General features: G+C 40.1%; 1 protein-coding gene across 3 annotated transcripts; it reads left to right on the top strand.

Annotated features, from left to right (window-relative positions):
• The first annotated feature begins 136,910 nt into the window (after nt 1-136,910).
• On the top strand, nt 136,911-287,873 carry Cttnbp2 (cortactin binding protein 2). Of its 3 annotated transcripts, XM_021659355.2 has the most exons (23): nt 136,913-137,119; nt 151,723-151,830; nt 203,175-203,396; nt 213,115-214,747; nt 220,142-220,345; nt 222,247-222,346; nt 224,260-224,410; nt 227,221-227,472; nt 237,902-238,019; nt 241,678-241,953; nt 243,895-243,990; nt 245,182-245,261; nt 253,954-254,040; nt 254,123-254,222; nt 262,099-262,251; nt 263,085-263,272; nt 269,636-269,814; nt 273,423-273,628; nt 273,956-274,132; nt 276,292-276,340; nt 279,961-280,093; nt 281,270-281,368; nt 286,739-287,873. In XM_021659355.2, the coding sequence occupies exons 1-23, from the start codon at nt 137,039-137,041 to the stop codon at nt 286,988-286,990; spliced, it is 4,944 nt and encodes a 1,647-aa protein (XP_021515030.1). In that variant the 5' UTR covers nt 136,913-137,038; the 3' UTR covers nt 286,991-287,873. The 3 variants fall into 3 exon arrangements, with proteins under 3 accessions (XP_060229953.1, XP_021515030.1, XP_060229954.1); XM_060373970.1 differs by lacking the exons at nt 279,961-280,093; nt 281,270-281,368 and having other exon boundaries at nt 136,911-137,119; XM_060373971.1 differs by lacking the exons at nt 136,913-137,119; nt 151,723-151,830; nt 203,175-203,396 and having other exon boundaries at nt 214,446-214,584.
• The last annotated feature ends 485 nt before the right edge of the window (nt 287,874-288,358 follow it).

Genomic DNA, 288,358 nt, shown 5'->3' with positions numbered 1-288,358 from the left:
CTCTTAACCTCTTAAGTCATCTCTCTAGCTTATTATATAGCCAATCTCTTTCTTAATTCATCTCTAGAACCAACTACCCAAGATTGAGTGCCTCACTTCCTAACACCTGCTTCAGGCCACACCATTGAGGTACCTCTACCCACTTAGATTTATCTCTCAATCTTGTTCTTCATTTCACTGTTAGCCAGTTCCTGCGCACATTTGCCTCAGTCTGCCGCAGACACCGTCCTTTCTCTCGCAAAGGAAAAGTATTTTCTTGACTTTCAACCTGCTTCCTTTAGCTAAATTTTCATCTGGTCCCATTGATACTACTTTTACCATCCAACTAAACTCTGCCAATTTTTAAATAACATTTTGAAGTTACTTTTCTTTTGTTTGTGTTTGCAAAAGTTGCATTTGTTCCAAGAAGGAACTTAGAAAATATTTTTAAAACTACAAGCAAGAAAATAAATGTCTCCTACTATGGTGAATGCAAAGCACACGATTTCTTTATCCTTTACTGTGAGGACATACTCAGCAGTAGTTTACTGCAGGTGCTGAGTTTCCTACATGACAGGCTCATTAGAAAATAAATAAGCCTTAAGCCCCTCAGAGGTACAGTTCTGCCAAAAGTAGTCAGTGTAGTAATTGGTTCAGGAAGAAGGAATTAAAGTGGGCCATTTATAGTTATGTAGATTGAATATCAGGCTGAACCTCTATGGTGTCAACAAACATAAAAAAATAGTTAAAACCATGGCCAGTAGGCATGTCAGTGATCACAGTAGAGGCTTAGAATATGGCTCTACATGATTTTCACAAACTGGCTGGTCTGTCTGCTGTTTACAGTAGACCAAGTTTGCCAAGGGATTTACCCTTAAAGTATCGTGTCAGAAAGATTCTCTTCTGTAATGAATTGCAAAAACATATAAAATACCATACTGAGCCTGTTGACAGTGAGCTTTGTGAACCAGTAAGGTTCCCAATAGTCCAGGAATTTTTGGCTACCCTGAGATTACATCTGGTTTGACTGGCTTTACACATTGGTTAACTAGGTGTCATTTCCCCCTTTAAGATTTTAATCTCCAAAGATTCCACAAGGATTTGTTTCAGCGCTAGTTTCTCCATCAATAAAGAAATGTGTTTATTCAAAAATATTTTTTAAAGCATCTGAATCCATTCGAAACACAGTGATTGTTTCTTATATGTATAACTGCAGTTGGTCACCTGTAATTGCGGGAGAAGCCCGATGATTAGGCAGACACCTGAATACTGGCTGTCCAGATGTTAATGCTCCCTCCATCTCCTTCTGCCTCTCCACTCTCTTCTTCTACAACCTCCAAGCACACACTGCCTGTCAATAACTGTACATCATGTTTATGTCACATAGCAAAAGTGAAAAACAGTTTAGCATGCCTTATCCCATCCTCATTCCAAAATCTTTGGTTGATTGTTATATATGGGGGTTTTGTTATTGTTGTTGCTTTTAGTTTTAGTTGTTGTTATTTTTTTTTAAATCAACTTTACACTGCTTTTCAAATTTTGTTCTTTCTGAGAAAGGCAAGATGCATGTAGTCTCAACAGGCTGTTGGGCATGAATAAGTGGCAGATGCCCTGCAGTCTTCAGGATGCTCATAAAACAAATGAAAACTGAAGCTAAAATTCAAATTTTCTGGGTATTAATGTCTGTCTCCCTGCTTTCCCTCATCAAATTCCATGACAAACAGAAGAGAAAAAAATGAAAACTGTGCCATGAGTTCTCTAACCTTGATACCCAACATACGTTTTACACAGAGTTCTTTTTTTCCACAGTGCTTTGTATTCACTATAGTATTTAATGTAATGAACTAACATTAAACTGCTCTCTTCACAGTCTCTAGGATATTATGTCAAACTTTCACAGGTATTTAACAAGTGCCCCTTTCAATATATACCTGTTGCCCTCTTTACCTCAGGTTAGTCATACATGCATTGATTCTTCACACTACATGTTCACGGTACCATAGGCAAAATACTTATAGTCCATTGGTCTGAACCATTCGTCAAAGTAGTCAATAATACAGTATAGCAATTAGTACATGTCTAGACCTTATTGACAGCACAGGTGTGCCTGGCACATTTGTGTCCAGAATCCCAGCATCCCTTGTGTCACTTGGGAGTTGGTAGCTTCTCTGTTCTTGTTGTAAAATGGACAAAAGAAGCGCATAATTAGCTCGATTACATATTAAATGGTATAAAATTTACGTGGATTAAATGAAATAATGCATACAAATAGTTGATACTGATTAGAAACTCAAAATACGAGCTCTGTTGTTTTTATGATATCATTCAGATCAGCTCATGAGCAAGGAATATCCTCACTGCTTTGTAGCCATATTTTGAGCCCCAGACTTAGCAGTCATTTTATTTATGAGATTTGTCTCTAAGTGACTTTCAATTATGTTTGAAAGGCAAATTTAAATCCTTAATGGTAACTGCTATTTTTTTATAGAAAACATAATTTACAAAATATTCTGAAACTTAATGGAAAACTTATCAGTCGTTTTTGAGAACTGATGCAACATGCTCTTTATTTATAACTATCTTTAAGGAGGAAATGATTATGGGATTGAGGAGCAGTGGATATCTCCTTCAGCTAATTCAGCTCTGCAGGCACACACCATAGCCATATTTCCTGACCATCCGCAGTGTGCAGAGAACCTGGAGTTTTCAGCTTTTTTAAGCCTTTCATCTTTGGTGATTAAGGGCTATGAAGGGGGGGGGGGGACTTGATTCAAAGAAAAGAGAAAGCTCCGGTAATTATTTTGAGATTTTTGGTGTAGTCATGAATGGAAAGCAGAGCATTTAGAGGTTATCTAAACTAACCTCACTAACATCCAGTGATAATAATGAACTTCAAAGGCTTTTGTGGCTGTACAGAACACTCAGAGCTGAAGTGGGCTTCCAGTGTGAAAAGTAGAGATACATGTCACAGACTCATTTAAGGACTGAACTCACAGCAATGGCACAATTTGAAATACACATCAATTTTTCTATCAATCCATAAGGATTAATTGAGCAATTATCAGTTTCCTAGCTCTCTTCAAATATTACAGGAGATGGGGGAAACTGTAAAAATTCCTGATCACCACATTCTATCCTCTACTTTTAATTTTGTTGGGTAACTGCCCTTTCTTCCCCACTGGAGACAACCTTTTCCTAGGATACTGTTTGATTATATCTGAGCAATCACAGTGAATTTTCTCAGAGCATTATTATTTTCCCACTTAGTTGTTCACTCGTTCGACGTCTGTAAAATGTCCCTGAGATCGCATGACAACAATAACAACTTTCAGGGACTAACAGACATCACTTGCAGAATACATAAAAAGGAGAGAAAAATTAAAGAATATTTGAGATGGCATGCATTTACTTTCAATTTCCCAGTTCCTCAACAGTCAGTATGGTAGTTGTGCCCTAAAATGTTGTTGGTATTTATTAACAGAATCTTTGTAAACATAAAATTAACGACACAACAATAATGAACATTAATATCCAGAAGAATTGCAAGTATCTGGAGAAATCTGAGTTATATTTAGCCATGCCCCATTACAGAACATCGCAGCACTTGTTATGGTTGACATGAAGTAGGGGAAAATGAAGTATTGTTTCGAGTCTCCAACATTCTTTATTCCAATGGTAAAAACAAACAAACAAAAAAAAAAAACAAAAAACAAAAACACCTTGCTCCAAGGACAATATCATAAAAAAAGAAAAAATAAATAAAAAAGCTGAGTAGTGGTGGTGCACTTGGAAGGCAGAGGCAGGCAGATCTCTGTGAGTTCAAGGCCAACCTGGTCTACAGAGTGAGTTCCAAAACAGCCAAATCTACACAGAAAAACCATGTCTTGAAAAAAATTAGAGTGATTATTAACATATTAATTGACTATCAGATCAAAAAGCAAAACAAATAATGACCCGTCTATTAAACACACACACACACACACATACAGAGAGAGAGAGAGAAAAAAAAAGAGAGAGAGAGAGAAATATTCTAAAATAACAAACAAGTTAAATGTTTTCATCTGTCTTGAGATGGCTAGTGACTAAAATTTATACTATTGTGGAATGAATTCTGAAATTATAAAGACCCTGACACCAACTTCACTAGGAATAATATTTTCAGATGACAAAGTTGATACCAAGTGTAATGTTACTAGCTCAACCACCTGAGAAGTGTGTTTATATATACGCACATACAAACACACATACCCCTGAAATCCTCTCTAATTGTGAGCAAAATCTATGCACTGCAATCATAGGATTCCTGCAGGAGATCAGTTCCATTCAAGTGTCCCAGAAGCCTGTGAATGGAGTGCTCCAGATGAGCATATAGGTTTAGGATGGGGTGTCAGTGTTCTTCCCCTGAAATCTCTGTGTTGTCGCCAGCCACACTGGTCAAGCAATGATGGAGGAGTAAGTAGACCCTTTAGAGCAAGTGTCTATCTAATACCATCAGGATCAGAAGGCAGCAAGTCAATGAATTTCCTGACTTTCACTTGTAACCCTTGAAGGAAATTAGTATTTTGCATTGTGTAGGAATCAACATGTTGTCCTTTTATTAACTTGAAGCCTATTCAAATCAACTGTGCCATAATTTAGCCACAATTGCAGCCATTGATAATGTCATCTAAGTGCTAGAAAATATGCCCAAACATAAGCAATAATTTCTGAGACTTTTGCTCATCTCTATAGAGGATAATTCCTTTTTTATTTTCTCATGTATTGTTTTCTAAAGTGTACTCCTTGAGGTGTTAAATCCCTACAGATGTTTTATTTTGAAGCACATTTATAATTATCTCTGCTAAAGTCAGCTATTCCCCCAAGCATTACTGAATCCATCGTTTATGTCAGGCTTAGATATGGATGAAGACAGCTCTGCCCTGATGAGCTCCAGGGTGAGATAAAGACTCGTCCCCTTTAGTCAATGTGAGAAAGTGTGATAAGAATAATCCCATAGTATGAGAATGTGTTGTGGGGCCACAGCAAGAGAACATAAAAGGGCAGGTCCAGAAAAGCCCAAGGCCCAAAAGGATTTCTATTTGGAAGAAGAAAGAAACCTTCCAGAAGGCACTAGTTGGCATATCCCTGCATAATATGTGTTAACTCTTCTCCTCTTGGGGTTTCCAGCTTTGTTAAGTGCACTTGCAAATATCTCTTAACCACCTCAGAGCTCTTGTAACTCCTGTTTAATTATTTGTTTCTCCAAATCTCTTCTAGCTAGTCCTTTTCTAACATCGACAGAATTACTCTCTGTGGCATTCTATGTTCAGTGCCTAGCACAGAGCAGTAGTTCACAGAATGCTAAATGAAATCATTAATGTTTGGGATATAGTAACATGACAACATGGGGAAACGTTATCCTTCAAGTTCAATGGCAGTAGGATTTGCTTGCTGGGCCAGAGTCATGCCTGCATATAATAGAATGATGCTGTGCTCCTGGTGGCAGAGTACAGAATGGTTGAAATAGGGAGTGGTGACAGCCAGGAGATATGTCTTTGACCTCCTCCTCAAGAAGATAAAGGTTGGAGTGAACCAACAGGCAACTTGGCTAAGAGCTAGAGAAATGGCAGAGTGGATAGTAGCATCCTACGAGATATCTAACTTTGTCCCACGTTGGCATCTGAATCTAGGTCAGCAAGTTCCAGAACATGGAGTGGAGGCACCAGAAGTCCACAAATAGGAAGGCCAGAGGTGAGAGCTGGCAGAAGGCCCTGCCTGCCCTGAGCAGATGTACTGACTCTGTGATCAACCATCTGCCAGTGTCCCTGTGCATGGAGGGAAGAAGAGAAAATGCAAAGAGCCTTTGTTTCAGGTTACGTGGTGAGTGCTAAGCGTTGACAGGCTAGGGAATGAAGGCAGAGAAATGCAGCATCCTAGATGAGGTGGGAAGGTTTAGCTGGGAGGAGCAGGTGGCATACAAATGAAGTTTACTGAAGGCAATATTCTGTGCTGTATGGGAACCACCACATTGTTCTTCTCAGTGAATTCTAATAAGAAGGTCATGCTTTCAGCTGTCTTCTTTGTGCTTAGCCTGTCCTGTCTGTTTGTGCCAGGATTGTTTCAGGATTGTCAGCGACAGTGGGTTAAATGTGTCAGAGTTGGTGAGACAAATCAGTATCTTAGGGCACATGGGCCAAATGTTTAAATACAACTCTTAAAATCATTTTATTTTATTACATTTACCTGTATTTGGTGTGTGCATATTCATGTGCATTTGTGTGCGGGGGTATAAATGTGCCACTATGTACCTGTAAGGGTCAAAGGACAACTTGCAGGGTTCAGTTTTCTCCTTTTGCCAAGTGGATCTCCTGGATAGAGCTTGGGTCATTAGACTTGGAAGAAAGCTCATTTACCAGCTGAGCCATCTTACCAAGCCATTTATGTAATTAATATTGTTAATTATCATAGAAGATAATAGGTTTCATTATGACATTCTAGTATCTATACATGTCACTGTTGCTTCTCATGGTTACTTCCATTGTTCTCCCTCCCTTCACCCTAAAGAGTCCTCTTTCAGTGTTCAAATCACATATATGAGTATGTATTATAAATGCTTAAGACTCCATGTAGGAAAAAGAAGGTGACCATTTTGCCTTTCTCTATTATTTCTTTGTTTTTTCCTCTGCCTCTGTCCCTTTAGAACTGTTTCTTATAGTCCCATTTAAGAAACTTTATTTTAGAAACAAATAATTTCTACATGATTTCCTGTGATAAAAACTCATTATCAAGATTCTAAGTCAATAGAGCTTGGAACCACCTACACAAAATATTCAGTATAAGAAGTAAAATATACTTAGCTCAAAACCTAATTTTGTAATGGTAAAATGTAGAGAATTTATATAAAATATATTTTATGCTACCTGGTATATATTCTCATTGTCTCCCTTCTATATCTAAACAAAGGCCATTATTTTGCATTTTGACCATGATTTTCTTTCAAAAGCTCCATGATTTTCTTTCAAAAGCTCCATGATTTTCTTTCAAAAGCTCCATAAATGTTCCAGATTTGTAACTATATTATGGCCTTGTGGCTTTTGATTTTATTTTATGTTGTTTTGTTACTTAGTTTCTCTAAAATATATTCGAGACTTGAACTTTCTTCCTACCGAGTGTAATATCTCCTTACTCTGCTTCTTCCTGCTAGACCAGAATAGACGTGCTCATTGCAATTCCAGGGAGGATGATAAAACCTAGGGACGACTTGACATTTTCTTCCAAGTATACATTTCACTTGAGGGTTCCAAAATGGACAGGGGAACAAGGGATCTAAGTAACTTAACACTTTGTGTATTAAAATGCTATGTTAGAACAAAAATTTGTATGAACTCACACGTCTTAAAAGGACAGCAACACAAGGTTGCAAATAGCAGTTGGGCTAGCTGTCAGCAAGTTCTGCTTCTCGAAGCAAGTCAGGGTGAGGCATCAAAGTTTCTAAAGATGGTCTCACACATGACGTTCATTCCCAGTCTCTGCTTGCCATCTTAAGCAGGCTTCAAAAAGTCACGAGAGACTAAAGTGATGCTTTTTGCTATATCTGTCTTTACTCTTCAAGCTGTGAAGGACCTGGAGGTACACTTCCTCACTGCATGCTCATATTGGGGTCTGAGAGCCTACAAAATCATAGGGCTTCTACCACCACAGAGCGGGTCTTTTTGTTTCACTCTATACTAGTGACTTGTGGAAGACTGCATTCCATCAGCAATTATTTCTACATCCTCAGCTCTGAGCACCTGTCACAGAAGTAGCATTTAATGTGTGTCGAAGGAATAATTAGTGATTGAATGAATGCGTGCAACATCCCAGGAGCTATCCAGGAGAGACCACAATTCATACCCTCGCACCGGTAGCACTGAGGATGTTAGCCCCAGGCTTAGCCTGGAATATTACGTATAGGGGCTTAAAATTATATGAGCACAAACCTCCTTATTTAGACCAAAGCAAGGAACACATCTGGAAAAGCTAATCTGTGCAATAATAATATGTTAGGATGTATATGAAGCAAACTCCCTGGGAGAAAAAAAAAAAAAAGCTCTCAGAAGACCTGCCTATCGTCCAGCTACTGGGATGAGAAGAAAGCTGGAAACAAGCAAGCACTGAAAACAATGTGCTTCAAAGACTTGGTTGGCTGCCACAACCAAGCTGAACTACAGTCAGCACATGAGCCACCGCTGTAGTAACCCGTTGACCGTAAATTCATTAAAATGATAAGTTCTCATTACTATAGCCCATATTGTCAGATATCCTGACAGGGTCTGTGAATGAGTAGATTTTTTTTAATTTATTTTTTTCTTATCAGTTGCATTATATTAGCTCTGTATCCCAGCTGTATCCCACTCCCTCATTCCCTCCCAATCCTACCCTTCCTCCCTCATCTCCACCGTGCCCCTTTCCAAGTCCACTGATGGAGGGGGGACCTCCTCCCCATTCATCTGATCCTGTTTTATCAGGTATCTTCAGGACTGGCTGCAAAGCCCTTCTCTGTGGCCTAACAGGACTGCTCCTCCCTTCGGGGGTGGGGAGACCAAAGAGCCAGTCATCGAGTTCCTGTTAGAAATAGTCCCTGTTCCCCTCACTTTGGGAAACCAATTGGTTACTGAGCTACCACAGGCTACATCCGAGCAGAGGTTCTAGGTTATATCCATACATGGTTCTTGGTTGAATGCCAGTCTTAGAAAAGACCCTGTGCCCAGATATATTTGGTCCTTGTGGAGCTCCTATCCTTTCCCCATCATACTAACTCCCCTTCTTTCATATGATTCCCTGCACTCTGCCAAAGGTTTGGTCATGAGTCTTTGTAACTGCTTTGAAAACACTGCTGGTTAGAGTCTTTCAGATGATAAACATAATGAAATCTATACACCTAAAAAAGATAATCAAGAGAGCGGACATGGGGTAAGATGATCAATCCTCGTTTAGAAAGACAGATGGGATGTGCATTGAACGTATGACAGGAGTCTACCGAGGGCATGAGTAGATTTTTTTAATGCTAAAAAATTGACTGAAAATACAATGAGTATCGCATATGGAAAAAAGCCTAACAAATGGGGAAGTTAGCTATCTGAAAGTGTGATAGAGGAGGAGATTTTATTCAAACAAATATTTAAATGCTATTTACATTCCAAGAAAAATAAAATTGTAACAGACCAAATGAGAATAAAAAATATTTACTTGTCAATAATTTGTTCATTTAAGAAATCTGAAGTTTAAAAAGGTTATAACATGTGTCATAGTTAGCTTTGGTTGCCAACGTGAAACTGAGAAGAGGGGCTCCCAGTGGAATAATTCCCTCCATCAGATTGGCCTGAGAGCAAGTCTGTGGGGGCATTTTCTTCCTCGTCAATTGATGGAGTAAGGCTCAGGCTATTCTGCGTAGGGCCGGCCCTAAGCATGGGTCTACAGTTGTCTAAGAAAGGTAGCTGAGCAGAAACAGGGGAACAAGCCAGTAAGAAGAATTTTTCCACGGTCTCTGCTTCAGTCCTGACACCAGGCTCCTACCTGGAGTTCTTGTTCTGACTCACTTAGTGACTAGATTGCAACCTGAGAGATGTATGAAGAAATAAGCCCTTTCCTTTCCAAGTTGGTTTTGGTCACGGAGTTTGCCCCAGCAGCAGACACCCAGCTAGGACACCTTGTCACTTACATGTTTTAATAGACGTTAAATGATGAGTGTTCAAAATATAATGTGATAGCCAAACTCCTTCTTAAAGAGTGAGCCTGGACATTTTCTTTATTCTCCATTTTTCTGATGACACTGCAGGAAAGTGAGCAGTGGTAACAGGCGCATGGAAGAACACAGCTTTCAAAAGGGTTTCACTGGAGCACCCTCTTCTCAGGTGTCAGGCTGATGAAGAAAGCTAACTATGACACAAGCTGTGAGCTTTTTAAACTTCAGATTTCTTTTTCCCCTTTTATTAAAAATAGATTCTTTCCTCTTGCAACATATCCTCACATTTCCCTGCCTCTACTCCTGTCAGCTCTTCCCCACATCCCCTCCAATCCAGTTACACTCCTTTCCTGTCTCTCATTAGAAAAGAACAGGCTTCTAAGAAGTAACAGCAAAACATAACAAAACAAAATATAATAAGGTAAAACGAAAACCATTACATCAAAGTAGGACAAGGCAAACCAACAGAAAGAAAAAAGCCCAAGTGAAGGCACAAGAATTAGAGACCCAGTCATTTCCACACTTAGGTATTCCATGAAAATACTAAACTGAAAGTTATAATATGTACACAGAGTATTTGGTGCAGACCCATGTCAGCTGTGTGCTTGCTGCTTTAGTGTCTGTGAATTCATATGAGCTTTGCTTAGTTGATTTAGAGGGCCTTGTTCTCTTCGTGTCCTCCATCCCCTCTGGCTCCTATACCCTTTCCACTTCCTCTTCCCTGAGGTACCTGAACTCTGAAGGGAGGGATTTAATGGAGACTTCTTAACTTCTTGTTTAATGATGGAAACACCTGTGTGTTCCAAGATCACTCTCTCTCTCTCTCTCTCTCTCTCTCTCTCTCTCTCTCTCTCTCTCTCTCGTGGGTGTAGATCTCTGTATGTTTTCCCAGTTGTTCAAAGGGGAAGTTTCTCTGATGATAGCTGAATCTATGAGCATAACAAATATCATCATTTTATTGTTACTCTTTTCCTCCAGTAGTGTCTAGGTCTCTGGGATATCTAGTCTCTGGTTCTTCATTGCTCAAGCAGTGTTAGGTATGGGGTTTCATCCCATGGAGGCAAATCAGACATTGGTTGGTTACTCCTATAATTTCTGTGTCATCATTGCCCTATCATATTTTTCATGTGGGACAGATTGGAACTCAAGGTTTTGAGGCTGTTTTGGTGTTTATGTTTCTATTTTGGTAACCTGCAGAGTTCCTGTACCAATGACACTAAAATGTAGGGATGAAGGTTCTATGCAGGCACCAGCTTGACATTTCCATATTCAATGAGTTATATAGGTATTTTCTGCAGCAATGTCAGTTAGTAGAAGCAACCTATTATCTCAGTGACAGCCTGGGTTGTTTGAGGATTTCCATAAGACCCCTTTGGCCAACATCTCAATTGTATGTAACCCAATACCAGGTCTAGAAACTTCATTTGGTGACAAGGGATGGTCTGTTGGGACTCTGTCTACCTCATTATTTGAAGACTTCATTAGTATTGCCTTCTAAATTTTGGAAATTTTTCACTGCCCTAGGTCTCCATACCACCCCTCAAATGTCTCTCAATTCAAGCTGACCCTGCCTGAATTTGCTCCCTCAACCCCATCTCTCCTTTCCCTTTCCACCTGACCTTCCATTTCCACCACCTCCTGCTTCTAGTCCATCCATAAATCTATTCTATTTCCCCCTCCCAGAGAGGTTCGTAAGTCTCCCCTAGTCCCTTCCCCAATACCTGACATATCTGGGACTACAGATTTTAGCTTGATTATTATTTACTTAATGGCTAATATGCGCATATAAGTTAATGCATACCATATTTATCTTTCCAGGTCTGGGTTACCTCACTAAGAATGATTTTGTTGTTGTTGTTTCCATCCATTTGCCTACAAATTTCATGATGTCTTTTTTAAGCAGCTGAATAATGTTCCATTGTATAAATAAACCACATTATCTTTATTTATTCATTTGTTGAAGGATACCTAGGTTATTTTCAGTTTCTGGCTACTATGCATGGAGCAACAATGAACATGGCTGAGCAAGCGTTCTTGTGGTAGGATGAAGCAACCTTTCTATATATGCCCAAGAGGGTATGGCTGAATTTTGAGGTAGAACAATTCCCAGTTTTCTGAGGAACCACCATATTAACTCCCATAGTGGCTGTCCAAGTTTGCTTCCCACCAGTTATGCATGATTGGTCCCCTTATGCCAAATCCTCAGCAGCATGAGCTGTCTCTTGTGTTACTGACCTTAACCATTCTGACAGGTGTAATATGGAATCTCAGAGTACTTTTTACATGCATCTCATCCTTATCCATGCATTTCTGATGGTAAGGATGCTGAACATTAAACTTCAGATTTCTTTTTCTAATTTAAATTAATTTTTAAAATAATTTATTCACTTTACATCCCGATTGTAGCACCTTCTTCTTCTCCTCCTGGTTCTACCCTCCATTTCTCTTCCCCTTTTTCTCCTCCTCTGGTCCTCAGAAATGGGGAGCCCTCCTCCCCCACCATCTGACTCCAGCCTATTAAGTCTCATTAGGACTGCCTGCATGCTCTTCCTCTGTGGCCTGGAAAGGCTCCCCCACAGGGGGGTAGTGATCAAAGAGCAGGCATCAGAGTCCATGTCACGGGATGACCATACTGCAGTCCACAGTTTTGTGGATATAAACATGTTTTTGTTTTCGTCCCAGGTGTGGGATGTGGGACTGATTCAGATGGCCCACAGCAGCACACTATTTGCCCCATGTGGGCTCTGAGAGGAGCTCTTTGCCAGCTGCAGATCTTGGGACTCTGGAGAGAAATAAATGCCAGAGCCCAGAGAGCCTGAGTTGAGAGAAAGAACAATGCTGCTCCTGCTTACATCTTGCTGCTCCTAGTTGCTGCTGTGAGACAAGAAGTTGGGGAGCTCCTGAAATGACCCTATCCGCAGGAAGCGGCTAAGAAAGAGCCGTACACTCTCTCCCACTAACCCTTTCTCTCTCCTACCCGGTGTGGGGGTGCTGGAAAGGATTGGGGTGGAGTAGGGAGAAAAAGAAAAAAAAAGAAATATAAATAAAAGAGTTTTTAAAACTCTAACGCCAACACCACAGACCTAAAGGAACTTAATAACAAGGAGGAACCTACGGGGGATGCTTAATTCTCATTCAGAAGTACAAATAGAACAGACACCTGAAGAGTTTGGGAAGCAGTTGAAGAGAGGGAACAGGATGGGAGACTACCATAAATGCCCTCTGAAAGATTCCACCTAGCAGGGGATTGAAGCAGATGTTAAGACTCACAGCCAAACTTGGGGCAGAGCTCAGAGAGTCATAGGAAAGGGTAGGGGAACAGAAGGATGCAGACCTGACAGGTGCTCCAAAGAAGACCAACAGAACCAACAAATCTGGGCTCATGGGGACCTGCAGAGACTGATACACCAACAGAGCACCATGCATGGGGAGGACCTAGATCCTCTGTTCAGATGTAGCCAATAGGCAGCTCAGTCTCCATGTGGGTCCACAGTAACTTCAGATTTCTTAAATGAACAAATTAAATATTTTTATTCTCATTTTATCTCTTGTTATTATTTTTGCCTGGAAGATACACAGTGTTTAAATATTTGTTTGAATGAAATCCTTTTCTCTTTCATGTTTTCCTCTGCAAATGTGAATGGCAAGGCAGCACAGGGATTGGCCACAGGTTTGGAATACCTTGGTTAGAATCCTACTTCCAGTTCTTACTAAATTTGTGTCCTTTGGGAAGGTCACTTAAGCTCTCTGCCTTTATTTCTTCACTGGTACATAGAAAAAAATCAGCTTATAATGGAGCCTACTTCCTTATGAGAAGTCTGATAAAGTGAGATGATTACACAAAGTGCACGGATCAGTGCCTGATACCTGTGTGCATCCAGTGAGGAGAGGCCATTACTTACTTGGAATCTTGATAGACACCAGAACTGTCTGACCAAATAGACTTCTTAAAAATACCTCCATTGGGCTGATGAGATGGCTCAGGGGGTAAAGGCATTTGTCATACAAGCCCAGTGACTCTATTCAATTCCAGAACCTCTGTAAAGTTGGAGAGAGAAAAACGACCACAAACTTGTGTTCTGGTCTCACACACGCATTCATGGCATGCATGTCTGTCCCTCCTCATAATAACAAATACATACTTTTAAAACTATGTATTTGGAAAGTTCATTTAAAAATCAATTAGAAATTATAACAAAATACAAAATTAACTCCAGAACAGTTGATCAAATCCAGAAATTATGTCTTAATTGTGTTGTTACTGAGCTAGATGCTAATGAAGATATAAACAATCTGAAAGCTCAGTTCTCTTTTATATTTATATTGTATTTGTAACAATAAGTCAATAACATGCCCCTTCAATGGGGTTCCTAAGGTGGAGAGATTGGAAGGAATGGGGGGGAGGGGACAAGAGACGAAAGAATGAAAGCCAAGTCTATTTATCTGATCAAGGCTTCCGTTCATTAGAAATTTTTACCCAACTTATATAGGGAGAAGGCAGGAAAGGGGGAAGGTTAATCTACTGCTGCAGGAAATAGGAAGAGTGCTTTCATTGGTTAAATATTATACCTGCAAGATACCATAAGGATGGTTTCTAAAGATATCTTACAGATGCTCTAACAAACAGATAACAGATGTCCTCACAATCTACCACCCATGATTTAGGGTCTTAGGTAACTCTTTCACTAAATAGCTTTAGGTCTCCACTAAATGACCTTTGCTCTCTACTTGGCTTTGGCTTCAGTAACTACCTTTGTCTCCACTAGATAGCTTTGACTTTGGCTTCTGTAGATAGCTTTGGCTCCACTAGATAGCTTTGGCTTTGGCTTCCGTAGATAGCTTTGGCTCCTGGCAATAACAGATGAAAATAGTTAAGTAGTAAAAGACAAGAATAACGACTTAGAGGCTACAATGAAAGAAATGTCACAATATAGTATTTAAAACCTAAGAAATTACTCTTATAATTTATGTTTAAGTAGCTAAATACTTAACTTAAATATGTACCTAATGAGTAAAATATCATGTATGCATTGTCTATCTCTTGCTATTTTGTTGTTATCATGGTATAATTAAAGTGGCACCATTTAGAGTTTTTTTTTTTTAAAAAAAAAAAAACAGGAACTAGCACACAAACAATGCAGAATAATTTGGAATGAAAAATTCAGTTGATCAAAGAGATATAATCTGTAAATTTTGTTCTCTCTGCCAAGCCAGGTTACAAGAAACTGCAAAGAATATGAAAAACTAGTTCTGATCTTTTAGGACTTAAATAGTCACTTTAATGAGTGCTGAAAACACTAGTTGATTCTCAGTACTGGAGCACCATAGGATGCTCAGATGCTCATGTATGGATGCTGTGTTTATTCCTATCACTGGATGAAACAGCACCCATAATTGTAACCTGCAAATTCTTACAAAGAATAAATGGTACCTGAGATTAATGTTGGGAACTCAAAACACTGTAGTTAATTGTATGGTGACATAGGCTCATAAGTTAAGTGCTTGGGATACTGAAGCAGGAGAATTATGAGCCTGAGACTAGCCTCGCTTACAATACCTTGCCTCAAAAACAAAGCGTTACAGATAGCGATATATTCTTGGATGCAAGTGGATATGGAAGAGATATTAAGCTTTGGATTTATAAAAGAGCACACAAGATTTAATATAAGAGTAAAGAAAAATTACTGGTAGAACAAGTCTATATTAGGAAAAGAATTATAAATGAATACGAAGCACATCTTAGTGAAGTTCATAAGGGATGCAAGTTTTTTCACCTGTGGGATAGTTGCCAGTGGCTTTTGCCAATTCATTAGCAACTCATTTCAGGGGAAGCTTTGTGTGCTCATGAATGTGCCTGACATTCACTGAAGAAAGATTTCACTTTTATTGGAACTAAGTGAAATGTTCCTGTTCTTGACCAAGTGTGTGAATGTTGGCTTTTAGACTGTAAGTCCCAGGGGTCCATTCTAATGCTAATTAGCTACTTCTTTGGTGTTTGCTGAAAGTTTTCCAACCAGCAGGAACACTTGAGTACAATGTAGGTAGGTACAAGCTAAAATTCTTGCACTGCGAGGATGCACCTACTGAGGTGCTGGAGACCATTGCCTACCACCCACCCATTTGCTATGAACTGAAAGCACACCCTGCAAATGCACACGCTGTGGTTTCACTCCTACTGTGGTTACCGAGAGTCTGGGTCTTTCGAAGCTAATTAAGGTTAAGTAAACTCATAAAGATGGAGCTTTAACCTAATAGGATTGATGGCTTTAGAAGAAGTAGAAGAGAGAAATCTCCCTTTCCCCCTAGGAACACACAGAAGGAAATTTCTGTCTACACACTAGAAGGGTCCCCTCCAGATACTGAAGACCTGAACACTCTGATCTCCTACTTTGCTCCTCAGAACAGAGAGGAGGGAACGCTGGGTTTTGAAGCTGTCCCATCGTCCTGTCTATGGTATATGTTAGTTTAGCTATGGAGTCTAAGGTTACTAATACTGAATTAACCAAAATCACATCAGAAAGTTCTTCTGTTTTCATTTTATTCAACACTTAGGTCAAGTGACAGACTGCCAAGCTGTCAGTGGGGATGGTGGCATGGCAATTTGGTCTGGTTCTCATTCATTTCATGTTGTCTCATAAAGGCAAGAGGCTATAATCAGTGGACTTTAAGGACATTATTTGCAGCACAGTCTCTAGACTGCATAAACCTCTATTCACCAGTGAAACCTAGTTGATTCTGATTCCTTATACAAGTTTCAAAACTGCTCCAGGTGCCAGGTGAATCCTTTCACTCAGGGGGAAGAAAGATTTCACAGCTTTCATTTTGCATGTGAATCTTATTACGCCTCTAAAAACTATAAAATTTAGAGCTTAAATATAGTCTGTCAAGGATGTGAAATGTGAATGAACAGTAGCTGAAGCCAAATTCATAAAAGACAAGAAAATGGGCTGAGCCAGGAACTCTCGGCTGCTTTAAATTCTTCCTGTTATGCCCCATGGCATCTTGCTGAACAGACAATGAAATTCATGATTATGGAAATTAGAGAAACACAAGAGTGGGGCGGACTCTCCCGTGTGAGTGCATCGTGAGGCTGTCACCAACAGAACTGACCCTTTATCCTGATGGGTGCTGCCACCAGGCCATCAGGAGCGGAGCCAGAACCCTACAGGAAGGCGCAGCTCTGCAGCTTTTCCTCTTCTCTAGAACACTTCCATCCACACCATTACAGGTTGACTGACAAAGGGCAACCTATCAAACTCGGGCACAGAGTGTCTTTAAGGTTAAAGACAAGTCAACAACATACCTACTACTTCCTTATGTTTAAAGCAAAGCCAGAGGCTTGGCTCTCAGTCTGAGGTGGCATTCCTAATGATATATTAGGATAGGATCAATCGTTATACGATAAAGCATGCACATGCACATGTGTGTGTGTGTGTGTGTGTGTGTGTGTGTGTGTGTGTGTGTGTAGATAAGAAGCTTACTTCATAACCTAAGATCCCCTTGAACTACAAGGTTGAATCAGTCTCCCTTTACTGTGGGCTTATATGATCCTGGGATATTCTTGAGTGAAGCGGCCTGCATTGTAGATTATCATTTGATACAGATCTTCCTTTCAGATTTTTAGTGCTTTTAAGTTAGCATTTTTTTTCCCCTCCATCTTCTTGGAGATTCTAGAGAGCTGTTACATCCTGGTGCTGAAACAAGTGGCCAGGGGCTCTCAACTCAGAGTTTTTGATTGACTCAGATTATATAGTGGACATTTCTCCTATGAGGACAGATCTGCCTGTATCAGCCCCATATCTGGACTTGCAGGCAATGATCCAGCCCTTACTCCCCTTCCATAGCAACTCAATAGCATCTCATTTTTTTCATTTCTTCTCTTACTTTCCCCCATGATCTCAGTCCTGTAAAATTGTACCTTGATTCCTTATCACAGAGTCTGTGTAAGGTCAAGTTCTTTGCCACCAAATACTTTTGTTTTTTTTTCTCTTTCATTTGTGGCATTACTATTTCTTGTACCAGAGATCTAGCTGATTTGCTGATCTAGCCGATCTAGCTGATCATCATCTATTTTTATTATTCTGGCTGTGTTCACTCTTTCAAATGGATATGTTGATCCCATCTTCCAAACTAACCCAGATCTCCCCATATTTCATCTGAAAACACCTCTCTTTATAAAGAAAAGGGGCTTAAAGGGACCTCAGTGTTGTAAATGTGGCCTAATCACCTATTCATTATCAAGACCCTCTTTCTTCTTCACCTGATCCATGGCTCACATTAAAACCTCCATCCCCCATCTCTGTGAATCTTCTCTCACAGAAGGCCACTGTGCAGGGAAGGCAATGTCTCTTTTTTTCAAAACTTTTGGGTGACATGTTCTATGCTGACATTAACTTTCCAGATATTGAAGCTTTCCCAGGAGTTCTATGCGTTTTAAAAGTCTTTCCAAATATTTCATACAATGTACATCACTTTGAAAACATGATTTAAATCCCCATCTCTTATGTTAATCAGTAGCCATTTATTAGACAATCATATGAACACCTATCAAATGAGAGAATCAGACATATAAAGTGAATAAGGATAAGCCCTGTCTTAAGAGCGTACAGTCAAATTAGGATGAGGAAAGTGAAGACCAATCCCTGTAGTCCTGGACAACAGAGGCCACACTTGAGTTATGAACAAGATTGATGGGTGTTGATAGGACAGGACTCCAGCAAAATGAGTGAAGAGATGTCAGAAAGGCCTCCCTGGGAGCTGGAAATCCTTACTTAGGATTCCCCTTTCTTGGGAGGCCCAGAGCAGAAGGTGCTCATGCATGGCTGAGACTAGGCTTGCGTTTCCCCCTACTGCGGTTAGGCAGTCAGCTGTCAAAACTCTGCCTGACAGTGTGTGCCAGCTCTTCACAGCTCTTCCCTTCCCAATTTGCATTTCTAATCATCCTGAGTTGGAAAGCCTTGTAAAGAAGTTCCTTTCAACCAGGGCTCCTTAGAGTAAATAGACTCTCACTCAGAAAGGCTCCCATGGGTGCTGTGAAGATAATGGACCAGAGGGGTGTTTGGTTGCTTGTTTTGATTGGATTATTTTTATTACTTTGCGCTTCTTTCCAGGTTCTTAGCTGGCTTGTGAGTTTGGAAGGTTAGCAACTGCTAAGTAAAATGAGGACCATGGGTTCATAAGAAGAAGATGTTATGAAAAGTGTTTTAAAAGGAATATCTCTGCTTAATGTGCCCCATTCTTTACCTTTGCTCCTACTTTAATCTTCATAGCAATTCTGCAATGTAAGTAAATTGGTTCCCGATTTATGGGAAAGGTATCAAATATACAGAGGCTAATGCACAGAGACAATTTGCTGTCTTTGTGATGTTAGATTGTCTGGCCTTCCTCGTCCTTCATGTCCTTTGCCTATATAATGGGGTAGTCAGTACTTAACATAGGCTTCTTATGAAGATTTGCTAGGTTAATATGTACCTTTCACAGTGCCTGAGGATACATAGTGGAATTTGAGGGTACCCATTGGAGTTGGTGTTGTGGTTACTTTGTTATTGTTACAAAGTCAGGTTGGTTATTATGTAGTAGAGCCCAGGTTTTCTGTCCCTCTTGCAGCAAGCGTGCTAATCCAAGAAAGAAGGCCTTTGCAAGAGTGGCTTTCCATGGCTCATATGGCACATAGAAACAACAACCTGTCCTATTATTGAGTAATATGAGAATGGAACAAAAGCATACCAGCAATGCCAACATCACTGCCATTCTAAGGCCTCACAGGGGCACCAGTTTAAGAGCTTAAGAGGTGGCAGGCAATTTCTCAGCGGTAGTATGAGTTTATCCTAAGGTTAAGTTTGGGGGCAGTGAGATGTCTCAGTGCATAAAATCACTTACTACCAAGCCTGATGACTTGAATTCCATCTGCAATGCCCACATGCTGAAAAGAAAGAGCGAATTCTGCCAAGTCGTTCTCGGATCTCCGGGGGTATACCACGCTATGGAGCCAAAGACCAAAATAATCTTCCCAAGTTGCAGATACAAATAGAAAAAAAACTAAATATTCCTAAAGTTTCCAGGAAGTAGACTCTGATCTTCCTTTAGAAGACCAGTGTGACGCGTGGCCATCTGTTTCTCCGGTTTGTGAAGATGCTAAAAGTCAGATGCTGTTTGCCCTGGAAATAAAGACTGTACAGCAGAGAAACAGTAAGGTATTCCATCTCTAAAAATAAACATGCTTCCTGAGAAACTTGCAGAGCACCTCTCTGTGTAGCATCTGCCACTGAAGCAAAGGCACTTCAGGCCGAAGAGTGGTTCTCAACCCTCCAAAGAGGGCCATGACCTCTTTGGAGTTACATATCAGACATCTGGCCTATCAGATACTTCCATTGCAACTCATAACAGCAGTAAAATGACAGTAATGAAGTAGCAATGAAATAATTTTATGGTTAGGTATCACCACAGCATGAGGAACTGTATTAAAGGGTTACAGCACTGGCAAGGTTGAGAACTGCTGATGCAGAACATAGGCCCTCTAGGCTGAGCTTCTGCCAGTAACTTCCTCAGCACCTTGAGCCATGGTGGGGAGTTGGATGGAGGTAAGAAATAGAGCTGATAAGTCTCAGTGCCATCCCCGAGAGTAAAGACTAAAAATGAGACATTATCTCTTGCCTCATAATTACCTACTTCATTCAGTTAGGCTGAAGACCCAGTTCTGGGAGTTTTTAACTTGGAAAGAAAGGATTATTAGCATTTCTGAGAGGATGGTGCCTTTCACCACCTAGTACAGAAGAATCAACTTCTAAGGCACACAGGATTAAATCTCAGGGCACATTTCACCATAAAACAACATCTAAGCAAAGACGGCAGAATTCGAGTGCTCCTCTGCCCGAGAAGACCGTCGCTGGAAACAGCTAAGTTACTCAAGTAAACATCACAAGATCAAGGAACTGCCAGTGTGACCCTCCATCTTCATCCAGAGCATTGTGCCTCCATGAAACACGGTGTTCTGTCGCCACCTTCCACCTCACATTCTCCTTAAGCGTCTTTCCTCAGAGCCTTCTCTGCTTCACTCAGTTTTCACTAAAAGTCCCATTTCATCTGAGGATCTTTCACAGGCTACACAAAAAGACATGATAATACTAACGATGTCAGTCAGGGGTCTTCTCCTTCCTGGCCAGAGGGCTTGAGGATATAGCAGTGTCTGCTGAATGTCCTCCCGGCTGTGTCTGGCCAACATCACCCTCAGCCAGATCATTGGAAAGTGTGAAGAACTGAATCCCAGAGGGTCAGGCTGAAAACAGGTCAGCATATTGCAAGCTCTTGCTTGATACTACTAGATGTGAGTGATATATTTTTACCTTTTTGTGCTTTTGCACCCTTACATTCTGTGTGAGGAAAACAGGCATGCTCCCTAGCACATTCTCCACGCAGTCAGGCTGAGATGACTATAGTTCTTCTCCAGCATCCAGCGGGGATGCTGTAGTTCACCTGGCCCTTGAGTCCTAAAGTCCCCTGAGATAGTGTCTTTCCTAGAAACTTAAGTGAGCTTTTATCAAATCATGTGTAATGCCTATTTGAGCTAATGGGACTCTCTGCCTTCCATGGGCAATGGTCTCCTTTCCCCATCTCTCCCATCCCCCGCCCCCCCATTTTTTTTTTGGAGTCTGATTCACTTTTGGTTTCATATTATGAATTTTTTCTCTCCCACTCCCATTTTGTACCCCACAGAATTGCATGTACCCACAGCATACATGGGTTGGACTGGGCTAACTGCCACAAAACTGACAGAGACACAATGAAACAGCAAGTCCTTGGGTGATAGTAGAACACATTTGTGAGTAGCTTTTGACCCCTGCCTTGGTTTATTTCCTTCCAAGGGTCATTTGACTTGTGTGTAGGCACTCCAAAGGGCTTGACACTCATGAACTGCAATCAAATTTAATTGCAATTTGGGGAGCTCTAGAGGAATGTTCCATTATTGAGAAAGATGAAATTTACCTCCCTGTGAGATTTTTGAGGTGGGGCATGGGAGGGTTGGGAAGGGTGCTCTTGGAAAGTTGAGTAACATGGTATCCTCAAAAACTGCTCAGATCCCTTTTACTACACAGTGAGTAGAGGTTGGAAATTTCTTTAGGAGCTAGGAAGATAGGTAAATACATAGATAGATAATTGTCAGCCAACTGATGAGGAAAATAACTAACAGGTTAGTTGAGAGTTTACCTAGGCACTTATTGTAACATGGCCAGGCTACTTGGTCACATGGGTACACACTGAAAATATGGTTGCTATAGGCTAAGCGTTTATGTCTTCAGACAACTTATATGTTGAATGAAACTCTGTTCCCCAGTGTGATGGTACTTGAAGGCAAAATGTTAGGAAGGCAATTGAGTCATGGAGGATTTGGCTGCATTTTAACACAAGACATGGAAGCACTCTCTCCCACTCCTGTCTTCTACCATGTAAGGGAACATCTAGAAGTAAACTATCTAACTAGGGAGAGGAACCTACCTACCCTCTAGTCCAGTGACTCTCAATCTTTCTAAAACTGTGAGCATTTAATACAGCTCTTCACATTGTGATGACCCCAACCACAAAATTATTTTTGTTGCTTCTGTATAACTGTAAGTTTGCTACTGTTATGAATCATAATGTCAATATCTGATGTGTAGAATATCTGATACATGACCCCTGTAAGTACGTCATCTGACCCACAAAGGTTGAGAACTACTGCAGCAAACTATGAGACATAAGTGTCCATTGCTTGAGTCACCCATTCTTCACTATTTCTGTGATAACATATCACATGCTAAGACTACAACAGGTTGTGTGTGTGTGTGTGTGTGTGTGTGTGTGTGTGGAACACTTGTTAACTGTATAATATTTACTAATATCTACTTTTTGTTGGGTTAGGAATTTGTCAACTCAGCGACAAATTTAAATTTAAGCAACCTACTATGGTGTCTTATGTAATAAGGAATAAGGAAGTAAGGTTACAGTTTTCCTGGCCTAGGCACTGGGTTTCACAGATATAAGGACAGATGAGGAAACAGGGAATGTCTCACCCATTGGCCTTTCCATGATGATGCTGAAGATGGATGTCAGATGGATGCTGAATCTCCAACTGCTTCCTGTGTATATTAGAAAATAGCTTTGGTGGGTATAGAGCTTATGTCAGAAAGACAAAGCTTAATTTTCACCTTTGGGTAACATTCATTTCATTTTTTTTATGATGGCAAGTGAATCTTAAACATCTCCAGGAAGGCCAGAAAAAACAAGCTTGTATGCCATCAGCCATCAAAGCAAGTATGAAAAATACTTAACAATCTCATAGAGTTCTAATTTCAAATAGGTGTTTGCAGCCCAACTCCCTCCACACACACACTCACACACACACTCACACACTCACACACTCACATTCTATTTGTCCTCTAATAAACCAGACATTAGAAACATCACAGGCTTGTTGTGGAGGCCCCCAACCTGTGTGTGTGAATATATGCTTCTTCGTGATGCCTACCCCCACATACCAGTCTCTCTCAACAGGTACCACGTGGAGGACTGAAATGCAGTCCTAAGCTTCCAGCCTCTCTAGCATGGAGGTGAGGCTGAGCCTATCTGTCATGTCTATCCACATGCTTTGCATATTCCCACACTCCCAGCATTCTCCTGGGTTGTGTTTTATCAGGACTGACAAATCATTTCCAGTGGCTTAGAGATTTAATTACACAATTTGGAGGGGGTGGCTATGGGTCTCTCAAAAAGAATGGCTTCTTCTGAAAGACCTTCCAATCCTGGTTTCATTTTGTGTTTTCCTCCTGTGTTACATGCTGTATTTTCATAAAGATAGCAGATGAGAATCCTATATTCATTATGGAGAGAAAAAAAGGATTCTTCATCTGCTAGTGTTTTAAATAGGGGAAATACATAGTATTACTGCTATCCTTTGAAGACCCTTTGAAGATTTTAATTAGCACCAAATGTGTTATTCCATCTGCTTAAATGAGCAGGCCACATGGTCACAAGGCCTCTCATCTCATCTGGTTAACCAGTCCCTAGGGTTTCCTTGATTGGTAATAATAAAATAAAGAACTTCAACTTAAAATACCCTACAAATTATCCCACAGTTATCTTTAAGAAAAATTTTAATAGAAAACAACAGTGAGCACAAATAGATATATAAATATATATACATGTTCCTATGTGTACCTGTATCTTTATGTATGTATGTGTATATATATATATGTATATATATGTATGTCCATATATATATATGTGTATATACATATATATATATGTATATATATGTATATATATGTATGTCCATATATATATATATGGAGGGGAAGGAAGGGGAAGAGATGGAGTTTAAAACGACAGACAGACAGAGAGACAGAGATAGATATTCAATGAAAGCCATTCAAGTACACCTTGAAATTCAGGCCACCACTCTAGAGTGATTCATAATGATTATGATTCATGATCATTTTAAACATTTTTACAGCAAGTAAATTTCCTTTCTTTTTTTTTTCCCTTGGGGGGGTGGTGAATCTTTTTTCACAATTTATTCATTATATATCCCAATTGAAGCCCCTTTCCGCAATTCCTCCCAATCATACACACGCTCCCTCTTTCCCCCATCCCCTTCTCCTAGTCCACTGAAAGGGGGAATTCTCCTCTTTTGCCATCTGCCCATAGCTTACCAAGTCTCATCAGGACTGCCTGGATCTTCTTCCTCTGTGACCTAGTAAGACCACATCGCCAGGGTAAGTGATCAAAGAGCAAGCAATGAAGTTCATGACAGAGGCAGCCCCTGCTCCCCTTACTCGGGTTTGCACATGGAAACTGAGCTGCCAATTGGCTACATCTGAACAGGGGGTCTGGGTCCCCTCCGTGCATGGTCATTGGTTGGTGCATAAGTTTCTGCAGGACCCCCTGGGTTCAGATTTTTTTAGCTTTGTTGGTCTTCTTCTGGAAGCCATTCTCTTCTTTTACCTTTATGGGAACTCCAAGAATCAACCTCAAGTCAGGCTTGCATCACGAGTCAGCAAACACTGATTTTCTGAGCCATCTTAGCAGTCCTGAGTCATATATAATTTTTATTGTGCTATAGAATAAAAATAAATCCATGTAGGCCTAGTTTCATAATAATATTTTTTATTATAAATTGATGTTAAATTTTGCAAAGGCCTTTTCTGGTCTCTTGACACGATCATAGACTCTCTGTCCCTGAGTCTATTTGTGTGCTACACTACATTTATTGATTTGCATACATTGAAACAACCTTGTATCCCTGAAACGAAACCCACCTAATTATGGACCTATAGCCTTGACTTCGCTGGGGTTGCAAAATATTTAACTGAGAATTTTTGACTTAAATTTATAAAGGAAAATAGTTTATTTCTTCCTTCTTTTTTAGTTGTTTCCATGTCCTGATCTGGCTAGGGTATCTGGTCCACACTAGTCATTAAACTATTTTGGAAGAGCTGTTTTCATTTATACTTAGTGAAAAGTTTGAGAACCATTGGTATTAGTTTTTTAATGATCTGATAGGATTCAGGAGATAATCAATGCTATCGCAGGCTATTCTTCGTTGGGAAACTATTAACTGCTCCAATATCATTAGTCATTATCTGTTTACAATGTTTATATCTGCTAAATTTAATTTTGTTTGGTCATATATATCTGGGAATTTTATTAGTTCTTCTATAATTTCCATAATTTTAGAATAAAAGTTTTCAAAATATTTTAATCTTCTGGCTTTTATAGTATTTTGTTGTGATATCACTAATTTTATTGATCCTTAGGCTTCTCAGTTATCCCAGCTAACAGTTTGTTTGTCTTCTTTTAGTTATTTTTTTGTTTGTTTTTCAAGAACTCATTGTTTCATTGAATTACTGTATTGTTCATTTAACATCCAGCTCATTGATTTCTACCCCATCCTAATTATTTTCTTCTCTCTACTTAATTTACATTTAGTTTGTTCCTATTTCTTTAGGATTGTGAGATCCATCATTTTGTATATTTATTTTATAGTCCTCTGAATTTTTTAACATAAACACTCATAGATATATTTTCCTCTTATTGAAAATATACTATTTTAATACAATATATTATGATTCAATTTTCCCTCTGGTACTCCTCTGGATTTCTCCCTACCTCCCCTCCCATTTCAATCCATACCCTTTCTAACTCCTTAGAAAACAGACATCTAAAGAATAATAATAAAATAATTCAAAATATGAAAAACCAAGCATACAAGAGAAAGAGCCAAAGAAATAGAAATATTATAAAATTTATTTAATAAAATAAGTTAAAAACATTACAAAAAAAGTATATTCAAAGGAACAAAGAGGAGCCAGTGGAGACCATTACAGAAACTCATAACTGGTCATAATACAGAGATGAATGGATCATGGTGAGCCCAGCCTCAATAGATATGTCTACAGAAAACATGACACAACTACCATACATATGGTTCAGGAAAGAACATAGAAAAACAGACAGAAAGAGGATCAGAAAGTCAACAATATGGTTGCCTAAACAAGACCTAGACAATGATAATATCAGTGGACATGTAACATTGGAGAGGAAAATCTCATGGAGACATTGGTACACCAAGAACTACAATCAACTAATGACTGCTCAAAGAGGGAGTATTAGCCTCTCCAAGGGAGGAGGGCTCTTAGTTATTCCACACAAATATTCAGCCCTAAAGCTTTGTGCACACAAGCAACAAAAATGGACTTTGCACACACAGAGCTATACATCATACATATATATATGTATACATATACATATACACATACACATATACATATGCTGACAATGTGAGAGCATGGGAAAGGTTGGAGGAAGAAAAAGGAAGGGATGATATAATTTTATTTTAATTAATTTTAAATAAAGAAAGTATATACAACTAAAAACGGAAGGACAGCACACACACACACACACACACACACACACAGGTGATGTGTTGGAGTGACTTGTGCCTGAGCCCTGGAAGTTTAGAAACTGTCATTTTTATGTATTGGTGGGATCTATGGCAGCTACCCCAGCCCTGGGGATTTTGTGGACAGAAGACCTGCCTTTGTTGTTTTAAGATGTTCTGAGAATCATTTGCGTTGATGGGATGGTAGCCTTCATCAGCATCCCAGATTTTGCAGCAGTGAACATTATAGGCAGCTTCAGAGGTTAATCAGACTCAAATTCCAGTGCTCTTTCTTGATGAGCGGTGCTCCTCTCCAGTGGGAGTGAGTTATTTGCTTCAGTATCTGAGCAGAGCTTCCTGAAGACACTTTTTAGCTTGTCTGAATCTGGCCTTCTCTCCACAACCGCTTCCCAGGGCTGTCTTAAGCCCTGGGGCTGTGGCAGATTAATTTCAGGCTCCCTGACTCATGGTTCTCACTCCCCCAGGGTAGCTCAGTTTAAACAATAGATTCTCTCTCAAGAAATCACTGAGCCTTTGCCCTCTGAGTCATACAGAATGACAAAGTGGATTGCTTTTTCACTGCCTAACCATCACCAGGTAATCACTGGCCCACCAAAACTCACAACTACATTGTGGCTCATGAGAACCATTACATTTGTTCTGAGAATATGGTTGCCAGTTGTTAATCACTTGGGCTGCCTGTTTTGCCTTTTGATGGGACTTCTACTTTCTCCACTCTCAGGGCCTAACCATCACCAGGTAATCACTGGCCCACCAAAACTCACAACTACATTGTGGCTCATGAGAACCATTACATTTGTTCTGAGAATATGGTTGCCAGTTGTTAATCACTTGGGCTGCCTGTTTTGCCTTTTGATGGGACTTCTACTTTCTCCACTCTCAGGGAGCCAAATGAGTCCAATTCTGTTCCACATGGGTGGGAGGATAGCACAGATGGAGTATTGGAGCTGCTTCTCTATAGGTCCTCCAAAATAGGGTTGACCAGATGGAGGGAGTAGGGATTTGCTGAAATTGGAGTATCTTGTCTTTTTTTTTTAACCATTTATGTTGATGCTGACCCTGGAACAGTCAAGTTTTAGATCTCCATTAGACCCACCTTCTCTTCAGGTCCTTCCTTTCCTTCTTTGTATGAGGAACTTCTATTGACTACATTTAGCTTTCCATCTCCTGAGCAGGGCAGGACAGAGTCTCTCACACTTTTGTGATTTTCCCCCCTTAAAATACTAGTAGTTAATATCCTAGCCAAGAGGGCATCTCCCACTGCATGGAGGAATGAGGAAAGCAAACACAACATTGGGATTTAAACAGGAGAAAAGAAAAAAAAAAACTCAGTGCTTTTAAAACCTCCTCTGTAGCCAGGCATGGTCGCACATCTGTAATCTGAGAAGCTGGAAGGCAAAAACATAAGAATCAGAAATTTAAGGCCACATGTAGCTACATAGCAAATATGAGGGCATCCTGGACAAAATGTTATCCTGTTTCCAAATAAAGAAAACCAAAAATCAGGCTCATCATTAAATATCATGATGGGGGGGAGGGGGTTACAAATACTCTTTTTTTTTTCTGTGAACCCAGTGTTTTTATTTCATTATATCTTGCTGTTTTCCTGCTCTCTTCACAGCATTCTTCTTCATTCCTCTCAGTCCTAGCAGTGAACTTTGCTGCAGAAAAACAGCTGCAGAGGTTAGACGGGTTTTCCATCTTGACCGTCATTCTCTGGTGATGGGCTTGGCTCCTACAACCAAAGACGAAATTACATGTTACTAAACCATTCACTAGTGCTGGGTCTCTTTCTGCTTGAACTTCTGAGCGTCTATTCTTTTTTTTTTTAATTTTTTATTAATTACACTTTATTCATTTTATATCCCCCCATAAGCCCCTCCCACCTCCCCTCCAGATCCCACCCTCCCTCCCCTTTCTGCATGCATGCCCCTCCCCAAGTCCACTGATAGGGGAGGTTCTCCTCTCCTTTCTGATCTTAGTCTATCAGTTCTCCTCAAAAGTGGCTGCATGGTCCTCTACTGTGGCCTGGTAAGGCTGCTCCCCCCCAGGGGGAGGTGGTCAAAGAGCAGGCCAATCAGATTATGTCACTGAGTGTCTATTCTTTCCCTTCTCTTCTTGGTACCTGTTTCCCATGGCTGTTGCTAACCCAGGGGCTATGACATAAAGACGTATTCTGATTACAATTGCTCAGGTAAAGATGTGAAATAATTTTTTTTATCCCCTCCATAGATTTTCCACCCTTTCAATTTTCTGTCCATAGCTATTGAGAGAAAATCATTGCCTTGATTCTGGTTTAGCACTACAGAATAAATTTGCCTTTCATTTAACTTTTATTACTAGGATTATAGAGTATGAATAATGCTTATGATAGTCAACACATGTCCTTGCTTATGTCAGTAATTCTTGTTTCTTGATGATTCATGTTCATATTCTCCTGTTGATGGTCATTTGAGTTTCTATTCTAAGGTTGCTATTAATATAGCAATTATGAATATTCTCAACAAAATCAGTTTTGTAAATATTTGTATGTATTTAGTATGCATATATATATCAAAATATAACTTCTGAGGCCAATATTGTCCAAATAAAATGGATATTTAAATAATATTAGTATGTTGCTCTTTCTCTATTAGCATTACTTCTATCCTTACATATATCTCCAAGAGTAGTGTAGATTCTCCAAAGTAGCAAAAGATTACAATTAATGTCAGGTTTGAAACTTTCTTAACAACAACTGCAGATCAGTTGAATATCATCTTGTACTTTATTTATGTCTTAGATCATTTTATGTCACTGTAAAATACATAATTAGCTGTAATTCATAATAGATGCAATTTATGATTATGGAGTATGGAAAAAGCATCTGGCATGGGGCTTCTTACTATATCATTCCTCTCTCAAAGGCAGAAGGAAGGTCAATTGAAAGCAAGGGGGCAGGTCAGACTCCCTTTTTACAATAGTAGCAGTCCCACTCCTGAAGATGGAGCCTTGATGACCTAAATGTCTCTCAAATATTTCACCAGTTATCACAGTTACATTGGCCGTTAGATTTCAGCATGAGGTTAGAGGAGACTTTCTTTTTTTTTTCATTTTTTATTATTTTTATTTTTTATATTAATTACAGTTTATTCACTTTGTATCCCAGCTGTAGTGCCCTCTCTTATTCCTTCCCAATCCCATCCTCTCTTCCTCATCTTCTCCCATGCCCTTCTCCAAGTCCACTGATAGGGGAAGTCCTCCTCCCTTTCCATCTGACCCTAGCCTATCAGGTCTCATCAGCACTGACTGCAATGTCCTCCTCTGTGGCCTGGTAAGTATCCTCCCCCATCAGGAGGAGGTGATCAAAGAGCCAGCCACTGAGTTCAAGTCAGAGACAGCCCCTGCTCCCCTTACTAGGGAAACCCACATGGATACTGAGCTTCCATGGGCTACATCTGTGCAGGAGTTTTAGGTTGGTTATCTCCATGAATGGTCCTTGGTTGGAGTACCAATCTCAGAAAAGACCCTTGGGAAGACTTTCAAACCATAGCAGTTTACTGTGAAAGAAATTGGTATAAGATTAAAATTGGTCAAAGATAATACACAAGTAGAGTAGAAATGGCCACTGTTTTCCTTATCCCCAATAACAAATAACTGTTTACCTCTTTAGCAATGTTTATTGATTAGACAGTGATGTGATCAACTCTTAAATTAGTTTAAAATTTTTTATAATGCATTTTATCCTTCAAGCATTTAATACATATATACAAAGAATAATGAAAATATGCACCGCCATTTGCCATTTTCTTCCTTCAAATCTGGCGTATCGCCCAGTGCTTCCCCCTCTTAATTTCCTGCCATCTCTCTTCAGTTTTGTTAAGTCCAGCTAGTGCTGCCCCCTCTCATTGGTGTGAGATCATTCACGGGAATATGGCAAACCTACAATGGCCGTGTCCTCAAAGAATAACAATTTTCTCCTCCTCCCTTCTAGCTCTCAACTGGGAATAGATCTCTCATAATGGATTTGGCTAGAAATTATCTACCCTATCTATTTTTGCTGGCTTGATGTTGTGTAGGTCTGGTGTCCGCAGATGTTGTGCATTCATTAGTGCCATATCGTGTAATCTCCAGAAGACAGCACTGCAGAGCATTCTCCTGCTCTCCCTTTCTTTTCCTCTCCTCTGGTGTTCCCTGAGACTTGGCAGTAGCAGAGGAGTTGATAAAAAGTAAACTTTAAAAAATTCAGACCCTTAAAGAGACAGAATTTACCACTTAACAAACCAAACAAAACTCTAAAGAAAAAAAAAACAAAAACATAGTGCTTTAGTTTGAAATGTTTATCTCCATGCTTTTATCCCTTCTCACATTTTGACTGTAGACACACTGTGTTTTGTAACAAACCTTACCATTCAGCAAATAATTTACAAACATCTACTGTGAGCAATATTCTGTAATGCACAACCAGCAAATGCAGAACTGATGAAAATGGATAAAATTTCTTCCATCCCAAACCTTGCAATGTAATAGAAATAGATATTCAGCAACTAATTATACAGTTATCAAAACAGCATTGCAATAAGACCTATAAGACACAAGACATCAAAGGGACTTACAGCAAGGCTGTGAGATGGGTTTTGAGAAGTGGGCTGGAAGGAGCTTGAGCAGTGCCCCTTTCCACTGCTCAACAATCAGAAGCCACAGAAATAAACAAAGAAGCAGCTTAAGTGGATTGGGCTTTTAAGATTTACCCTCCCTACAGGCTGAAAGGCTAGAAAATAAATGGTTATCTTGCTGACTTCTCATTCCTCTTCGAGGCATAAATTTTCCTCCACCACCTTCCATAACAAACAGGAGCAACTAGGAACCCATATTTTCAAGCTGCCCCAACACACCAGTTTGGACTATCCCTTGAGAATGACCTTGTTTCTTCTGCCTCAGCACCAATCCAGGAGAATTGACTTGGGGGAGGTATTATTCCTATGTGCTTTTTTCTTTCTTTTGTTCATATACAATAGAATTCCACTTGCCTCCAAATGAACGAGAAAATATAAAACTCATCCGCTCAGCTGGAAAGAGTCATTGAGCATAGGTGTGCAGGCTGCCCACCCTGCCACAAATTCTACCAAAGTAAACATATGACCTGTTAAGTCTACATGCTCATGCTTCCGCTTATTATGTCAGAAGAATTTGATAATTGTAGCATCAATTTCCGGAGCAGACACTCATCATACTAATGACTACCCAGTTTTTGAACTATATAGAAGATGCATGGGACATTTCAAGACATGTATGCATTCTGTTTGTCCTGTTGTGCAAAATCATTTGCCTTCCCCAAGCTCTCGGATGGAGGTGAGGAAAGTCTGTTGTGGTATTTGTGATCTCGTGTTTTATGTTCCCCTTTCTTCCCTTGAAATTTAATAACAACATAACTATATTAAGCTGACCAAAACTAACACTGAAACTATGGAAAAAGAAGCAAAGAAGAAATCAACCTAAACAGTATCATCCTCCTGGCTTTTAAAGGAATGGCAATAGCTGAGTCTTTTCCCTACTGAGGGCCAGGAGGAGAGAGGAGAAAGCATCACCTTTTTAAAAAGCCCTTGTTGTGCCCTTCAAAATTTGCTGCCCCTCCAGGAAAGCCATAGAAATGTGCTTTCATTAAGCCCTCCTGATCCGGATGGAAAGCTCCCTCAGGTACCCCTGGCAGGGCACTGTAGGCACAGCCATTTTAGCCAATATGAAACTATTGCATTATTTTTCCCAGAGGTCTGGGGGAATGATTCATTACACAGAATAATAGCAGAAACAAGTCTGAGCTACAAAATTAGCATCCTCCCCCATGAGCAGCTCTTGGGTTGTTTGTTAGGAACACTAGCCAAGGGGAGGCATAATTCACTTCTGAGCAGCTTGAACTAATATCATTGTTTCTCTCTAGCTTATATATTAGCTTCACACTAGAATTAGGGTGGATAATCTTTTGTTTTTTTCTCTAGCAAGTCAATCACGACAGGTCTCAGAGTGCCTGAGCATTCTCAGCATGATGAAATGTCTGAGAGAAGGACGCACCTTGCATTCTGAAAGCAGTGATGTTTCCAGATGGTGCTGGGGAGGAGGCACAGATAACAGCAATGGGGCTCCTAGCAGAGGATTGTTTTCATGCAAGGCACAGAAGCCAGCTCAAGAAAAGGCAAGTACCCCTCATTTGATGGTTCAGGTTGTTAGTTTCCCACTCCCTGGGAAATTAAAAGAAAATAAATGTGTGTGCTAATCTGTTACCAATGAAATATAATAAATAGACTCCCCACTTTGCCATCTTTGGATCAGAGGTAGAAGTGAAAATAGCGCACTTGTCAAAACACCCAGTGCTAACGTGATAGGAGCAATATAAATGAGGCTGAGAAATAGAACTGCTGGGACAGCAGTTCAGGAATCACACTATTTTCTGCTCTTCTGTTTCTTCTGTAATACTCTTTTCACATGGAGATAGTAGAGCAAATTCATCCCTACTTTTTGGTAGAAAAACACATTGCAATCATATCATTTTCATTCAGTTCTGCAAGATAAAAACATTAATTCATTGTTATCATTTATGTGATTTGTTTGTACATATTGATTTTACTACAAATAGTCATTTCTTCATCACTATTTTTGTCTACTAGGTCAGTAATGCAATATCTGGAAGACAAGGAAAAGTACTTAACATAATGATAGGTAGGTAGACCCTATCATTTGTCAGAAGCACATGGAGGATGCTAGTCCAGTAGACCTAAGGTAGAGGCCAGAGAATTTGCATTTTTAACTAGTTCACAGATGGCGCTGTGGATGTTGGTCTGGCACCGCATTTGAGAAACCATGGTCCAGGTCTGTGCTTCTAAGTCTTGGATACACGTTAAACCACCTGGGGAGTTATTAAAAGTCTTTATGCTAAGGCAGCAATCCAGACCACGTGAATCAAAATATCATGTGTCAGACTTGAACAACAGATTTTAAAACTTTTGAAAAACTGCAGTCTTGTGGGGCAAAGAAGCAAAGCAGAGAGCTGGGATGAGTTAGAAAGGAACCCTGTGGTAGACCTTGTGAATAGGCATCTAGGCTGATTAAGAAAGAACGTTCTGAGGAAGGACCTGGAGGAAAGGAAAACAGGTGTTACTGATAATTAAGTGAATAATTCACGTGGTAGAACCAGCAATTAGAAAGTCCCTGAAAGTGGAGATGAGTTCATATTTAAGTATTTGAGGAAGGAATTACACAATGGGTCATGTTGAATGAACACTAGAGTTGCTGAATTGTAGACATGAGCAATAATGTGGGAACGTGTAGGATAGGTCCACTTTGAAGAAGAAAGTCTGCTATTTAATAATCCATTTACATTTAAAATATTCTGGTTGCTCTAAGTAAATTTAAAGGAGACGATGAAGAGGAGAGAGACTAAGTAGGGCACTGTAATTGTTTACCCAAAACAAAATAAGGCTGGCCTGAATAGGAACACAGCAAACACTGGCACTAATGGGAGGCTTTAGTGTATGTTACATGAAGAAGTAACATAGCAAGATCAATGGTAAAACGTAGACAATGAACAGCATAGAACAATCAAGAGTATGACAAATGAGAAATAGTAATATCATTGATTTGTAGGAGAAATGGTAATATCAATTGTTTGTATGAGGAAAATGATAGCTTTTTATTAAGAAATTCAAGATTTCTCATCTGTTGACACACTGTATACACATATAGAAATATCACATGGTACTTATATTAATATGTAATTACTCAATAAGTAATTTTTACATTTTTAAGTGTTGGTTTAAAAAAATGGTAGCTATATATGTTGCTACAATCCCTCCACTAGTGAGGATGAGGCAAGAAAGTCACATGTTGAAGGCCAGCCTGGGCTAGAAAGCAAGACCTATCTCAAAAACCTAATAAGTAATAAGAGTTTGGAGCATATTAAGTATTATTTCTATTGCTTAAGAGACATTTAAACTGTATTGAATAAATATTTTGTTATATAAGTGTAGTTTGAAAAATTATATATAAAATTATATAAAAGGGAGTTTGAAAAATTATAAAAAGAATTCAAGTGTCATCATTCTTTATGATCAAGGGGTTGGGTACCGCATAGGAAGGAAGTGAAGAAGGGGGCCTAGGTTAGATGCTGTAGAATCCGTTTTATTAGTGAATGGATTGATAAAAATCATCTGTTTCAGGAGACTAAATAATTGAGTATGAGATGCAAAAAGTAGGTAAGTAGGGAGAGATGGCAAACAACAACTACAAGAGAAGACAAGGCCTGTATTGAGGTGGGGGTATAATAAGCTTGCTGGGTACTTAAGGTCAGGAAGATGAGAGAAATTATGCTTCTGGTTTTTCTAGTTAGCATACAAATCAATGGGATTCATTATGGTATTTTCTTTCTTTTTTTTGGTTAGGAAAATTTTTTAAATATTTTTTTTTTATTTTAAAATAATTTTATACATTCACTTGTATCCCAGTTGTAGCACTCTCCTCTTTCCCTCCCAATCTTCCCCTCCCTCCCTCATCTCCTCCCTGCCCCCTTCCAAGTCCACTGAGAGGGGATGTCCTCCTCTCCTTCCATCTGGCCCTAGCTTATCAGGTATCTTCAGGGTGGTTGCAATGTCCTTATCTGTGGTCTAGCAAGGCTGCTCCTCCCTCAGGGGAGGAGGAGAAGCTCAATGAAACATACATTGAGTTCATGTCAGAAACAATTCCTGTCCCCCTTACTAGAGAACCCACTTGGATACTGAGCTACCATGGGCTATGTCTGAGCAGGGGTTATAGGTTATATCCATGTATGGTCCTTGGTTGGAAAAACAGTCTCAGAGAAGACCCCTGTGCCCAGATATATTTGGGCCTTGTGGGGCTCCTGTCCCCTCTAGGTCATACTAACTCCTCCTTTCTTCATATGATTTCCTACACTCTGCCTGAAGGCTTGGTTATGGGTCTCAGCATCTGCTTTGATACACTGCTAGGTAGAGTCTTTCAGGTGCCTTCTGTAGTAGGCTTCTGTCTTGTTACTTGTTTTCTACTACTTCCAATGTCCATCCCTTTTGTCTTTCTAGGTGAGGATTGATCATCTTACCCCTGGACCTCTTTCTTGTTTACCTTCTTTAGGTGTACAGATTTTAGTATGTTTATCCTATCTTATAGATCTAGTACCCACCTATAAGTGAGTATATACCGTGTGTCTCTTTCTGCTCCTGGGATATCTCACTCAGGATGATTTTTTCTAGATCCCCCCATTTGCTTGCAAATTTCATGATTTCCTTGTTTTTAATTGCTGAGTAGTATCCCGGTCTGTAAAAGTACCATAATTTCTCTATTTATATTTTGTTGTTGTTGTTGATCCTCCTCCCGATGCTGTTTCCTGTGTCCCTACATCCTGGCCCCAATTGTACTCTCTCTATTAGACTCCTTCCCACTTTCATGTCACCTGTGTCCTCTTCCTCTCTTTTTCCCACTCCTCCTGTTCCTTAAGGTATCTTTCAACCTTGTGATTGTCCCTGTTCTATTTTCATGACCTGTACCCACACATGGATAGAAAAGAAATATATAGCATCCTCTCATAAGGGAGAACATGTGGTATTTATCTTTGTGAGACTGAGTTATTTCAAATTAATATAATAATTTCCAGACCCATCCACTTCCTGCAGATTTCGTGATTTTGTTTTTCTTCACAGCTGAACAAAATCCCAGTGTGCTCATGTACTACATTTTCACTATCCACTCATCCACTGGTGACACTTAGGCTGCTGTCATTGCCTTGTTATTTTGACTAGTCCAATTGCATGGATGTGCAAATATACCTACAGTATAACATCATGTCCTTCGGATGTAAGTCCCGGAGCTGTAAACTGAGTCATACGGTATTCCTATTTTTAATACGTTGAAAAATCTCTCCACTGGCTTTCCTGGTTTATCTCTTGTCAGTGGTGTTTAACTGTTTCTTTTCCCCTACATCCTCATCAGCATTGACTGATATTTGTTTTCTTGTTAATTGTTATTCCGACAATTACATAACAGTAGGGAAGCATCCAACTGAGCAAATCTAAGAATCCTGGAGGTGGAGGGAGCTGAGATTAAAGACTGAAGACATAGCTATTTATTCAATGAAAGTATACCACAAGAGTCCCCAAATCTAGATGAATAAATGGGCACAAAAACAAAAGCAGCACTTAGAACCTCAAACAGGGTTGACCAAAGGAACTTCTCCATGATATATCATAGCCATGAAGAACCAATATTTAAAGTCATGAGGAAAAAATAATGACTCACATCCAAGGGCATAAACATCACATTGTTTTTTATCAGCAGTCCTGGATGCCAAGAAAGCATAGAATGATGTATTTTTAAGATCCTGGAAGAAAATAATTACCAACCAAGACTGACAGATGCACCAAGGCTATTTCTTAAAAATTGATGGAGAAACAAGAATACCTGAAGACAAGCACAAATTGCACAAATTAAGGCAATTCTTGAAGTCCAAACCAACAGTGAAGAAAATGTTCAGAAGGACACTACATACACACAAAGAATAAAGATGGCATTGTCCACAAGAACACATGAAAGAGTCTACTGAGGGAAACAGAAGTACAGAAAAGAGCCAGGGAGTAATCCACCATGACCAATACATCAAAGCAGCAAACCCCTGTTACTAACATGGAATAAAAAAAAAAAAACCTGTTAATAATTCAACCAAATAGAACATTCAACAAAATTACAAGAATCAGAAAACATTCCTCAATAATAACCTTAAATAAAAGTGGCCTCCTATGTTTAAAAAATGTAGACTGCCAACATTAAAAAAAGATAAATATGATTTTTCTGCCATCTCCAATAAACAGATGCCACAGACAAACACATCCCCAAACTAATAGAAAAAGAATTCAAGTCAACTCACTGACCAAAGAAAATCATAAACAGGCTGATTCAGTGATTTTTATAAGTGATGCAGTACACACAAAGTTAGCTAGATAGAGGGACAAACTAGTCAGAGGGATAAGAAAAACCACTACATGTTAGAAAAGAGATTAATACATTAGCAGGTATAACAAGAGAAAATATGTATATACTGAATCTTAGGGCTCCCAATTTTATGCAACAAATGCTGATGGGCAGGAAAGGTAACATACCACACTTTCATTTTAAAAATAGATCCTCCATACAGAAATCTAACAAAACAACCAAACAACCAAATGTCCTTCAGGTATATAGTGTACCATAGATCAATGAGATTTGACACATCTACAGAATATTCCATCTTTCCCAATGGCACGTGGAAAACTGATCACACCAGAGGCCACACTTTGAATTTCATAAGTCTAAAACTAAAGGATCAGGGAGATTTGTGTCTTATCAGACCACATTAGAATGAAACTAGGGAACAACAGCAACACAAATCTTACAAATCCTCTTGGTTTTAAAATTTTCCGTGAAAGTTGATGAGAAAATGTAGATTGCAATGAATTGATGGGTTACTTGAAATTGGGAAATGGAGACAGCATGGAAACAGGAATACTGTATGAAAAGAATTAAATTTTGGAATAATAATTAAGAAAGGGTTCAGTGAGGAACTTTGCCTAAGATGGGAAACCCAAGAACAAATATTTAGGGGAAAGTGCCAGATGAGAGGGAAAAATTAATGGTGCTAGAAAAACAGGTATCATGTTTAACATCTTAGAAAAGCTAAGGAGGAGAGGTACAGAGCACATGTGAACATTTAACTTTCACAAGTGAAGAGGGACTTCCTTGTTGCAGTCAGAGGAAGAGGAAGATCAAGACCATCAGAGGTCCACTTGCTAAACTTGTTAAAGGACTTTTGTCTTCCTCAATAAAGACATATGAAGTAATAAACACAATAGTATGAGAAATAAACTTAGCTGGATAGATAATATTTCTATAGAATAAGAAAATACTTGAGGCGGTGAGAGCTTTAAGAACTGAATTCTAGGACCCACTCTCAAGTGCTTTCCTAGCATGCAAAAGGCCCTGGGTTCAATTACCAGTAGAATGAGTACAAGCCTCATAGAATCAACACATTAATCAACTTTTAAAAAATCAACTTCCAAACTGGATGCAGTGATATGTGCCTGTATCAGCTACTCAGGATGCTGTGTTTCAAGCATCACTTGATTCCAGGAGTTCAAAGCCACCCTGGCCAGCATATGTAAGACCCTACCTCAACTTTTAAAACAGTTTTACAGTGAATGTTACAGTGATACAAATTAGTAAAAAGTAGAATTTATGTGATTCCAGAGAAAGAAGAGAGAGCAAAGCAGGAGACTAAAACACCAAAGTGAAGGTAGGACTGTTCTCCATGCCATGTGACCCCCCTCCATACATCCATACATTACATAAAGTCTTTCATGTTTGTGGATTGCTTACTGAGCAGAAGTGCAATAAGCAATCACCTGTTTAAAAAAAAAAAAAAAAAAAAAGATGAGTCCCCAAGGAAGACCATAAAGTGGGTAGAATTTGGACAATCACTGAGCACAAAATCAGAGACTTAGAACAAGTTTCTAGACCTGTCTCTTGAGACTCAGTTGACATTTGCATCTCAAACTGAGAGTGCCGGAAGGAAAGGCAAGTGAGTCATCCTGAGGATGGGAGGATGTGAAGTGAGTCTCCCAAGCTGGTCCTTGGAGTTCTTTCAATCTTCTCTCCTACAGACGCACTCGGAAACCCAGCCCAGAGCACCTGTCTCCCTTCACCTTCAATGCCAGTGAAGGTTTCTGCCACATCCTGAAGGAAACAATACCCCAAAAGCTGCATTTCATTTTGTGGGATTAGGAGGCTCTTTTAGAGTCACTTTTTTTAGAGATAACTCCAAGAATAAGAATGAGAATTATCAGCATGAGAAACCAAGAGAAAGTCCATGGAGCTCAAACTGCTGAGCACACTTGAATGGAAGAAAGGTGGCCGTGTCCAGCCCACCTTTCCTCTTGGAAAACAGCATGTGTACATGAAGTGGACCAAAGAATTGTTCAGTGTAGGAATACTTTCCTCTTCCGTTTCTGCCAGTCAGTCAATCTTTACTATGGCTAGAGAGATAGAGTGATAAGAAAAGACAGAAGAGCTCTTAGGAATAGACCCTGAAGTTCCCCAGCATTTTCCCTGCTATAAGCAGTTGCATTTTCATTCCTACCTCAGCATTGTACCACTTTATTCTACTAGTGGCTCATTTTTTTTTTTCAGATTCAGAATTGAGAGCTGAATTAGAGCCAGTTATATTCAGCTGCTTGACTTGAAGAAATGAAGCACCAGAAACCTCAAGTCTTGTCGAGCTGCAGTAGTTCATTGACACTCTCAGATGAACCCCATATGCAGTCATATAAACCAATGGCTCTTCTCCACATATCGAATACACAGGGACAAGAAAGGAAGTCTGTGCCACCATGCCATCCTGTCCCACCCTACAGGATGACCTTCACGTGTCCTTTAGACATGGGCTAGAGCTCAAAATCTTCTGGAAGTTTCCCCCTGCCACCGTTTATCTCTTCTAATAAGGTGGTTTGTTTCTTTGGCAGGGCTGTGGGGTAAGGATCATAGAGTATCACTGGGTGGTATAATGTGAAAACACACCTTGAGACAAAGGAGAGCCTTGACCACCACGTAACAGAATAAGAGAAAATTTGAGGAGAGTGTCAACAATGTTTACCTACTGGGTCAATGTTTCCCTTTTCTTTTGTCATTCTTATCTTCATGGCCTTGTTGGTTAAAGTTTATTCCACTTGCCCCCACTTGAGAAGACTTCCTTTTGGATTTTACGATGTCGGTATCTCTTGTAAATGTTTTCCTAAATTCTATCAACACCCTTATCTTCTAACTCTATCTTATTTCAAAATAATGCCATCTAAGTTGTAACTAGACCTAACTCCTATACACAGATTGCCAGACATCTCCATCCATGTGCTCAGTGGCCAATCAGTCATGTCAGCCAGAGACTCAGAACTCAGCCAGGCCCCTCAGCTTACTAGTTCCACAATCCTTGTGATCCACCTCAGTCCAACACGCTTAACAGGGACCGTTGATGCCATAATTTGTTTTTTTAAAGCTGTATTTGTTTTTATGTTTTAAAATACTTTTCTTATTCACAATTAATTTTTGGAATGGGGGTGGTAGTGAGTGCACACTTTTGAGAGTTGGTTCTTCTACCATGTAGGTTCTGGGGATCAAACTCAGGTCACAGGGTTGGAGAATAGTTTCTGCTGGCTTTGGTAAATTGATGCAGATGTGCAGAGCGTCCAGTTACTTCCACACTGACACTCTGCCTCCATTCCATTTGCTTCTCGGGCAATTTAAAAACTTCATTAGGCAGCCATTCGAAAGTGACAGCAAATGAGTGCACACAGCTTTCAATTTAGAAGGGATTCCGTACTAGCTCCCAGGAGAAAGAGGGTGCTGAGGGTGCCCCTCCCTAATACTTTCCATTGAATTTAGGGGCCCAGTTTTACTGGGTTATCTCAGATTACATGAACACATGTGTGACAGACAGAATAATGCCTCCCCAGGGTCAGTGTTCAAATGCCCAGATCCTATAAATATGTTACTTTACATTCCAAAAAAAACTTTGTAAGTGTCATTGGGTTACCGTCAATCAGAAAGCTTGCTTACTTTAGAATTATTCGAAGAATCTCAGTGGAACCACAAAGTTGTTTCTGTGAAGTAAAGGAAGAAGGGCTGCTGTGGTCATGGTAGATGTGATAACAGAAACAGGTCAGGGAGAAACGTGGGAGATACTATTACGCACCCTCTGAAGAGGGAGGATCATGAGCCAAGGAATGTAGGAAAGCTGGAAATGGGAAAGGGAAAAGTCTTCTCCTAAGCTTCTAAAAGAAAGCTGTGTTGGCTCCTTGATCTTAGGACTTGTGAGTCCCAGGGGGGTAGGACCATAAATCTACATTGGAAACACTGCCTGCCGCACCTTGCCACAGCAGCAGTAAGACCTGTGTAACAGCTTAAGCACTGTAGACTTATGTGATTGGCTTGACTGAAATCACGTGCCCACGAATGCAGGATTGTTTGGATCATTCAGATCTGACCATAAATCTGGAGGTTACATGTTTCTTGAAGAGAAGCTGGAGTGCAGTTAGCACCGGCTTAGACAATAGGTGCCTGGTCAGGTGGTAGCGCAAACCTATAATCCCAGCTCTCTTACACTATACTCATCACACTTCTTTAAAAGCAGTCTTCAATTAAATGATAATTCACGTAAGCAATCTTAGCAGTTATGTGGGAGGAAGCATATAAGCCTGATTTCATAAACAAAATATAATATTAGCTGTTTTTGCAAGCCTTGTTTCCATGGAAATAAACGTCAACATGACAGGAGAGATGCACTGTGGCTGCATCTGCTATGGTTCAATAAACAGCTATTTATCTCTTTAAAGAGACAGGTTTCATTTAGACATCTAGTCTTCATGTGATAAATGATTGGAAGATTTCATGAGCTTTATAGGATTGGAAGCTGTTGCTGTCCATGCAGAAAAATTGTTTTCATTTTGTGTTATGAGTCCTAGATCCTACTGCTATTTACATTAGAATGCAATTTTAGAAAAATAAGTCTAATGCTGATACCAAGGATCTAATTAGATATTGCTTCAGTCCTCTGCTTAATAAAGAATAAAGCAAATTAAGAAAGGAATGCACTGGTCCTGTTCCTGTTTCCTGATACAAATCAATCTGCTTCCAGCCAATAAATCCTCTTGGCATCTTTCATCATGGTGCTAAATCACTAACCCATCCAGGGCAAGTGAAAAGGCTGCTGAGAGAAACAGCATTAAATGAGGAGTTTTAGGTCCCGTTACCAATGTTAAAATATGCTCTTGATTAGGATTTATATGTTGAGGAGTATATTTCACCAATCCTGCCGAATACATCTCCTCTACCATCTGCTCTAAAGACTTTTTAAAACCCCTATGGACCCTTTGACTGAGAAGTTTCTAAATAAATCAATGAAAATGAGCACAGCCTATTTTCTGAGCCCGCACATCACGGCTGCTTGACAGAATGAGTACAGTGTTTGCTTGTTTCTAATCCAATAATATCCCTTAATTTTTGCAAGATGTGGAAAGTGGTCTGATGGACCACAAGAAATAGATTCAGCTATTTCATGAACAGAGTGAGGCATGAAAGACTACAGAGAATTGAGGGAAGTTTGGAGAGCTGGGTGTCCTCCTTTCTCAAAAATGAGGCTTTCCTGTCTTCCTCTTATTTTAACAACAAATGTAGATTTCCCTCAGGGGCTTATGTAACCACAGAGCTGAGGTTCTTCCTATTCTTATTCGTTCTGTCTTGTTCTTCCTTATTTTCCAAACCTAAATAGTGTGAAGTGTAAAGATGTGGCTGCAGATTTCACTCCACTTGCACTGAAGTAACTCTGAAGAACACAGGAAATCCCCAGTCAAGTTGTTCAGTTGTTCTGTGTTGGTTTAGAAAAACGCTTCAGATACTCAGCCTCTGTAACCATGCTCTCCAAGCCTGGCCTTCAGAGCCTCGTCAAATGCAGTTCACTCGGCTCTCTACTGAGGCATCAAGAGGGAAGAGCTCGGCATTTTAGATTCCTCAGGTCCTTACTCTTAGAGTGTGTGTGTGTGTGTGTGTGTGTGTGTGTGTGTGTGTGTGTGTGATCATATATATATATATATATATATACTGTGTGTGTATAAATGCTGAGGAAAGTCAAGAAAAAACAGTGTGTTACCCTCTTTCCTTAAGAGAATATTAGTCTAATGTGCCTTTTTGAGGCTCTCACAGGAGTGTGCACTTCCTTGCTGAGGAAGGAAGAGTCTACGTATGTAAGCAGATTTTCAGTGCAGTTTCCACGCCCTTCCAGTGGTCCACTGGTAAGATTCTGTGATCTTTGCTTATTTATCTGAGGAAATCCTGCTTGTCGCCCACACTGTGATTGCCACAGAAGCCATGCTGTTTGATGCCAAGAGGTTATTTCTAGTTCAGAGTCAGCCTATACTTACAAGTACAGATTTAATCAAACCCTATATTATTCTCCTTTGTGACAGGACAGAAAATAGAGTTGGCTCTTGGTTTTGAGTTTACTTGACATGTCCTAGTTCAAAACAGTCATTTCTGTGTCAGGCTCGCAAGATGGATTCATGGCACAGACACTTGCTACACAAACCTGGTGACCTGAGTTCAATTCCCAGAACTCACGTGAAGAAGGAAAGAGACTCTTGGGCCCTGCATGTAGGCTGTGGTGTCCCTCTTCCCTCATATAATGTGTATATATATTAAAAATCATTTTAAAAAATTAAAATGCATTTCAATGTCAAGTGTAGATTTTAGTTCAGTTGTTATCCAAAGTCAAGTTTCTAATTCACAAGCAGGCACTACTAAAACCTACCAGTGCATCAGAAGAATTGGCAAAATTTAAGGCATTATTTGTGGATGGGACTTTGTTGAAGAGGCCTGTCTGATGTGAGAAGAAGCAGGGCACCTGCAAATCACCAGCTGGGATGTTTTTTGTCTGTTTGAATGGTCCATAAGTCAGGCAGGCGTTTCAATGGGGATAGTTAATCTAGAAAGACAGTGTGCTTTGGGGGAAGCCTTGAGTTAGAATCAGACAGCCTGAAACATTGACGCTGCACCCTATCTGCCTAGCTGCAACCTCCTTCGCGCAGGACTCTTCACACCTGACAGAGGCAAGGGCAACAGGAAGTTATGCAGAAAGTTCCTGTATCGTACCCCTGTAGCATTCCACAAGTCTCGAGTTTGGGCTTTAAACAAAGAAATCTATTTGAGGCAAAGAGAAGAAAGTGTGAAGCTCTGGGTGCTCCAGTGAGTTCTGAGGTCCCAAGAACTGAAACATCTAGAATGACTGGCTGCAATCCAGGCCACATGAGGTCACCATGCAAGAGGAACCCAGAGAGGGTAATGAGATTCCATATTTACAGTTACCAGAATATACAAGAAGCCCAGGTACATTTGAATTTCACAGATGTAATTAAGGGTTCGTGTGTGTGTGTGTGTGTGTGTGTGTGTGATATGACAAGAAGATATCTGAACTTTTACTTAAAGCCCATTATTAAAAAGCCAAGTTTAATTGAGCGTTTTATGCTATATTTGCTGAGCTGGCATCTCATCCACATTCCGTGCCAAAACCAGGGGTCTGATATGTGGAAGTACTCGGCTCATTGCAAACAACAGGCAGTACAATCAAATCTGAGCATGCAGTCAGCAGTGGGAAGGCAGATGCAGGGGTCATAGCTGATGCTCAGGTGGGAAAATAATGGGAAGACCTCAAAACCCTCAATGTCTGCATCAAAAAGACATGGACCATAAAGGTGCCTTTTCAAACTTAGGATTAGAATGGTTAAACATTCATTTCCATAGTCTGTAGCAGCAAGCAACGTTTTGTTTTATTAATAGCATGATAAGGACAGCATCAGTCTCTGGATGTTATAAGCCGTTTGAATGTAAACAGATCGAGCACAAATTCCTGAAGTTTCTAAGTGTCTTCAACAAGCACAACAAACACAGTTTTCTATTATAGTCTAAAATACCAGAGATATTTTGCCAAAGCCCCAAACACATTAAGATTTTCTGGACTAAATGAACAAATGAGATAAGGGTAGAAGCTATATATCTCCAGCTACGAATCCTTTCTTTGTCACCCAAATCAAATACCCTTAATTTTTCTCAGGACTCCGCACTGGATTTCTGATTCTCCCCCTGGTGTGCCTCAGGCTTAATAATTTATTCTCTCCATCTCGCTCAAGCCTACTAAATCCCTTTACTCCTTAATGCATGTACTGGTAAGACTGTGTGTGCTTTCTCTCAACCTGGAAATACCATTTTATTCTCACTCCCCTCAAATTGTATGGTCTCTTTCTTCCAGTGCCAGTCTGTTCACATATTCATTTCAGGTGGAAAGTAACAGCACTAATACCTAACCTCTTTTTGTCTAGCTTTGCTCGCATCTTTCTGCATCTTTGTCTGTTGAAACTGAATGGTCCTCCTGCACTGGGATTATATTCTTATTTTTTCTTCTATATGTAATACACAGCTGTCAGTGATAAACATGCAATAAATATTATTTGTCTCCTAAGAGGCAATAATCTACTTATTGACTCAAAAGTGTAACTTGGCTAGAATTCTTTCAGCCAAGCCTTATATAGGTTAAAATCCAATTTCTTTATACTTTTCTTTTTGAAAGAAGAAAGGCTTTGGAAAACATGACCAACCAGAGGAGCATGGAACAATGATGAAATGTCTATGAGTAATAGCATAACCGCAGTCTGAAACATTGAAACATGTAGTGCCAATGCCTGTGCTTCCTGCAGAGTAATATAACAGCTAGCTTAAATTCTAGTGCGGTGAACATCCTTTTCACAAAGCAATACTGGAAACATTAAGCCACACATGAAAAAATAGTAAGGTTTTGAGGTGATTTTACATTTCAAGAGATTTAACAAATACATTTAAAAATTTTAGTAGCATATGCTGCTTTTATAAAATAATTGGGGTTCATCATATTTTCATGCAAATATTTAATCTGTTGTAATCATACTCTCCCTGAGTCACTCATCTCCAGCCTTCTCTTGTACCTGATCCTATTCCTTTTCTTAATCCACAATCTTTCCCCAAATATTCCCTCTGGTACACTTTTTAAAGACTGTCTGACTCAAATTTTTGTATATCCATGAAAGTATATATATGGGGGAAAATACAAGGTATTGCAATTGCTAGGGTTAGTCTAAGTGTCTAGTATGTATCTATCATGCTCCAACCATGAAACAAAAAATGATTTTGAATATTTAAAACAAATCAAGTCCAGTACAGAAAATTCCACACATGGAGTATAACACTGACAAGGCCCAAAGCTGCAACCCTAAGTCTGATAACTTAAAAAAGCCACTTTGACCAGAAATGAGCACAGTAAACTACAGTATTGTCAGTATTGTCAAAGTCAAATGTGGGTGGCACACAGAGGACCATGCAGAGAGCGCAGGGGCCTGTCCAGTGGAGCGGGAGCCATTACAGAGCAGAGGAGGGCAGAGCCCTAGCTTCCTCTGTCTTCCCATCTTCTAGGACCCTTCCAATGCTCCTCAAGGCCCAGATCTATTTCTGAGCCAAAAGAAGCAAATCTCAACCCAGGCTCTGTGTGACAAATTCTAAGCAGGAAAAGAGTGAGGTGGTCCAAGCACAAGCAATCTCAGGACTACAATATGTGGCTTGCATAGACAACAAGCGTTTAATTAACTATTTCCTTCTTTACTTCCATTTCCATGTCCCAAAGGAATGGAGGCAGAATCATCAATTAACAGTTTGTTTCCTTATTTTCATATGGCATGACTGCGACAAAGATTTAAATCATAACATAAGTAAGCCAGAAAGAAATGCAGGCCTTTAAATGAAAAGCAAAAATAACTTAGAAATGAAGACTTGTTTACACAAAAGAAACTTTGAGGTGTGTTTTATACAAATCATTTCTCTTTTAAAATATGTTGTTAGATCTTTAATTCTCTAGAGATTCTTTTGCACAGAAGCTGGCATTTTGAATGTTCATTTCAATAAATGTGTGTGTACATGTGTCTGCATGTGCGTGCCTATGTATGTATGTACATATGTATGTGTGCACATGTGTGCATGTGTTTGAATGTGTACCAACGTGGATATGCTTTCATTTTCATGTATATGCTCATTAGTATGTATATATGCCTCTGTGAATATGTTTAGGAATATGCACATGCATGCAAATGTGTGTGTGTGTGCATGTGTGTATATATGTGTGGGTATCTCTGAGTCTATGGACATGTGTGTGTGTACATTTGTGTAAGTATGTGTGCGCCTGAGCATATGTTTGTATGCACATATATATATATATATTCATGCATATGTTGGCACATATGTTTATGCATATGAACATATATGGCTTTGAGTAGCCTATGCTTGGGCATGTGCTCATATATGTGAACTGTTGATACAGGTGTGTATGCATGTGGCAGCATGTATGTGTGCAAATATATGTGAGTCCAGGCCTATGTTGTGTGTGCATATGTCCATGTCATGTGTATTGTTCATGTGTTTGTTTATGCATGTGTGTGTATATGTGTGCATCTGCTTATACATGTATGTTCATGCATATTCTTGTTTGTATGTGTGTAGATGAGCTTTCACAAGTATGACCTTATTTTTCTCTGTGCATTTATATGAGTTTGCCTCATGTATATTGTGTATATGTCTACATGTGTGCAGTGGTACATCTGTGTGGAGGTGTGATGTATACATATATGTGCATGCATTGTGTGACTATAACGTGTGTGCATGCTCTGTGCATGTATGTGCATGCATGTGTATAGTTCAGGACATGGTTGTTAAGGACGGTGCTCATTTAACTAGCTTTTTAAAAGCAAAGGAAATATGAAATCCTCGGAGAGATGAGTGGTTCAATATAAACATGCTTTTGTTGGTAATAAAATTATTTTTATCCTATTTTCATTTGGCATCAATAATACATGAATTGTTGAAAATAAAAACGTCTGCCCAAGTACTTTTGCATTTTATCCAGGAGAGGAAACAGCCATCACATGTGGTACTTGAAGTTTGTATGCAAGGGCTTTATGTAATTAGGACACTAAAAGTTCTGATCATATTATGTATGGTTTAGGAGGTAATTTTTACCTTCTAAACTGTATGAAGGTAGACACATACACAAAAGATCAAGTGATCTCTCTCACATTCTCAGAAGTTGCTTTTCAACATGCAGGGCAGAGGAACAGTAGGAAGAAAAGGAAACAGGGCCAAGGACAAAGCCAAACAATAGTCAATTTATGGACCAGTTCTCATGAGCAACTCCACCACAAAACTGTTGATTATTCAGGTGGTAGCTAAACTTACCCTTAAATTTTCCCCAAAGGGAGGAAATTTTCTGCAAATGCTACTTAGGATAAGACGTTAGCACGTGGTAATTGGTCAGTAAACAGGGAGCTGTTTATATTATTGCAGAAAAGAAAATCACATATAACAAAGAATTGGGAAAATATCACCAAAGTTATTGAGTAAACAAAACACTAATAGTGGTGACAGGAAAGTGTCACAGGCCAAAATTAAAGACGTAAAAGGTAGATTGGATGCCAAAAAGTGATAAGCTGCTGGGGTAGGTCATTAATTCTAAAGTTCATTTAAATAAGTATAAACTAGAAGAACTTACTACGTAGACCAGGTTAGCTTCAAACTCACAGAGATCCACCTGCTTCTGTGTCCCAAGTCAATTACAGCACCAGTCTTATTCATAATATTTTAAAGAAAATTTCACTTTCAGTTTAAATTTTTTAGTTATCTTTGTATCTTTGCACTTTGACAAGTGCAATTTGCACTTTGGTTGGCATTTTTGAGTGTTTTGGTGGGAAAATAGATTTTCTACTACTCTTGGTCGGGTGCCTCATATTACTGAACAGTGCTAAACTCTTAGATTGTGAGGTTTACAAGTGCATCTGTCTTTATCTTATTTTCCTAATAAACCAGTTCTCAAAATGATGTTTTGTTTTTACTTTCTGAAACTGAAACAAAGAAGACTCTGTCTGGGAAAGGGCAAAAGTATGAAAGCTAAAATAGATAGCAGTGGATTGAAAGGAAAACAGACGTTAATTGAAAGAATGATGACAAAGGTTCACATTCCACTTTCAGGAATACGTGGAAAAATGATATCTCTATCTGGTTGATTTGAATGTCAAAGGAACTGGAAATCGGTCACTTGTAGAATCAATGGCTTGTCACTCACAAAGAGCAAGAAATGAAATTGGTATGAATACTTCATGAAGTTGGACCAATTATTACCACGAGATGTGACTGAGTAATCATTTTCATTTCCTGGAAATGATGGCATTGTGTCAGGCTGTTTGGTACCCATGGGAGCCAGTAGTGTAATTGGATCTCATTATTTTAGTTGATCAATATAAAAATGATCAAATCTGGGGCAGTTCTATGTCATTAACGCTCTGTTATTATTGAAAACAAATAGTAAACAAAAATCCCTAGCTTAGTCATCCTGAATGTCATAGACATTCAACTCATAGCTTGACTTCTTGGCATTGAACAAACAAAGAGGTGATTTCTGAAGACATCAATCAAGTCTTAAATAATTTTCCAAAATGCCTGTATAAAAATACCAAACATTTTTGTTAGAAGAAACTATTTTGACTCTCTTTTAAAACTTTTCAATAACACTTAGCACTTAGGTCAATTTTTTTATCTAAAGAATTGAGAAGATGATGGACAATAATTTGCCTATTTCACAGAAGAAAGTATGCATAAAATTACTCCTAATTTATTATGTCAACACAATTAACTAAATTTGTTGTATGAGAAATGACCCAGGAGAATATTAGGAACAAAGATGAATATTAAATTGAATTTACGCTACTTTCTGTAGTGAATGTCATGAAACCTCTTTTAAAGAACATCAACCAATAAATAATAAAGTCCAGTATGTCACAAGAACCTTTTTGTGCTACCACTAAATGCTCTAAAAATACACAATTTATAAGCTTGCTCTAAAATTGAGCATATTTTAGGAAGTTGTAATTGGACATATTTTACTGCAAAGAGAACATTTCTGCAGACCAGAAGGAAGAAAGTAAAAATCAACACTAAGATGAAAATGTGTTTCTTTTTGTAGTTGATGAGTAGGAAGGAGATTTAGAAGTATGATGGATGTAAAATACTGCCCTTACCCTACCCTGACATTTCTAGATTCATGAGGCAATGCGAGTCAAGGCAAGCCTGGCCACCAGAATCAGGCCAGCATCTGTTCAGGGTGAGTAGAGCTTTCAAACAATATTCATTCAACCTTTATGTTGAAAGAAAATTCTATTACTGGTTAAGACAAAAGTCACAATTTCCTATAAAACCTAAATTACTGCTTGACCCAATAGTAAAAACCCAACCGTTTTATCACCATCTTAGTGATATTTTAGTCAATTCCAACCAATTACCTTTTAATTTTAAGCTGACTAGAGAGTTAAAGCTGAACATTTTTGAGCAGTCATTGGTGAAGGACTGGGCAAAGTTCATATGGAAACTTCCTAAAAAAGTAAGTTTATTGTGATGTGGAATTTCTTTTTTGTATAGCATGGGAAAAATAAGAAATGCACATGTGATTTAAAAACATTGAAGTTCTGAAATTTTCAAATCCTTCTGTTTATGGGTTCTGCATATTTTATCTCTGAAAGGTGACTGCATTTTATTTGTTTCATATGACACAAAAAGTGTTCTCCCTTTTTAAACACCTCTATCATTTCTTCTTTTTATGTGATATAGACTGAACTAAGTTTAAATTGCTCACGCTTTGGCAATGACCTCCACATCTACCAAGAACTTGTATTCTACCTTCCACAGAGACTATTGATTTTGCCTAGTGCTCAATCGTCTTTCCTCTGTTAGTAATGGAACCTTGAGGTTCTAATGCCTACACCTACAACACTTGGGAAAATTATGAATTTAAAATCAACACTGGCTACATGGTAAGACCCTATCTCAAGGAACAAACCAAAATTAAAGTATGTATGGAAAGGAAATGTGCCTAGGCTTCTGTTTTCAACATAAGGATGGATTAAAATGTGGAAAATAAACCAGCATTCAATATGGAGATGTCTAAAATATTTCAGAAACAACCGTTAAAAGACATAGATGAATTTACATGAAAGTAGGAAAAGGATGTCTGAGTCAATGATACGCAGCAAGAACTTAAGAGAGGCAAGATAAATTGATGGCGTACAGACCTTTGTGGGGAGAGGGCTGGGATCCAGTTGATGGCTACACACAGGGACCAGTGGCAAGGCCTTACCTGTGCACTTGTCGTTTTTATTGTGACTTTGTCATCATATAGTTCAGAACTCGTTCCTGGCTTAGCTGTCGAAACCAACTAGAAATTTATAGCCGTCCTGGGCATAATACATATTCTCCCTAACACTTTACCCTAGCCCGTTTCCATTTCCTGTGAAAATTTAGATTTCCCCTTTCTCGTTTTAAAACTCTGCTTTGCAGATGTATTTCATTTATTTATTCCCAGTACCTAACGTCTCTGCAGAACAAGCACATGCATAGAAACAGAAATGATAAATACTTCTATAAGTAGCTACATGATTTTTGACATGTATGCAAAGTTCATAAACCATGTAGAAAACATGTTAAGCATTAAAGGTTTCATGTAGGTATCATAGACCCACTGTTAGAACAGACAAACCATAAAATATTGCTAAAGTCACAAGAAAATTATGTTACCTTTTGTGTTTAAGCCTCATCCATGGCTTTCTAATTTGTCACAATGTTGTTGTAATTAAAGACTTTTAAAATAGTAAAACATAATTACATTTTCTTTCTGTTTTCCTTTCTTCTCTCCAATCCCTTCCATGAGCCATTCCTTGCTCATAAAAAATAGTCTCAGTCTTTTTTCTTGAATTGGTGTTACATACATCATATTTTCTAAATATATAAATAAAATCTATTCAGTACTCATAGTATTACATGTAGAAATGCCAGGGAAGCTACACACCCATGAAATCTCATCAACATGGCTGCCTAAATAAGACCTGAACAAGGATAGTACCAACAGATATGCTAACATGGGAGAGGGAAATCTCACAGAGCTCCAATTCTAGACAAAGAACTACAGGCAACTAAGGAATTCTGAGAATGGGAGAAAATATTCTCTAGGGGAGAGTTAGCTATTGTATATGTAATACCAATTAATCATCCCTACCAATTAATCATCATTACCATGCCTTTTTTAAGGCATGGTAACTTCCTTCATCAGAAGCCCCTGTGTTGGGGTCTACTGAAACAAGGAGAGAGGACCTGAGATTCCCCTTCTTGAAGCCACCTGTTTCCTAGGAATCTCCTGCAAAGGAAGCCAACCCACATAGCCTCTTGTGGGGCCAGGAAAGTTGAGTGACTAGGGAAACCAGTATGGAGCAAGGGTGAGGTTGAGATGTGTTCAAACCCCCAAAATCTTGTCCTGAGAGCAGCTGCTTCCTCCCTGCTCTGGGCCTGCACATTCTGACACACGTAGCCTTAGGACGACCACCTCTGTCACCATTAAGGAAGTCACATAGTCTGGTGGCCAGATTACAGATTAAACTCTGTTTCGCCTTATAAGGACATGTACAAAAAGCACCTGGAATTCCTCCTCATGCAAATGAAGCATTCCCATCACCTCAACCCAGGGTGAATGATATATATTCACCCCGAAAACCCTTACCCACTCCCCAAGATTTATATAGCCCTTGTCCCCCTCCCCTCCCTTAAGGGAACTGTTTCACTGAAAACTGTCTCTGGAGAAGGCCGTTTCTCCCTCACTCATACTGACTGAGATCCTGCCTAACCTATTCACCCTGGCTAAGCTTCCTTCCTCCCAGTCCATGCTGGTGTGTAACAGTGCCTGGATACCCTGAGGGGAAAAGCAGACCCAGGGGAACAGCCTTTAACACCCTGCTTTCAGTGCTTGGGACCACTTCAACACCTAGGAGACATGTTACAGATACCTTGCTCTAGCCATCTGTATCATGCCTGCCTGTAACCCCCAAGAATCTTGATCCAGGATTTCAACCAACACAACATCCTAAAGAAAATAGAAGAACTTATTTCTCTTGTTACCCCTGCCTATGCCTCTACCTCTACTGAATTTCCTACATTTGCCCCACAGAGGAAACTGGGTGTTTCAATCTTACTGTGATATATAGTCTTCTATTGAACATTTTAAATGCCTCCTCTGGAAGAATATAAGTGATTTTAACAACCACCACAACAAGAATTAAAGAATTCAGGCAACAGTACAACTTCAGATGCATAAGTGTCAACATGGAAACAGACATAACATGAAAATTCAAGACAATGTATCTCCTACAATAACTAATCCCACAATAATGACACCTAACAGACATATCAAAACATTCCACACAAACACTGAAGAATCTACACCCTTTTCAGTTTCTCACAGAAATTCTTCTCAGTATCCTGCAGAAATTTCTCCAAAATCAACAACATATAAAGACATAAGAGAAATCTTATCAAAGGAGAATAAGGACACAAAAAAAGTCTTTAACAAGTGACAGGAAAAATGAAGTAAGATTTTTACATTCTATCTCACCACAATAGAATAAAGCTTGATATCAACAGAAATAGCAGCAATAGAAAGTGTAAAAACTTATTGAGAATAAAAAATACAATGTAAAATGATAATTAAACCAAAAATTAAATTTAAAAATTTTTGAATTGAACAAAATGAAAATAAAGCCTGCTAAGACCTATGGGCTATAATGAAGACAGCCCTAAGAGGAATGTTCACAGTACTAGAGGTCTGTGTAAAATACAGAGAAAGATATCAAATTAATAGTTTAACGATGTACCGGAAGGCCTTTTAGAAAAAAACAATACTCTTATAAAATCAGGAAGAGAAAGTCAAAATTAAGCCAAACTTCATGAAATAGAAATGAAAAAAAAAATACAATTGATTCCTTGAAAAGGTAAATAATATTGACACTTAGCAAAATTAACCAAAAGAAATTGAGGAATGAAATTAACAAAATTAGAGATGAAAGGAGAAATATTGCAACATATACTAAAGAAATTGAGAGAATCAAGACATAAATCAAAAATTTATATCCAAATAAAATGTAAAATTTAAAAGAATTGGCTGAATATCAAATACTTATACAAAAGTTAAATCAAGATGAAGTAAATAATAAAACCATAACAACCAATAAGATAGAAATAGTAATTTTAACCCCCCTTAGAAAAGATAAAGGCCAGATGGATTCTACTAAAGAACTAGTGTCAGTATACCTCAAATTATTCGTAAGGTAGAAAAAAAAAGAACACTTCTAAATTTATTTTACAAAGCCAGACTTAGCCTGATAGTAATTCTAGATACAGACCCAACCCCCCAAAATTATAGGCTAATCTTTCTAGTGAACATAGACACAAAGGTGCCAATAAAATTCTTGCAAACCAAACTCAGAAACATATCAAAGAGGTCATCCATCATGACCAAGTCAGTTTCATTTCAAAGATTCAGGGATAGTTCAACACACATAAATCAGTAAATGTAATCCACTACATAGATACAAGAACAGAAACCATAAAACCTGCACACTGGTTTGACAGTTTCGTGAATGTATGGGAAAAACCAACCACTTTGTGATTGAATCTAAAGCCTAGTCCAGGAGATAAACACGTGCCTATACCAACACTAGCTATGACAAAAGATGTGGCTCATTAGGTCACAGTTCCCAGGAAGGCATCCAATACTGTTATTCTACTAAGTGGACATATTTTTAAAAAGCTGGATCTGCAAAGCAATAAACAAAGAGAAGGCACACTTGGAATGGTAAGAGACTTTGGAAAACCCAAAGCCTACCTCCTCCAACAAGGCCTCACCTCCTAATAATCCTTCACAAATAGCCCCACAAACTGAGGATCAGATACTCAAACATATGAGCCTAGGGAAGCCATTCTCATTCAACCCACCCCATTCCACTCCCTATCTTCAGAGACTCACGGCGATATCGTAATGCAAAATGTGTTTAGTCCAACTAGTCTTCCAGTCTCAACAGTGTTTAAACGTACAAAGTTCACAGTCTCTTCTCAGACTCAATCGCTTAAGAGTAACCCCTGTAAAATGAGAAAGCAAATGACATGTTTCCCACAGACAATGGCACTGAATACACAATACCATTTCAGAGCAGAAGAATTTGTGAATGCTGAAGAAATACTGGGCCAAAGACCAATACCTAGGGCAGAAAACTTGAGGTCCTGTAGCTCTGTATCTGACGTCAATTGTCTTAGATGTCTCTACCTCTAACCTCTCAGGGCCTCCATGTAGGGACTCTCTTGCCATGCCCCTAACCTCACCAGATCTACATAATCATGGAGAAATATTACATTACCTCCTTACTAGTGTTTCCTCGTGACTCTAAAGCCAGAACCACATGGAAAATATTGTCAAGTTCAGTTTTCTTGTTCGGGTAGAGCCTGCCCCTACATTTTCAGCAGCTTTCTTTTCGTGTTGCCTTTTAGGAGCAGAAATCTCTTTTACTTTCACAAGTTTGAGCTCAGCTGCGTGAGGTCTTGCCCTGAAAGCACATCTCCTTGTATTCCATTCAGGATCAGTCCTCTCTTTAATTTCCTTATCTCTTTCAGCATAAGCCTTGGATGCAACATTAAATTTCTTGGTGCTTTTTACTCTTCAAACTCTTTGCTTGCTCTTTTTTATTGTATACCTTCACACTCACACGAGTGATTACTAATAATAATGTGACAGTCAGTATTATGCCATCTTGAAATATCCTCTGCGAACAACGTCAGTGCATAATTTTAAAATTATCCACGGAAAATCTCTCAGGACAGAGTTAAAAAGCAACCACATTCTTTGTCCGTATATCATAAGAATGGTTTCTAGCCTAGTTGCTAATGCTGTTCGCTGCTGAAACCTTCTGAACTGAGCCTCCCTAGTCCACATTGCTCAAGATATTGCAATTTTCTAAACTTTAACTAGGAGAGCCAAGCCTATTAATCTCTGTTTACATTATTCAACCATTTTTCTAGTCCAGAGACACAAATCCCACCACACTCAAAAAAAAGAAAGAAAGTACATAAATAAATAAATGAAAACAAACAAAAACTCAAAAAACAAAAACAAAAAAATAAACCCAAATAAAAAAAACCAACTCACCAAACAAAAGTCCCTAGTCAGCTCTTACACAGCAATAGCCCACTCCCTGGTGTGAGCTGTCCAGAAAACTTTCTATTGCTGTGATAAAATGCCATGACCAAAGCAACTTAATGAAAAAAATTATTTAATTGGGCTTATAGTTTTAGAGAATTGAAGTTCATGATGATATTGCAAAGGCAGCAAGGACAGCTGAGAGCTTATATCTTGATCCATGAGCTAGCAGCAGAGAGCTAGCTAACTGGGAATAGCATGGGCTTTTGAATCCTCAAAGCCCCACCAGTGACACACCTCCTCCACAAGGCCACACCTCCAAATCCTTACTAAATAGTCCTACCGGCTGAGGTATCTCATTGAGGTAGCACATAAGACAGTCATGTACATGAGCCAATGTGGGTCATTCTTATGCAAACCACCATAAGCACATAATGCTCTTGAGGAGGACCCAACTTCAAGTTCTGCAACCACCTGTAATTCCAGCTATGGGGGAATTAGCATCTATGGCCCCCCCAAACACCTGTCTTCATGTACATATACCCATATATAAGCATACAAAGATATCTGCACATACCCATTACTAAAATAAAAAAATAAATAAGTCTTGGTCCTAAAAAGTTGGAGAGTGGGGTAGTAGAAGATAGAGAATGAAGTAGAGCCTAGGACTAGAAAGTGGTTTTGATCAAAATATATTGTATACATGTGTGAAGCTCTGAAACAATTTTTTGAAAAATACTTAGATGCCTGACAGGCCTCCAACTCCTCAAATTTCTCATTTTGAGTAATAGCTAATTTTCAAAATATGATCTTGTTTCAATTTTACCTATCAGAAAAAAAGAAAAAAATAACAAAGAAAACTAGTATGCTCTGGTGAAGTCCCCATTATTCTTCGAATTTTTCTAAATACATTCTGGGAGGTTTAGGAAGCCTGCCTTTCTTGTTCCAAGTCTAAGACATACATTCTTCTGAAAATGTTTTAGTGGTGGTTACACAGAGCCAGCTCTCTGTACTCTGTCACTGGAATCATTTGTACAACAAAACTTTCTTTATGTGCCCTAACCTCTCGTCTTCTGAACATTAAAACTACCCTTAGTAATTTTCTTGTTTTTCTTGCCTTGACTGGAAGGGAGGGGAACATTTATTCATGCTGTGGAAACACATCTTAACTGATGTTTTGGCTGACAGAACAGCTTTGTTTATGTGCTTGTATAACCTCCTCTTCTGACAGCAGAACTTGGAGGAGTTGCCAATGTGATGCAAGCGGAAGACCCAAGAATGCCATTATTACAACAATGTGACATTGGTTGGTGGTTACTTTATTTTTCACTTATTGACTAAGAAAAATGAGTGAAATGTCAAAGCTTGATCGTTACTTGAGGAAGTCAACAGAGATCGTGCAGTAGTTATCTTCCAAAATGAATGCCAATCGTCTCATCCAGTGATGGTATCTTTAGGGCACCGTCAGTTTTCTGCCGTGATCCACACATGGCTTACAAAAGGTGAGAAGGTTAATGATGTGTGCCCGTCCTGAGAGAGGTTAGATAAACATGGCTAAACATTAAATTGTTCCCTGGCAAAACTGGAATTACTAGATCACAGCATGCAGAATCAACCACTCTGGTTGTGTATGTAAGAAAGAAATAAAATGATGGGCACCCTTCCTTTACTGGAAACAGTTGTGAATCTCAATTTATATTGATAGGTACCTTGATCTTAAAAGAGGCAAAAGCAGTGTGTTAAACCTCTTACCAGCTAAATGAAAACAGTAAATGCATACTTCACTTCATCTGTGCCACACTGCTGCCTGAAATGTTTCTGTGGGAAGTAACAACCTATTTAAAAGTTCAGTGTTGGTCTCCTACTCAGCATACTTATAATTCCCCCATGGCACTTTTCAGAACTGTGTGCTAAGAACAGAAATGAAGGCACAGCACACACACACACACACACACACACACACACACACACACACACTTCAAAACAAATTTATTTATTTTTCTCTCATACAATATAGCCAGAACTCAGCTTCCCCTTCCTCCCTCCTCCTAGTTCCCCTTACTTCCTATCTTCCCCAGACCCACTCCCCCACTCTCCAACAGAGGAGAACAGGCTTCCCAGGTACATGAATCAAATATCACAAGATATGGTAAGGCCCTTTCATCAGGGCTGGATGAGCCAACCAAGTAGGAAGAAAAGGGTCTCAAGAACGGGCGAACAAGTCAGAGACAACCACTCCCCCTTCAATACCAAGCCAAAAAACCATAATTGTATGCAGAGGACCTACAGCTGACCCAGGCAAGTTGCTGCTTCAGTCTCTGTGAGCCCTCATGAGCCCTGCTCAGTTGATTCCTCAGGCTGAGCTCTCCAGGTGTTTTCAACTCCTCTCGCTTCCACAATTCCTCCTCACCTCAAGGTCCAAGGCACTCGATAGAGACCTTGGACTTGAGCACTCATTCTACCTAATGTTTAGCCTTGGATCTCTGCATCTGTTCCTAGCAGGTGTCAGAGGCAGCCTCTATGAACTAGACACCTATCTATGAAAGTAGCAGAACATGATTAGGAATTGTTTCATTTATTTTTTATTTTTATCTTTGTTTTATTTTTTGGCCAGTTGGTGTGTGGTTCCACCCTAGGTCTCAGGGCTGTCCAGCCTCCGGTTCCTGATCATCCAGGCAGTTACTGGCGTGGACCTCAAGACTGGCCAGTCATTGGTGGGGCACTCCCACAAGTTCTGGGTCACCATTGGCCCAGAACATCTTGCAGGTAGAATAGATTATAGGTTTAAGGTTTTGTGGCTGGACTGGTGTACCAGTCCCACCACTGAAAGAATTTCCTGGTTACAGAAGATGGATGGTTCAGACTCTGTATTCCCCTGTTACCAGATATCCTCACAGGGTGACCTTGGTAGATTCCAGGGGGTCCCCACTGCCTTTCAAATGCTCTCCCCCCACACTCTCTCCCTCCATCCTCCCTACACCTGATCCTTCCTATTCCCATTCCCTCCTGACCCCAGTCTACTGGTGGAATCTATTCTATTTCTCCTTTCCAGCATGACACCCCAAAAGCATTTATTTCCAAGAAGCAAAAGCATTTCATAGTCTTAGTCTGTTTTTGTAAGCCAGGCCATCTCTCCCCTTGAACCATCCCAGCAAACAAGCACTGCTTCTGGCACACAGGGGTGGGTTACTATCCACTTAGACCTGTGTATTTTCAAGTCTTCTTCCTCACTCTTGGATCTTGTTTGTGAGCTAACCTAAAAAGTTAGTGATAATTGTCATCTGCATTTATCGTTACTTGGGATTGTACTAGGTGCTGGACAACAAAGTCAAATCTGCCTCTGATAGTATAAAAGATAAAGCTGAGTACTTAGCCAATAAACATCTTGTTGAGGATAGGATATGATAAAAGAATTACTATCAAGGATGGTGACTCATGTTGCATATCGAGTTATCTGAGTGGTTGATTTTTTTCTTCTAAAAAAAAAAGAAACAGAAAAAAAAAAAAAAACACTTTATATAATGAGAGAAAATGATGGAAAACCAGCAAGGAAAACAGCTCAGTACACTCATCTTTCCGGAGTGATAACCATGAGCTTCATAGCCTCACACACAGTACTCATGGCTGTAAATGGAGAGAAAGCTTCTCCTCAGAAAAACATACACTGTGATATAAACTGTGCTATAGAAAATGCCAGAGAGACAGAAAATTAAAAGTCAGCAGCAGCCATGATACTCTTCAGGCAGAATATCTTTCCCATAGAAGTTTCATTCATTCTCCCTCTTTCTGAGGTTGTTATCCTTCTATGAGGAAAATGAGAAACTATCTGTGCCGTAGAGATAAGATATTACTTGAGTGCCTTCTCTCTCTGAGACCTTACACATTTCATTTATTCCATACATCTCCTGGACAGTATAATTTTCATTTCACAGGAGAGGAAACAGTGGCTCAGAGAAAAGGTATCTTCATTCAAGGAACTCACACTCAAAACCATTCTCACGCAAAACCCAAACACATTCCCAAAGGCAAGCATGCCACAGCCATATTTGGGATAATAGCTATTTCTGAATAATGCCTTGCTAAGAATGGAAAATGTAATATCATCTCATGTTAAGTTTTATGATGGCCATGAGACACAATTCTAGAGAAATGTAATCAAAGAAGCTCATTCAGCCAACCGAAAGAAGAAAGGAAGGACGGGGAGCGGGGAGTGGTTTGTTAGCATTCAACACTGTGCTGATTGAAGCCATCAGGCAGCACTCTTGTGTTTTTATGTGCTAAAATGTTAAGTGCCGTAGCATTCACATTCTGCTGCACTTTTCTGTAGGCATCTGTATTTATTCTGGAACCCGTCCAGGAGTATGAAAGAGTCTGATGTGTGTGATGTTTCCCAGGGGGTCTGGAAGTGCTAGAGCTAGCAAGAAGGCTGCTTCGTCTGTCCTTGATCCTGCTCTCAGCAGTTTTTGACTTTCCAGCCTTGGGTCCAGTCTTCTTCAAGGCTCGTGTATAGCTTCACAGGGACCCCTCAAACTTTCATCGTTCCAGCATCAAAATATCCAAGTAGACCATAACTCATCTTCAAATTTTCTGCAGCCAGACCATTTGGTATGTTGTACTGTAAACGTTTCTTTATGTTTTCATGAAACAGATATATCTAGTTTATTTTAAAAACTATTAAAGACACTTCAGTAATTATAAAACAACTGTAGAGATTCTCATATTTTTTTTATCAATTATCTCCAAAAGTTGCTTTTTTAATGGGTCTGAACTGAGTTTATTATTTCAAAACTAACTAGTATGACTACTAAATGTGAAACATTGAAGTAAAATAAGGAACTAAATTGTTTTTGTCTCTTTCCTTTCTTTCACAAAGTCAAAACAAGAAATATTACTACTAATTCCATCCATTTTCTGATTTTTAAATATAATTATTTTAATTTTTAAAGATTTTTTAATTAGTCCACTTTATTTTATTGTTTTATTTTGTCTCCTTGTCCCTGCCTTCAAGAGAAATTATCAAAATGACTAGTCAGCATTTGATAGCAGCGTTTATGTCTGCTGTTTCCAAACCCTTTTCTGTCTGTAAAACCAACCTTTTGCATTTGTCTTGTGAATGCAAATATTTGCTCTATTTGATGGGATGAAATTCCTGGTTCTAGTGATGCCAACTAAGCTCTTTAAAGCGGTGTTGTTCTTTTGACCTAGTGGAAGTTTGGAGGATGTGGCACCTTGTCTTCTCTTGATCTTAGGCCTCCTTGCCTAAAAATAGACATTTCTGAGAATCAGACTACAAATAACAGTTATTTACAGTCCTTTCCCCTTCATTTTCCTTTCTTGCTCCTCCATTACACTTCTTCAAATTCATGGTTCTTTTTATTTGCTCTTGTTCTTGTGTGTATTACTGAATACATTAATACAACCCACTCAGTCCATATAATGTTACTCGTATGAATATATTTTCTGACAATTTAGTATTGGGTGATCAACTGGTGTGCCCTTCCCTGGGGAAGACTCTTTTTTCCTTCTCACCATTCCTTAGTTGTCTATAGAAAGTAGGTGTTTTTTAAGGACATGGTTATTTCAGTTTTATTTTTGCTAGTTTAATAAGTGTACCTTGTATTTTTATTTTTAGTTATCATACAGTAGTCATGAGGTAATGTTTGATAATTACACCACACAAAGCTATGGGTTGGGGTGTTAAAACCTATATATAGTACATGATGGTGACCCTACTCTCCTATTCAGCACTGGAATGTATTATTCCTTTCTAGCTGTATCTCTTCGTTACCTAAATCTTTCTAATCCTTTTTACCCCTTGTCTCTCTAGCCCTAATCACTATTCTATTTGAAATAAACTATTTAGCTTATGTATCTGAGAACATGAAATATTTGACTTAATGCATCTGTCTTATTCTACTTAATATATGCCTTCCAAATTCATTCATTGTGGCACAAATAACAAGACTTCATTCTTTTGCATAGAAAAACAATTTCCTTTTGTTTATATATGCCACCTTTTCTTTGTAAATTCATGTATCAGTAGAAATATCAGTTAATTCCAAATCTTGGTGATTGCAAATAGCATTGCAATAAACACGGAACTGTTATATCTTGACACACAGAGTTCAGTTCTTGTTTGTGTTTTGAGGCATGTTCACTTTCATGTACCTTAGGGTGCCTCTAATTCACTATGTAGCAAAGACTGGCCTTGAACTTCTGGCCCTCCTGCATCTGCCTCTCAAGTGCTGGGATTACAAATGTTGTATCATGCCTAACCTGGTCTCAATACTGAAGCATTGTTTTCCAGACTGAAAAGGCTTATTTGAATATAAAATATAGAATATAAATCTACTTTTTAAAAATTAAAGATGGCACACACTAACCTAGAATTTTAATTAAACTAAAGAGAATACCAGAGATAAGGAACAAAAATAAAATAGAAATCATAATGTTTTTGGGTTTTTTTCTTGTTGTATTTTTTACATTCCTTATAAATGCAACTATAAATATTAAGAACGTATCCACACGGTCTTGGAGTTTTGAAAACATTTTTACATGCTTTGGAGTTATATTTTAAGTGAGGAATGCATTGCAGAGTTTTATCACATATGGACAGAGTTACCTGCAGTCCATAAGATGGAGCATGTGTGGTTTTACAAAAAATACACATATGTTTCCAGGTACTATTTATAAAGCAAAGCCAGTGTGCAGTAAACATGAGAGCAAAAATTCATTTTCAAACCATTAATTGTACAAAAGAGGACACATGGTACTTCATTTAATATCATGGGAAATACACGTTATTTGTACAGCAAACATGCAAATGTAATGCTATTAGCTGTATGGGATTTTTATGGTGTCCTTTGTGATTTAGAGTATATTGTTTTCATTTATAGAGGAAACTTTCACTTAAAATAATTTTGAAACTTGTATAAAGCCTCCACAACAATAAAGGAGAAACTCGTAATTCAAACCTTTCAGTCTTCAGTTATCGTTATTTTTCCAAACCGATATTCATTGTACACATTCTTTGCACAAGGTGCTGTGTTACCTAAGGAGCTTCTCACACAAACACATATTGTGTGTTAAACATTGCTGCCCTCTCCCTTCTACCTTCAGTTATCCACATTCATTCCCTGGCAAATGGCTTTGAATTTATGGTTCTGTGCTGCTGAAATATATAAACAATTTTTAATTCTCCAAATTGCACAGGATATTTTTAAAACAGGCAAATTTTCCAAGATAAGTTTTTTTTTTTCCTTTCTCAAATCATTCATTCCACAAATAAAATGAGAGACGAATGGTGTTGTGTCTGATTAGAAAAGCATCTTCTTGTTAAAAACAATCTAATAAACTAATATCCTAAATTTACTACTAGGTTGTATCTTTCCTGTGTCAGTTTTGATTTGTTAGAGATTTACTTTATTTTATATGGATAGGGGTGTTTGCTGGTACCTGTACCACATGCAGGCTTGGTGCAAATAGAGATTCGATGAGTGTACTGAAGCCACAGAACTGGAGTTACAGATGGTTTTGAGCCATGGTGTGGGTGCTAGAAACCGAATCCAGGTTTCTACAAGACTGAGCAATGCTGTTAGCTGCCGAACCATCTCTCCAGCCTCTAGTTTGGATTTTTTTCTGGTTAATCTTTTATTAATTAATTAATAATTTTTTATTACAATTTATTCACTTTGTACTCCAACTGTAACCCCCTCCCTCATATACTCCCAGTCCCACCCACCCTCCCCATTTTCCCCTTATGCCCCTTCCCTAGTCCATTAATAGGGGAGGACCTCCTTCCCTTCTATCTGACCCTAGCCTATCAGGTCTCATCACGGCTGGCTGCATCATCTTCCTCTGTGGACTGGCAAGGCTGCACCGCTCCTCCACCCCAGGGGGAGGTGATGAAAGAGCTGGCCACTGAATTTATGCCAGAGACAGCCCCTGCTCACATTATTAGGGAACCCATTTGGAAAATGAGCAGCCTATGGGCTGCTCTTTTGAGCAGGGTGTCTAGGTCCTCTCCATGTATGGTCCCAAAGAAACTAAACAAGGAGGACCTTAGGAAAGAGGCTGAAACCTCATTCAGAAGGGCGAACAAGATAGACATTGGACATAGACGTGAACAAGGAACAGGACAGGAGCTTTTCACAAAGGGCCTCTAAAAGACGCTACCCACCAGAGTATGGAAGGAGATGCTGATACTCATAGCCAAACTTTGGGCAGAGTGCAGGGAATCTTATGAAAGCAGGGGGAGACAGAAAGAACTGGAGGAGACAGGAGATCCACAAGGAAAACAAGACAGCATAAAACCTGGGCCCAGGGGTACCTGCAGAGACAAATACTCCAACCAAGGACCATACATGGAAATTTTTTTTTTAAATGAAGATCTCACTGAGTTTCTCAATTAGCCTAATATGTAACCCTGATTGCTCCCTCTCTTTTTTTTAATTTAATTTTATTTTTAATATAACTTTTACTTATTACAATTTATTCACTTTGTATCTCAGCTGTAGCCCCACCTGTGACCCCTCCCAATCCCATCCTTTCTTCCTCCCTCATCTCCTCCCATGCCCCTTCCACAAGCTCCGTCTCTTTTTAATGACTATAAAACCTCTATGCAGCCCAGATGCTCCACTGAGAACTACCATACTCCTAGAAACTTGGTTATATCCAAATCCAAACTCTAGTCCTTTAAGAGAAATCTTGTGGTTCTTGCTGGAACTTTGCTAATGTCTCCTCTGATGATCTGCAAACATTGTTTGCATGGATGCCTCTGCTCATTTGTCCTGTAGATACACATTAGGATGAAGGGTTTCAGCATCTTCAGTGGCTCCATAAGGTACAGATTGCACGTTGCTCATTTTCTCTGGACATTTTCCTGACAATTTGGAGATACCGGGGCTGAGAGGGGAAAGCTTATGTCAGGGGAATAACCAGTTGCCAGAAACCCAGCTTGTCTTTGCTTTTCTTACTGATTGCAGCGTCTTAACTCTCCCTAGTAACAGGTATATTTTTGTGCTTGTGTGACAGTGCAAAGTTTTCAGTAGTATAAGGGTGTCATATTCAAACACAAGTCATAGCCTAAGGAAAATGTTGATTTGAAACTTTTTATAACAATGCTTTAAATTATTGGCAAGTATTTCCCCAAAATAGTCCAGAGGATTTTTCTTTTTAATTTCATGCATTATACTCATGATTTTTAGAATTTTATTCAACAGATAAATTGACATTGAAGTGGCCTACACTTTTCAAACTGAATATATATTCCAGATTTGACTATCTCACTATAAAGTACTCTGTTTTCATTACTACCTTTCCTGTCTCCTCCCAAAATAAGTTTTAGTTACAAAAGAAGCTTTCTTTTTCTAGGTCACAAAGAATGATATTCTCAGTTTTCTCTTAAAAAAAAAAATGTGAGTGCCCTTTTCAGTACTGGAATCTTGGAGGCAAATATTTATTCAGACCTAAAGCGATATTAGAAAACATTGTACCTACAACTTCCCATCATTGTATGGATGATAATTGTTGTGATATAAAATGACAGCGTATTTTCAATTTACTAATCGCTTCTGCACTGGTCTATTTGGACCACACAGATGTGTGCTACTTAATAACAAAGAGGCATTTGATGATATATGGGTTGAATGTCATTATGCAAATAACTTTCCCAGTGCAATCATTCAGGAGAATCCAGCAGTCTGTCTGCTGAGAGTCAATATGAATGATTTACACATTGGTCTACACTGAGAGATACTTCATGCATGGCCGTTCATTTCCATCACTTAATTGAAAAGAAGCCCATATCCTGTATATAATTAGTTTGACTATTACACAAATGAAGTATTGAATGGAAATACTATATAATATGCTACCCATTAGGGTCAACCTCTAGAACATGAGATCATATTGAACCCTATCTTAGCTACAAAAAAAAAAAGAAGAGGATATTTTTGGATATTTTTATTTGAAACAAAGTATCTCACATTTCTTAGATACAAAACTGAAGTCATTATAAATACAATTTTAAAAATTACTAAATTAAATATTAGCATTTTACATTTTTATTATATGTTATCAATGAATGAAATATAGTGCATATTTGAAGACAATATTTTTAAGTATGTAGTTGTTAGTGGTATAGCATCTATAATCTAGGAATTCTAAAATTTTAATAGTAAAAACATAAATAACAAATTGAATTATTTTAGTAATGAGCAGAAGCTTTTTTTTTTTAAGTTGCATAGATGTGGAATGATCAGGCTTAAAGACTTATACACACAAACACTAAAACAGACTCAAAGAAGGTTTTATGCATATGTGTGTATGCACATACATATATGTAATAAATATATTTAAAGATAAGATACTATCAACTTGAAAGTGGGGAAGAATTTGAGGAGCACTAGTCAGGAAGAACTAAAGGGAAAAAGAGGAAGGCAAAGTGCTATAATTCTATTCCAATTAAAAATGTTAATAAATAAGTAAAAGTTTAAAAATTTTTAGATTGTGCAGAATGCAAACAAATACATATAAAAATGCTGAACATCATTTGTCATTGGGAGATGTTCATTAAAGCTTCAATGGGCTTTCACTGCATGCTTAAAGATGGCTAAAGTTACTTAGTGTCAGATAGCGTCACTTATCTGGGACCCAGGGAGAAATTCAAGATGATTATAAATAGAGTGTCACTGTAATTGCCTAAACCTCTAGATTTTTTTTCTACCTACATAGTTCAAAAACTGCAGACTCCTTACCCAGGGTTCTTAAACACGTTCTTAAATACCTAATGATCGCTGTTCTCCCTGTTAAGTACCGCTTAGTTATAAATGGGCTTTTGATAGCATATGGGTTGGATCTCATTATGCAAATAATTTCTCCCATGTAGTCCTTTAATAGAATCAGACAGTCTGTTCAGAGTCAGTATGAATGATTTACATGAGGGTCTCTTAGACTTCCTAAAACCATAAATATAATGGGATGTACATATGTGTGTGTATTGTATGTGTTATGAATGTATGTATGTATGTGCATATCTTAAGAAAACTATAGTTGGCAAATAAGGAGACTATGTGAAATTAATAAATATAATAAATGAACTAGCTATTCAGAAAATGAAAGGTATTAGAAACAAAGAAACAATACAACATAGAATACATCATAGAAAAAGGCAACACTGAAATAATATGCATTTTTAGCAATGATAAATAAAGGCCAACAGTGATAAAATGATAAAGGAAAGAAAGTTTTATTTCAGGGAGGATCAAATGAACGTGTTCAGTCATATAAAGATGGTCACCCCAAATCACGGCCCTAAGATGAGGGGTGGAGGGGTTAAGACATCAAGGCTAATGCGGCATACTTTGTCATTCTAGATTACTTGAGCTATCTTCTCCCTCTCCTTCTCCCTCTCCCTCTTTTTCTTTCCCTCTCCCTCTCTCTCTCTTCCTCTCCCTCTTTTTCTCTCCCTCTCCCTCTCTCATACACACCCTCACACACACACACCCTCTCCCTCTTCCTCATTTAGCTCCCACCACTACAAAAAAAAAGACAAAAAACAAAACCAAAGACCTTTCACTAAAATAGTAATTAAACATAAAAAAAATGAATTCAGAAAGGACATGCGACAATAGCAAATAAAGACGTATTGTTTTTTAGCCTAGTTCAAAATAATTTCTAAAAAGTAATAGCATATATTTTATATGAGGTGGTATAGTTCATGATGACATTTTATTTTTTATTTTATTATATTTATGTGTGTCTCTGTGTAACACATGGGTGCAGTTGCCATGGAGTCCAGAAGAAAGTGTCAGATCCCCTGAGGCTGTATTCTTAGACAATTGTGGGTTTCCCAAAAACGAAATTTTGGTTCTTTGCAAGATAAATAAATGCTCATCATCCCTGAGTCATCTCTCCACCCATGATGATATTTCATCCATGTATTTTTGGCCACGCGTATTCTTTTTCTTTTAAACTTAGTTTATCCCAAAAAGCTTCCCATCACCGCAAATCATTTCTAGCTCCATTATGAGACCTTAACCATGTTCTGATTGTCACCAATATCCAACAGCATACCTTCTGGGTACAACTATATGCTGCTAAACAGTAATTATTTCCTATCCTTGACCAGAATTTAGAACGTTTCATTTCTCAGAACCTCATAACAGTCACGTGTATGCTTTACCTATAAATTGGTTAGTTAGAATAGAAAATACAAAGTCAACATCATGCCCCTTTCGTGGTCATTGTGTAGAATAAGCACTATCAAGGATAAAAGAAAGCAGTATTTTACAAGATGATTTACTAAATAGCCATGAAAACTAATAAAACTAACTTCAGAAAATGAGGAATGGAGCATAGAGCTGACGGCCCATTGCCACTTTTTGTAGCATGGCAAAAAGATTGGCATTCAGGAAGGGTTGTAGGCCTCCAATCCCTAAAGCAGCCAGGTGGATTGGAGGATACTGAGTACATAAGTACAAGAAAAGGAAAACAAAGATACAGCAGACACTTTCTTCCAGATCTAGGACAGAATTTCCAAATTAAACACAGTCATCATATTGCTATTCCTGTTAGGAAATGTATAAATAATTCACCCTGACTGGGATAAATAAATACCATAAATAGCTTTGTATTCATCCAGACCTGATTTCGTTACCAAGAAAGGTAAATCAGGTACTGGTGCCAAGTGAGATATGAAAAACTCTGGTTTTCAAAATTGTGGGCAAAAGATTGTGGATCTGTGTTATGTAGAGGGAAGTAGAGGTGATTATAGTCCACATTTTATTTGGTTTTTAGAAAACATACTCACTGAATCTCCCATACAAAACATTAATTAATTATCTTTTTTCCTAAAAAGATTAATTAATTATCTTTTTTCCTAAAACAGACCCTGAGTGTAGCCTATATCACCTTTAGCAGAAGTTTAAAAAAGCCAACAATTTAATGATGCTGTTTTCTTTATATAGTTTTATTATCTATCCATGAATCACATTAGTTATATTCATACTGTTCAATAAAATAAATATAACAAAATTATGTAAGTAGAATAAACTAATACATATTTATATATTAAATAAATAAATACAGCCATATTTAATGGCATTGAATACGGCATCAGTGTTCACTGGCATGGTCACTAAGATATGGTTTTATTGTCCATATTACATATTATTATTTAATGTGATCTGGCTGCTCCTACCAGTTTCCCTTTGCCAGGTAATGGAAAAAGCATCCAAGAGTCTATAGGAGCTTTCTCCTGTTTTAGACTGCTTCACTTGAATCTTCAAACACTTTCTGAGCATGACACGGTGTCAGAAAAGCATTGTGGTTACATATATATCATCAGGTTCATATTTATGGTTTCTAAAGCTACTATATGAACGTAAATCAAGGAGTCCTCATCAATGCTATCTACAGTTGAAGAGCATTTCCTAAGCATTTTCTCTCCCAAATGAACACAAAGTCAAGTAGGTAAATCTCACCAAGTAAATTTTAATATTTTCAATATAGGTACTGGAATTCTTTTAGAAATCCTAGGATGACAATGATTTCTTCCCACTGTGAAGGAGAAAACAATACTACAGAAAATTATATCCCTTCCCAAACCCCCTGGGTTACACAGAGAAGAAAAAGCCATTCCACCAAGAAAGAGTTGGTCTTCAGTCTCATTTAATCCAAAAGGATACAAGACCTTAGGTGCAAAAAAGTTTCAGCCTGTGACCTGGGGTGGGATGGGTGGCCCCCGGAGCTGACTTCCTAGAAGCTGGAGAAGAAACCATCCACTTCTCTGAGAGTAGATTTCTTGGTTACAAGGCTCATTTCTTGTGCTTAATGAGTCTGTCACTTCCCTGGAGGAAATATTCATCCTTGAGATTAATTAAGCACAAGGTGTCAGACATCAGATGGTACAGTTCTGTGATGTGGCTATTATCTTGGACACTGCATAATTTCTTTACGGCACTCTTTAAGATCCCAGTTAAACTTAAACTTAGGACATTGTCCCGTGAACTTCCTTAAATTCTAAAAATTCTAGGAAAATGTGTCTCTTTCAGATAAGGTTTTATACTGTGTCTCATGATAATAGAAAGTAACGATCTACAGGTTCTTGACACTTTGTGGCAAATCATGTTGGACTGTATATGATGTTTTTATTTCAGTAATGTTTGTTTTTCATTGTTTGACTTTGAACCTTTGTCTCTATGCCTATATGCCTTTATTTATGGAAGTCTTAAGGTAAAAGTGAAAGGATTATGAAAAATTCTCTCCTAAAAAGAGCTATCATCACTGTTTATATGAGACTATCATATATATTTGATATATAGTTGATACAGGCTTTCTTCACATTTCAGTTTCTCTAGGAAAAAATATTCATATGTTTAAGTGTGTGTCTTTAATGTATATATTCTACAGTAAATAACACTAAAAGAACAAAAACTCCCCAAGGGAAGTGCAGTCTGGAGGGAAGAAGGGATTCATAAGTAAATGATATTATTACTTATGGTTATAAGGATAGAAGGGTGAGGATATGTTTCCAATGTCTAGGGGGGAAAAAAGAGAAGATAACGGGTAATAGAATATCAGGGCTCAGACTTCTTCATCCCACTGGAGTATGATTTTCTAGAATGATCACGTGTAGCTTCCACATGAGCAGTGCAATGAGCAAAAATAAACCAAGTAACCCAGACAGCGTGAATGTTTGCCATGGCTTCCTGCAGCTCATGGAGGCACCTCCAGTTCTTGTGTTGGTGTTGCGTCGGTATTTCAGCGATTCTGTCCCCACTCCTGTGTGTGTGTGTGTGTGTGTGTGTGTGTGTGTGTGTGTGTGTATTCTGAGAAGTTTCAGAGGTTTTTCAGGGAGCGAGAAAGAAAGAATGACAGTTATACCAGCCATTAGGGGCTTTTCTTTCACTTTTCTCTTGAATTTTGAGGTAGGAAGAAGCTTGAAACCCCTAGAATCTTATCCAGAAAGACCCTGGTGTAACAAGAGCCAGCTGCCACTGTCCCAAGTAGTGTGGAGATCACGAATATCCCTATTTGGATGTCTCTACTGTATTAAAGCCAACATTTGGTTGATTACAAAGAAGTGAGCTTTTGTTTACAGTCTTTGAGGTTTTGAATTTATTTAAATAGAAATAGGATATTAAGATAAAAACACAATTCCATCTTTCTTGGCTTTCCTGTTCTTTAACTGCTTTACTTCTGGAGAGTGAGACTGGTTTATGAGATGGTACTTGGTGTCTGAAGTGAGGCTTTTCATTCCAGCAGCAACTAATTATTAATCCAGACTTGTACAAGCTCTAAATTTCTCAACTCAGAGGTGAAATTGTATTGCCCTCCTAGCATTTTCTGATGATTAATTCCTTAATTAGAGAAAATAATGAATGTGAGATCCATCGAACATAACAGGTATCCAGAAGAAGCTAAACCTCCAGTGATGCCTGTCTCTATGCGAATGATGGAGTTTTAAGGGGGCACCACTTAATTTAATGCTAATACCGTCACCTCTTTCTCAATCATTTCCTCTTAATGCAAGAGCTGACACAGACTCATGTTTTCCCGCTGGATCTACTCCCTGATTTATAGAGCAATGTGGGTAGATTGTGGTTAATTTCTGATGTCCTTCAAAATCTGGGAGTCATTGGCTTCTTCCTAACCGTCTGCCACTGCTGGGAAATAAGTGCAGTTCGTGCCAGCCATCAAATGTTCTCCTCTGGTGAGAGAAGCCGCCGAAATGTTTGGGGTGACTGAGAGAAAACTGTTGTACAGTTCCCTCCCTATGAGGTGGATTTGTCTGTTTTGTCAGCCGCAAAGCCTGATGCTCTCATATGCCGTGTTATCATTACCATCACAAGCCCTCTGTGGCATAAGCTCTGCACTCACAGATCCAACCAAGCGTAAATAGAAAATACTTAGGAAAACAATTACAACTGTATTAAATATGTGTGTGATTCTGTCAATCTCTGAGCAATATGGTATAAAACCTATTTTCATGCATGTCATGCATATCAGCTAGAGTTCTAGTAGCCATTCTACAAATTTCTGAGTCCAGAAATGTTTGATTCTCAAAATTTTAAATATTTGCATAGCTATACATACATACATACATATATATATAATGAAGTATAAAAAAAGAGTTAGACCAAAACTAATCCAAATTCTGTTTTGTTTCCTTGTACACAGAACCCAAAGATGATTTTATACAATATTTTTGATGCACCTGCATTTTGACTACAACTCATCACACCTGTGTGGTGTGTGAAGTTTCCCCTTTTGACATCCTATCCACTTTCAGAAAGTTTCAGATTTAGAATATTTCAGAATTGAGATTCTTTGATGATTTACAGTGTATGAGAGATGTGTATTATAATATGCAAATACTACACTATTTTATATAAGGGTCTTGATTTTGTTATCTACGGGAATGGTCCTGAAATCAGTTCCCAATAAAGTATGACTATTACCATCATTATTGTTACCATTCTTACTATTCTGTTTCTACTTTTCTATTCTGTTACTACTCTTCCACAACAGGTGAGGAAAAGTAGGTACTTCATCATACTAGAATAAACATCTAGGTCCATCACAGAAAGAATCACACACAGAGACACACAGTCTCATGCACACACACCTAATTATTGTACTGATCACAGCTTATGTTCCATCCTCTTTCTATTAGCCCTCTCCACTCACTCACTTGCTGTCTTTTCTGATATGCAGAGTAGCAGTAAAACCTCAACATAATCAGGAGTCAGAAAGTGTAACTACTGCTTCTACCATCACTATAGAGCCCCTTGTGAGCTGCTATGTGACAAGATTACCTTGAGAACTGATGTGCTGGCCTAGACAAACAAAAAGTCATCTGCCTCCCTCGTAGCCATCTGGCTTGGCTGAAGAAAGAAAGAAAGTATTGTCTGGCAGATTTTGACCAATGAGAGAAAAGAGGGTCCTTTTGTTCTTGCCATTTTTTCCTCCAACTCTTCCCTACCCTCAGTGATTCTCTTCATGTGAAATCCCTTCATAACTCTCTAGAAATGTACTAGAATAACTGAGAAAGCAAAAAATATCTGTTAAGTAAGTGTAATCACCTCTGTGACACATTCCCTTTGTTTGACTTCTTGTAATTATATTCCTTGTCATAGGTTATAGTTCTTGAGAAGGAGACTGAGAAAAAAGTCTATTGGCATGCATAATTGGGGATTATTCCTGCAATCAGTACCCACAGAAGAAAAGAGAAAAACAATGTGAGCAGAAAACTATAGCTGAGTTTAATAAGCACATGTTAAAGTGAACACAGCAACAGAAGAGAAAATCATGAACTCAGTACGATCCGCTCTTTTATGTCTTGCTTAATTTATTATTGATGTTGCAAGTTGTCCAAGCAGCCACAGATACATACCAACTTGATGTTACTGCAACATCTTCCCTGAATAAGCCACATGTAAACCAAGATACACTTTTTCATAGAAATAAACATATCTTCTGATATGTTTGTCTTTCCTTCTCACAGCATAGATACGCAGCTAAAATGGCTTTTGAGTCACAACATGAGATATCATACAATATTGCCTGAGGACAAAGGGACATCTTTTACTGTATAAACAAGCGCTAGAAATGGTAGAAGACCACTGACAAATATAATCTGGAAAGTACTAGCCTCAAAGGGCAATGCAATAGGCCTGTTGAAATCTCTGTTGGAAAAGTCCATTCGAAGTTATACTATGTGGAGAGGTTTGGGTGACCTGTGTCTCCTCTGACTTATATATGCAGAATGTAAGATACAGTTTTCTGAACTAAGATCCCAAGGAAGCAGATTGAGACAGTGACCAACACAGATGAAGTTTAGGCGTGATTTTTAGTAGGGATGACGTCAGAAACAGTGGATCCAGTAAAGTAAGGAGGCTATTATGCACCGCAGTTGAGACCTCAGCTGGGTCCCTGGTAGCTCAAATTGAGATGACCCTTCAAAGTTGCCTTGAATAGAACAAGGAGTCTAAGAAATGGGACTGCTCCTCTGTCGTGTCCCATTTGTGATGACTCAAGGAAGACTATGTTACTAGCAAAGGCATCTCTGCCTTCACAAGAGGTGATAGCTGAAAAGTGCCTGAAGTTAAGGATTACCTCCAGGTGGCAGTTCCTATAGCCACAAGAGTGACCCTATTGCTTCTGAAGTGAGACTTGGGAGACATCTCACTAAACATTCCTTCTTTTTCCACCATGTTGCTTTCTTTTACCCTTAATTTTCTGAGATTTCATAGCCAGAAAAATAAAGATTTTTTTTCCACTGGTTTTTCTTTCTAGGGGACATAGGTTAAGAAACCAAATAGAAATATGTCTTTTCTGGGTGTGTGAGGGAAGGTTAAATTTCATAGCTTTAAGTAGACCTGCTCCAAAACAAAACTCTCTACTACAAATAGTAAAAGGAGTATTAATGCCAACCACAGTGCATTCACACACACACACACACACGCACACGTCTTGATGCTTAGAAAATGGACCAGGATACTTGATCTATGGTGAAACTCGCTTGTGAATATTAGGCTGATAGATAGCTGAGTCCTTCAGACTTAGTTCCCAGTTTAATACAATGGGTATATTTAAATGTGATTTTTCAGACACATAAAGATAACAAGAATCTAAAAAGTATATAGTGGTATGTCGGAGCACTTTGCAAAGGCACAAGATCCCTACTGACAAATTCTGGTCTTTTCTTACCTTATTCTCTAGTAGATACATTGAACAGTGTAAGAGCGATGCTGTGCTCCAAGGACCACTTGTCAGGGCCTCATGATTCAAGATCCCTTCTAATATGGTGACTCTACAAAACTTATAAGCCATCTACTCAAAGCATTTGTTCTTGCTCCCTGCCAGGTTTCTCAGTATTTGCTCCTGTGAGTGAGTTCTTCTCCCCAAAAAGCTGTTTAATCTTTTAGAAAAAGCAACAGATCAGAGTGTTGCCTTGGCAACATTACCACTTGAATCTCTGATTGAGGTCTCATGGGTTAAGCTCATGGATCAACAGATAAAGAAGAGACTGGCAGTGGATACAGAAAGGAAGGAAAGATATTGAGAGGAGAGGCAAGGAAAGGAAAACAAAATGTGAAGTCTAGGGAAGGCTTTACCTATTTCTTCAATTCAACAAGGTCTGGCTCTGGTTAAGTATAAGTTTATGTCTCCACCAATGAGCACAAAAGTTATACACTATGTATCACAGACATTTTAGCCATATCTGTGTCAATAGTGCCTGTGACTTGTCATTCTACTTCCTCTCCTCTTCTGAGATAGTCAATGGCTTTCTTCAGAGATTTGCAAAGGTCTCACTTGTGACCTGTATATGAGATGGCGGTGCTCATTATTAATAGACTAAAAATGTAGTCCATTAACTTAAAACTTACAATTAAAAAGACCTCCATTTTGACTAAGGACAGGAAATTAGAACATGACCCACTCTTGCTTAATTAGCCCCCGCTTTTCTGCCACTATTAAATTCTGCCACCCTTTTGAAACACATCAAATTAAAAATGAAATAACATGGAGCCCTCAAGGAATCTCAGGGGAAGGACAGGGTAAAATCTTTTGTAAAAGGCAAAAGAAATAGGAAAATAATTAGAGGAAGCATCTCTGACATTCAAAACTAAAACAAATCATATGCTGTAGCAGAGAATGATTTTCTAGAACCCTGGATAAAGGTTACAAGGATGGGTATGATGTAGACCTGGAGAGCTAGACAGGGATGGGCTGGTCTCCCAGGAACTCATCCTCCCTGACCCCAATGCAATGCATTGCCTTCTAGTCCTCAGGGGCTTCCACTGAGTTTGCAAATGAGCCAGTAGCAATTACAGGAATGTTGAGCACTGACCTACTTTCCAGTTTTGTGAACCAGTAAATCTAATGTAGTGCTCTCTTTTCAATAACACAGATTTCATTGATTTTTTTTTCAAACCGTTCAATGCCAGCCTCCCTGGACCAAGGCCATACTGAACAGTCCCCAAACAGTTCTGATATTCTGAAATCAGTTGCAGAGACAATAAAATATTACCTTCTATAATATATTCCTTATGGGATCTTTGCATTCACTCGGAAAAGAAATGTCTATAAATGACCATAGTAACAGAGTGACATTTATAATTCATCAATTGAAAAGAAATGGCAAGACATGAAGTAAAACCTTGAAATTAGATAGGTGTTAGTCATTTTAAGGAAGTAGAGAACAACCAAGTATTAATTCTGAATGAAACAGATAATCATAAACATTGCAGGTAGAAAGGACTTCAGAGAAGGAACAGTTATACCATTATGAAACTGAGTAGAATAGACAGATTAAATTGTCTCATATTGCTTTGTTTTCATTTTTTATCTAGCAGAAGAGAATGAAGCAGGAGAAACCTTGATAATATATTGTATGAAGTTTCAACAACAACAAAAGGATATAATTGCTTAATTTTATCTTCCAACCAATAAAACACAAACTACATGTTATTAAATAAAAGGCAGTTTTAGCTCCCCCCCAAAAAATTAATGCACAATTACATGGCATTCAAAAGACCCTAACATACATTAAAGTGACTTGTAATCCAAAAATCTAAAACCTGTAAAATGAAAACTTTGTGTCATCATCCCTAAAACATACTTTATAAATATTTCATAAACTTTATGAGATAAGGCCAACCTGCACTTATGACATTTGATATCAGTGTAGAAGCAGTTTTTTTTTTCCATGGTCAAAGGCGAATGGAATCAGTTTATTACTAAGGATGATTCATATTTAGTAGAAAACTTCTCAGTCTAAATTAACCTGGTTGCATTCGTTTTCAAAATCAAGAGCCAGTGCAAGACGTCAGTGATCATATTTGTTGCATCCACAGTCTTAGATACATTTTCTGGAACTGGCCAGCTTAATCAACTATATTATATTTACACAGCAGCCATGTCAAAGAAAGACAGAGGATGAGGCTGAGACAGTGTAGAAAATCACTTACTGGGGTGAACTACTGTTCAATAATTCCCTTGTGTATTCATTCATTACCGTGGCCCGTAGTCACACAGTGAAAAGGAAAATCAAATGGCCCAGTTCAGTGATCGTCTACTGCCATGCATGCTGTGAACCAAGGAGCTAGTCACTGGAATCTCTGGAGAACCTACTCAAAGTATAGGTACAGGTTACCAAGAACCTCCTACTTCAGCTGACATTCTCTAAGCTATATGTCCAGGAAACTCATCTAATAAGTTTCCAACAGTGGCTTCTTTATGAGTCTCACGGACATACTGCTTAGAGAATGTCAGCAAGCTAGCAAAATATAGAATTGGTAGTCCCTACCCATGTCCTCTGATTCCAGTTTGACAGGATAGAATATAGTTAATCTATTCTTATTTACGGATCATGTATTTTAGTCTTTGTGTCCCTTCACCTCAGTGCTTAGCTGAACTATTTACAAGTGTCTGTTCATTTGAAAATTAAAACACATTATACATTTCTTCAACTATAAATATTTTATATGCAAAGTGGCTTTCTTAAACCTAGCATGTAGTTTGGCTGAGTATGTGGTAGAAGACTTCGTATGTGCAAGAATACTGGGTTCAATCCCTAGCACTGATAAAATATTGTAATTAGCATAGAGATTAGTCAGGTGTTTATGCAATCTAACAATCTATGTGCTATATGAAGTTCACACAGACCTACACTATCTCATTGTCTACATTTCTTCTGTTTTATCTTCAGGGGTGAATAGTTGGTTGGTAACATGAAATCAGCCATTGCTGCAATAGTTCCCCTACAGAAATGAGTGAATTTTATGAACCTGGGCTTGTTTCATAGTAAGCTTTCTTTCTTAAATAGTTACTATCTCATAATGTCAGTTAGGCAATAAACTCTATGATTTTGTATGTCAAAATGCCTTTGTAGATTCTTTCCGAGGCTGTCTGCAGTAGGCTCCTGTCCTGTTCCCTGGTTTCTGCCGCTTCTGATGTCTATACTGTTTCTTCTTCATAACGATGATTAAGCATCTTCCATAAGTCCTTCTTGTTGTTTAGTTTCTTTAGGACTATAGATTTTACTATCTTTTCCCTAAATTATATGGCTAATATTCACTTCTAAGTGAGTATATACCATGTGTGTCTTTCTGCTTCTGTGTTACCTCATTCAGGATGATCTTTTCTAGTTCCAACCATTTGCCTGCAAATTCCATGACTACCTTGTTTTTAATTGCTGAGTGGCATTCCATTGTTTAAATGTACCACAATTTCTGTATCCATTCCTTGATTGAGGGACATCTAGTTTTTTTTTTCCAGATTCTGGCTATTACAAATAAAGCTGCTATGAATCTACTCAGCAGGGTATTGAAGCAGATGCTGAGACTCATAGTCAAGCTTTGGGCAAAATGCAGGAAATCTTATGGAAGAAGGGGAAGATAGAAAGACCTGGAGGGGACACACAAGGGAGCTTCACAAGGACGAGAAGGCCCTGCAGAGACTGATGTGCCAACCAAGGACCATGCATAAAGATAACCTAGAACACCTGCACAGATTAGCCCATGGCAGCTTAGTCTCCATCTGGGTTCCATAGTAAGGAGACCCAGTGCAGTCTCTGACATGAACTCAGTAGCTGCCTTCCCACTGAGGTGGGGAAGGGAGCAGCCTTACCAGGCCTCAGAGGAAGAGGATGTAGCCAGTCTTAATGAGACCTGATAGGATAGGACAGGGTCAGATGAAAGGAGATGAGGACCTCCCCTATCAGTGGCCTAAGTGAGGGGTGTAGGAGGAGAAGAAGAACGGAGGGTGGGATTGGAAGGATACCAGGAAGGGGGCTATAGCCAGGATACAAAGTGAATAAATTATAACCAATAATAAATCAATAAAAAATAAAATTCAAAAATACCATTGGTATCATTTAAAATTCTGAAAGAGCAGTGCAAACCCTACACACACACAAAAATGAAGGAAATAACATCATTGTATATTATATTTAAATTACCAAAAACTTACAATTCAAAGAAACTCCGAAAAGTTTCCAAAGAAAGAAAAAAGAAAAGACATAATAAGAACGATAACAGATATTTCATCAGAATCATGATAAAAAGAAGAAAATGGTGCATTAAATTAGATCATTTCATTTTCATTTTCAATATAAAACTATTGAATGGATCAATAAATGGATAAACAAAAATGAATCTTTAAATTAAAGATAGGAATAACCTATAAATCTAGAATTCTATCTTACAGCAAAAGAGATCTCTCTAAAGTTAAAGTCACAAGATAAAAGTCAAGCTAGTCTCTAAAGAGGAAATCAGAAATGTTTTGAACAGTCAGGAAAATTTGGGGCAAGTCATTCAAAATTCTATTTGCAGGAAAGATGAGAAAACTTTAACCGAAAACAACATTTAAGACAATGTAGAGGTTGTTTGATCCAGTAGTAAAGCCATTGGTAATGTGGGCAAAGACAATGTCATAGTTACTGTTCTTATCTCTTGACAAAATACCATTACCAAGGTAACTTACAAAAGAAAACATTTATTATGGGAGCGTTAGAGTCTGTGACCATCATGACATGAGGTGGGGCACGGGCAGCAGGCAAGCATGTTGCTAGAGCAGTCACTGAAAGTTTACATCTAATCTACAAGCAGAAGGCAGAGAGAGAAGAATACACAGAGACAAAGAAATAGAGACAGAGAGAGTAAGAGACAATGAGAGAGGGAGAGGGAGAGAGAGGACTACCTGGGAATGGTGTGAGCTTTATAAACTTCAAAGCCTACGCCCAGTGACATACCTCCTCCAACAAAGCCATGCCTCCCAATCCTTCCCAAACAGTTCCATTGAGAATCAAGTATTCAATTATATGAGCCTGTGGGTGCCATTCTCATCCAAACTACCAAATGCAAGAAAGGTATAACTGTAAGACAATGTCATTTAATTCTGTAATGGTTCTATGACTTATGGGATTCATATCTGATACCAGTTTTAGTGATATGTATCTGATTGTGATTTAAAAGCTGAGAGATACATTATCACAAAGTTCTTTTGAAGTCTAGGAACTGATCGAGACCATATTGACTTTCTTTTAACAGAACAAAGCACTAGAAGAATTGATAAACATTTAGCCTCAGGCACTGTGACTCCAGACTCCAGTTTGTTTCTTAACATGTCGGAAATTCACAAAGAAGACTCTTTAAATATTAATATTATCTTTGTTGTGGCATAGAGGGCTGAAACCTTGGGCTATCTGAGGTGAGAAAATTGATAAGTTCATCCGTCTTATCAATATTCTTTTCTCATGGATGCAACCAGCATCAGCTAAAGTCGCTTCATATTCCTCATACCATGTCCCATCTCTGTAAAGTTGGAAGACAGGAATTTCTTCCAAACTCTTGTGAAGCTAGTATATGATCAGACAGACTAGCATGGGACCTACATACAGAAATAAGTCAACATTAAGAATCAGGAAAGAACGGGAAATCCATTGTCTGAAAACAATGATCAGAGACAATGGCTTGAAGAGATCACAGTGATGGAAGTTCTAGAATAGGAATGCTGAATGGCACAGCTTTTAGATTAACATCCAAACGCGGTTTGAGGATTCAAGGTTAGTTCTCTTGAAGAACACACAGCTTGATACCCTCTGATGTTCAGAGGGTATTAGGACTGAACTTTGCATGCTCATATGCAATCGTGGAAGACAAAGTCCTCTTCTATAGAATTCCAAAGAGCTTTGCAAATCCCACAAGTTCTGAAATTAGCAAAAATTGGATACCTTTCTTTTTTTCAATTCATTTCAAAAAATAATTTTTTAATTTATTCACTATACATCCCAATTAACAGCCCCTCCTTCATCTCATCCCAGTTCCACCCTCCCATCCCCTTCCTCCATTCTCCTCCCTTAGTCCTCCAAAAAGAGGAACCTTCCTCTCCACTCCAGCCTATCAAATCTCATCAGGACTGGTTATATCCTCTTTCTGTGCAGCCTGGCAAGGTCACCGTGCCAGAGGGAAGTGGTCAAGGAGCAGGCCACAGAATCCATGTCAGGAACAGCCCCTCCTCCCCTTACTAGGAAACCCACATAGAGACTGAGCTACAGCAGAGCAGAGGGTGGTCCTTGGTTGGTGCATCAGGACCCAGATTTGTTGTCTCCGTTGGTCTTCTTGTTGAGTTCCTGTCCCCTCCAGGTCCTTCTATCCCCCCACTCTTCCATAAGACTCCCTGTGCTCTGCCCAAAGTTTGGCTGTGAAACTCAGCATCTGCTTCTATCTCCTGGTGGGTGGAGTCTTTCAGAGGACATCTCTGATAGTCTCTCATCCTGTTCCGTCTCTTCAATCACAACTGGTGTCTATTCTATTGGCCCTTCTGAATGAGGATTAAGCATCCTCTCTTGGATGCTTCTTGTTACATAGCTTCTTTTGGTCTCTGGATTATAGTATGGTTATTCTGTATTATATGACTAATATCCACTTACAAGTAAGTATATACCATATGTGTCCTTCTGGGTCTGGGTTGCCTCACTCAGGATGATCTTTTCTAGATCCATCCATTTGCCTGCAAACTGGAAAAGATCTTCATCCATCCTACATCCGACAAAGGATGTCCTTGTTTTTAATAGCTGAATAATATTTTATTGTGTAGATGTACTTTTAATGGATATCAGAGAAATTTTGGATAACACTTATTATTCAGGCACCTTTTCAATAATAAATTATAAGGGATAGGGACATGATTCAGTCAGTAAGTTGCTTCATTTGCAAGTGTAAGGGCCTCAGTTCCATTCCCAACACTCACATAAACTCCTATTTTGGTGGCACATGCTTTTTATCCCAGTGCTGTGACGGCTGAGACAGAAGGATCTTTGGAGCTTGTTAGCTAACCAACCTATCCTGATGGGTGAGATCTAGCTTTCACATATATGTGCACAATTATTCATACCTGCATATACTCATGCATTTGTGCACATACATAAACACATGCATAAAAATTGTGTCTATCCTCTATGCTTTATGGAAAAGACTTTTAGTAAGTGAGAACTTTATAATTTTCTTGTGTACTCTGGGTAATTGGCCAAATATCCATTCTCCAACACAAAAGATACCAAAGGTCCTAGGAAATGTATTTTTAAAATCAGTCATTTTGGCAACTTATAGCAGTCATTTATATAATATACTCTACACAAGAAAGAGAATAATTCATAATAAAGTCAATATGGAGTTCTCACTATATGAGAGAGAAGGTTTTTTTGGTTTTTTGTTTTTGATTTTATTTTTTGTTTGTTTTTCCAAACAAGCTGTGTTGAGTGTTTTCATCTATCATTGTAATATGACTTAAATCCTTCCTCTATTTTTAGAATTAGGAGGCATCATTGACTTGAGGTTTTACCTGCCATATTTAAACTATTTATGAGTTTACATTGTAGTTTTTATAATAACTAAATAGCCGAAGTTAACTTCATTTAAATTTTTATAATGTTTCTCCTTGGGAATATCCTTCTTCAATCTTTACTCCAGCAGGGTTTTCTTTACTCAGTTGCCACTTTTTTTTTAATCACTCATTAGACCCTTTGCAATTGAGGAACAGATGCATTCATTGTCTACATTTTTAATTAAATATGCATAGTCACTAACTCTTTGATGGATGTTGGCATGTCAACTGTAAGTCAGCATGATAGAATGTTAGAGAGTGCTTATGGCTTTCTCATAAGATTGGGAATTTTATCCCTTATCAAACTGGTCTCTTCTAGATCATTATAAATCTTAGAGGGTGAAGATCACACATTCTTAATACCGTCATGTCTTTTTAGGAAAGAGAAAAGGAAGATACTGTGTGTAAAATTCCAGGAAAACCTCACTGCTCACTGTAAGAAAGTCGATAACCATTACATAGAAAGCTAATTTTGACCTCCCTAAACCACTGTACCAAGGCCCTATATTATCATATATTTTCTTTATGTAACAAGAATTATCCACAAATATATGATTACTTTGAACATTGGGTCTACCAAATTTCCTCAAGCAAAACACTGAGTTACTCATTTTATATAGGCAAAATACATACACATGTGTACATATATATGTGTGTGTGTGTGTGTGTGTGTGTGTGTGTGTGTATAATATATGTAAGAGTTTTGGTATATATTTACACATATATGTGTATGTGTAAAACTTCTACCTAAAGAAAACCATATTCTTCACTATAGCCATACAAGGTATAAAACATGTGCATGTGCCACTTTCTTTGATCTTTAGTCAGACAATAGCAGAGCCCAGATTCAGTCATGAGGCAAAAATGGCTAGCCTTCTGTACCTTCTTCTCTTTTTGATTTCTTGACTCTGTTGTATTTGTTATATCTAAATATTTAAATTCAGCTCGCATTTATGCATATCTTCTATTTGCAGCTGCCATGATAATGGTTACTTTTCATGAATAACTTCTAATCTGGAAGGGAGTAAAGAATGCCATAAAAGTATAATTTAAGATCTAACAAAATTAAAAGAGATAGGAAAGACATTAGAGGCAAGTAAAATGGATCAAGTAATATATTAAATAATTGTTATTTGACCAATTAACATATATTTACCTTGCATTTCAGAATGTTTTATAGTTTCTGGGTGTATTAATTACTCTTCCTGTGGCTATGACAGATACTTGACAAACTTAGGGATGAGGTTAGTTAGGTTCGTGATATATTAGTCATCATAGGTAAGAAAGAATGGTGGACGGAACAACTTGGTGGTGGATATGTGTGATATGGAAGGCCAATCACATCTCAGTATCAGAAGAAAGAAAGCATGGCCTGAATCCACACAGGACTCTTTGCTCATAATACCTTCCCTTAGTATATCAAGTTGAGGTAGAACTAAGCACATCTTCTATCAAGGCTGGACAAGACAGCCCAGTTAGGGGAAAGGGATCCAAAGGCAGGACAGCCTCTGCACCTGATGTTAGAGGTCCCACATGAGAACCAAGCTGCACATCTGTTACATATGTATAGAAGGCCTAGGGTCTGTCTCATGCATGCATGTTCTTTGGTTGGTGTTACAGATTCTGTGGGCCCCTATGGGCCCAGGTTAGTTGATTCTATAAGTTTTATGTTTCCCTTGACCTGTCTGGCTCCTTCATTTCTTTGTCCCTCTCTTCCACAAGATTCCTGGAGCTCCACCAAATGTTTGCCTGTGGGTCTCTATATCTGTTTCCATAATCTTCTGGGTAAAGCCTCCCAGAAAACAGTAATGCTAATTTCCTGTTTGCAAGTATAACAGAATATCATCAATAGTGTGAGAGGTTGGCGTTCTCTCATGGGATGGATCTCAAGCTGGGCCAGTCATTGTTTGGCCATTCCCTTAACTTCTGCTTTATCTTTAACCATGTGCATCTTGTAGGCAGGCAAATAGAAGACACCAGAAAATATTATCCTGAGCGAAATAACCCAGATCCAGAAATAAACCTAGAGACCTATGGACACTTGCTTTTTGACAACAAAGACAAACATATACAATGGGGAAAAGATAGCATATTCAACAGATGTTGCTGGTCTAACTGGAGGCTGCAAAACAAACCTCTTGAAGATTCCAGCAATATTTCAAAATAGTGCTACCAGGTGGGACCCAAGTGTTAAAACATGAGACTATGAGTAACATTTCACAATCAAATCCCAACACTGGGGATTCAAAGTGAAATAAAAAGAAACTGCTAAATTTCCTGATACAATTAAAATTCTAATGGAGCTTAAAAATTAGCAATGAAATAACTAACGTTACAATTACCTTAATTCTAACTTGTTTTCAATGCTACAAGCCTATCCTATGTATAAGGCTCATTCACTTCTCAGATGTTAAATCTGTATGTATACTGACATAAGCTACACTGCTTAACTGTCCTTTACATTCTTCAAGGATCAGCCCAGAAGTTAGCTATTCTTCAAGACAATCTTATGAAAAGTTAACCCTTGCTACTCTGTATGGCCGTGAGACTCCACACAGCGCATTTCCACTTGTTCGTGTTTAACAGTGGCGTGCAAGTATATGTTTCCTCTCTCTAGACAAGGAGTCTCTCCCGATAAGGGTCAAGGACTGACTAGGCTTTTCTACGTTCTTCACCTGTGCAGGATCCTACATGGAGAGCTGAGTTATAATCATCTCAGCCACAGTGTATAACAGACACAAACTACAAGTGTCATTCATATGTGATATGCACTACGCTGAAAATTGAGCAAATTTTCAACAATAACTATCTTAAACATTTTATTGTGGTCTCCATTTTATAAATGAGAAAACTGTGACCCATAGAGGCCATACAGTTTGTTCCCAGTCAGAAAACTCCTAAGGGATAATATCTATTGAATCAATAAGTTAATTTCTATTTGTTTATAACAAAGAATTTGTGTACATATATGTGTATATGTTCATCCTTAAAATTAGTTTTTCATATGGTACAAACATCTGTTCAAATATTTTCATTATTTTTCTGTTCAGGTTGTTTTGTTTTCCTGCTGGTTCTGGTGATCAAACTTGGGGCCTCATGAATGGGAGGCAAATACTTGAGCTACATCCCAAATTACATCAATTTTTTTTTAATTTGAGAATTAATGAACATTATCACAACTGCAAAAGTCAGTTGCATGCCAAGTTTCATAGACCTGAGCAAGTCACATATTTATAAAATTTATGAAGTAAATGATTGACATAAAAGAGCTTGATGCTTATACCTTATTTTCTCATGTAAACAATTAGTTAGGGTTTTTGTTTTTCCAAACTCAAAGACAGCTGTTAGAAGGAAATGAGAAAAGGGACTTTGGGACAGTTGTGAGACTTAAAAATAGAAAATTACATCTTTTAATAGTTATGCAATGGCTTGTTTCCTTCCACAGTATAGGATACTACCTTCGTAATGAAAAATCTGTCACTTACCACAATTGGACCATTATCATAGAAATAGCAGCACCTGTTCATATTAATTGAATAGTTGGGTTAAAGATAGTCATATCATCTGACATACTCAATTTGCCTATGTTTTTAAAAAAAACACACGATTTTACTAAATCATTGTTCATTCTTGATTTTAATTGACTTTGAATGGCTTTAGAGACAAAGTCTGAATATTAATTCTCTTCGGTTTTGAGGTGCTAAACTAAACTTCTTTACAAAAAGCCTCAAACTCATTTGTAAAAATCTAAAAACAGACTATTGCTATACTTTTCTTAAACAAATTCTTCCTGGAATTCAGATCTGTGCAATAAAATGATCTTCCCTTTTATAGAGATAGATGGTAGAGAAAAATTTTACCATTCTCTCTAGGGTCATTTTAATCAGCTGGCTGCCTTCGCATTCACAATACCCACAGCAATCATTCTGGAAAGTTTCTGTGGTCATCTAAATAAATGAACCATTCAAAATGCAATCAGTGATGATGAGCTTGGGTTTTGTGGACAGCCATGCTGTGAATATTGATATTTTTTTACAAGATCATATTGCTAGGCTATAAAAAATGCTATTTATTAGCAATATTAAGCTGATTATAATTTCAAATCCATATAATTTTCTCTGTCGGCTGAAAACATGTGAGAAAATTGTCAAGGATGAAGCTATCTCTTAGCAGGGAAGAGGATTGGCCTCACTTTAAAAAAAAAACAAAAAGAATCTATGGCTTTTTCACTTGTCAACCTTCCAATTAGTAATAAAGAGCCTAGGGAAAAAAATTAATCCCAAGGGTGGTTAGTGAGGGCCTTCCTTAAGGAAGTGAACCTCTGACTTCAGACAGAGCTTGGAACTGTCAGTCAAAGACCAAGACTGAAGAGTTTTGTAACCATCTACAAGTATTTGTACAATCACTATGTTAATCACATGTATTGTCTTCTTCCTGCCTGTTTTTTTTTTTAATTTCCTGTGCTAAACCTAGGTGAGAAACATGAAAGAAACTAAACGGCTACAGAGGAGCCCCAAAATGACAAGTAGTAGCCGCTACTGTTATGGCAAGCAAAGAATGTAAAATACAGCCCTAAGACAAGACACCAAGAAAGGAAGGCCAGAAATTCTTATGCTATAACAGACAGAATTTCTTCAGCACACTCACCAAAAGATGTATAATACAAGAAAAATTTTAAATTCCACCTTTTTTTCTGTAAACACCAAGCTAAATTTGTAGAGTTGGCCTTGCTCAGTGGTGAAGAGTTTTGAGCACAATGAAAGAATTCTGACAGTCACAAACTGAATAGAGAGATGATAGAAACAGGGATTTTAAAAATGGTGATTTCTCTGAAGGAAGAAAAAAAAACAGAGAAAGCTTTTGTTATTTTTGAAGAATATATCACTGGAAACTGGAGCAGAAGAAATATTTGTTACATGTCAAAAACTATAAGGTCTGAATTATCTCTGGTTTTATATAGATGTGTGGAAGGTAGAATCCAAAAGTGGTGAACTCAATGTTTAGTGGGGGAGAGTTCCAAGAGAAATGTTAATGGTATAGTTTGGCTTTCCTCTTGCAACCCACAGTAGAAATGTGAAATGAAAGGGATAACTGGCAACTAGCAAGCAAACAGAAGCCAACATCTGGTGATTTGGGAGATACTCGGCCTATCCAGCTATCAAAGAATCCTAGCACTAAAAAATTAGCCATTGGAATTCATGCATAAAGAAAAATCCAAGTTTGGCTAGACAGTCTTTTTATGAAATCTTTTGCTAAATGTGTCTGATTCATGACTCTACTTAACCATCTCTGCAAACCTAGGAGCAGGAGAGAATCAAAGAAAGATCATGAAGAATTCTCTTGTGTAATGGTCCAGTTCCTTCTTGGGTATAAACAAGAAACCCATAAATTTTTTTTTTCAAAATTGTGATTCAAACAAAAACACTATCAGCTTGATCTAAAGGAAACAGATGAGAATCGGGAATTAGAATCTTCCAAACTTCACACATGTAATAAATGAATGGGAAGGCTGCTGCAAATAGCACACATCAGGAAAAACAGGCTAAACACTGATGTTCAGAGAGGAGAAACTTGTTCAGTTCAGTGACTTAAACAGCTGCTATATAGACAGAGGACAGACTCTTAAGCCACAAAATTTAAACAGAGCTTTCTCTGCTGGATTTCAAACTTGCCTTAAGCTGGTTATGGCCTTATTTCTTGCAGTCTCTTCCTTTTGGAATTCAAATGTCTTCCATGTTGTGCTCCCCTCCCCTGGCATGTAGGAAGCACATAAATTGTGTTCTGCTTCACAGGTCCACTGATAACTAGCAATTTAGTCTCAAAATCTAAAATTGTACCTCTACATAGAACAGAATTATTTTAGATTACAGGATTTAGAATTCCTTGAACTGATGGTAATTGGATGAGATCTTTACAGTAAAGTTGCTACTGTTGATGACTTGAGACTGGAGGCAGCTGGGATAGGGGAAATATATTTTTCACATGAGACAGATGTAACTTTGAGCAGAACAGGCAAAGTAACGCAATGGATTGAAAAGTAGACTCCAAAGAAAATACATTTGTATCCTGATAACTGGAACATTTAAATATAACCTAATTTGGAAAAGGTCTCTTTGCATATTTGATGACTGATCTTGAAAGGAGATCTTCTGTACTATCCTACATATATCCTACATATATCCTACATATCCTACATATGTGGGTCCTACATTCACTGGCATGTGTCCTGATCCTTGGAAGAGACACAGAAGAGAAGCATATGAAAAATAGAAGGTGGTATAAAGATGGAGACTTACTTGATGATGCAGCCAGAATGCAACCACTAGAAATTTGAGGCTGAGAAAGAAATACTCCCTCTAGTCTGATCCTGCTGACACATTTCAGACTTCTTTCTTGATACCAGAAATGTGAGAGTATGAGTTTCCATTGTTTTAAAAGCCACCACATCTGCAGCAATTTGTTATAGCAACTCTAGAAAACTAAAACAGTGATGACACTGAAAAAACACATGTGATGCAATCATGCAAGGTCCTACACAAGAGAGAAATTTTATGTTAAATAAGTTTACTGCAATATTTTGAACATATTTTTGTTGAATTCTAATATAAATTAATTTTCAAGGACCATTATTATACACATACACATGTAGAATAGACAAATACACACAAACACACTCTCTTATGCATACACACAGAAAATATGTTAGCTAGATAGATGAGAGATAGATAGATGATATAGATAGATCATAGATAGATAGATGATAGATGATATAGATGATAGATAGATAGATAGATGATATATATAGAGATAGATAGATAGATAGATAGATAGATAGATAGATAGATAGATAGATAGATAATAAACCAGTGAGAGGGGAGAGGGAAAAATTATTCTCTTTGTTTCTAAATAAGGCTTGAAAGGAACTGTTTTGGTTATTGAAAAAAATTATAACATCTAAAAATGACTACTTTTAGTTTAACTTAACAAACACTTATTTAGCATTTCAGGTGGGAGGAACTTTAGAGGGCTGTAAGTAGCAGTAGGTGCAAGAAAATGAAGACAACATTAAAGTACAAAATTAGAAGCACATATCTTTAGAACAAAATATATCCAAAGAAGGTACATATAAACATAATAATAGCTATAGAGCAAGAGACATACATTTTAGAGGAGGATATGAATTGAAGATACGGGAGGTGTAGGAGGTGGAAAAGGCAGATGGATATAATGAAATACATTGTACTCATGTGTGAAATTCTAAAACCAAACAATTTTTTTTAAAAAAATCTTCAAATTGTTAGGAGTCCTCATGTAGAAAGCATGCAGCACCAACGTGTAATTTTTTTAAATGATGAGATAGAATCTAAGTGTGTAATAGACAGGTGTGGACGTCAGTAAAAGAAGCCATTCCAGGAGAAAAGAGCAGCATGGACAAAGTCCCATAAATAGGACCATACTTATGGAGAAGCCAATGTTCTATTTGGCCAGAATATTAGACTATATCAAGGAGAATGGAATAAAACTAGAAATAAAATGCAGTTTTCTGAATGTCACAGATACCAAGTTGGCAGGGTTAAACTTAGGGGAGCGGCTAGTGGAGAGGCATTGGTGAGCACAATGCTTGAGATCTTGCATGAGCTCTAGAGGCCTTTCTCTAGAAACAGGCACACGTGTAGAGAGCACTGCAGGTCACGTGAGGAGGCCCACATCTGGAGTACCACCAGACTCTTCTTCCTGGAAATCCCCTGGCCTTGAAAAGTTTTGAGAGGTAAAGAAAAAAACTGTCATTTTGTTTTATTTTTTTTTTCTCCACCTATGATTAGAATGGAAAATTAGAGTGATGCAACTTCTAACCTATTGTAGGTTATCTGAAAATACAATTCATAATAGAATCACCAGTAGAGCACAGAAAACATCCATATTCCTAAGGTATATTCAAAGTCTCTGGTTCTGGACCACGTAAGAGGCATTTTTATTATTCCTTTTATTTTTGAGATTGTAATATAATTATATCCTCTTCTACTTCCTCCCTCCACACTCTCCACATATACCTGCTTGCTCTCTTTAAAACTGATAGCCTCCCTTTTCATTAAGTGTTACATGTGTACATGTCTATGCATATACGTGTATACACATATATGTCCCTAAACATACACTGCTCAGTCTGTGTGTATGTTTCCAGGTCTGACCATTTAGTATTAGAGAGGCAGTGGGTATGTGTAAGGCGTTAACGGGTACCCAGCTGGCAGGGATGTGCTCAACTTATAGAATTGCTGATCTAGCAAGAGAGTGATTGCAATGAACTACTCTTTTAAATTTCCATCACCACACGAAACAGAATTGAAGGAGTTACACACACACACATACATACATGAAAAAGATTCAAAATTTCACCAGTTCTCAGGTCATTCCCTGACGTCTATACCAGTTTAATCAAGTTCGGGAATGAGCTCAGCTTATGTCAGGACTCCACTTACCCTGAAGAAAGATGTCTTCTTTACATTAACCAGAGTATTTAAGCAGAACACTGGTGTCACACTGATGGGTCCCAGCAGAGTAGGATAAACAGTCATCATTCTTATCCTTAAAACCATCACCTGCCATAGCTGCCAGAGCAGTGTCTGTTCTGTGTGAGTCTCTCTCTCTCTCTCTCTCTCTCTCTCTCTCTCTCTCTCTCTCTCTCTGAAAATGGTCCAGGGTTTTACTCACAGAGCAGTCAATCTTTCCAGGAAGGAGTTTGTGAGATGGCAGTAATTGGCATGGTTCTGGAATCAGCAGGATCTGCTACTTATCAGAGTTGGATGGGAGTCTGTCATCTTTTAGTTTTGTAAAACAGCTGCCATGACTGTGTTCTTAAAAAGTTCTATTGATTTCTGACAATTTGGTTTTTTTATTCAGACATACCACACATTCATTCCTAGTTAGAAAAATAGTCTTTTATAATCTAATATTAAACTACCAAATCAATGTACTATGCTTCCTGATAATTGTTTAACAAGATGGGAACAACATGTAGATTAATGAATGGCTCTTAAGCAAAGCTATCTTTTTTACTTTCCTGACATTTTGAACATGCTTACTGAACATTCATACAACAGGCTCATATACTATCTATACAGTAGCCTTTACTTTATCCACGAGTAAGCTTTTATAGTGCCTGCACAAATAGCTATTTTTTCCTTAGGCTTGACAGGGTACATTTATTGTTTTGGACCAGTTCTTGCTTCCTCATCTTGTTCCAGCAAACTCTCTTCTTTCAGAGAGCTCTTCCTTCTATACTCTGACTATGAGGTTTAAGTACAACTTGTCAATCGGGGAATTTTCCTACTTCCTAAAGTCGGCAACCACATTGCTTTGCCTCATAAGCAAACCAAAAACTGGCCTGGAAAAGTCACTGTCACAATTTTTTCCTGAGGGTATTTTGAATTGGAGCTGGAGCACTAGGAGAAAGATTACAGGGACATACAGAGAAGACCTCTTCTTTCTGATGATGAAGCTATGAATGTGACTCCAGAGCCCTTGCCCAAGCACAAGAAGAATGCAGGCAGGGGATGTTTTAGCAACCTCAGTTCTCAGAGCCACTCTAACAAAGCCACTGACACATGAGGCATTATTCACTTGAAATGGGACTAGTCCATATTAAACTGTTCTGTGTATGTAAAGTAATACCAGGGTTCAAAGATAGTCAAAATAAGAGTTCAAAAATAAGTCAGTGATGATTTTCCTAATTAACATGTTTTGTGTTCTGAGTGATCATCTAAAAAACCTATTACAATCAATTTTTCTATTTCCTTTCTTGTTTTTTAGTAATTTTAAAAATATTTGAAATTATAATATAATCACATCATTTCCTCTTGGCCTCTTATCATGTCAACCCCCCCCCCCCACAAGCCCCACCTTGTTTGCTTTAAAATTCATGGCCTATTTTTCTTTATAAAAATACAAACTTCTCAGTCTGTGCAATGCTTGTGGCATGTACATGTCTCCACAGTTGACCGTGTTCTATCCATGTTCTGCATTTCACTGGAAAATTTGCTGCACCAAAATCTATTCAACGGCAGCCAGAATGGAGAAGTCATATCCTCACATTATCCCTAATGGACTTCCATTGGCAAAGGCTGCTGTCCTTTCCCCAAATCGCCAAGTAGGCTGTGGGTATCTAGGGCAGAATTAAAGCTTAATCCTTGTCATCATGACCAACTATGCAGAGACAGACTTCAGTGCCAAAGGCACACAACTAAACTCCCTAGAGTGAGTTTTCCTCTAACAAGCTGCCTCCAATATAAGCTGACATGTGAGAGGAAAGTATGTCTGTGAAAACCTCACACATGTACTTCTGCATGCTCTTTCTCAGACCACTTGAAATGGCTGCAGAAGCTATGAGGACAACACTGGACACTTTGTGTTGAGGAAAGTTTTCTTAGGCTCTGATAGATAAATGAATTTCTATCTTGTTGAGCCTTTGCATATTTGCTTCTATTTGCTATCTCTGTCTGATTTGGTATACCTTCTTGGACAAGCCCTCTCCAAAGCCCCTGGGGACCAAAAGCATACAGGATAAAGGAAATAGAAAGAAGCAGAGCAGGTGAACATGACTGAGTGTGATGATCATATCTTGCACAAAGCATTGCTCGCAAAACATTCTTCCTTATCTATCAGGACAGGATAATCTTTTTTTTTTTTTAATGGGAGGATTTGGTAAGCAAGTTAAAAATTTGATGTCTAGGTATAGCTGAAATTTCTGGTAACATTTATATTTTTAACACTATATTGAGTTCCCATGTTCTCCTTCAATTCCTCCAGGGCCCATATGGAACAAAAAGGCAAAAGAAGGAAAATACTTTTCCCTATCTTTTTAAGATGCGCTGTTCATCATTTCCTGGCCTTGAATGTCAGAGTTTCTGGTTCATGAACCTTCAAACTGTGATGGTTCCCATGATCTTGTTCTCAGGCATTTAGAGGCAGACGTAGAAGCTCGAGCTTACAATAAAATGTTGTGATTTCCTCACAATAATTTATTGAATCTGTAGAGGTAGGCATGTTGATACGTAAGTATAGCCCAAATACTTGGGAGGATGACATAGAAGGATCTCAATTTAGAGACCTTTCTTAGCTATGTGATGAAACTGTATCAAAACAAAATCAAAAATTACCACGCATTATTTCTACCACAGCTGACTGAATTATGATTCACAAACCAGAACTATTATCCTAAATTGGCTTAGTCCATTTTGTGACCAAGTGCTTTAATTTATTTCTTTCTATTCTATTCTAGTCAAGTAGGGTCTACTCCCCTTTGTTCTATTCTGTTCTTTCTTGCCCTTTTTTTTTTTTTTTATTTTGAACACAAGATCATGTTATATATGACAGGCTAGTCTGAAATTCACTTATGGAGTTCATGTCAACCTCAAACTTTTTATTTTGGTTTTGTGAGACAGGGTTTCTCTGTGTAACAGAGCCTTGACTGTCCTGGACTCACTTCGTAAAAGAGGATGCCTTTAACTCACAGAGAACTGCCTGCCTCTGCCTCCCAAATGCTAGGATTGGAGGCATGCACTACCACTGCCCAGCTTCAGCCTCAAACTTAACAAGCAGAACGCATGCCTTGATCTCCTCCATGCTGACATTACCCTTAATAAACGAACAAACCATCTCAGAACTGCATTTGTCTCTTCCAGGCACTGCACATCCACTGATACAGTCCCCTTCCACTTGGCCTTGAAGCTTAAGTGCCACCTCAGTCTCACTACACTGAGGACCAAGTTTCCAATGCCTAAACCATGGAATAATACACTCAAACTGTATCATTCAATCTTAGAATAAGGTAAACTCAAATAAGGACAAATCTAAACAAAGCATACTAAAATCCAAAGACGAAGAAAAAAATCCTTAAAGCCGCCATGGGAAATAAACATACAGTGCAAACAGTGTATTTTTTTTTAACTAGGATGAATCCAGAGGGCAGCGAAACATCTTGAAAATGAAAAGCAAAAAGAGATACCAACCAAAACTTTGATAGCTAATGAAATTATATCTCTTACAAGAAAAGGTTAAATAAACTTGTTCTCATACATTGTAGAACCAGGAGAATCCATTGCTTGTCTACTTGTTCTAATAGAATGGGTAAAGTTATTAAGTCTGAACATAAATAGAAACAAATTTGTTCTTTCTGGGATGAGGCCAGAATATCAGAAATAGTGTGAGGGTCATAATTAATAATAGATTGTGTTTCCTAAAAGAGTTCTGAAATTTTTAGAGCAGAAAAACCTCATCTGGGGTATCATCAGTACACAGACATGTGATGTATGCTTCAACTACATGCATTATACACGTGATGGCAAGTCTTCTGTGTTTTACCAAAAAGACAAAATATTAGCTCTTTACAAAGAAAGGCAAACTGTATATTAGAATTGCTAGAACATCTTGTAATGCAAAAAAAAAAAAAGTAGTCCTCAGTAGTTACATTGTGCTGGAATGTTCAAAATAAGTGAATAAATAAAACTTACCATAGCTCAAAAGAATGCAAGACATTAAAAAGTAGAGAAAATACACAGAAAAAATATATGTTGGTGATTGATCTAAATTTATCTATAATAATAATTATATTAAATATAAATGACATGTAGACACTAATAAAAGGCAAAGACTGTTGCATTGAGTATGTTTGTACAAAGACTCAGTATATACTATCTTTGGAAATTTGCTTTAAATATAATTGTATGGATACATTAATGATAAAATGATTAAAGACAATACATATAAAAACTAATCTACATAAAAAATAATCAAAAGGAAAAAACTACAGTCATTTTGCTAATATCAGAATACAGACTTCTGAATAAGGCAAATGACAAATACAAATACAGTACAACTTAATAACAGACAACTTATCAGCAGTCATAACCATGTCACATCTCGTGTCTACACTTAGCAGTAGTTACAAAGTTGACGAAGTCAATACCGATAAAGCTGGCAGGAAAAACAGATCATTCCAAATTTCTTCTTTGAAGCATCATCAATCTCAGTATTTGATAAAACAAGTAGATACAAAATCGCAAAGCATATGGGAGACACGAGCATTATCAGCCAACCTGCCTTAATTGACATTTAAAGGTTGCTTCAGCCAAAAACAGCAGAATACACATTATCTTTAAAGTGCACATGAAATATTCAAAAGAACACATCCATAATACATAATGCAAACCTTAACAGATTTAAAGTAAATGAAGTCGTAAAAAGTATGAAACTAAAATAAAAACTCATTGCTGCAAAAATATTTTTTTGAAATACCAAAATATCAAAAAATTAAACAACATATCTCTCTCTCTCTCTCTCTCTCTCTCTCTCTCTCTCTCTCTCTCTCTCTCTCTCTCTTTCTCAAGACAGGGTTTCTTTGTATAGACTTAGCTGTCCTAGAACTTACTTTGTAAACTAGGCTGGCCTCAAACTCACAAGACATTCCCCTGTCTCTGCTGAGATTAAAAGCATGAGCCACCATTGCCTGGCTTAAACAACATTTTCTAAGTAAGCCTAATGCAAAATAAGATGTCTCAAGGTAAATTTTAAAATATTTGAAGTGAATTTAAATAAAAATATTATGTTTTAAAATTGATGACTTATGCCAGAGACAGCTTCTGCTCCCCTTACTAAAGAACCCACTTGGAGACTGAGTCTATGGGTTACATCTGAGCAGGGTTGTTCTCTATTTTATTTTATTTTATTTTATTTTATTTTTTAATATTAGTTACATTTTATTAACTCTGTATCCCAGCTGTATCCCTCATTCCCTCCCCAATCCCACCCTCCCTCCCTCATCTCCTCCCTGCCCCTTTTCAAGTCCACTGATTGGGGAGGACCTCCTCCCCTTTCATCTGACTCTGTTTTATCAGGTATCTTCAGGACTGGCTGCAAAGTCCTCCTCTGTGGCCTAACAGGACTGCTCCTCCCTTGAGGGGGTGGGGAGATCAAAGAGCCTGCCATTGAGTTCCTGTCAGAAATAGTCCCTGTTCCCCTTGCTATGGGAAACCAATTGGTTACTGAGCTGAGCAGGGATTTTTAGCTTCTCTCCATGCATGGTCCTTGGTTTGTGTATGAGTCTCTGCAAGGCCCCCTGGGCCATTTATTTGGCTCTGTTGGTGTCCTTTTAGAGTTCCTGTCCCCTCCAGGTCTTTCTATCTCCCCCTTCTTTCATAAAATTCCATGCACTCTGCCCAAAATTTTGCTATAAGTCTCAGCCTCTGCTTTGATATGGCTCTCTGTTTGCCCCACCCCCCAGGAGGTGCAGCCTTGCCAGTCCACAGAGGAAGACAATGCAGCCAGTCCTGATGAGACCTGGTAGGCTAGGGTCAGATAGAAGAGGAGGATGTCACCTATCAGTGGACTTGGAAAGGGGCATAAGGGGAGAAGAGGCAGTGAGGGAGAGACTGGGAGGAGATGAGGAAGGGTGCCATAGCTGGGATACAGGGATACAAAGCAAATACATTTTAATAAATAATAAATAAATAATTTTTTTAATTGATGACTTATAATTAAGGGTTTCCTCGGGAAATTTTAGGGCAATAAAAGTTTATTTTACAAAATAAAAAAAAATCTCAGAAATCTTGGAAAAATTTATAAAAGCTAATTAAATGCAAGTTTATAAAAGAAAATCAATAATAAATATAAAATTAAAAACTAATAAACTTTTTTATAAAAAAAAGAACAATTGAGTAAATCAATAGAAACAAGAATTACTGCTTAACTAGATTAAGCTGCTGAGCTTTAGACAGACTGGCCAAGGAAAAGAGAGAAGACGCAAATTCTGTATCTTAAGGCAATATTCCTCTAAACTGCAAAGATATGAAAAGAATAGAAGAGTGAGTTCATGTCTACCTATTTTCCACTAAGGTCAAATATAGTATTTTACTTTTGTTTTGTTTTTGTTTGTTTGTTTTATTTTGTTCTGTTTGAGACAAGATCTCTCTAAATACTTCTGGCTGTCCTGGAATTCACTATGTAGTCCAGGCTGGCCTCAAACTCAGAGGCCCCCCAGCCTCTACCTCCCAAATTCTGGGATTAAAGGTGTGTGCCACCCATGCCTGGCTGAAATATAATGTTTTCTTGAGAGACATAAAGTAGCTAAGATTACCTTATGAGGAGTAGACTGGGCTGCCTTATGTTTCTTAAGACTTTGACACATAGTTGTCTTAGTCACTGTTGTAAGCTGTGAAGAGACACCATGACCATGGCAACTTTTACTAAGAGAAATGCTTCATTGGCACTAGCTTACAGTTCAGAGGTTTAGTCCATTATCATCATGGTGAGAAGCATGTCTGCATGTGGGTAGACATGGTAGCTGAGAGTTCTACATCAGGATGGCAGACAGCAGGAAAAAGAAAGACCCTGGGTCTAGCTCGAGCATTTATACGCTCAGAGGGATACTTCCTCTAACAAGGCCATACCTACTCCCACAATGGTCCCTGTCGAACCTTCAAATCCATGAACCTGTGGGGATCATTCTTATTCAAGCCACCTCACTGGTGAACATCTTTGATCAGAGGAAATACAAGTATCACAAATGTGCATTGTGAGACACTTGTGTTCTGTTAGTGCACAGAATATAGATACCTACATTATTAACTGCAACAGCTGCAGTTCTTTCCCTTCCTTCCTCTCACCCTCTTTTCCTTCCTCCTTCCCTCCCTCCCCCCTTTTTCCTCTCTTTCAAGCACACAAGTTTCCTTTAGTGCTGAATGCATGCATTGACTTTATATAGGATTTTTTAAAAGATTTATTTATTTACTGTATATACAACGTTCTGTCTGCAAATACATCTACATGCCAGAAGAGGGCACCAGATCCCATTATAAATGGTTGTGAGCTACCATGTGGTTGCTGGGAACTGAACGCAGGACCTCTGGAAGAGCAGTCACTGCTCTTAACCTCTGAGCCATCTCTCTAGCTCCATAGGATTTCTTTTTAATGGAAGGAATAATTTCCTTTGCTTTTCTGTTGTTACAACCTAAGAAGGAACACTAGCCAGCAATAAATGGTGAATGAGTGTGAGATGCTGGCTATAGAATGGATTATTTACCCGAACTAGCTAAAAAGCCTTCCAGCTTTGTCTTTGAGTCAGTGCTGGAGATGAATATTAAGATTTGTCTTTCCTTTTTTCTTTTTGGGAAGTTGTAAGGCCTGTTTGAAGAACTTTCTATGGAAACCTTTCATGTGGAAACATGGAGAGCTTTAAGAGCCCTCATGGAATATCAACTGAACGTCACCTAGTCGCCTAACAAGTTACAATAGGACTAGGCGCAAACCTTCATATCAAGGCTGGACAGAAGGAGACAACCAGTAGGAAGAAAAGGGTCCCAAGATATCTTTGGGAGGCTTGCCTTTTTTTTTTCTTTTTCTTAACACCTTTTTCATTAATCGCTTAAAATTTTTTATTAATTTAATCACTTTACAGCCTGATCACAGCCACCTCCTTCCTCTCCTCCTGTCCTACCTGCACACCCCTTTCCCCCATTATCACCTCTCCTCCTGAGGGGAAGAGAGTGCACCCCCCATACCATCCCACCCTGGCTCATTAAGTCACAGAAAGGCTAAAGGAATCCTCTCCCAATGAGGCCAGATAAGGCAGCCCAGCTAGGGGAAAGGGATCCAAAGGCAGGCAACAGAGTCAGAGAGAGCCCTCACTCCCATTGTTAGGAAACCCACATGATAACCAAGCTGCACATCTGCTACATATGTGTAGGAGGCCTAGGTGCAGCTCACGTATGCCTTTTGGTTGGAGGTCCAGTCTCTGTGAGCCCCCGTGGACCCAGGTTAGTTGACTCTGTTGGTCTTCTTGTGGTGGTCTTGACCCCTCCCGCTCCCTCAATCCCTCAGTCCTTCCTCCCACTCTTCCACAAGACAGGGAGAAGTCTCAGTGTAGAACTCTCAGCGACCATGTCTGCCTGTGAGCCGCCTTGCTTCCTTTGGCTAAACTTCTGACACTAAGTCAGCCCCAGTGAAATCTTTTCCTTTATGTTTTTTTAAGCTGGGAAAGAAAGGAAGTTGGGGTGGGGCTGGAAAGAGTGGGAGAGGGGAAACTGCAGTTGGGATGTAATGTAGGGGGGAAAAAGCACATCTGGGTGGTGACAGAGTCTGCAGCTGGTCAAACTCCAATTCCAGGCACTTCTCTGTCATTTTACAGCTATCTAAAAATAGCAACAGCATCTTCAACCTGGCTTGCCTTTTTAAAATCAAGCAGAACTTTGTAAAGAGCCATGAAACTGAAATGTGCACAGGTCTGTGGTTTTCCATGTTTGTGATATTTTTACAGCAAATAAAATGCCATTCTTCAGTTTTGACAATAACCTGCTATGCTAAGCTTTGCTTGTTGCTTTCTCTACCAAGGTCCACAGTGGCTGTTTCCGCCTTACCTGTATTTGAGACTGAACTGAAATTCTTCAGACCATGGCTACAATTACAAATTGTGTGAACACAATACCAAGCCTGTCAAAACCTTTTCTGAAACTTCCCTGTTTAGTACTATAAATTACCAGACAACTTGCTTCCAGAGCTAAAGTGGGGTTTAGATAGGTCATGTCACTTTTGACTTAACCCTTACAGTTGAAACAGTGGGGCCTAGCGATGAAGTACAAAAACAAAATACCATGGGACTGCCACAGTTTATCTGGATGCTGTGCTAATGGCTTAAACAATTCCGAATATTTACATGGATTACAAAAATGCAAAAATATATATCTAAATGGAGCAGAGAACAAAACACTACAGCTCATGAGGCAAGCTGGAGGAACAAGGTTATACAGAATTTGTTTGCATATTGTCTGCTGCTGCTTCCATGTCACAGTAGCACAATTAAGTAACTGCAAGAGAGACTGTAACTGAAAGAAAAAAAATGCTTCTTCCCACAAAAAAAAAAAAGTAAAAATGTTTGCCCCTCTCCCCTCAGGGCTCAGAACACTTTGTTTGCAGAAGAGAAGGCAGAAACATTATAAGAGCCAGAGGGGATGAAAGAAACCAAGGAAACGGTATCTTCCGGACACGGCAGCACTGACACACATGAACTCACAGAGACTGTACCAGCATGCACAGGACTTGCACAGGTCTAAGCCAAATGAGGGAAGAAGAAATGAACATGCACCCCTCCCCCAACCCGGGCACTATCTCCAATTGACAGCCACTTACGAAGGTGGAATTAGCTCTCTGCAATGGATGCCCACTAAGTATTCAATCCATATTTACGGCAGGCCCCCATGCCCAGCAGTAGGTGACCAACACACAGCTAACTCACTCGTATTTCTAGAGCTGTTTGTGTCTATCTCATGCTTTGTCTTGGCTTCCCCCTGCCCCGTTGGTGTTTTGAATATTTATTATTTTTCCTACTTTTGTGTTTTAGGGAATTTTCTATTTGTGTGTGTCTCTGTGTGCATGTATACTTTTTCTATGTTTTTTTTCCCTGTTTGTTTGTTTGATTATATTCTGATTTCTTCTCTTATTTGACAGAATGTTTCCTAAAGCGAAAGAGAAAAAAGAGGCATGGAGAGCTGGACAGGTGGAGAGATGGGGAGATCTAGGAAATGAAAAAGGGGAAACTCTGATCAGAATACATTGTGTGCAAAAAAAAAATCTATTAACAAGAAAGAAGGTAGAGCAAATAGGAAAAAACAATCTACCCACAAACACTTCAACCCAAAATTTACCCTGCCTACAAGATGTGCAGAGATAAAGAGAGAGCAGAGATTGAGAGAATATGCAACCAAAGTCTAGCCCTACCTGAGATCTGCCCCATGGGAAAGAGCCAACCCCTGACATTATTAACGATACTCTGCTTTGCTCGCCGACAGGAGCCTGGCATAGCTGTCCTCTGAGGGGCTCCACCTAGCAGCTGATCAAAACATTCAGAGACTCAGAGCCAAATATTGGGCAAAGAGTAGGGAGTCTTGTGGAAAAGTGGGGAAAAGATAGAAGGATCTGAAGATGACAGGAGCCACACACACACACACACATACACACACACACAGACCAACAAAACCAACTAACCAGGGTCCAAAGGGGCTTGTGGAGACCAAGGAACCACCAACCAAGGAACACACATAAACTAGACCTAGGCCACCTGTACAGATGCAGCAGATGGACAGCTCAGGGTTCACGGGATTCCTCTACGAAGGGGAGCCAGGGCTGACTCTAACATAGACTCTGTTGCCTGCTTTTTAATCACTTGCCCCTGGTGGTGCTGCCTCACCAGGCCTCAGGAGAGAGGAAAAGCTCAGTCCTGATGTGGATGATCTGGGGGGAGTGTGGAGGGGGCTTTTGTGAGGAATAGGGGAGGAGGGACGGGAAAGAGGGAGAGACATTGGGATTGGGAGGAGAAGGGGGCGGATAAGATCAGGACATACAGTGAATAAATGCATAAATTAATTTAAGAAGGAAGGAAGGAAGGAAGGAAGGAAGGAAGGAAGGAAGGAAGGAAGGAAGGAAAGGAAGGAAGGAAGGAAGGGAAGGAAAAGGTATGCCAAGACAACTTTTGTTGAGTTTCAGACCATACTTAAGCAGACCTGTCTTTCAGGTTCTCCCATCCTCCCCTGGTCTCTGCCTTCTGCAGGGCATGGCTGGCATACCCTGCCCTCTACCCTGAACTTTCCAGGTGAGAGCAGAGGCTTCTCTTTTCCCTTCACTATATAATCTAGAAATTTTGGGTTTCTCCTCTCTCTCTTCTCTCTCTGAATCTCTTCTTTTCCTCTTCTCTCTCTGTATGTTCCTTTCTCTTCCCCTTCCTCCCTCTTACCCTCTCTCTCTCCCTCTCTTCTTCTCTCCCTTTCTCCCTCTCTCCCTCCCTTCCTCTTTCCCTCTCTCCCTCCCTTCCCCTGCATGGAAGCCTGGAGCTACTCACAATAAACCTGAATGTATATACTCTAACTTTGTCTTGTCATTAGCTCATTCTGATGCTTAAATCAGCTTCATGTGATTTTTTTTTTCATTTTGTTTTTATTTTGCTTTTCAATAACATGTCTGAGAAGTAGAGAACTCTTTCCTACTCTTTCATTCTCTATGGAGCATTCAATCCTTTCAAGTGGGTTGTTACAACTCACAAACTATGATCATCCTCACTTGCTATAAGTCTGTCTTCCTAATAAGGCACACATACAAGTTGTTATAATAATAATAACGAGCTACATAACATTCTTTCTATGTAAAGTATGAGATGATTCAAATGGAGCCAGATTTTCTCTCTCTTACAGTTCTAATCACATTTTGGATAAGTTGGTACATTATGAATTAGAGTCAAAGTTGTGAAATCAGACTTAAGTTTAAGGCCTGGCGTTAGCAGCTATGAGCTAGCTATGTGGTTTACTTGTGTGGCTGTGTGGCCCGTTACAGATTCTTTCTCTATCACTTGCAAATACTAACAATGCGCTCATCAGGCTGATGAGGCAAAAGGTCATTTATAATGACTGTATGTAGCCTTGTGACCAGCACAAGTCCTCCCATCTTGCCATCTCTCATTTTAGATGGGAATGGAAAAGACCTAGCACGAGGATGAGCTAAGAAAGGGGATTAATGAAGGACAGAGGGTGAACGGAGGAGCCTTTCTGCTTTGCTGCCTTGCGTTTCAACCGCTAGGGTTAAAAAATATTTCACCATTCAGAAACAAGAGCAAAACTTCCAGATGAGTGCCTTTACAAATCAAATTCTCTAGAAAGGGAAACATTTGAGTGTTGATTTGAGCAGGTGGAATGTGTGGAAATGTGGGGATCTTCTTCCTACTCAGGGCTCCCTTCAAACTTCACGGATTCTGCATGATATGTGAGCTCATTCTCGTGTGTACACATAAGTAATAGCTGAGTTCATAAGCTCCAGAAGAATATTTGCTTTTAACTAGAAATGAGCTCTTGCTTGGAAAATTGTCCTGAAAACCCTATTACTGCAGTGAACTCATTGTCATTTTTCTCCCTACAGGTAATGGAGGTTATTTGGAGCATTGAGAAGAGTGCCTCTTTGGAAACAGGTATTGTCTCATTTGCATGCAAGTGTTTTATATTCATTTAGACAAAAATGTAACAATAGTCTGTAAGGCTTATCATGTGTCCAGAATTTAATAACTGATGTGTCTGTGTAGAATGAAGTCAAAGCAAAAGCAGAAAAACTTCACACAGGCATTTCAGGCATCACAATGTTAAAGTTCTTGATTATTTGTGCATCTCTCATCTATTCATTTAGGATTTTATTGTTGTTGATTTAACAAATAGTTATTTTAGTGCTTTCTATATGTTAGATGCCATGAGCAAGGCAGATATATAGTTGGAAAAAAGTTACTTCACTTCCAGGAAGTATAGCATCTCACAGAAGGTAGAGGCCAACAAAGGGGTCCTTTCTACTATGATGGGTACAAGGGCTAAGTAGCCTGGTACATGGTCCACTGGGAGAGAGACAAGCTAAGCTTTCCATGAAGAGACTGCCTTCCTGAGCCTTGACAGTGTGGGAAGCTTGCAAAGCTAGAGGTGGTGAGTACCAGATCTAGCACTATGCAAATCAGGAAACAATTGGGGTGGGGAGCTGTTCTTTATTCCTGGGGTATGAAATGTTAGGGCTGGAGGGGAAGAGTGGTGAAAGCACATTTAGAACCAGAGGCTGGACAAGGACCTGGTCTTGAAAGAGGTGGCTAATGAAATCTCAGGACAGCCTGAGGCCACAAATGCCTATAGAATCTGGAGTTTGGGAGAGGAATGAACAAACTTATGCTTGAAATGTCCCTCCAGCAGAAAGGGAACAACTAGGACAGTAGGCAAATGATGGATAAGGACTATATATGAGAGTGCACAGCTAGACACAGGGGTGAAATCAAAATTACCCAGAAGACAGGGAAAATGAAGTACAGGGAATCGCAACCTGTGCCTTTAAAGGAGGATTAAGTCTCAGGTTGAGGCAGGAAGAGGGTATCATTTATGGACTGGAGGTGTAGCTCAGTAGCTTACTTAGCATGCACAGAAACCCAAGTTTAATCCCCAGGACCATGTAAAGAAGATGTGGTAGCCATGCCTGTAGTCCTATCACATGGGAGATGAAGACTGGAGTATTGGAAGTTCAAGCTCAGTTTCAGCTACACAGAAAATCAGGGAAACAAGAGAGTGTATTCAATTAAAAACAAATGAACAAGTAAGGGAAGAAAAACTGCAAGAGGAGAGATTGAAGAAAGGACTCCTGGAAACAGGCAATGGGGTCACACAGATGAACTTCCACCACTCTAGACTCTCTCAGCAGACACAGGCATGTGGAAATGAATTGTTAGGGCTCAAGAAAGAGGACTGATCCAAAGCTGTGAATCTGAGAATCGAGGAAGTTAGGTGGCCGAAGTCCTGTGAGAACATATGAAAACACAAGAGGAAATTTTAGAGAAAGGAGGTAAATGGAACCCTGCAAAGCATCAGGAAGGAAACAAGATGAGTGATCAGCAGAAGAACTGTATCTAGGGATCCATTCATGGTGTTACATGCCTGTAATTCCAGCATTTTGGAAGCAAAACAAGAGGAATACCCACAGGTTCAAGGCCACCCTGATCTACATAGTGAGTTTTAGGCAGCCTCAGGCAACATAGTGAGACTCTGTCTCAAAAACAAACGAACAAAAAATAACGTCATGGGTACCACAGTTAATTGTCATGGGGGAGTTTGCTTTATTTTTTCAGGTTTTCTGTTGTTGATTTGGAAGATGGGGGTCTTACAGTTTTGCTCAGTCTGGCCTTGAAGCTGTGACATGAGAAAGGACTTAATGAGAGGTTAGGAGTACATGTAGAGTTGGGAGTAGCTGCAAGAAGCAGGAAAGCAAGAAATGACTTTGAGAAGAGGATGCAAAGAAGCAAAGTATGAGGAGAGGGGTACTTATTTTTAGATGACAGGATATGGCAGTGAAGAAAGAGGTTGAAGGTTTGAAACAAATGCATCACCCTGATTATCTCAAGTCCTGCTAATCATGTGATTTAACTTAAAAAAAATAAAGAAATAAACAAAACAGGCACACTTTAAAACTCAGTAATTTCAGGGGGAAAATGGTGGGTTGTTCTACTTGATGTGAAATAATCCCACTGAAGACCTTCATCTTTCTAACTTGAAAAGTTTGCCTTACACAACAGCAGTTTAAAATTTTTAAAGAATGAGGAACCATCTCACACTTTGCATAGAAAGAATTTCATGTAGCTCATTATTATTATTATAACAACTTTTATGTGTGCCTTATTAGGAAGACAAAAGTAAAAATGTGCTTGCTTTGCAAGCCTGGTAACCTGCGTTCAATCCCCAGAACTCATAGTGAAAGGAGGGAAATCCCAAAAGTTGTTCTCTATCTGACTTCCATATGTGAATCATGACATGTGCAGGCCCTCGCATAGACTCTCATTCTCTCTCTCTTTCTTAATAAAAAATTAATTTAAAGAAAAATGACAGTGTTGATTGGCCAGAAGCATTTGGATTTGAATGGTAGACAACTTCTAAGTTAAGAAGAGAGCAAGAAAATACTTTTCTTTTTTTCTTTTTCTTTTTTCTAGAGCCCATAAACTGGTTTTATGTAACTCAAGATCTAGCATGATCTTGCCAATGCATGACAAACTAGCTTTTGATTTAGAGTCACCCTTTAATGAGTGTGTTTAATATGAGTGGTGATGCTTCCCTGTGAGGCCTTCAACAAGCCAAAGACCTAACTGAGAAATGTTCAGGAAAACAGCTCTCAGATCGGCTGGTGCTACTGCTCCAGCCAGCTCAGTACTTACCTCACTCTTAGAAAAGAGGTCCAGTGCCTCAGCTAAAGCCCCAGTTCTATTGTATTTTCTGTTGTTGTAATAAAGTACTCTGACTAAAAGCTTCATAGAGGAGGAAAGGGTTTGTCTAAACTTACAAATTGCTGTCCATCACTGAGGCAAGTCAGGGCAGGAACTCAATGCAGGAACCTGAAGCTGAGGTTCCTTGGAGGATTGCTGATTGCTGGCTGGCTCCCTGGCTTGTGCTTATCTAGCTTTCTTATACACCCCAGAACCACCTGTCTAGGGACGCTGAAACCTATGGTGAGCTTGGATCTCTTGCAACAGCTAATCAAGCCAGCCCCAGCAAGGTGTGGTAGTGCCTTTAAACCTTACACTCTAAAGGCACAAGCAGGCAGGCAGATCTCTGTGGCATAAAGGCCAGAATAGAAAGACACTTGTTTCAAACAAAGCAAAACAATAGAGCACCCTCCACAGGCAGGCCCACAGGGAAATCTGGTCTTGACAACACCTCACCCAAGCCTGTCCTCTGAGATGACTCCTCAAGATTGTGTCGAACTGACAAGTGATTCTAGCCAGGACAGCTTCCCAAGAGCAAGACTTACCCAGGTACTTTCAAGCCCTGCAGACATGATACAACATGGGGTGGGTTAGGGCGGATGCAAAACGGAGAAAAGAAGAATCACAAAGGAAAGGTAGATCAGAGAGCCCTAGAAATCAGGAAAGGGGCAGAGGTATAGCTGAACTGCAGAGGAGCAGGACAGAATACACAGAGCCATTCATCCAGCAGGGAGAACAGCACCAGGCCAAAGTTCCTGGTGTGGGATGAATGCAACCGGCTATGGATGCCAAGAAGAGGTGGACCAGCCATGGTAGGAAAACAAGCCCAGGATTTCTGGTAAAAAATGCATTTGTTAGCTATATATATAATGATATATATGCCTAGGTGGGCACCCTCACAAAAATGTATTTGCATGTTGAATAATGGTCTCTATATTATTTAATGTTCTTTATGAACTCAGTATTTTATATAATGCTTGTTTGCAGTTAGTGATACATCCTTCTAGTAATTTTGAAACCAGTTCATCAAAACTAATGGAATCTGTTCCAAATTTAAGGTAGACTGAATATTTCTTCTAAAATTCTGTCTCTCTCTCTTTCATTCTCTCTCTCTCTCTCTCTCTCTCTCTCTCTCTCTCTCTGTGTGTATTTGTGTTATTTCTGACAGATTAGATAAAGATTGGTATTCACAAAACACAGCCTAGTGATATTAATCTTTATGGAAGGCGAAAGAATGACTTATTTTAAGAAGAAAAATGTAATCTGCGTGAAGATCCTACTGTGCTTCCATCTAAGCTTGATTAAATTCAATTTATTTTTTTGTAAATTGAATTCAGGGATATGAGAAAAATATGAAAAATTCTCAGCTGTTAAGTCTGGGTCTCAAGCAATATGAAACCAAATTAATGTAGCACTTCTATGTTCCTGGATGACATACAGTGTGGATGTTATTTCAGAAGATGGAGATGGAACAACAACTTTCAAAGTATCATCTGATGTGCCTGAATCCTGGCAGAATGGGTTTAATGGGATTGCATCTACTTTTCTGGAGGTTTGGTCTTGGAAACAGAAGAAAAGCACAGAAGGTCTTTGTTAACTAGTTTTTCCCATTTTGTGTTCCTGCAATAAATCATATCTTTAAGATGTTTTTATCCAAATTCTAATAATTCAAGAAGGTGGAGAAAATCACTCTAATTAATGGAGAAAGTTAGAAAAAATCATAATAATAGAAAAGGGAAAGATAGGGGCTTCCATCTCTTTGAGCATTTGCCTGTCCAGGGTGATAAAGTGAAAAAATATTCAATTAGAGCTATGTGCAGGATTTTAATTCTCATGAAAGGTCACTAGATTGATTTACAATGTTAGCCTGTGTTGTTTGCTAGATTACCTGGACATATTTCCAGGATGTCAAACAGCCTTTCTGTCCTTTCCCATTTAACTCCTACTGTGTCAAGCGGATAGCTGTGCTTGCTTGCTCATTTCTAAAATGAGTCCTGTGTTCTTCTCTGTAACAGAGCATAACCTAATGGTATTCTGGGGACAGCATTGGAAGCTCTCCATTATTAGAGATCAGAATTTCAAGACCAAATAGTTCTACCCATGCATATTTAGTTGATTTCTGTGTAATGACTTATGTATTGTTGAATGTGACTCTTGTTCTGGAACCAAAGAGAAGAGAAGAGAATATAAAAAATACAAACATGAGTTAAAAACGACTGGAAGGTTCATGCTCACAGAGCAAATGCCAGAAAGTATTGAAACTGGATTTATAGGATGCAACCAGCAGCTATTACTAAACAACACAAAGCATTTGAAGCTAAAACTTTATTTGTGCCATTGTGCCACCATATTTTGTGAGACATTTAAATCCTAACTAGCGAGAAAATATCAGGCTTTCTAAGCCCTAAGAGAATTAGCTTCCACGTAAAGAAACCAGTCCTTTTCCTTTTGTAGAAAAAAAAAAAAAGCTTGTTCTGAGAGAAAGACTACTCAGTTCTACTCGAACCCAACCTTCTTCTTTGGTCAGATATCAAAAATGCAATAGAGCAGAGTTGGGATTTTTCATATTTTGTAACTATAGCAATCTGGATAACTTTTTTCATTATAGCTAATGTAACCAACAATCTCTTTTTCTTAAACTGTATGTGTGTGTGTGTGTGTGTGTGTGTGGCTAGTGTATATGACTGGAATGTGCTTGTGTTTATAGATGCACAAATACTTGTGTGCAGAAGAAGTCAAGTGTCCCGTTATATCACTTTCTCATCTTACCGCCTTGAGAGGCAGGATCTCTCACTGAACCTAGCGCTAGGCCAGCAGCCAGCAAGCCCCAGGGACCCTTCGTCTCGCCTCTCACTGGACTGCAGCTGTACATTCGGCTGTGCAATGCACTGTTAGTCACTGACACACCCTGCTAGCCGTTAGAGTTGCTTTTAAAAGTTTACATTATCACCAGGCAGCTGGAAAGTAGGACTCACAATGAGCCAGCTTCTAATCATACCAACTGTTGACAGGATGCAGAAACCTCCCAACATGAAGGAACCCTGCCACGTTTTAAAAGCACAAAGTATCCCCCCACTGCACAAGTTCACAGGCCTCTAATGGGAAGCCTCTGCGCACACCTAAGTTAGGACTCCCTCCCTCACTCTCACGGTGCCTTCTCCCAATAGACGAGAGAGAGCTGTCGCCAGGTGACCTTTGCTAGGCACATAAGGCCCTGAACTCACTGGAGTGTCTGCCTATTAGATTCAATTTTCTCACATGGATACCCTCGAGGAACTTTCAATTTAGAATGTCATACCTGGACACCCTTTCACTTCCCTCCTCACAAGGGGCCAGAGCCCTTAGGACCCACACTGTGCTGTTTTTCTGCTCCATTTCAGTGTCACTTACCGAGGCCTCAGGCAATCTACCTGTGGGAGACCTCTCTGAACATACCTGGTCTTGTCCTGGCACTGGATGCTGTTTTTACTGACACCTCTACAGTTCAGAAAACAAAGCCTAGTGGCAAGATGGGGGTGGGAAAAAGACAGCCATGGGTTTTCACATGGCAAAGCAGCAATATGGACCTCCTCCTGCAGGAGGCTACCCCACATGGGAAGGAAAAGGAGCTGGCTGGGGGTGGGAAGACAGCGTAGGAAGGCCAAAGGCAGAACAGGGAGTTGTGATAAGCGGACTTTCATGATTTCTACCACTGTAGCATGTATTGTTCCTGCTAATATTTTACTGACAATATGTATCCCTCTGGGGTCCCTGACTCCTGACAAGATGACAAAAGCACAAACACCAAAGGGGACCCATTTGGATTTAATGTATATGATTTAACTTCTGCAATTTGTCTTCAGTAAGTAGATGCCACACAGGAATTTTCAAAGTTGTGAGTGGGAGCTGTGAATACAGAAATGAAAGAGTTGACTCCTAGGCTTAACAATTCTATTCTAAACAGCCAGGAAGGTGGTTGGAAAGAACACACAGGCTGCTTTTACATTGCCCTGTTTTTTTTAGCCAAAGAGTTGAATTAGTTCACTTAGCTGGACTATTCTAGAAGCAACATTGGCCACCCTGACTCTTCCTGACTCATAGAGCCCAGAGCTTGTGAAAAGGGACATGAGTACTTGGAGAGTAAAAAGCCTCTGGAAACGTTATGTTCTTTGCAGCAACTTCTCAGGTAACTCAGCAAGAGAAACATGGTCATGCTCGTTTTGTATGCTGTTTATACAGTACACAAAACTCACTCCAGGACTCTCCGTTTCTCTGTAGGGAGCATGGTAAGATCTCTGTAGAAAAGAACTTACCTAGGCAAAGCAAAATAAAGGCATTCCTGGCAAGCAGTACTTTTATAAAAAGGTTGTCAGTCAATTTTCAGAAAATGTGTGGTGCATGTATGTATCAGGAGAGGTTGTTATAAAGAAAGTGTCAGGAAATCTTTTGTTAATACAAGCTATCTTCTGCTGGCACAGTCTTACGTTTTCCGCTTTGAAAATTCACCTTAGTCTGAATCTCTTTCTTCAGTTTTCTAATAGTAAAGTATGTTTGCAATTTTGCATTGCTATTTTGATAGTAAGTAGTCTTTGAGGACCAAGACGTGTCTGGTTTCCTTTTAGGTACTTCCCTGAGGCTGCAGGGCATGATTGTCATCAATGGGGAATGGGCAGGAGGACAGCTCTCTGGGTCTTGCTTCCTGTGCGTTGTGCCACACTTTGTTGTTAAATCATGACCTCAGTTGTGACTCACAAGTGTGTGGATGTTTTCTCTCTCTTGCTCTTTTTATTCCTCTAAATCAGGAAGTGCAGAGTCATTTGGAGATTTCTCTTCAAATGCCAGAACATTTGAGGCATGTGTTAAAGCGGAGGGGTCTGGTTTGGGGGTCCGCTTAGAAGAGGTGAGCCTGGAGCAGGCTGAACTCAACATTGCTGAGCCTCGGTGACTTTCATTGAAAGGGAAGCAAACTGAGCTGGGTATGCTGGCAAACACCTGTGATGGTAGCACTTGGAAGGCTGAAGCAGGAGGATGGAAACTGAAGGCCAGACTGATCTACACAACAAGACCTTGTCTCATACATAAAAACAAAAGGGAAGGAAGGAAAGTAGAGAAGAAGGAGGGAGAGAGGAGGAGGGAGAGAGGAGGAGGGAGGGAGGGCAGGTAGACAGGGCTAATGAAATTACTTAAGTCAGATACTGTAAACACTGAATTAGGTTATACACGTAATACCGAAGCCACTGGACACTCTATTTGACCTGGGTTGTAATAGGTAGAATAATAGCTCCTCATATCTGACAGAATTTGAGTATAAGTTCTCCTCTTCAACTCTCATATCCTAATTTAATATTCATTTTGTGGTATTAAGGAAAAGAAAGCTTAATCCAAACACAGTGCTTGTGGCTGCTGAGAGCTAGTTAGGATAGGCAAAGTCATTAATACAGAGTTCCCATAACTGAATACCCACAAATTATTAGGCAGAGGGAGAGAGACCCAAGAAGACACAGACACATATTCATGTCCTGGCTGTATGATTCTCTCTACTACCTCAGGCCCTTGGACCAGAACTGTAATCCAATATAAACCACTTTTATTTATAATGAACCCAATCTGTGGTATTGTGTTATTAGCAACAAAAAGCAAACTAATACAACATCTTAACTTCTGAATGCTGTGAATAATTTACCTTATATAAAAAAACAGACCTAGCCAGGGAAGGTGGCATATACCTTTAATCCCAACACTCAGGGAGGAAGAGGCAGGCAGATCTCTGTGAGTTTGAGGCCAGCCTGGTTTATAGAGCAAGTTTAGGACAACCAGGCCACACAGAGTAATCCTGTCTTGAAAAAGAAAAGCATATATATATATATACATATATATATATATATATATATATATGCCTTGCAACTATGATTAAATTAGTTCTGTTGTGATAAGAACATCATCCTGGATTATCCAGGTGAGTCATCACAACCACAAAATCCTTAGAATGAAGGAGCAAGGAGAAGGAGGGGGAGAAATATATGAGGATGATATTTTGCTGGCTTTATAGAGAGAGAAATGAGGCAAAGAGAGATGAGAAGTAGATTCTCTTTGAGAACAGCAGAAGAGATGAAGCCCCGCTGGTCCATTTTTCACTTCTGGTTTCCAAAGCCATAACATAAGAAATAGGTTTCTTTTGTTTTAAGCTACCCAGCTTGTGCAATTTGTCACAGCAGCCGGGGGCACCTGGTGGGCACTCTCCCACTCTCTGCATGGGTCACTCACAACTCTGCCACCATACCGTCAGTCAGCTGCTGCTCCTCTCCTTACTCGGCTGTCCTCTGTCTTGATGAAACTGGCGCGTTTATGAGACAGGGTTCCTTGTTTTGTTAATTTAGCTCTTCGTTCTAAGAAGTGTCTGGGGATCGGTAGGTACTCCTATTGTTTCCGAGATGCATATTGAATCTAGCAAAACTCGGATTCTGTATGATTGTCGTAAACCTTGCCTGCCTGGGTACCCGACAGCAAGCTGAAGGGCAAAGGCTGTGTCACAAATACCGTCCAAGGACATCTGTCATACCGTTCTCTGTCCTTGAGAAGCAAGCGCAAAGCACTGTCTTCTTATCCAAGGATAACAGGCAAGTGTCATTTCCTACCCTTGGCCTAATGAAAGAAAAAAAAGTGACTATCTTGATAACTGGAAGAATCAGTTTTCATTTTGAGAGGTAAGATCAAAGATGCCGTCTTCTCTCCCCACATATAGAGGGTCAACAGAGCATACAGTTGGGTTGTGCCTTAATGTTCACAAATACCATTTTTTGATATATAATGGTTTTAGGACTAGGAGGTTCGGATGTCTGCTTCTGGTAGCAGACACATGTTAAATACAGGGACAGGGCTCGCTTCATGGACAGTTTTCATTCATATTTCTTGGGCTTCTCATTTTTTTAGATGTTATTCTGATGCCTCTGCTAGCTTGCCCTGTTACCTGACTTGCAAGGCTTTCAATTTGACCTACATTGGCCAGCTATGTCAATGAGGTTGCTTATCATTAACATATGGATTTTTTCACTTTTTTCCCTATTGCTTTGAGTGTTTCAGGGTTATCGCTAGTTAGCCGGTTCATTTGTTGAATTGTTACTGCTGTCATGGGAAGAGCTGACTCCTCTAATATTCAGGGCAGTTTGTCCCTGGAATCCGCTGACTCTAATGCCAGCCGTGTAGGAGACTAAAGCCATCTACATCTAGCTGGCCTCCCACTTTGATTCCCTCCCTAATCTATTCATTGCTCTGTTAATTCATTAAATGGTTGTTAAGAATGTGCCACTTGCTTGGTCCAGGGGATACATAATAAGTCAGAGCCATCCCTGTCTTAATGAATCTGACAGACCAGAAAAAGATACTGAGCACATTGAGGCTACAAGAAAGACAGTAATCCAAAAGCAAACATAACCTCCTCGGTGTTCAGCAGTTACCTAATGACCAGCTACTTTACATGAGAGATGTTTTGGTAGATGCAGGGATTGTGACAGAGAATAGCTAAATTCCTGATCTCCTAGAATTTATGCTCTGTCAGGGGACTGGGAAAAACAAACAAACAGATTGTATCAAAAGCTATGAGAAAGATAACCAGAAAGATAAAAGAAATGGTGAGTGGGGGTGGGGGAGGAGGAGAAAGTTACTCCAGGAGAGCATATCCAACACTGGCCTCTTGTCAGGCTTACTGGAAAGCAAAAATGTTTGTAAGTGTTCAGGTTGGCTAGAAATGCTAGTGTTATCATCAGCTTGAGAAAGGCCTTCTCTCCAGCCTACATGTGTTGTTCAGGCTCCTCTTAATACTTACTAGGTATTTGAATCCTTCTATGGTCATAGAGTAAAAGCATAATGATTTCATTTCTCCAAAAACCTATAGAATAAGTTTTTTTTTGTTTGTTTGTTTGTTTTTTAAATCAACAAATGGGGCTGAACAGGAGACTCAGGAGTTAAACACATTTCTTGCAGAGAACCAGAATTCTGTTCCTAGCACCCATGTCAGACAATTCACAATCACCTATAATCCAGCTCCAGGGCATCCAACATCCTCTTCTGCCCTCCACCTACATACCTGTCTACATACCCACTCACACAGACACACGATAAATAAAAATAAGGCAATAAAATATATCATTTTAAAAATCAGCAGCAATCAGACAAGATGAGGAGTTACTTCTGAGACAACAATTAAGAGTGAAATTTCAGTGGTGAAATGAGATATGAAATATTTATTAATCTCTTAACAAACTGTCCCCTAGACTAATTTCTTCTATGTTCATATGAGGGTGACCAAGTGTGAAATCACTGACAAGAGACTACTGTGATGAATGAGTGGTGTCTAAGCCATAGACACTGGAACCTGTGAACTCTGGTGGCTGCTACCCTTTTGGAGCTAGAATCCCATCTTAGACCTTGCCATTTTAGCTAGTCAGGCTTATTCTTCCAGATTCAAGACAGACACCGTCTCTTATAGTGCAATTCTCTATGAAATACCTTCCCAACCACAGAAGGCTGGTTGCTTCTTCCTGGGTTCTGTGTGCCTGTGAACCTGCAGTTGTGACCTGGCAGCACAAAATTGTAGCTATTTGATTACCCATCTCCTCGAGAGAGCTACTGCTTATGCGGCCCTTGCTCCCCACCCTTCCTTAACTTTTCCCGAGCTTCCTTCATGATAAGAGCTACCTGGAAGCACTTGTTACATGTTGGGATCATCTTTACTCTTCCAGCAGATCTTGACTATGGAGTTCTGGGTGACAACTCCCTAATCTGTCGTCCCGGTAGCCATGCCAGGTGATCTTTATTTTAAAAAGTGGGAAATATCTACACATAATACACTAAATAAATATTACTGACAGAATTAGAAATTTGGAGATGAACAAAGCTTTCTTGTACAGATGAATGATCCAATAATTAGTGTAGTCCAAAATCCCGTGGCCCCTGATGTTGATGACGTTCCAAAAAGGTAAATATGATGAGTCATTACACTTCCTAAGATATGAAGGAGATAAATAAGCTGGTGGTTGCTGCTGATAATGTTATTGATCCTCTTTGGGTATACATTAAGCAATGCTTCGCAGCTGGGTTATTTTGCCTGGCAGGGACTATTAGGCAATGTCTGAAGACATTTGGTTTTAACATCTAGAGAATAGAAGCCTTACATTCTAGTAAACATTGTACAGGGTCAGCTCTCCTCAAAGAAAGTCTATCTGTCCCCAAACGTCAGTCTTCCTTATCTGGAAGCTTTTAGCAATCCCTATACAGGGGCAATTCCCCAACCAATTTCTCCAGAGCAATTGCAAACGAGAGTTGGGTATCTGCATTCTATAAACTCTCCCAGGGAAGTCTGTCTGTACCCAGGCCTGAGAAGCATCACAGCCATATAGGACACTGGAAAAAGAAGTGCATTCCAGAACTTGGTGTTGAATCTAAGGTTTGCTACATGCTCTCAGAAAATTAGCCACTAGCCTCCAAGTTTCTGTTACTTCACCTGTAAAATAAGAATACTACAGACGCCGGTTACTTTAGGGATTAAAGCTATATAATGCATGTGGCAGTACTTTGTAGCTGTAAAAATATAGGGTATTGTTGCTGTTCCATATTTGGGCAGCAATCCAGGTGGCAGAGCTGGGTAGGTTATTTATGCAATACCACAAATAAGTTCCAGCCTGTAAGTTCAAAAGTATTTTTGCCTAAAATATGCTGTGCATGCACCAAAGAAATGATAAAACTTGCATGTTTATGTGCAGATTTGAATGTGTGGAATAGTCTTCTTCCTCTCTACCCCATTTGTTCTGATTAAAGTCTTTAAATTTATATAAAGTTTAATAAAGCAATTTGTGTGTGTGTGTGTGTGTGTGTGTGTATTTAAAGAACACTCTTGGATGTGCAGTCCACAGAGGAGAAAGCAAATGACAGTGTACACTTGGAACAAAGCTACTAATAATTCTCTATAGCTAAAGTTGAGATTAACAGTAGGAGAGGCTCGGGCCAGTGAGATGGCTCAGAAGGTAAGGGTCACTGCCATCAAGCCTGATAATTTAAATTCAATCCTGTATGGTGGGAGGAGAGATCTGACTTCTTCAGGTTGTCCTTAACATGTACTTGTCCTCCTTTCACCAATAAGAAAAGTATCTAAATATTTAAAAATGTAAAAATAGAAGAGACACCACATTGACTAAAAGTGAGGATAACAACATTGCACAGACGTGGGTTCAGATTGATGGGTTGAAAGTAAGCGTCATTTAACACTGTATTACTGTAGAATGTGGTCCATGAAACAGCAGCATCCACATCAACCAGGTAATTGTTATGGATGCAGAATCTCAGAACCTATCAAACACCCTGAGTTAGGACTTTAGTAAGCTCCGACAGTGAACTGTAGGCACGTTAAGTTTACAAAGCATTATGATAGCTAATCTTACATGGAAAATTACTCAATTCCCCCAAACATCAGGCATGCATTGGTCCTCCAAAACCACACTATCTTAATTCCTTGCATTTCTCAGATGGCTGCCAACCACATTCAGATAAAGACCATCAATTAATAAATTCTGCAACCCATGGATACCTCTGTGCTTTGAGCAGTTATTCTAGATTCCTATGTAAAGACCTGAAGAATTTCTATTAGGACTTTTTTTTCTAAAAGGATTTTTTTCTTCCTTTCTTTTTTTTACTTTTTTATCTTTTTTCAAATTCTTTATTAATTATACTTTATTCACTTTGTATCTCCCCTGTGGTTCCCTCCCTCTGCCTGTCCGAATCCCTCCCTCCCTCCACCCTCTGCATGCATGCCCCTCCCCAAGTCCACTGATAGGGGAGGTCTTCTTTTCCTTCTTTTTTCTTCCTTTCAATTACCACTGAGGACACATTATTTCTCTGTTTTCATTAACGAAACAAAAACAAAAGTCTGGCAATAAATAGGTTAATTCATGACATGAAAAACTGGTTTGTTTTGTGCTGAGAGAGCTCATCCTTCTTGCTGAGACAGGCAGTTAATCAGTGTATACAAACCTCTGATTGATGTGACTTAACTTCAAACGAGTCATGGTTTATTTCTCAATGAGAGTGGAGTACCTACTCCATGAGAAGCAGGCCCAGGGTGGCCAGACTTGAGGCTCTATGAAGGCCATCTCATTTCATCTTTTCTTCTGCCTGTTTGGTTCTTTAGATGTAAATGTCTACAACCCTAGACCTATACCTTCTGGATTTAAATTATCAGCATTCTTTCCAGAACATGTCTGTGTTTATAGGATAGCTTGTCCTAAAAAAAAGACTCAAACTTGTAAAACCAAACACTATTTACAGAACTAAAAGAAGGTGGTAAGAAAGACCAAAGTGGTAGTGGTCCCATACTTGAAGAGAGCACTGCAATGGTCTAGCAGTAAAGAAAAGGTATTGCTTTCAATCTGATTTCTACAAGGACAAGTGAAGATTTATGCCCAAGGGGCAGGTTGAGGGTCACTGGATAGAAAATTGCCAAGAAGATACTTTAGATGTTAGCAGGCTAAACTTACCTAACAGGATTTTTGATGATAGCATGCTGGGTAAGCAGCCCTCACCTGGGGGATGGTGGAGATAAGCAAGGGTGCTCAGATATAAAAGGAAGTTCTGGTTAAACGTACTTGCAACGTTCTTGTTAAAATGAGACCATGCAGAGGTGAAGGGGAGAGACCAAAGATAAAGTCCTAGTCCAGGGGAGATGAGTGGTTTGGGCAGGGACAGGATGCAGAGCTGTTTTCATACTTAATATTTAGACCCATCTCAAACCAATTAAAATTTCCTCTTCCGTGTTTTAAGCACATTTACATTAGCACAGCTATAAGTTGCTGCTATACAGCCCCTGCAGTCTGAAATCTCTACCATTCAAATCCACTTCCAAGTTATTTGGTACTTTGTTTAGAGAAGGAATTGTTCTGGTGTGAGAATAAAGCACATTTGAGAAAGTAAATCTGAAAATGACTGATTCAAAGGATGAAGTGTAAAATGCTTTGGGGGAGGGTAAACAGGATTTACTTTATCAGGAATTGAGGGATAAAGAACAAATACGACCTTCAAAAAACGCAGCATGGGAGGGATCTGAAAAGGGGGCTTTTCTTGTCTTGGTACTGTTTAACTGTTGTTATGGCAGTGGTTTTGAGACAGTGTCCTCCTGTGTAGCCCAGGCAGCCCTTGAACCCTCACCAACCTTTCTGTTCCAGCCTCTCAAGTGCTGGGACCCATAGACTTTTGTAGTTTCCTAAAGTATTCTAGCCCCCCCCCCCCCGAGTTACTTAAGAACTCACCCTCTGCCTAAATTCCTAGCTAATAGGCCAGTCTTAAGAAATGTCAGTAAGATAGCCACCACAATGGATCACATGATTAAGAGTTTGTACAGTCCAGACTTTAAATAATAAAATCAGCCAGGCATGGTGTATACCTATAACTCAGGAGAAGGAGGAAGAGGCAGAAGATCAGTAGTTCAAGGCCAGCCTTGGCTACGTAGTATGTTTAAGACCACCCTGAGCTACATGAGATTCTGACTGAAACTGTGGCAACAAAAAAGATCACAATAAAGTCAATAATTTCCATGATGTAACTACATATTAAACTTCAAATTAAATGTACAATTAAATATTTTCTGCTTTGTAAGGAATGTTAAAGTGTCAATGTGTATGGCATTATGTATAAAATAATGTGACAGGAGTTTGTTTTAAAGGTTGACTATCATTATTTTAAAGTAACAATTCATGTAACAGTTTTTTAAAAACCTATGAAGTCCTGAAACACAGCCACTAAGTTGTTACATAAACAGAGTATTTTTATTTGTTGTTTATTTTTCTTTGTTGCTTATTTTCTTGGGCTTGTTTGTTCTTAGACAAACTCTTGTATAGTCCAGGCTAGACTCCCAGCATGAACTTGAACTTCAGATCACCCTGCGTCCATCTCCCAGTGCTGGGCTACAGGTCTGGGTGTCACCACACAACTTAGTGGTGCTGGAAATTCGCCTCAGAACTTCATGGTGCTGGCATAAAAACAGGCATATATGGCAATAGAATAAAATAGAGGACCTAGGTATAAATCCGTATAGCTATAAATATATGATTTTGACAAACATGCTAAAATATACATTGGAGAAAAAAATAACCTCTTCAACAAATAGTGTTGGCAAAACCGAAAAACATGTAGAGAATAAAATTAGATCCTCATCTTTTGTCCTATTTGAAAATCAACTACAAAGGGATGAAAAGATTCATAATAGTATAAGGCCCATTAGTTTGAAATTTTTAGAAGAAAAAGGAAAGCAGGGAAACATTTTAAGACATACACATAGGCAAAGACTTACTTTTTAGAGCCTTTATTTCTTTGCTCTGTGTGTGCACATGCACACCTGTGCCATAAAATATGTGGAGAAGTGGAAGTACAGATGGCAAAGGATCTGTGGGAGTTCTTTCTTTCTACCGCTTGGGTTCTGGGGATGAAATTCAGATTACCAAGCTTTGCAGCAAGCATCTTTACCTTTGGAGCAAGAACCTTCTGAATTGGACTCCAGTTTGCTTAAATAATGTTTAAAACTGACAAACTGATGTAATGAAGTTAAAACTTTCTGCACGACAAAGGAAACAGTTAAGCAAGAGAGATGAAAGAAAAAAGCCACGAATAAATAAAGTTCTTAAATTTATCTTCAAAATCTGAAAATTCATTGTTTAGCTAGCCTTTTTAAAGCACTCTAAGAATAATAATCATAAAATTGTATTTTAATATGTTCCCTCATTCAATTTATTAATATTTTATTTTATTATTGAAATGGGGTATTTATATGTAGTCCAGCCTATTCTGGAACTATGTAGCCCAGGCCTGTCTCAAACTCACATTGCTCCCACCTCAGCATCCTAACTGATGTTAATTGCAGGAATGAGCTGCTATGACTTGCTCAAGCTTTTAATTATATTTTATTTAAAACTCAGCCTTGTTACTTTATAACATTTTTATAGTTGGAAAATTTCATACATGTACATGATGTTTTGACCAAATCTATCCTCCATTCCCTTTTCTCCAGTATGACCCCATCCTTCCCACTGCTTTTTCCTCTCTACTTCTTGCGCTTTCTTGCTTTCTTCTTTCATAAGCCCACTGCAATTTTGTTATCTCAGTTTTTAGTATCGACTTCAATATTCTTCAGGATAGACTCGATCACGCTGCAATAAAAACTAGCCCACATTTCAGAGACAATACAATCAGCTCTCTGGGAACAGCTCCCTGAAACACTGTTACTCAAGAGTCTCCCTTACAGCTATGGCGTGTGGATTATTGGCATATAGGTTCCTGGGAAAAGGAAGAGAGATGATTGCCACTTTCTATGCTGTGGCCTAGAAAGTCTGTGTCACTACTTTTTATAGGCAAGTAACTAGCTAGTCACATAAGCCAAACTGAAGCATCCGGTGAGGTATAATGAGCCGCATTCCCATGTAATCAAATGACACAGAATTTCCTCACCCATCCTTTTAGTCTGATAAAGTGAAGATATGAATCATGGTGTTTTGACTGATGCTAAGGATTGATGTAGGGTAAATAAATATTCCATATGTCTTTTATAGCACATGAAGACATAAGATAAACACATTAAAGAGGAAGACTATTGCCCAGTTTCCCTCAATTTAGAGAGCTGTTTTAGAAGTCACACTGGTTGAGAATTAGAGAATTCATTGTGGAATGAGTGTTCTCTTCCTGTACCATTTACTTGATGACCAACCACAAATGACACAGGGCAGGTAGTGATATTTATTCTACTTAAATCACTATAAGAATTTAGTGTGAGTTAGGCACAGGTAAGAGAATCAATACCCACTGCTCCTAGCCGCATTTTGATCTGAATCCCCAGTTTGGTCAACCTGTTGAGACTCTCCTTCTTTGACCATCACCACTGGCCTACAGTGCAGTGCTGTCAGTTTAGATGATAGCGCTTCTTGTTAGTTTCTGGATCTCTAACATCTTCAGTCATGCTCACTTTCTGAGATGACGTTAAGAGCCACATCCTTGTCAGTCGGGCGCTGGCACTGTTTTACTTCCCTCTTACGAACTTATGTAAAATTGTCTACCTGCTCTGGCTATGACTCCAGAAGTAACAGAATGTTACCTTAATCTATCTCTTCCTAATCTGAGCCTCCTCACCCGGTACAGTTACTTTGGGTTTTCTGCCAAATTTCCAGCTATATTCAGCATCTTTGGCTGCAGTTTCCACCAGGAAGACATAGATTTCTGAGTTTTGAGTTGGGAATTAGAATCTCTGAAGGTAAGGGCAGTGGGCGTCAGGCATTTATAGCAAGGAGCGGCAAATTTATTGTAACCATGCAAGGTGCTATTTTTACAAAACAATTGCTTTTATAATTTAAACTCTTACTAGTATAATTCTTCCATGTTAGCTGTTGGGAATTCACAAATGGTGACTATCATCGGGACTGTAGAAGAATCAATTTCTTAATCAGCAAGTGATTGCATCTAAGCTATGTTGTTTGTTTGCTTGTTTGCTTTTAATTGAGGAGAAAGAAGAAAAAATCTGAGAATGTCTCCTGTGCTGAGCAGGAAAATAGAAAAGAATGTCATAATTCGTGATCTGAGGGAAGTCGACGTGCAGAGCCCGGAAAGGATAGTAGCAGGCAGCTGAAAACACCTCTAGGAAGTCTCTGAGAGATGAAGGAGGGTCTGAGGCAAGGTGACCCTGTGTGGCGTGGGAGTTCAGATTATTTTATTTGCGTGCCAGCAGAGGCTGATATTGTTGGAATCACTGGAATTGCATTTATGTTTGAAGAGATAACATGGGATCAGCTGGAGAGCCCAAGATAACAGTTCCCCCCTGGTCTTAGCTTCATCTGTAGAGTCACAGAGCGGATGAAAGCCGCGGTCGGTTTGACTAAAAAGTGCTTTCATCTCCGTAGATCTGTAATCGGTTGAATGGAAATATCCCGCGCAGGCTCCTGTGTTTGAGCGCTTGGTCTCCAGTTGGTTACTCTGTATTAGGAGGTTATGGAACCTCTGGAACACGGCAAACATAGGCCACCGGACCTTTGTGGGAGTTACAGCTAGCCGCTGCTGCCAGTCCTCCTCTCTCCTCTCTCATTGCTGCTCTCTCGTCCACTGGGATGTGAACCACAGCCCAGCGCTGTGAGCTCCTGCTGCACTGCCTGCCCTGCCATGATGGAAGGATGTCCTCTGAAATTATGAGTTAGTCTTCCTCCTTTAAACTGTGTCTATCAGGCATTTCTCACAGAAGAAAAGAGAACAGTAGCTAATATATTCCCCTCTACCATACATCAATTAGCTAATAATCAATGAATAAACATGCACCAACCCCAACTGATTGTCACAACCTGTGGCTAACTTCATGCATAGAAAAAAAAAACAACAACAGAAAACAACAACAAAAACATAAAACAAAATAAACAAACAAAACCAAAAACAGAATACAGGCTTTTTTTATCTGTAAAATAAATAAATAAATAAATAACATTTCTTTGGGGAGACAAGATATCATTGTAACTAATCCTCCAAAATAGATTACTTTATATCAAACAATAGCCAGGGAAAATGAGGTTTTACGGGGACAACTGTGGCCCAATAAATGCTTTATACATGAAATTATACTAAAAGGCAATCAATCCCTTTCATTTACATATCTCTGGATATGTAATTTACATATTTTTTACATTTCAATGGCAGAGTTGAATAGAAATTTTCTGCCATTCTACTTGAAATATTTACTGGTTAGAATCTTATGGAAAAACGGGTCAATACTTGTATTACAATAGTCGTATATTGTCATTGGACAAACAAAGATAAGGCCCCTGCAGCTGAGAGTACTACCTATAAGAGAACCAGAGGATCGCAGGGCCTGACCTGGAGACACACATCCTGGGCAAGGACAGGACAGGCAGTTTCCTCAGAAGAGGGTGAAAGAGGGGAGGATATTTATTATAATTCATAAAGAAACACTGAAAATAGTTGCAAGTGATTTTTCTTGAATTCTTTTCTTGGTGTTCATAAACTATTGCTGACCCTCAAGGTGATAAATTTGGGGAAAAAAAATCTAATATTTTAAAAATATCCTCTACAATGTTTCCCTCAAATCATTTCTCATTCAAAATTCACCATCTCTCTTCTGAGAAACAAGAAATATCACCCAGCAGATATTTTTAATGAGTAAAAGTTAATCAAAGGAATGTATAAGTGAGTTGCAAGAAAAAGCAAGATAGATAGGAATTAAAGCAATTAAAATATTAATACCGTAGTTTCACTGAAGAATTTCTGCTACTGTTCATGTTTAATTTTTAAATAATAATTTGACAAATGAAAAGCAGTGAAAATATTTGGCAATTGTAGCAATGACAAGGCATAGTTATTTCCCAATATATGAACTGCACCATTGTAATGAAACAGCTGATTCATTTGTGGCTGTCAAACATTTTTCAGTGTCTTAGAGCTTTGGGTTGTGCTGCGTCCCTTCCTTCCTCTGCTTGATTCATCAAGACCTGCTCTTTTCACACAGTGACCCTTGTTCCACCTCTGTACAAAATTTTTTCCACATATGTATGGAGATCTTGAATCTCGGAAGCCATAAGAAGAAAGTGAATTATTCCAACTTTTACTGAGCAGCTACTTAGGTTTAGAAGCAGCAGTAAGGTGCAGAGGAACACGCTCACTTGGAAGACTTCTCTTTGCTGATGGGCCCTGGAGGCATGGACAGAGAACTAACTCACTGATAACTTGCTTCTTCAGCAGTGTGGCTCTGAGCGATGCTTGTCAAAGTGTGCAACTGATCAATGTATGCTGCAGTTTAGGCAACGCAAGGGTTAGTGCTTACAGTTTGAAAACTAGCATCATGTTTAGGTCATACTTACATATTTTTAATTTGGAAAATTTCACACTAACACTTAATTTCTTCTTTCCTTTGAAAAATTACATGTTCTGACATCACCAGGTTTGTATTACTTCGTACGAAATGTTGAAGTTTTTGTTGTTATGGGTTTTTTTTTTTTGTCTTTCCCTGTTATTAAGCAGAACCTGTATGACTGTCTTAGCCCACATCCTCGCCATTCCCCAGTTACTTAATCCTGACCATTGCTATTCACCTACCTGGTCCCTTGTAACCACTGATTTAATAATTCCGGCCTAAATTCAAGCATATAATTACATTCTTAAAGGGGAAAAAAACTCAATAAATTTAATCCCGTTTATTTGTGTCCCAGGAAACATTTTAAGACAGTATTGCCTTCTGCGTATAATTTCTGAGAAGCCTGACAATGTGGAGCTTGACATCCTGGAACTGAGGGGGCCAGGGGATTTGGTGCAGATGGTCATTGTCAGCCTTGCAGCTCACATGGGTTCAGTTTAGGTTGTTGAGCACAGATATTAGGAAGTAAAACTGAAATTCCATTTCTTTCTAAATCTAGCATTTCTATAGCAATTGTCACCATGGTACCTCAATGTGTTCTGACAGGGGAAAACCTCGCTCTTGTAAAAATGTGCTAATGAGGAGGAGAGACACTCCATGCTTCCACCTGGGAACCGTTTATTTAATGAAGAGCTCAAAATTATGTGTGTACATAGGACAGAAGGTCCAGCATTACCTATCTGAACTCGGGGAGGTAGACCTTAGTCAGGATGAGACAGGCAGTATTCAGGTGAATAATTCCTGACTGTGAGGATTGGAAAACAGGTCAAGTCCACAGCTATGTGCATGGCTCTTAAGCATCCAGGAACTTGTCCATATTCATCATTTTGTCCTCTTAATTATCCTGTAGAGTAAGTAGTGGCGTGATTATTTCTATTTTATACAGACAGAAACTCACTCCTTGAGCCCCAGGGATCTGCTTTAGGTCACAGAGAACCCACCACCAAGGAGCAGGTTACCCAGCACCAAATTCCCTGCGCTTTGAAGGACCAGGGCTTTTCCATTTCCTCAGCAGTCCTGGGGCTCCACAGTGTGGGTGGTTCTGAGCCTTCTGACACTGATGGAGAATGTTGGCATAGCAGGTGTGCTGGGGGGCACAAATGAGACCTGATAGACTCTCTAACATGCTTACAGTAGACTCAGCTGCATTAAGGCCTAACTGGAAATCAAGTAGAGGAGACGACGCAGAAATAATGGTTTTGAATCTTCTCAGATTAAGTGTCCTCCCAAATCTGCGTGTTGATGTTCTAACCCCAAATATGTCCTAATCTGAAGAAAGCCATTGAGACATAATTAGAGCTAGATTAGATCATGAGGGTATAGACTCATGCGTTTAGTGACAAGACATTCTCTCTCCTCTCCTCTCCCTCCCTCCTTCTCTGTGTTTCTCATTCTTATTACTCTCTCTGTCTCTGTCTCTGTCTCTGTCTCTGTCTCTGTCTCTCTCTCTCTCTCTCTCTCTCTCTCTCATATGAAAGGACAGTGAGGTCATAGTCAGAGGTTGAGTCTACAGTCAGGATTCCAGTCCTCACCTAAACACTGACCCAGTTTTGATGGCCACCAAAGCTGTAAGAAATACATTTCTGTTTTTTTAAAACCACCCAGCCTATGATCTTTTCTAGAGCAGCCCAAGCCTAGTAAAACAATGGCTCACGTTTTTGGTTGTGCCCTCACACGCCCACCCCATAAAGCACACTTCGGTATGGCTTATTATTAGTGACACTCCACACCATCCCAAATGTGTAACCACCACTTGCACAAGCTGCATGCTAGACAGCAGAGAGTGGACAGGTCTCTTTTGCACTGGCGAGGAGGCCAATCTCTTTCGGAGTGTTTATAAATTATTGGCATACCTTTTGATAGCAAATGACAGGCTATTTGCCAGACATAGACGCGAGTGTTTGTTTTGATGCCGAGTATCAAACCTAGACCCACACAATCTAAGGAAGTTAGATCTCTTTTTACATCCAAATTTTCTTTCTTCTTGCTCTTAAATCTGGAAATAAGTAATGCATCTTGAACGTTGAGAAACCACTTGAACTACACTGAAAACGTAAGGGAGACAATCGTGTGTGTGATTATGAGGAGCAGACGAGTGAGGCCTTGCCTCGATCCTACAGGTTCAGAATGAGCTGGTAGAACTTGGGTCTTCTGAACTTTTGAGAGCTTCAAGGTGGAACTTTTCCATATGACTCTGTGATGTGTAAGTGCTAGAGGTTGATGCTTCCAGTCATTATATAAATCATGCAGAGTGCATCGCTCACTTAGTCAGTCCATAGGTAGTCCATTGGCTTAGATTACAATAAATTTGGATGTGACATCCCAGAGCTGAGCAAAATTTGTGACACCAGTTCCATGTAACCCTTAGTAATATTCTAAACACAAACCATGTACTATTTAATGAAAACATTTCCGCAGAGGCTGGGAAGGTGGTTCAGTTGGTGAAATGCTTGCTCTACAAATATGGGGATCTGAATTTGGATCCTCAGCCTCCACATAAAAGCTGGGCACTGGGCTTGTTTCAACGCTGACACCAGGGAAATGGAGACAAGAGGATCCTTTGAGCTCATTTCCAAGCGAGTCTGGCAGATTCTCTGGGCTTCAGGATAAAGTGCCATCTATGGGCTGATGGTCCTAGGTTTTATAAGGAAGCTGTCTGTCCTCCTAGTGGATTTTTCCTTTGATGAGCATGAAGTGCCCCTCCTCATCTTTTTTTATTAATTTTGGTAGAAAGTCTGTTTTATTAGAGAGTAGGATAGTTACCCCAGCTTGTTTTCTGGGTCTATTCACTTGAAAAGACATTTTTCCAGCCCTTTACTCTGAGATAGTGTTTGGAGAGGGGCGTGGGAGGAGATAAGGGAGGGTAGGATTGAGAGGCAATGAGGGAGGGGGATACAAATTGAATAAAATGTAATTAATGTAAAAAATAAAAATTTAACTAAAAAGAAAAAAAAAAGAGAAAGCTGTCAGAGCAAGCCATGGGGAGAAAGCCAATAAGCAGCACTTCTTCATGGCCTCTGCATCAGCTCATGCTTCCCGATTTCCTTCATCGATGGACTTCAATGTGTACATGTAAGCTGAACAAACGTATTCATCCCCGACTTGACTTTTGGACACAGTGTTTCATCACAGCAACAGAAATTTTATCTAGGACAGTGGGGAAAAAAAACGACTAAAGAAGATTGACTTCTGTCCTCTAGGAACACCCACACAACCACAATATGTATACACACACACACACACACACACATACACACACACACACAAACACAAACCACACACTCCTCATCTAATTAAAATGGGCATGCTACTACAATCAGTTTGCCTTTCTAATTTAAGTGAACCCTCCAAATTTTCTCTACTTAGACTTTTCCAAGTTCATATGGGGCTTTTAATATTTAATTGAATATCGTGTAATATTTGGTTTCAAATTAAAATTTTATACAAATGGCCTTGTTAGAACAGTTGTATATTTGTGCAACTATTTTATTGAATTCCATAAGTTTCTTTCCAAAACTGAATGTGTATTAGAGAGATTATTAATTCTTTAAAAAGCATAGAAAAATCCAGAAGTAGAAATAAGTGTTAAAAGTGTCAAAACAAGACTAAGGTAAGTAACACAGTACTTTAAACATTGTTTTGTTACCTCTTAGGATAACTTAATTGACCTACTAACTGTAGAGTTTGATCTCTTAAAATAGGCAACTCAATTAATATTTTAATATATATTTGAAAAATCATGGTACTTAAAAATAAAAACCTTTGTAATAATTCCAAAGGCACATTTTCAGGCTGGGAGGATATCTTAGGATGTGAGTCACTCTGCAGAGAAGCACAGTTCGCACTCTGCAGAGGATCCCAGTTCATTCCTGTCTAGTTTGCTTTACGGTCCCTTTGAATTTTTTATGTGTTTGCAGGTTTGGAGATCAAGCTAACTGTTGGAGCACTGAGTTCCACTCCTAACCTATCCTGTGTATTTCCTATTATGGTTAGACCCTTTTTCTGAGACAAGTGTCCCTCAGTATTATCACAGTGCCAAAAAAGTCCAAGACACACAAGAAGGTGGCAGCAACATTCACTTCATTTGCAAATGCAGCAGTGGCTCTGCCCACACACTGGAGCCTTTTGGTAAGTTGGCCTAAAGATTTATAGTTGACTTGGATGCTAGTTCAGTGTCAGGTACCATAAACCCTCCAATCCTCATTTGACCTTGAACTATAGAAAAATGTGCCAGAGATTCAAAGAATGTTTTAGAATCTTTACGAGTCATTGGAACATAATCATTTAACCCTTAGCTTCTTCTCTTCTGAATAACAATTTTTAAAAGCATGCAGGCAGGCTGCTTCCTTCAAATAAGAGAAAGCACTACATTTTAAAAACTGTCAACAAGATTTTTACTTGGTGGCAATACATTTCGCAACAACAAACTAGCCTTTATTGCCAGCTTGGCATTCTGTGTCAGACTACAGATGGGGTCATATATCACTATCTTGACTCTATTTGTCAAGGGGCAGGGGAGAGTCAGAGCTAGGCTTACCTCCGCCAGCCCTGCAAATGTAAATCCAAGGACTACAGAACTAGACACAGTTCAGCTCTCCAAGAGAAGCTATGATGTTCAGCTACAAATGCTTTCTCTGAAAGTAAGTACATGTGGTTTTCATTCCCAGTCGTGACACAGCAGATTGGATTGGACCAACCCTCCTACTAAAACAACAATAAAATGTGACTGTGTGTGTGACATGACCGTCAGTAAACATGAATTCCAGTGGGGCTTCAGAAACTATGATTCTTGAGGGAAAGATTGGGATGGTTTCGGGGTAATTGGGAAATAAGAATATGCTTGACTGGATTAAAGAGGAAGATTTGGGATTGGAGGTTGTTTAAGTGTTTGGAACTTGAAAGATACAAGTTCAGAGGAGAGAGTCCAGATACTGAGTACTTGGTTTCCTCTAGAATTTTAAGCCAAAAGACAACAGGATCTGGAAGGCTTAGGAACTAAAGGGGGAAAAATAATGAACAGGGCACAGTAAATTGATACACATACACACACACACACACACACAGAGAGAGAGAGAGAGAGAGAGAGAGAGACACACACACACACAAGAAAGAGATGGATAAATTGTGTTGCATTAAAATCAATGAGTTTGGCCAGAGCCCCCATTCCTGGAGGGCAGCAGTTACCACTCAGTCCAGACAGGTAAGACCTGTATGTGCCATCCCTATGCCTGCACCTGGCCACTGGGAAAACACAGCTTCAGTGAGTGACACCCTGGCCCCCGCAAGCTCTATCTACTGCACATCACCCCTACATGCACTCCTAGAGGCCTGTGGGCCCCAGGGACCACCAGGTGAAACCCTCTGGACCACATTTCCCAACCTTCCCTGTTTTCCCACACCCCGTAAACCTAGCAGCAGAGAACCCCGTCCCATCCCTGCATCCCGTTTCTGGCCCCTGTCCTCTGAGGCCCACAGAAGCCACCCAGGACAGAAAGATGAGACCTCTAACCAGCCCACTACATGCATTGGGCCCCTAGGTAAGCACAGCAGCCATGATGGATACTCTCCCCTGCTGCCTGCTCTATCTCCTGGATCACAGCCCTACCTACATTCTCAGTGTCTTGGGGCCATCAGGGACCACCAGGTAAGACTTGCCCCTCCCACTCCTGGCCAGCCCATTCCCCCAGAACACTCCCAACAAAGGTAAACCACACCTGCTCCCCAATACTTCATTTTCTGACCCACAACTCACTCTGCACTACCTGAGGCCTGCCAATACCAGAGACAACCAGATGGCTAAAGGCCAGCTTAAGAACACAAGAGCCTAAACAATATGGCAACACAAGACCCCAGTTATCACAGTACAACAAGCCCAGAATATCTGAATAAGCCAAGGAACAAGAAAATGACCTTAAATAAAGGTGATAAAGGCCTTCAAAGAAATGAATGAATCACTTAAAGAGATACATAGGAACGCAATCAAGCTGATAGAGGCCTTTAAAGAAGAAACAAATAAATTCCATAAAGAAATACAGAAAATTGATCATCTTACCCAGGGTTCTCTTTCTACCTCACCTTCTTTGGGTGTACAGATTTTTGTAGGTTTATTCTATATTATGTGTCTAGCATCCACTTATAAGTGAGTATATACCATGTATGTTTTTCTATTTCTGGGATACCTCACTCAGGATGATCTTTTCTAGTTCCCACCATTTGCATGCAAATTTCATGATTTCCTTGTTTTTAATTGCTGAGTAGTATTCCATTGTGTAAATGTACCACAATTTCAGTATCCATTCCTCAACTGAGGGACATCTGGGTTATATCCAGGGTTCTGGCTATTATGAATAAAGCTGCTACAGACATAGTTGAGCAAATGCCCTTGTTGTGTGCTTGAGCATATTTTGGATATATGCCTAGGAGTGGTATAGCTGGATCTTGAGGAAGTGCTATTCCTAATTGTCTGAGAAAGTGCCAGATTGATTTCCACAGTGGTTGTACAGATTTACATTCCCACCAGCAGTGGAGGAGGGTTCCCCTTTCTCCATATCCTCTCCAGCATGTATTGTCACTTGAGTTTTTCATCTTAGCCATTCTAATGGGTGTAAAGTGAAATCTCAGGGGTCGTTTTCATTTGCATCTCGCTGAGGACTAAGTACGTTGAGTATTTCTTTAAGTGTTTCTCTGCCATTCTATATTCCTCCACAGAGAATTCTCTGTTTAGCTCTGTACCCCATTTTTTAATTGGATTGCTTGATTTGTTGCTTTTTAACTTCTTTAGTTCTTTATATATTCCCCTGGATGGGGGAGCAGCCTTGCCAGGCCACATAGGAGGACAATGCAGCTAATCCTGATGAGACCTGATAGGCTAGGGTCAGGTGGAAGCAGAGGAGGACCTCCCCTATCTGTGGACTTGGAGAGGGGCATCAGAGGAGATGGAGGAGATGATGGAGGAAGGGTGGAATTGGGAAGGGAGGTGGGAGGGGACTACAGCTGGGATACAAAGTGAATAAACTGTAATTAATATAAAAATAAAAATTTAATTAAAAAATACAGAAAAACATGACAGGTGTAGGAAATGAATAAAACTGTCCAGGACCTGGAAAAGGAAGTAGAAGAAATTTTTAAAAAGTGCAAACTGAGGGAATCCTGGAGATGGAAAACCTAGGGAAGAGAACAGAAACAACAGAGCTTTTATCACCAGCAGAATCCAATAGATGGAAGAGAGACTCAGGTGTAGAAGACAGGACAGAAGAAATTGGATACTCAAGTCAAAGAAAGTGTTAAATCTGAAAAATTCCTGACACAAAGTTAACAAATTTGTTCCTGATTTACATACTTATAAAAATAGCTTCCTTCTAGATGTGCGATTGCTTTACCACCCATGTTTAAATTAGTTCTGTTTTTGTCTCACCAGTTCTAAATAGGATTCACTAGTCAAAGCAGAACAATGCAGTGTAGTTGGTGTGTAAGATGTCTTTACCTGTTGCCGAAACCCAGGAACCTACATCCATCCTACAGTCTCATCTCCTCCCCTGCCAACACCTCATTTTTATGAATCTGGGAGTGGAGTTTCCAGCCACCTCTTAGTAGATTTTGATGGCCACAATGTGTTGGTTAAAGGGATGATCCAACCAGAAAGGGACCCAAGAAAAGCTCCATTGTAATGGCACCATGTGAACTGAATTGTCAGACAGGAGGATGAGGTTGAAAGCTGACTCTTGGAGGAGTTCCATAGGAGATATTAAAAAAAGGAAAAAGTGTGGTATAATTTACATTTCTACTAAATTAACTTCACATTGATGCTGAAATTGAAAAATAATAAATACTGAGTGACAATGAAATCATATAGAAGCGAGTTAATAATAGCTGGTATAAGGCAAACTGATAAGCAAATACATGCATTATATTGTTAACATAAAACATTCTCCGTAGAAAAATGTTCATTACAAGATATAAGTTTCTTTATTATCCTACAAATGAATTCGTCTTCCCAAGAGTCTAGTAACAACAGTGTATTTTTCCCTTTCAGTTTTGATTCATAAACATAATTAAGCCTTCAATTCTATCTATGAAATCATTTCATAAATTGTATGAATTAAATTGTATTTTGTATTTGTTGGTTTTCAACTTCTGTATGAATGAACATTTATGTTTTTTTTTGCTCTCAAATAATGGCATCACATATTCAAGTGTTTTAAAGTGATCTCTGCCGATACATGAACTGTTTAACTAATTTATTTGTTTTTGTTCTATCTTGAAGGATAAAAGTAAATATTGCCATCAACTGCGATTTTGGTCAATACAAGATGAAATTTATGTCTCAAAAAATCCAGCTTATTAGAAACTCCATCAACTGCAAGTAAGCAAATTGTACTTTTCTAGAGAGTACAAAGTATTGGTCCACTTCATAAATCCATGTAGAACTGTGTGACTCTAGCCCAAGTCAATCCTGAGTCGAGCATGAGCACTTTCTGCATAATTACTAAGACTGAAAAGCATCATCTTTAGTTTCTTTTTTAAAATTCTTTGAACACTGCATTTGCTTCTGCATTGAACAGCACATACCCAGCATTAAAGAAAAAATTTAAGGTCTGGTTTCATAACAGGCTATGAGCGTCTAAACAAAAGCAAGAAAGGTCAGATCTCACAACCTATTTATACAGTTTCAAAACTTTCTAAGAAAAATACAGCTCTGCTTAATTAATGCCTAATGGTATAAACGTGTCTGCCTTTGTGGTTGCCTAGTAACTACATTCTGCAAGCTTATGGGGTGGCTAAAAAGACTGAACAAGTGGCAAAGCTCCGCTCCATTCCCAATTCAGATGGTTGAGGGGCAGCTATGGGCCAGATTCTTTTGTTAAAATACTGTTTTCCACAATGACTTCACACTAAAACATCCTTGTACAGCGCAATGTAGTATTGTAAGCGATTTCTGCAGGTAGGAGTGTAAACCAACAAATAATGATGTAAAAGAATTCAGTAGAATGGGACCAACTCTACCGGGGTTTTGCTAGGCCTCACATTCTGGTTATAGCCCACATAAAAGGATATGGAAGAAGGAAGCTTTTGCTTTTTACCTGCTTGCTCTTACTCTTGCTGGCAAGTTCCTCTATCCTGTTACTGAGAGATTTCTTTGCTGAACCTACCTCTTGGGGGATCTAATGTGGACTGAAGACTGGTGGCTCTCTGGGAGTCCTCTGGAACCTTAGCATTAGGATAGGATTGCTGATACGCCCTGTTTTGTAAACTGAACAACTTCAAGATTCTTTGCCTTTCTGTTTAGGACACAGTCACTGTTGAACTGGACCACAGTCTATATGCAAGCCACAATAATAAATATCGTGTGTGTGTGTGTGTGTGTGTGTGTGTGTGTGTGTGTGTTATTCATTCTGTTCTGCTCGTTTAACCTAACTAATAGAGAAGGTTCTAAATGACAGGTTATCTATAAGGAAACGTAGTTAGGGCATGTGAAAACCTGTTTATGGGAAATGTCTGGATTTCAAAGTCATGTCTTGCATGGGGTGCTGGGAATTAGTCTGTATTCTTTCAAAATTCCTGAAGTAAAGGTTTGGTGCAGGCAGCAATGAGTGTGAGAGGGACTACTTAAATTGTATAACTATAGTCTTTGGGGTATAGTCAGAAATGATTTTTTACTTGGTAATTTTGTCATTTGGCAAAGCTAAGTCATGATAGCATATGGTATGCTCTTTGGAATTATCATAAATGTCATTTGACTGAAATAAAGGATTCTCTTCCATGAGGCTGGTTTTAGAATATGCATATGTTCCTTTATTTTTTCACATGGAAGGAAACCTCCCCTTGCATCATGATGTGTAACTCTCTGGATTCTTGGTTTTGTGGGATGGAGGATGTGGCTGGTGAGGCCAAGAACAGAGTTCAATCAGGAAACCACTCCATTTCCCAACCACTGTCTCCATCCCTAGCCTCAACAACTCTGGTCTCCAGCCTCATGTCTCTGGTCATAAAAGATATGTATAAAGAGTATCCTATAACTCAACACAGAAACCTCTCTCCCAGTTTGGTAAACAATGAGCCCCAAATTCTTTTGTCAGGAAGACATCATCATCATCATTGTGTACAGAGGCAAATTAAGGTAAATATCAGGGATTCCATTTGCAATACATTCAGTATCTCTCTGTTTTGATACAGAACAGGATCTATGGATTAAGAATCTGGTTGGTTTCTGGTGTAGGAATTGCTTCTTCCTCTCCTGTTTGTAGCTTCCTTCTACTCTGCCTTTCAGATTTTTTTTTCATTCTGGCCCTGGGATGTTTTTCATTGTTATTATTATTCAGCTCTTTAATGAAGTGTCAAGAGTTATATTCTGGAGCTCTCAAGTTTCTATACTTTCAGATCTATTTGCGTTAACTTCAATATAGAATGTTTTTGTACAGAAAGTGTTAATTTATAATAGCAGTGGAAGCTAATTCTCTGCGAGCATTTAAAGCAAGTGTCCTCCAGTGGAGAGGCAGCTCCAGGCCAGGCCACTGGTGTGGAAGTTAACCCCTCCTTTTTTGCTGCAAGCAATCCCAGGATGCTCCGCCTGTTCATAGCAGAGACAGAGATAGAAGCAAAAGGCTTGGGTTCTCCTGCCCATGTTTTGGGTAAGGCAGTTAATACACGTGCTGTACTTTTGTTTTTACGACTGTATATTTTTTCATTTACATACGTACACATAAGCAAGAGATCAAAAATATCATCCAGGAATTGACTCCTGACAAAACTCCTGCTTGGGTTTTATTTAGAACGAAACCAAGCTATTTCTTTCCAATGATGCAGTTAAATTTTTAATGTTATTATAAAGTACCTTCAGTTAAACGAGGCATTTAAAAATTGAGCTGCATGCCGAAGAACATAAGATCTGCTTCCCAGAGATAAGGTTTTAGAATACCTGTTCTTAATTGTAAGTGAAATTATTGTTGTTGTTGTTGTCTTCCTGCCTCTCCCTAGAAGTGTGCTAGCAAATTTTTTGAGTAATAATTCAACATTCAGTATTAAAAAAAATGGTGGCCTGGTGATGTACAAAAAATGAGTTTTGAAAAGAACAAGAAATAGACTTGCTTCTAACTATCTGTATTTACTATCTGTTCAAGATCTTTTTACTGTCAAATGCTATTCTTTCTTTCATCTTAGAAGAAGTCTAAATAATCTCATATTGAGCAATTTCAAAGGAATATTTGATTAAATAAAAGAAACTGTGTGTGATGAAGAAGAGTTTGAACCAAAGGAATGAGATCAGGTGAAACCACAGAGAACAAAGGAAAGCCTGTGCCCAGGAGAGCCTGCAGGTGGTTCCTGAACTCTGACCCTTAGCCTCAGGACACCAGGTGAAAGTTCCCTGGACCTCTCTTTTTGAGGGGGTACTTTCTAGATTTTGTAGGCCAGTTCCTGTCAGTGTGTTTGCAGAAAGTATTTTCTCTGACTTGTATCATATTCAGATCCAAGTGAGCAATTAAGATGTCAGAACCCCCCATTAGGAGGAGGCTGGTCTTGTTGTTGTTTTGTCTTTGTTCTTTGTCATTGCTGTTTGCGCATTTTAAAAGCTTTGTTCTGTAACCCGTGTACTGAGCATTCCAGTCGTTCGTCTTGCAGAATTTCAAGTGTGGGATTGGGCTGTGTGCTGATGACTTCGTGGAGACACAGTTTGGATGCCTCCATTTGTGCTTTCAACACATCTTTAGGGATCTGGGGCGGTCTTTGCCATGTGGTCTCAATAAGGTGATAGATTTTCAGATTTTGGGAGTTGGCAGGAAGCAGTAAGAACTGAATTAGAGGCAGGAGCTGGGAATTAAGTGCTTGGGCCTAACTCGTTCATGAAAACTCCAGCCACGGATGTCCATAGATCATTTTGACAAAGGTTTGTTTGTGGGTTCTTGTATCCTCGCCTGCACGAGGGAAATTGCTTGCTCTCTCAAAAGTAGTAAGATATCACTGGCTAACTGGAGGGTTTTTTCAGAACAGACCTCAGGCTTGGGGTGTGTGGGGGCTCTCCACCTTCCTTGAAAAGAGAACTGCACAGAAAAGCACCCTCAGGGTTGCTAAAAACAGCTGGACAAACACTTTCAGCCGAAAGTTGATAGTTTTAGAGAGGACTAGCGTTGAAGATGCCATGAAACAAAACTCAGTGTAGAAACCAGGAGGATAGACGTGTCGAGGCGACAGGAGCTGGGAAATATTAATCAAGGCACCTCCCAAAATGGAGCTACTCTAAGGAAGTGAGGGAAGGTTTAGATTTCACATGCAGGAGCTTGGCATCCAGATCCATCTGTGCCCACAAAGACTTTGCCAGCCCGTCGCCTCCCGAGAGTAGTCGTTTGCTTTCTTTTTCATCCCGGGGTATCAGGCTCCCCATCAAGCAGCTCCCGCGCTGGTCGCTGGTCCTGTGGGAGCGACTGCGGAGCGCGGCCGGGTGGGCGGGGCGCCACGTCTCCAGCGCGCACAGGGTTAAGCGGCAGGGGCGGCGCGGGGAGGCGGGAGGCGGGAGGGAGGGGGCGGCCGGGCTCCCGGGTTGACTTCGCCCCGGCTGCAGCCAGCAGCGGGTTAAGCGCCGCCCGCTCGGAGAGAGCTGAGCCCCGCCGCTGCTCCGAGCTCGCATTCGGATCCGCTAGAGCAGGAAGATGGCGACGGACGGCGCGAGCTGCGAGCCCGACTTGTCCCGCGCCCCGGACGACGCGGAGGGGGCCACGGCGGAGGCGGCGGTAACCGAGTTCCCTGGGCGCCGGGAAGGGGTAGACGCGGGTTGGGGGTGGTGCCGGGGTCCCCGCTGGACGCTCCCAGAGGGGTGCCCCGTCCCTCCCTGGGATGCCTTGTTCTTCTCTGGGGTGCTCTTACTTGCTGGGGTTCCTTTTCCTTCCCCAGACTATCCCTTCCCAAGGGGACCCTCTTCCCCCGAATACCTCTTCCTCTCCCGGGCTCTGCCCTTTGGGTGTCCCTTCCCCGGGGTGTCCCCGAGGCCAGAAGCGGGTTCGAGTTGGGGCAATGCTACCCCACCCCCGGGTGCCAGGGGTTGGTCCTTCTGGACCTCCCCACACGCATCCTTGGTAACCCCTTTGCACACTCGCGGGGTGCTCATGGAGGATCTCAGCCCTCATTGTTCACCTCTCCCCGGCGCCAAGCGAACGCGCGTCTTGGGGTGCCTGACAACCCTCTGAGGACCCGGGGAAGCCGAGAGGGGAGGCGAACCATCGCCGGGCAGGTGTGGGGGATGCTCTTTGTGTGGGGGCTCCTGAGTGTTGGGGAGACTGAGAGGCCCCGCGAGCGCCAGCACTTTGGCGCTCGGTGAGACGTCTGGGGACGTTCCTCCCTAACCAAAGCCGGATTGAGCTGGGTTTTCTGAACCCGCTGTTCACACGTCGTTCCCCTTCACTGGCGTCCTGGCTCGCTTAGGCGCGTACCTGCTCCCTTCCTTGGTGCTCTGAATGTCTGCGCGCACAGACCCTTCCTCCCTCTCCTACTCTGGGGTCTCGACCCAGCACCCGCAAAGCCGGGTCGGAAAACATTCGAAGGTCTGGGAAGCAGCTTTTGCTAGAGCTGCAAAGATCTGCAAAGAAAGGCGAGTCCGGGAGGGCCTCCCACTCTTGGCCAAATCCGGCAGCTCCTCCCGAGGATTCCGAGTGGGACGGAGTGAGTTGAGCCTGGCATGGATGCCCTCTCCGTGTCTCCCACCTCCAGATCGAGCCCCGGTCTGGGCAGCAGAGGGCAGGGCCAGGTGTAAACAACCTGAGCTGTTTAATTTCCTCCCACCTCTGGTGGTAGGGCGTAGAATGAGGAAGAAGAGATGTGGAGGGAGGTACACAGGAGTGATAGCTGCGAAAGAAGAAGGGGGGGCGGGGAAGGGGGCACGAGGGGGGGGGGGGCGACTAATAATCCCCATCGGCGAAAGTGGAATATTCTGGGCTAAAGCTTTTGGGAGAAACTGAGTTTTCCATTCTCTGCTAGTAAGAACTTTAAAAATACATCAAATGAAACCTTTCCACCTGTGAATTACTTTTGTTCTGTGAGGGACAACGGAGAAAGTGCCCATCAAAACAAGTCCCCTTAGGAAGTTGAGTGTCCAGTTGTCCATGAGGAGGAGGGGGAAAGTGGAGGTGTGGGAGAACATGCTTCTTCTCCCCTGGGGAAGGTGGATACTTTGTTTAATCTGCTTCGAATACACTGTGCCTACGAGATATTTTAATCGCCAGACAAACCAACACAAGCATGCGGGTTATGATTTTGATATGTAAGATTGTAAATAAAATTGCATTGTCAGGAATACTTCTGTGCCAACAAGGTCAGTGCTCCTGCCAGCCGTTTAAAAACGTCAGGAGCGTGATTCAAATGATGATAAGTCAGCAGCTTCATTATTTTACTCTTGTTAAGGGGTCTAGTCAGTCAAAAATCTCCTTCATTATTCCCATGGGATTCTGTAGGCTTCCAACCTGCAGTAACAGTCTTAAGGTTTTTAAAGTAACTAATTACTTTTAAGTAAACATGTTGTTACTTTTTTCAGTAAAACTGGGTATATTTTTTTACATATATTTTGAATTTGAAAAGGGGACTCTTACATTAGCTACTTGAGTAAACTGATATTTATTTATTTATTTATTTCAAGGCAAAGCTTACCATCTGTGCCTCTCTGTAAGTGCTGAAATTAGAGGCCTTAACCACCACCCTACCTGGCTTTAAACTGTTATACATACATGTATATGTATATGTATATATATACACACATATACATTATATGTATATACATATACATATAAGCTAGTTTGAGAAATCCTTCTCATCATACTTGTTTTTCAGCTAATGGTTAAAAATTAATGCTATATTTTGTGTTTTGGCCAACAAAGAACTTAATATATATAATTTAAATTTTAATGAGCAATTCTCTTTTTGCCTTGTAAAGATTTATTTCATTTCAAATTGATTGACATCTTGTGGAATTTTATATATACATTTGGCAGCACCAAGCTTGTGCATTCCCAAAGCAGTTGGCTATTTTTGAAAGTGCATGTTTTCAGAGGGTTTTTTTTTTTCCTATTTAGATTGTTGCTTAGGAACCGGTTTAATTTATAGCTTGCAGTTTAATATAATTTCCAGTGGAGTGTTTTAAATTTAGTTTGTTATCCTTGTTCTTCGCTGTTTAAATCCTGAAAGCACCCCAAGTGTGTAACGCTGGCTAACAGCTACATTATTCACAAGGATTGTATTAATAGTCTTCGCTGTGATCCACGCCGGGAGCCTGGGTTATTTTCGGTACCTTAGCCAAATGGGATGACTTTTATAGGCCATATTGCTATTTCTGCTCAGAATATAACTGTTAATGGTAGGCAGTATGGAAAACAGAAATCTGCTTTTTATTGTCACTGTGGAATTTGGGAGTCAGAAGAAAATGGAGATCCATTTAGAGCTGTATTTGGGAAGGCAACCAGCATTCTGCTCACTGTAGGATTTCTGGATTAGCTGATACGCAGAATGTTGGTATAGGTTTTGCTGGGAGAGTGGCAATGACAAGGAATACCTTGACATTGTTTCAGTTAAAAACACATCAGTGTTAAATTTAATGGCTGGCGCCTAGAATACAAATGCAAAAAAAGGTATCTTAGCAGGTTTTGGTTTTCATTTTTTGGCAAAATGAGTTTGTAGTCATATAGTAGTTGGGAAATGTTGAAAGCTTGACAGAATAATTTTGAAAGGAAATAATATCAACTCAACACACATCACTGAGCAGTCATGAATGTAGAAGTATCATGGACAACATCTTTCCTGCCTGTAACCCCTCAAAGCATGAGTGCCATAGACTCTGCAGTGCACTGAGGAGTCAGATCCTGACAGGCACGAGTAAGGTGGATAGAAGTTTTAGGAACAACAGAGAGACGTTCCTACTGGAAGGATCTGAAGTGCTCCCGGTAGGCACTGGCATAATCCATGGTGGAGGACGTTTGTGCTGGGCCCTCGGAGAGAGGATCTGAACAGGGACAGCAGACAGTGGTGTTCACCCGTGGACATTTCTCAAGTTTCCTTCACAGATGCCCCTGTCAAAAGGTTTTCAAAGACGAGTAGAGAGATGTCACCATCTCAGTTACAGGTTTTAAAAAATAGCTTTAAGTTTTGCAAAATTTGAAAGATTAGAATGGAGATATTTTTACATGTTACACTGTCTCCTTTTAAACAACCCCTTGCATATTTGCTTGCACCTGTTCTGTTTATTTTTATTGTTATTGCTGCTATTACATTTCTCATAGGAGCAATTTTGTGTTAAAAGTATTTGCCCCATTTGTGGTTGAATCCATACCAGCGCTTAATTACCAGTTGGCTCCATTCTCATGTGTTTCCCATAAGTTTATATGTTGAGAAAACACTTTACCGCATTAGTACTTCATCATCAACAACAGAGATCAGCTGCTGATCATGTGACCATCTATGGCCTAGAGAGAGTGGAAGCCTTCCAGGAGAGTGGTGAGAGTTGATATGTTAAATAAGGGTCCTTAGAAGCTGTCACAATACTTGATGTTGATCAGCTAATCGGGAAATATACTGTGTTACAAGATGCTAATGCAGATGTTGGTCAGTGGTTTATAATAGTTAATATTCAGGTATCGAATAAAAATACTGACTGATTTTCTTTCCACCTCTGTATTTCTTGGACATGGACACTTGGACACTTAGCTACATCTTCAGGCCTTTGAAGCTCAGTTTTAAGACATCCATTATTTACTGTATAATGGAGGGAGGGTGATACATGTGTGGAGGTCAGAGGTCAGCTTTGTAGAGTTGGTTCTCTCCTTGCATTTCTGGAATCTGGAGATCAGACTCATGCCATCAGGTTTAGGAGGCAAGAGCCTCTATCTGCTTCACCATCACACCAGCCAGTTTTCATTTTTATATTTCCCTTTCCTAAATTGCTTTTCTCAATGACCTATCAACTGCTTTCCAGATGTCTGTTTTCAAAATTAGATTTTCAACACTATTAGCTTTCTTTTTTCAGTTCCCTGTATTCATTGTGATGACTGAGGCTGAAGATGGAATGGACATAAGATGATGACCAGACTTCCTGACCCTTCCTGAACTTTTCCAATGTTAAAGTCAAATCCTTTTCACTCACTAGGATATAGAGGAAGGGATGGTTGATAGGGTGAGAGAAAAATTCCAAAAGGTTTGGGCACAGGAAAAGATTGGACAGAAATTAAGAGATTAGGTAAGGCTTTGGAACAGTGCACCGGTACCTGGAATGTGGACTAGAAGCCAGCTTCAAGGCCACAGAGGAGGACAATGCAGCTAGTCCTGATGAGATCTGATAAGTTAGGGTCAGATGGAAGGGGAGGAGGACCTCCCCTATCAATGTGCTTGGAGAAGGGCATGGGGGGAGATAAGGGAGGGAGGGTAGGATTGGGAGGGAATGAAGGAGAGGACTACAACTTGGATACAAAGTGAATAAACTGTAATTAATATTAAAAAATAAAAATTTAATTGAAAAAAAAAAAGTGCCTAGCTGAGGTGGAGTCATTTCTCTGCCCAGGCCTCATAGCCTGAAAAGAGGCTTTAGCATTAGAGGACCTCTATGGTAAGCTCCTGACCTGTTCTCTCTCTTCCACCGCTTCTGGTGTCTATCCTGTTTGCCATTCTGAATGAGATTTACACATCCTCCCTAGGGTCCTCTTTTTTGTTTAGCTTCTTTAGGTCTTCAGATTTTAGTATTGGTTATCCTACATATTATGCCTAATACCAGCTTATAAGTAAGTATAGACTATGTATGTCTTTCTGGTTCTGGGTTACCTCACTCAGGATGATCATTTCTAATTCCATCCATTTGCTTACAAATTTCATAATTTCCTTTTTTTAAATAGCTGAGTACTATTCCATTGCTTAAATGTGCACAATTTCTATATCCATTCCTTGGTTGAGGGACATCTAGGTTGTTTCCAGATTCTGGCTATTACAAATAAAGCTGCTACAAACATGGTTGAACAAATGTCCTTGCTTTTGGATATGTGGTATAGCTGCATCTTGAGGTAGCACTATTCCTGATTTTCTGAGAAAGCTCCAGATTGATTTCCAAAGTGGTTGTACCTATTTGCACTCCCACTGACAATAGAGGAGGGTTCCCCTTTTTCCACATCCTTTCCAGCCTGTGTTGTCACTTGAGTTTTTGATCTTAGCCGTTCTGTTGGGTGTGAGACGGAATCTCAGAGTCATTTTGATTTGCATCTCCCTGGTGATTAAGGATGTTGAGCAATTCTTTTAAGTGTTTCTCTGCCATTTGATATTCCTCAGTTGAGAATTCTCTGTTTGGCTGTGTACCCCATTTTTAAAATTGGATTATTTTGTTTGTTTTTGTCTAATTTGAATAAGGAAGGGAATAGAAGGACCAGGAGCTCCACAAAGAGACCAACAAAACTAAAAAATCTGAGCCCAGGGATTCCTGCAGAGACTGATGCACCAACCAAGGCCCATGCATGGAGAGGACCTCCACCTCCTGCTCAGATGTAGTCAATTGGCAGCTCAGTTTCCATGTGTGAACCTGAATAAGAGAAGCAGGGGCTGCCTCTGTCATGAACTCAGTTGCCTGGTCTTTGGTCACTTTCCCTGGTGATGTGGCTTTGCCAGGCCACAGAGGATAAGGATCCAGGTAGTCCTGATGAGACTTGATTAACTAGGATTAGATGACAGGGGAGGAGAACTCCGCCTTTCAGTGGCCTAGGGTAAGGAGATAGGGGGAAAGAGGGAGGGGACCACAATCGGGATATAAAAGAAATAATTTTTTTAATATTTTTTTATTTTTAAATAATTTTATACATTCACTTGTATCCCAGCTGTAGCCCTCTCCCTCTTTCCCTCACAATCCTCCCTCATCTCCTCCCTGCCCCCTTCCAAGTCCACTGAGAGGGGTTGTCCTCCTCTCCTTCTGTCTGGCCCTAGCTTATCAAATATCTTCAGGATGGTTGCAATGTCCTTATCTGTGGTCTAGCAAGGCTGCTCCTCCCTCAGGGGGGTGGGGAGCTCACGAGTTCATGTCAGAAACAATTCCTGTCCCCCTTACTAGGGAACCCACTTGGATACTGAGCTACTATGGGCTATGTCTGAGCAGGGGTTGTAGGTTATATCTATGCATGGTCCTTAGTTGGATAAACAGTGAAGGAAATCATGAATTTTGCAGGCAAAAGGTGGGATCTAGAAAAAATCATCCTGAGTGAGGTATCCCAAAAGCAGAAAGACACACATGGTATATCCTAACTTATATAGACCTATAAGATAGGATAAACATACTAAAATATGTACACCTAAAGAAGATAAACAAGAAAGAGGTCTAGGGGTAAGATGATCAATCCTCATCTAGAAAGACAAAGGGGATGGACATTGGAAATAGGAGAAAACAAGTAACAGGACAGGAGCCTACCACAGAAGGCACCTGAAAGACTCTGCCTAGCAGTGTATCAAAGCAGATGCTGAGACCCATAACCAAACCTTCGGCAGAGTGTAGGGAATCATATGAAGGAAGGAGGAATTGGTATATCCTAGAGGGGACAGGGAGCCCCACAAGGTCCAAATATATCTGAGCACAGGGGTCTTCTATGAGACTGTTTATCCAACCAAATAAATTTTTTAAATTAAAAAATAAGAGAAATATGAAAGAAGAAAAGAGACTTTATTTGAAGACATTTTATTTGATTCCTCTCTACCGATTGCCTTTGCAAAATTTATATAACATCTAAAAAGGCCTTGTATGGGCTGGAGTGAATACTGTAGTCAGTGAAGAGCTGAAACTCATTAAGAAAGCCCAGCACAGTGATGTGCATTTAGTCCAGGGAGGCAGAGTGGGTGTATTGGGCTTGGCCAGTCTCCGCCAGCCAGGCTTGTGGGGTTCAGACTAACGCTAGAACCTGTTTCTACAAACAAGGTACCTCTATTCGAGGAGTGACTCCCAAGATTGTCTTTCGGTCTCCACACACAAGTGCACACATTTATATTCTTTCTTTCTTTCTTTCTTTCTTTCTTTCTTTCTTTCTTTCTTTCTTTCTTTCTCTTTTCATCTTTCTATTTAGGAGTTACTGTGGGAAAGTTTTCTGGTGACATTAAGGGTGAAGGGCTGTTAAGATTTTAGTTGTATCAGTTGTAACTTATACAAAGACTACTAATACAGTGTGTGGCATGTTGTGGTCCATGTAGAAACAGTGATTTGAGTGCAAAACTTTTCACTTTTAGTCATTAGGCTGGGGATCTTTTTGAAGGCTATGGTGAGTGCAGTATTTGTGGAGTGGACCCTCGGTTATAAGTTATTTTGTTTCAGCCTTGCTATATTTCACCAAAATGATGGAAAGACCCAGGCTCTTCTTCAAAAGGGTTCAGGAACTCCAAGGCTGTTGTTATTGCCTTTTCTGTCCTGGTTTAATGAAAATCATCATGTTGGCATTTGCCATATGCAGGTAATCAAGAGCTGTGATGTATTACAAAGTTCTTTGTGGTGCCTGTTAAATGTGGAAGCCCTTTCACTGAGGGGCTGATTCAAGTCTCCGTTAGGCTGCATGGAAATCTGAGTTCTGGTAGAAATATACCTTTTTCTTTTTCTTTTTGTCTTTGTTTTGTGTATTTGTTTTCTGAAATGGGGATTCTTTCTTTCCCTGAAGAGGAAATATAAGAAGAGGAAATGAGGAAAAGGCTGAGTTTAATGCTCCCTGCTGTAGCCACTTTTCCGTTTTCCCTCCTGCTTTCTCTTGGTTAAAATTAGCTACACCCATTACCAGGTTTCCTTCCTGGCATTGTTTCATTATCACTATTACCTTCTCCCAACTCAGCATTGCTTGTCTTGTGTGAAAGTGTTCAGGCAATGCTGTGTGCCTTGAAGCACATGGTAAGCCATGAGTTCTCATTTAGTCTTAAGGGTTACTCTGAGTGTAGTTGTGCCTACTAAGTAGCCCCTAAAGTAGGGTGGCATATTGTTGCTCCTAGAGCCACTGTCATGTTGCGCCTGATACCACAACATGCTTTCTCTTTGATACCGAGTGGAGGGAGGCATGTTAGCTAAAAGCATGTGAAGATGTACTATTATTGCTGTGTTGACAGCTAGTAAGGATGGGAACATAGATTTCCTAAAGATGAGTTTAATACTTTGGGGAAATGCACAAGGCAGGGCATGATTAATTGTCACATGAGAGAATGCAACGGACCCTTAAGACAGAGGAAGGGAAAGATTGCTAGAGTCTCCAAGAGCATACAACATGAAGGTGGTCCTGTATGCTGAAGAAAGATGGGAATGAGAAGAGTGTTGGGGAAAGCAAAAGCAAGAGTGAGAGTTTTTCCTCCCCTCCCCTCCTTTCTCCTCACCTTCCTTCTCCTCTCCCCCCACCCCGCCCTCTGTCCTGCTTTGTGGTACACTTGCACTTTCCCCCAACTCTCTCTCTTCTTTTCTTGTCTTTCTCTTATTCTAACAGGATGTCACTGTAGCCCACGCCAAGTTGGCTTCAAACTTTTAGCAATCTGGCTTCAGCTTCCCAAGTTTTTTGACCAAGGAATGAACCACCACACCTGGGTAGAGTTTTAAAAGTTGGTTGACATCCTGAAGATCATATTCTTTGAGCACTCTTTTTTGTTTGTTTGTTTCTTTAAAGATTTATTTATTTATTTTATATAGTATTCTGCCTGCATGTGTACCTGCATGCCAGAAGAGGGCATCAGATCCCAGTACAGATGGTTGCAAGCCACCATGTGGTTGCTGGGATATGAACGCAGGACCCCTGGAAGAGCAGTCAAAGCTCTTAACTCGGAGCCACCTCTCCAGCCCCGAAAACTCATATAATTGGCTAAATCCACAGTCTAAATAAGTAGAAAGTTGCACTTAATTTTTATTCATGTTGATACAGCATTCAGTATTTTGAAGTTTCAAGATATTTTATTGATTTCTTTTCCATTTAGTTCCTATTTGTTTTCAAAGAAAATCTTGCTTGCTTACAGAGATCTGAATGCAATTATTTGTATAAAATATTAATCTAGGAAAAACACATTTCTTAACTTTGAAGGAAAAAAAAAGACAAAATCATTTTCCTCAAGTACTTCTCCAAAGCTTTTAGTCCCAAGGAAAAAAAACATAAAGATTTCCTCATCCAGTAATTCGGTTCCCCTCCTGGCATATAAAATCAAGGCACTTGAGGGCTAGATAGATTTTTAGAGCCCACATAGTCTAGTACCCCTAGTTTAGAGATTACTGAGTCCAGCACCCTCCTCTCAGGAGAAGCCTGAGAGCCTAGCAGATAAGGCAACTTGCCCTTCTTTGGTGACTGTTCTCTTGGTCGTCCCTGCACCTGTGTTTCTAACTCTTGCCTGATCTTTAAGCCCTCTTCTTTCTCAGCTACCTTCCCACTTCTGCTTACAAACCCATTGATCACATGGGAAGGGAAGACTTGGTGTTGAAAGGAAGAGCCAAACAAGATAATTGTCTGTGTGTTCGATTACATTGTCATTAGAGGATCACTGCTAATGCGACTGATGTGTTTGGGCAAATGTTTGAGGGACGCTTCTGCCCTGTGGCTCAGAGTATCACTTGAAAGCTTTTTGGCAACTGTTACGGTTAGGGTCTGCTGTCAATGTGACATAAACCTACAGTCACCTTGGAAGGGAAATGTGAGTGAAGGAATTGGGCTGTGGGCATATCTATGAGCTATTTTCTTGATTGATAAATTGATACAGGACACAGCCCACTGTGGAGGTACAATCCACAGACAGAACTGTAACTAACTGTGAGTCTGAGAGCAAGCCAGTAAGCAGCTTTCCTCTAGGATAACTATACACAATAAATTAACAGGCATGACTTGTTATATCCCAAGGCAGATGCTGTTTGTGTTTGACTGGACTCTGACAAATTTTTATACAGTAGGTGTTCAGAACAATAGGTTTCCTGGATATGGGACTTTTCTGACAAGTGAACACAGTCTGGTAGACTGATTTCATCTTCTTGTTGGTGGCTTTATTATTATTTTTATTTCCTTTGTGCCACTGAAATAATGTGGATTTTCTCTTTGGTTAAATTGGGAAAGTTGAGTTCGGTAATAAAAGCATAGTGTGAGTATGTTCCTCTTGGTGTTTGGGGTTGGAGAAGTCTTGTTTTCATCGGTGCTCCAAAGATCTTAATGTTGAAATGTGAACAGCAATACGTTCTGTCATCTGTCTTTTTTGAGAATTAGATTATTATGGTAGTTTTAAAATAAATATTATATGTAGGATAATGTATTTTAGTTTTCAACCAAGATGCATTAATGACCTTTTCTTTCATATATAACATTTTTGTGCTGTAGGTACATGAGATCAAAGCCACTTCAAGTGAAATAACAGCACAGGGCTTTGTTTATTTCTCTTCCCTCTCCACAGGGCTAATGGGCCATGCTTGTAACCTCAGCTACTTAGACTGAGACAGGAGGATTACAAGTTCAGGGTGAGCATGAGATATAGAGTGAGTTCAAGGCTGACCTTGACCAACTTAGTGAGACATTTCAAAATGGAAAAATTTTACCAGTGGTAAAGTGCTGGCTTAGAATACTAAAGAGTAATGTGCTTCCCCCCTTTATTTTTTTCTTTTAAGGAGTCTCTTAACTTCTTTTGTATATATATATACATACATATATACATACATATATACATACATATATACATATATACATACACATATACATATACACACACATACACATATACATATATACATATATATATACATATGTATATATACATACACATATATGTGTGTGTGTGTTTTACTCAGCATATACAGTAACCAAGTTTTCTTGTGACATTTTGTACATCCTTAGTTTTATTACCCCACATCCAACCTTCCTACACTTCTGTCCCTGGTATTAGCTTTTGAGCTTTTCATTTTTTAGTAAGAAGCCCCAGCATACTTTTAATTTACTTATAAAATAGCCAGAGTCTTGAGAGCGTCACAATGTTTTCAAGTACGTACTTTCCCCTCTTTCCCTAGAATAAGAACGAAAGCATCAGGTAACAGAAAATAGCACTGGAATTTTATTGCTGAAATCAAGCATTTAGTAATGTTTTCCTAAGGTAGCAGGAGTGGAGCTAGATGTAGTGGTGAGAGAGACAGGCACAGATGCACTGTATGTTCAAAATAATGTCTCACTTAATATTGGTAGTAGAAGACAGATTTCTTTAGCATTCTGTATGATACATTTGTGGTTCAGCAAGAATGGTTGTAGTAGTGTTTTCCACCTTTAATGAATTTCCTTTTTATTGACATTATATGTAGAAAAATAGAAGAGCTAGCTGCAGGTCACATGCCGTGCTACTGCTGAGGGAAGCAGGGCGAGCTCTCCTGACTCTTAACATGAATCAGAGTCTTGGCGCTGCTTTTATAATTCATTAGTCCTTAAAGCAGAGTGCTTTGCTTGTGAGGCTTCGAAGAAATAAGGACAGTAAAACGCACAATTAATTAAAATCTTTAGAACAGGCAGCATCAGCATTAATAAAACATTATCCTCTAAAGCACACAGGAATTGCAGTCTTAGTGGGGGAAAAACAGGATAAAAGTCTCTTTCATCATAGTCAGTAACCTGTTTATTTAGTTTGGGTTGGCAGATGTAAAAAAGAATAGACATAGGCAATACCCTGCTTCTTTCTACACAAACATCTGGGTTATTAGTATCAATTGCTCACGTATACCCTCTTGTGCTTAATATTACACATATGTTCTTGTGCAGTCCTCAGAAGAAAGGTACAGAGTAGGTGTTAGAACTTCCAACGTGTCGATGAGAAAAAAGGTCACTTAATGAAATGTTTCTCAAAGCGGTCTCCATCCTTCAACATCAGCAGGAGCTTGTTAGGCAAATTCATGCCCACCCCCACCTTCACCGAATCAATTTCTTTTCAGAGTGGAGCCCTGCTGTGTTTTAAGAACAAGTCTCAGGTGTTCCATCCACATGCTGAAGTTTGAGAACCATTGGATTATACAAGCATCTGTGATAATGCTCTGCTTATGGGGACTGAATTTCAGATGGTCTATAGGACTTTACTGCTTACTGGGAATATCTCTACAGTGGCCTGTGGAGCAGGGGTTTTCCAGTGCCATGCAGCCTTAGGTCTGCTACTGGTTTGCTTATTCCTCCCCATCCTTAGGCTCTGCCTCGCCAATAACTGCTGTTTCCTGTATATGTAAAAAGAAGCCGTTTGACTACGAGGAGCAGTCAGAAATCTTGCTTTGAAGATCCTTCTAGATCTGGTCTCTTTCCACTGTGAATCATGGTTTTCTTTCTTAAGAGTCTTCTTGGGAATGAGCTATGACTGGTTCTGGCTATGTCTTGTGCCAGTCCCTGAAGTCATGGACTTTGCTGTGCTTGCTTCTGTGTAGTCATAGAAATAGTCTGGTATTAGATACTTAAATGCAAGCCCATTTCTCATTGGTTAATTGATGGAATGCACCCATTTTATGTGATGTTCACACAGCCCATGAGGAACATTGGTGCTGTGTACCACGTGCACAGAGAAGCCAGACACAGGCACAGCTCGTGCATTCTTGTTTACTGTTTACTAGTTGCATTGTCTGTGTATGTTTTCTGACTCCTGAGTTGTAGTTTCTTTGACTAAAAACAAAGGTGATAGTGTCCTGTGGGTTAAATTGTGTTCTTTGAAAATACTTGGAAAACATTTCAGTGCTGCACAAATGTGCAGTCAAATTCTAGAATGTTATTGAAGAACAACTTCAGAACTTAAGTGTTATGAGACATTTGGTGATGAACTATGCTGTCTCATCAGGTAGAGAGTGAATGGGTTTATCAAGAGTGTCTGCAGAGTGGAGGGACATTGGTGTTTGGCAGGGGAACTCATACCCTGCACTAACTTAAACCTGGACAACATGCTGACTGATCCTCTCTAGCTCCAGCTACAAAATGGATGTCAGACAACCTCCATGTAGAAGCCATAAGCAAAGAGGTTGGTGTTAAGGACAGGAATTTAGAGTCAGTGGTTATCTGAGTAAGCCTGAGAGCTAGGAAGTAGTTACCAGTGATGGTTGTGGAGAAAGAAATGACAGGGTTAGAAGAGTGTTGGGTATGGAATAGGATTACCACACACTTGCACACTTGCATAGACTCCTTATAGTATACCTGGGCCTCTAAGAAGCAGATTTCTCCAGCCCTGGAGCCTTATTGTAACCTTCTTTATAGAAGGGCAAGACGGCTACATAGGTTTGTGCTACATAGGTTTGTTTATCTCTGTAGCCTGGTTACAATGTTATCTGAGGACAGTCAAGATAACTATATATGGGTGATGGCTCAGGCTTACTAGAACATTTCTCTCTCTCTCTCTCTCTCTCTCTCTCTCTCTCTCTCTCTCTCTCTCCCTCCCTCTCCCTCTGTGTGTGTGTGTGTGTGTGTGTGTGTGTGTGTGTGTGTAAGAGCTGATAATACGAAGAATGTGTTCCTTAGAAAAGGGCAATTGTTATGTGACTTTGTGGATTGTAAGTCTGAGAGTGTCCAGACATCTGACTTTAAGAGAAGGGAGAGTTCTAAAACGTTTAGTAATATTTTCAGATTCTCTAATGTTGGCTGAATGGAAGGTGAAACTTTTCTTCATGGCCCAAGTAAAACATCTGCTGGCCAGATTTGAGTATAGGCTGCCAGCTGGTGGCCTCTCCTGAAGGATGTTCTGTAAACAAGACCTGTTATTGTTGGATGCCCTGGAATTTATAATAACATCCCAGGAGGCACTATGTCAGGGACCCTCCCAGGAATACATCTGTGCTTTCTTGGTACCCTCAATATTAGTCCCCCTATCCCAAGGCAGGCCTGTTTTGATACAGTCTCTGGTGAGTTTTCAATTTGTGCTGCATAATTTAGACAGATTCTAAGTCCATATGTTTAGGCAGTCAGACAACTGCATCTCTTTTGAGGGGAGATTTGCAGAACTGGCATTACATGGTTTTCTGTGTGTAGGAGGTCAAGTGTCAGTCCTCTGCTAAGCCACTGGATGGAAATGATCCATAGGTTGTCTATGTCTGTTTTACTTTTCTCTTCTGTATGTATGTATGTTTAGGTGGTTGACTGTGCGAATGCGTGTGTGTATACATGCATGTGGAGACCAGAGGACGATCTTTGATGTCACTTTTAGGCATTAACCCCACCTACCTTGGTAAAGAGGTCATCTCTCATTGGCCTAGAGTTTGTCAAGGCTAGACTAGCTGGCGAGTGAGCCGCTGGGAGCTGCCAGCTTCTCCTCCTAGTAGTGGAAACGGATATGCTGAAGCCGCCATGCTTGGCTTCAGGATATCCATTCTTTTCAGGAATGATTTTATATTGACTCCATTTTTCAATTTGCATTACAGAAAAAGGAGTTTGATGTGGACACCCTCAGCAAATCAGAGCTACGGATGCTCCTCAGTGTGATGGAAGGGGAACTAGAAGCCAGAGACCTCGTCATTGAGGCCCTGAGGGTAAGAACATTCTGGGGTGTATCCTTAACTTTCCCAGAGGGCCAACAACAGAAGTGCCTTCCATCTTAATTTTTGAATCCGTTGCATTTAAAGTGTTCTATCAGGCTAATGTATACTACACATTCAAACCATCAACCTTAAAGAGACAAGCAACTATTTGTCATGTGTTTGTTGAGAGGACAGAAAGCTAAAGAATAAACCATTGAAAAGTGGCGACATGAAAACTCCACTGCATTAATCAGAAATCCTTATATGCATCACATATTTGTTTGACCTTAGACAGGGAATTTTTAAAAATTAATACTTTTGTGTCTTGTATGTGTATGGTAGCTGTGGGAGAAAATTAAGAGAATCATTTATAAAAAATATTGCTGATAATACATCTTTTTACTTCCTATATAAGTCAAGAGTGATGTTTTTCATTTTTCAAAAGTGCATAGCTAAAATGAAAATGTTCATGTCTTCAAATTATTTTTATCAGAGTTTTGAATAACTAAATTATTTCTGTAATAGCTTACGAAGAATGTCAAATGCCTTGAATACCTTTTCTTTTTGAAATAATGTGAAGCTTTCCTGATGCTGTTTTTCTGATTGGAAATCTGTATCCTGACTTGTTTTGCTATCTCAGCCAACTGTATATGAAATCCAGGAACTGTTTCCACTTCCCCTTGGGATGAAGTTCTCACCCCTGTACAGCTGGGTACACACCTGCACAGGGCGTAAGTTTCGGTTTTGTTTTGTTTTATTTTGTTTTCCCTCTTTTATATTCATTTGTGTGTAATCAGATTTATCTTGGCTCTCAGTTATTTGGCAAAGAGGGTTGTAATTATTACATATAAAGCATGGGTTTATCTTACTTCATTAAAGATTATTTCCTTAAACGTTGTCCTATGGACCTTGTTTACACATGTGAGAATGTGTAAACTGTCAGCTGATGGATGCCTGTGACAAGAGCTTTTATGGTGAAGAAGGGAGGTAGGAACGGCAGAAGGTCACATGGGTTGTACAAGGGTGTACCCAGCTGTGCAGGGCTGCACCCAGATGTGCAGGGGTAAGAACTTGGTCCCCAGTGGGAGTGGAAATGGTTCCTGAATTTCAGATAGTGGAACTTGTGCTGTGGGTATGTTGTTTGCCCTCAGTTCCATGGCTAAGAACAGTTTGCTCATGGTGGGGAGGTCAGTTGTATCCTCTGCAAGCCAGTGCTGAGGTGGGGATAGAGCCTTTTGAATGTGGAGTTTTGCTCACTTACAGTTTGCTTGTGAGTGTTGTCTGTCCTGCTCCACAGGCTGATGACAGCACTGACATGTGTGGCAGTAATACAGAATGCAGCCACCACGTCACGTTACCTCCTGAAACCAAAAGGAAGTGCAGGGCTCCAGCTTGTCCTTCGGCTTTTTCTGTTCTGTATTAACATGTAATATGCGCTGGCCCTGTGCAGCCTCCCACTGCTTCTGTAAACCTTTGAACACTTGGCAGATACCTTGTATTTCTGTTTTAGAAAGCACATGCATTCTTCTTTAATTGCAGTGTTTCTAATTGGAAGAGTACAAGGAAAGGATCCCCAACTATCCAGGGACTGTCTTCCATGGACAGAGTTTGAATTACAAGGAAACTTACATGGCACAGTCAGTGGTTTAAACCCTCATCAAATCCTATTTCTCAAGCTCATGAAGTATTTCTGTTGTGCTTTGCTAACCTGCCATGGACCTTATGGATAATTGGGTGTTTAAGTGGGATATATTAATCTAAGAAGTTTAAAAAAAATAAAATTCTCAATTGATTATGACATAAATTTCCTGTTTTCTAATGGAAAAGTTAAAAGTTAATGGGGGAGATCGTAGAAGAGTTGGGGGTGGGTAAACTAATTAGAATGTATGAAAAATCTATTTTTAACAGAAGAAAAAAATATCTGTATGCTCACTGGATGATAAGATGAACTTGATGGTCAATTGCACTTATTCATAGCATTGCTATAAGCCATAGTTGGGATGAGAATCCTGATCCACACCTACCATACTGTTGACTCAGATACAGTGAGGTAGTTTTACTGAAATACTGAATGGCTTCTGGTAGAGCTCACCAAACAAAAGTGCATGTTTAGCCAGGCCTGGCAGTGCATGCCTGTGATGGATCTTGGCACTAGAGAGGCAGAGGCAATGAGATCAGCAAGTGTGCAAAACAAGTGTGGCTCTTATATCAAGGCCTCATGTCAAACAAAACAAAACAAAACAGACAAAAATGAAGGGAAGGGAGAAAGAAAGGAGAGGAGAAAGTATATGTTTACATGGAAATTAACTCTCTAGAAATTCAGTTTATAAAAATAATTTAAATAAGTTGTTTATTGATAAAAAGAAAAGTGTCCCTCTCATTTCTCAAAATGGTCACACTGAAAGTTCTAATGAGGGGAATAAACTGAGGAGCATTTAAAAGTCTGAGGAGAACTTGAAAGGCATTGCTGGAGGTAAGCAGGTCTCTGAGTTCAAGGCCAGCCTGTTTTCTAGAGTGAGTTCTAAACCAGGGCTACACAGAGAAACTCTGTCTCAAAAAAACAAAATAAATAAATAAAAATAAGAAGAACAAAATCATAGCTGTGTGTGTGGCAGACTCTCCTCCCTGCCCTTTAAGAGCCAATTTAGGAGAGAACGAAAATGTTCTGTCTTGCTTCAGCATAGCCCATGAAGAAGCTCTAGCTGAGACCAGTCTCCCATGTTTAAAGAGTGAAACCAAACAAACTGAAGGGAAGCCGTGAGAGAAGACGGTCCAGCCAGGACCACACATGGGCTTACACAGAAGCCTTCTGCTTTGTCACACGGACCCTCTATGGATTTTAGCGTGTGAGATCTTCTTAAAAGCTTTTCTAACAGAATGATGTTTATGGTTTATTTAAATATTTAGACGAACTGGTTTGAAGATTGTAGTAATGGAATTTTATATACCTGTGGTACCTGGAAGAGCCTCAACTGCCAGGATTTATTGTTGTACTCATCAAATATTTACTTGGGTCCAATTGTGTCTCGAAGTGGCTTTTTCTTTAAGTGTGCAGAAGAATGTCACTAACTGGCTGACCAATGCCCCAGACAGAAATTGAGAACAAAGAGCGTGAAATTTTTTATTTCAAATTAGTAGATGAATAGATCTGTAAATTAAGGACCAAAATCTCCTTAATCAGTAACCAGTATACCATGTATCTGCAAATGAAGTACACTTTGTTTTTAAGTAAGAAATGATATTAGATTTAATAATAAAAATAAGGGATAAGTAACTCTGATGCTGAACTGTATTAGATTTGGTAATGATTATATTGTGAAGCATCCAAACACTTTATAATTTAAAAATGTGTTTCAGACCAAACCATTTCACTTTCTAAATTGCATGATCCTCGTGGTTTTGAGTTCCAAGTTATAAAGATTTCATCCATCGTTGGATAGGTAGCAATAGGCTTTTCAGAAGAGTTGATAAATATAAGTCTTAAGGGGGGTAAGGCAGATTCCAGTGTGTGTATCTTTGCATTTTGCTGTTTTTCTTTTTAAGATAGAAAATACTTTTAATTTTAAAAAGTTCATAGCTTTGTAACAGTATTCACTTTTAGACATAATCTTGCCATGTAGGTCAGGACAGCTATGAACTCCTATCTGCTTCCCTCAGCTTCCCCGGTGCTGGGATTGCAAGCATGTACTGCCATGCCCATTTCTAAGAAGATACACTTTTGTTAAGAGGGAAGTTGTATTTTTGAAAAGAGCAGTACTGACTTCCCCATCAGGAGGTGAAGATTTTCTGCATGCTTCTTTTTTGCCCATTTTACATGAGATAAATGAAAACTGACTGTACTAAGGATAGAAAATCCTGCTCTCAAACTTTATAAATAGGTTAACTGTGGGAGTCAGATTTTCAGCTATTTGCATTGGAATTTTAAAAAGTGACCATTTTAGCACTTCCTTACATAGAATGCATCTGTAGCTCTGCTAACCTTGGGGACTATCAAATGGCGGAAATGCCGATACATCCGTCTACATGAACAGCTATATAAGAGACCCAACGTTACAGTACAAGCTCCTCTCTCCCAGCATTGTGACGCTGACTGATGGGAGCCAGAGTCCTCATCTAACTGCCAGCATTATTTCTGTGTCACTCCCCTCCTGAGGGAGTTGGACTCCTCTGCCTGGTAGAAGCTCGATTTTGGGCAGCTTTGCATGCCAACGTGTAGTAAGAGGAAAGGGAGGAGGTGAACCGCAAGCCACTTTCCGCCCGCCACTGTCTTCGCATCATGCTCAAGAGTTTCTTGACTTGGACAGGATGGCAAATGCTTGTGACTGCAGTGCAGGAGGCTGAGAGAGCTCTAGAGCTTGAGGCCAGCTATGCAGTCAGACCCCGTCAAAGATGAACAAGAATGTATTCGTTGACTACCTACTAGATTCCAAGCAGAAAAATGAAGTGATGGTGCACATAAATGGAGACATATTTCAGAAAAAAAAATCATGTATCCTGGCTCTATATATTTTAAAATTAATTTTTCCCAGAAGTGTCATTTTAGCTGGACTTTGCTTTTCTCTGTCACTGAGTTTGTCTAGAGTTTACAATTGCAGATTGATTGATCACCTGATATACTCATTGGTCCCCAAGGGCAGAGAAACTTCAGGCTTTTAAATGACACCGTTTTACACAGGTTTTCTCTTATCTCAGCACTTTTGGACTTCAGGACTAGATTCGTTTGAAGGGAGGAAAGAGTATCTGATACACATCCAGGAGGTCAGCAGCATGCCACCTTGGCTTCCCCACAGCCCATGCCTGCCAACAGCATCCCCAGCTGTAACGAGCAAGGAAGGACTTCTGCGAGAGACACAGCTGCACCATGGTGTCCACACCATTCTGGAGTTGTGTTGACCACTAGAAATGTCACTTTAAAAACTATATTTGGAAAAAAATGAATGTATGGACTCTAAATGATTTGAACCCACTGTGGTACAGTGGTTTCCTTGTGAAATACTGACACTTCAAAGCTAAAGGTTAATCTGAAAATGCCCATTTTAACAAATTTGATGACCTTTTCCAAACATGCCACATGTTTTGCTATTTAAAAATGCAGTATAGTTTCCTTTCCAGAATTTAAGTGCTCTACTTTTCAAAGTGAAATATGCTTATGATGGCAATACTCAGTATTGGAATCTTGATATAGAACACATGGTGCTGGGGAGTTAACCCAGAGCCTCTCAGAAAGAGCAGGCCCCCACCCTCCCACTGGCCTAGGTCCCTAGTACCAGAGAGAGTGCCATGCTCCACTTTAGTTCTAAAAGCAGTTCTTGGCGAATGGCAGAGTACCGTGAGCATGCCTTGTCCAGCATGTGTGATAAGTGTTGAGAAAAGAGTACTAACCTGCCTTTCCATTGCTTTCAACTAAGTAAAACATTAAGGTTTTTGTCTTTCAAAATTCCCCCACGGTTGCTGGTAACCGATTGACTGAAGTATATTTGTTTTGTGTGTGTTGTTCAGTTTCATAAATGACTTTGACAAGCATAGCCGAACTCATGAAAACATAAATTCATTCCTTTCCTGTCCATGGAGATAAGACTTTTCCATGTCTAAAAAAAAGAGAGAAGTGCTTATTGAGCTTTATGTCATTTCTATAGAAAATTTAGTTTTTATAAAGTACAACTACCCAGTGAATTTTAAATACTATTGTATTTTGTCTAGTAAGTCAAAACCAGAAACTATCAATTTTATTTCTTTCTGAGAAATTTGATTTTCTTTAATGAATAGTTACCATTAGTTAAAAAAAAATACAATACAAGAAGAAATATGCCATTCTATATGTTCGGAAGTGAAAGTGATATTATGAGCACAGGTCTAAGTCCAGAGGTCAAGTACCAAAGTTTCCCGATTCTTGTGTCCTGGTAAAGAATTGTGCCATGGACATGTGATGATGTAGTAAGAAACAGAGATGATTTACTAAAAAGAAGGTAGACCTCCTGAGGATGGTAGCAGATTAGTGGGCAGGGAAAAAGAAGCCACTCAAAACCAAAGTGCTGGACCGGAAGGCTCATGCATGATCATTCACAAATCATCTGCTTTCTTATTTCTCTATGGTGGGTTTTTCTTGTACCTCCTGGGTCTGTTGTGCATAGCCGAGGTGGACAGTGAGTTTTAGCTCCTATTGTTATATATCAGTCTTGCTTTTGGTCTCTCCATCCCCCACTCTACCGCCACAGTGATGATGCCACAAAAGCGAAATGTTTATGTTACCCTCCTGGGCCCTGGTAGTGAGCCAGAGAATTAACCGAGCAACGCTTCCTTGCTGAATGCTAACATGGTATGAAAATGCTTGTGAGCAAAACAAACTGCCAGTGAGACTCGTGGAACCCAGTGATGATCTCTCCAACCTGGGTGCATTGTCAGGGAGACACAGAGGAAGGCAGGAATATGGTTTTGCATGATTTGAAGACAGTACAGTTACAAGGACCATACAGGCAGCATGACCTGAAAAAGACAGGGTGTTCTTTCAGACATTTTGGTAGCTTTTTAGCCATATTGTCTTAACACCAAAGGCTAAGGCACAAGTTAGGGATTTGTGTAAGATTTTTTTCTTATATTTATGTTTAATTTTTTATCTTGGTTAGATAAAGATAATAAGAATTTGAAGCAACACCCTCAGAATCTTAGTATTTTTTTTCTCTAGTTGTAACATTTAGGGAAAATTAAGAGATATCTTTCTGCTTTTTTTTTTTTAATTTTCTGAGTCAAACTATACATAGATTTTTGTTTGTTTATTGTATGATTTGAATTGTTTATTTGTGGTACTGGGGACTGAACCCAGGCCCTTGCATTTATTCTAGTTTTTAGTTGCTTCAGTAAGTACAATGACCAGAAGAAACTTTCTGGCTGGCAGCATTTCCCACTTGCTCAGTGTGCTTTATGAACAGTTTAGCACCACTAGCCCCTGAGTAGCACTGGAAGTAGCCAAGGGTTACATCAGTCATTAATCAAGAAAATGCCCAACAGGCTTGCCTCCAGGCCGCACGGACAGGGACATTTTCTTGGTTGAGGTTCCTCCTTCCCAGATGCCCCTACCTTGTGTCAAGTTGACAAAAACTAGCCAGCATAGACCAGCACTTTGCCACTAATCTGCTGCCCTGTATTTCTGGTATTGTTTGTTTGTTTTTTTGTTTTTGAGTCAGAGTCTTGATTTGTTCCCGGAATGCCTGTGAATTTGTGATCTTCCTGCCTCAGCCTCCTTAGCAGCGAAGGCAGTAGACCCATGTCACCGTCTGTACCAGTCTTTTTTTTTTTTTATTAAATAAAATGAGGATAGCAATAATCTGTATTTCAAATGGTAACTGAAAAGAGTGGAGAAAAAAAAAAGAGTGGAGAAGATGCATGCATTCATTCATTCAATGAAACTTTGCTGTCTTTTTCTTCCTTTGCCCTGGACATGAAGAGCAGAGCAGAAAACAAGGTCCTGGTTTCTTTCTCTTGGATCTTTAACTCCAGTGGAAGAGATGGGCATTTATGCTTTCAGACAGGAGCCTAGCATAACTCCTCTGAGAGGCTTTACCCAGTGGCTGATGGAAACAGATGCAGAGACCCACAGCCAGACATTAGACAGAGCTTGGGGAGTCCTATGGAAGAGTTGTGGGGAAGAATTGAGGGAGCCAGAGGGGTCAAGGACTCTACAAATAGACCTACAGAGTCAACTGACCTGGGCCTATGAGGGCTCACAGAGATTGAACCACCAATTAAAGAGCATGCAAAACCTGGTTCTAGGCCCCCTACACATATGTAGCAGCTGTGTGGCTTGGTCTTTAGGTGGGTTCCCCAACAACTGGAGCAGGGGCCCTCTCTGACTCTGATGCCTGCCTTTGGATCCCATTCTCCCTAACTGGGCTTCCTTGTTTGGACTCAGTGGGAGAGGATGAGCCTAGTCCTGCAGTGACTTAATGTGCCAGGGAAAGGTGATACACCTGGGGACCTCCCCCTTCTCCAAGCAGAAGGAAAGGGGAGCATGTGAGGAAGAGTGTGTGATGGGGAGGTGGCTGGAGGAGAGGGGCCTACAATCAGGATGTAAATTGAATAAATAAATAGACTTATGGAGAAAAACATTCTTGACTTATACTTGAGAGTTTACTTGAGCAAAATGAGGGCTTATGAAATGGGTAACTACAAAAGGTTTTGAGCAGCTACTGGGCTGTATAAGCAGTAAGTCTTTGTAGGCAGAACAAGAAAGTAAAGTACAGAAATAGCCTCATTATTTCCTGCGGGTCATTTGTTTTACTTGAACATATGCTGACCGGTTGGCAACTAGTAATTAGCTGAGGCTTGATTGTTCCTGATTGGCTGACACTCAGTTGTTGTTGTTGGTGGTGGTGGTGGTGGTGTTTTTCATCTAAATGAGGATTTCAGTGTTTGCATATGAAGTTAGACAGGTGTTCTTTACACAAAACTGGAAATATGGAAACAGCCTCACACTATTGGCATCTGGTTTGTTTTTAAAAATGAAATAAAAACATTAAAAGTGAAATTATTGCTATGTAGGAAAGGGGCAAAGGCTGTGAGAGATCATGGAGGGGTCAGTGTAGCTCTAGATTGTGTTAGAGGACAGCTGCTAATGCTCCTAGACTTGACAGATGTGAGCTCAGCTGGAAGAAAGGGTTCAGGCAAAGGTGGGAAGCACAGATGTCTTCGCAGAGGAAGGACGGTGAGTGTTTATATCAGCTGCAGACGGGAGAATGAATGAGGGGGGATGAGAGGGAACCAACCTGGGCTGAGGCAATGACAGACATGGTGTCTGCGTTCTGTCCTCCTGGACCATGTGGGAAGCCACAGGAAGGTTTAACTATGAGCGATTGGTGTGCATTTTGTAAACGACTATTTTTTTTTAAATATAATGCATTGAATTCTTCAATAAAAGTTTCAGTTTGTTAAATGTAAATAATTTAAATTCATCACTAATTCCAAACTGTCGGAGATTCCTAGGAGAGACAGGGTGCTTACACAGCAAATCCTCAGGGGTCACATGATAATCAAAAATCTCTCTGGCCCTTTTCCAGTACATCCAAACCATGCTTCTTCATCGCTTATTGCTTAGCAACGAAGTATTTTCTTCAGATCATTAAGATTTGGGTGATTATGAGTGTTATTAAAGATTGGTTTAAATTAATATTGATAAGGAAAGTTTCCCACCAGACATCCTTTGAAAGACAAAGTTCTATCTTCAATTTTATTTTCTCCCAATCTACTTTACCTCAGTTCATTTTAGATTTTTAAGTTATGTGGGTTTTAGTTTTTGATGCCTTCTTCTTAAAGAATGTAAGCCAACTACATATTCCAAAGCATACCTGTTGTATTCAAAATCCTTTGAACTCTTTTGTGTAAAGTAGGGTTAAATGGCAGAAGGTGGCTTCATACAGTGCCAGAAAGACCCTGACGAGAATGGAAAGGATCTTCTCATAGCATCTGAATTCATTCAGTCCTCGAGCGGCCATCCAGGCTTATTTGAGTAGATTGCTGGAGTGCCTCTTATCAGTAATAGCCCCACACAAACAATTCACGTTAGAAGAAACGAGTGTTTTGTTAGCCTGGAATCCTGGTGAATTACTCTGGGAAACATACTGGAGACCCCACATAGTGTGAAGTGCAGGTTTTGTGAGTGTATGAATTATGGAAATAGAAGTGCATCTCACACGGGTATCATATTTTCCTTGAGAGTCTTGTCTTCACTTGTTTTCACTCTTCTGTTTTAAAGATGAAGCCTCACTATGATTTTAGGCTGTCTTCATTTACCCAGGCTCAGATTGCCCTCCTGCCTCAGTCTCCTGTGTATTGTACCCAGCTCGATGCTAAGTTTTAATGGTTAAATCTCTGTGGATAATAATCTTAATGTAATATTCTCAAATCTGGTCATAAAAAAATAAGTTTTATATTTTACAAAAAAAGTTTCATTATGTTTTTATGAATATATTTTGTCTTTCATATATCCATTTAGATATCCTTCTTATCACAACCCAACCTACTGTCATACTTCCTCCCAAATCGTCCCTTCCCTCTCTTTTCATATCTTTTAAATCGTCCCTTCCCTCTCTTTTCATATCTTTTAAAATTATTGTCATTTTTTATTTTGGTTTTAAAATCTAGGTTCTGCACATGAGATTTGCAGCTAAGGTAGCCTTTACATGCTTACATAAATAGGATGGATGGAGAGATGTTTTAATATCACAACTCTGGACTGGCCTAGCCATAGATTTACTTGCTTGTAATATAAGAATTAAATACTGTAATATATTATAGGACCCAATCCATAATCAAATCTACAGTACTTGGAAAAAAAATACTTGTATTTCCATCTGTCCTGGTAAAAAGATCCCCTGACCCTACCCACAAGCCTTTTCATATCGGTAAACTATAAAAGTGCAGGGCAGATCTTGGTTCCTTCCCTTTTCCTGCTGTCTGTGGTGGGTGTTTGCTCTTATACTTCCAGCTAGAAGCAACACTCTTCCAAATCAGAGTGGTAGATAAGAGCCAAAGCAATTAACCTGAGCCACCTTCTTCAGAGCAAGCCTGAGGCAGGCTGGGAAATAACGGGTTCTGTAGAATCAGACAGGTGTTATGAAAGGTCCCACCATAGACTAGAAAAAGTGAGGGCCAGCCTCATTCCCCAGGCGGGAGCAGCTCCTGTCTGGGGCGTGCTGCTCAATCAGGAGTGTGCCTTTTGGGAAGAGTACCAGAGCTTTTGTTACCGTTGTCAGCCAGCATTTTCTGAAACAAAAGCAATTCTCTTCCAAGTAGGACTGAGGAATTTTGAAAACGCTTAGAGCTGGCAACGTGTGAAGAACAGCAGAGTGAAAATGACCAGCGACTCGTATTTGTCTTTGCCTTGCCACAGTGTTCGCCACTTGGCTGCCATCAAAGTCCTCCACTGTGTGAGAGCTTTCGACTTTGGTCATGTGAATTTAGACTTGTGAGTTACTGTATGTGCTCGTCCTCTGGCCTGTCACTGTTCCCTGCATCTCTACATGTTGGGAATATAACCTATATTATGGTAGAGCTTTTGATTTCTGACGGAATTATTTTCAAACATTCATGAACAATTCGGTTTATAACTACTGCCATTTAAAATTAGAAAACAAGGAGGGAGATGTTCTGTTCTTTTAAATTAAATCAGTTATTTTCCCATACCTCTTTCTTCCATCCAGCAACAGTGGACCCTTTATATTGCAGAAACTGTCGACTGAGTAAAATTTAAGCATATGGAGAAGAAAAGGGACTTAACAGTTTTAGGGTTTGTTTATAAGCCAGACACTTCACAAGCATTATCTTTTATCTCTGTGAAATCCCCCGAGATCAGTGCTAACACCCGCGTTTCGGGAATGGAGACACCAAGACTAAGCATGTCACTTTCGGTCTGACTTCTAACCTCCACTCTCACATGCTCATCCCCAGTGAAGTTAAGCATTTTCCTACACCTGGTTTCTTTGTTTCAGTCTGAGTGCTGCATATTGCTAGAACAGCCACCCAACCCTGTGCATGTCATCAGCTGTAAATATCCAGAGCTACACAGAAACTGTAGTTGCAAAGAATTGCTAGTCTTCTGATGATCCCTTTCAAGAGAATTTGGGTAATTACAAACAGAAAGGAATTCTCACAAATTCCAAGATCTTTTTTTTTAATTTAAATCTTAATTTTATTTTTTCTTCTTTTTTAAATTTTTTATTAATTACAGTTTATTCACTTTGTATCCCCCCTTGTACCTTCCTCTCTCTTCCCCTCCCAATCCCACCCTCTCTTCCCTTCTCCATCCATGCCCCTCCCCAAGTCCACTGATAGGGGAGGTCTTCCTCTCCTTCCTTCTGATCCTAGTCTTTCAGGTCTCATCAGGACTGGCTGCATTGTCTTCTTCTGTGGACTGGTAATGCTGCTTCCCCCTCAGGGAGAGGTGGTCAAAGAGCAGGCCAGTCAGTTCATGTCAGAGACAGTCCGTTTCTCTCACTAGGGAGCCCACTTGAACACTGAGCATCATTGGTTATTAATGTTTGACCCTCACTAATTTCTATATAGAGTTTATACTCTCTGTAATTAGGATGAAATCCTGTCTCAGATGAAAGTGCCTGTGAATGCTGCTCTCCCCAGGTGTACCTTAAGGATGCAGAACTGTGTGAAAGGGCACACAAACGCCAATAGACGGCCACTTCCATCCTAACCCTCCTCCCACTTTTTAGACAAAGCCTGTCTCCTCTTGCTGTAGCTCATTTCACCTCCTGTTCTTTTTCTTTTTTTTTTTTTTTTCAATTTTCTCAACTTGGGTTTTTGTTTGAATCTGAAAAACAAAACAAACAAAAAAAGAAAGAGGAGGCAATAAATTGAGCACTTAAAATACAGGCCTAGATAGCTTTCTATAAAAGGTTGCCACAATAGCTTTCTTTTCTCTTTTGAGAATGTCATACACAAACACGATATTTGCCTCCCTCCCTCCCTCCCTCCCCTGCACTGACTTTGTTACATACTCCTTTGACCTTCGTTTTTCAGTCAGAAAGTAACCATGAGACCAAATGCAGTGCGTTCACATCTTAGTGAATTTAAATCAAAACAAGCACAGCCACAAAATAAACATGAAGAAAGTGTATTACCTGCAGTAGATAAAGAACACATGGACGTTCTTTCTAAAGTAGTTCCTTTCTCTTTCCCAGTGTAGGGAGATTATCCAGGAAGCCTGTTCATTGAAATCTCATCAGGACCAGGCCCTTACTCCTGAGCATACTCAGTATAGGGTCATAGTCTAAGGGAAAAAAGACGGTAGACACATCTTTGTGTACGCTTAGCTGGAACTCCTGTGGTCATGACCAGTTTCTCAGATGTCTTTTTGGCATAATCAAAATGAAAGAACACTTTGAAGAGATGTTGCTCAAGAGTTTCCCCTAAAGGCAGTACTCTATTCAATGGCTTTGGCTGTCTAGGGGAGGTGGATAGGGAAAGCCAGAGTAATGACAGAAAAAAGTTTGATATTTTAAGTAATTAGAGTATTAAAATTCAGTTATCTTCCACAAAATCGAAATCACTAGAAATAAGGCTTTTTGATTTTTATTATCTTTTATTGTATGACTTTTGCCTGTGTGTCTGTTTGTTTTCTATGTGTGTGACTGGCTGCTGTGGAGGTCAGTACAGGTCATCAGATGTCCATGAAACAGGAGTTATAGGCAGCTGTGAGCCACTGTGTGGGTGCTGGGAATCAAACCTGGGTCCTCCTCAAGAGCAACCAGTGCTCTTAACTATAGAGCCATCTGTCCAGCTCCCTGAAATGAAGTCTGTAAATAACTGATGAAAGTTACCGTGAAGTTGGTGATGACTGGTAGTTGGTAAGCCTCCCTCCTTCCTGGAGTTACACTCTGAAATGCATCAGGTGAGCATGGTGACATACCTGTACTCCCAACACTAGAGGCCAAGGCCAGAGAGTCCTGAGCCCTGGACTATATATTCAGATTCAAAGCCAATAAATAAATATAAGATAGTAAGCTTTCTGCTGAAGTATCTTGACAAAAATCATCCCTTTAATTAAGAAGCTAAGACATGATTAAGAAGCCACATCTCTGCATGGCTGTATCACTGGTTCTGTGGGGTCTTGTCCCCATTTGGGAAGTGGTAATAAGATGCCAGTTGGGCTTGGTGAAGGAAACATTGGTTGGAAAATTATTGGAAGAATTCAGAAAACTTTAATAGGCATTGTTAATGTGTTAAATTCTTAATGAGTTTAAATTCCAAGCAGTTGCCAGTTAAAGATTCTCGGTAGGCTCTGGGGTAGGAAAAGGATATGGTAAAAATAGTGTGTAAGGGAAATTGTGTTGGCCTCTTTTGAAAGAAAGATTGAGAGAAAAGGGGATAACAGATCTGAGGCAGCAGTTACAACATTTGTTTAATGTGGTTCTGTAAAGCTTTGAATTCTTGGTGATGACTCTAAGTGAAGAAGATACATTGTGTGTATGAGCTTCTGGGAGAATTAGCAGGACTTGAATAGACCTGGGAGTTTGAGTATGAATAATTACTCCACGTATGTGTGCCTTGGCTTCTAACTTCTGAGAGAAAATGGTTTTTCATAAATTAACCGGATACCCGGGCCGACCAAGTTTTTGCTTTTGCTTCTTCTTAGACCTTTTTATTTTTGATTCCTGGGGAAAGAGTTAGACGCTTGTTCCATTCTCCCAAACACCCTTTCAGCAATAGTCATTCAACATCTAACTAACAAAGATTCTTTGGGGTCATACTGCCCTATCAGGTGCTTTGCAGGGCAGTAGGAAACTGGCACCAAGTAGACAGTCCTTTTCGTATGGGAATTACTGCCTAGAAAGGACACGACATGGACCATGATTAACAAGTTCCACCTTGGAAAAGGCAACATAAATTTTCAAAACCTTATCTAGTCAGCCTGTCTTGTAGGCTCTGTAACTACACTTAAGGCTTTTTATCTGAGGACTTTGTCTCACCTGACAAAGATAGCACTCTTCTCAGGTTAAAGGAATTCTTCCTCGGGAATTGGTATGTCTACTCTTTCAAGGGGATTCCCCAAGCAGACTTCTCCTCTAGAAATGTCTGAACCCTGTGATGAACCCTCAGCAGGGTTCTGACCTGTGGACTTGTTCTGCTTGAAGAAAAAGGATGTAGATGTATGACCAGATCCTGCTTTGTCTTCCATTACTATGGGATAAAGCACTCTAGAACGCCATGATTTTAAATAATAAGTCATTTACTCTGCTCTGAAATGCACAGCTTTGGCTGGGCTGGATGAGGACAGGTCACAGTGAGAATGGCTCCCCTGTGTGTTATCTGTCTGCTGGGAGCTCAGGAAAGGCTATGGGCTTCCTTATCACACAACGGCAGGGATCCAACAGGGAGACAGGGAGCCTCCCCAGGGACAGAGGTGTACTCTGCTCATTCCTTAGATTCTAGACCACAGCCACTTTCTTTCTCACTTTATTGGTCAAGCAGATACATGACTATGGCTGAAGGTAGATAGAGACCTGACAACACAGGGATGCCATGGAACTTGAGGATGGTTGATCCTTTCAGGAAACCTTTGCTCTTATCTGCCAGGCCCTATCAGCTATTCATGCTGTCTAGTACTTTAAGTCAATTAGCTCATTTACTCCCCACAAGCACCTTCAGAGATATACACTATCATCTCTCCAAGGCTCATGGTCAAGCACTGTCTGTGCTCTGTGTCACACAGCAAAGCGTCTAGTAAGCTTGACTCTGGGGTAGCTTCCTAACTGCTAACCTGTGTCATCAGTAGAAGAGAGCTAGATAATAGCTACTAATGATAAGGCAGGTTTGTGTAAGTGTGACGGAAGCACAAGTGAGAGGGTGCTAGTGAAGGCAAATGATAAATGGCTTCTGGGAAAGGGTGGCATTCCGGACCCTGTTAGAGATGAGTGAGAACTGTATCTGGTTCTGAACAGCCCGATCCAACTGATCCAGGATGCTTGTGTGCCCGACACACGATGAAAGTGTAACAGTGAGCAGAGGACCACAGGGAACTGATTGATCTCACCAACCTGGCTGTAGTGCTGCAGACCTTGACTACTGGCAGACCTGTGCTGAGGCAGGAGGATTATAAATGGAACCTGGGTCATGTAGTGAGACCTTATTTCAAAAGAAAAAAAAAAGGAGTCGGGGGATAGTCAGGGTGAATATTATCAAAATACATTGTGTGGAAGTATGAAATGCTCAGGGAATTTCTAAAATACCGTATGAAAAGAGAAGGTATTAAATGGCAGGTGGAAGAGTCTGTGTGTGCAGTATGGTGGGCAGGGCAGCGTGGGAGATTGTTAACCCCTGATCTGTGACATTAGTTCTCCAGTGCTTTCCTCAGCAGCAGCAGGTGCCTCACCCGGGAACTTGTTAGAAATGCAAATTCTTAGGCTGCTCCACCCTAGGCCAGCTGACTTGGAGACTCCGGGGGTGGAAGAGAGCTTGTTTTTCCAAGCCCTTCCCTGTGGTTCTGAAGCATGCCATGTGCTGAGAAGCTCTGGTGTGAGTGCTGGGTGCTGGGTAAAGACCTTGTGCCTGAAGAAACCCAACAGGTAGAACAGTTTCAGCCCCCGGAAGCAAGAGGGCCAGCTGTGTTGATGGCTGGAGCTGCTTAACAGCTCTGAAGGGATTCTGAGTGAAAAGGGCAGCTGGCGGCTCCCTACCAGCTCAGTCTCAGGTCTGCTCAGGTCTCTGAAAGCCATTATCCTACTCCTGAAGTGGCTTCACTCCAGAAGAAGCTTGTGGAGGCAGTGCTGAAGGAGGAGGGCTCTTGACTCACTTGACTAAAATAAAACATGAGTGTACAGGATGTCATACTTTTTAAATTTACTTACACCCAATTAAAAACAGAAAAAATAGAGAAACAACACACATACTCTTTTGGGTAGAAAAAATTAGGGACTAGAACATATATTATGAACAGCCATCCCTATCCTTTAAAAACCTCTTACTTGAGGCCCAGGACAAAAACTGGAAGTTGAGCTGCTGTATGGAAGCAAAGGACTGGGGCTTTATGCTTCCTGACAGAGAGAAAACAAAACAAAACAAAACAGGAAGCAGAGCCAGTTAATGACCTGTGTTGTGTTGTTTTTAGTAACGTGACAAAGAAGAAGGAAAAAAAGAAAAGAAAAAGCTGCTCCAGGAAAGGCAAACTACAGTCTAAATATTTTTTCTGTTCCTCTTCAAATTGAAGGCATGATCAGGAAAAAGCGTCGTATCTGATGATAAATGAGGACTTTTGCATGTTGTTTCTAGGTGTGAGGGGTGGGATGCTTGCCTGAAGGATGAGCTAACCAGGGAGCGTCAGCACTCAGCATGTTGTACTTGGACAGGGTCTTCAGTGGGTCATCGAAGAAAGCAAATGGGCTGTATGACCTTTTAGCCTTTGACCAGTGTGATGCCATCTCGTTTGCTGTTTCACGCTCCCACTGAACAAGTAGATCATTTATAGGCAAAGCTGAATCTATAATAATTTGAGCATGGAATGAAATCATGGAAACAGTTATGGCAATGTTTCTTAAAGAAAATGAGAGTTGATGTTGAATGATTTCAGAGTCTACTAGCTTTCCCCAGGATGTATGATGGCTGCCTGTGATGCAAAGGCTTCTATGTTGTGAATTTATGGATCTACTTTAGAGTTTACACTCTGCTCACTGCCATCAGACCATTTATTTTTATACCAGTGAAATGGTATTTTTAAATATTTCCTCCAGTCACTGTACTTCAGTTTGGAAGTTCAGGGGTTCACAAGCCTAGCAATTTTTCATTTACTCATCCTTGGACTTACAATCTTCCTATGTGATTCTCCTTCTCATGGTTTTCAGAGTCTGTGCTGGGTTGGTTCCTGGCACTCTTCAAATAATTTGAAATGTTATCAGAGCTTTGTTAATGCAATCATCCAGACGTGTGTTGCCCAGCTTTTTTAGCCTTCTAGAGAATTTTCTGTGTGCTTTGTAGGGCTTCCTTGATACACGTCTGGAGGTCTGTAATTTTCTGTAAGTCATTTAGTTTTTAACCTGTAAGGAAGTATAACTTTTGTTGAACTTGGACCACCGTTTTCATCATAGCACGTTCAGCTGCATCTTTAAGATGGAAGCCCTGTCATGAAAGGGTGTTTATTAGAGAAAAGGTCATAGTCTTCAGTAGCCTTACTACCTTCAAATTGTGATTTCTCTAATTGAGGGATGGAGATGGCCAGACAACAACAGTAATAAAGAACATTTAATGTTTTTATTAACAAAGATGTTTATTATAAGTGAGTATTTGTATTCGATTTATAAATTGTAGCAACATGCTCTACTAGATATTTAAATGTTTCTTGTTAGTTTTCTTAACTTGAGAGAGCGTATCGTAATTCTTTTCAAATCTACTTATTTTTATCTTATGAGTGTTTTGTCTATGTGTGACCAGGGAACCATGTGCTGTGGAAGTCAGAAGAGGGCATCAGATGCCCCTGGCATTAATCACTTGTGAGCCACCATGTGGGTGCTGGGAACCAAACCAAGTCCTTCACAAGAGGAGCAAGTGCTCTTAACTGCTAAGTTATCCCTACAGCCCCCAGGATTGTGATAGTTTAAAGTTATGTCTCATTTTCTCCCCCACCCCTCTCTTTCTGTGAGGGATTATAGCTTTTCTATGACATGACTTTTTTCATTAGTACCTGTTAACCCATCACCTACCAGGAAATTATACTTCCCATTTTTCGTTTAAGCATGTATTATTTGATTGGGAAATTACTGACTTAAAAATTCTCTAAATAAGCTTAACTACCACTATATGGTTGTAGACAGCTTACTCAACACACTTTTATGGTTTTGCATTGTTTGTTTTGTTTTGTAGTCAAGCATTTAAAAACATTTTCACTGTCCTTTTTAAAACAACTGATATTTATATTAATTCTCTGATTATTTCATAAAATTTAGTTTGATCAGATTCACCCTGCCCCATAGGAGTCTTACATATCCTGTAGCTTAAGAATTAACCCTGCTAATCTCTACATTGCCCATCAGTTCTTTTTTCTGTTATCCATGAATATACTAAAAATATTTAATAACAAAAACCACACTAACATCAGCAAACCAGAAAGGATGCCTAATTAACCAGGGTGAGTTGTATCGGTATCATCTGAATGCAAATCGATGAACAACAGACTTTCTATGACATATTTTCTTTTAAAATTAATTTTTCTTTGAAACGTTCAGACATGCATATAATACATTCTGATTATGTTTACCATGATCTTCTCTGATCTTGATACTCCCATTGACCCCACCTTTTCCCTACAAGTACCTTTCTCATATTTGTATCTTTTTGTTTTGTTCTGTGACCCACCAAGCTTAACCAAAGCCGTCTCTGTTGTTATGTATATTGTAGAAAGGGAAACTAAGATAAAGATGGGTCCTCCACCAGAATTTATCAGTAGCTGATAGTTCAGAAGGAAGGAATACGGCCCTGTAAGCCCCTTCCCTGTTCATAAGTGACTGTGGACAAGTCCACTCTTGTGTAGGCCCAATGCAGACAGTGTCAGCTGCTATGAGATGATGATTATTATCACTCAGTAAGGTTTAGTATGGAAACCCACAGCCTGGCCAGAGGCATTTACTTATATTTAAAAAAGTCTCATATCTTCATGATTAGTGATAAAACCTGTCTTCAACATTATGGCCACCTGAAAGAGATAATTTATGGGTATACAACTGTAATTGGCATAATTTGCCAGGAACCTTACCATCTGTGCTGTTTAAAATACTATCCATAGTTTTCCTCTAATTGCTAAAGTAATGAGTGTTTATAAACTGCCACTATCGCACTAACAAGGAGAATTTTTCAACATTCAAAAGTAACCTTTTTCCCCTTATGCATTAATGAACACAAATATTCTCTCTCAAAAGATGCGTAGTATCTGTGCCACTTCCTTATTTTCTCAATAAATTTTGGTATCCTTAGATGCTCTTTAACATTGAGACAATTAGTCACTGCCCAACATTAATGAAACCTCGATTGTTTTGACATCTCCTTTGTTTAGCTCTCATGAGTGATTGCTTCAGTTCTTCTCTGCAGATGGCCCAGTTTTCTGATCCTCTCCAGGCCAACCCTTATACTTGTTAAACGCTCTGCCTCCTTTATTCGCATGGCCATGGGGTTCTATAAGGCTGGAGAAGAACTGCCCAATTTCCTGGATGTTCTCACTTTGGCCTTGTGTACTAGTTGGAATTTGGGTGAAATTTCCTGGTGTTATTACTCATCTCATTCGTAAAGATAATTTTACTTCTCTCTTCTGAGATCTTCAGGGCCTCTGGGTTTTGTTTTTGTTTTTTTTTTTTCCTACTTCTTAATTGATTTATTTTCTTTGAGTTTCACACGAGTCAAGCAGATGATCCATCCTTTAGCCTTTCCCACTCTTACACCCACCCATCACTTTCACCTTGGTGCATGTGCTCACATTTCTTTGTGCTCAGAGCAGACTATGTATGCCCATAGCTTAGGTGCCGCTGGTACTACATGTAGTCTCCCACACACACACAGGGATTCTTCCCAAGCTGTTTCTTCACTCTTCCAATGTCACTCAACTTTTCTCAGACTCACCCTCCTTCCTTCTAGCTTTTGTAATGCTTCCTTTTCCGTCAAAACAAAACTCAGTGACATTGTTTTTTTGTTAGCTGGTGCCAGTTACATCTCTTCCATTCTCCTTGAACCTATGCTAACTAGGCCTTTGGCAATGCTATTCTAGCCATAATCAACCCTTCTTTGTGTTTATGGAGAAGACAACATCAAGTGTAGAGTAAGACTTGGTTTCTCTCTTTATCCTACATTTCTCATTCAACCTCGGTACACATCTTGTTGACTGTAGTTCTCACACGCATCCCTGAGCCTGCTGTGCCTTTCTCTCACCTATGACATAACTTTGTATTAGACTTTGTTGGCCGCTATAACAAGCTAACGTGAACTTACCAGCTAATAGACAACACAGACTTGTTATCCTAAAGTTGTAGAGAACTGCAGTCTGAAGTGAGGTGTCATTTCTGCTTTCCCATTTCCCAATTTTCCTATATTCTGAAGGCTGTCTACATTCCCAAGCTTATGATTGGTCCTTGCTCTGTTTTCAGAACTAGCAAAAAGAAATTTTCCAATCTTCCAGACCTTGACTTCCATTCCTCCTCCCCCTGCCTCTGAAGCACCTCGTCTTCCTCTGACAAGGTGCTTGTGATCACATTTGGCTCTACCATAATAATCTGAGATAGTCTTCCCATCCTAAGATCTTTAAATAGATCATATCTACAAATCCTTCCCTCCCTTTTCATTTTGGTTTAAGACAGGGTTTATCTGTATAGCCCTGGCTGTCCTATAACTCTGTCTGTAGGTCAGGTTGGCCTCAAACTCCTACGTAGTCACTTTTGCCATGTAAGAGGATATATTGACAAGAACTAGGAATTAAGGTGCACACATCCTGGAGGCTGGGTTATATTTTTCTGCCTATGTCAAAACCTGGTCAAGACTGTCTTAATAGTACCCTCACTATTACCTCCATCTGTAGTTGCTTTATCACCGTCTCTACTTAATTTCATCCTCACCACCATGTTTGTCTGTGACTTTTGGGAGGACCATTGTCACCCCAAGTGGGTAAATTTCACTTAACTTATATTTGTATACACAGACTCACAGGGATCCTGTTAAAATATAAATCCGATCCTGTCCCTTTTGCTCACAGCTTTTGAGTGATGACCATCTCTCTCTGAAACCTCAAAGCTTCTGCTCCTTAATTGCTACCTTACATCTCTGAACATTGGTGCTTATTCTTGTGTAGCCCTCGTGGACTCCCGCCAATTCTAGCCTTTGGGATTCCTTCTACATCTGCTTTCTCTGCTAAGAGACCCCTTCTGTATAGACCCAGGCCAGTAGCTCACCCAACTCCCTTTCAGGTCTTTGTAGGATGTCCTCTGAGCATTCAGTGTAAATTGCCACCCTATGCACCGTAAGGTCTCATCCTCTTTCATGACATTATTTAGCTCCATTGTACTTACCAACATCTCATACATTGTGTGTATTCTCTTTAAAATCTGTATGATTTTAAAAACTTTTTCTATTTTTTATTTTATGTGTATAGATGTTTTACCTTCATGTATGTCTGTGCACTCCTTGCATGTCTAGTACCTGCCGAGGCCAAAATGGCATTGGAAATCCTGAAACTGGAGTTACAGATGTTTGTTACCTGCTGTGTAGGTGCTGGGACTAGAACCTGGGTCAGTTGAAAGAGTAGCCAGTGCGCTTAATGGCTGAACCATCTCATCTCCATTTGCTCAATTTTAAATTAAGTAATAAATGTATATCATTTTACTTTCAATTCAAAAATTTAGGCATATGGTTATAGATATATGTGTATGTTACACTCTGAATATGTTACAGTATCCATATAGTTGATGTATCTATATGAACACTCTTAAGTGCTTGGTAGACTGGCATATTATTTTACTTTTTAAATTCTTTTTGACATTTCTATAAATATATGCCCTGAATCATGATTACATTCGTGCTATTATCCCCCTTCTTTCTCCGCAGAACCTCTCCTCCTTTCCATTTAATCTCCCGGTGGTTATGCCATTAAGAGAATGAGAGCCCCTCTCAGAGCAGCTGTTAATGTCACCAGCCCATAGCTCAGCAGGAAGCGGTGTGGTCCTGGGGTGGTGACATAATGTTGAAGGGTTCCTCTTGTGCATGTATCCATTGCTGCTGTATGCTCATGATTACAGTGACTATGGTGTGTTTGTAAGGGAGCACGTCGTGGCACTCTTCTGGCTCATTATGTCTGTTCCCTCTTCCACAATGTTCTTTGGGCCCTCAGGGTCCTATAGATGTCCCATTGTGGGCTGAAAGCTCTACAGTCATTTATTTTCACCATGCTTATCAGCATATACATTTTGTGTTTTTAGGTCCTCTCTGATGAAAGCTTTAATAGAAGCATTTTGTTTTGTTCACCACTCCATTGCTTCCAATTACATAACATTTTGCTTAATTAGTTGAATTAGATTAACTTCAAATCCCCCTGTTAAGTATAGATGCATTGTTATGTCAGGGGTGTTAGTGTATTGTACAAAAATGGTTTATCTTTACCTTTTCCATGTTATACAGAAATGCCCTGATTTTAGGTGAATGCATTTTTCCCTGTTTTTCTTCCCCACCCCCCACCCCCGCCTGAGATGATATTAGAGCCACAGGAAAGGGCAGGTTGTCAGTACTACTGACTTCCACTGTGTTCTTTAGCATTTATTTCTCTAGAGCCAGCAACTGTACTTTACCTGTGGCGTTTCCCCGTAGGATTACACAGTACAGTTCATATATAAAATGTTTTTTTGGTTGGTGCAGTACCATCTTAAAAGACCTTGTGAGAAATTTTGTTCTATACCAGGCCCCTCACTCCTCCACTGTTCCCAGAGCTGGGGAACTGCTGGTTCTTTGGTCTCCAGATTCTAGTACGGTTGTCATGGTGGTCCTACTGTTTTCTGTCCTTGATGCAGATCCTAGTGCCAACCTTGTCACAGTCTTTGTTGGTTTCCTGTTTCATGCTTTGCCTTTCTGTTCTTTTAAACACTTTTTGTGTTTAATTTTTAATCATGTATATATGTGCACATGTATGGACTTGTGCAGAATATTTCAGTGTCCACAGAGGGGCTCAGATCTCCTGGGACTGCTATTACACGCAGTTGTTAGCCAAGTGATATGGGTATTGGAAATCAAACTCGGTTCTCTGGAAGCTGAGTATATGCTCCTAACCTCTGAGCCATCTCTCCAGCCTGACTTTATCTTCTTTTTAATATCCTGTAATTTTTCCACTGGGACCTTTTAAGTGATTATACCAGCTGGTAGAGCCTTTATGGGTGTAGCATTATAATTATGTTTTCATCAAGCCTCTTTTCTCTCAGTGTTCTGCATGTAGTTGCTGATGAGTAGGAGGGGTTCACTTCTCCAGTTCTGGCTTTCCATGAGAGGCTTATCTTGTCTTTGATGAGTTCTGGGGCTCATGCTTTGGGTCCTGAGGCTCTGCTTGCATTAGAGCTGGCTGTTTGGAAGTTGCTGTCCTCTCATTCTCTCTGGCACAAATATAAACAAAAGATTTTTCATACTCATAGTAAAAACTGATCCAAAGCTGGAATTTTCTAGGAGGTTTAATGGAAGAAAAGATGAGATTGAAGGGAAACAAGGACAGAAGAGCAGAGACTTGACCAGTGACAGTTAAATTGTCATTCAGTTTCCCTAGTATTTCTGAGACTCCCCTAAAAATTCCTTGATGTCAAATGGGTTTAAACAATAGTATAATTATTGTGTCTTTCCAGTTTCACTCTGTCATGAGGAACATTATTCTTTTCTACAGGAAGAGAATAGAACTTATATGTTGTCTTTTATGAAAACAAGTATTAAAGACAGGCAGGAATGTAAAGCAGTGCCTTGTCTATCAGTTAAATTCTCTGAGATTCCTTAATAACTTGCTTGATAGAAATCTGTGCAAAGTGGTATTCTTGTTTAAAATTCTGAGTTAGTTTAGTTAAAATTTTTGGTTTTATCTTCTAACAAGGTAATTGCTGTGAGTTATAACTCAAATAAATAAAGACTCTTAGCAACTTTGATACGTTTTATGGATACAGAGAGGTCCAGAGAGCAGAACCCTGTGGAAACTCTAGTCCATACAACTTTGCTTGTAAAGCTCAGCTTGCTCAGATTCAGTAGTGGCCCTGCCTTGGCCCTTTCTTTCTCTAGAATCTGCACTGGGGTGTTTCACCTGCCCAATGAGGGGGTAAGTCAGGGTTTGAACTCACTGTTCAGGGTTCTTTCTGGAGGGCACAGATTTTTTCTAGAGGGATTAGGAACAATTGATGTAAAGGCCTGGACCCTTCTCTGAGATAGCCACTACTGAGATCATAACCATGCAGAAAGCATGCCAGGCTCAAAGTAGCATCTTTCTTAATTTAGTCACATAGTCAGAATGCTTACGATAAGATGCTAGCAAGGCTAAATGGCATGAATGAAATCAGTATTAAATTGTTATATTAAGTAAAGTAGTCCATCACTTTACAAGCATGTTGAAGAGTTTTGACTCCCCTAATTGCTCTAGCCATAAGGGAGGCTAAAGCTGGGACACGGAGACCAGTAAATACAGATGGCCTTTATTAAAGATGATTTTAAGAAACCCTTTTTGTCTCCTCACGTCTCTGTTTACCGGCGTAGCAAATGGCGTAAGAATGGCGGGATGGGGTCAGGACTCCCTGTTGCTGGCCCTTGGAGCTGGTTATGGTATGACTGGCAGGGAGACTAGGTAGGAATACTTACAAACTGCTGTGATTATGCATTCAGAGAAAAATAGATTCCTGCTTGGATAGGGTGTTTGGGAAAAGCATTATCTTAGACATTTGCGTTTCTTCAGGAAAAGACTAGGAAACTGTAGAGTTTCATTTTGGAAGATTATTTTTAATGTTCCAATAGAATTATGTGTGTACTTTAATTAATCAGAAATGTAGGATACACTTTAAAGAAGTTAAAAAATATATTGTGGGGTACTCAGCTGCTATATAAACTTGTATTACTATGGAAGAGTGTAAGCGTGGGAAAGCAACCGGGATGTACCAAGCACAGATATAGGACAATGTATGGCAAGCCGTTGTCAGTCAGAGCCTCCTCTATGCAACCATCAGCTCAAGCTGGATAACTCCTAAGTAACATGCCCAGGAACTTCTCTTCTTCAATGTGACAGTCATGGACACCTGTCAAGCAACATGTGTTCCACACTGTCCGTTCCTTCTTTATTCTTTAAGAGTCTTGTGATTTATGAGTCACTCTTTGTTTTGCACAGGAGAAACTAGGGCTCAGAGTGGCTAGCAACCTGACCAAGGTCACCAAACTAGGACATTTCAGAACTAGACATCAAATTTAGCTAATCAGAAGCTGGAGCCTCCATTCTGGACCCAGTTCTGTGCCTCTGTCCCAGTAACACCCAGTCTCTTTCCAGAAGCCCTGTAAGCCAGATGGGTCTGTGAATTACTATGCATTTCTGTCACATGGAGAGGACCCAGTAGTAACTCCACGCTGCCCTTGGTGCTGTGAGAGAGAATCAGTCGTGTAGATACTTTAGCGATGTGATTTCATTTGCCCCCGATGTGGGCTTGGGCATTCAGGGCACCTACCCACATGGTAGCTGGCACACTCCAGTTTAAAACTCCACCTGAGGATGTGCACATTGTGAGCTGTGTTTCCTTTTATTGATGCAAGCAGTTATCTGAAGAGAGGAGGAAACTGGAGCACTCCAGGACTGCTATGATGTGCTTCTGAGAGGCACCCCTCGATAAACAGATGAAGCCCAAAGTTGTGCACTTATGTAGCTTTTGAAGTGCTTGAATTTCTCCTTTGAGTTTGAAATCATAAGTAAACCCAACGTATGTGAGCTCGTGTGGACATTGCGATCCCTGAAATGGGGCAGATAACAGAAGTCTCTTCATGCATTGAAGACAGTAGGCTTGGATGCTTTAATGAGATTATGTTTCAATGTAGAAAGGAGCAACATCTTTTTAAAAAGTAATGCTTATTCATTTTTAAGTGCTAAACTTTCTAGAGTCCTTTTGAAAATTAAAATAGATACATTATTCTCTCCCCAGCTGTGTGATTTTGTCCAGAAATCTGACAATTTTGGATTTAAATCTTCAGCTCCTTTCATAGTCATGGAACCCTCAGGTTTACAGCTGTGCAGTGTCCTTCCTAAAGAGAATAGTAGGAAATGGGGTCTTCAGTGGGGAAATGTGAAGCAAATCAATGAAAGTTCCTCACTGAAAGAGAATTGTTCTGCTTTGAGGCAACTTGGCACTGTCAATTTTAAAATGACAGTGCATGAGGCTGGGAGGTGATTCAGCCAGAGCTCCTGCTTAATGTGCTGAGGCCTGAGGTTCGGTTCCCAGCCCTTGGAAGAATGGATTAAAATCAATCACACACTCACTTTAAATGTCCATAGAACATGGATGGGACGGGAAGTATATTTGACTATATAACCACAGAGAGACTACCTGCATTTGTTTTTTGGGTGCTTTAAACAATTGAAAGTAGTTATAGTAATTAATTCCAGAACTATTCCCAGATACCCAAAGCTATGGGCATTCCAGTCTTGTATATAAATTGACATAGCATTTGATTATATAATCAATAAATACTCTCTTTCCTGTACTTTACTCATCTCTGGATTTTACATTACCGATAATGATACAAATGCTGTAAGAGTAATGTTTATTTTCTCTTTAATGATAATTTTCATTGAAAAGCTTTTTCAAAGAAACAAAGACAATTGTTACCAGTATCTGATATGACGCTAACATTAGCAATGCACATTTTATTTATAAAGAATCCACTGAGTGTTTAGGACAAGTGTTCATAACAAACATCTATAGTCCCAGATCTCTCTTAAAGCACATAGTGTATCCTTGGAGGGCAGGAGAGATGATTTGCTGAAAAGAATGATGCTGTAGAATAGCAAAGATCCAGTAAAACAGCTAGATACCTAGTACGCTGGAGGCACAAAGAAACGGGACTCTGCCTCAGAGAAAGACAGAGCAGACAGTGGTTCTACTAGGGTGACTATGACTTCCCATTGCCCCATGGCATGAACATAGCATGCCAAATCCAGTACCAGGCAAACAGTTCTGTAGTTACAAGTTATTTTGATATATACAGGAATATTGGCTTGTTTTAATTAGATGTGGTAAGACATGCAGACAGTGTTGTATCCTGACTGACATTTTTATTTGGAGAGCCCCTGTGTACAGAAAGTGCAGTGTCTTCCTGGGCCCATGTGGAGGAGTACTGGGAAAGGGAGTGGTAGAGTCTTGATTATGGTTTAAGTGGGAAGGAATTGATGAGGTCATGCATACAGGCTTAGGGTTGGTCAGCAGGCTCCTGGGTGTTTAGGTGCTACTCTCTCTGTCCAGTACTTGGCTCATAGATGACTAAAGAAAGCACATAGTGTGATGATGCTTGAAAATTGAACGAGTGGGAAATAAAGGGAAAGTGTGACCATAGATTGGCTTGCAGACAAGCACAGGCTGAATACAGAGTTGTTTTCTTTATCTAAGGATTGGCTAGCCCTGTGGGGACAGTCTCTTCATAAGCTGTATTCTATTGCTGCAACGTGGAGAATGCAGAAAGGAGAACAATAGTTCCCCAAAAGCTTAGGAGGTCAAATGGAGAAGGCAGGAGGTGCTACATAGTAAATAAGAGGTTGCCTAGAAAGCCTTGAAGAGCATTTGGACTTCCTTATTGAGTCTCGAGTTGCTGCCCAGAGCTGAGCTGTACTGTGGGGCCATCTTCCCCTTTCAGCAGGAACAATGGTTGATTAGACAGGCATCAGGTATAGAGCTGTGCAGGCAGCCGTGGGTTGTTACAGATGATAACGGGACAGGGAGAAAAGGGAAGATGCAGCCTACTGAAATATGCTGTGTCTGGTTGGCTGTGGGGCAGAGTGGAGAGTGATTCTCACTGGGGGCCTGGCTCCAGGTGTGTCACAGGCAGTCCCAGGGGTAGCACGGAATATGCGAGGCAGAGGGTGTATGGTGAAAACAGTGACAGGCTGAGTTGGGATCACTTGTTCAGGGTCAAGGCAAAACATTCAAGGCAAGATATTTAGTTGACTTAAAGGTTCTGTTACTTGCCTTTGAATACAAGGCACCACTTTTAGAAACAGAGGGAAAAGAATGGCAGAGCACAGATGTAATTAGTAACAGTTAGAGACGGGGCAAGAAAGATTATGATGGATTATGTAAAGATTATAATGTGGTGAACAGTACACACCAGCAAGAGGAGGAAAGCACAGTTAGTGTCAGGGGTGGGAGGTGGGCTCAGAGATATGGTCTCAAAGCGAACCAATTCTCAAATTCCCTGTGGACATCAAAATCATTGGGTGCTCACGTGGTATTTTCATACAATCTATCTATCTATCTATCTATCTATCTATCTATCTATCTATCTATCTATCTATTTGTATGAGTATTATAATTTCTGTAAGTTAAATAACCTCAGGATTATGTACCTAATGCAGTATGAAGATATTCTACTGTGCTGCTAAGAAAATTACGATAAGGAGAAGAGCCTGTATATGTTTCTTTTCAATCCGAGGTAATTGATATGTAGGAGTGGAGCCCATACTCAGAGACTGCTGACTTCACCCTGAATGTGGAAATAGGAACCTGCCAACAGGGAAGGGCCTCTCTCTGACAGATGCAGTTCATGAAGGTGCATTGGCCATGGCTGTTTGTGCTCAGTTTGGAGACCTCAAATGCATGGTCTCTTCAGATATGCTACTGTGTGCTAGAGAGCAAACATAGGAGGCAGATGGTCTTTGGGCTCAGTCTTTTTATTTATTTATTTACTTACTTTTCACTTTTTTATTATTTTTATTTTTTTATATTAATCACAGGTTATTTACTTTGTATCCCAGCCGTAGCACCCTCCTTCTTTCCCTCCCAATCTCACCTGCCCTCCCTCATCTCCTCCCTGCCCCTTTCCAAATCCACGGATAGGGGAAGTTCTCCTCCCCTTCCATCTGACCCTAGCTTATCAGGTATTTTCAGGACTGGCTGCAATGTCCTCCTCTGTGGCCTAGCAAGGCTGTTCCTCCCTCAGGGGAGGGGGGGTCAAAGAGCCAGCCATTGAGTTCATGTTAGAAATAGTCCTTGTTTCCCTTACTAGGGTACCCACTTGGATACTGAGCTACCATGGGCTACATTTGAGCAGGGATTCCAAGTTATATGCATGCATAGTTTTGGACAAAGAAGCCAAAACCATTTAATGAAAAAAAGACAGCATCTTCAACAAATGGTGCTGGTCCAACTGGATGTCTACATGCAGAAAAACGAAAGTAGATCCATATTTATCTCCCTGCACAAAACTAAAGTCCAAGTGGATCAAAGAACTCAACATAAAACCAGATACACTAAATCGGTTAAAAGAAAAAGTGGGGATGAGCCTAGAACTCATTGGCCCAGGAGACAACTTCCTGAACAGACCACCAACAGCACAAGCTCTAAGATCAACAATTAATAAATGGGACCTCATGAAACTGAAAAGCTTCTGTAAAGCAAAGGACACTGTCATCAGAACAAAACCACAGCCTACAGACTGGGAAAGGATCTTCACCAACCCCGTATCTGACAGAGGGCTGATATTTAAAAGAACTAAAGAAGTTAAAAGGCAATAAATCAAGTAATCCACTTAAAAAATGGGGAACAGAGCTAAACAGAGAATTCTCTATAGATGAATATAGAAGGGCTCAGTCTTATGAAAGAAAGAAGCAATGGCGGAAACTAGAAAGATGAGCTCTGTGATGGAGAATGTAGTCTGTAGCAGATAGAAGATGAGCCAAGGAAAGAGGCCACTGAAGGTGTTTGTCTGTTTGTTCATCATTTTTGAGACCATGAAGCCCAGGAACATGAGTTTGCAGGAGGGCCAGTTTCAGTGAAAGTTATCTTGATTCTTCTTCTTACCTACCAGGTTCAGAATCTCCTGGATAATGACATTGTTCTCAGTGAGTTTGGGGACTCAGCTTTATAAAAGCCATTAATGTTTTATGTCAGTAAATTGGGCTCTAGAATGTTGCTCTACTAGCTAATAGAAATTTCATTCCCAGTTAGAGTTACACTTTTCCTTTCAAAGATTTATTTTCTTTAAAAACAAATCAAAACAAAAAAGCTTGCATGTGGAAACATCATTAGTGTTCTTTTTAGCCAGTAAAATCTTTTCACCATTTGGTACCAAGTCTAGGCAATTCATCCCCAAAGGGCAGTTTAAATATAAAAACCTGGTATGACTTTGCAAAGCAAAAAGTCATTTCTGTTTCAATGAATTCAGAAAGGCAATGCCTATTTCCTGGAAGGAGCCGTCAGTTTCTGGATGCAAGAACTGGTGAGGCCAGAGGTTTATTCACTACAGAAGGTATGAGGAAATCACAATAAAGGAAGAGCGATGGAATGATATTCCAAAGTCATCAGCTGCCCAGTGACTGCCACCTTCCCAGGTCCCTTCCCACTGATGTCTCAGTGCTAAGGAGAGTCTTTTCTTACTGACCCTGCTTTTGGCTCTCTCATTCTTCATTGTCATTTACAAATGATTTCCAGTGTCCTTGACATTCAGAGAGCACAGAGAAGGAGTGGGAACGCCAGATACTTTGGCATGTTCCGCTGCTGGTCTGCTTGCTCACATAGACAGGAATTGAGAGGCTTGTTGATCCCGGGAAGGATGTTGTTGATGAATTTCTCAACCTTAGATCTCTGTGGAGCCCTTGCTGCTGACCTTAACATGATACTGACTTCTCAGATAGAGAACAAATCCATTGTACCTCAAACCACCTTAGAGGTCTATGCATTTAGTCCTTAGCCTCGATTCTGGGAGAATCTGATTGCTTGATGTATAATCTATACACTTGCCTTGTATATTAGGGAGGGTTACTTCAACACTGTAAAGCAGATAATCCCAGCACTTGGAGACAAAAGAAGGAAGATAACCTTAAGATTAAGATTAGTCTAGTCTATGTAACAAATTCTAGGCTAGCCTGGGCTTCTTAGTAAGGTACTATTATAAACAAACTTGTTTAGACTATTGAAAATGCTAAATTAGTTACAGAACTGATTATCTTTGAAATGAGCTATTCAGATATTTATATAAATTGATTTATATTTGTTTGCTATTTTGGTGAATTCTGTTGCTGTTTATATGGAAGGGGTAGGGCTTGTATCTGTGTAGGCCAGGCACTGTTCCCAGGTACATGCTACCCTTTGCTTCTCAGTTGCAGCACCATGTGCTTGGCACCAGTTTTTAATAACAGTCCACAAAAGCAAAACATTCTTTGCAGAGTATCAGGACAGTAGGATCCTGTAAGTGCATGGCTGGGTCCTGCCAGTCCAGGCAACCATCAGGGTGTCTTGTGTGCTCTGGCCGTTCTCATGTGCAGTTGCATCTGTCAGTCTGAGTATAGGATTGTGTGACGAGGGCCAGAGATGTGTGTCCTATCTGGGGTACACACTGGAGCCAAGGATAGTCAAATTGTATGCTTGTATTTTCTGCCAGCCAGATGGCAAGACAAAGATGAATACAGGGTAGGAAGAAGTGGGTAACCTCCTCCATAGTCTTGATGTGTTCCCAAAAGTTCTGCAGCATCATCTAGCTAATACAAAGAAAATGTTCTCAAGAGAGATGAGGACTTTCAGTCGGAACCAATTCTTGGGAAAACTTTAAAAGCTGGCAGGTTTGGGGCTGATGCTGAGTTCCCTAGTCCCATGCTAACTTGTTCTTATGATCCGTGAGTTCTGCAGGAATATAAATAGATGGCTAAGGCTACCATAGAGCAGAGGTAGACGCTTTCATTTACTGCACAGCATGGAGCAGGCACAGGTACCCAGAACTCTTTTCCTCCTGCAGTGAGGTTCAGCCACAGTGACATTAAACCACCCACACAGAAGAGTGGCGTAATCTCCTATACAGCCACCAAGCTTGCAGGCTTGGGCTCCACATGCAGTGGGAACATGAGTGATGTAATTTGGAGAAGGGAAAGCAAACTCTGACAAGACTAGATTTTAAAAAGAAGGTTCAGGTTTCCTCTGTTTGGAACCCAGTTGCAGCCAGTCATAAATCACATCCGAGACTCGTGAAATGGTTCCCTTCTGTCTGGATCTGCGCTCTTCTGAGGGAGATGCTGTGTTTTTACCATTTTGCCATGTGAAGCCTATGTTTGCAGCATTGCCTAATTTGTTCACAGTCACGGGTGATTTTAGCTGTACCAAGCCCTTGCCATTCTGCTCACAAATGTTCAGCAGAATAAGAAGGACCAGGGAAGCCGGGTGCTGGAGAGAAGCAGTGTAGGCACTGCTTGATAAACTCATCGCTTGATTAATAGATGGGGTGATATCAACCCAAAAGCCCAGCAGAAATAGACTAGTTTCCACTGACTGACCAGAACACAAACTGTCCAGTGACAACTGACATGTTCAAGTTACTATGAATAATGTACTTAGCACTTGATTCACAAAGTATTTTTCATAGCTGGTAATACAGGGTTTCATGAAGTAATACAAACTACATAAACCAAAATGGATTTTCCCTGGCTCCTGCAAATAACTCTTGTCATGCTGAGATCTGCCTATGTGTGGAACTACATCAGGGTCTCACTCTTAGCCCAAGCTGCTGTGCCTCTGACCTGAAGGTAGTGGGATGTATTATCCTCTGGCCTACACATTTGCCACTGTCTGAAAGACACACATTGGATTCATTGCGAGCCTAAGATCGAGTTACTTGCAAAAGCCTCTGCTTTGCCCATCTGTGTAAAGCACCAGTCCAGGCAGCCTGAGAAGCTTTCTGGTTTACCCTAGGGAGTAGCAGGAGGAGTACATTCTCTCAAGGACTGGGATCATTTAATGCTGGTAAGAATTACTGGCAGTGTTTAACTAAAGAGTGCATCCAAGCCATTGACATTCCTTTTTCCTTGATTGTTTAATATGGTGACTCATCTTCAGCTGCGGGGGATGCAGGGTACCTTCTGTCTACATTTTCCAGATGCTCAACAGTCCTTCCAACTGGTGAATTCCTGGTTGGTCGGTCAGACTGATCTGCCAGTACTCAGGAGCTGGGTACCACAGTGCTAACACAGTACCTCTGCCATTTTCTTTCTTTCCTGGAGAATTTTACTTTTAATAAGGACAAGTTGTTTCCCAGAGCTAAAAAATTTAAATTTGCAGTCATAAGGTCTCCCCACAGAAGATTGTATTATCTCTAATAGACAAGCTGCTGCCCTTATTTGAAATTTTCACTCTTAGAACATTTTTTACATAAGGATTCTTAACCTAATGTTGTTCCCACAACCACCACTTTTCCATATTTCTTTTTCCAATTCCAAAATAATTAGGAGTTTCCAGAATTATCTATGTTATTCCTGAAAGAGTGAGATATTTCAAGGATCATGCTGTGTATTCCCTTAAGGCTCTTTGTTTGTCTTTTTGTTATTTTGTTTTTTGATACCTGCTAATTGTTCACAATGGTAACATGTTTGTAATTGTTTTTGTAATTAGTGAAAATGCCCTAGATGTTAAAAACGTAATAAAAATCAGCAACCAAATGCTTCTGTGGAATGATACAACATGAAGATCATGCACAGAAAATGTGGAAATTTTTAGAAGAGAATTTGGTCCAGCAATACCTACCAAATCCCTGAGTGTTCCATCCAGAGATATTCAGTTCCCCAAAGGGGGCAGTTATTGCTTTCAACAATTTCACACTCTTCAGGCATCTTATTTTTCAAATGCCGACTTTGAAATCAAAAGCCAGTCAGAGAGGTTGTCCTTCTTATTTCAATCATTGTCTATCCGTTTTCTGGATGTACTAGGTCATCTTTTTATAAGAAATACTATTTTACTTGCTCAGTAAACGGCACAGGTTTTTGTGAGTTTTACTATGAGATCATTTGTGAGAAAATTGTCCCAGCTTACTCGGTATCTAGAAACTGTAGAAAACCCAGGATATAATTTAGAACCTCTACATTGAGTAGCTTATGTTGGTTGTTATTTTAGGGCTACAATCAAAAGTTCTATCTTCTCTCTAAATTTACTCTGAAAGCTGAGAAACACATTCAGTACTAAGGCAAGGCTTATGACATCAGCAGCTTCACAATGGTCCCTTCTCTAAATGTAAATGCTCTAGAACTCATTGTTTGCCCATTGTTGGAACTGATTTCATGTATTAAGTGCTGCTGTAGAAATAGAAATCTGTTGCTGTTTGTCCCAAGTGCCTTCTCTTGGCCCCACTAATTTCCTCAAAATTATCCCATAATAAATTTCTTGTTTGCTTTCTCCAACCACAGTACCATATTTGTGTATGCTTCTCTAAGTGTTAGGCTATGAGTTCATGTCTGTCCATGGGCAAATTGATTACATCTTCATAAGCAGTGGTGACTCTTCTTGACTGGGGCATGGAAAGACTTCAAGCCATTATAGCCTAACCAGCTGAGTCCAGGCCAGCTGTACAGCTGACATCATGATACTTGAGCTGTGTAATTTAGTGTTTTGCTCTTGAGGTGAGGACTAAGGCAAGGGTGCCAACCTATACCAGAGCTATGCTGGAAGTCACTGTCATTTCAATGTGGGACTAATGAGAAATGAGAATGACGCATTTGAATGAGACCATTGCTTATGGTCTCCAAGGGAATTATTCAGTAACACTGGGTAAAATTGATAAGTCAATTTGTCAGATTTCAAAATACAAAGTTTTACTTATTTATACAGATACTCGCCTTAATAGTCTAGACTGCATCAAATTCCTGACTTTGGGGATTACAGGAATGCATATCATCTAATATTTAAACATCCTGAAGCTAGGTACATGGATATCAGTTATATTTTTACTTTTGTACATGCTTGGAATTTTTCACAATTAGTAAAACCTTAAAAATACATTAGAAAATAAATTAGAAAACTTAGTTTTTGTTTGTTGTTTTTTTTTGTTGTTTTATTTGTTTGTTTAGGTTTTTTGAGATAGGATTTCTCTGTGTAGCTTTGGCTGTCCTGGACTCACTTTGTAGACCAGGCTTGCCTTGAACTCACAGAGATCCACCTGCCTCTACCTCTCTGAGTGCTGGGGTTGCTCCCAGCTAGTTGTATGTTTTCTATATTAGCAAAAAACATGAATAGAAATGGTAAAATTCAGCCAAGTGCGGTGACCTACACCTGTAATCCCAGCACTCAGGAAGGCAGAGGCAGGCAGATCTCTGTGAGTCAAGGCCAGCTTGGTTTACAAAGCAAGTCCAATTCAGCCAAGGCTACACAGAGAAACCCTTTCTTGAAAAACCAAAAAAAGAAATAGGAAAATTCCTATTTTCAGTAGATACACAAATTATACAATACAGAAGAATTTACCTAACAAAAGATTTCTGAGACAAAGCTGCTTTACTGAAAACAAAATGAAAATTGCTGAGAATATAAAGGCATCCCCAAAGCAAATATTGTAGGAAGCTTTTAAATACAAATCAATGTAATTAATTAGAAAAGACTAAGTAGAACAGAAATAGTCCAGGAACAACAAAGGTATTTTTGAAAAAAAAAATAATAAAATTAAGGAAGCACTTACCTATTCTGACTTCAAGATATACTGTGCTCAAAGAGCAGGCCAATCAGTTCCTGTTGGAGACAATCCCTGTCCCCATTACTATGGAACCCACTTGGACACTGAAATGCCATGGGCTACCTCTGTGCAGGGGTTCCAGGCCAATCTCCATGAGTGGTCCTTGGCTGGAGTATCAGTCTCAGAAAAGACCCCTGTGCCCAAACTTTTGGGATCTGTTGCTCTCCTTGTGGAGCTCTGTCTTCTCCAGGTCTTACTATCCCACTTCTTTCATAAGGTTCCCTGCACTCTGCCCAAAGTTTGGCTATGAGTCTCAGCATCTGCTCTGATACCCTGCAGGGTTGAGCCTTTCACAGGCCCTCTGTGTTAGGTTCCTGTGTTGTTCCCTGTTTTCTCCCTCCTCTGATGTCCATCCTCTTTGCCTTTCTGAATGCAGATTGCCCTGACAGGGGAGCAGCCTTACCTGGCCACACAGGAAGACAATCAGCCACTCCTGATGAGTCCTGATAGACTATCAGAGGGAAGGGGAGGAGGACCTCCTTTAGCAGTGGACTGGGGGAGGTACATGAATGGAGAAAAGGGAGAAGATGGGATTAGGAGGGGAGGAGGGAGGGAGCTACGGGGGAGGATACAAAGTGAATAAACTATAATTAATAAAAATAAAATAAATTTAAAAAAGACTTACTGTAAATCAAGTAAATATATATATATAAATATATGCATGAGCAGAATGAATAAAGAACCCAGAAATTGATCTACACATGTATTTTCAATAAAACATCGCAGAAATTTATTAAAGAAAGGATACCCCCTTCTCAGCAAATGATTGCGAACTGTGTCTAAATGTGGAGAAGTCAGACACCCTTATTGCATAGTTTGTTTGTCCTCATGCTGAGATGGAGCCCTGGTCCCTGTGCATAAGAAGCAAACCCTCTGCCACTGAGTTACCTCCCCAGAAACTGCCTCTCCTACGTCTGTGACCTCAGTAGGAAATCATATACATTCAACTAGCTTTATATGGACTGAGCAGGATATATATATATATATATATTTATGTGTGTGTTTACACACACATATATACATGTAAAACAACAAAGAAACAAGATCCATGGATTTGAGAGAGAGCGAGCAGAAGGACTATAAAAGAAAGGTGGGGAAAGGGAAGGGAAGGGAAGGGAAGGGAAGGGAAGGGAAGGGAAGGGAAGGGAAGGGAAGGGAAGGGAAGGGAAGGGAAGGGAAGGGAAGGGAAGGGAAGGGAAAGGAAAGGAAAGGGAAGGCAATTTAGTTATGTTTTAATTTCAAGAATATTTTGAGTGGATGAATATAAGACCTAAACCTCTAAAACTTTTAGAAGAAAATCTTCAGATATCCATAAAGTAAGAGTTTCTTAGGACACACACACATACACACACAAAACAAACCAAAAACCCATGAAACTTAAAAATGTTTAACATGGATGGAAAACATCTCCAAAAGTCTTATCTAAGGAAATGGGCAAGTTATCTATAGAGTTGAAGAAAATATTCATGACATGCATGTTAAAAGACCTATGTTCAGAAAACATAGAGAGTTCTTAGAGCTTAATAATCATTAGGCGCCACTGTTAGAAAGAGAAGAGTATATACCTCAGCAAAGACAGCCAAAAAGCGGGTGAGCCAGATGTGGTGGTACAAGCTACAGTCTCAGTTCTCGGGAGGCTGAGGCAGGAGGATCTCAAGTTTGAGACTATTTAAGGTTATAGAGGAAGGAATACAGACTTAAGTTTACCCTTACCACAACCATCACTATCTCCCACAAACTAGGTGAAATGATCATGAATAGGCTAGAATAAGCTAACGTGTGAGAGCTTAGTCGGTCTCAGCTATGTAGTGGGTTAATAAACTAGCAATCTCTGTAGGTGATTTTGTAATACATTTCAAAAGGCTTGAAAATATTTTGACTTTTTTATTTCAGAATCATTTCAATGGGTATCTATTAATAATGTATTTATACACACAGGGTTGTTAAAGCAATTTGAAAACAACCTAAATGGTAAATAATTATATAAGACTTTGATATGTTTCAGTGTGATGAATTTCTATTTTAAAATTGTAATAGATTAATTTTTAAATGAACAATACTTAGACAATACAATGGGACATAAAATAGAATCCCTGAAGTCCTCAATAATGGCTTTTATTGTATCCTTAGGGGGAAAAAATAGTAGCTGGGGTTTTATGGTCACTGTACTTGATGAATGGATGATGAATGATGGATGACTTTGTTTTCATTTCATTTTTTTCCAAGTTGTTCAGTAAGCATTTTTTTAAAGACATTTTAAATGTTTTTTAAAAAAGTTTTAAACAGCACAGGCTGGGTTTCTTTTGTTAATATTAAGTAATAGTGCCTGCTACATCTTAAACTATATTCTTAATTTTAAATATTCATTTATATTAATTTTAGGTAATGATTGATTCCAGTAATAGGAACAGCTACTTCTACCATCTGTTTAAGTAATGGTTAGTGGAGAATATACTGTTTGAGCTCCAAGTCATAAGGACAGGAAGGAAGTATACCTATTGTCTAAATGTAAAGGTCTGGTACTCGTGGCAGAGGAGACTGGTCTTCCACATCCCAGCTCTGATCAACGGGGAGTGGCTGCTTCATGTGATGTATTTAGACAGAATTTGGGACAATTCCTGAGTTCAGCTGCTAACTTTGTAATATTAACCCTCTGTAGGAAAGCAAAAGAATGTGGTACTTGTATGCCGTCTTTGTCCAAGTTTGGGGAGATGGGAGATCATTTCTTCTACAGATGAGCATGGTCCTCTGTGCCTGTCTGAGATGAGCCCTGGGAAATGTACCAGGTGACATAAAGGCTAACGTAAAACATTGAGAGAATTTGGAAGAGAAGATTATTCCTGTTAAAACAGTCTAATTCATGAATTCTGTTAAAATTTGCCACATAAAATTTATAGCTTATTGAAAAATACTTTCCAGACTTTAGCCTCATAAACCAAATAAATAAGTCAGTATTGATTTCTGATATGCACTATGTTATTTCTGTGGGCAGGTGACAGAAAGGTTGTGTGGTAGAGGGAGATCAGAGGCAGCAGTTAAAAACTTGCCTCTTCTCTAGCATAACCCCTCACTGAAGAGCAACTTGTGTGATGCAAACAATCTCCCTTCCTCCTGTATGTCTTCATGCATGTACACATTGTCTTGACATGGAACTGTGGAAATGAATTCTTCAGGTAACTTGACATTTTACTCATAATTCCAGAACTTAATTTTTATTCCTATCTGGTGAATTTCTAAAGCCTTTTGATCATTGTAGTGGTTATCTCCTAGTAAGGGGAGCAAGGGCTGTCTCTGACATGAACTCAGTGGCTGGGTCTTAATCACCTCCCCCTGGGGAATGCAGCCATGCCAAGCCACAGAGGAAGATGATGCTGCAGCTAGTCCTGATGAGACATGATAGGCTAGGATCAGATAAATGGGGAGGAAATCCTTCACTATCAGTGGACTAGGAGAGGGGACTAGGGGGAGAAGAAGGAGAGTGGGTGAGACTGGGAGGAGATGAGGGAGGGAGCTGTAGCAGGGATACAAAGTGAATAAATTGAAATAAATGAAAGATAGATAGATAGATAGATAGATAGATAGATAGATAGATAGATAGATAATAAAAAGTGCCTTTCTGACTTATAAATCCCTCTGTTACATTTCTCCTGCATGTTTCTTTAGCCCGTATGTGATGCACAGGTGGAGACAGAGATTTGATGCCAGTTTTGTGCAAATCATTATATCGTTGGAAGAGCATTTACTCTTAATTTCTTTATCACATTGACCATAATTCATTTTGTTAGGCATCATGTGTCTTTGAACTCTAAACTGATGAAGCAAAACATTGGACATATTTGTGATTTGTGGGGTATCTTGTGATGGTTCATAAAATATCTCTTTAAATATGAAATCAGGGGGCTGGAGAGATGGCTCAGTGGTTAAGAGCACTGTCTGCTCTTCCAGAGGTCCTGAGTTCAATTCCCAGCAACCACATGGTGGCTCACAACCATCTGTAATGGGAACTGATGCTGTCTCCTGTCCTGAAGGCATACATGCAAATAGTGTGCTCATATGTATAAATAAATAAATCTTTAAATATGAAATCAGATATTGAAAGCACATAACCATGTCTCTATCAATCATCTCTTCGAGGCATCCCTAGCTCCTCCCACTTTTGCTTCAGTCTATTGATCATTCTTTATATACGTCAGTGAAAAATGAGCCCAAGAGGACAGGTGGTTTCCATTCAGATATCTTTTTCTTTTTATTAATGAAGCCCAAAGTTGCATTGAGGGTGTGTTTTTTGGACATGGGGTATCAGTCTCCATTAAGTTATTCACATGTTTAATGCACTATTGATTAAAATTAAAAAGAATCTAGTTCATACTTGCTTCTCTGTCGTCAAACTGACTCTTATTTCTGTTTCTCTGAAAGTCTCTCTTGTCAGGTTGGATTCATCATTTCTGCCATCACTCCTACTTAATAGCTTTGGTACCCAAGGCATGAAGCTATGCTGGGTTGTCCAGAGCTGTGGACAGCATTTCTCAGCAGTCTTCAAGCAATATGATGTATATTAATGTTGGTGTCTGGTTGTTTTAATTTCGAGGTTGTCAGGGCTTTATGGAGAAAAAAAAGATAAAGGCAAACCACTTAATTGTCAAACTTTATTTTACACATGTATGATCTATTCTGTAAGAGTCTTGAAGAAAAAGAGCTAAGTCTGATTAAATCTGTTAGCACATACGAAGCTCTAACTTTCTGAACAGTCTTGTTTTAACTTTTAAACTTTGGTTTTTTTGTTTTTTGTTATTGTTTTGATTTGCATTGGTTTGAATAGAGTTGTACATAGCATCCATCTTTGACGCCTTTACTTATCTTTCAAAATATTCTTATCAGAATTGTCTTTTAGTGCTCAGAAGTATAGGGTTTGAATAAAACTGCCTAGGTATAATACCATCCCCTGTTGAGTGACCTTAGAGCTAGTTAGTGACTTGTTCTAAGCCTTCAACTGCTTTCTATAAAATGTGAATTAAAATAATGGCTACTACCTAGGCCGTTTGTCAAGGGGCCATTAATATAAACGAAGAAGGTGAATATTAAGCTCTCAACAAGGTAATATTTTATTAGTATTTATTTATTAAGTTTTCATATATTAATAAATATATGTACATGTATGTAATTTCATAAGATAAATTTATTTAAGTTGTTTTTACATGGGTCAGTGTTATAACATTATCAGTGCAACTCACACAGTAACTTAGTTTCTTTTTCTAGGAGGATCACAGATTTGTCAGCTGTCTAGTACTGTATTAGAACACCTGAGTATTTCTAAGAAGAATGGTTTACTCATCATTTTGTAGGTTCCAGGTGATAAGTGGTTGAGTGTGCCCATTGCTTTTAGACTTCCGGTACAAGTGAAAGGTGGCACAGAGCAGTGCCTCATAGTTGGGGTGTATTAAATAGTGAACTGTTCACCTCATGACCGAGAAAGAGAAGAGAGACGAGGAGACCTGGTCCCACAGTCCCCTCAAAGCATGCCAGGCCGTGATGTATTAATTAAGCCTCCCACACAGCCCTTCCCATAAATGTGTTCATTACCTTCCTGGAGCCCCAAGCTGGGAACCAAGCCATTAACACACGTGGCTTTGGGGAACATTCTAGGTCCAAATCGTGTCAGTGCGATAAAAAAATAAAAATAAAAATGTGGACATCTTAAGTACTCCTTGTTTTCTTTCAAAACCTGATTGTTTTGAGCCATGAGAAGCGAAGGAAGTCTGCAGTGCATTTACGTTGTTGGTTAACAGTCAGCAGTGGCTGAGGTTTTGCTTCTTGACTGTGGAATTCTCCCCAAGATTTCATAAAACTCCATGCTGTGATGAGTCGTGGTTTAAATGAGGTCTGTCATACTCTCGGGCATTTGAATGTTTGGTCCTCAGTTGGTCTGTTTGTCACGGCTTAGGTTTGTGTGGCCTTGCTTCAGGAGGTTTGTCACTGGGGCGGCTTTGAGGTTCCCAAGTCTGCTCTCTCTGCTTCCTGTTGGCTGCTTTGTGGGTGAGCTCTCAGCTGCTATTCCTGCCACCATGTCTGGTGCTTGGTGCCACACTTCTCCACCGTGACAGTGATGGACTCTCATCTCTCTGCAACTGTAAGACCCAAATAAACTGTTCCTCCTCGGAGGTGCCTTGATCATGGTGCTTAACACAGCAACAGAAGATCGATTTATATACTAGATTTAAGAGTTTCCGTAGGAGTCTATTTGAGTAACGAATTAGTCCGTCTTTATAATGATTCATTTTCTTGAAATGCATTTCACGCTCAAGTAATTCTGAAGCATAAACCGAGAAATTACCTGTACATTAGCTGTTCCTCCTAAGAAAAAGGCTTCCTCAACCCAGTGCAAATCCCTTCAAGTCATTTCTTTTCACCTTGTCTCCTTATACATAAAACATATATTCAATATCGTTGAATATGTTTAGTATTCTTTGTGGCTGCCATATCCTTATTAACTTTTTTTTTTTCTTTCTTAAGAGATGAGATCTTTCTATGTTATCAAGGCTTGGGTAAAACTCCTGTGTTCAGTCAATCCTTCTGCCCAAGTCTCTTGAGTCCTAGAAGTCTGAGTACATGCCACTGCACCCAGCTAGTGAGCTGCCACTCTTAGAAATAATGAAATATGGGCCAGGGATATAGCTCAGTTGGTACAGTGCTTGCTTACCATGTAGGAAGCCCTAGGTTTGATCTCTAGCACTGTAAACCTCACTGTGGTACTATACTTGGGAAGTGGAGGCAGGAGAACCTATAGATTATCCTCATCTATGTAGTGAGTTCAAGAATCACTTAGGTTATATCTCAAACAAGACTGACATTCAAAATACCCTGTTACTTAGTTCCGTGTCTTAAGAAAGGGAAACTTTGTATAAGAATGTTAAGATGGATTAGGATGTTTATTGAAAAGTCGGTAAAAAGATTGTAAATGGCTTGGACTTGTGTTCACCTACAAATGCATGAATTTAAAGCCTCTGATATTTCAAGATGGAACAAAAGTGTAAGCAGTGAGTAGGAGGTACTTTCAGGTAAAGAAGAAGCTATCCCAAGCAGTTTAAGGAATAAGGATGATCATGAATATGCAGTTTTGAAGGTTTGAGGCAGAGAGTGACTGCAGAGATTCTGTTGTTGAAAGCCTACACTGACAGAGTACCTGTTACATTGGATCCACTTTGAGACAAAGAACAGTCATCACACATACACACACACACACACACACACACACGTGAACCAAAGAGCAGATACTTCAGTCCACTGTGGAGCTCTTGAAAATGTTTCCATCTGGCATCAGATCAAATGGCTGCATACTTTCTGGGACCCCTTGGCTCTGTCTTAGACAGGTGGTAAACATGTCCTCTCTTGCCACCATCGAGAATAGTTTCTGTGTTGTGGATTCTGACGTTGAGCCTGGTTCCTGAGCTCTTTCCTCAGGAGGCTTCTGGCTGCATATTCTGTTTGCTTAAGTCTGTTAAGTGCTACTTTTAGCCATCTGACAAGTATGCATTATGCATGTGTTGTTTTCCTTGTGCTGGGTTAATTGTGTCGGTTCAGTAGAAGCAATCCATTTGAGAAGAGCTCAAAGGACAGTGCTAGAGGGAGGCACAAGCCCAATGAGGTGTACAGTGAGTAGTTACTCGGTAGAAATCAGATTACAGACTGATGTCTTGCTGGCCAAACCAGTTTAATTATGTATGTGATGTAGCAAAATGGACCACACACATTTTCTGGGTTGTTTTTGTTTTTGTTTTTAGACTTGAACCCCTTTTATCAATGGTAGTTCACCAGATGTTTGCCACTCCACATTGGCTAGTAGCGTGCCAAATATACACCAAGTTTGCTGCCTAGCTAGTTGGGCATTTAAGTAAGTCACCAATGCCAAGCAACCTATTAGTAAGTTCCCAAAGCTTCCACGTTACTAAATCTTCCCAGGTGTCTACTTGGATCAACCAGGTTCTAACTCCAACCGGAAAAAAAAAACCCAAACTCGTCCACTTTTGATAGGATATATGTATATCAAAACATATTTTACACCTCTCTTATTTTACTAGTGAAAAAAGAAAGATATTTGTTGTGGTCTGGAAATAGCTTGTACACTAAAGAGTGGGGTTCCAGCTGGCTGTACTATTTTGGAAGGTTCGGCAGCTTCACTGGAAGAAGTAGGTCACCAGAGCAAGGTCTCCAGGGATTTATCTTGTCTTGGGGCATCCTTCTTCCTCCCTTCTGTCTGCCAAAGATGAACGGCTTCTGCCATATGCTCCCACCTCCATAATGTTCTGTCCCACCACAGGTGCAGAATGAGCAGACAGGTAAGTTATGGGTGAAACCATGAGCCCAAATAAATCTCTCCTCCATTAACTTGTTCATTAGCTATTTTGTTGTAGCTCTGAAAATCTGACATGACATTCAGTATTAAATATATGAAGATGTTTTAAAAATCAATTGTAGAGTAAGTGATCTCCTGTATGTCATTGGAGGAGTATGGTAAGAGTGGACATCACATCCCTTCTCCACCTTTTGATTAAATTCAAGTGTAGTAGCTTGCAGCACATTTTCTTCAGGTCATGCTCTTATTTAATCTGTGACTTTCAACTCTTGGATCAAGGTGAACAACTGCATTCTTAATCAGGTTGGACTCAAAAGTGCCTTTTATATCATATAATTACATAGTTCCATAAATAGTGCTTGTAATGATAAGACAGGGATTTAAAAAATATGTTGAGTATACATAACATACAAAGACTTTTTTTATATGTTCATAAAATGAAGTTGTTACCTGAAAACTGAACCTAACCAGCATAAGTTCAGGGGTTAGTTTAGAGAACACATTGTTGCTCATTCATAGAAACTTGACATATATATGATTTTAGGAACATAAAAATATGATCAGATTTGTTGTCTACATGAAAGATGTCTTACAAAACAAGGGAGTCAAAGAGCCTGCTATTGAGTTCCTATCAGAAATAGGCCCTATTGCCCTTACTGTGGGAAACCAGCTGGTTACTGAGCTACCACGGGCTATATTTGAGCAGAGGTTCTAGGTTATATCCATACATGGTCCTTGGTGGAGTGTCAGTCTCAGAAAAGACCCCTGTGCCCAGGTATATTTGGTCCTTGTGGAGCTCCTATCCTTTCCACATCATACAAACTCACCCTTCTTTCATATGATTTCCTGCACTCTGCAGAAGGTTTGGTTATGAGTCTTAGTATCTGCTTTGAAACACTGCTAGGTAGAGTCTTTCAGATGCCTTCTGCAGTAGAGGAGCAGTCCTGCTAGGCCACAGAGGAGGACTTTGCAGCCAGTCCTGAAGACACCTGATAAAACAGGGTCAGGTGAAAGGGGAGGAGTTCCCCCCATCAGTGGACTTGGAAAGGGGCAGGGAGGAGATGGGGGAGGGAGGGTGGGATTGGGAGGGAATAAGGGAGTGGGATACAGCTGGGATACAAAGTTAATAAAATGTAACTAATAATAAAAAAAAATTAAATTAAAGATAAAAAATAAAAAAACACTTAAAAAAAAACAAAACAAGCAAGTCTTGATTTCTCTCACATGGATATATAACTATTTAGTGGCAGATATAGCTGTCATTTCTGTCCTTAAAGAAACCTAATGTATAGCTCTTTCACTTCATTGTAATGGTTAGTGACTATATTTACAAAGCAAAATAAGTGGCATTTCTATGTTTACAATATAAACATATTATAAACATAATATAAAATGTGCTTGCATATTTACCTAATTATGCAACATTTTCGGAAGGAAGATTTTTTAATGTATTCTCATGGCCAAATTAGGTCATTAAACCTGCTAAATCTTTACAGTTTTATTTGATGCAAGCAAATTATTGTGCATCTTTATAGGAGACTTTTGTTGATTTGATGTCTATAAAGAATGTGTAAAATTTAAATCTGGGTAGTTATTTATATTTTCAACTCTTAAATATGTATCATTTCTTTGTAGTGAGAGAAACTTTTAACAACTTTCTGCTAATTATTTGGGGGTGCAAAATTCCTACAAATTGCCCTCAGCCACCAGGTGACTAACGAAGGGAGAGATGCTCTGCCTACCTCTCTCTACTTGGGTACTCATTGCGTTTTCGGACTTTCTCTATATCCAATTCCCCCATGTTTACTTGGATTCAGTTACCACTATTCTATTCCACTTCTGCTTTAGCTGCAATATTTGAATGACCATATGGAGCATTTCTATATACCTAGCTCACTTCACTTAATGTCTTCCAGTTCCAGCCACAATGCCACAATGTCAAATTTTCATTTTTATGGCAGAATAATATCTATCGTATATAATGTACATATGTATATATTACATTTTCTTTATTGCCATCTATTTATTTCAGAGATACATTAATAGATTCTATATTTTACCCTAATAGATAAAGCTAAGAATTTTAAAGCAAAACTAACTACAACAACAAAAACATAAAAAATTATTTCACAGTATAAAAAATTCTATGTTAAATATTCTCAAACTATAAAAGCCTTTGGGCAAAACTGGAAATGTATTCTCAATAAATGTATTTTATATGGTTCAAAAATTAACTTTATCTCAGTAATCAAAAGGTCATTCAGATTTAAGAATAGATTATGTATTCAGAAATTATGCTCAAGTACACAACAAGGACATTTGCTCAACCATGTTAGTAGCAGCTTTATTCGTAATAGCCAGAACCTGGAAACAACTCAGATGCCCCTCAACCAAGGAATGGATACAGATATTGTGGTACATTTATACAATGGAATACTACTCAGCAATTAAAACAAGGAAATCATGAAAATTTTGGGCAAATGGTGGGATCAAGGAAAGATCATCCTGAGTGAGGTATCCCAGAAGCAGAAAGACACACATGGTATATACTCACTTATGAGCGGATATTAGACATGTAATATAGGATAAACATACTAAAATCTGTACACCTAAAGAAACTAAGCAAGAAGGAGGATCCCAGGTAAGATGATCAATCCTCACTCAGAAAGGCAAACAAGTTGGACATCGGAAGAGGGAGAAAACGGGGAACAGGACAGGAGCCTTCCATAGAGGGCCTCTGAAAGACTCTACCCAGCAGGGTATCAAAGCAGATGCTGAGACCCATAGCCAAACTTGGGCAAAGTGCAGGAAATCTTATGAAAGAAGGAGGAGATAGAAAGACCTGGAGGGGACTGGAGCTCCACGAGGAGAGCAACAGAACCAAAAAATCTGGGCCCAGGGGTCTTTTCTGAGACTGATACTCCAACGAAAGACAATGCATGGAGATAACCTAGAACCCCTACAGAGATGTAGCCCCTGACAGCTCAGTATACAAGTAGATACCCTAATAAGGGGAACAGGGACTATCTTTGACATAAACTCAGAGGCTAGCTCTTTGATCACCTCCCCCTGAGGGAGGAGCAGCCTTACCAGGCCACAGAGGAAGACAATGCAGCCAGTCCTGATGAGACCTGATAGGCTAGGGTCAGATGGAGAGAGAGGAAGACCTCCCTTCTCAGTGGTCTTGGATAAGGGCATGGGAGGAGATGAGGGAGGGAGGGTGGGATTGGGAGGGAATGAAGGAGTGGGCTACAGCTGGGATAGAAAGTGAATGAACTGTAATTAATATAAAAAATTAAAAATTGTTAAAAAGTTACTAGTGCTAATATTATGAGTAATGTACAATATAAAATAAGTTTTATAGGTGAGTACATGTCCAGTAATAAAAAGGGATTGTTAAAATATAATTTGGGGGCCAGCAAGATGCCTCAGTGGGTAAAGATGCTTGCCAAGTGAGCCTGAAGACACGGGCTCTATCCCCTGAGATACGCATGTTGGAAAGAAAGACCCAACTCCTGCTACTTGTCTTTTAACCTCCACAGATGCAGTATGCATGCCTCTCCCCAAGTAAGCCAATAACCATACTAAAACGCATGTAATTTGAGTAGGGAATTCATAATAAATATTAACTACTAAAGTTAAGAACAAGGTGCACATTTTCAGGAGAAATACTTGAAACTTGGTTTTGCTTTTTAAATTTTATTCTCTTTAAGAACATTAGACAGTGCAGTTGACCAATGTATCAGTCTCTTCAATTGTTTCTTTTACGTCTGAGTTTCTCTCTTGCATCTTGGATTCTGTTGGTGATGCTTGCTTTTCTTGTTCCTGTTCTCTTCCCCAGGTTTTCTGTCTCCAGGATTCCATCAGATTGTGTCTTCTTTATTGCTTCTGTTTCCATTTTCAGGTCTTGAACAGTTTTATTTATTTCCTTCGTTAGTTTAATTGTATTTTCCTGTATTTCGTTAAGGGGATTTATCTATGTCCTCTTGAAGGCCTCTGTCATCTTTGTAAGATTGGAGTTATGGTCGTTTTCTTGAGCTTCAGCTGTGTTAGGATATCCAAGGCTTGGTATAGTAAGGATAGCTGGACTCTGTTGGTGCCATATTGTCCTAACTCTTGTTGCTTGTGTTCTTATGCTGGCCTTTAGCCCTTTGCTTGTCCCTGGATGTTCCTGGTGCAGCAGGCCTCAAGAAGGCAGCTGTGAGCTCGACAGTGGAGCTCAGGGGACAAAGCTCAGCTCAGGGTAGGGGATTGGTAGGGAGGGATCTAACCTGCATGTTCCTGGTGCAGCAGGGCTGGAGAATGCAGCCTGAGCTGTAGCCAGACTGGAAAAAAATTATTGTTTGATTTTGGTTACGAAAATTAAACCTAGGATTTCACACATGGCAGGCAGGCACTGTGCTATGGAACTGAATGCAGGTATGTAACTAAATGTAAGTGTAATGTGCTATGGACGAGGCTCATCCTCTCCCATTGAGGTCAGATAAGGTAGCCCAGTTAGGGGACTGGGGTCCAAAGGCAGGTGTCAGAGTTAGAGAGGGCCTCCGCTCCCCTGTTATCAACTCAGAGAGGGCTTAAAGGAGAGAAGGCTTAGATAAAAGAAGACAGACTGTCATAGACCCTCCTTCGCTTACTGAATGGTGTAAAAATAACCATAGGACTTCCATTAAACAACAGCAATTAGAAAAACCACATGGTTATGCCATTTTATCCAAGGGCAGTGCATCACATAAATAGTAAGGGGAAAGTGAAATACAAAATGGCTCTGATTTTGAACTTGGATCTCTGAAGTGACAATCTGTGTGTTCATTATATATTTTGCTTTGAAGAACCTGGAAGCATGAAATGCTTTTAACTCCTAAACCTTGTTATTTTTAAATTTTAAAATTATTTTCTGAAAGGTATTGAAAGGCAGCTTGAGGAAACTGAGCTTTTTATGCTTTTTTACTTTTTAATCTTATTTGGTAATAGAAAAAAATAAATGTTAGTTTTCCCCATGTCACAGCCCTTGTGTTTATCTGGTTTTGGCTTGCTGACAGTCACCTAAAAATGGAAAATCTTAGTTCCGTGCAGCTGTGCTAAAGAAGGGCACTGTATGCAGTATTTCTTGAAAAAAACATTTGACATTTCAGAAAATTAGTCTTGATTTAATATAGTTTAGTTTTTTCAGTGTCAGTAAATATTTTTAGAATGACCTGAATCAGGGAAAGTAGGTAGTCTTTAATGTATTTCTGCTATTTTCCATTTTATGCAAAGATTATTGTAGACTATTTATAGGAAATTGCATTTGGTGTTCATTACATAAGTGTGAAATTAATTTTGTCACTTATGGGCTGACATTTGGAGTAAAACGAGGTTGCATTCTTTCATAGGAGTCTGTATGTTAATGGCCTTCAACAATAAGAATATAATTTTGTTTTCTCAAATTTTCTGTAGGCCTTTAGAGTTGTACATATTTTACAAAGTATGAATATATTTTCCTAAATTATTTCATTTTCCATCAGTTATCCAGCTAGAACAAAAACAAGCAAATATTTTTATGGCTGTAACTTAGCTTGATTACCATTTGAAATAGAAATTCTGTCAGTATAGAGATAATTTTTTGCTAAGAATTTTTTATTATCAATATTTCTAATTTTACTTTGCCTAAAAATTATTTTAATCATAGAAATTTATGGGATGCACTTTAATGATTTGATACATGTAAATACTGGGCAATGATCATGAATTTTATTTTATTTTAAAAGAACATTTTAGGCATTTTATTTATGTATTTGTTTTACCTATCTACATATTATCTACTTCTCTATCTATCTGTCTGTCTATCTCTCTATAGGGTATGAGAATTTTGCAGCATGTATATCTGTGTACCACATGCTTTCCTGGTGTCTAAGGAGTCCACAAAATACCCGAGACAGTCGTCTTCAAAGAAAGAGAGGCTTATTGTGAATCACAATTTCAGAGCCATCAGTCTGGTAGCAGCAGTGTGGTAGTTAAGGAGGGACTCTGTTATATAGGAGAGTTGTTTGCCTGAGGAGGTCAGCCAGTGAGGTGAGAAGGCAGGTTAGTGTTGTCTTTTTGATTAAAAAAATATATATATTTATTCACTTTATATCCCAAGCAATAACCCCCCCCCCCGCTCCCAGCCTTACTATTCTTCTCTCTTCTGCTCTTCCCCATTCCCTACCCCTCAGAAAAGGGGAGCCACCCCAACCAACCCATCCTAGCACATCAAGACACATTAGGACTGAGTGCATCCTCTGGACTGCCAAAGCAGGGACCAGTGATCAAAAGGCAGTCAACAGAATCCGTGTCAGAGACAGCCACCACTCCCCTTATTAGGGGACCCACTTGTATACCAAGCTACCCATCAGGTACATATGAGTAGTGGACCTAGGTCCACTTCATACATGGTTCTTGGTTGGTGCTTCAGTCTCTGCAAGGCCCCATAGGTCCAGGTTAGTTGACTTGGTTGGTCTTCTTGTGGAGCTCCTGTCCCCTCCTAGCCCTTCTATCCATCCTTCCCACTCATCCATAAGGTTCCCGCCATGGGAGGGGCATATCTGAGACAAGCTATAGACCTACAACAGGATAGGCTCCTGGGAGGATATGGTGGTGACTAGCTGAGACTCCTAGCAGTAAGGGTAATGAAGACTGAAGAGGCCACCCTCTAACTAGACAGGATTCCTAGTGGAGGGAGAAGATCACCAACCAAACCACAAAAACTTCTACCCAAAATTTTCCTGGCCTATAAGATGTGCAGGGATAAAGACAGAGCAGAGATTGAGGGAATATCCAACCAATGCCAGGCTCAACCTGAGACCTGCCCCATGGGAGAGAGCCAACCCCTGACACTATTAATGACACTCTGCTATGGTTGGAGATGGGATCCTAGCATAGTTGTGCTCTGAGAGGCTCTATCACACAATGTATAGAAACATGTTGAGACTCACAGCCAAACATTGGAGTCTAGCTTTATCCTAATATCACTCCAGTGTATATTCACAGTAGTCTGACTTCTACCTTCTAAAGATTCTACCACCACCCAGTAGTATCAAGGCCTGTTGCCCGAGCTTTCCACATGCTGGGTCTTTGGAGACACTCAAGAAGAAACTTTAAAAACAGGCCAGATGGCTTGCTAGGCTTGTCAGGACTGGGACTCCTCCGGACTTTAACTTACCGACAACATCGTCAACCTTTATAGCAGCTGTGAGTGCCACTTGGAAAAGACATCTCAAAAACCTCAGGATAAATATCTTCCTGTTCCTTTCATTTATTTCCTCAACTTATTTCTCCAATTTTGTTGTAGGCTCGCAGGAAGGAGGTGTTTATCCAAGAACGGTATGGGAGATTTAATCTAAATGACCCCTTCCTGGCACTCCAGAGAGACTATGAAGCAGGTGCTGGTGACAAAGAGAAGCCAGTCTGCACCAACCCGCTCTCCATTCTCGAAGCTGTCATGGCCCACTGCAGAAAAATGCAAGAGAGGATGTCTGCCCAGCTGGCTGCCGCCGAGAGTAGGCAAAAAAAGGTACCGAGGCACTGTTTTGTTTTTCCTATAACTGTGAAACAGCAAAACCAGTTCAGGCGGTGCCTGGATTTTGAAATTTTAGAAAAGATTACGGTAAGTTTTTATGAGAATGAAATGTAACCAAAAAGAACTAAATCTCCAAAGTATGACAAAGGAATACTTTCATGGAATGTTTAATACTTCCTCTAAAATATGGGTTTGGTGTGAGTGGGCCTCATTTTCCTGGTGCAGTAAAATGTGCTTAGCCAAACATTAGCTTCTTGTACAGTTCAGCTAGCATTCTCTCGTCATATGCAAGTCTCCCCAACTTATTTTATCTAGAATCTACTTAAAACACTTCTGCGTAGGCAGACATGGCGGGTCATGCCTACAATCCCAGGTGCTTGGGAAGCTGAGGCAGGAGGATGGAAAGAGGAAGTAATCCTGAATAATACATGGGACTATGTAAGCCAAAGTAAAAATAAAAATTGAAGACGCTTTTACAAATAGAACTTTTTTATTATTTCTTCGCAAAAGTGAAAGTAGCTGAATAGAAGAGAATGAGAGGTTTCAGGATTGTCACCAAATGTTGTCTTAAAGCCTAGGCTGGCGGCAAACTTCCCTCTGGGATTTGATGGCTACAGAGCTCTGTCACATAGCTTCATTTGAACCAGTCTTTCCCCTTCCTAGCTAGTATCAGTAGCTTGGCTTCTTATACTTGAGTACATGTTTCAAAGAAGACAGATTTTATAAAACACACACACACACTGCAGTCAGCCATAAAGAAATAGAAGTTTCTTATTGTCCCAATAAGCCACTGAAACTATTGTTCCCTGTATAAGCGGTAGTAATTCAGAGAGTCTGTTGCTCTCTGTACAATTGGTATTAAAATGGGCTGTTTCTCCCTGCCGTCACTTAAAGCGTAAAGCAGCATTTCTTTGACCTGTCCTTTTCAAAGAAATATTTACATCTCACATTTAACACATGGTAGACAATAGCCTGAATGGGCCTTACTAGAAATATTTATGATATTATCATTTAAGCTGTGTGTTCTTGCAGTAGTCCTATCTCTCATTAACATATGAATGCCAACGCTCTCATAGAGAGGCAGAATAAGGCAGATCTTTTAATCAGTATTTTATGTGTCAGAAAACTAAAGCACCCGGTAAAAAGAGGAGTAAATGAGAGCCGAGTGCTCCATGGTGGGAAGCAAATGCTTTTCTTCTGGACTCTGCAAGCCTTCTAGCAATCCTTCAGATAACCACTAAGGTCTCTGGAGGTCATCAAAACTCCCCACAAACCGCAATGGCAAAGCCAGTGCGTTGCAGCTGATGTAACTGAAGCTCCTCTGTATTTCCTGGAGAAGATACATTTCAATTATGTTCTTAACGTGTCCAATGAGCTGGATAATGGTAACCGATTTCTGCTGGATTTTATGCTGCATTATCAAAACTTTAAAAATATTTTGTTTTTTGTTTATTACATGAAATATGTAATTTTCAGAATTTTACTTTTAGTCTGGATTTTAGCATTTCACTTTTAGGAGAAAATAAAGGGCCCATTTGTAGGTGGATCAAAGATTTTATTATTTAGCTGACTTTTTTTTTTTCTTTAATCAACGCACATCCTGTTTGTTTCTGAATGACTGGGTTATTTCCAACCTGGCTGGGAGTGAAAGGAAATTGTTTCTGTCCTATGGGCCCTGAGAGGCTCATATAAAAACAAGCCAGTGGGCCTGCCTCCCATGCACAACAGGATACAGGAATCCTTTTATGGTCAGATTCATTGGCTGTGAAGTCTCAGTGAAAGGCAATTGGGTGGCAATTGATGCTTCTTCTAGTAGATTTCAGTGTGTAAAAAAGATTCACACTCTGTATTCTTCCCTGTATGTAAATTAAAAAAAAAAAATGCTGTCTGAAAAAACCAGAAATCCCGAAGACATCTTTTTTTGTAAAAAGAGAACTATCTGTCACCTGTAGTACGGAAAGTAAATATTTTAACCAAACGCTTTCAGCTCCTTTCGTCTATAGTAAACTGTAGTTTGAGAAATCCATTATTCTCATCAAATTTCATGCCTTGCTCTACTGTCACTGTGGAAGCCTTGTAAAGGCCAGGCCTCATGCTCTGTGATTTGAGTGTTTCTCTGAAACTGGCTTGCCCCTTTGGTAATTCTGAGACATTTGGCACATGTGCTGCTGTGGCTGGGCCTGCAAGTCCCAGAAGCTCTGTGCACATACATGTGCTGGCTCCTGCTGAGAATGCTAATAGGAGGGTTAACTGCTTGGTAATTTGTGTGCCAGAGAAATTTGGGCAGGAGTCAATTTGGCAAATAGGTTGAGCCATTTAAACCACTTCGAATAAGCTAATGAGTAGTCAGTATGGAGAATTTTGCCTGGGGTAATCTACCCCCGCTCCTCTGCCAGGAACACAGAGTGGAATGAAATTTGGTGGGTTTTTTGTTTTTGTTTTTAATCTTGTTCATCATCTTTGAATAGATCTTTCGTTCTAATGTATTTATTTGGACATTCAGGAAGAAAAAAAGATCTATGTATTTTCAAATATTTTATATTTTGAACATATGATTTCTATCCCTAAAATACAAAGTTTAGGAAAGGCTTTTAAAATAAGGCCAAAATCATAACTTGAGAAATTCAGTGAAGTGATATTTTGGCCAGATGAAAATTCAGTTCTATGTTAGATATGATTTCTTCAAGGTGGCAGCTGTGCACAATTAGTTCAGTTTCTTAGCGTTAAGTGTGCATAGTGAAGCCTTAGCTTTTAGCACCTGACACCAGTATGTCTTGATTTGGGCATAAAGGATAATTTCCTTTATCAACTGGCTTGCAGAATTGTTAATCATTTTACATCTTGGTTCAGTATGAGTAGGATATTAGGTGATGGACAGATGTTTTCTGCAGAGCTGGGTGGCAGCCATTGTCTCTTGCCCATGAACAGGGCATTGGGACTTGCTCCTGTGTCCTGCTGAGGCTGAAGGGCACTGGTTAGCCATTGCTGGAGGTTCTGAGTGTGTCCCCTTAGCCCTGCTTCTTCATTTCACTTACTTCCTCTAGGAAGTCTACCTTAGGTGCGCGTGATTGGCCAAGCATAGTTCACATTCCCTCTCCCCAGCCTCAAGCAAGGTCAGGAAGGTGATTGGTGGACACACTCAGACCAGTAGAGTGGAATCATAAAGCAGAGACATCTATCAGAGGTGATTTCTAATGCTAGACTAAAAAATAACTAGTTATTCTGTTTACTCTTCTTTTGTGTGCCCTTTCTTTCTGTTTTGCATAATTGCACTTTCTTCTACCATTTGTATTCAGTGCTGTTACATTGTGAAATGGCTAGCTTATCACACATATAACTGCCTTTTAAAGTGCTTTCTAGATATGTATTCATACTACTCACAGAGGGGACAGCCATCCATAACAACATTTTTAAGAAGAGTATTTACCATGCTTTTTACATGAAGGATAATTGTAGCTAATCCCAGGATCTTTTTGTATTTTAATGTCTTACTGCATTTTAAAATAGACTTTGATGCCCCAGGAACATTGTAAGGCAGCTATGATGGGGACCCAGGAAATCCAGATTGGGGATTTAAATTGAGATTTTTATGTGAGGTATTTTTGCCTTACCCATGAAAGCAGCAAAACCCTGGCTTCTGGGACTTGCTTTTCCTCTTTTGATGGGTTTACAAAGAAGAGGTGGCTGAAAATCTCCACACTGGCAACTACAGGCAGGCTGAGATAGAAAAAGGAAAAGAGAGATCTTTAAACAAATAGTTAGATATTTGTATCTCAGAACTGAGCATGTGTGAGTTGTAATAAGGTCATGAGCATCAGGATACAATGAGGGTGTGAAGACTGAGGCAGCAATAAGGCATTAAATGTTGTGGGAGACATTATTTCTCCATCTGTCTCAACTTTGAGCTAGAGGCAATTGTCTATACATGGCTGTGGAACTCCTCCACATCTACGCGTTTCCCGTTCCCTCTATGAATGCGCATGCTCGGTGTGTCTTCATTCATGGCTCCAGTCTGAGTGCTATTCGGGGGCCACACCCACTTTCTCACTCAGTCCTCCAGGCTTTTTAGCACACAGTGTACTGTGTGCTAAAGAGCCTGGCAACACTGTTCTCAGCTCCTCCCTGAAAGAATGGAAACTTTCAACGATGAGACTAAGGAAACTGGACATTTGGTCACTTTTTAATTTAGTGTAGGCTCCTGATACCTGATATAGCTATGATTTTATTTACTGGTTATGATAATAAAATAAGTGGAGTTCAGAAGTTTTAATTTTCTTAGAAGTATCTAGTCTTTGGCCATCATGGGTAGGTAGGTAGGTTGTTTCCTGTTTGTGTGGAGACATCACTAATATTCAGATCGTTCATATTTAAACCAGCATATATTTACCACTAAAAATATATTAAAATGAGGCTACTTAATTAATGAAAGGAAAATTTAATATAAGAGAGAATCAGAACATCCTTGGAGAGGATAAAAAGGTGAGGTTTCCAAAAAATCTGAGCACTCATTCTCCAACCAAGTACCATGCATGGAGATAGCCTACAACCCCTTCACAGATGCAGCCCATGGCAGTTCAGTGTCCATATGGGTTCTATAGTAATGGGAACAGGGACTGCCTCTGACATGAACTGATTGGCTTGCTCTTTGATCAACTCCCCCTGATGGACAATGCTCAAGTAGACAATTGAGAGCAACCATCACAGCATATCATGTGATCACGATGCTATCACTTCCCATTAGACATCAGCAAAGTTACTCTACAGAACATCCAGACAGCTCCGCCTACTGTCTCAGGAGCTGCAGTCTCTGCTTCTGAGGGCACATCACTCACTCACCTCTTTGCTGGGTCCCGTCTCCTCGGGTCTTACAAACACCTATAGCTCTCCTGCTTCCAAGACACGGATTCCCTCCGTGCATTGAACTCTCCTTTGATCCTAGAAAAGCAAAAGCCCTTCATAACTTAATGTTTTTCTTTGTTTCTTTTGTTATTTTTTTAAGGTTTAAGGTAGAGAAACAGATTTTTTTTTTTTTTAATTTTCATGCTGGGCATGAATCCGAGTTCTCAAGCATGATAAGCCATGTTCTGGTACCTGCAGTTCAGTCCCTAATGGGATAGTAGTGGCCCCACAGAGAGGAAGTATGAAGGTCAGTCTCACCTAGTCCTAGTTGGCCTTTTCCTGGTGGGATTCTGTTGTTTTCCTGTTTGTTCTTTATTCCTCTCAGGAACCTTCAAATCATCATTTTTTTAAGATTTATTTTTATTTATTTTTGTAAAAGAGCTAGCTGAAAAAAATTATTACTTCTTTATTATTGGTAGTCAAACTTTCTGGGACATTTTTTGTGACTGTCAAAATGTGTCCTGCATAATTTATTTCTTTAAATATATCTATTTGCCTATTGTGGTCAGTTCGCTAACTTGTACTTTAAGTAAAAGGAAAAAAATATGCATCATCACATATCCCTAAACAATGCAACTTGCTGTTACTGTTTTAACTGAAAACATTTTTAGCCCATCAGCACTGTGCTTTCTGCTACATGTGTGAAAAATTACAATGATTCATTTTAATGTTCTTAGTTTTATTTTGAATTCGTTTATTCTATAAAAATAGAATGAGTGATGGATGGCTGAATAGATGAGGTCTGTTCTATACAGAGAGAAAAACTAAAGAAAGCAGAAGAAAGAGCAAAAGCAGACTGCCCGCTTCAAAGTTAACTTTCTTTGGAAGGTGAGGATCTGGAAACAATAATAGTCTGAAAAGGACCCCTCTCCTTCTCTCCCTCCCTCCCTAATGGGTAATAGCGATTGAACCCAGGGTCTGTTGTATGCTCGACATGTATTCTGCCACTGAGGCTTTGGCCTTTGTTTCTCTGATGCTGTAGTTTTGGAAGGTGAGGTCGATAGAGCAGTTTTCTGTTTGGTGATAAGGAATTGTAGTATGTTTCCATTTTAGTTTAGGAGCCTAAAACACTGGCCTCCTGTGAGTCTGTCTAAAATATGCATACTGTGCCCTATTGTGCAAATGAGAGAACCACATGGAACCAATCTTCCCAATGATAACTTATCAAGGCCACACAAGTAAGAAGCTTGGTATGAAACTTGGCACTTCATCTCATCTCTGAGACACACACAGGCATGAGAGTGTGCTCTGGGCTGCTGGGAAGATTTATAGAGCAGATGTTTGATATTTGTAAGGAGAAATGTGCAAAGTAGCGGAGCAAGTCCAAGAGGTAGCTGGAAAGAATCAAGTTAATGACTAAAGTATGACACTTGGCAGGTGGAAACCAGTTTCTGTGAGTGAATTTTCTTGCTAAAGATCCACCAAGAGTCCTTTCAGCAGCTGTTGGTAGAATCTCATCCACAGAAACTAAGATTTGAAATACCTTCTGTAAGGAGAGGTTAAGGAAGCTTTACACAGTGGGAAAGAGTGAGTGATGGTGGCCTCTTGGAGCCTGCTGAGTTGCTGTCCTGCTGTCTGGAGGCACAACTGATGGGAGAGCAGCAATTAAAAAGACTGTGGGTACTTTCATAGTAGTGGAGTTTGGGGTGTATCAGAGATCAGGTACACATCTGTTTATGTGGGGGTTTCTCAAATTTGATTCTGAAGTAGAAGATGAAAGCCATAAAAGAAATAAGATGTGGTGATCCATGGCAGAGAACCAGCATGGTCAGGATACACAGTCCCAGGAGAAGACCTGACTTCAGGGGAGCAAGCCAAGCCCCAAGTGAGCATCTTATGACACTACTCAGAGCATCGCTTCAGTTGCCATGGAGTTAGCTGGTTAGTGAAAGTAGAGGTAACTTTTTTTTAACTCTTTGAGAATTTTATAGATGTATACAATGTGTTTTGATCATACCCACCCCATTCCCTTCCCTTTAGCCCTCTCTAGCCCTTCTACCATGCTTAACTTTTAAAATACTTCAACATTTTCTGTTGACCTTCAGAGATAAATTAGAAAGGTCATGTGTTTTTTTCTTTTTTTATTATTATTTTTATTTATTACAATTTATTCACTTTGTATCCCAGCTGTAGCCTCCTTCTTTGTCCCCTCCCAATCCTACCTTTCTTCTCATGCCTCATGTTTTAAGAATAAGCTGTAAGTTGACCTAGCATTGTCATAAGAATTTTTATTGAAAATAGCATAGAGCGTATTGGTTTTTCTCGGGGTGGTACTGGGACTGAACCCAAGCTTTCTTTTTTTCCTCTGTTTCATTTGTAAGTATTCTACGACTGAACCACACCATCAGTCTTGATTACTTACTTATTTTTTGACGGTTTTTTTTTTTTTTTTTTTTTTTTCCTTGTTTGATTTGGAAACATGGTCTCTTATAGCCCAGACTGGCCTTGAGTTCTTCTGTGGTTGTAGCTGAGGCTCGAACTCCCCATCCTTGTGTCTGTGCCCAGTCTCCCTGCCAAGTGTTGAGATTATAACTGTGTGCCACCAGGCCCATTATCTATATTCCCTTAATAGTTCTTTGTGTCTTCTAATGGCAACCTATTATTTTGTGCATTTCACATGATTTAAATATGCGTTAGCCAATGACTCAAATTTTCTGAGACACACCCTTTGTAAATGTACTATACACAACACTACTGTTCCTCATTTGGGACCAATGCTACTTAAAATGGTGCTTTCAACATTTTGCACAGCACCATAGAACATGCTGGGTTTTGTTTGTTTCTTTGGTTTTTGTTTTTGTTTTTTTTTTTTTTTGTTTTTTTTTCTGGGGATAGTTAGGAATATAAACTTGGGTCCTTGCACAATGCTCTACCACTGATATAACCTCTCAAAACATATAGCCTTACATTTTGAAACTGGGTCTGTCTAAGCTGACCTGTCAGACCTTGAACTTAAGCTGCTCCTGCCTCTTCAGTAGTTGAAGTTAGCAGGTCTATACCATCTATATTAGAAAGTCATTATTCTTCAGAATTAACTGTATTGTTAATCGTCAGTTGGAGACCCATTTCTCAGGACTATCCGGGAACTGCTTTTCAATGCACAAAGCACTTCAGTGTCAGTAGTGAAACTTCACGCTGGGGATGGGGTTCAGGAAAGTTTTGGGGAAGCACGAGGAACTGAGTTCAGTTCACAGCACCCACGGGAAAGACTGTCCTGGCAGCATATGTCTTTAACCCCAGCACTAAGAAGGAGATGAATAAGATATGGTGGTCCATGGCAAAGAACCAGCATGGTCAGGATACACAGTCCCAGGAGAAGAGCTGACTTCAGGGGAGCAAGCCAAGCCCCAAGTGAGCATCTTATGACACTACTCAGAGCATCGCTTCAGTTGCCATGGAGTTAGCTGGTTAGTGAAAGTCAGTATGGCCAAATCAGTGCGCTCTGTGTTTAATGGGTGACTGTCTCAAAAAATACATGCATATACCCATGTAAACATGTACACACATGCACACACACACAGACACCCCACATATCCCAAACAACAAAAATAAATAATACCTGTGACTTCTGGTTGAGCAGTAAGCCATTTTCTTCTTTTGGTCTCATGACACTGTAAGAGAAGTAGATACTCTCAGTAGGGCCACAGTACGGCTGACTACAGCTGTCAGTCTTTAAAATGTTGCCTTCCTCTGCTTTAGATGGCTAAAATTTGACTCGAGCAAGTATTGACTTTATTGAGAATATATTAAAAATCTGTGTCTAAACCACTAACCTATAGACAATATTGAAGTAACAGAAATCTTTTTGATTTCTTAAAGAACACAAGTCTTTTTATGCTGTGATACAGACTACAAGTTGCATTGTGTCTAAAAACACTGTACACAACCTCAGATTGTTATTATTGGAGCTACTTGGGGAGGAGAAATGACTGCCATAATAATATTGCTTGATGCAGGATTACCACAGATCTTTAATCGGTAAACCCCACAATATCAGCGAATACAAAATACAGGAAGTTTTGTCCAGGTGTTTGTTTTTGATAACTGGAGGAGATAAAATGCCCTTTCTTCATCTCTAAAAAGCTAACTGCTTTAACCTCTCTGAGCCATGAAGCCTGCTGTGGCTCACAGGATGAATATTCTTTGTTTGGACAGCTGAGGTGGGTGGACCAAAGTAGCTAAATTGGAAAGCAGGTTCCAAGTTAAAGACAAGCTGAGGCTTTGGGTTAACTAGCATTGATGGTAGTTCTAACAAAATAATCTGTTAGATCTTTTTAGTTTTATTCTGAACATTTCTTTACATGTTATTTCCTATGACTTCCAGCCCATAAAAAGATGCATTCAAGAGGATAAGTAAGTTAGCTATGTAATGCCATGAGCAAACATGGGGCTTGGAATTTAAATCATGATTGTGTGTCTCAAAGGTCAGTTAATGATCTCCAGACACTGACCTCTCTTAAATAGCAGCAGTTCTCTCACTGATCTGTACTCATCAAAACAGTCCTTTCCGAACTCTGCACGGTGACTTTACGCATGCTACTATTCTCTTGCACTGTAGTTAAATTGAATAGATTAAAACAATTCCTTCGTCTTACAGTGTAAATATTTTTCAGAAAGCCATTCGGCAGTTTTCTCATTTTAATGAGTTTTTAAATATCATCCTGTTAAAAAAAAAAATCATAACAAACTGTGGCACTTTTGGTAACTCCAATCATGCCATTGTTCAGAAATTAATAAAAAGCCCTTTTGAGATACAAAGAATATTCAGAATATTCTGTCTGTTAATCCAGGCTTTCCTTTGAATATCTTGCAGTTGGAGATGGAAAAGCTTCAGCTCCAGGCCCTCGAACAGGAGCACAAGAAGCTGGCTGCCCACCTAGAGGAGGAGAGGGGCAAGAACAAGCACGTGGTGCTAATGCTTGTGAAGGAGTGCAAACAGCTCTCGGGGAAAGTCGTAGAGGAGGCCCAGAAGCTTGAGGAAATCATGGTAAAACTGGAGGAGGAGAAGAAAAAGACCAGTGAGTTAGAAGACCAGCTCTCAGCCGAGAGACAACGAAGCACCAGCATGGAGGCCCAGCTGGAGAAACAGCGCTCTGAGTTTGATACGGAACGGGAACAGCTGTGTGCCAAGCTGAACCGAGAAGAAGCCCACACTGCTGACCTCAAAGAGGAGGTAGACAAGATGAAGAAAATGATGGAGCAGATGAAAAAGGGAAATGATGGCAAGCCAGGCCTCTCCCTCCCGAGGAAGGCAAAAGATAGGCGCTTGGCTTCCATATCTGTGGCGACAGAAGGGCCCATGACAAAGTCTGTTGCTTGCCAGACAGATGCAGTGACAGAAGGCATTGACCCTGTGAAGAAATTGCCCTTGACTGTACCCATAAAGCCTTCCACAGGGAGCCCCCTAGCTCCAGCAAACACAAAAGGGAATGTGGGACCCAGTGCCCTCCTGAATAGACCAGGCATTGACAGACAGGCTTCCCACAGTGACTTGGGTGCCTCCCTACCTACCGCCCCACCTTCGAGTGCAAATAGAATTGAGGAAAATGGACCAAGCACAGGTTCTGTCCCTGATCTGTCAAATAGCACACCCTCAACCCCTAGCAGCACTGCCCCTGCCGCTCCTCAGACGCCGGGCACAGCTCCCCAGAACCACTCACAAGCTCCCCCTGTGCACGGTTTACATTCCCCGTGTGGCAACACACCTTTGCATCCGGGTCTCAACCCACGAATCCAAGCAGCTAGATTTAGATTTCAGGGCAATGCAAATGACCCAGACCAGAATGGAAATACCACTCAGAGTCCTCCCTCGAGAGATGTCTCTCCTACGAGTCGTGACAACCTAGTGGCCAAGCAGCTAGCTCGGAATACTGTGACCCAAGCACTGTCAAGATTTACCAGCCCTCAAGCAGCTGCTGCGTCAAGGCTTGGAGCATCTCCAGGAGGGGACGCTGGCACCTGCCCTCCAGTCGGTAGAACCGGTTTAAAGACTCCTGGGGCAACAAGAGTTGACAGAGGAAATCCTCCTCCTATCCCTCCCAAAAAGCCAGGGCTCTCCCAAACTCCTTCTCCACCACACCCCCAACTGAGGGCCTCCAATGCAGGGGCCAAGGTTGATAACAAAAATGTGGCTTCACCTCCCTCTACTTTGCCACAAGGGACCAAGGTAGTAAATGAGGAGAACGTCCCTAAGTCATCCTCCCCTCAACTGCCACCAAAACCATCCATAGATTTAACTGTGGCACCGGCAGGCTGTCCCGTTTCGGCCCTGGCCACGTCTCAGGTGGGTGCCTGGCCTGCTGAAACTCCTGGACTGAACCAACCCGCATGTTCAGAAAGCTCCCTTGTCATTCCCACCACCGTTGCCTTTTGCTCTTCCATAAACCCTGTTAGTGCCTCATCCCGTAGCCCCGGTGCCTCAGACAGCCTCTTGGTAACAGCATCAGGTAAAGGGATTAAAGTCTTCTACTTTTATTTTTTTAAGAATGTGGCCTATTCGTTCACCTGTGTTAATTTCTTTCACATTATCTTGAATATTTTTAATACAGAATTCCCAATTCTCCCATTTCTTTCCTCTTTTTTTCATTTTCTTTTTCTTTTTCCTCTTCTTATTTTTCATAATTTTCTATAAGGCTCTGGGGTGATGGTGATTCATCTTTCTCTATGAATTGTGGTCTTATCTTGCTAAGTGCTTTTCTTGAAAATAACCCCAAAATAGTGGCTGAAGTACACACACACACACACACACAAAAAAAAAAAAAAAAACACATTAACTTAGAAAAACAAACATTTCCAGGGAGGAAAGAGTATCCCTACCTATTAAATATTTATCTCACAAGACCTCAGTTTTAATGGATCATCCTCAGTGTGCATTCAGTTTGTTTCTTCTAGGATACTGTAGGAAAAATTCTTCCAAGTCACTGTTCATAGCACTCTGGATTAGCAGGTTGATGGGGTTTACTCTGTAATTACTAGATTCTGGAGGTTTATATCAATTTGGTATCAATGTCCCTTTCTTATCCTTAACAAAGGACCATGAGTATTTATAAATTTCTGTTATAAGTTTAGTTTATGGTGAATAGCATGTATCCTCTTTGATAAGATTGCCTTCCAACAGTTAAGCACTGATGGCTTCCACCCTACATGGGCCATAGTGTATTATGAAGTTGCCAAGTCTGAGAGTTTCACAGAGGACTAGATTTGTTGTTGTTTCTGTTGTTGTTGTATATGGTTATGGAAGCATTGCTTTTCATTTTTATTTTTTATTTTATTGGCATGGGTAAAGTAGATCCATGCTTGGTGTCAAGGCTTTATTAGTACTCTGAAGCAGTCTATGCTGTCATCAGACATTAGGGATTGGTAGATCCTATTGGTTCTAAAGAGAAGGGATTTTAAAAATAAAGGGAAAATTTCAATAGCATCACGTTTAAAACTTAAAGCGTGTAGCAGTATATGTACTGGCCCCCAGAGGAGGTCAGTGCCTCGTATTGCCAGATTGGATGCCTCTGAATACAAGCCATTCCCATTTAAAATTATCTTTGGGGAAGAATTTCATTTTGAGGGGCAAAACCGAGAATTAGAAACAGCTTTGGACCTTAAGACTGCAGGCTACTGGAAAGCATTCGCTCCAAAGTCATTTGGAGCCATGACAGTGCTCTGACGTAACTGTAGACTGCAAGACTGCATGGCAGGCAACACTTCCCAAGGCATATGAACATTGTCAGCTGGTTTTGTTTTTTAAGGACAAATCCATCTCTTCTTTGATACCTTGCGGCTCTTCCAGCTGCTGCCTTGGTAGGCACTGATCACAAGTCCAGCTGTAGCCGCCCTTCAGTTACCAAGAGAGAAGCTTCAAAACCAGCTTGTGTGATTGCAGAGCATTCTTTCCACTGGATTCTAAGTTAACTTATCTGTTAAATATTCGCCCAAACAACCTATTTTGTATTCAGTGGACTTCTGGATAAAAAAGCCAGGACTCTAAAAATAGAAAACACCCTTTGCTTATACTTGAGGTGCCAAAGAGAATTTAATGGAGATTTTGATGAAACAGCAGCCATTAAAGATATGTAAAGTCAGTTCCTTGTTTTCTGTTTTCTAATTTTGTGGTTTGGCCCTCGTGTTCTCAGAACTACAGGATGACATCTGGTGGAGTGACAGGCTTCCGTGTGCTTTTATTATAAGGTGTGCCTCTTTAGGGTAGATGGGTGGCAACGTAGGTTTTAGTCCCTTAGCAGGTGGTTAGTAGGCACCTTCTGATGTGCTCTGCAGGTAAAAAGCTGTGCTTGTATAATTATAGAATTCAACTACAAGGGTAGGCCTTCTTAGGCTTTCAAATTAGACTGTATTTTCCCTGCATTGCATTTACTTTGTTCCAGTTCTTCTTTTTTGAAGATTATTTTGGTGGTGCAGGGGTTCAAATCCAGGGCCTTATGAATGCTAGGGGAGTGCCCCACTACTGAGCATATGCCATCTTTGCCACCACCCCCATTTCAGCTAGGAAGCACCAGAGATCCCTACATCCTGCTCCTTAACCTGGCTGTGCCTAGGCTAGCTTATCCCTCTACAGATGATAAGCCCATAGACAGTCATTAACTTTCCCCTCATGCCATTGTAGTTGCTCGGAAGAAGACCCAGGGACAGAGTATATCTGCCAGATGCCTAACGGGTATCTGTTCCCATTTTTGTGATCACATGAGCAACCATTGAACTGAGTTTCAAATGGCAAAATTAGTTAATTTCTGCCCCTTTGTAGTTGTAATCCTGGGAAGAAATTATTTATAAGCTTATTAGCTTTGCCATCTAAAATTTAAACCTAAAACTTAAAACTCTTAAACCCAAAATTAAGAATATTTCCCAAATGAAGGTTGTTCTAACTTCTCCTCAGGAATGAGACTATTTATTTCTCCTTGCCCTGGATCCCAGGATTTTCCCCTTGAGAGCCTCCGTGCCCCTGCCGCCTTCTGTAAAGAGCAGTGATGTGAAATCCCAGAAGAAAGCTGGAATGACAGAAGCTTCATTTTAAATGGATTGCATTGTAAATTACACTAACCAGAGGCAACTTCATGGCAAACCATGAACGTTTAAAAATAAGTTTTAAATTCTATATGAACTAGAGATTCTTACTCTCCCTGAACTTGTCAAATGAGCGTATATATTCCAGTGGTTAGATGAAGAAGCTTAAAGGAGGCATCACTCTAGGCAACTGATTCCCCAAACACTTGCACATTTTTGTTTCTTTTTTTTTTTGGTTGTTTTTTTTTTGTTATTATTACTTATTTTACAAACTTTATTTCATTTGATTCAGACGTTTTTTTCCTTCCTTTTTTACTCAAGTCTACTGGAGTATATTTGGCTTGAAGGCTAAATCAGAAAATAAAGATGGTCTGGGCTGTGACCTTAACCCTCTCTACCCTCTGAAGCTGGTGCCAGAAGCTGTTCTCAGCTCCTCTTCCTCTGTCATTGCATGACCCCACTGTTTCGTGGCCTGCTATGCAAACCCCTCACCTTTGCTGATGATGCCTATGATGCTGTGCAGCTGAATGACTTTCTAACAGCCATAGAGTAGGTCTGTTCTGTCACTACTAATCCAGTTAACCAGATATTACCATTTCTCTCATTGTTGGGAATTTCAGATGAATACTAGTGTGGTGATGAGGTATTTATGTTATTTTCCCCATATTTGTAAGGGGATTTATTAAAATAAATTATGCTAGGGAAAAATGGAAATGATAGTAAAAATATAACATTTGTTTAAAAGTTAAGAGTTTAAAGTTTAAAATATGTATGAAATATTTTTCTTTTGTGAAGATTTAGAAACTTTTTTCAGGCCTCTAAGGAGACTGATACCATTTCTTTTGACGATGATGAGGAGTCACTATCTAAAGATTAAGAACATTTTTTAATAAGCCATTTTACCTTTCACATCAGTGAGGTCTTCCAGAAAATTATATACATAATTTATTATTTTCATGTAAAACATTTGGAAGCATGTATTTGTATTGTCTCCCGTAAAGCCTTAAAACTGTAGTGTTTTTTTTTTAAAGGAAAAGTGAAAGCATACTTTAGTATGTACACATTGGTATTCATGGAAGAATATCAAGAACCAAGATTCCTTGAATGAGATCTAAAGAGAGAGGAAAGAATGAGTGCGAGTGCTTGTGTGCGTGTATGTGCGTGCATGCGTGTGTGTGCCTGTGTTGAAAGCATGAAGCAGCCCCTGTCCCCTGATCTGCTGGGGACAGTAGTGTGATGCCTTCCTGTTGCCTGTGTTTGTTTTACAGTCAAGGTGTCCCACCTTGGTGTTTATAATTTTCTGTCTATCATCCATTTCTAATAAGTACTGATTTAATTTTTGTGGGCCTGTTTTTTTTTGTTTGTTTGTTTTTAAGAAAATACAAAAGGTAAAATGTACCAGAGAGGAGCCTTCTTGTAAGTATGAAGTAAAAATATTACTTTTCTACGAAGACCTAAGCAATATACATGGGGAAATGTTTTTACGACTCGAGAAATGTTCAGTTTTAAAAAGATTTTAATTTAGTCTGTCATTGCTGACCTGATATGATATAAATTATCCATGGATTCAAATAATTGGTTATAAAGATATAATTTTGAGATCTTACTATTCAGTGTAGTTTCATGTGCATAACTGTCCTCTCTTTGATTTTTTTTTTATAAGGAATTTTAAAATATTCTGAGAAGCTTTTTTTATATGTACTTTTAAAATATATCCTGAAAGAATTTAAGGGCAAAACCTTGACATTTAATCAGAAGAACTGAATAGTGTGTTCTTATTAGTGTAACTGATACTTCAGTACAGAGAAAGGGAAGCATCTCTCCTTCCGTCTTGCTGAAGGGATGTTACATATACCCAGGGAATGTATCTGTGCACCTATGTGCAGCGCTGCTTCAAAGTATTGGAGCTCACTCATTGTATTTCAGCTGAAAAGATACAATTGCAATTAAATAAACATTTGTACTTTACTGTTTTTACAGCCTTTTGATCAAGGAAGGATTCAGAAAATTTTCCAGGCTATATGCAGCCGACTTCACACTTTTAACAGATTCTCTTCTAAAGCTGCTAAATACTGATGAGAACTATCTAACCATGATAACTCTTACCATTTGTGTTAAGGCTGTATGGTAGGGTATCCTGTGTTGTTGGCCAATTAGAAAAGTCCATTAGTCCTGCTTTGAAGATGGTGAGAGATGGTAGTTTTAAAAAACTGTTACTGTACCATGTGCTGTCATATAATACAGCCAAATATACATGTTGTAGTTCTCTTAGCTTTTAACACCTGTTGTTTGTTTCCAAAATACGGAAATTCAAGGAACATAGGCTCCTTAATAGAGTAAGGCCCACTTCCTAGTTTATGTAAAACAAATATCTTAGAAACATTGTTGAAGAAACTCTTTCCAACTATGGTGCTGTCTTACGCCTACTTTATTTACATTTCCATATCAGTATTGAAATTAAGATAACCTTTACGTAATCTTAAAATTCAAAATGCTTTTGAATTCCAGATAGAAATTTAAGTTTGTAGAGTGTGATAGCCATCTGGGTTTCCTAAAACCAATCATTTCTTTAACTCTTCTCTTGTGCCAGACTGACAACTAAAAATAACTCCTCACCATAAATGTCAATTTGTTTAGCAGCAGATATAAAGCCTGAAAATAATGGTATGGGTTTGTGCTAAGACAGCGTTAACAGACTGATCATGTTAGAAACCATGTAATCTTCTAGGGATACATGTTCATGCCTCCGTGTGTGCGATTCAAACAGGAATGGTAGTAGCTGTCTCTTGTCCTTCCTGCTCTCTAACTAGGGTCACTTTAACCTACAGGCTGGTCACCCTCCCTAACCCCTTTGCTAATGAGTGGTGGTCCTGCCCCCCTGGCTGGCAGGCCCACCCTTCTTCAGCAAGCTGCTGCCCAGGGAAATGTCACTTTATTATCAATGCTGCTTAATGAAGAAGGACTGGACATAAATTACTCCTGTGAAGATGGCCATTCTGCCTTGTATTCTGCTGCTAAGAATGGACATACAGGTAAAAAAAACAAAAACAAAAAAGTTACCTTACTGCACTTGCAAAGGAATGGAGGACCATAGGTGATTTAAATCATTGTTGTGAGCAAAAGGTCCACCAGGATTTCATTTTTCTTTTTTTCTTATAATTTATTCACTTTATAGCCTGATCAGAGCCCCCTCCCTTGTCTCTTCCTGGTTCCACCCTCCCTCCCTCTTTCCCTCTATCCCTGTTCCCTATTTCTCAGTAAAAGGGAGTCCTCCTCCCTTACCAGCTGACCCCAGACTATCAAGTCTTTCCAGGACTGCTGCATCCTCTTCCTCTGTAGCCTGGCAAGGTCTCCTCACCCCCAAGGAACAGCGTTCATATCAGAGACTGCCCCTAGTCTCCTTACTAGGAGACCAGTAAGGAGACTAAGCTGCCTATCAGCTACATCTGAGCAGGGAGCCTAGGTCCTCTCCATGCATGGCCCTTGGTTGGTGCATCAATCTCCACAGGTACCCCCTGGACCCTGATTTGTTGGCTCTGTTGGTCTTCTTGGGAGTTCCTGTCCCCTCTGGGTCCTTCTATACCTCCACTCTTCCATTACACTCCCTGCAGTCTGCTCAAAAAGTGGCTGTAAGTCTTAGCATCTGCTTCAAAACCCTGCTGGGTGGAGTCTTTCAGAGGCTCTCTATGGAAGGCTCCCATCCTGGTCCCTCTCTTCAGTCGCTTTTGGTGTCTATTCTGCTTGCCCTTCTGAATGAGAATTAAACATCTTCCCAGGGTCCTCCCAATTCTCTTTTAAAAGGAGGAACAGGTAAGTTTGTTTTTTGTTTTTTGTTGTTGTTGTTGTTGTTGTTGTTGTTGTTTTTTACATGAGGTTTAAAATCTTGTGAATATTTAAGGACCTAATTGTGCAGTTCCTTAATGTAAAATATATATCTAGTAGCAAAGTGTATTTTTGTTATGTGCCACAAAATGTGCTATATCCAGGCTGTTGGGATTAAGGTGTTGAGTGGGTACCACACTGAGGTTAAGTTGTGCTGGTTATGAAGAGTAGTATCGTAACAATTTATTTTTAGATATTTTTTGAGAATTGAGAACCTGGAATACTATAAATGATATGTCAGTAGAGACTAAGAATTCTTTTTAATCTTTAAATGCAAGTCATGTAGTTAAAAATAATAAACCATGTGGTAATACAGAAAAAGAGATGCATGTTCTTGACTCAAGTCCTAAGTTAATAGTGTATGTGAGCCATGGACTACTTCCTGGTTGGCTCAGATAGACACGGTACTCTCCAGAGCTCAGAAGACCCAGTAGTTTTAAAGCACTTTGGAATTCAGAAGCACTGGGGCAATTTTCTTCACTGTAGAGAAACTAAATTTAGATCATACAGTATTATTTATGACACTTCTCTGTTAGAGATATTTGTGTCTCAGGTGACTTTCTGTGGGCTTTCCTTGATCTTCCAGAAGCTAAGTGTAGGATGGCCCACACAGAAGCACTTTGATGATTAAATTAGCATCAGTCATGCAGTAAGACTGCAACTATATAAATACAATTTGGTAAGTGGGTCTGGTTCTCTGCCCCAAATCATTATTTTGGAGGAACTCTGGCCCAGAATTTAACCAAGTAATATTTTATTTTTGTTTTATTTATTTATTTATTTGGTATATGGTTTTCCTTTCTACCCACCAACAACTCTCTTCGAAATGTTTTTTAAAACCATGTCCTGTTGGCCTTGGAGACATCCTGTCTTCAAGGAAAGAAGTGGCTTTCCATTGAAAGTCCAAGGCATGTCACATCCCGCAGGACAGACCTATCAGGCGAGCTCTGTGGCAAAGAGAACCTTGGCCCTTAGACTGTCCCCACAGCTTATGGGGAACTTGGCTCCTTAATGCCCTAAGTGAAAGCGGCTTTCTTCTAAAAACCCACAGACTGTGTGCGATTGCTGCTGAATGCAGAAGCCCGAGTCGACGCTGCTGATAAAAATGGCTTCACACCCTTGTGTGCCGCAGCTGCTCAGGGACATTTTGAGTGAGTGATGCTCTTCATTCTTCTTTTTCCTATGAAATTGCCCCCCCCCCTTTTACTTTGCACAGATTTCACTCCTGCTAAGTATTTAAACGAGCACTTAACATTCATTGGCAAATCCATCAAACATAGTTGAGTGTTCAAATGCAATGCAGGCTCCTGGATCTTTGCACTAATAGTTAAGTGTTGCATTTGAAGGAAGCTTTTATGTGTCTATCTCTGAACTATATGACGGTGAACTTGCTTCTGGAAAAGGTCAGTGATAGCTACCAGTGGCTAAGGAAGGAATGCTGAGAGCTTCATTGTTTTCTCTTTTCTGTAAAAGCATTTGTTAGTGCTAACATTAAAAAATAGTATTACATCATTTATACTACTCCTATTGTCCTGTTGGAAAGTTTTTTTGATAGTTACTGCCAGGTACTCATCTTGCTCCATTCACAGTTAAGAGAAAAATCAAAGCAAGGCTTTTGCACACTAAAAGCAATGCAACTACAAAGAGAACCTGTTAATTAACTGTGTTAATAGGTACATAACTTTAACAACGATTTCTAAAGGAGCTCCAAAGTCAGCAAATACAGGGATTGCGTTTCAAAACTAGAAGTTATATTTTTACAGTAGCGTATAGGTGAATCACTGTCCTGCCTGAGCCCAGCTGGCAGGTCGTGAAGAATGTATACATACTGCTGCCACCTTTAAATCCATCTGTCCTGAGAGAAATGTTCTTTAACAAGCTACAGAATCTATGGCATTTTGGTTGTGAGCCTTAGCCTTCAGCAGCTGAGCTGTCATCTCCCCAGCTCAAACTATACAGTTGTTAAAATAACGATTTTTAGAATTCCCATCAGTGCTGTTAATTCTAAGTATATTCTATGATATTCTAAATACCCACCCCACCCCCAAGGTCGTGTGACTAATATCATCTCATCAGCCTGGCTTCATTTTGGAAACCAGGTGCTGCTTTTGCTGCTCCCTTTCGGTTACATTCTGTGTCCTACAAAAGAGATCTCTCTTCCAGGCCTGTGCCTCAGCCTTTGTCACCTCTGTGTTACCTGGCGTCTGTTATCCGAAGCCCCTGCTCAGAAGATGTCACTGTCACAGAACAGAGGCACAGATAGCTTTTGAGGGAGGAACCCTGTGGAAATTCAGGAATCAGTGAATTTAAAGAACATGCCACACAAATATGTCGGCATGTTACTTATTTTAAAACACATGCAAGCCAAATATTAAAAAGGAAAAAAGCCCCAGTCCCCGAAGCCAAACCCTTCATTTTGTTCGAATTCTGTCTCTGCGTTGAACTGGTCACTAAGTCACAGTCTTGGTGTCGCCTCCTTTTCTTTTTGAGTGCATTTCTGTGTAGCCCTGTGTCCTCAGAAGCCAGCTACCCTCTCCCATCTTTCTCCCAAGGCAGCCCCTTTCCCAGCCCCCTGCTCCTTTTTATGGAGGAGGCACATGGTGCCCGGCTGTCTATGCTATTTATACTCATTTTCCTGAGTGAAAAAAAAAATCGTGGAATGATTCAGCAGCCTACTGTTTTATTCGAGGCAAAAACCATTTTGAATCGCAAATAAAATGTATACCAAGTACGATCGTACCATTTCAGCTAATAGCTTGATCAATCCTGTTCCAAAGACAATTCCTATAAGCGTTAATTAGAAGTATCATGAACTAGGTTTGAACATTTTTATAAGCACAAACTTATGTTTTCATAAATTTTTGAGACTAAATAAGTGTTTAGTCTTAAGAAAGTGATAGCAACCAAAATAAGGTTTAGATGATTGATTTCATATAAATAAAACAATTGATTATGTCAATATGCAGTCTTTCCCATGCATATCATCTAGATTTAGAATCTGATCAGAGTGCATTCCACAGGTGATATCTCATTTTTGTGCAACTAATCATACTTGTATGTGCAGATGTATAGAATTACTAACTGCATATGATGCCGACATTAATCACGCTGCTGCTGGAGGACAGACACCTCTCTACCTGGCCTGTAAAAATGGAAATACAGAATGCATCAGACTCCTGCTGGAAGCTGGCACTGACAGGAGTATAAAAACCAGAGTAAGTACCCACTTGGGAGGGTGACATTTGTCATTCATGCTGTGTCTGAAAACTAGTTGTATGAGTTCAAAAATTATAGTCTTATGTATATCTAATACATATATGTATATGCATACATATACATATATATGACATGTGTAGACTTTTTTTTCTTTGTCATTATTCCCCAAACAGGGCACTCTAACATCTGGCTCCATAGCACTGTAGACAACATTGTAAGTAATATGGAGAGGACTTAGGTATGTGGAAGGCTGTGTGTAGGCTCTGTGTAAATGCTACAGTATTTTGCATGAGGGATCTGTGCATCGCCAGGAATTCAGAGGCCACAGGGAAGGTGGGGTGTAGCTTTGAAGCTAGTCTCCCCCAGATGCTAAAAGACAACTGCACATGGAAACAGACTCTTTAGGTATGCCTCTGCTTTAAGGATAGCGAATTGGAAAGTAACCTCTGTTTGAGCCTCTCGACTGCTAATTAAAAATCTTGTTTATTTTACTTTCATCAGCCATTCAAATTCCAAGGTTAGACACAAACAAACAAGGGGATTTGGGTACCCTTAGTAGTTCATAATTAGAGAAGACAGTGAAAGTATAAGTCTTTAACCATTGAACAAATACAACTCTTAGGTCTTTGATATTACTACATAATTTCTCTGACAAGAGCCAATCATTAAGTATTAACATTATCAAAGATAACATGGGCAGATATGAATATTTCCCATTGCAAGTTATTGTTAGAGCTTAAAAACAAAACCATCATATTCTTTTTATTCAATTTTAAATTTTTATTCAATTTTTAAAATCTTATTGTTCATGTATGGGTGTTTTGCCTGTAGGTATGTCTAAACCACTTGCATGCTTGGTTTCTGTAGAGTCCAGAAGAAGGGATCAAATCCCCTGGAACTAGAGTTACAAGGGCTATGTCGGTGCTGAGAATCAAACTCAGGTCCTCTAAAATAGCCAGTGTTCTTAACCTCTGATTATCTCTCCAGAACCTCCTTTAAGAAAAAAAAAAAAAATAGGACCATACATGGAGAGGACCTAGACCACTTGCTTAGATGTAGCTAGCTGATTGACAGCTCAGTCTCCATGTGGGTACCCTAGTAAGGGGAACAGGGGCTGCCTTTATCATGAACTCAATTGCAGGAGGGAGGATGAACAGAATGTTTAGAAACAAAGAAATACACTGTGTAATTAATAAGCCATCTCAAGGAAAAAATATGTCTTATACCTTTTAATGGCAAGGTAGCAAGAGAAAGCAGAATGTCAAAAGGATTTTGTCTTGTCTTGTTTTTTTCTAGAAAGTCTGTTTGGAATTTGTATGTTAGGAAGGTAAGCAGCCCTCATTCTCTGTGGCCTACATGAGGTTGGTGTTCATTACCCTGCAGAAGAAAGCAGGGACCTGCTGCACCTGACTGTAAAGCAGACCATACCCTGCTCTAGTTAACTGCCTGTGTGGACTTGTCTTGGTCAACTGAACTTTACTGGCATGGGATCCAGAAAAAGAGTAAAGGTCCTCAAGGGTCATCTTTAGGAAAGGACCACAATACTTAGCATATATTGAGCTGGTTCCCACTTACTGGCTCATTTTCTTAGCCTTAACATTATTATATTAAATTCAGTGCTGTGGTCTTGTCTGTCTGTAATTCCAGCACTCTGGAGGCAGGGACAAGAGGACTACATCAAGTTCCTGGCCAGCTCGGGCTGCACCGTGAGACCCTTTCTCAAAACACATATAAAAACCAGGAGGTTTTGTACCTGATTGAAATATATTTAATATAACAATATGGGATTCTGTATGAAAAATGATGTTAAACTTGTAATATAAAAGTAGAAAAATAAATCCCCCAAATAATTATTTGACAGACTCTTTAAAGACAAGAGTTCCTATGTTGTAGGTAGACTCACTTCTGTGTCAGAGTGAGAGACTGAGGGGAACAGAGATTTCCCCCTAGAACAGCACTTGTCAAATTTATCGCTTTTACTTGCTGAGCATATAGCCTAGGCTGGTGGGCTCTCCCCTCCCCCCGCCAGAGTATCAGATTCATTTTATCTGGAGAGAGTCTTGAAGATCTGCGTGTCTAAATTCCCAAAGGGTACCGAAGCTGCAGAACTGACAACCACTGCCCTGAGTTCTCAGGCAACCAAGGAAATGGGCAAAGGGACCCAGTGCAGTTCGTTCTAGAAAATGGACTCTGATATTAGTTGGAACATTTTCTATGTAAACACTGATTGGTATCCCTCTGCAGTGAGCAGTCACTGAGCACAGGCCATTGACAGCCAGTGCAACTATTTGCCTTTGATTTTCCTTCTTGCCTACCTTTTCTTTATTACCTAGAATCTTTCCTTTTGGAATAGTTGGCAATAAAATGTTCAGATCGCTTGAGTTAGGCCACTGCTCCTGCAGTAAAGCTAATTTGCAGCAGCATTCTTAATTTATTAATACCATTATTATTGCATATAATTTTAAAATCTCATCAGGATAAAATTCATTCCATTTTTTAATATTAAATTGAGGTTCTGGTTGGTCAAACATAATACTCAGGAGACTAGGCAGTATCTTCTCAATCCAGATGGTAACTGTTAGGTGAAAACTATTTTTTAACAGCAAACGTAAATCACAGTTGTGGGGTAAAGTGTCATCAATAAAAGACAGAGAACTTAAGTTCATCAGGAATATTCAGGAGTAGACTGCCTCCATTCCCCGATGCAGTGGTTCATGACCGAGAGAATTTATAGGTGAACTTTTAAAATAACACTGTTCTCACCATTAATATTGCTATCAACCCTTACCCCTGGTCAATTCATTTTCAGGATGGCTGGACACCAATTCACGCAGCTGTGGACACTGGAAACGTGGACAGCCTCAAGCTCCTGATGTACCATAGAATGCCAGATCATGGGCACTCTTCAGGTGCACAAGAGCCTAAATCAGGCTTGTCTGCCTGGAGTGGAGGAGTGAGCCCTACAGGTGCGTCTAAGCCTGTGGTTCCTGCAGACCTCATTAACCACGCTGACAAAGAAGGTTGGACAGCTGCCCATATTGCTGCTTCCAAAGGCTTCAAGGTACGTCTGCCAGCAGCTGGCCCCATCACCCGCTTGTGAACTTGATGAGTGACATAGTCACCTGTTATTGACTGGTGGGTTTAGGCTATGTAATTAGAAATGGAGTAACACGATTGCAGAAGACGGTAAGCTGCTGGCACAAACTGACATTCATTTCTCTCTAGAAGATATTTATGGTCAAGAATATAAAATTTTCAGTTTTTTTTTAAATTTAAGTCTTTCAATAAGATATACAAGAGAATTTTGCAATGCTTTATTTCACCTGTGTTAGGAAGGAAAGATGAGTATTAATGTAAGTCAAGGCCACACACTAAGCTAAAATACTGATGTCTAGCAGGAGGCTCAGAATGTAGGCTATTTTCTTGTGCTCTTCCTATCAGTAACAGTAGGCTTTACCAATAATGCCAGTAAGCCACTAGGAAGCTCTTGAGCTCAGGGCACTGTGCATGCTAATGTTTGCAGAGAAAATTTGTTCTTGGCTCTTAGACTAGCTGCAAGTATACAAGTTACACTTGTAGGATGAAGAGACAGGTGAGGGACAGACATCAGATCAGCACCTCATTCTGTGATGTGGAAGACAAGAGAGTATATCTTAAAGAATGGGGCTTTAGGTATATTCACTTGAGGAATGGGTCATTCTAAATGAGGTCGAAATCATTTGGGTTCCTGTAGACCTCTGAAAGAACAACTCAGGTAAATGGAAAAGGTAAAACGGAGGGAAAGTGGATAGCAGCCCCAACTGAGATAAGCAAACAGAAGTAAAATGACTCTAGGGAGGGGTGTCATTGTTGGTGTGGGAGCCTTCAGCAACGTGTGATAAGGGGCTTGGCATAAAGTTACCAGTGAATATACAGCCAGTGGGAAGTTCCAGAAAAATACGGTAAGCGGTCCTCCAGCTAAATTATTTAATTTAGCAATAGTATTTAGACCGCTTGGGATTTTGAATGGATTGATAGCAGGGAGAAGAGACTAAGTGGTGGAAGATGGTGGGAACAGTGGTAATAATGAGAATTATTGTGGATGGAAATGTTCAGGGTTGGGGCTGAGGATAACGTGGGTACAGTGCTTCTGCATGAATGTGGCGAACTGAGCTCTAATAAATAGCATCTACATAAGAGCCAAGCAAGGCAGCATGGAGGATGTGGAAGCAGACACATCCCAGGGCCCTTCTGCCTTCTGATCAGTCAGTCTAACAAGCGTCATGCTCAGAGAGAGCATGTAAATGTAGGGTGGAGAGCAAAGACGACACCCAGGGTCAATGTCTGGCCTTTACGCACACACATACACGTATGTATCCACACATATGTACACCCCTCCACACACAAACATAAACACACATACACATAAATAAATTTCCAGGGATGGAACACAGAATATACATGGAAAAAGGTATGGAAGGAAGGATAATATTCTTTCAGGAAAGAGCAAGGAGAAAGCATTGATTAGTGAGGTAGAAGGTGGTTTTGGTTATCCTTGAATTAAGTACTAGAGTCATTCATTCTACATGGAAGTACCTGTTCAGAACTGTTAGGTCTACTGAAGACACCAAGTACTTCACAGTTTGATCTTTACAAAGAAAGAAAAGAAGCAGCATGGTTTGTTCCAGGCTTGTTAGATTATGTTTTCCCACATTTTACTCCTTCACACAAAGGAAAGAAAAATTCTGAGAACTGCAATGTACGCAGCATTTTAGTGGAATGCAATAGCATATGGTGTAAATGTCTTTAGGGGACAAAAGTGGGAAGTATAAGTCACTTAAGTATGAAAAGGAAGAAACTCAGAGACTGGCAATCTTTGGTGACAAACTGGCAAATCTTTGTTGCTTACCTCACAACCATCTCTAAAAATTTTTTAAAAAAATTAAAAATAGATAAATCAATAAAATCTCTGTGAGATGTGGCAGGGAGTAGGTTATGACAACACTCAGCTCAGGCACAGAGCAGAGGGACAGCAGAGTATCCCTAAGGACCCTACCTCCCCCTCCCTGAGTGTTGAGCTAGCCTTCGGTGAGGGAGGCTGTTGCTGCATGGCCACTTCAAAGTGGACCCTCCTTAGCCCCCTAGTGTTGACGATCAAAGACGGCATATCCATTGATTTCCCCAGACCCTGCCAGCCATAAGTGTCCCTTCACTGTTGTGTAACAGAAATATGACCTCTTTCTTCTAGAATAGGACCCTTCTGTATCCTCTTATTTTTAAATGCGTAAGATCAATTTTTGATGTGATATTTTAAGGAATGATTGACAACGCGCACTGCTAAGCTGTTTAAATAATAGATTATTATTATTTCTTTCTTTCTTTCTTTTTTTTTAAGCTCTGGAGTGGGCATTTAATCTTCCATTTTGACCTCTTTATTTTATGATTAGGATGTCTAAGCCCAAGAGGGTTTAATAGATGGAAGTTGGGAATGAAGCCCAGATTTCCTGATTCCATTACTCTTTTTCACTTTACATCCTTCCTTTCTCGTCAAAAGCATTGTAAAAGATATCTGCATCACTTGTCTTAAACAATGTTTTCATTATGTCCAAGATAGCTTTTCCAGATTATCCGTTTATAATAAATCGCTAAGGCCAGTTTTCAGAAGCAATAAATCACAACTATCAGTGTGAAGTAGACTCATTTGACTCTACCTACAATAGGCCCTTAAAAATAATCTCCGTCAAGTCACACATGCTTTTCTAATCTGTATGGAGCTGGGAGTGTTGCTCAAGAAACTCAGAAACATACCTATCCCATATTCTCTCTCTTCTGCAGATCCTAGAGTTTTATTATTATATGTATCTGAGTGTGTGTATAGGTTATTCACCTGGATAAAAAACTCTATAGGGCAAGTTTGAAAGTCAGGCGTAAGAACACACATTTGGGACTTATTACTGCAAAAGCCACAGTTGAAGTTGAAAACTTGTTGAGCTCGATAGAAACAGGAGCTGATGGAGCCTGGGAATGACTAGTGTGAAGCCAGCAGGGAAGCAAACACCAGAGGAAAATACTACATGAGTCTGCAGGTTAGTTTTTATCGATTTGACAGGAATTAGATTCAGCTAGGAAGAGGGAACCTTGATTGAGAAGTTGCTTCCAACACATGGGCCTGTGAACCTGTGGAATATGCGTAGGGCATTACCTTGATTAGAGTTTGATGTAGGAGTCCTCCCTCCACCCCCCTTGCCCCCCACCCCCCTGTTGATGATGACCTACTTCTACCCCTTGCCTCCACACCCTGGCAAAGAAAGCAAACTGAGCAAGCCAGGAAGAGCAAGGCAGGAAATAGCTTTCCTCCATAGCCTCTGCTTCAGTTCCTGCCTCCAGGTCCTTGACTGGGGTTCCTTCCTTGACTTTCCTTCATAGTGGATTGTAACTTGTTAGCCAAAATAAACCCTTTCACCCCCAAGTTGCTTTTTGTCATCATGTTTTATCACATCAACAGAAAGGCAAACTAGATGAAGAGGGCAAAGGCAGACTTAAGAAATAGAGAGGGATTAAAAGAAAAAAACTGGGGGTGGTAGTGAAGATCAACAAAACTAAGCCTGTATGAAAATGACATAATGAAACTGCTCAGATTTCAGCTGAGAATTGTGGGATTTTAGAGCTTAAAAGGGCAGAGTTCACCCACTCTGGCCTCTGTACATTATATATGGATGAAGGAAGTGTTAGCAATTGGTTAAATTAATATCTCAAAGATGGCTCATGGAGAATTCAGTTCCCACATCAGCGACTGCCTCTTCAGAGTGCTGGTTGGTTTTCTTGTTGCTGAGTTTGTTCAGATAGCCACTACCTTCTAACAGCAGGAGACTGATCATCTCTGACAGAAGATTGAGCCAGGGAAAAGTCCTTCTTTGTTCCCCTTGCTTCCTGGAAATAGATAAAAGAACTTCTGAATGGAACTTCTCTTCTGTTGTGAGACCTTTGAGAAGTCAAGGCCATGCCAAAGAAATGAGATTGGATTTAAGCTCCTCTATCACTGATAAAAACTTATGTTCCCAGACAAAGCTTGTTTATTCATCTGCTTATCTGTCTCTATGGTTTTTAAATTCCTTTTGTTTTCTTTGTAGGTTTGTTTGAAAAATGGAAGTCTCTATAATTCATACTGATCTAGAACTGCCTCTGTAGCCCAGACTGGCCATAAATTTATAGTCAAGAGAGTTCCATATGCTAGGGTTGCAGACATGAGCCACCATGGCCAGTGTCCCAGAGCATTTATTGTTGGGAGGTTGTGTGAGCATGTTGCTGTGGGTGGGTCAGACTTCCAACTTACCTGTCACCAGTTCTGTAGCTTCCCGTCACTCCTTCTCTTCCACGGATCCCTGACCTTGCTTAAAATTTTTGGTATCCAATACTGCTCCTTTTCCCTGGGCTTCTAACACTGTCCCATCCTCGCTTGCCCTCTAGCTACACTCTAACAACTTCCAGTATCCATTCTAGGGACCTCCTCCAGTTTTTTGTTTCATTTTGTTTTTAACTAGGTCCTCTAGTTTTTTAGCTTCAATTTTCCATATTGCACAGAACTGTGTAACAGCTTAAATAGGGAAAAGTCATAGAAAATATCTAAAAGGTACCAAATCAGGAGAACCAGATACCATTTAAGATAAATGGCAGCATATATTTTAATTATGTGTATATGTGTGTATCTATATGTTTGAATGTGCACATGAGTTCAGGTGCTCATGTGCCAGAGGCTTCAGATCTGCCTGGAGCTGTGGTTTCTGGCTGTTTTGAGCTACCTAACTTGGGTGCAGAGATCTGAACTCAGGTCTTCTGTAAGAGCAGTAAGAGCTCTTAACACCGAGCCAGCTTTCTAGCTCTGAAATTTTCTTTTTACATTCTGTCATCATTTTCTTTTCCCCTTAAATTTTAATGGAAAAAAAAATGACACTGTACTACATGTAAACAAAGGAAGGATTTCCTTCCTCTTGTTTCAGAACATTAGGTGACATTGTTTAAGTGAGTGCTTGCTTATTTGGGGCACGAGTGATAGACTGGCGGAAACATACTGGGGAGATAAACACAACAGAGCTCAACCCCTCAACCAAAATGTGGACCTGTGGTACCTTCCGCTTACAGCTGTCACCTATCTGGCTTTAAAACTCCTTTCCCTCTGTCACTGTGTACTTTCTTCATTGACATCCCACAAATACAGTCTTTCAGGCTTTCAGAGTCTTGTCTTTACGTCTATTGAGTGTTCTCTGAGACTGTCCAGGAAGGTTATTCTGAGTTCTCAGGGCAGCTCTGTACCTAAGGAACCAAACATTTTTGTTGATTCTTCTTGCCCCAGTGGAACTATGCAGAGAGGGTGCTTACTCTCTAAACCTCTCTGCTCAGGGATGTGCACGATGGCCCCATTGATGACCATGTTTCCTTTTGATTCACCAAAAGGTTCAACATGATTACAACTGTGCTTGCTCATCTCTGTCTCCCTGAGCTGAAAGAAATACCAGGCTTCTGTGTCTAACCTGTCCCTCTTCCTCACTCCACGAGGTCAAAGGATCAACACCTGGATCCTTTGGATATTTTTCCTTACTAAATCAACTTTGATATTTGCTTCATGCATCCCTTCCTCATGACTTTTCTTCTGCTCTTTGGATGGATTGATTCTGTGCTTCATTGCAGGCTCCACCAGGGGTGCTATAACTTACCTACTTCATATCCTGAAGCTGGCTCTGTCACTCTTGAGGTAGGGCCTTCCCCTCAATATAATAATGGTTAAGCCCATTCTTACTGGCCTTAGACCAGTACAGGTACTTCTGCCATCTTTCCTGCCGTGTGCTGTGTGCAACAGACATGACCGACTGACCTCTCTCTGCCTTTGCCTTTACTGTTCCCAGACTATCAAATGGCTTCTCCACCTATTCTGGCCCTGTTGGCCTAGAAAATATCTTGGTTGATGTCTTGGGCTCAAGAGTAGGATGTTAACCAGAGGACCTGTTCACACCTCACTCACACAGTTCGTGCTTTATTGTAATTGTCTGCTCGCTCCTCTTCTTCCTCTTCTGTAAGCATTTCTTTTCTTTTTCATTTCAGCAGAAACTGTGGCTCAGAGGTAGCCTTGAAGCAATGGGTGACTGGACAAGTATGGTCCTTTTACAGCTGGTGGTTTCCTCGGTCTTGTCCTTCCCAGCATATCTTTCACAGTGCTCCCATCAGCTTTTAAAAGAGAGCTGACCAGAGCACTTTCCGTCCTGCACACAGCCCATCCCTATCCAAGATCTCCAAGGCTTCCTAGCACACAGCTTTACAGTTGCCCTCCGACAATTCTGTTTTGACCAATTCACACCTACATCTACCTTCCAGCTTAGGTTACTGTGTCTATCTTAATTGCCTCTGCTTCCCATAAAGCAGTGGGTACACCCACACCCAAAGGCTGTTCTCAGTGCTTAGGTGAGCATTATCTGTGCATTTGCAAACATTTTGTTTGTTTTGGCTTTCCTTCTGACCATTGAAAGTTCGGTCTCTTTGCCTTGACTTTGATTTTATCTCTCCCACTTTGAACTTCAAGTTTGTACTTTATCTCCTTGATAGCAGTACCTTGTTTCTGAACTTCCCATCACCTCTCACCATCTCTTCTGTTCTTTCTCTGTGGTAATGAATCCCTGCATTTTGCTCTGGCTTCGTGATCAGAAATGAAGATTACATTCTGACAACTGGGATGTGAGTGAAAATGAAGCCTACTACAGAGGTTGTTGGTCCCTGTGATAGCTGCTGTAGCTCTATAGGACTTCAATTTAAACTCATCCATCTGGACACCTGGGTAGGCAGCACTTGCCTGTTCAGGCCGGCTTCCAGAAACTGTTATCACAGCATGCTTCTTCATCATTCAAGTACCCTCCATTTAGAATCCAGGAAGACAGAAAGGTGGATTTTTTTTTTCTAACTTTCTGTCTCCCTACTTTTCTATAAAGTACAAATTCCCTGCTGTCACATCGGTACCTCCCTTGCTGTGGTTTAAATAAATGTGTTCTAAATGTGGTGGAAGCTTTTAAGACTTTTGAGGAGTCTTCTAGTCATGCAGGATCATTATTTTAAAGGGGATATTGGGAGCTTGACCTTTCCTGTTTGTTTCCTTTGCTTCCCAGTCAACATAAAGTTCTCAGCTTTGCACTCCATCATGTCCCTGCCATTAATTGCTACCTAGCCAAAAGCCCACAGCAACACAAGCAACTGACCAAGAACAGAAATCTCTGAAACTGAGTTCAAACAACCTTTTTTTCATTTTAAGAGTTCATGTTAGGTATTTGTTACAGTAATATAACACGCCAGCCCTTTCTTCTTTATATTTTCTCCATATGTAACATAAAAGAAATTTTTGTATGTATGTGCCTTGTGCATGTATGCGTGCTCATGTGTGTGAGTGTGGGTATATGCATGTCATGCAAGTGTGTAGCTATCAAAGGACACTTCAAGTGTTGGTTCTAGCCTTTTACCTTCCTAGAGATACTCTCTTATTTGTTACTACTTATACCAGCTTGACTGAAGTTCCAGTGTGTGTCCTGTCTCCGCCTCCCTTCCTACTCTAGGCATGCTGGGATGCATACTACCATATCTAGCTCTAAGGGAGGTGGGATCTAAACTTAGGTCTTCATGCTTGTTGGGTAAGTGCTTTACTACTGAGCTATCTCACAGCCCCATATCAATTATGACACTTTTTACTTTTCCATGAGACATGGGACTGGTACCTTACTTATCTTCAGAACTCATAATCTTAAAACAGTGTCCAGCCTAATACCTTACATATGTGTGCTTTAATAGTTAAATTAACACCATGTTGGTCACACACCACAGAGCAGTATTTCTGCCATTGGTACATAACATACATGATGATGGTCCCATACAATTACATTGCTCTTGACATTCAGCCATCTTAGGATGTAGAAGTGTAGTCTATGATGTTTATGTAGCATGAATGACCTGTCAGCACATTTCTCACAACATATCTCTGTAATTCTATGACTTCTGACTATTCTTGCAGTGTCAGAAACTGTGCTTGGACAGTAGCGTGTGCTCAGATGTTAGGTAGTGGTTGTAGTTGTTGGGAAGGGTCAGCTGGGTCAAAGCCTTCATCTAGTTTTGTTTCCCACAAGGTCTGCACAGGACTGTAGGATTAGGCCTGTAGCTGTGTTTGGATACTGTTATCCCTTTGGACACACCTTCCATGTTCTCTTCCAGAAAAAGGCAGAACTTCACATATTCTGTCCCTCTGCCCTACCTGCATGTCCTACAACTGGAAGTGGTCTGCTTTGAAGCCAGGGAACAAAGGATCTTAACTTGAGAGACTTGCAAATCTGTACTGTATCTTTCTATCCTTTAAAAAGTCATTTAAAGTGACATCACCTAAATTATCTACAGACTAATATTTGCTGTGAGCACTGACACCTTATCAGATAACTAACTATCGGGGCTGTTTTCTGCTTGTCAGTGTCTGTGTTGATTATAATAAATTATAGCTGCTAATGAACACTGGGAGCTTAGTTTATGCAAGCACCAAAGAGCTCTGTGCAGTGTTTGTTTAAGTCACGTGACAGTCCTATGAGAGACATTATTGGAAACTCAGACAAAGAAATTGAAGTAGGAATGTTATAAAAATCCATGCCTTGTGTGTAAATATGATCATACCCATTAGCATAATTAAAATCTAGATCTGCTTCAACTTCACTTTCTTTTGCAACAAATGCAAACTTGCAGAATAATTGTGGCTTTTAAAAAAAATCTATTGCTGTCCTGGAATTTGCAAAGTTTAGTTTTCATATTGCGTTCTATTGAAGCCCATTGAGCCATTGAGCTGGGGTTTTATCCAGGCTTCTTATTGGCTATATTCTTCACTTTCTGGCTTTATAACAGTTTTAGAAATAACAGCTTGGTAATCGTAGCTTATAAATATATGTTGCTTTACGTTAACACTTTAGCTTATTGATTTTCTAAGTCTGATGCATAGACCCATGAAAGCTAGACTTTGAAGATATAGCCCCTCCAACTTAAGCAAATGTCAGCAGAGAAAGTATCCCAGTATTTTTCATTGAAGGCAAGGAGAATTTTTTTCACTCAGGGGTCCCCTGACAGAGCTCCTCCTGTTTGTATGTCTTGGTGTGCATCCCATTAACACCCAAAAGGGTCCCCTCCATCACCTCTGCCTTCAGATCAACAAGGCTTCTGGTCACATTTCACTTTAATTGATAGCTCCGACTTCCTCTTTGCTTTTCTTTGTGGACTTGCCATTGTATTTTGAAGTAAGTTTTTGGGACAGTATGTAGCAGCTAGAACTCACACATGATCCTCTTGGGAATGCACATTGATATAGCCAAGGTGGGAAGTAATCTGAGTGTGCCCTAACATAGCACAGAGGTGTGGCCTGCTCTGCAGCAGTCCTATTCTCATGTGTATACCTGCATCTTCACCACAGGGCAGGCCCTGAAAAGTTCAGAGCAGAACCCAATTGTGCATCAACAGAGAATGAAGGAATAATTTGAGGCATGTTTATATCCAGGAATACCGCAATGTAATTCTTTTTTAAGTCAAATCCAATTATGAATACTAATACATAATACATACATACATACTACTAATACATAATTATTCATATTATGGATTAATATTAGAAATTATATTGAATAAAGAAGCTAAGGGTACCCACAGTAGGCTTTTGTTCATGCAGAGTTCAAAGATAAGCTGGAGTGATCACTGATATTAAAAATCAGAAAGTAGTTTTAGAGGTTGGCGGTTAAAGGTCAAGTAGGAGCATGAAGCAGGCAGAATGTTCCTCTCAAATTAGATACACATTACAGCCTCACCTCCCTGATAAATACTTGGGGATGTTGTACTGCAAGTGGACTCTGTTACAGGAAGGCTTTTGCAAAACAAAACACAAGTTCTACACCAAGAGTAGAGACGGGTGTGTAGAATGTCTGATTGGCAGTGCTGCAGCCATATTGCCTGACAGTGTCGAGGAGAGAGAACAGCTTTGGGAGTTGGGTCTCTTCTTCCATCATATGAGTCTTGAGGATCTAACTCACGTCATCAGACTTGGCAATTGATGCCCCAACTGGCTAAGCCATTTCACTTTCATTTTTGCCTTGCTTGTTGTTTGTTTGTTTTTATTCTTTTCTCTCTGCTGTCTCTCTCTATCCCTCCTTCCTTACCCTGCCCTCAAACCTTTTGCATAACTTGGGATAGCTTCTACCCTGATAGGTAAAATTACCCTGATAGGTAAGGGCAAGAGCATGTCAAGCCATATATGTACATACACACACACACACAAGCACACGCACCAGACAGGCCTCAAACTCTTCATTTTCCTACATTCACCTCCAAAGGATGGATATTACAGGACATGCCCAGCCTCCGACTATGAATTCTTGATCAGCTAGCTTGCCACAACCCCCTTGGGTTTTGCACTCAAGTGTATTGATTTGGACGTGGATATAATAGTGCTCTTGTCTTTACAGAACTGCCTAGAAATCCTGTGTAGGCATGGAGGGCTAGAGCCGGAGAAGAGAGACAAGTGCAATCGGACTGTGCACGATGTTGCCACCGATGACTGCAAGCATTTGCTGGAGAGTCTGAGTGAGTGATGTTCCAGCCTGCTGACCCTTCCGCACCATGGGGGTCTCCGGAGCACTGCGGAAGATCCCAGTGCAGCTCTAACGGACTCACCCTCTTAACTTCTTTTGAGCCTCAGTTATTGCAAAAACACTTTTGAATGTGTCACCTTTTTTCCCCCCAAGTAAAATTAGCTTGCAGAGGTCTTTGCATAAAAACAGTGCTGGCTCTTACTGACTGAGCCAAGAGAACAATCTAAATGATTGTGCCCTGCCCCAACCCTGGCTCTTCTGAGACACTAGATGCCCGGTGAGAAATCCCAACTGTGAGCTCTGCATCAGCTGATCTTAGGAGCCTGGCAAGAGGGTTGCCTCCCCGCCCTTGGTTACCTACCAGTCTGCAGATAATTGATGCTCTCACGGGGCTCCACCAGCTCTGCAAGTAAATGCTCCTCAGTGTATTTTATGAAAACTTCCCTTCTAGGCTTATGAATATGGAATGCCAGATTACTGATAATATTGTAACATATCAATTATCTCCCAATCTGGCTGTTAAAACACAATTTTCAGCAATTATTACTCTTTAGGATAAGCAAAAGTTTAAAATGATGTTTAAACCTCTAATTATATACTCAGATATGGATCCATCTTTATCTTCCCTTTCTTTACTTGCTTGCTTCCTTTTCCTTCCTCCCTTCTTTCTGCAATTCCTCACTCCCTTTCCCCTCCCTCTCCTCATTTCTTCTGTTTTTTATTCATTCCTTCCAGAGCTTCTCTGTGTAACATCCCCTTACCTGAAACTAAGTATGTAGACCAGACTGCCTTCAAACTCACAGTGATGCTCCTTCACTCAACCTCCAGAGTACTGAGATAATAGGGGTGAAGCTGCAGACCTACGTTCCCCTCTGTTGCACCCAAAAAGCGTACCTGCCCAGTTTGTTTGTTATTGTGGTTGGCAGATTTGGGAAGAAAGTATACATAAAGAATCTAGATCAAGTTGGCCTATCTGAATGCCTGTGGGGTAAATGGGTGGATTTTTAATTGGTGTAAGATGACCCAGGCCACTGTTGGCAGCGCAGGCAGAAGGTCATGATCAATATAAGGAAGTTATAAAATAACTGGGGCAAAGAGAAAAAGCAAACAAGGGTCCATGAAGTTTCCCCCTGCTCTTTACTATGGATATGAATCTGAGTTTCTGCCTTCACTTCCCAGAAACGAAGGACTGAAATATGGAATTATAAGCCAGAAACCCCATTCCTCTCCTATGTTGCTCTTTGTTAGGATATCTGTCACAGCAACGGAAACAAAACTAGATACCCAACACAACTGACAATTGGAAAATAAGATCATAACAACTTACTATACCTAGAGAATAATAGATATGATGTGAATTTTAGCTTTTGCCAGCCATTTGTTGAAACTAGATTGTGCAAAGTCATGTACAGAATTAGGAATATCTGTTAAAATATAAATCTACCAGTTGGAAGGTGAAAATGGTGGATCATATCTGGGATTGTAGCACATGGAGCCATGAGAACACCATGGGTCCCAAAGATGCAGAATGTAAAGTAAGCAGAACTCCATGATAGACAAACTGTAGTGCAGAAAAGAGGAAGCTCATGAGTCATTCCAAGGGGTCTACCCAGATACCTGCCAGATGGCATTGCCAGTACCCATTGCAGGGAAGACTTGTCATGCAGGAAGCAGACGTGGCTAATAAAGGTCAGCAGCCATTTGGATGTGTGAATTCGAGAAATCTGTGTCAAGTCAGCAGGAACTCTAGGGAACTGTATGAGCAGGACATGTATCTTTGACAGTCAGCAGTCTGTCAGAGACACTTAAAGTTACAGGACTGAGATGAGGTGAGGTCTCTGGGGAAGTGACAGTAAAAGCAGAAGACAGTTCTGAAACAGTCCATCATTAAAAGTCTTGACAAAGCAGAGGGGCTCCGGAGGAAGAATATTAAACAGAGAAGTACAGAGAGAGGTGTGTAGGGCCCAGCATCCTCTGTCAGGAGCAGAGGACATGTATGGAAGATGCTGGTGGTAAGATAACGGGACCAACAATTGGAAAATAAAATAATGGTAAATTGGTGGAAACCCTGTTTTAAAAAAGAAAAATTGCACATTTGGTTTTATATTTTAATTATTTTATTAAAATTAAAATTTCACTTGTCTTATATAATTTTTAATTTATTATTTGAGATTTTTCACACACACCTACAATACATCTTAATCATATTCACCACTACTCTCAACACATACTGGCTAACCTCACTTATGTCCTCCTTTGAACTTCATTTTCTTTCTTTCTCTCTCTTTTTTTAAAAAATAATACACCAAATCTAGTTATTACTGACCATGTAGGCATGGGGCATCCACTGCAAGCATTTTTTTTCAATATTAAAGTATACTACATAAATGCTTCACCATGTGAAAATCTTTAATAAGATTCTGTTCATTGAAATTTATGGATTCTTGGTAAAACAAAGTATAGCTGTGCTCTATCCTCTATGATTTTAGTACTTGAGTTTCTGAACATAGGTGGGAGGTAAACTCAAGGCAGTATCTGTGTAGAGACTATTACATGTTTACAATTTTAAATAATTGTTTTATTTATGTCTCATTAGGTGAACACTTTTCAGCACTTTCACAGAATGTCTCTAAAGTTTTCAACTTTGTTTTTGTAATAGAAATATTTATATTCCACAGCATGTTGAATATTAAAATTCATTAATTACAGTGATGAGATCATGAGACAAAATATTTAGGAAAAAAACACACGTGATTTTTAATGAATGCAAATGAGCTTGTGAGAACAGAAGTGCATGGGTTCTAAGCTCAGGCAGCTGGTATCATTCTGACTGGAAATTTAGCTGGAAACATCTGCTGTTGGGGTGGAGAGTGGAGTACAGTGGACCAGTAGAACACTAGCTTGCTGTGCACTAAGCCCCCGGTGCCAGAACTTGCAGGTACAGTGCTGAACAGTTATCGAATACTCCCTAGTATTACCATCTAACGCTGTGTGGAATTCATTACGTCTCTTACAAACAAAAAATAATTTACCCTCTATGACGATTCTATGTATATTTTCTGCATTTTGTGGAAGACATTGAGGGATAGCAAGATCGGGGCCACTTACCAAGTTTGCATGGAGAGGAGAAAGCTGCTTCTGGGCTCAGACTCAGGACTGTCTAACTCCCAGGGAACCCATCTAAGCCTACTGATCTTTGGAACTGTATCCTAACTTGTTCATGACATTATATAAAAAGATAAGGACAATATAGAGAACTCCAGATGGAAGGAAAACTCTGGTTTTCCCTCTTTTTCTGACTTTGCTTTCTTCTTCTCCACCTTCTTCTTCTTCCTCCTCCTCCTCTTTCTTCTTCTTTTGCCTCTTCTTTTGCCTGAGATTCTTGGTGAAGGGAAAAAGAATCAATGAAGTAGAAATGCCGAGATACAAGGAAAGATAAACGGTTCACTTTATGCTCCCAAAGAAACTGTGGGAGCATATTTTCCCACAATGTTTCCTAGAGACTAGAAGGCTCAGTTTAATGTTGAATAAGATAGCTGTCCTTTGATTTATTTTTTAAAATCTTTATATCTGCTTATTTTATTTAATCGCATTGTTTTTCTTTCTATCAAGGCTGTTTCTAAATCTCCATCTCCTTGTTCTCCTAACAGATGCTCTTAAAATACCCTTAAGGATTTCCGTGGGTGAAATTCAACCAGGCAACGATGGTTATGAGGACTTTGAATGTGAACACACAATATGCACTTTAAATATCCGCAAACAGACATCATGGGAAGACTTTTCAAAAGCAGTGAGTCAAGCACTGACAAATCATTTCCAAGCCATCTCTTCTGATGGATGGTGGAGTCTGGAAGATGGGACGTTTAATAACACTCCTGACTCCTGCATCGGTCTCGGCACCAGCAGTATACAATCCATCATGCTAGGTATAAGCAGCCTTGAAGTGAAGAGAAAGTTAATCGTCCGGGTTTATTTGTGTTTGTGGGCTTCGTAGCCTGATCGCTCACTGATGAAACACATTCAAGGTTTGCTTGTGGCAGCTGCCAGTCCTGAAAACCTTGAACCTCCACAGTGAAGCCATTACATAATGTAGCCTGTTACTATAAAAATGCTTTGATGCCTCAAGTAATGCCAGAGAATCAGTAGCTTGAAAGCCCTTGATGAGGCTTTGTTGTTGCACTTGTACTCCATCTACGTCCAAGAAACTAACCACAGTACAGATGCTTGCTTACACGTAGCTTGTGCACACCACAGTACAGGTGCTTGCTTACACGTAGCTTGTGCACACAGCTCAGGATTTGCTCGCAGGCTCTGCCGGTTGCACTGCCCTATGACAACACCCTGTCCCCAGGCAGGAGCCCGGCCTGGTCTAGAGTTGAAAGAACCCTTTAATGAAGATCTGTTCAAGGCTTCCACATGGGATAGGTCATGGTGCTAACTGCTATTTCCACTGACAGACATTACAAAGAACTTAAAAAGATGAGATCTGTTTTCTGTTGCGCACAGCGAGTGCTCACGAGATATGCCCTGTCCGTGGCTGCCTTATTTTTCTTCTTAGATCCAAATTAACGTCTATGAGAAATCCTCTTTGCAAGGTGTTGCCACTTCGTGAGAAGTCCACACCAAAGCCATGCTGGATCATAACTAGGTATTACAGGACACACCCAAAGGTACATGACTATTGAACAAAGCAGTCAGAATTCAAGTCATTGGTTTCCTGAGAGGGAAACACGCATGTCTAGCAGTCCAACAGAACCATGTTTAAACAGAATGGGCAAAGTGAGGGAAAGGCAAGTTTTTACTGTTGATTTTATATATCAGCTTGCAACAGAAGGTGCTTTTTTTTTTGAAGCTTGCTCAGAAATGCAGGTTCGCTTTAAACTACATTCCCACCAGCTTTAGAGTAACTTACTATGACAACTTTGGAATAAGAGTTAAAATGTGGAACTATCATTTTATAATTTTTAAATTTTGTGAAGGAAATAAGGCGTGAGGGACTATCAGGAGCACATTTGGCCCACCTAGCACAGTATGGTAAAGAGCCTGGCTTCGTGCTGAAGCCTGATACATGAAGAAAAGACCGAGTGTCCTGAAGGAAGCAGTCCTGTGCCTGCTGTTGTCCAGCTAATCTGGAAACTGGTGACAGTGAGTGGATGTTTCCAATAGCCGATGAATGTGCTTTTGGGAACAGTGGGTGCCAGATGGTTGATTCATGCTTATCACAGAGTTGTAGCACGCCCAAGTATGTTTTTAGTTCTAAAAGTCACTGAGTTTTCTGACCAGGAGGCTTAGCTTAGTGCATGTCTCTAGCCAGTTTATAATTGGTGTCATTTTTCACATTCGTAAGTGAATGCTTTGAGTCACGATTAAAGGGACTTCAGGTCAACTGATATGCAGAAGGCCTGTCAGTTCGTACAAGTTTTGGGGTTGTGCTGAGACAGAAAATCTGAAATAGTTGGTCTGAGATCCTGAAACAACACCAAAAAGTTCTGGAAATTTTGCTAGAAAGTGACCTGAGACTAGATGGTGAAGGATCAGATGTTCTTCAAAGTGCTGGGACTTCATGAAGCAGGCAGTAGTTTAAGGATATAAGATTTTTGAAAACATAACCTTGGAAATATGTGGATATATATTGTTCCTGAGATATTTCCATCCATTGCCGTTTTTTAAAAGTCTAGATACTAAACACCTTTCCCTTTGACCTTGAATAAAAATGTCCTTGGGGAGTTAATTGCCCTTTGGATGACCTCTACCTCTGTCCTTGGGAGCCCTGGATTGGTTAGCATCTCACAGAGGAGAATGGGTTTGCCGTTATGAAAGAACCATTTAGGCTCTCCTTGACACTCTATTTCCCGTTCTTAAACTAGGAAGTACGCCATGGGCACCCGGTCACAGCTTCTCCCAGTCTCCGTGGGACTTCATGAAGAAGAGGAAGGTGGAGAAGGTCGCTGTGCTTTTGTCAGGTAATAAGTGATATTCCAGTACAGTGCTTGAGGAGCGAGTGCCTCCCAGAGGGCTCTAACAGGGCCAGTTCCCAAACCTCAGTGGTTCGGTCTCCTCACTTCCAGCAGCACTGGCACATCTCCTCCAGCGGGGTGGCCATCTGAAGTATCTGACTAAGCGGGAGGGATGACTTAGAAGTCATGTTTCTGTCACCCTTGGTTATCTCTGCCCCGCTCACAGGTTCCCGCTGCTCTCATTATGTCCCTCATTAGAAACGACCTAAAGGCAAACCGGCATGCTGCTGGAAGTGACAGGCCATGTTAAAGGAGGAATGTCTGTGTTACTGTCAGCTACGCTGTACGCCTGCTGTGATTGTTATAATGGTACACATCGAAACTGAGAGAGTGCCCGCTATTTTCATTTTGTGATTTTATTTTTGACATGAGTGTGATGACACTCAAGGGTCATAGCAGTCCAATAAGTTGTATCTTTGCTTACTTCTAATTTGTATACAAAACTGAGTCTCGGATTTTCTAATGTAATGTCTAGTTTATTAGCATATGGTGTATTTACTGTTTCTCAGCCATGGCTTATAAAAGGCTCTTTGTTCTTCATGTATCTCCCATACTAACAAGTAGACTTTCAAAAAAAAAATAAGTGTTGACTAAAAATGTTATGGTCTGATTTATATTTATGACAGTTTTCTATAACATTGATTGTCCACCCTAGAAAACATATTTCATTTCAACCAGTGTGTTGAGAGAGTGACAGAGCGTGGGTGGGGACAGAGACTAAAGAGAGACCCTGGACTTGTACATCGATATCAGGCTAAAGCTCTCCAAAGACTGGCTTATCTGTCGGTTTGGGCTAACAAACAGTGAAGCACTGAGCCCACGAGCCTGCAGGCCCAGCTCCAGAGTTGCAGCTGGACTCTGGGGGTCCTGGCCATGATTGATAAACAGGTCAGTGGGCCTCCTTCAGGGAGACAAGGATCAACTTTGCAACTTTCAGGTTCCCAGGGCCACTAGCTGGTTAGTAACCAGTCACCAGTAAACAGGTGTCAAAGTCACTCTGATGTTTTTTAGCCAAATGTCAGCTCCTGTAAGTCCACAAGTATCCCTTTTCCTTCATGGTAGCTTGTGGTTATGTGTTCATCATCTGTACTTAACAAGGAAAGGCCAATTTTCTTCCTCTGTGTGTATTTCTCATAGGTCCTCAAGAAGGCTGCCTGAGTAGCGTGACTTATGCATCCATGATTCCACTTCAGATGTTGCAGAACTACCTCAGGCTGGTATGTTGACACTGTCGTCACCACTACCGCAACATCCATTAGGTGGTCTGTGTGGATAAGAGAGGGAGCCCATGTGGATAAGAGCCGACCCACTGTGCGCTCTGGGTTTTGGTGTTGTTTTCCCCAATGTCCCCCTCCTTGGTATACTGTTCATCTCTGGCCTAGATTTCTGTTACCATGATCCAGATGTCTATTCCTTTGACCCAGAGAGATTACCTGTGATTACTAAAGTGCTTTAACTTGGGTAGCAACTTGTTGTCTGCTCCTTAACAAGGATGTGCCCGCAAATCATGGGCCTAAAAAGGAGCAGACATGTGTAGTAAGATGCCTTATTATAAGCTCTTTTTCTCCATTTATTAATTTACTTAATCACTTTACATCCTGACTGTAGCCCCAACTCCTCTCCTCCTAGTCCCTCTCTCACATACCCTTCCCCTCTCCCTCTCCTCAGGGAAGCAGCAGGGTCTTGGAGGAGGGATGTCCTCCGTTGGTACCAACCTGCCCTGGCAGAACTAGGCTCATCCTCTCCCACTGAGGCCAACCAAAGAAGGCTGTTTAAGGGAATGGGAGCCAACGGCAGGCCTAAGAGTCAGAGAGGGCCCTTGCTCCAGTTGTTGGGGGACCCACCTAAAGACCAAGCTGCACATCTGCTACATATGTGTAGGGGGCCTAGAACCAGTCTTAGCATGCTCTTTGGTTGGTGGTTCAGTCTCTGTGAGCCCCCATGGGACCAAGTTAGTTGACTCTGTAGGTCTTCTTGTGGAGTCCTTGACCCCTGCAGCTCCTGCAGTCATTCCTCCAATGCTTCCATAGGACTCCCCAAGCTCTGTCTACTATTTGGCTGTGGGTTTCTGCATCTGTTTCCATCAGCTGCTGGGTCAAGCCTCTTAGAGGAGTTATGGTAGGTTCCTGTCTGTAAGCATAGCAGAGTGACATTAATAGAGTCAGGGACTGGTTCTCCCCCATAGGATGGGTCTCAAATAGGCTCCGTCTTTGTTGGGCCACCACCCTGAAACTTTGCTCTATCTATAATTTAAAGTTAGGTAAATAAGTTCAATCAGTTGGACTTTTTTTTTATTTGGCCCTTCTCGCAGAAACCAAATAACTAGAGGTTTAAAAGGACTGAAGTTTTTTGATGCTGTTTGTTTGTTTGTTTGTTTGTTTGTTTGTTTGTTTGTTTTAACTTGCAGCTGGGGAGGGGGACATCTAAGATGGCAGCTCCAAGTTCTTAGCACCGTATCCACCTGTTACTGCTCACAAGCCCATGAACCAGAATTTTAGGTGGTGCCTCTACTGAGCTGGCCCATGTGTCCTGCTGAATGAAGTATAGCCATGTTCCCTGCTGAAACTAGGCAGTGTGTTACTAATAGGAAGAAGAGGAACATGAATATCAACGATAGCAGTAAATTCAGACAGAAAACAGACAACGGTGGCAGGCCTGACCCGGGAGCACTTTCCGCGAGCGGCGTCAGTGTGAACGCCCTTGTGTGTGCGTTTGTGTATATGCGTGTGTGTGTTTGTGTGTGTGTGTTGGGGTGTTGTCCCTCCAGGCGGAGCCCCAGCTTGGAGCTGCCTCCTGCCCCTTGCAATGGTGGCATCCATTACGTATTTTAGGAGATTTAGGTAATATACCAGGTGTTTTTACTTGTCTTACTTATTCATAATGTCCCTACAAAATCAAAATGTTAATCAAAATTAAAATGTCACTTACATTTTAAATAAGTAAGGCAAAGAGAGATTAAAACGATCTTACAACCAAAGAGACACACATAGTCATAGATGGAACCCAAATTGTGGAAGTGCCTCAGGTACCCTGTGTCTGTGTGAGATCTGCTGAAACTGACATAGATAGCATAAGACAGTGAGTAAATGAAAGCTCTGCTGGCTCCAGCCTTTTACAAATAGTTTGACTGTGACTTTTATACAAATTGTTTCCGTTAGATCTAAGTTAATGTTTCTGTAAAAGGACTATGTACTGATAAATCTGGGCTCAAAGTCTGGACCCAAATCGTACTATGAGGCAGATAAAGCTTAATCAGGCCTCTCTGGGACACTTCCACTTTTCTCTCTTTGCTTTTAATTGTTCCTTTTCCCCCAAAGCATCAAATATACCCAAGAGAAAGAGCTCCAGTTTATTCCTTTACTTAAAAGAGAGCTGAGGGTTTGGCCCCCGATGGTCAGGAATATGAGCCTCAGGCTGCAAGCATAGCCACCTCCTCTCCTCATCTCCCAACTTCTCTGTGTTAAGCAAGGTTTTGACCAAGGGCTTACCGGTTTCAATCCAAAAGTATGACAAATTTAAAGAGCTGAGTAGGCTTTATGTCTTAGGGCTACTGTTACTATGATGAAACAGCATGACCAAAAGCAATTTATGGAGGAAAGGGTTTCTTTTGCTCACGGTTCCATATAATAGTTTATCATCAAAATCAATGAGATCAGGAACCTGGAGATAGGAGCTGATGCAGTGGCCATAGAAGAGTGCTGCTTACTGGCTTGCTCAACCTGTCCTCTTATGGAACCCATCACTACCAGCCCGAGTGTGGCCATATCCACAATGTGGTGGGCTCTCCGCTAAGAATCACTAATGAAGAAAATGCTTCACAGGTGTGTCTATAGCCAGAGCTTATGGAGACAGCTAACCCCCTTTTCATCTTGACAATAAACACATCACTTCTCAATTAGAATGTTTCCTTTTACTTTAGTGGTTCTGGTTTCCTGTTAATCACAGCCAATTTTTCAGCTTCAGCTGATCAGACACCACAGATTCTTCACACAAAAAGCCAGGTAGAGTCTTTGTTTCCCTCTGAAATTTCACAAACCAGACCTCTCTCCTCTGTCCTGCTCTCAACATTTGTGTCTTCCAAGATCCTAGAGATCAACCCTCTGTGTTTTCAATACTCAGTGGCTTTCCTAGCCTAGAGTTCCAAAATCCTTCCCCAGTCTTCCCAAAACAACATAGTCAGGTCTGTCATAGGAATACCCCACTCCTGGTACTGGCTTGTAGTTAGGATTAATATCCCTGTGATTAATCGCTATAACCAAAAGCAACTTGGGGAGGGAAGAGTTTGTTTCACTCACAGTTGTGTATAACAGTTCATCATCAAGAACAGCAAGGGCAGTAACCTGGAGGCAGGAGCTGATGCAGCAGTCATGGAGGAGGGCTGGTTTGCTTAGCCTGTGTTTGTTTGTTTGTTTGTTTGTTTACAGAACCTAGCGCTATCAGCCCAGGAATGGCCCCACCCACAACGGGCTGGGCTCTCCCCCAAGAATTACCAATTAAGAAAATGGCTTACAAGGTTACCTACAGCCTGATCTTATGGAAGCATTTTCTTAATTGATGTTTCCTCCTCTTGGATGACTCTAGCCTGTGTCAAGTTGACATAAAACTAGCAAGCACACTTTATTTTGTAACACTTCATTCCATTAAGCAGAAATACACTCCAGTGAGCTGACAGGGAAGTATGATTTTGTAAACATAGAAGAGCTAAAACTAAGGCAAGAAGATTGCTGTAAATTTAAGGGCAGCCTACAAAAGTGAGGCCCTATTGCTAAACAGAAAAAAAAAGAAAAGACTGATTTTTATTTGACGTTAGGGACCAAATATGATATTGGCTTTTATAGTTTCAGTAAACTAATGTATATGCTATGTGACTTTGCATATATAAAAATTATAATTTCTTTATGTTTACTCTATAAAGAGGAACCTCAAAAAATGGGCACAAATCTCAAAATAGAAAGGAATGCAGGTTTTTTTTTTAATATCTCAAATACAGATTTCTAGATCATTCATACATTCTAACCTCATTGATAGGTCTTCTCAAATTTCAAGCATTACCAATTATTGTTATTAGTTTTGTGCTTTCTCATCAAATAATGTACAGTTGCATGGCTACTGTTTCAAATACGCACCTCACATACCTGTGAGTGACTTTTGAGGCTGGTAATAGAACAAGTTCCGGATAAGTTTATGTGACTAAGTTGACAGTAACAGACTTTCGTGCCTCAAAGACAGTAAATAATTTCTTTGAAATTGTGTGTCAAAAGAGGTCAAAATGAAATGCCTAGCTGTAAAGCATGTAATTTTTAAGAGACAGCTATCCCAATTTTATTGGCACAGTAAAGTCCTTTTCTTTTTCCAGTCTTTTTTGTAGTTAATGTTTCAGCGTAGCTGGCCTGAAACTGTCTCTGGGCAGCACTCTTACTGAGACTGTGTCTGACAAACAAAAATTGACGTTTTATTGCCTAAAAATACCGCAGATCGGAAGACACATTTCAGTTGCCTCCTGCACAGCAATGAACAGCTCTTGTATTAATTCCCATTAGATGGAAACGCATTGTGGGGTGATGGGAATGAAAGAAGGGATGGGCCATCATTGAGAGTGCTTGTTCCCAGAATCACTGTGCTTTGCAGAGCCCCTTAATGACATGTGATGTGTGACCCCAACAGGATGTAAAAGGCACAGGAATAAATCAGATTAGTATCAAACATGGTAACGAGGCCAGGGTCCCTTTACTAACAAGCCAAAGTGTCTCACTGTAGCAGAATAATCCTGGTGACTGACTCAAGCTATAATTTTAGAAGCTGAATTTGATCTCAGTTTTTCAGATTTCCTTTCAACACAAAATCCTTTCTAATGGCAGCCCCCTCCAAAACAGTATTAGGTTGCCTATCAGTCTGTCTCACTGTAGCTCCCTCTGCTGGAAGCATGAAGCATGCAGCATGGTTTTATACCTAAGAGTTTGACATTTGGAGAAATGTGACAGGATAATTCTGAAATGGATGAATTACTTTCTTGACACTGATTTTCATATTATACCATTCTCAATGGACTAGCTATAATTTGATTCAGTAATTAATTTTGGTGGATTTCAAATGATAATCAATATAAGTATATATCATTTTGATCAAAGGAAAAAATCAACAGAGGAATTGGGAAGATCATTATCGGAAAGTATGTGTAAAACCACAAATGACCAGAAATTCTTACATTTCTTGTCTCCTTACCTACACAGTAAGCTTGTTTGCATTCTATGGTACCTCATGGGAGATATTCTAAAGCATAATCATAAAGAGTTTACTGCTAGTAAAAGGTCCTTTCAATAAATTTTAAATTTTTTCCTGTTCTTTGCACCCTAAAAAGTTTATGTGAAAACAGATGAGGTGTTGGCATTGAAGATAGCTTATCTCGGATGCTGGAACCTTTGCTGTCCAGTGATTTCAGAATCAGCCTTCAGGAAGTGTAGACGGCTTGACAGGGGAGCTGTAATGAATAGAGCACTCTTGTTTTCAGCAGTGAAACAAGATTAAATTGCAAGGCCAGCTGAAAATCTCAGGGGTAAAATGTTCCGTAAATCCTGGAAATCTGTATCCCATTTCACTGGTGTGAAACAATCCGTTCTTTGTGGAAGAATTTCTGTTCAGCCGTTCATAGCGATTTGGGATTAATTTGGAGAACTGTAGAGTTCTGGTTTAGAATTGCACCTGGATAGCAATAGCTCGTGCACAGTTTACCAGTAAGGTGCTTTTTGAAAAGTGACAAAACCTCAGACAAACAGAACTGAGGTCTCCATTAGCGAAAACCTGAGACTTCCAGACTGCCTTTGGAGTATTAGGCTCACTTCTCTGAGGCCTCCCTGAAATTAGTTAGGAAACACCCCTTCTGTATCATCTTCCCAGTGATTCAATACTATGAGATTGATACCAGTGGTGGGGGGGGGGGGGACTGAGCAGCTAGGCTCCAGTTTTGCTGCACAGTGAGAGTTTCATCTACTTTGTCATTGTGAATCCTTTCACATCCATCAGAAAATGTAGAGACATCTTAGGCAAGAAGTTGATGAAGCTCAGTGAGACCTTGCTGAATCCCAAAAGTTGTGTTATTCAAGGGGACGTTCGTGGGGCTGGTGAGGAGCAGCTGTACTTCATCCTTGGGCACTTACCTGTCTTGATCAGGATCCTGCAACCATTGCTGGATCCTACAGTTTAATCAGTGACTTATAAGCATGAGTCTGTCATCCACACAGTGAACCAAGGGGCTTCAGCCAGCAAAGCGTAGCCCAGTTGTGGCACCCACTTCTTGTGTTATTGTAACAAATTCCATGTGGATTTTCAGCGTTTAAACAATAAAAATGTGATTGCTATACCTGTAGGAAAATACTGCCATTCTGAACATGCTGCTTTGACAAATGTAATAGACTACGTAGCATACAGTAGAGATTTAGTCACACTTCTGGAGGCCAGGATGTTCAAGACCAAGGCACCAGCCAATACAGTGAGGTGAGGGTCTGTTTCTTGGTTCTAGATAGTATCTTCTTAGTGTGGCCTAATGTGGTAGGAAAGGCAAGAGGTTTGCTCTGCTGCATTTCATAAGAGTACTGATACCTCTTGTTCTAATTAGGGTTACTATTGCTGCCATGACCAAAACAAGTCTGGGAGGAAAGGGTTTATTTTGCTTACAGTTACACTATTCATCATTGAAGGAAATCAGGGCAAGGACTCAAACAGTGCAGGAACCAGGAGCGGATGCAGAGGCCATGGAGGAATGGTGCTTATTAGCTTGTTCCTATGGCTTGCTCAGTCTACTTCCATTTCTTTCCTGGAGTGTTTCCTTTTTAAAAAATATTAATTGCAGTTTATTCACTTTATATCCCACTTTATAGTCCCTTCTCTTATTCCCTCCCAATCTCACCCACCCTCCTTCATCTCCTCCCATGCCCCTCTCCAAGTCCACTGATAGGGGAGGTCCTCCTCCCCTTCCCTCTGACCCTAGCCTATCAGGTCTCATCAGGACTGGCTACATTATCTTCCTCTGGGGCCTAGTAAGGTTGCTCCCCTCTCAGGGAGAGGTGATCAAAGAGCTAGCCACTGAGTTCATGTCAGAGACAGTCCCTATTCCCATTACTAGGGAACTTACTTTGATACTGAGATGCTATGGGCCACATCTATGCAGGGGTTCTAGATTATCTCCATGCATGGTCCTTAGTTGGAATATCAGTCTCAGAAAAGACCCCTTTGCCCTGATTTCTTGGTTCTGTTGCTCCTTTTGTGGAGCTTCAGTCCCTTCTAGGTCTTTCTATCTCCCCCTTCTTTCATAAGATTCCCTGCACTCTGCCCAAAGTTTGGCTACTTTCTTATATAACCTAAGACCACCAGTCCAAGGACAGCACTACCCAAAATGGGCTGGGCCCTCCCACATAAATCACTAAGTAAGAAATTTCCCTACAGGTTTGCATGTTGCTTGATCTTATGGAGGCATTTTCTCAATTGAAATTCCCTCCCCTGAAATGACCCTAGCTTATGTCAAATTGACATAAAAACCAGCTAGCCTAGCTCTCAAGGGCACCATTTCCTAATTCTATCACTTTAGACCCAGCCAGAATTTCTATATATGAATGGGAGAGTCAAGTACAGTTCCTAGCCAAAGAAATAGCTGCCCCTCAAAAAAATATGAGCAATTCTCCAGAATACAAAGAGATAAAATCTCTGTGAAATCAGTGTAAGAAAATTGTAGTAAAATCTACCCTAGGATTACTAATAAGTGTTTAAAAGAAGTTGGGTGAAATAAGGAACTAAACAAGTAAATAAAAACTACTGTGGTGTGAGGGTGTATTCAAGCCAGCAAAGAGAAAAACTGTGATAGTGAATATTGAGTGTTGTATAAGACCATCGCAAGGAGCTCTCTCAACATGTCAACCGGAAGGTCAGAGGTATAGTGATGGCATGAGATGACATGTGGCCTCACAAAGACCAGAGAGAAGCATTGTAGATATTCCTTAGAAATAGAAAAAAACAGTAGATATTACCAAACCATAATGAGAAAAATTTCCTAGGTCAGCTAAAAAGTAAAAATAAAAGGCCCGACTTTATGGATTCTATTTAAGATTGAGATTAAAAGGCAACAAATAGAAAAATTTTGTCAACACTCTTAATAACAGGTATGATCCCATACATTCTTCAGGATTTCCACTCATAAGTACAAGTGAGAACAATTATTCCTCAGTAATCTTTAATTTCAGTCCCCCCCCCCCAGGATTCTTATGGTACTGTAACATCTCAGCCGAGAAACAGAACTGTACTTTCCAGAATATTCTCGTTTCTGGTGAAGTCCGTGTTTCAGTCTTGCTCCTTGCCTGCCCATCTGCCGTTGGCTTGATAGGCCACCAATACCACAGAAGATAGCCTTGCCATTGCTGTGTTCATTCTATGGTTCTCAGAACCTTATATTCTACATATAAGCAGCTACAGCCACTATTGTACCTCGTATAGTATTATTAGTAAGTTTGTATGGAAGGCTTGCCAATAACAGAACAGTATTTAACTTCAGGGGAAATTCACTCATGGCTTTCAGAAACATTGTCTTTCATACCCTAACGCCCAGTCCCAAGCTCGTCATCGGGGGTCCTCTGAAGAATGAGTCTCTTTAGCTCATAGCATAACAACTGGCAGGCAATCCTTTGTGTGTAGTCCTACCCTAAACATACTCCTGTAGCTTCTGTAGGCACGTTTGAGTGTCCTGGGGAAGGGGAGGCACAGTTCAAGTTTTAAAGGACTTCACATGTCTAGTAAATGCTGCTGTTCTCTAGTAGCTTTCTTCTTTGGGATGCCTGATGATAACTGGGAGCTCTGTCCTTGTGTACCACCATTTCCCTTGTGAAACCAGAAGCTTCACCTAGGATTCTTCTTGGTTTGGAACAGGTTGAGCAGTACCACAATGTCATTTTCCATGGCCCAGAAGGAAGCTTGCAAGACTACATAGCATACCAGCTTGCCCTCTGCATGAAGGTATTGAGATTTTTCTCACCATTTCATTTTCTTTGAAAACTGAGGAGAATACAGAACTAATATTCCTATCTTGTTATCACAGCACAGACAGATGGCTGCAGGATTCCCCTGTGAAATAGTGAGAGCCGAGGTGGATTCAGGTTTCTCCAAGGAACAGCTAGTAGACGTGTTTGTCAGTAATGGTAAGACCCTTTCAGAGAGCTGCCTGTGACTCAAGGGCGTGTCCTTCACTGAAGCTGTTTCAGGGAAATAACGTTTATAATTGTTCAACTTTTTAAAAACTGGTTTTTCGAGACAGAGTTTCTCTGTGTAGTCTTAGCTGTCCTGGACTCGCTTTATAGACCAGGCTGGCCTCAAACTCACAGGGATCCACCTGCTGCTTCTTTCCTGAGTGCTGGGATTGGCGGCGTGCACCACGGCACACATCCAGTTGTTGGGTAGCTATGGGGTGAAAATCAGGAGCCCAAGTGAACACTTGCAAAAACTATTTCTGTCTGTGCTATTGTGTTAGTTGGCCATCCTGAATTTTCTTCTTTCCACTCTCTGTTGTGAGCATACCATGCAAATGTCAGCAGTAGTATGGCAAAGAGAAGAGGTGGTGCAAGCAGATTCCGCTTAATAGAAATTCATGTCACATTTTTACATTGTCTAGAATTTGTGCAACATGTTGATAAAAACGAAATAGACTGAGGTTTAGGTTTGCCATTCACACATTTTCTGCAATGACATACTCAGTACTCTCATTCCAAGCTCCCCTGGGTCTTCAGCTGGCCATTGCTGTGCCATTGATTAGCATTTTGGCAAATGCATTGCATGGGCCAGCTTACTCATTTGATCTCTGCAGCAGCCCTCTGCAAGTAGCTGTCATTGTATCTCTTCCCACAAACAGGGCAGCAAAGCCACATGTAAACATTTATTAATACAAATCATTCATGAAGTCTTTTATAGCTTCACACTCCAAGTTTTAGCACAGTTGAAGCTAACGTAACTCTGCATGGCACAGCCGTGACACAAAGCTGAAATGGATTTAACTTTACTTCCAAGAGGATCTAGCAATAGGCCCACTTGGGGGAGAAGTTATAAGATTCAAAGAGGATGAGTTTGGACATTCTAAATATGACTAGAGAGGGCTTGTCTTTGGGTTGTGATGAATGGGGTTACCCTGTGGACCAGGGCTCAACTAGGTAACTTGACCAAGCTTGGGAAGACAAAAGTCACCTGCAGATTCTAAGTAATGAAATAAAATTAAAAACAAGTTTGGAGAACAACTGAGGATTCTTTAAGCCTTGAAGTACACTTTGGAAGTAGGAAAATCTCCCAGAATCTTAATGTCTACCTGCAGCACAGGCTGGTCTTCAATCAGAAAGCAGGAAATAGATACAGGACACTATTTTCTTTCATGCTATTTCAGTGGAAGCTAACATTTATTAACTTTCGCTCTGGCATGTCCTGACTGATAGCCTGTCTTTGTAACTGGCAGCTCTCTGATAGACCAGACCAGTCATTGTCCCTGGTTTTCTTGAAAGCAATTGAGATGCTGCTGCTGCTTCTTCCCGGTGATGCCGCAGCGAGAACATAGACTAGGACTAAAACTCCAGCGTTCTGGTTGGAACTTGGCCTTCTCAATCCCAACTAAGCTCTGTAAAAGCTCTCCTGTGCTAACCAGCCATTTAATTATTTTACAAAAGTTTCCTACGGTTTTTCAGCTTTCAGGACAGTGTCATATCAAGGTGAACAGTATGAAATGTTTTATTCTCACCTAGTCAGTATAGAAGGTCAGGTACAGACTGAACTCTGCAGTAGGTGTAGACAGCCAAGAAAGCTGGAAAGCAGCATATAAAGCATAAAGGATGCAAAGGGAACCAGCCCTACACTGCCCAGTTGATGTACAGCTTCATCCCAATTTGGAAACTTGGAGAAAAGCTCCCTGTCTTAAAACTCCGCATCCCTGGATGGGTTCTCTGACCCTTCTCAGGTAAAATTCTCCCCTAGGAAACATCCATAGAGTTTATTTCTGTCTCCGTGCCTCACCTAACTATACAGTTAGCAGCAGGAGATATCTGGGGGCTTTAGTCTTACACTGCATGTTACATCATGAACTCCTTAAGAGCTACTTCTGTGGCTTATACTCTTTTATATGCTGAATGACAGTGAATGACCTTATGCAGGAGGAAACACTCCTAAGAAAGAACGAAGAAAAGAAAGAAATCCTTTTTCCTGTTCAGGAGTATTTGCTTAAAATGGAGGTAGAAATATGACCAGACCAGACAGGAAGTAATAAAGCATAAGCTAGAAAGTATTTTAACTTAGAAAATGCAGTGTTCAGAGGCTTTTTTGTTTTGTTTTGTTTTTTATTTGTGATCAAACCTAGCTGTACCACGAGCCTTAAGGTAAAGACTTTGACCTTGCGTAAATAAATAAGGAGAGATATCCATCTTCACTTTAACTTCAAAGAAAAAAAAAGAGCAGAAAAGGGTGCATCATCTCTTAATACTGTATTTCTCTTAGTGATTTATAAGGATCAACATTTTCCTTCAGTTTTTTAATAGCAAAACCAAGACCAAAATGGTGATGTTTCTTGATGCCCTTGTGTACAGTGACCTGTCAGTAACCTGAGTTCTTTAGGACCCCTCATTTGCCTTCCTCTCCATGGCTCTAAGTTCTGCCAAATCTGATCCCTGCTGCTGCTGTTGCTGCTGCTGCTCTCCAAAGGACACCTTCTTGCCTCACCATTTCTGGCTCAAGTGGCTCTGAGGCCTCCTCAGCCCTTCTTATTTGCCCTCCTCTTGCCTCTTCAGCAAGTCCACCTCAGTGATTCTTTGAGGATCACTAGGAGACAAACACTTTCACAAATGATCCCTGATATTATACTCCAAAGACTTCAGAATGAAAGGTACAGTTCTTAGACTGTTACATAAAGAACACTGTGGTCTATCCTGTCATCTATCTTGTGCCTACTTCTCTGCATGCCTGAAACTCCCTGCATTGCTCTTATTCTTTCAATAGGACCCACTGCTGTTACCTTGTGACCAGAAAAGAGGTTGTGTGGAGTGTACCTCAGTGGAAAAGGTGGGGATAGTGTGGCTTCTGTTCAAGGCATGTCCGGGAAGCCCCAGGAAAGGTTCCTGGGTCTGTGGGTGTCTGTGCTTTCTTCATGCAGAACGAGCTAGCCAGGAATGAGCCTTTAGTGAAAGGGTAATGGGAGGCCTCAGGGAAGGGAAGGCAGATCCCTGGAGTAGAAGGGGCTCTTTTAGCTTGCTGTACTCTAGTTTTCAGAATAATGAAGTGTAAGGCTTGTCTGTTAATACTGCATAATGCAGTTTTAACCAGAAAAGGAAACAATCAGATGGAATTGCAGAGAAACACTGATATGGGATGTTCTGTGTGCTAATGGGTCTTGGCCTTTTTTTTTTTTTTTTTTAAAGCTGAGACATGCCCTTTGGGTTAGACCAGCATTGGAATGTTGAATTTTATCCTCCACCAGGCATAGCACATACTTGTTTTCATCTGCATGTCTGAGGGATAAAATGAGAGAGGAGCCATTAAGAACATTACGTAAAAGAGCAAAGCAGCCCAAGAAGCAAAGAGGAGCAGAAGCTGAAAAAATTAGATTTAGGAATCCAAAATGTACATGAAGAGTAAAATGAAATGAAGCCGGTGAGGAGAGGAGTAAGAACAGAAGAACGCCAGGAAGAATGAAAGAGCTTGTAGATGAGCAGAAATCACTGTGTTCGTGCCATTCGAGATGACATTCCCCTTCTCCTCTTACCCTTTGTGAGAGCCACCGTGCATGACTCTGCTATTTGGCTAGGAGGGTGTGAATACGTATTGCAATTGGCTCCGGTTCCTCTGCAGTCCAAGGGATGAAGCTGGGTCATCGAGACAGATGGCATTTTAAATTACATGTGACACAAAGTGGTGGGGGTGGGGAGAGAAATCTAAACATTAGGTCAGTATTTTCAAATAACACTTCGAATTCCTTGGAGAACTGTTTAGAAGTAAAAAAAAAAAAAAAAAAAAAAAAAGAATGGAATTACTATAGTGATGGTAGATGACTATGCTAATTAAAGCCTCCATAAATGAGTTTACCTCATTGGGCCCTGCATTACTGAACACTCTTTGAAGGCCTTCTCTGCATTCACTAGCTTTGTAACACTCAGAGCATTGTCCCTGCCAGAGACTGGAGTAGGAAGTGTATGAAAGGGCTTATTTTCAGTTCCCAAAGGGGTGATTATAAATTAAGGTTTGGCTACAGTAGTGTTATGTTAACAATTTTCAGACGAAGAAGTGTTGCTGTTGAATCAACCATGTAGGATTTTAATTGAAGACTCTACAGAACTGAGACTGAGCTGTGAACCTCGTTGTCCAGTTCAGATTGCCAATCTCTACAAGAGAAAAAACAGGGCCATTTCACTCTCTGTTTAGAGGAAAAGAAGAGTCGTTTCAGAAATGCTGCATAGCCTGAACTAGACACATGCCATTTCTCATGGAAACTAAAGCTTACCTTTGCACACACTGGACTAATTCAAGTGGCCACAGAGAGAAGTAGGTGATCCAGAAAGTCATGAGGCCAGCAGTGTTAAAGACACTTTTCACAAGGGATAACCTCACTACATGACCCTGACAGACCACGATAAACATGAATGAGGGAGACACCTAAGGTCAGAGTTTATGAACAGCAACACCTACCCCTCCCTTTTCTACTAGGCACAAACGTGAAGTATCTGCTTTAAGTCATCACTGCAATCTTTTCTAGTGGATCAAGAAAACCAAGGTGTCTTTTCCCAGAAGTCTTCCTGTTCTCTTGCTCTCTACAAGTTCAGTTAATTTTATAGCCAGTGTGAGCCTTTCCCCTTATTCCCTTTTTATCCGTCTCCCACCACTACTGCTCCCCATTCCTGAAACATCAGACCTTTCATATACCTTCAGCACATTCCTTTCCCTAGTACATTATTGGTCACATGCTCTCTGCCTCCACTAACTATGCAACCTTCCACGGGAAGTTCAAGGTTGCCTTTGGCTTTTCCTCTCTGCACTGTTCCTTAAGGTGAAATGCGGACTTACTGTCTTATCTCATAATGACTTTCCTTTATAGAAGTACATCTGCTTGCACTATCTACTGGATAGAGGCGCTCCTCACCTCTTGCTGTCCACACAGCAATTACAGCTCCTGTTTCTTTTCTGTTTATTTTTCCCCCTGTGAATCTTCTTATACTGAATGAGGTCTCAGAGCAGCAGTCAAATCCTCCTTATCCCCATCCTTAAACATTCCTTAATCCCTGTCTTTAAACATTTCCACCAATCAACAGCAGTGGTGATGAACTCCCTCACAACTCATTCTGTGTCTTCCACATTCCTTTTCCGTCGCTGTTTTTTGGGCAAGGCAGCACATCTTGGCCTTAGCCGTACCTTTTGGTCAGGGGGGAACGTTCACAAAATTGTAGCACCCAGCACATCTCTTTTAACCAAAATCACTGATGATGCAGGGGGTGTATTCCAGATGATTTTACCATGTGCTCAGAGGGAAGATGGCGCCACTGCTGTGTGGCTGCTGACCACAGAGGTGAGGTGACTGCTTGCACCCACTGAATTAGTGTGGCACCATTGAATTAGTGTAGCTCTGAGTTCATCACCAAGGTACTTTCTTCTACAAGTCTGCTAAGGTTGGATTCAATAGACCAGTCCCTTCCAGGACTAAGCCGAAACCGGCTACCAAAGTTCCCTGTCTTAAACCCAGATGGTCCTCGGCCAGCTGTCAACTTACCACCGTGCCAAATACCTCACACTAGCTCTCATTGGAATACTCTTATTCTTCCCTTCCCCAGGATATAACTCCTTTTTCACTAGCTCTGAAACCTTAATCTTAATCACTTCTTAGGGCCCAGATGTCTTTACGTCTATGGAAGCCTTGCCTTTTAAGCTAGGAATATCTGAAGAATGTGTGATTTAAAGGCCAGTCAAAGGCCCTCTGTGGTAGGCTCCTGTTCTGTTCCCTGTTTTTTCCTCTTCCAATGTCCATCCCATTTGCCTTCCTGGATGAGGATTGATTATCTTACTCAGGGTCCTCCTTCTTTCTTAGCTTCTTTAAGTGTATAGATTTTAGTATGTTTATCCTATATTATATGTCTAATATCCACTTATAAGTGATTATATACTATGTGTTTCTTTCTGCTTCTGGGATACCTCACTCAGGATGATGTTTTCTAGTTCCCACAGTTTGCCTGCAAATTTCATGATTTCCTTGTTTTTAATTGCTGAATAGTATTCCAGTATGTAAATGTACCATAATTTCTGTATCTATTCCTTAATTGAGGGACATCTGGGTTGTTTCCAGATTCTGGCTATTATAAATAAAGCTACTACAAACATGGTTGACAAATGTCCTTGTTATATACCTGAGCCTCTTTTGGATATATGCCTAGGAGTGGTATGGCTGGATCTTGAGAAACTATTCCTAATTGTCTGAGAGAACACCAGATTGATTTCCAAAGTGGTTGCACATGTTTACATTCCAACCAGCAATGGAGGTGGGTTCCCCTTTCTCCACATCCTCTCCAGCATGTGTTGTCACTTGAGTTATTCATCTTAGCCATTCTGATGGGTGTAAGGTGAAATCTCAGAGTAGTTTTGATTTGCATTTCTCTGATGACTAAGGACATTGAGCATTTCTTTAAGTGTTTCTCTGTCATTTGATATTCATCTATTGAGAATTCTCTGTACCACAGAGGGCCTCTGAAAGACTCTACCCAGCAGGGTATCAAAGTAGATGCTGAGACTCATAACCAAACTTTGGGCAAAGTGCAGGGAATCTTATGAAAGAACGGGAAGATGAAAGACTTGGAGGGGACAGGAGCTCCACAAGGAGAGCAACAGAAGCAAAAAATCTGGGCACAGGAGTCTTTTCTAAGACTGATACTCCAACCAAGGACTATGCATGGAGATATCCTAGAACCCCTGCACAGATGTAGCCCATGGCAGCTCAGTGTTCAAGTGGGTTCCCTAGTGAGGGAAACAGTTCTGACATGAACTCAGTGGTTACTCTTTGACCACCTCTCCCTGAGGGGGAAGCAGCCTTAACCAGGCCACAGAGAAAGACAATGCAGCCAGTCCTGATGAGACCTGATAGGTTAGGGTCAGGTGGAAGGGGAGGAGGACCTCCCGTATCAGTGGACTGAGGGAGGGGCATGGGAGAAGAAGAGCGAGGGAAGGTGGAATTGTAAGAAGAAGAGGGAGAGGGCTACAACTGAGATACGAAGTAAATAAATAGTAATTGATAAAAAATAAAATAATAAAAAAAGAAAAAATAAAGGCCAGTCAGTGTTTTTTAACTGTTATGTCATGAAACATACATATGAAACATACCACATAAACAGCAAAGAATAATTTTAATTAAATTAGCCATTTAGCCACAGAAAAAGCCGAGAATGTAAGTATCTTCGACTTCCAGGAAGTACCTATATGCCTCCTCTTGCTCACAAAACCACCACGTCTCTATCCTTTGTAGTCATATATTTTTAGCAATTTTGGAGATACTAAGTAAAAAATTCAAGGCCTCACATTCAGCAGGCAAGCAATGAACCGTGGAGCCCCACCTCCAGTGCTTAATGTGCTTCTATGATTTTGTTACCTGTTTCTAAATGCGCAGATTAAATATTTAGTATCAATTTTTCTCAGATTTTACATAAAATGAAATCGCATCATGAACATACCTTGGTGACTTGTTTAAGGAATTGTTCATGACAACTTCCTGTGTTCTGAGTTGTCATTTCCAGTGTGGGAAAGGACCCCCTTTATTTCATTTGCTTGAGCCCTTGCTCCTGGATGTTGGCTGGACTCTGCCAAGCATTAAGAGGGGTAGCAGGATGTGTGCAGCTTCAACTGTGTTGGGCAATACCTCAGAAGTTCCTGCACCTGCAGCCCTCAGCCCCCAGCACCTTCCAAGCATGTCCACTACACTAGAGTTTTTTATGACTGCTACGTCTTCTTTGTTTTGCATTTTGTGCCAGTTTGTGTAGATTTTGCACAATTCTTAAAGTCTGATTTGGTTTCTGACCACAGCTTGTCTGATCCCGGTGAAGCAGTCTCCTGTTAAGAAGAAAATCATCATCATCCTAGAGAATCTGGAAAAATCTTCATTGTCCGAGTTACTGGGGGACTTCTTGGCACCTTTGGAAAATCGCAGCACTGAAAGCCCGTGTACTTTCCAAAAAGGTAACGAGAGAACAGGTGAATCAGCCAGCTTCTGCGGCCTCATCACCAGTGGTCGGGGCTACGCCTCATTTCTAGGTTCTTAGCCTCTTTTACAGGGGTGAAACAGAAGCCCACATGTGTCACAGAGTAGCAACTTCACCCAAAACCAGTAGTACAGATTAAAAAAGAGACATTCTCAAGATTTATGAAGGGCCACATGAGCGAAGCTCGAGAATTCTGGTTATTGTTTGATGAAGTTCAAGACAAGTATGAGTTTGGTTGCTAAGAGGTAGCAAAGTGGGTAGTTCTCCACTTTGATGAAAAGACTTGGATTATATATAGGCTTTTTCTTGTTCTGCATGTCCCTTCCCATAAGGCACCTGATTTTAACAGAGGTCCAATTATGCATAGGTATAGAGTAAGTAGGGAATTCTCCCTAAATGTTTGCCTGACACAATTTTACCTTACAGTATAAGCACCCAAAAATAGTCTAGGGTGAATTTGGCACTGCTCAGGGTCCTCAGGTTTTGTTCCAGGACATACTTGGCTAGAAAAAGAGCTTTATCCAAAGGGTTACTACGGAGATATGCTATTTCCATTGTGTAAAGCAGGTATACACACAGCTCAGTGCAGGTAAGGGTTCTAGGTCACTAGGCACATTGTTCAGAGAGGGGTGTGTACCTAGCCCAAGTCAAGAGGAGTCCTAAGCTGCTCAGTTACTCCTCATGCCCACCTGTCCTGGTACCCATTTAATCTTTCTCTTCTCAAAGTACAAGTTATATACTTCATGTTCTTGATTTGCATTTGCACAAAACATAAATGGCTGAGGTTGAATTATGGCTTGGTTCTTGTAGGAAATGGAACATCCGAGTGCTATTATTTCCACGAGAACTGCTTTCTGCTGGGAACCCTTGCCAAGGCCTGTCTCCAGGGCCCTGACCTGCTGGTACAGCAGCACTTCCGCTGGGTTCAGCTCCGGTGGGATTGCGAGCCCATTCAAGGACTGCTGCAGAGGTTCTTAAGAAGGAAAGCAGCCAGCAAGGTAACAAGCAGAGCTGCAGCCTGGGGAGGTGGGAGAGGGGAGGTCTTAGCTGGGCTTGAGTTCCACTTACTGTGTGGCCCCAGGCTGGAATGGGCTGAGTATCCCCAGGGTTGAATAAGAGCAGAGAATGTGGAGCTCACAACAGGTTCTGCATCATATGGAGAACAATAAAATGGGTTTCACAGTTTCATTACTGAAGAATGCAGGTAGAATTTGTAATAGTTTGGGAATAATATTATGTAGAAGAAATAGTTAAGAGTTTTTACTGGTGTTATCAATAGTTCTTAAGGAATCTTACCAAACACTCTTTAGGAATTCACTCATACTGCAGAACCTTGAGGACATCACCTCCCCCACTTAGGCCGTTTTAATAGACAGCTTTTATGCTATAATGGTAAATGTTTCAGTGTGCTTGTTTTAAGAACAAAAATACTTACAAGAATGTAGCTGCACTGATGAAATGTAAGACATTATTTAATCGTCTGGGACTGGACTGACCTTCGTGTGTTGTCAGAGTAGATTTGTCATCAGAGAACTTCGTTTGGTGATGTGTCCTCGCTTTTTCCTCCACACGGGCAGCACTTAGACAGCAGCATCATTTCAACAACAGCCTATTCGGAGCTACTGATAACCAAACAGCCCTCCTGGCCCAAGTGGACCTGAAAGAGCTGAGATAATACTTGACACCATGCTGTCACTCCAAGGCATGTGGAGTCAGAAACTAGGGCACAGGAACATGTAGTGCCAGCCTCTCTGTTGCCATGGAGAAAAGCATCTTTTTTAGAGACTCAAAGAAATATTAAGCTTCTCCATCATGTTTCAGTGATGATAACTGCCTACGCCATAGCTCTAGACTGTGGCTGCAGCACCTCTGTAAAGACCAAAACTCTCTGTCAAGGACTTACCAAATTCTTTAAGTACGTGAATGTTCAAACACAAGTGGTTATGGCAGGGAGGCAGATAGGAAGAGCAGTGTGGGTAAAAGTGACTTTTGGTAATTTACTGAATAAGGTCCGCCACCAGTGATTTGTATTGTTACCTGAAATTCCTGACTAGAGAAATCTCCTGCCCAGTCAGTTGGGTAAGAGCTTGTCCTTCCGTTAATTTTAATTTTAGCAATATTGGTACTTATATGTCATTGCTAAAGGTAATTTTTGTAAGTGTTTCGATTCTGTAGAAGTGACACACCCCCTGCCAGCTCCCAGATAAATATGGGGCAATGGAGTTCCTGTTGCTCTTGTCCAGAGCATTTGAAAGTGGGACACAGAATAGGGAGCAAGAAGAGTGAAGCCTTCTGTTTCCCACAGCCACTTCCAAAGCTAATCAAATAAATTCCCTGGACTGAGCACACAGTGGGAACAAATGATTACTACAAAACATCAGAACTTTGAAGAAGTCTTGAAGCACAGAAAGCCTAACCCTTAGAGGCATTTAGAGGCACGTTGGGGAGTGATAATCATCTCTTCTCCCAAATCTTTCAGAGATATTAGGAAATACATCTTTTAAGATGCCAGGCTTCTCACTAATATTTAATAAAAATAATTAAATTTTTAGAGAGGAAATTGGCAGTTAGCTCTCTGTAAGTATAATGCTGATTATCAGAATCCTTGGTAGGAGAATATTGGAGAAAGAGAGAGACATTTAGTTCTTTTCTCTTTGGAGGAGAATGGAAGTCATAAAAGGGGCAAAGATACAGGCAGCCCAGGAAGCATCTTGGCAGAACTACTGCTGACCCTGACAGGCTCTTCTTCCTTTCCTTAGGCAACTCATCCCTTCACGTAGAAATCGCCAATATTTGCATTGTAAATTATATTTATCCTCTAAATATAGCACACAGTTAAGCAATGTATTTTTATCATATTCGCCCACAGTTCCCTCCCAACTTCAAGTACGCTCTTCTATTGTTGGTAACACAATGAGCGCTGCCCATGTGTGTGGGTATAAGGCCATCCACTCGGGCACTACAGCCAACAAGTAGCCAAATCCCCAAACTGAGTGACTCCTTACCTCAGCAACCATTAAGAGCTAAAGCTTCCTCTGATAGGGGTGGAGACTTGAGGGCCTCTCCCCATTGATGCTGGAATTTTGACTAGCTGGATCTTGTGCAGGTAATCCCCACTATCTCCTGTCTACTTCAATCCCATAATGACCTGGGAAGGTAAAATCATTATATGGATTGTCTTTCTTACAAAATACAAACTTAATGACTATTTCTGACTTTCCACTAATTGGGATTTCTCCTAATAGTAAGTCAATCTTTGTCTTTTGGGGAATTCTCTATACCACCAAAAGGAAACTTGATTTTTAAGAAGTCTTAATTTGAAAATGCTTTTATTAGATCACAGAGTTAAATTCTCACACTTAACACTCTGAGAACAAATTCTTTGATATTTAAAACACACATTTAGAAAAGTTAGCATTTTAGCTGGAAGCTCCCTTTTAAGGACACTGTTTAACAATTAAGGCGTAGTACAAGGCAGAGATGTCACGGCTCCAGACTTACTGTCATCACACACACACGAATGTGAGATACTCATCATTTTTATTTCGATTCAAAACATATTTGAATTTTGAACACCTGCTTTTTGCCAGGCCCAGTGAGGTTCTCTATATTCACAGAAATGATAATTTATTCCAGTAATGTTTTTTTTCAGGATTTGGGCCACATTTATCTTTATCCTACATACTGCTGTTTTGTCTTAAGTCTCATGCAGTCAGCATAGATGAGTGTAGTATCATCATCTTCATGCCTAACCAAACTCAGTGCCTCCTGCCCCCAAACATGGCGTCTGCCTTCTGCTTCTGACTTTTTGGTTGCAAATTATACAGACTTAGAAGTCAGTTTCTGCATCTTGTAATGTCATCGCCCTTTGGCAAACCAGTAACAGCCAGTCATAGTGGAAAGTGATTATCAGAGCACCATGTACTGGCCAGGCTTGAAAATACAGGCCTGTACTGCCAACTACCCAGGATGATGAGGCAGAGGGATCCCAGCTTAGGCTAAAGAGTAAATTCATATATGTACACTCACACACACACATATATCTTATATATATATATATAAGATTTACTTATTTATTTGATGTAAATGAGTACTCTGTTTTCATGCACACCAGAAGAGGGAATCAGATTCCATTACAGATGGTTGTGAGCCTCCTTGCTGTAGCTGGGAATTGAACTTAGGAAGTCTGGAAGAGCATCCAGTAAGTGCTCCTAACCACTGAGCCATTTTTCCAGCCCCAATTCACAGCTGTTCTGAGTACTTAGTGAGACCTTGTCTCAAAATAATAAAAACACAAGTGGCCAGGTTCAATGACTGAGCACTTGTGTGGGACGCAAGAGAACACATGTACACAGAGACAGACAGACAGAGAGACAGACAGACACACACGCACACACACACACATACAGATGAGCTCTAACTGGCATGACTGAGATGCATCAGAAGGATGTTTCCCACATAGTCAGTAAAACTCTGCCACTTGGTGCTGTGGAATAAATGGGTCCCTGATCACCCTCACAAAGCTCTTGTTCTTATAGGAAAGTCTTAAGAAGCCACCACCCTTGTCAGGTGATGGGACCTGACATTATGGTGGATAATTTTTAATTCATAGAGTTCTTTTAATACATAGTTTTATATATTTTAAATATAAATATAAAGCAATGTATTTAAAAAACACACTCAAGGCATGGAAATCCCATCTATCCAGATGGCTTCAGGTTGAAATGCCCTAACTCTGTTGCTTTAAGGAACATTTTAAGTTAGTAATTAAATTTTCTTTAAAAATGTAATTGGCCTTAAAGACTTCAAGAAATTTTACAACCTTACAAACAAATCTTTCTAAAGACTCAATTAATGTATAAATTAAGATTATAAATCCTGTAATTCAAATGCTTTCCCAATTCTTGTACTCTTTATAGAGAGTAAAATTATATTTTAGCCACACATCAAAAACTCAGTTGCTACTGTGAAGTGGCAGCTTTCGTCTCAGCCAAAGAGCTGGATGAGGAACAATGATCTGGGCTCTGATTTTTCTGGATAAAATCTTTTACTTTCCAGTAGGTTAAGCTGGCAGGAGAGCAAGCCCCGGGAATCCATCTGGCTGCAGCTCCCCAGTGCTGAGCTTATGAGCCCATGCCACCACACCCATCTTTCTTATGTGGGTCTGGGGATCAAACTGATGTCTTCATGCTTGGCAAGCACGTAACCCAGGCTGTGCCTGGGAATATCAGCAATCATTGCCCACCTTCTCTGTTCCAGGATACTATTTCTGCCTCTCCAGCCAGCAGGTACCCTCTTCATCCTGTGAGAGATTGGCTTAGGCCCCACCGCTTTTCTTAGGTTTCCTGACTTCACTGTACTGAGGCAATTCTTCTTTTGAATAATGATACACAAAGCTTGAATCTGTACTTAAAGATGGTTGGGTTGGAAGGGATCCTGGGTTAATGAGCCTGGCCCAGATAATTTACTTAACACATGGTGAAAGGTATCATCAATTACCAAGGGAGGGTATTTAGAGTGCCTGATGTGTGGTTTGCTTGGCTATCCTCCTTCACGCTTCCCGGTCCTTGGAACTGATTGATGGCTGACTCGGCATTAGCTTAGGACACACCTTTTATTCGTTCTACTCTGTAGTTCGTGAGCTTCACAGTACACCAAGGTCTAGCCGGATGGCAAAGTGTGGAGCTAGTGTGCAGAGGCTTGGAATCAATCCCTAGCACAAAAATAAAACAATTAGGCCTGACTTCACAATATTTTGCTTTCCTTAGAAGTGATAAGTGCTGCTTAGAAACAGAAGACATACAAATACAAATATGCAATAACTATAAGACCAGTATATCAGAAAGACCCTTGACGGGAACATTTGCCTTTAATGTACTGTCAAATGATAACCACTGTTTCCCTAACAGCCACTTCACAGAGAGACATGTTTTTTTATATGTGTCATCTACACTTTGGAGAGTTAGGCACACACCTGTTTCTTCAGCTCTTAGGAGAAGGCCATTTCCACTCTCCTTTTGGAAATTATGCTTCTTAGTGAGGATAGGTATATATCAGTGGGATCTTGGCAAGCAGTTCATTGAATAGTCCTTAAAAGGCTTTCAAAACCTCCCTGTCCCTGTGGGGGGGTGGGTGGGATGGTTTTCATAGGGCCTCTGCTGTACTCCCCCTTGCTAGCCTGTGGTCCTAAGAAACCCTTCCAGTCCCCCTTGTCCTCCCACAGTTAAGTCTGGTCCCTCATTGCTTACTCCTGGTTGAGAACAGGGAGCACAGCTTGAGCAGAGGTTAGCAACAGTGCTAAACGTTAGGAGGAAAAGGGCCACCTGTATGTAGCTTAGTAATCATCAGTAACATTAAAAAATACATATTTTTTTGAAGCCAGGCATGATGGTGCATGCCTGTAATCCTAGCATTCAGGGAGGTAGAGGTAGAGGCTGGATCTTTGTGAATTTGATGCCAGCCTGGTCTACAAAGCAAGTCCAGGACAGCCAAGGCTACACAGGGAAACCCTGTATTGAAAAACAAAACAAAAAAATTAGATTTTCTTTTATGTGTGTGGGTGTTTTGCCTGTATGTATGTCAGCGCACCACATGCATACAGTTTCTGAGGAGGCCCCAAGAGGGGTCTCGTGAGACTGGAGTTACTGACAGTTGTGAGTGGCCATGTGGGTGCTGGGAATGAAACCCAGGTCTTCTGTGAGAGCAGCCAGTGCTCTTAACCACTGACCCATCTCTCCAGCTCAACAACACGTTTTTAAGTGTGATATTATTTCTAGTAGATACTGTGTACTAACACCATTCTTCTCTGTTAGAAATCGATGTTTATAGTTAATCTCTACTTGAAAGTTGCTAAGAGTAGATCATAAATGAATTCATCATTAAAAGTATTTCCTGCATATGAGTCCATGGGCATACTCGGTAGTATGAACTAATCATTTCACAACATGCACACGTTCAAAACATCACATTACACCATAAGTAGAATTATTTCAATTATAGCTTAACATCAGAAAGTAAATAAGCTCAAGCTTGGGCTTTGCCACCTTGTAGCATTGTTACCTTGGGCAAAGTGTTATCTCTTTGTACCTCATTAGTCTGATATGTAAAATAGGGCCAAAATACCCAGGTGGGAGAACTTGTGAAACACGTAATGACAGTGACATGTGAACACACCTATGGTCAGCTACACAAGAAACAGAGTTTGCTTTTACAGAGTCCTCCTGCACCTACCCCAAGCAAAGGTGAGGTCAGATTCGGCTAGATTTGGGTTTTATAGTTTATAGTTTTAATTTGGGACTGTAAAATCAAAATAAAAAGCATTGTTTTTCTAAGCCACAGCCCTGTGTTCCACCCGTCTCTAGTTCAGAGGTCAGCTGCCCCCACCCTGTGATCCTGTGTGTAAGATTGTGGACTGGGCTTTGTCTGTCTGGAGGCAGCTCAACTCCTGTCTGGCCCGCTTGGGTACACCAGAAGCACTTCTTGGACCAAAGTATTTCCTGTCTTGTCCAGTAGTCCCAGGACATGCCCAAGTGACAGTGAAGTAAGTGCTAATTTTTTTTATTTACCTATTAAAAGATAAAGTCACAGTGTGCTTGTCAGCCAGACACAGCCTAGATTCATCTGGGAGAAAATCCTTGCCAGAAGAATTACCTAGATGAAGGTGGCCTGTGGGCATGCTTGTGGGGGATTATATTGACTATTAATTCATTCAGGAGTCCTCAGCTGACTCTGGGAGTTGCCTTCCCTAGGCAGGTGGTCTTGAACTGTGTAAGAAAGCTAGCTTAGGGAGCTGGAGAGATAGCTCACCAGTTAAGAACACTTGCTGTTCTTCCAGAGCTGGGTTTCATTCCCAGCATCCACATGGCAGCTCACAACCATCTCGAAGTCTGGTTGCAGGGATCCAGAACTGCTGGCCTCTATGGGCACCACACACACATGGTACTCAGAAATACTTGCATGCAAAACACCCACATACACAAAAATAAAATAAATCTTAGGTAGCTGAGCACAAGCCAGTGGACAAGCGAGCAGGCAGCATTTCTCTCTAGTTCCCGCTTCAGTTTCCTGCTGTGACTTCACTCAGTGAGCTTGTGACCCGGAAGAGGAAATAAAGCCTTTCCTCCACTGAGGTGCTTCCGTCCCATGGCATTTATCACAGTAACAGGAAAAAACAATAGAAGCATGGCAAATTTCGCATGTTTGCGACTGAGACTGTTGACAAGACTGCTTTTGCCGCCACCTGCCGTTAGAACAGAACGCCAGTTCTGTACGCCTGGCACAGAGTGGCCAGGGCTTGTCTGTTGTATATGTGCATCCTAAGTGAGTAACTATATTTGCTAAATCAGTAGTGATTACTCCCCGTGAATATACAAACACACACTTTCCTGGAGTCATTTGGTACTTGCTGTCCAGCCTCTGGCAAAGTCTCACTTCAGATACTGAAGGCATACCCTCCCCCAAACTAAGCAAACCCAGCCTTTAAAGGAGTTGACGGACTTCCACCTACTGCGTCTCCCTTTGAAGCAACATACAAGAACTATGCATGTATAAGAGAAGCCTAATGAGATAGGAAAACAAGAAGACACTGGCTGCTCTTTCAGAGGTCCTGAGTTCAATTCCCAGCACCCGCACGGTGACTCACAACTATCTATAATGAGATCTGGCGCCCCCTTCTGATATATATGTAATAAATAAATAAAAGAAATCTTAAAAAAAAAAAGAAAGAAAAACAGGAAGAGATGGGAAACAGGAAGTAAATGGTCACCATTCATCGCAGCTTCTGAGCATTCTGGCATCCTGAGCAAATGATCTGTTTTGGAAAACAGGAGATATAAGAAAAGACACCAGTGTGATGAGTTAGTTGGAGTAAAGGAAGGAGATAGTAAGTAGACACAGCATTACCTTGATAAAACGAAATCTGTCCTTATGTAAGTGATAATTATTCCAGCATCACAATTAAATGTTGCCAGGTTGGCTTTTTGTTGTTTTGTTTTGACAGCCAGAGGCTCAGCGGTCTTAGGAAGCAATTTCTGCCTTTCCCGTGTAGAGTGTAGTCTTTGCACAGGAACTATGTAGGCACGGGGATCTTGTCTTGTTATTAGTCTGACGATGTGTCAGCCTTCTGTGAGAGACACAACGTTGTCACCCTCAGCCGGCATGAACCCTGGGCTATCTGTTTTCACAGATTTCCCTCTGGTCCTCTGATGGACACATAGTGACTGCAGTAATGCCAGGTTTGCACTCTAGCTCTGCATGTTGCCCTCCTCATCCTCCAAAGAGGACGGCTGAACACTTTATCCATTCTTTTCCTGGAAAGAAAACATGACAATCTCTCTTGCTGTGCCCTTTACTCTGCAAGAGACATTATCTCGGTGTTTCAAGTCTGGGGAGATAATACAGAAGATGATATGGGATGCGCAGAAATGCCTAAAATTCTCATCTTGACTTTTTTTTTTCCAGCCAAATCTGTTTTTATACATTCAGCACTCTCTTATAGATAGCTATAATTTTGAATACTAGAATCTTGAGGGCTGAGGGTGTTGTTCAGGTAGGGTGTTTGCTTAGCATATTAAAAGCCAGAGTCCAGGAAGGGAGTGCTTGCCTAGAATACCAAGAGTTTGTCTGTATGTACTATTGTTTTATTTTTTTCTTGAATTATTTGAATACTAACATATTGTTACAATATGTAACTTTTTTAAATTTTTTTTTATTTATTACAATTTATTCACTTTGTATCCCAGCTGTAGCTCCCTCCCTAATCCTCTCCCAATCCCACCATCCCTTCCTCTTCTCCCACTATGCCCCTCTGCTAGTCCACTAATAGGGAGGTCCTCCTCCCCTTCCGTCTGACGCTAACCTATCAGGTCTCATTAGAACTGGCTGCATTGTCTTCCTTTGTGGCCTGGTAGGGCTGTACCCCTCCCCGCCCTCAGGAGGAGGTGATCCAAGAGCCAGCCACTGAGTTCATGTCAGAGACAGTCCCTGTTCCCCTTACTAGGCTATCCACTTGGAGGCTAAGCTGCCATGGGCTACATCTGTGCAGGGGTTCTAGGTTAACTCCATGCATGGTCTTTGGTTGGAGTATCAGTCTCAGAAAAGACCCCTGTGCTCACATTTTTTTGGGGTTCCATTGTCTCCTTATGGAGCTCCTGTCCCCTCACGGTCACTAGGAGGACCCTGGATAGTATGCTCAATCCTTACTCAGAAAGGCAAATGGTATAGACATCAGAAGAGGGAGAAAACAGAGAACAGGGCAGGAGCCTACCACAGAGGGCCTCTGAAAGACTCTACCCAGCAGGGTATGGAAGCAGATCCTGAGACTCATAGCCAATCTTTGGGCAGAGTGTAGACAATACATAACTTTTAAGACTGCTGAAATTGTATGCCAGTATCCTATAGTTTTGAAAATGTTTCTATCCTTAGAGACATTGTTTTGTTTCTGTATTCTTTAATTAACAGGTTCTGCTTTTGTTCATGTTGTGACAGTATCAAACTAGATCTTCATACAGGGCTAGGCAAGTTCTCCAATGCTTGTAACTTGAAAATCGTTGACATTTTACCTAGCACTGATGGCTCCAAATTCAGCCATAGTCCCCATGGCTTACAGCTAGAATAGAAGAGGTGTACCTGAAGCCACATCTGGATGGCCCAGTTCTCTGCATGGCCCAGTTCTCTGAGCCATGTGTAGTGAGGAGCTCCTCCTGCACTGAGCGGACATTTAATTTGTCAGTGATATATCTCAACACAAATATTAAAATACATGTGTGTCTAATTAATGGGGTGCCAAACAAAGGTAAGCCATTTAGACACAGATTTTACAGAAACATGATTGTTTCTGATAGATGCCTTCTAATTTGATCTTGATTCTATATCTTTATCACACATTCGTTCGTTCTGTAGATACTTCCTATTGCTTCCAGGATTGAGACAGGCATATAAATTATCAGATTCATCTGAAACACATCTTTCTTGAGATAAATTCAAACTGCTTTGGTACTGGACAATTTTATTTCTTATACAACTAATCCCTAGAGGTACCCAACCAAGAGAAAGATGCCAGGTACTTTTCCTCGTGGTTTTTAGGCCTGCTGCTTCTGTGAACTTGCAAGCGGTTTGTAAGAGGCCTGCCCTTCCTCCCTCTCTTTCAAGGTGGATGTCTAAGCTGTGGAATGCTGTCATTGCTCCCAGAGTTCAAGAAGCAATCTTGTCAAGAGCCTCTGTGAACAGACAGCCTGGTGCTGGGCAGACAGCTTCTAAGAAACACCCTAGCCAAGGACAGCAGGCTGTGGTGAAGGCTGCTCTCAGCATCCTGCTCAACAAAGCTGTTCTGCATGGCTGTCCCCTTCCCAGGGCAGGTACGTAGGACTGTGCTTGAAAGAAAAAATTTACATTCTCTCTATCGCTGTTTGGAATTTGTTTTAGTGAAGTATTTCTTCGTCTCCTTGTAACTAGAGAAGTAAATGTTCTGCTCAGAGCATTGCACCAGAACGCCTTCTGTTTTTAATTACTGGCACGTGTCTGAATTCTAGACCTCCAAGTACAGTCTGTGCTGGTCCAGACAATGCCAGCTTGGTTACCGTTAGCAAGCCTATGATTTAAGAAGCGGGAATGTATTTCAGGTTACGCTATGAAGCTGTGTTGTCTCCCCTTCTGAAAGAAAAGTGTGGTTCGTGTTGTTTCAGAGCTAGACCAGCATATAGCAGACTTCAAAGGGGGAAGTTTCCCACTGTCCATAGTTTCAAGTTACAGCAAGAAGAAAGGAGAGAGCGGTGCCTGGAGAAAGGTGAACACCAGTCCTCGCAAGAAGCCTGGCCACATTTCCTCACCCATATGGAACAAGCCAGACCTGAAGCAAGAAGGTAGGGGGTGGGAGGCATACGTGCTCCAGTTCCCGAAGGCAAGTGGGCTTTCGTTCTTAAAACTGCATTCTGTCAGAGACCTGAGTTGCTCAGCTCATGCTTTCATGGCATGAACCATGTAATCATTTTCCAAGAGATAGCTGGGAGACTTCTACCTGAAAGATAACACTTTTAAACTCGAAATAGAAAATTTACCTTCAGCTTGTTAATTGTTATTTTAAAATATAATTTGTTTTCTTGGTCTCCACAATTAAACTTATCAGCTTTACTTTATTTTTGCTCTTTTTACATGCATGCCATTCCTCAGCTGAACTTATCTTTAAAAAATACACATACATGAATGATTTGGTTTGAGTATTTTCCTGTATGGTATGTGTAGGAAGCTTTAGGTACTGGAAATGGAGCAGGAAAAACAGCCAGAAACCCCTCCTGGAGTTTCAAAGAAATCACTGGCTTGAACAAAATAACTTACCTAAACAACAAACACTGTCACCATATGCTGTAACATTGATGACTAAAATCAGTTCAAGGAATAGGGAAGCAAAACTGTGGAAATAAGTCCCTTATACAGCTCAGCTCTGCTGTTAACACATTAATTAAGCCAGGCATGGTGGCACATGCCTTTAATTCCAGCACTGTGGAGGTGGAGTCAAGTGTGGTCTACATAGTAAGCTCTGGGTCAGCCAGCGAGGGGGCGTGGGTTATGTAGTAAGACTCTGTCTCAAAAATGAAAGTCATAATCTCATTGATTTAGACTGAGTGTTCATAGTATCATATGATTGATATACATCAGAACATGGACACTTTGGTGAAAGATTGACAGTGCTGCTTTGAGCAGTTCACACTGACTTCAACATAAAAGTTTCTAAAATCTAGCAACAATTTTTGCACATTACATGACTCACTGATAAGTGCTTTGGGTCATTTTAACTTTATAACAATAATTTTCTCAAATAATTACATTGCGTAATTACAATGCTTGATTTTGGTTTCTTCACACAAAGGCTGCTTGGTGGGAGAGATTTCGCCTATTGTGTGCGAGTGGCCCAGGACTGAAAGGAAAACATAAGAACCTGTCAGATCACTGTGGAAAGATGCAGGAGAGACCCCCCATTTCTGTCTAGACCTAACGAGAAGACCACTGATACCTTAGCGCAGACTTCCGTACAACAGTGTCCGCCATGACACTTACACACTAGCAAATGCCACCCTCAGAGGAGAAGATGGGTGAAGATCCAGCGTAGTGATCTTTGGGGACCTGCTCTTAGTGAAACATTTTACATCCAGTTTACTTTTCAAAAACTTTTTATTGTGGCTGTGGCATTCAAACCCAGGCTTTGGGGAATGCTGGGCAAGCAGTGTGCCAGTAAGTTACATTCCTGCCTAAAATATTCTTTCTAGAAACTTTGTGTCAGCCACATTCACGTGATTTTATGCTCCCCTCAAAAGTAGCTAAGTGTTTTAGTATGCTTATAAATGAAATTTGAAGTAATAGAAATCTATCTTTAGTCTAGACAGTGCTGTTTCTTACACATTTCTGACTACAGCCCACGAGGAAATACCCCACATCATGACAAGTGTTTACCCATATATACCTGATACAAATAAATGTTCTTATGCTAGAATACACACAGTCTGATATTTTCTGTTTTCTTAAGGGGCCCATAATCTGCATATCGGAAAACATTGGCTTTCTTTCCATGGTTCTTTGTATACTTCCTAATTTCTGAGGATATATATAGTTACTGAAAGTTAAATTTTTATAGCTGCCATGCTGATGACATATGTGGTGGTGTCCCTAACAGGTAACTCACCAAACCTGCACATAGCTAGATCATTATCTAACTAAGAGGAGCTCACTGAGCTCCTCTTTTGGTACTTTGGGAATAAAGACCTAAATACAACAGTAGGTCAACTACTGAGTGGAGGAGCCATTGATAACTACAAATGTCAGGTTTCCTAAATTGAGCCTTGGCCTCAGCGTAAATATTCATAAGGAAAACAGTTATACCCCAACCTCTCCTATGTTGGCAATGACACCAGAGCCCGGTGCTGCAGAGTGTAGGATCTGTCTCTTTTCTTTTCTTTATTTTTTTAACAAAGTTCTGAACACACAGTGATAATGGTCTTTTCTATTGAAAATGGCTGTTTTTCAACAGGTATGAGAAATCTGAACTGTAACAGGAACAGCTCTCTGTCAAAGCAACAGTAAGTTCCCTTTCACTTTTCACTCGCATCAAAGAAAACTTAAGTTTAATAATTAACCTTAATTATTCTAAGTATTCGGTATACTGCTAACATTATTTTGTGTAGCTCTTATATAACATTAATATGATTTTGGAGTAATAGATATCATTAGCTGAAAGACAGTGCATCACTAAAAGCTTTAAACACAATCGTGTTAAGTTCCATAAGTTTAATTTAAAGCCCATTTTGCTTTTAGTTTGTTGAATGAAACTAGAGAAATAGGTTTCATTTAAAAAAAAAAACATAAATTTTATTAGCAACAGAAACACAGAGTTAATGATTAAAATATCAAAAACAGGGTTCAGAGAACATCACAATTGTTGCTCTTATTACAGGGTTTCTATCAAGAGAAACTGTTTCAACTTATACTACTGGCATTTGATCATCACACAAAGTATAGAATGGGAAAGCCAAGGATTTGGATATTTTATCCTTTTAATGGTAGAACTAGAATGAAAAAAATCACTATAAGCATGGGTGCTAATGAAATCCATCTACACATTCTAGAATATCACTAAGAATATTATCATCCTTTCTGTGTGAGTTCAGTTGAAGCTCAGTCTTTCAGAGAATATTAAAAGCTTGCATGCATGCATATAATCAGCATGGTCTAACAACTTGGCACATGAAAATTAACATATATATTAGCTTCAATCTGCTGCTTATTCTGGGTGACTAATTAAAAAGAATTTAAAGTAAACAAAACTAACAAATGAGTTTACCCATCAGCAACATGATCTTGCATCAGATTTAAAAGCTAAATAAAGTATACAAAAAGCATTCAGATAAAGCAAGATTTAAAATACAAAAGTTAGGAAGTCTGTTTAACAAATCCCAGTTTCCTTAAAATGCTGAGATTAAATTTAAGAAGTTAAAATACTGGTGAAACAAGAATTATAAAAGTAAATATATTTAAACACATAAAACTGCAGGTTCAGTAAGTCAAATTCTAGAGCTGGTAAGCAGAAGCATAAATTTGAAGGATATTATTGAAAAAGATTGACTAGTTACCTAATATTGTAACTGACTTAAATGATCAAAAGATAAGTTAAAATTCATATTGGCAATGCTGTAAATTACTGAACTGAATGATAAAAGTGAAGAAATGTCTTAAGACAAAGCACAGGTCAAAAAGCACAGGACATGGGAGCTGACTCCTGGAATAGTTATATTTATTTTTATTTTTTATTAATTATGCTTATTCACTTTATATTTCCCCATAGTTCCCTCCCTTCTCCTCTCCCAATACCTCCCTTCTTCCTCCTTCTCCTCGCATGCCCCTCCCCATGCCCACTGATGGGAAGGGAGGTCTTCTTTTCCTTCCCTTCTGATCCTAGTCTGTTAGGTCTCATCAGGAGTGGCTGCATTGTCTTCCTCTGTGGCCTGGTAAGGCTGCTCCCCCCTCAGGGGGAGGTGATCAAAGAGCAGGCCAATCAGTTCCTGTCAGAGACAGTCCCTGTCCCCATTACTAAGGAACCTGCTTGGACACTGAGCTGCCATGGGCCACATCTGTGCAGGGGTTCTGGGTTGTCTCCGTGCATGGTCCTTGGTTGGAGTATCAGTCTCAAGGAAGACCCATGTGCCCAGATTTTTTGGATCTGTTGCTCCCCTTGTGGAGCTCTTTTGGGTTATTTTTTATCAAAATTGATCATGTAACAAATCTGTATGTAAGGCTTACATTTGTGAACATTTAGAACAACACTGGGTCTCAATCTGTGGGTCATGACCCTTTGGGGGCTGAATAACCCTTTCACAGGCCATCATCCATATCAGATATTTACACTACAGTTCACAACAGGAGCAAAATTAGTTACGAAATAGCAATGAAAATAATTTTATGGTTAAGGTCACAACAGTATGAAGAATTGTGTCAAAGTGTCCCAGCGTTAGAAAGGTTGAGAACGACTGATTTTTGGACACTCTTTGGACAATCTGCAGCTATATATATATATTTTTTTTTTTTCACTGCTAGACTTACAGAAGTGGCATTATTTGTTTATACCGTAAGTACTATGATTACAGTGATCAATTCAGCATATTGCCCTTATGATATTTTTGATTACCTCATCTACAAATATTTCGCCCTATAAAAAAAAAGATTCAGTTAGTTGTAGGATGGAAATATTTGGATAGCTGCAAATAAAATACATTATGCACCCTGTTCATAGCATTATGAGGTAGATGAGACTGCATTTTGTGCCTTTCCTCCAAGACCATTACATACCAAAGCTTGTGTAATTGTTTCCATAACCCTCAGAAGCAGCTCTAAGAATTTTTTTTGGTAGAGTTTTCATTTTTTTTAGAAGTAAGGAATATATTTATTTATTTAAATTTTTATTTTAATTACATTTTATTTGCTTTGTATCCCAGCTGTAGCCCCCTCCCAATCCCACCCTCCCTCTCTCAGCGTCTCCCATGCCCCTCTCTAAGTCCACTGCTAGGGGAGGTCCTCCTCCCCTTTCATCTGACCCTAGCTTATCAGGTCTCATTAGGACTGGCTGCAATGTCCTCCTCAGTGGCCTGGTAAGAGAACTCAGGGCTTGAGCTGCTAAGGGAAAACTAATCAGGCTGGCTTTGACAATATTACTAGTGCAAGGCAGATTCAAGCTTAAAATGAAGTTTTTATTCCACTGAATTACACTAACACACACACACACACCAAAAAATCCCTGCTTTAAAAAAAAAAAAAAACTTTTTATAAGAGATTAATACAATTATAGAATTTCTCCCTCCCTTCCTTCTAAGCCAGTGGTTTTCAACCTGTGGGTCACAACATCTTTGGAGTTGCATATCATATATCATTTATATAATGATTCACAAAAGTAGGTAAATTATGGTTGTGAAGTAGCAACAAACTAACTTCATGGTTGGGAACCACTACAGCGTGAGGAACTGTGTTAAATGGTCGTGCCATTAGGAAGGTTGAGAACTTCTCCTTTGTACCCCTTCCCACTCTTCTTCGAGTTCATGGCCTGTCTTTTCTTCGGGATTTTTAAATATAACCTGTTCAGTCTATATAATGCTATTTTCATGTACACATTGCTGTATGTATGTATTTTTATGTGTGTATTGTATTGGTATCACTCTTCACCGGGGAAGACCTCCTCTCTCCCTCTCGGCAGCCATTGGTTACCTGCGGTTGGGTCTCTGAAACCTTGCAGGCTTTTCCCTGCTCAATTTGTCATTTCTATTGGTGTCATCCTTGTTCACCTCACATTTGGGAAGGCATGTTGGTGAAACTTCATGGCTATAACTTCTCTTTGTCTGGCCTGAGAGACAGAAAATAGGAAAAAAGAAAGGAGATTGGCATAGTTAATACCTAAGTAGCTCTCTTTGTGGAAAAACAGATGTTATCCTACTGAGAGCTTCTCGCTGGAAGTTAACACCTTGGGAGAATGCAAGTTAGTGTCTCAGCTCCTGGTATAGGGTTGTTGTTGTGCTAGAAGACATTGTGAGATACTTGGGAGGACACGGAAAATGCTTCTTCATCTCAACATTCAGAAGGTACAGTGTGTAGGCTTCTCTACTTGGTAACTGGTTTGTTCTCATTTTGACAAGCTCTCATCTGGTCTTTGTCTTAGGTCCTTAGAGAATGATCTCTCACTGACATTGGCTTTGGACCACAGACTCTCTTTGGGTTCAGATGATGAAGCAGATCTTGTTAAAGAACTCCAGAGTATGTGCTCCAGCAAATCTGAGTCGGATATAAGCAAGGTAATCAGTCCCCAGGGGCAGAGTTATTGGCTTTCTCCAGTGGAGCACATCCCAAAACTCATCCCTAAAGTGTAATTTATTATCATGTATCAACATTGATGCTTTGCTTTGCTCAGAGTATCTATTTTCTCCAAGCCATTGGACAGTAGGGGCTTTATTGTTCTTCTCTAAGACACCTGATCTTAACATTGTATGTAAATTTTGTCAGCCAAAATCAAGTCAACATATATATTTAAGCAGACTATGGATTTGGGGAGGGTTTGTGTGTGATATGGGGGATGAAACCTGGGGCTTTGCACATTAGACAAAAGCTCTCCCATTGAGCTGCATCTGTGTCCTCATGTTTTGATACAGATTCTCTGTGGCTCTTGGAGCTTAGACTACCCTTGAATTCAGTGTGCATCTCCATAAATAGCTTTAAACAAAAGCCTAAATTTTAATTTCTTAGACATTATTATTGCCAATTTTGTACATAGGCTATCAGTAAGAGACAAGCTTCATAGCAGAATCAGGTTATAGACAGAGTTACAACAACATTCCTTACAAATAAGAAAAGGAATGGTCCTGTATAATATGTATTGTCATGGTCTTTAAGCTGTGAAACTTGAGAACCAGATATGGAAACCAGTTACCTGAAATCTCAAAACAGTAATGGCATCAGGTCAAACCTGTTTTGGCACTCTAATATCTGTGATACATTTGACTCAGCTTCCTCCATAGACAGTTTTACTTGGAGGGAAGCAAAGATAATCACTATGTGCTGAGATTACAGTGAAAGACTCAACTATTTTAGATGAACAGTTAAACTCTCTAGGGAAACGTAGAAGTGACTGTCTTACTTGACCTTCCTCAAAATGAACTGAAATTCCTATCTATAGGAAAGATGAGGTAGTGACTCACATATAAAATTTTTTTAACTTGCCAAGTTAATATTTTTTCTAGAAAGTTCTTCTGCTCTTCATGAGAGAGATCTTTTTATTAGATTGTTTAGCTTTGGTATAAAGAGATGTCCTTTGAGCAGGACAGAGTCTGGAGACATCTTCTCTAGAGGTTTTCAAGGATAGGAAAGCAGGTGTCTGATGTTCAGTAGCTTTCCTGTGGTGCCCTTTAGCTGTGCTTTGAGAGAGCTCCCGTGTAACAGTGGAGGCCTGACTTGGTGAGCTGTGTGTTTTCCAGATTGCCGACTCCAGGGATGACTTAAGGAAGTTTGATAGTTCAAAAACCAACCCTGCGTCCTCAGCACCTGGTAACCTGAAGGTGCCAGTGCCACAGAAGGTAAATGGTTTTCTCCCCAAAATGAGGGGGAAAAGGTGTGTTGTGGAACGGACTTCTCAACTCTGTAATTTACACTGAGAGAAAAAAATAGGAGAAAGTGTACGTGAATCAATTAAGATTTTTAAATGTTTGGGTAATATGCTGACCTGTGTTTTCTTTTTTTTTTCTTACCATTTAACATTATATTTCAAAATATTGTGTCTATTTTAAGGTCTTTGTTTTCATTTTAGTTTCACATCTGGCATAAAATTTCTTGCATCTGGTAAATCTTGAGTTAAATACTGCCAGGGCTGAAAGATAACTTGAAGCTGTTAGACACTTAAAATTTCTAATTTTTCTTTGAGTCTTAGTCAGAGACTGTCTTTCAAAATCAAGTCACAAAGGCCAACAGAAGAACCAAGCTTCATACAGAGTCTGTTAACCCATGTAAGAGTCAGCTTGGCAAGGCATAGCTTGGCCTTCTGGGTGAACAGAACCTATGGATGAAATCTTACCCATCCGTTACTTTGTGAGGATGCAGAGGACGTAGAACCACTCAGTAACACATGGTTTGCGTTCAACAGCCCTGCCGAATTGTCATTCAAATCCTGTTCACCTGTATGCCCACGTATCCTTCTGCTATCTCTAAATCCTGTCTCTGTGTGATACCTTCTCTGAGCTTCGGGTGATCCCTGAGAACCATTCCTTAGGATTTATTGTGCGGCATAGATAAAAAGGCCATGAGCATCTTGAGAAATGGAAGAGCAGTGATGAGCAATTTTCCCCAGCACCACTGTTTGTATAAATATATTGGCAATTGGCAGCTGTGAGTATGCCTCTGTGGTAGAGTGCTTTTCTTTCCTAGCACAGATAAGTCTTTGAGTTTAAACTCCTGCACTGAAAAAAAAAATTGCTTTTTGTTTAAATGTCTGTAGAGAAGTCTTATTATAAGCCATTCATCGTTCATAAAAACATGGTATTGAAAATGGTATAAGCCACAGGCATATAGGACAGCTTTGTCTTAGAAGGGAGTTTAAGGTGTCCTTTATCCTATCTGGCCTCTTAAGAACCATGTGGTGGTTTAAATATGCAGTCGCCTGTGAGGTTTGGGGTAGCTGCATCCTGATTTCTTTCTTTTAATAGTGAAGACTCTTGGAGGGACTTTTCCCATCCAGAAGATGCTTTTCTCGGGAACTGCCAGCAGAGGGCAAAGTCGCACAGCTGTCTGGAAGCTGGCAGAGCCCATCCTTTCCTATCCCATTTTACAACTCACCTGGCATTTCTTGGTTCCATGCCCAGTTTCTCCTCTTATCAGGAAATCACTCCCTTCAGAGGTGAGAGTGCTCTGGATTAACTGAAATTACTTTCTCCTTCATGACCAGAAGGCATTCTCCATCAAAAAGGTGCTGCTCCGGCCCCACTGTCACTCCTTGCTGCTCTGACAGTGAAGGACTGTAACTAATCAGAGCAGCAAGACAAGTAGATCATCAATAGAAAAGACAAATTTGGTAAATGTTTTCCTGCTACCTTGACGACGTAAATGCAGACTAATCTTTTGAAAGCAAAAGTTGTCATCTTTGGTGGCACAATGACAATTACTTGAAGATGTTTTTTAAATCTTTTGCTTCCTGAACTTTGCCCTCTAAATGTCCTGGTGTAATTAGACTGAGGTACAGACAGGACCTGGATTCTCATGCGTAACCAGGCATACTATTCAGAGCTCTAAAATGTAGCTTTAATCCGTCTTTACTTTCCACAGCCCTTCTTTATTCCCAAATACACTTTTAGAAAGTCTGATACATCATCATCCAGCTTTTCTACATGTGCACTGTTTGACCCTACCTTCTTACCCCTGACACAGTCCTGGGGAGGGGTAGGTGACACATCTACCCCCCTTTTGGCACCTAGAGAGACCATCGTGTCTTCTTAGCTTCTAGAAAAATGCTTAGTATTGAATGAATGGCTTGCCTTGATTTAAAAATAGTTTTAGGGTTAAACATTTGAAACAACTGTAGGGAAATAAATTAGTTTTTGTTAGAGGATTGTGTGGGGCCCGTGGGAGTTTTAGGCCATGAGGGTGTAAATAAACCTTAAGGCTCCTGCCTGAGGATCTTTGGGAAAGATACCTTAAAACTGTGCTTGGCAGCCAGGGTGTGGGGAGAACCATTCCTTCACCCTCTATAAGTATATTTTCTGATTTGCACACTTACCCCTTGAATTTCTGTGGCCTACACTAAGCCCAAATGAGTCTTCGTGTACTTGCCCCCTTCCCATACTTCCAGAAACTGACCCCAAACATATTTTTAGCTGTTTGAAAGAACCTTAAGCAATTTATATAGTCATTCTGCTTGTCCTTATGATGCGGGCCAAAGGACAGACTTAAAAGTAACACACCACAGGGCTGGAGAAATATCTCAGCGGTTAAGAGCACTGACGGATCTTCCTGGGGACCAGGGTTCAATTCTTAGTACCCATGTGGCAGCTCACAACTGTCTGACACACTCACACAGATAGATATACAGACAGGTAAAACACACCAATGTACATCAGGTAAACATAAACGAGTTATTTTTTAACATAACACACCATATTATCTCCTTTTATGTTTGGGGCCTTGGTATTAACCCAGTACTTTACCAGATATAATTCAGCAAAAATGGTGAGATTACCATTTTGTTATATAATAATATATGTTGCATATTTATTAACATTTTCCCCCTCCTTTTGAGGGAATCCAGGCCCGATGCTAGACAGTGGTATACCACTAAGTAACGTATGAAGTCTACTGTATTTTAGAGCAAATTATAAGTTAGGGATTGGCCTTATGTGATAATCATCTCAGCTTCAATGAGTTTATCATCAACATAGAAACATACCTCTGTGGTGTCTGTGAGGGTGTTTCCTTGGAAGGCTTAACTAAAAAACAAAGAAGACATGAATAGGGGGTGGATGGCTCCCACCCCACATAAGGGAGACCTGGCCTGAATAAAGCAGAGCCCACGGTCACCTCTCTCTGCTACCTGACTAAAAGCAGCTGGGGTGGTTTGACTAGGTATTGACTGCGGAGATTCACGGGTTTGAATGCTTGGCTCGTGGGGAATGGCACTCTCGGAGGCCACTTAGTTGTTAGTGGCACTTGTTGGTGGCAGTGTGTCACTATGGAAGGAGGCTTTGAGATCTGATACATAACCAAGCCACATTCAGTGACAGTCTCCTTCTGCTGCCTGCGGGTTAAGATGTAGAGCTCTCCCACATCCAATGCCCATCCCATTTGTCTTTCTAAGTGAGGATTGATATTCTTACCCCGGGTCCTCTTTCTTGTTTATCTTCTTTAGGTGTAGATTTTAGTATGTTTATCCTATCTTATAGGTCTAATATCCACTTATAAGTGAGTATATACCATGTGTATCTTTCTCCTTCTGGGATACCTCACTCAGGATGATCTTTTCTAGATCCCACCATTTGCCTGCAAATTTCATGCTTTCCTCGTTTTTGATTGCTGAGTAGTATTCCATTGTGTAAAAGTACAGAAATTTCTGTATCCATTCCTCTGTTGATGGACATCTGGGTTGTTTCCAGGTTCTGGCTATTACAAATAAAGCTGCTACAAACATGGTTGAGCAAATGTCCTTGTTGTGTACTTGAGCAACTTTTGGATATATGCCTAGGAGTGGTGTGTGGATAGCTCAAACCTCTTCCCAAGCTTGCTTTGCAGTTCATTGTTCAAAAACAACAGAACACAGCTGTTCAGTGATTCCCTAAAGAGTGAACTTGTCTGAAAGAAAGCTCTATCTTACCCAAGCCACACTTTTGCAGCCTGGCCTTCATTCCCCTATGGATCCACATGTTCTAGACCTCATATTACCTTGTCACCACTTTTCATTCATTAGGAAAGTGTTAAAAGTTCCAGACAAAGGATATCAGAGTTCCTCGCACCTGGCTCAGCATTCCGAAATAGCTGGCTCTGAAGATGTGGCACCAGGAGATCTCGCTTCAGTGATTTAGGGATGGTTCAGTGGTCATGTGGAGAGATTATTAGGACTCTAATAAGACATAAATGGAGGGGAAAGGAGATTTGAGATGGACTTAAGAAAAGGCCTGTAGTGACATATTTAAGGACATGCCTAGGCATTTGGGACTGCAGAAGTTAACAAGTACTTTAACCCCTCCCCTCCCCACATACACATACATTTCTTCCTCTACCAACGGTCTTAGTGTTTTGCACAATTTAATACAGTACAGGCCAACGGACCTCAAATGAACATAGTGGAACATTGGGGTGTTTCCAGTTTCCTTGTTCTGACTGTATGGATACTCTCAGCCATCAGATTCCTTATGGGCAGAATGGGAGGTGTTCTCCAGGTAATTACAGTGGCTCTGCAACACTAAAACGTTAGACCAGAGTATGACCATGTAGAGAAAATCTTGAGCAACCTGGCCACAGAACTGCTGAGCAGGAGCCTCGCTTTATGAGAATGTACAGTCCAGTAGAGCAGGATAGTTTTATGTTCTTTGCTGTGTTCAAAACAACTAGGACAGTGTTATCTTTTAGCAAAGTCTTAAAACCCATTTACTGAAATATAAAAACACGTAACTTATCCAAGATCACTGCCTAGAAAGTACTTGGTTGCTGGTTTTGCTCTTTGTCACAGATACCTAAGAGAAATTATTGAAGAGGGTGAACACTATATTTTGGCTCATGGTTTCAGCATTTACAGTCCATGGTTAACAGGTTCTGTTTTTTCCTGGGCCTGCGGTGAAACAGAACACCATGATAGTCAAGAAGCACAGAAAGAGACAGAGGTCCTACACAGAACAAAAAGAAAACTGACTCCCAGAAGCTGTCTTCTGACATTCACTCCCATGCACATAAATGTAAATAAAATGTTAAACACACACATACTCACGCTCAAATTACCTACTTCGTGCAAGGAGGCTCCACCTATAGCTCACATCACTTCCCAATAATGCCATCGAGTTACAAACCCATTGGTCTGGTTGTGTCAGAATGTTTGTGAGCTAGTGCCTATCCATGATCAGCTCCACCAGCTGGTAGCCAAGCCTTGAACACACGAGCCTTTGGTGAAGACATATTCTATCTAGACTGTAACAGTTGAGCTTGTCCGGTTTGATGTTCCTAGGGATGAAATTCCTATCGATGCAGAAACTTAATGGTCTCTGGCTTTTGCCTCCTTGTACTGGCAAATATTCATTTGAGAGTGCAGTGTCTCACAAAAGCCAAGCAGAAGGTCTACTGCAGTCTGTTGTTAGCCTTTCCCCACACAGGGAGAAAATCCTGCAAATTTGCTCAGGAACAAAGGGGAGAAGGAGGGGAAGTGACAGCTGAGTTGGGCAACCCTGATAAACCTGTCGGTTTCTCCTCTCTTGCAGGAAGCCGGTCCTCTCAGCAGCCACCAAACTACTGAATGCAGCAATAGTAAATCAAAGACTGAGTTGGGTGTCTCAAGAGTTAAATCTTTTCTTCCTGTTCCTAGAAGTAAAGTCGCCCAGTGTTCCCAGAACACGAAAAGAAGCAGCAGCAGCAGTAATACAAGGCAACTAGAAATCAATAACAATAACAACTCCAAAGAAGAGAATTGGAACTTAGACCAACCTGAACATGTAGAAAAACCTAACAAATAGGCCTGCCTACAGCAACACGATCACCTTAACTTCTTTTGTATATTTCATTCAGAAACCAAGAATAAGAAGATGTAAATACCTTCAAATGAATAAAAACATCTTCCTGTAATATAAAGGATGAGTGCGGGACCACTATTCAGTTTTTTGTAAAGAATGTATTTATAATCTAACATTTTTCTGTTAATTCTGTAAGACTAAACTTCAATCCCATGAAGTTATGTCAACTTTGCAAGTAGTTTTATAATACAAACATTGTAATAGTTTTAATCATGATGTTCAGGGGTATTAAAACAGAAATGTCTGTGTACTGTATATTGGTATCTGTACATATGTACATATATGTATATTTACAGAAGTTGCATACATGTGTCCAAGGTTGACTTAGATAAAATGGACCATTTTGAATGGAGATGATAATTTTATGTTCACCTGATGGGTAATGACTTGAATGGGGCAATAACAAAAACATTTCTAAACAGTTATTTTCCATTAAAAGCCATATGAAGTATTTTGCCTGTTAAAATTCTAGTTTTACATTTTGAATCTTTTAGTGGTTACATTGCCATCTGGTTGCATCATGTATATATATATTTACGCTTCGGAGTTTGCATTATGACTTGTAAAATATGAAATTATAATGCAATAAAAGTGTTATCTTTCTTATAAAACTTTTGTACCTAGTGGATATAAAAGTTACCTGCATAAAGAAAGACGTCAATAAATGATTTTGGAGTTAACTCCATCAATATATTTCTAATAGCACACTGATAATAAAGCTAATATTTTCTAGAAGTGTGTCTTCTAAAATCAATGATGAAATTATTTATCCAATTCACAGTTAAGATACTTTGACACCAAATAAAATTTTGAATTGGTGAAGTTATTTTGCTGTATTTTCCTATCTGTAGCTGCTCTTGGTTACTTATTCATGTAACAGTTTTATAACTGGAAGGCAGGCAGCGTAATGTTCCATCCCAGAATGCCACAAAACTTATCCTGCATGCTACTATTTCATTAGCTTTCCACACACCAACTTTCCCCTTACAATATAGTGTTAGCTGGAGCTCTGTTTGTCTGTGTTATCTATCAAAAAAAATACAATTTTCAAATGAAGAAGAATTTACTTGTCTATTGAAAACTCTTTGAGGTTTCAGAGTAATTATGTCCGTTAAGCACACTTACGTGGATACCATTTTAAACTTCTTTAACAACAACAACAAAATCTGCAAATGTTAGGGGACAATGTAGTGACAGTTGTATCACGTGGAATGAAGGAGAAGACCTTTCCCTTAGTGCCAAATGTGTCAGCATTCTTTCTGGGCTTTCTCTCCTCCAGGTAATCATGGGGGAGGGGGGATGCAGTGCCAA

The sequence above is a fragment of the Meriones unguiculatus genome, chromosome 21 (genome assembly GCF_030254825.1).
Source record: "Meriones unguiculatus strain TT.TT164.6M chromosome 21, Bangor_MerUng_6.1, whole genome shotgun sequence".
Taxonomy (NCBI): domain Eukaryota; kingdom Metazoa; phylum Chordata; class Mammalia; order Rodentia; family Muridae; genus Meriones; species Meriones unguiculatus.
The sequence above is the reverse complement of the archived record's forward strand: the minus strand, read 5'-3'. Positions and strand labels throughout refer to the sequence as shown.

Coding starts and splice junctions, on each gene's coding strand:
- Cttnbp2 (XM_021659355.2), top strand. CDS start 137,039: ATGGCGACGGACGGCGCGAGCTGCGAGCCCGACTTGTCCCGCGCCCCG. Junction 238,020..241,677: donor GCATTTGCTGGAGAGTCTGA/GTGAGTGATGTT, acceptor TTCTCCTAACAG/ATGCTCTTAAAATACCCTTA. Junction 273,629..273,955: donor CTGTCCCCTTCCCAGGGCAG/GTACGTAGGACT, acceptor GTGTTGTTTCAG/AGCTAGACCAGCATATAGCA.